The sequence below is a fragment of the Ostrea edulis genome, chromosome 5 (assembly GCF_947568905.1).
Source record: "Ostrea edulis chromosome 5, xbOstEdul1.1, whole genome shotgun sequence".
Taxonomy (NCBI): domain Eukaryota; kingdom Metazoa; phylum Mollusca; class Bivalvia; order Ostreida; family Ostreidae; genus Ostrea; species Ostrea edulis.
This window is the reverse complement of record NC_079168.1, coordinates 29,465,809-29,733,642: the sequence shown is the minus strand read 5'-3', so window position 1 is coordinate 29,733,642 and position 267,834 is coordinate 29,465,809. Positions and strand designations below refer to the sequence as shown.

Below are 267,834 nucleotides of genomic sequence, written 5' to 3'. Positions count from 1 at the left end.
CAAATAAATTATGTGTTTTGAATATCAATAACAGGTCTATTAATTAAATTGATGTAAATAAATTTTGTCTTTAAGTGGACAAAAGTGACCTTTGTCATGACAAAATTCATTTTTGTAGACAAAGTTCAGTTTTGTATTATAAGTTAATTTTGTATGCAAAGTTGTAAACTAGTTATGGTCCCCCCCCCCTTCCCAGAAGGGGTACATCTTCTTCTTGCTCTTCTTCTGTTGTCTTTCGACATAGGCCTATTGGTATGTGGGTATACCATGATAAGACAGTGTGTCTCGTATCATTTTTGATGACCTTAATTTTTTATGTAAATGTCAATTAATAGGGATTTTGGGGCATTTTTGTTGTCCGGACCATAACGTTTTTGTCTTTTAACATAGGCCTTTGATAATTGGTAAGTGGGTATACCATGATAAGACAGTGTGTCACGTGATTTTTGGAGCTTTTCATTTGTCCAGACCATAACGTTTTTTGACATAGGCCTTTGATATTTGGTATGTTGGTAAGTTTAATTCACTATCATATGATCACAACATTGTTCTTTGTTTGAAGCTCCTATACACATAGGCGAATGTTATGTACCGTAAGTCTTCATTTTCCACTTTAAAGACGATCCCTAAAAATGTTTTTTAAAAACTATGGAAAGTGAAAGGGGAGACATCAGTTTTAGTTTGCTAAAACAATTCTTCCTAGATTAATTTTTATTCTTTAAACTAATTTGCAAACAAAACTGAGAGATACATATGTATTCTGAGAAATTGTCATGAAAAAATCACCTTTGTCTCACAAAACTGTGTTTTTATAAATGATATATAACTTCTATCACGTAATGACTAAAAATAAACTTTGTTTTATAAAATGATATTTCTGTGGACAAAAATAATTTTTGTCATGTCAACATTCATTTTGTCAAGACAAAAATGATTTTTGTCCACTGAAATATAATTTTGTATAGCAAAATTCATTTTGTCGTCACAAAAATGAAGTTCATAAAACAAATATGCATCACACATTTTTGTAAGATAAAAAATATTTTGCTACGACGGAATTCAATTCTCTGCACACAAAATTGATTTTAATTACTAAAGATCAAGTCCCAATTGGCGCCCCGTAGAAGCTGAAGTCATCGCATTTGTCGTATTTAGTGGAGTGGTCAGTTTGCCGTTAATGTCTATGCTCGGTAAAATTATCATATATATAGTGTCTTTCCCCATAGTAAAATTTAAAAGAACTCTAAATATGTCATGCGCATTTACTTGACCGATAAACTAAGCATACAGAACATTAAACATATGTTGGCATGATAGATGTGCGTGTACTCACGGTATAGTTTTGGTTTGTGAAGAATGTGTGACGGTAGATTGTCATGTTGCAGGGTCCACGTCATGCAATATATATATTATGGAATGCGAAGTGAATATTAGATACGACCCCCCCCCCTCCCCCAACTGAACGAGACAGAAGGGGCGGATACTGGAGGTGACGTAATAGATTTTTCTCTGCATTAAGTTGCAATCAAATCCGTGATCGAGCGTACAAAATTGATATTTCATCATCCATATGAATGTAAGGAATACATTTCTAGGTACACTTGTAGCTTATATTAAGAAGATACATGAATAATCAAACCACGCAGTCGTACAAGTAACGCAGTGTTTCTATTAATCCTATGTTTATACCCCAAATAAAACAAGTTTACAACATTTACTCCATGATTAGAACTTATTGAGCTCGACGAAATATAGTTTTATACATTCACAACAAACATTTATAATTCAAGGCTGTTATGACTTCTGAATATTGTATATTGCCGGCTTAATTCGTGTATATATGTATGTGCTTTATACGCCAGATTTATCGTTCATAGAATCTGAGATATGAAACACGCGTTATGACTATGAAAAGTTGTTGAACACTTTACATCGTAAAAATTAAATGCAAGTGAATTGTTGATAATCAGCATATTCCCTGCTAAAAATAGCAGGCACACTGAAGATAAATGGTTCATTTTAATTATAACGTATTGTAAAATGTCTCTCTTTTTTTAAACAAACACATACATCAGGTTTTGTGATTAATTTCTTGTACGTCCTTTTTATTTCCATCAACTTCAAAGACGATTTTATGTTCATGAGTAACGGTTTGTGTTTGAATGAGCACGTTTAATAAATTTAATGATTCAGAGTGCTGTCGGTAGACATTTGTACGTTAGATTTTTGTCTATGTCCCCGAAACCCCGGCAGTGAGTGCGGAGAATGAAAGATGGAGATTGGAACAGAAAAAAAGAGCAATATTATTTTTAAAGAAATACGACCAAACATTACAGGTAAATCAGGACCCCTTTCTGCACTAAACAGACCTATTTTTGATGCAACCAAATTAATCATATATCTTTTCAAGTTACGTATAGCGAGGTCAAGGTCATTATTCCCAGGATGTGTATAAGAGCGGATCTAACATCTGATTTCAATAAGATTACCATAGTATTTGCCAGCACCCTATTTCGTTAATGTACTATTAATTAATCAGACAATTGCATGGCTAGATGGTTATTAAGAAAACCCTGATTTAAAAGTGGCAAATAACTTTGTAGTTATCTACATTAAAACATTTACATGTATATAGTTGTATACCATTAAATTTTGCTTTCCCGTAGTATTTTTCTATATAGTTGGTACCCACCCCTTTCAATATTCCACCACTGTTAATTTAACATATGCAGTGTAGGGTCCTAGCAGAGCAACAGTCGCATACTAGGAAGTTCTAGCTACCATACGCCCCGAACAGGATAACTGAAAGGCAAACGAGCTACCGACTGCTGACGTCAGCTACCGACTGCTGACGTCAGCTACCGACGCTGACATACCTACCCAATCGTAACTACTCGGCTATTTCCGTAACCGCAAATGAACCTCGTATGTGGATCGACGCCATCAGAGTTGGTTGGTACGTATACATAAGGTAACTATGACGTCATAGTCGTACGTTACACTTTGAAACGTGAGCTTTCAAATGCATCTAAGATATTCAAATTTCCGCCAGAGTTCGTTTGCTTACAAACCAAACTCTTCCATTTAGGCATTATGGAATAGCGATTTCTTAAGCCGCGTTTACTGTGTGACGTCACTGTAGAATGACGAAAGAACATAACGTCAAACGTAAACAACTTTCAAAACAAGAACGTAAACATTAAGTTCATTAATTTACACAATAATTTGAACAGTCTCCCTACTTTTTAGTGATCTTTTGATCATTTTATGTTTAAAATAAAATCCATACTTTTATATTAATGCATCTTCAAACTTTTAAATACGAACTACTTCATTAGTGTTATTTGCCTGCGTGATAATCGCGAACTCACAATATACAAATCTGTATATTGTTCTGCGTCACATAGGAGAGGTCTATTCGTAGGTGACGTAACGAGGCCTCGACGGGGAGTTTGCTAAGATATTATGCACATCTAAGGTATTGTACCAATATCAATTTCCACTTACATGTTTATGTATTAGAGTGAATAAGATGTTAATGATACCAAAACTGAATCTGTGTTGAAAATATAAATAACACATTATTAAGGGACTCGGTTTTTGGCCTTTTAACCTCATCCACGGTCGCGATTCCGGCGAATAAATGCATAGTCTCGTTCAACCAGACACTCGGCTATCTCCGTAAATCTCCGACAAGCAGAGAGTCTGGTGAAGACATTCGATAATTACTGTTACCGCTAGGGAGTGCTAATTTAGTTTCGGTTTGATTCTCTCTGACATAAACAGTCATTTCCTAGATCTGATGCTAATTAGTTGATCCTTCATTAGTTATACTAATGGGAAAATCATTACTACATGTACAATAGAAACAGATTACGGTCCTTGTCAGCTGGAAATTGTACTTTCACTTTTGTCTCCTAAAGTAATTTTGATAAAACGGTTTTACCATTTCCCGTGGGTAGAACAGCAAATAAATCCTTTCCTTTTACAAAAGTTTTTATAAGCATTCTAGTTGTAAATCCTTAAGCTTAAACGGCAAATTCAGTCTATTACAAATTGCTTTGGTAGTTGTTATTTTGAAGGTGTGTTGAATCAACCAATCAAATTAAATACCGAAATTTTGGTAAGCCTCGTTTTGACGTTACAAACGTTATCGCGTGTCTTTACCAGACTCTGCTCGTTGGAGATTTACGGAGAAAGCAGAGCGTCTGGTTGCACGAGACTAATAATATGCATCGATTTGATGCAATTCTTGCGCCGATCCACGTCCGAGTCTTCTTACCGGTTACGGAAAAGGACGAGCGCGTGATCCGATTGATACATACCGACTGCCATTCTATAATTAGAGGTCGCGTCATCAAGCTAACACTAATGTTATGTGGGTAGCACGTGGCCTGTGTGTAAATAATGACCGAGTGCTGACGTCAGCTATCGACGCTGACATACCCAAACTCCCCGTCGAGGCCTCATTACGTCACCTACGAATAGAAGTTGTTTACGTTTGACGTTATGTTTATTCGTCATTCTACAGTGACGTCACAGTATACGCGGCCTAAGAAATCGCTATCCCATAATGCCTAAGTGGAAGAGTTTGGTTTGTGAGCAAAGGAACTCTGGTGGAAGTTTGCTGACATACCTACCGACTGCTGACGTCAGCTACCGACGCTGATATACCTACCGACTGCTGACGTCAGCTATCGACGCTGATATACCCACCGACTGCTGACGTCAGCTACCGACGCTGACAGAGCTCTTTAGGCTGAGTGGCATGAAACAGCAATCAGTGGTGCATAATTTTTATTTTCAAAAGTATCAAACGAATTAAATTTTTAGTTTATATCCTGAAACATTCGTGTTCTATATATTTAGAAAAATAGATTGACGTGATTATTCTGCAATATTTGCTAAGAGCATACAAAGGAGCGGCGGATTTTCTATGACAGTCAGAAGACTAATTAAAAACGTGTTTGGCTCGTGCACCATGTGTCTAAACCCTGACTACTTGTTCGGCATAGTACAAGCTGATTGTTTATACATTTCATACACAAAAACTGAGACCAATATTTATAACGGTACAACATGTACAAAATCAAACATCTGTCCGATGAGTAGCTGATTAAAATTATATCTAAACACAAACCGTTGGCGAATATTGCCGATCTTGCGTATTCGTAAACACTTTTATTCGTGGTGTATTTGCTTCAGAATGTGTTTCTTGTTAAATTTTGAAATCTTCATCATTTTTTGTTTGTTTGTTTTGTTGTGTTTCGATGAGTTTTGTTTTTTGCTTCTTTGTTTTTGTTTACTTAGGCCTATTTATTTATTTTTCTTTGGTTTCAAAAGAATCCCCTCAACATCCACCATGTGTTCCAATGGTGTTTGCATTATTCAGCGCAGATTATGTTATAATACCGACGTGGTTCTTCACATGACATGATACAATCCGGAAGTTTCTTTTGTGAACAGGTGTCATGGCTATCAAGAAAACCTAAGAGAGAAAACAGCTTAGTGACCTTTCTCCTTCTGTAAACAAGAATCTCAATTTCCGTTACCAGGAATAACACACAGAACATCGGAGAGACATGGCTCGTTTCTATACGCATTTGTATCGCTGACCATTCATGTGAATAATTGAAGATTTCCGCATTACGTGGTCAGTTATCTAAGATACACGATCGACTGACCCGTAAAGTAACAAACCGGGGAAATTAAATCTCCAGAAATTAACATGATGTTGTGTACAACTGAAAAGTCTACAGGAAATTAAAAACACCCATTTTTCACATTTTCATTTTTCTGGGGGGTTTTCTTTTCTTTTTCCTTTTTATCGTCAAACTTGATACTTGATTTGACATTGCTGTGTAGTTGTATAGCTGCATTTGTGTACATAAACTTCGACATATCTAGACGATTCTTGTACAATGATAGCGATATGGTCAGTGTATTAGTCTTTTAACCAAATCTATAAAAACACCCTTGACTTCATCCATATGAGCATGTAACGTCATGTGTTCGACACCTTTAAAGTGAACGGTTTTAGATCAAATATAAAGCAATTCACTGTTGTAGGAGTTAGGAATCTTTGCAAAAACCACCCATGGACAAAACAAAAAATGCGTTCTTACCACACCGATTAATTCTTTTATATATATTTTCTTGGAATTTTACTTTTAAATACAAAGCATTGTTTCTTTGCATTTTTTTATGTTATAAATATTCTGAAATTTTTCATACAGAGAGCATAAAGAATAAAACTACTGACAATAAATCATAAGCGATAATATAAACCTATCATAAATAAACATCAGACAACCTATTGCTCGTCTCCGTCATTTCTATTTTTGTATTTTTTTCCACGAAAAAGCAAAACATGTATAGTAGGACCTTATTTATACTGTAGAGGGGCAATATGTATTTAAAATTTCCTGAAAGAAATTCAAAATATCGCATTAAGAATTCCGTATTTTGACCGTGACCTAACCTAAAAATAAACATCTTCCATCATAACATAGTGTAAGTCATTTCTTATAAATTCACGTTCATTATTTCAACAGATATATGTATATATAGGTATAGTCTGAACATACGGTTTATTTCATCTTCATTATAATATGTTCGAATTCCGTGATTACCGATTGACTGAGACCTAACAACCCAGGAAAAATAGAACGTGATTGTTTTATTCATGTATATACATCATAAGTACATACATCAATAGGATTGGGCAGCAGGTGCGATACCTATATATATAAGCCCTCTCCATCGGTCACGGAAAGAATGTTATGTTCACCTGCACATGACATGGAGATGAACATTAAAATTTCTCCAACATCGGGCCAAAAATAAATGGGAAATTTCAAAATCGATACGATTAATTTTTATTTTTTGGTCACGCAATGAAAACTTACTAACTTTCTATTTTTTTGCAGTATGATTGTAAAGGATGACTTTTATCACAGACTGGAGGTTAACGGTAATAAAACAATAACATCAACCCCAATCTAAAGACGACAGATCATACACCGTTTGATAAGATTGACATTCTAGTTTAGCAGGTTTCGACGATTTAAATTATCTAGACAGTTAAAGTCATGTAATAAACAAAAACTTGGGTATCTACATATGTAATAAACAAAACCTTTGGTATCTACATATGTAATAAACAAAACCTTGGGTATCTACATATGTAATAAACAAAGACTTGGGTCTCGAACTAGGTCTTGCAGTCTCATTGTTTACAAAATGATCGACCAGGTAGGCTCTTACTTTTCAGGCCGGATTCTGTGTTTTAAATCATTCATTTGTATGATAAATACTTAGGATTTTTTTTTAGGTCAATACGATGTTTTAGCTACCCTTGAAATTCAATAATTCAGGATTGACATTCTCTTTATGGAGTCGTAATCTCGTTATGGAGTCGTAATCTCGTTATTGAGTGAAACTCTCGTTATGCAGTCGTAATCTCGATATGGAGTGAAACTCTCGTTATGGAGTCGTAATCTCGTTATGGAGTTGTAATCTCGTTATGGAGTGACATTCTCTTGATGGAAAGGTAATCTCGAATAATGGCATTCTGTGTGGAATAGTAATCTCATCATGAAATGGAACTCTCGTCATGGAATGACAATTTCTGCACATTATGGAGTAATACTCCACATGGGATAGTACTCTGTATGGAGGGGTACTATCTGTATGGAGTAGTAATCTCGTAATGGAATGATATTCTCTGTAATTAATGGTACTCTCTTTATAAAGTGGTATTCTGTTTGTGGGTAGTATTCTGTTTATGGAGTGGATAAATACTCTCTCTACAGTCTCCACATCACTGCTCGAACTAGCTTACACATGCACTCCTTTGTAAATTACTACAACATCCATTGTTGTAGCGGGAAAAATTCAAATCAAATTGATTTTTTTAAAAAGAAAATTAAAACTAGAATTTCAACGGATTTTATGGACGCTCTTGGAAAATTTTCTTATCGTGTATTTTAACCTGGTCCAATATTTACGCTGTTCGAATTTTGTTTATAGTGCGTTTTAGCTAATGAAAACTTACGTTCCTATCGAAAGAAAAAAGCGTATATGCAAAGAATTCGAAAAAGTAAGTCCACTCAAGGTTAAGCGTATCGTGTTTTACCTTGTTTTCCATTTATGACAGAACGAAGGTAGTTATGCCAGTGTTGAAATAGCAAATACATTCAAATTATTTCTGGGAAATGCAGTACATTGCACCGACCCCGTAGATAAAATACTTATGTCAGATTCCACGATCGTACTATTTTTCTCACTTCATTGTGCAAATATTCTCTATGACGGATCATGAATTTTGAAATTCCTACACATCACAAAATTAATTTTGGCGTCTTCTCTTACGATTAATTACAGTTCATCAGGTTATGTTTTTCGACGATTCATTACCAAGTTTCTTATTTTTCTAGAACTATTCTATTCACAAGAATCCTCCGAAAAACACATTTGATTGTGGGAGAGGGAAAACTCTGTGCGAGTCATACTCCGCCAAGTCGCCATGGATTGGGGGGTGATTCTGAGCCTATTAAATACGATGATCTTGAATTACTTTTCTATAAATGAACTACGCCCATGCGATTTGAAATGCCTACTCGGCATTTTAGGGAGCATTATGTGAATTTAAAGAGGTTCGCACCTGAGATTTGTACTAATGTCAATTTTTAAGGAAGTGTATTCTTTATTTCTACATTGAAGGAGAATTAGGAAATTAAATAGAAAAAATGGGGTCGCAATGCTTGTTATTAAGCTACAGTATTTTAAACATTATCTTCTATCAATACAAATTTAAAAAAAAAAAAAAGAAGAAAAAAGTCTAATACTAATAATGGAAACAAATAATGACCTTTTTGCACTTGATATACAAAAAAACTTCACGATATCGAGTTTGAGAGTTAAAAAGGACATATTAGGAGTAACGTCAATTTCAATAAGTTCACATAATTTTCAAAGTCTTGTCTTAAATTTGAAATGGGACTAAAAATAAAGTGGGGTTAGAGATCAAATCTTTTAATTATTGGCCAAAATACTGAATGTAGAAGATTAAAAGATGGGCACTGGAAAAGAGGTCTAGTTCCTGGGTCATGTAACAAAGTCAGGTTTAAGTTAATGTTCAATCACCTGTAAAATGTCCATTACTTCGAACTGAAACTCTTAATTAGCAGACACTACAAATTTGATGAAGCAATATAGAATACAATTCTATTTTGGAGTGATTGACTTCCCAATCACTTCATCACAATATTCAGATTTTGACTTATGCTTAAGATGTTTCATGATCCAGGGGCTGGACCCTTACCTTATACATGTAATTATGCAATACCTAATTCAAGGCCATTTGGTCAAGGTCGATGACGCTGGTAGAATCCTGGCCTGGCCCCTAGCTTTATACATGTATTATGCAATATTAGTCGCTCAGATTGAAATTTGACATAGAATGGTGGCTTACGACGAGAGACGTTATAAATCTAACGGAATTTTATTTGAATAAGGTCATTGCCATCCAAAGGCAAAGCTCCGCAATGACCTTTAAACCTAGTAGTCGTTGTACAGGTCACAAAGTGACCGATGGGTTATGTACAAGCCCTGGTTTTGTAAGGAAATTTCAAGATGGTGACGTTTCGTATCACGCTCACATCTTCGTCATCATAGATTATGTGTATGCTGTTGATTCGTAGCATGGTACTTGGGCGGTGACCGTTTTAAGTCCCAGGAGCTCCTTGTTGCAAACGTAAGACACTTTGATTCCGTGTTGTGTTCGCCCCTACATACGTTCATTAACTTGAGTAACGAGTCAATCGATTTTCATCTACAAGACTACCATCCCAACCTTGCATACAAGTTAAAATTTCTTTGACGAAAACCAGAACCCAGTACGATACAAAACAGGCACTCCTCTTGATTTATTGTAAAGCTTGGGCCCTTTCATCATTTGTCACGAATTCCGAATGCTCTCATTAATTAACAGCATGTCTGCGTGCATGTTCCCGGTAGATGTGATACGTCATGGCTGCTAGGGTCGGGAGGTTTAACGAATCTGCTGAAGACGTCATGTCATCAAGTTCTTCTTAACCATAAACACAATCTGAAAAGTCAAGGATGGGAAACGTACTCTTTTTGTGACGAAATTACAACTTTAGCATTAGTCACTAGGGTTTGGGATTTTTCTAAAAAGTATTTTCATGACTGTGACTTCAATTTGCTGAAGACAGATTGGACAGGCTTAAGGTTTTGGTTTAATTCCCTTAATTGTGAACTGATTTTTTCGAATGTTTCTTATAAACTGTTATATTTGCCAGCCTCTGGCAATAAACTATACAAACATGTAACACATGTTGGATTTCCCGAGATTTATGATTTTTGTTCTATCCTCAAATTTATATTTCACATCACGTAATCTATCAAGAATATAATAACGCCGCTAAAAATAAATAACGGAAAATAAAATTTATATTTCACATCACGTAATCTATCAAGAATATAATAACGCAGCTAAAAATAAATAATGGAAAATAAAATTTATATTTCACATCACGTAATCTATCAAGAATATAATAACGCTGCTAAAAATAAATAACGGAAAATAAACTTGTCGATAATTTCTCTCCGAAATTCACCAAAGACAATGGACTCAAATATGATTCATTTACTTGATATTGATGAAGATAGAAACCATGCGGCGTAGGAATACATGCACAGTTGCATTGGAATAAGCATATACATGTATATCATTTAGACAGAGTACGAGATCACAGTCTAAAGGAAGGCAACTTTACGATTATTAGATGCTTTTTTGAATAATTCAAAAACAGAAGTTGTCAGTTTCCAAACTTCCTGTGTTGGATAAAAATCATTGTTGTAATTAAATTGCAAATTAGAGCTGTCCTATGAGGATTAAAATTCCCACATGGCTCATCATTATTGAGACTCATTTGAAATGCTGTATAGTTCAAGGTCAGAAAATCATACGAGCTTTAACATGTCTCACTTGAATAATTCTGAATATAAGTTACAGGTTACAGTCGATCTTTTGACCTCGATTTTTGCATGCATAAATATACCAAAATGGTAACATGCGAGACAGCAACGGATAGGAAAAAAGTCTTATGACCTTGACATTTGCTGATTGTCGTGTCACATATAATTGTCACAATGAAACCTAGTGTTAAGTATAAAGAATTGATAGTAGTATTGCAACTCTGCGAAGATACATAAAATAAGTTTTTCATGACGACCTTTACATTGCGCAGGTTACATCGAGTTGGGGACAGGGGATGCCATCATGTCATAGACAAACATTAAATATTACTATCTTACGAAGTCTCACCAGTGTAAGTTAACTGCTACACTTAATTTTTTACCTCGATTTTTACATGCATGTAAATATATCAAAATGGGAAATTATTGTAAAATCTTAAAAATCCTGTACTGACTGAGAGTGAAGAATAAATCTTTGATTCAAAAGAAATGTTAAATAGGCACAATTTCATAACAATCGAACGAATCAACCTTTTTTAAAATATTAAATGCACAGTTTTAAATAGAAAAGTGAGATCTCCACAAAATCTGAGGGGTCTGGTGGTAATTGAAGAGCGTTAGAGAAAACCCGGACAAAACTATCTAGGTGCGGACAGTGACCCAATATGTAGTATGTAATTGTATAAATATTATTTTTGTGTGATTATTAATTATCATTGCTTCAGAGACTTCGGTTACTATTTGAATTATGAATTTTACTAATCAGAATTTATTAGAGCGACATAGATATATGCATGTAATGTACATGTACACGACCCCGTATGCTTCTTCATTTCATATCAAACACTTCAAACGTGCTGCGGTTTTTCATCTTTTGAATGAAGTCTTTACACATTGCTGTGTAAATACCTAAATTGATTATGTTTGTTATTGTTTTCCTGTCGGGTTTTTTTCCGTTGAAATTGCCCAAGACGTATCGAAAAATTATCTAATCCATGATGCATGTATCCATCTTCTGGATATTGAGTACTTGAACTTTGACCCCTTGTGACGCTATTGAAACGTGCGTAAAAAACTTATGGTTTCGGTAAACGCCTCCTTAACCGCAAAACATTGAGACATGAAAACAAACGTCTTAATCTTAAGGATTCAAATCACCCTTGATGAGAATTAATGCTCCTGGAAGTTCACGATTTTTTTTCTACGTAAATCATGAAACTTGAACACGATTTCAACTGGGATATGATCCTTGACCCTTTACCTATTAAACATAAGTCAAGGTCATGTACAGAAGAAAATCAAACAACTGAAATGTGACATTCAAAGCTGCTACAGACATTGATATTAAAATGCGGAATATTTTGTATCAACTTTCTATTTCCAGAGTAAAATTGACTGGTTCCCATTCCCTATCATTGTTCACTCGTTTTGGGTCCCACAAGACGAGTGATCATGGAGTGGCGGGGTGGCGACAAGACTATCTAGAGTAAAAACATAAGTAATATGATATGAAAAACTTTATACCAATTGTTTCATAATTCAATAATAAATGAATATTGACTGTAACGTGCGAGACCCGAGCGATCTCCTTGGGATCGTACTTGGTTTGCCCAAGTCTTATAAGGATAATAACGAATGCAAAATATACAGATAATGGACACTTGTCTAGTGTAAAACAAATTCTAATATACAGATATGCTTGTGTCACTTGCCTAGTGCTATAATTAACAAAGAGAACTCACTTATGCCTATTTTAATCAAGGTGCTGCCTCTTGGCTACCCACACCACTTGGCAGCTTGCCACTTGGCTTACTCACACCACTTGGCAGCTTGCCACTTGGTAGCTTGCCACTTGGTCACCCGCACTTGCCACTTGGTAGCTTGCCACTTGGTCACCCGCACTTGCCACTTGGCTTATGCAAACACTAGTATAGCCACACGATCCGTAGTCAACTTGGCTCTCTGTGATCACTTGGTCACTCGCACTTGTCAAACTGTAGTATACCTACGATAACTACTTACACTAGTTCTGACTCTCACGACTATTGTCTCTAGTTTGTAATTAAGCCCGACAACAATTCGTCGTCATGCAAGTTGAACACATCAATTCACACTAGCACCCCGGCCTTTTTCCAATATAAATAATCTTTACGTCAATAAGCATAATTTTCTATAGGCAAGAATCCGATTTTTGAGCTTACTTTGCTCATCTGAACCAAACATTCATTTTCATCTTATTTATATACATACAACATTCATTCTTGTAATTTCTTTTAATCAATTAACACGTTAATTAAATTATATACAATGATTTCTTGATTTACAAAATACTGCAAAGGGGAATAACTCTCAACCGCTTCCTTTCTCCCCCCTTAAGCTCATGCGTCCCGCATGACAATATTCACAAGATAACATTGCACTATTTGGCACAAAACAAAGATTAGATTACACAGAAATAAATGAAAAATTTAGAGACTGCTGAACTGTCTGCTCAAATGTTAGCCTATCTGTTCTATTACACATGTCACAAGTCTGCTTTCTACAACATTTTCTCCTTCTTCACGGTGATGACTTTTCTCCCATTCTCTCTGACAATGGTGGTTGTAGTTATTGACTTTGTATACCGGACCGGCTCTGTTTGAGTACAGGAATCTACCATGTCTCTCTCTGTCTGGAAGTCTGCAGACCTAGCTGACTGGACAGGAGGATCTCTCTGCTCAGACTCAATCATAATAGAACAAGGTCGAGCTACCTTGGGTGGTGCTGGGCTGTATACTGGCATTGGAGAAGTTCTCTTCCTAACAGCAGGATCACATGTTGATCGCCTTTCTGTCTCCGGACCTCTCCTTCCAAGCTGCACAGTCTCTATAGCCTCCCCAATACTAACATCTGGGTCTTCAGCCAACCACGCGTCCTCATCCTCTGATGCAGATCCATCATTGTCTCCTTCTGTCCCTTTAGACGAAATGTTCTCACTACTTTGCGTATCTTCTACAGTATGGTCGTCACATGTATCCTCCGTCACCTTGCTACACGAGGGATGGTCATTTTTCTCACTCTGTCTTGTTGAATGCTTTCGTTTGACATGCTTCAGATAATTAATCTTCTTGTCTGTGGAATAGTCACACTGTTTGCAGAAGAATTTGTTCTCATAACACTGAGCCATATGGTCTCTCCATATGGTGTGATTCGATGACTGGAAAGGGCAAAACGCACACTTCCGTACTGTATCCCCACGACTGGTTATCTTAGTGTTAGGCATGTTCCTGAAATGACAAAAATTAAGTGATTGTTTGTTTAAACAAAACTCCTAAACATAGTTGACAATGAACAATACCACGTAAAGAAATCAAACTGGCTGCTATTTACAACTGGTTACCCTGCCTAGGTAACCCAACAAGCTAATAAACATAGTCTTGGAGCCAACCCGGAGCTTTTTTTGTTCTACCAGAACGAAGAGTATCAAGGTTGTTGTCAACCTCACTTGGTAGATGTTCTATCTCCGGCTCCTCACTTACAACGGTACTAGGATTAGCAATTTCCAGAGGACTCTCTTTCTCGTTCCGCAAAATTTGTTCGCGCTTCAACCTGAGTCTGTCTACGTGTACAACTTGGGCTTTTCCACGTGTCCCACAGTTCACTTTGAACGTAATATCACTGATTTTGTCCATAATATCATATGGACCTCTCCAGTAGCTTGTGAACTTTGGAGACAGACCAACTTTCCTCAAAGGGAAATAGACATAAACCTGATCTCCTTTGCTAAATTTTTGCCACGAGAGCTTCTGATCATGGTATTTCTTTTGGCGTACCATTGCTGTCTTGATATTCTCTCTGACATATTTATGTGCTTCTTCCATTCTTTCTTTGAGTTGCCAAGCCCATTTATTTTTGGGTATATACTTCACTGCGTTTGGCATCTCATACATTATGTCAAGAGGCGTAGATACCTCTCTTCCGAGCATCATGTAATTTGGTGTGAAACCAGTGGTTTCATGTACTGAAGCTCGGTATGCCATCATTACATAAGGCAGGTAATTATCCCAGTCAGAGTGGTGCTCATTAACATATGCACTTAACATTGTGGCAAGTGTCTTATTAAAGCGCTCGACCATTCCGTCACTTTGCGGGTGATACGGAGTGGTTCGGGTCTTCTTTATTTGTAGCACACGACACATCTCGGAGAAAAGTTCACTTTCATATTGGCGTCCTTGATCTGAGTGAATACTGGACGGCACGCCAAATCTTGACACTACTTCTTCTACTACTATTCTTGCAACTGTCGCTGCCTCCATATTTGGCATGGGAAAACTCTCAGTCCACTTGGTGAAATAATCAGAAACAACAAGTATATACTTGTTGCCATTTTCAGTGACTGGGAGTTCTCCAAGGATATCCGTTGCAATTCTATCCATTGGTAATCCACTTTCTACTAGTGTCATTGGTGCTTTCTTTTTCATCTGAGGACTTTTCCTTCTGGAGCATTTCTCACAACCGGCAATATAGGCCCTAGTATCTGCCTGTAGACCTGACCAGTAATATTTCTGACGGATTCGCGCAAGCGTCTTGGTAACACCCAAATGACCAGCAGTCTCCAAGTCATGACAAAATTGGAGAACCATTCTACGCTCGGTTGCTGGTACTACTGCCTGCAGGCTAGAAAAATTTCTATCTCCTTCAGTGTACTTTCTGTACAAAATAGCATTGTCCAGGACAAGGATATTCCATTGGGACCAAAGAGACCTTACAACATATCCTAAGCCACTTATCTCTTTGTAATCAGGTCTTTTTCTCTTATTTAACCAACTCTTGACAAGCTTCAAGTCACTGTCCTGATCTTGTACATCTTTTATCCTGCTATATGGATCCTCAATAGCACCTGCTTTTGCTGCATTGCAAACGGGAGCATCTTTTTCTGGTTCGTATCCACACTGACGACATGGCACTCTGCTTAGGGCATCTGCATTTCTATGTTGCAACCCTGGGCGATGCTGAATCTGGAACTTGAAAGCGCTGAGTGTTTCTAGCCATCTGGCTAGCTGGCCCTCGGGATTCTTGAACTGAAACAACCATCTTAGTGACCCATGATCACTGCGGACAAGGAACTCCTTACCGTAAAGGTAATGTTTGAAATACTTCACAAAGTGTACAACAGACAGAAGTTCTTTCCTTGTCACACAGTATTTACGCTCACACTTGGTCAGTGTCCTGCTTGCGTATGCTATGACCCGCTCACTGCCATCTATGCTTTGTGACAACACAGCCCCTATTGCCTGATCACTCGCATCTGTATCTAATACAAAGGGGAGGTTGAAATTTGGATGTGTTAAGACAGGAGAGTTGGTTAGGTGGTGTTTTAAGCTTTCAAAGGCTTCTTGACAATGTGTTGTCCAGATAAATGGTCTCCCCTTTTCAGTTAAAGTATGGAGACATTTGGCAATCGCAGAGAAGTTCTTGATGAAGCGGCGATAATATCCGCATAGTCCCAGGAATGACCGAAGCTCGGTGACGTTTGCTGGAACCGGCCATTCCTTCACTGCAGCAATTTTGGCTGGGTGTGTTGCCACACCCTTCTCAGAGACAACATGCCCGAGGTAAGTAACCTCTTTTGCAAAAAGACAACACTTTTTGGCTTTTAACTTTAAGTTTGCATCCTGTAATCTGTCAAACACTTTTGTTAGGTTTTCAAGCATCTGGTCAAAGGTCTTACCTGTGACAATGATGTCATCCAAGTAGACTAAACATATGTCCCATTGTAGCCCTAGAAGAACGCTCTCCATCAGGCGCTCAAATGTTGCTGGCGCACAACTTAAACCAAAGGGCATGACATTAAATTCAAAGAGCCCTCGCCTTGTGGAGAATGCAGTCTTTGGCTTGTCAGCTGGTGCCATCTCCACTTGCCAGTATCCGGAGCAGAGGTCAAGTGTAGAAAACCAAGTGGAACCCGACAACTGGTCAAGGGACTCGTCAATCCTCGGGAGAGGATATGCGTCTTGCAATGTACAACTATTCAGTCGCCGGTAGTCTACACAAAACCTATGAGTCCCGTCTTTCTTCTTGACTAATACTATTGGTGATGACCACGGACTACTTGAAGGTTGAATAACACCTTTCTCCAACATGTCATCTAGGTTCTTATCAACCTCGTTCATCAAATGGGCTGGTACTCTCCTTGGTTGATGTTTAATGGGTCTGCTGTCACCTGTCTCAATATGGTGTTTGACTATCCCAGTTCGGCCAAAGTCAAAGTTATTCTCTGCAAACAGGCTTGCATATTTAAAGAGAAACTCTTTCGCCTTCTGTCTCTGTTCTGAAGTCAACCCGCTTTCCGATTTTCTGAGTAAATCGGCAAGGTCCTTACGTAGCTCTTTGGGTGGTAATATGTCGTCATACAGAGCCTTCTTCTGTACTTCTCCAATTTCTGTCAGCTGTCCTACAACTGTCCCTGTATGCAACACCTTGGATTCCTCACTGACGTTCATCAACCTTACTGGAACTGTTTCCCGTGGACACACAATCGTCCTTGCTGTCAATGCACCTGCTTTCATAGTCTCCTTGCATACTGGCTCTACTATACTATCGCATCTTGGCAGATTTAATCCATCTGGCACACATACTTTCCCTTGGATAATGACCTCGCTTCTTGGGGGAATACTCACAGTCCCTACTGTTGTAACGCGGAAACAGCCTAGTGTCCCCTCTATTGACATAATGATATCCTTTCCGTTAATGCTCAGCACCTCATTGCTCATGTCTATTGTACAGCTGTTTGCCTTTAGGAAGTCAAGACCTAAAATGCCATCTACCTTGATGTCGGTCACAACAGCTTCGTTGTGGTAGGTCTTTTTGTCAATAGTAAAGTTAAACTCCGCCTTCCCTCTGACAGACAGTGGAGTACCATTGGCAGACATAATGGTCTGCTTTACCGTATGTAGGTTTGGTCTAACAGTTTCTGACAATCTCTCGTACAATCGTGCCGACACGAGAGTAACAGTAGCCCCGGTGTCAACCAAAACTTTTGTCCTCTCACCCTGGATATTGACACTGACGTACAACCCACATTCTTCAATTGAAGATCCGAGTCCAACAGACACTTGGGGACCTTTACTTGGTCCTTTGTCATCTGGGTGAGTCTTCGACTTGCAGTCATCAGTTTTATCATATTTCTGTTTGGGCTTATTTCTCAACGTAGGACAGTTGCGCTTGATGTGCCCTGGTTTGTCACATTCATAGCATATGATTTCTTGTCTTGATCTATCTGCTTTCTTACCACTGTTCTTGTGCCACCTGTTATTCTCTCGTTGCCTCGATGTCTTTAGTTCCTTCAGCTCTTCTGCTAGGCTTTTCATACTATCTTCCATACACTTCATCCAGCCCTCAAGTCTGCTGCTTGCAACTGTTTCAGGTTGCTCTTCTACCACAGCTGATCTTAAATGTCCCTTTAGCTCTCTTTCCCTTCTTTCGACTCTGTTATATGCCTCTAGCTCTACTGCGAGACTTATAGATTCATTCAGGTTTGCTGGTCGTGACTGTTTGATTCGAATACGAATATCGGAATCTATCAGTGCATCTATGAAATGATCCTTTGCAAGTGTTTCTCTGACTTCACCAGGCGCCGTTGGATACGCTAAGTTTGTAAGGCGTCGAATGGCTTGGCCTAGCTCCGACAATGTCTCTGTCGCCTTTTGTCGTCTTTCTTTCAGCTGCACCCTGTATAAATCAGTCTGGTTAGGAGGAGAGAATCTTTCTTGCAGGGATCTAACAAGGGCTCCGTAATGCTGTCCTCTGTCACTTGGCATGTCACCAAGTACAGCTTGAGCTTGTCCACGCAGTGACAAAGCAAGGAACAATCCCTTTTTCTCCTCGTCCCAACCATTGACATTGGCACAGGCTTCAAAATGGCACTTGTAATCAAGCCAAGAGCTTGAGCCATCGTATGTTGCTGGCTTGATGGCAATTTTACTGTCTCTATCTGCTCTAGGCATCTCTGTCCGGAATGATGCACTTCTATGGTCTTTAGGAACAACTGGTTCAGAAGACTTCTGACGATCACTAACCCCAAAGGACAGATTGCTTTTCAGCCAGTCACTACCCTCTTTTCCTTTACCCCGTTGCTCGTCAGTAAAGTGTACCTTCGGTCGCGCCCCTCCACTGGCATGAGCATATTGAGACCTGCCTCTTTGGTCATACCTTTCGTAATTTGCATCTTCCTGTGCATTGTGGTCTGTAAACGAAAATGATGTATCTTTTGGCAACATTTCTCGTCGGTACAACTCATAAGATCCATGCGTCAAATTGTCTTGACTTTTTGTATCATGATATTTATCACTCTTTGGAGTGGAGCTGTCAAGACGATATTGCTTCAATTTCTCCTCCATCCTATCCAACGTTGCACGCAAACTTGCGTCCATAGCAATGTGGTCTTTCCCCGTTGCACTCATTACGTCCTATAAGATCCCGCCGCTGCCACCAAATTTTGTAACGTGCGAGACCCGAGCGATCTCCTTGGGATCGTACTTGGTTTGCCCAAGTCTTATAAGGATAATAACGAATGCAAAATATACAGATAATGGACACTTGTCTAGTGTAAAACAAATTCTAATATACAGATATGCTTGTGTCACTTGCCTAGTGCTATAATTAACATAGAGAACTCACTTATGCCTATTTTAATCAAGGTGCTGCCTCTTGGCTACCCACACCACTTGGCAGCTTGCCACTTGGCTTACTCACACCACTTGGCAGCTTGCCACTTGGTAGCTTGCCACTTGGTCACCCGCACTTGCCACTTGGTAGCTTGCCACTTGGTCACCCGCACTTGCCACTTGGCTTATGCAAACACTAGTATAGCCACACGATCCGTAGTCAACTTGGCTCTCTGTGATCACTTGGTCACTCGCACTTGTCAAACTGTAGTATACCTACGATAACTACTTACACTAGTTCTGACTCTCACGACTATTGTCTCTAGTTTGTAATTAAGCCCGACAACAATTCGTCGTCATGCAAGTTGAACACATCAATTCACACTAGTACCCCGGCCTTTTTCCAATATAAATAATCTTTACGTCAATAAGCATAATTTTCTATAGGCAAGAATCCGATTTTTGAGCTTACTTTGCTCATCTGAACCAAACATTCATTTTCATCTTATTTATATACATACAACATTCATTCTTGTAATTTCTTTTAATCAATTAACACGTTAATTAAATTATATACAATGATTTCTTGATTTACAAAATACTGCAAAGGGGAATAACTCTCAACCGCTTCATTGACAATATGTATGACAGCGATACCAGCACTTTTCTTTCAACCATGATAATTAGGCAAGGAAAATGCAGTCACAGATTTTCAGGTCTTTCCGGCAAGCGACGTACAGATCCGAGAATGTGCGGCTGAAAAAATGTAAACATCCATGTCGTAAATTTAAAAAAATCATGTTCATTCTCAACTAATACATTTAAGAAATGAAACTTATAATTCTTTGTTTGATGCATGTATCAAACGAAACATTGGACGGAAAACTTCATCAATGCGCGTAGCGCATTGATGAAAAAGTTTTCCGTCCAATGTTTCGTTTGATACATGCATCAAACAAAGAATTATAAGTTTTATTTTTTATCATTTAATTATGTTTTTAAGATAGAAAAACAAATAGTTTCTCATCAAAAAGCTTGAATTAACGTAGGAATACTTATAGACAAGAATGAAAACAAAAACAAAACGGCATGGCTGTGCGTTCAGGTCAGGAACAGTTACTGTGCAGATTTAAATGGATTATACGCCAAATTAAAGGTGCAATGGTTAAAAGCTGAATTAAATATAAAGGAGGATAACAAGTGGTGACTGGATTTATGCTGCATCGTGTTGGAGGAGACGTTGAACACTGGTTGTGTCGTTGGAACTGTGGAATGCAATTCGACTCCATTTCAATATCTAGTTTTATTTTTTATCATTTAATTATGTTTTTAAGATAGAAAAACAAATAGTTTCTCATCAAAAAGCTTGAATTAACGTAGGAATACTTATAGACAAGAATGAAAACAAAAACAAAACGGCATGGCTGTGCGTTCAGGTCAGGAACAGTTACTGTGCAGATTTAAATGGATTATACGCCAAATTAAAGGTGCAATGGTTAAAAGCTGAATTAAATATAAAGGAGGATAACAAGTGGTGACTGGATTTATGCTGCATCGTGTTGGAGGAGACGTTGAACACTGGTTGTGTCGTTGGAACTGTGGAATGCAATTCGACTCCATTTCAATATCTAGGAAAACGTTCACAACGCATTCGTTGACTGAGCCCCATATAACGCAGTTCAATTTCATTGATATTTACCAGATCAGAAGTCGCCACTTGCTCCGTCATGTTATCGATCTCGTAAAGCAGACGATTCATACCGGGAACTCGTGTAATCTGTCTACTTCTACCAGTAAGTGGTCTACGTCATCAAATTGACTATTCTGCCACGTCATCGCCTATGTATGTTGTTTCTTTAAATTAATTTGTATTTTATTCATATCTTTAGTTGTGCTAATTTTTGATAGCAATGGAAAAAAAAAATCAAACAAATGCATTTCGTTATATATAATGCTTGTGTGGAAAATACCGTTCTATGAATAACGCTAAAATTAGAACGGGGAAGACGCATTCCAGAGAAAAGTAGTCCCGCGTGCTTAGTGCAGATGAACTCCGAACGAAATTTGACAGAGAACTCAAACGAATTTTTCAACCAATCAGCATCGTTTATAAGTCATCACTTTAAAAGTTATTAAATGATTTGAAAAGAAAAGCTATTGGGTTGTTCGTACTTGAAATGACACAATAACAGTAACAGCAATATTCCCGAATTTCGACCAGTTAAAATTCGATCACAATCAGTGATATTGAGCACACCTAGTTTGTAATTCTATTGTCGTTATAACGATCGATCTAGTTTGCCTTATCATTGGGTCAATTGCTATCTGACGTGTTTTATACCAATTGTTCCATTTCCCTGATCAGGATACAGGGTTCACGTAGGGTGTGACTGGTCGACAAGGGATGCTTTCACCTCCTAGGCACCTGATCCCACCTCTGGTATATCCAAGGGTCCATATTTGCCCAACTATCTATTTTGTATTCCTTATAGAGGTTATGAGATTGATCATTGTTCGTTATCTTCATCTTTCATCATAAATAGTAAATATCTTCAATGTTTTCAAATGCATGTGGTTTTCTATAATTATAATTGCAATATGGATCACGTGTTTCACTATTAGCTTTCGCTTTTTTAATTTCAATTTATAGGCTATAACTTTGTATATGTTGGGAAGTTAGAAGTTTAAAGACATTAACCAATTCTATAATGAGACAAAATCACAGCTGTCAAATTTCTTAAATTAGATTTTGTCGCTTCCTTTCTCGACTTGATTGTTAAGGAGATTTGGTCGTGCTGATTGTAACGATAGCTACATGTCACGGTTTTTTTAATTGCAAAAAGGTCAAATTTAGATACAAACGAAATCATGAATAAAGACACGGACACGGATTTTTTAATTAGTCAGAGATGTAATAAATATGATATATTTAGGATATGACATGATTAAATATCAATTCTGTTTCGTTGTCTTACACAGATTTGTTTTGAATGACAGCAGATATACAAGCTCCAGTCTTTTCCTTTTATGTGATTTTTCTTATAAAAATTTCCTATTTGACTTGATTTTGTTTTGTTTGAATAGATAGTGATTCTAATTAAGAATGAAGTCTTCACATACCGTTTTAACGTTGTCAGACATGTTACAGGTTGTAATGGTGTATAATGGTTCCTTAAATAAACGGGGAACTTGCTTAAAATTTCCTTAGAACTTGCTTGTGTGTACAGTTCTACACAAAGATTTGATTAGATATTATGGTAACCATTCTCCTAAAATTTTTGAAATTTATAATGTTTAAAACGTTGTACTCCTTCAGATTGTAATGATAGCCATTATCTCACAAATGCGTTACAGTTTTAGTTATATCTCTCAACTGATTCAATACGCAAGAGCTTGTTCTGCGTATCATCAGCTTTTGAATCGAGGCAGGCGACTAACAAACAATTTGATGTTACAAGGGTTTCAACAGTCTCGTTCAAAGTCAGCATTTCGCAAATTCTATGGTCGCTATAATGATCCAGTTTGCCAATACGGCCTATCATTGGGTCAAATGCTCTCTGACGTGTTTCATACCGAATGTTAGGCAGCTTTTGTCACACTGATTTTGACTACGGATTGCTCCGTTTGCGTGATCAAGACATAGGGCTCACGGCGGGTGAGATCGGTCGACAGGGGTGCTTACTCATCCTAGGCACATGATCCCACATCTGGTGTGTCCAGGGGTCCGTGTTTGCCCAGCTATCTATTTTGTATTCCTTATAGGAGTCATGAAATTGATCATTGTTCTTTATCTTCACCTTTGTGAAATTATGACAGAAATAAAAGTAAAATGTAATTATAAGAATGAATTTCATTTTGGAAAATACATGAAGGTATGAATTTCGACGCTTCACGCCAAAATACTTCATTTAGCGAGTTGGTTTATAACTTATACAATAATGAGATAGACGTGCGTATGGTGTATTGTGGTAGTTTACCATATACAGTAAAATCTTGGTATTTCCCTGGCTTTACTGAACATTTGATATATCACCAATAGGCATATAGTTACGTGAATGATGTCGACATCATCTTTCAAAAAGAGCTATCAAATAGGCATCAGTTTGATGATGAAACACATAATCATTAGAGAACTACATGTAGGTGTGTGTTTGTTTATCAATACTATTATAGGTGTTTTTTTTTCTTTTATTGCCAGTCTGTATACTGGTAACATAAACTTTTCACATTTTCTACTTCTATGTAGTTATAAGTTCAGCCAAGCTTACCTTAATGGCTGATTCTTTGTAGGTCCAGAATTAATGGCTGATTCGTTGTAGGACCAGAATTAATGGCTGATTCGTTGTAGGACCAGAATTAATGGCTGATTCTTTGTAGGTCCAGAAAAAGTCATATTTAGGGGGTTGGAGGTTCTTAATATCGGCAAATTTATCAATACAGTTTCCAAGTTTTGATGATTCTGCAGTTAAACGTTCTTCAATTTCCCTAGGCCATTACGCACTACACACATGAATATATTGCAAAAGACTTCGGTGCAGGCCTGTACTTTGAAAAGACATGTTTCAGAAAACGTTCGATTATGAGCACTATATCAATAGATTTGTTCATTTTACAAATTGATAGGAAAAGATATTTTTACATAAGTTTTTTTTTATAAATGTAAACAAGCATTGCACACTAAGCACTTTGTAGTCGAGTACATTGACATACTCCATAAAACACCGGAGTATCTGCATTTAGTAAATAAATTAACATAAAAATTCACTGAATCGGAGTCTCTGCATATAGAAAATAAACGAATATATAAATTGTAGCAAATAAATGAATACATATGAATTCATTAAGCAGAGTTTCTGTAAATGGAAAATAAATCAATTTATAGATCTGCGCATAATTAGCCGGCGCCCCCCCCCCCCCTAAAATTTTCTAATTTATGGTCAGTCGTGGTATCTTGTTTAGAAAAATGTACTAAACGATAAAAGAAGCAATGATTTCTTCCACTCCCGGAGAAATAAATGACAACATTTTTTAATTTCTTGAATTACTTCATTGGGAGAACTTAATTTTTTCCAAAAAACCTTAAAATTTACGTCATTTTATTAATTTCACCTTATTAAAATGATAGAAAATAGTACAAATGACTAAAAAGGAAACATATTTCAAGCCCTATGAAATCTGTAAAATCCAGGAGCTTCCTGGGGCTTCGCCCCCTGGGACCCACCAGGGCTTTGCACTGGACCCACTGGGGGCCTCAATGCGGCCCCCAGACCCCCTGCCTCATAAAGTGGCACCCTCCGTAACTGCTATTCCTGGATCCGCCCCTGTATGCAGTAATATAACTCCTATGAGCATATTTTTCAGACCAATTAAGATGTAGTGGAAAGAAAGACAACCCATCAATAATCACCGCACCAACTCGCAATGCATGTATATCACCTCTGGACTCCCAAATCATATCTGTAGTCGTGGTTTGTTTGATAGTTTTATCTGTAGCAGTGGTTTGTTTGGTGGTTCTGTCTGTAATGGTGGTTTGTTTGGTGGTTCTATCTGTAGCAGTGGTTTGTTTGGTGGTTCTATTTGTAGCAGTGATTCTATCTTTAGTAGTGGTTTGTTTGGTTGTTCTGTCTGTAGCAGTGGTTTGTTTGATAGTTATATCTGTAGCAGTGGTTTGTTTTGTGGTTCTATCTGTAGCAGTGATTTGTTTGATAGTTCTATCTGTAGCAGTGGTTTGTTTGGTGGTTCTATCTGTAGCAGTGATTTGTTTGATAGTTCTATCTGTAGCAGTGGTTTGTTTGGTGGTTCTATCTGTAGCAGTGATTTGTTTGATAGTTCTATCTGTAGCAGTGGTTTGTTAGGTGGTTCTATCTGTAGCAGTGGTTTGTTTGGTTGTTCTATCTGTAGCAGTGGTTTGTTTGATAGTTCTATCTGTAGCAGTGATTTGTTTGGTGGTTCTATCTGTAACGGTGGTTCTATCTGTAGCGGTAGTTTGTTTGGTGGTTCTATCTGTAGCGGTGATTTGTTTGGTAGTTCTATTTGTAGCAGTGATTCTATCTTTAGCAGTGATTTGTTTGGTGGTTCTGTCTGTAGCAGTGATTTGTTTGGTGGTTCTATCTGTAGCGGTGGTTTGTTTGGTGGTTCTGTCTGTAGCAGTGGTTTGTTTGGTTGTACTATCTGTAGCAGTGGTTTGTTTGGTTGTTCTATCTGTAGTGGTGGTGTGTTTTAAACATCTTTGCTGGATAAATCTTAAGAGATAAGTAATCAAAATTTTGACCTAAGTCTATTTTCAGTTTATTGTCTTGGGGCAAGGTTTCAAAACAATAATTATTTAATCACCAAAATCATATATTGTCATGTGCCTGTATTAATATTCAAAATCGTTTGAAATAATAAAATACTCGCGTTATTACTGAAATATATGATATAGAGCAATTTTCATTGAATTCAATTTTTGGTAACAAAATTACAAATACTGCCCCGTTAACGTAGCTGCAGGCCCCCAGACCATAAACTGAGAATAGACTTATGTCAACATTTATCCAGCAGATGTTTAAAATCAACTGCAGATTTATAAAAAGTTCAACTGCAAAACATATACTGAGAATTTTATTTGTTTACGAAAATCATTTCAAAGGTTAACTGGATTTGAAATTTAGGCTTAAGTCTATTCTCAGTTTATGATCTTGGGGCCTTAGGTATTTATTTACACTAAAAGCGGTTATCCAATGTAGTTTTATTAGTTTTCTCTTAAATTGTTTTTGTACAAAATAATTGTTTTCATTAGTCATTAATTAATACACATTCCTATACTGTTGAGAGATTTTGAGAAAAAAAAAATGGTTAAAAGCTTTCAAAGCTAATGTCCCTTTAAGTATTTTCACATCTTACTACATGGAATTGGTAATATTATAGGCTGAGAATTTGTTCCCATAAAAAATAAGAAAAAATCTGGAGAATCCGGGTATCGATCCCGGTACCTCTCACATGCTAAGCGAGCGCTCTACCACTTGAGCTAATTCCCCATGTTATAGATTGAGGTTTCAAAATCGCTAATATCAAATGGTACACAAAGTACATTATGTAAAGTATCGTCATCACAAATGATATCATAACCATGGTATTATTTTTAAAATACAATTATAGTTTATTTTTCAAAAGGACATCTACCTAAACGGTTTTCTATTTAAGACCACGCACCCACTGGTTTTTTTTTTCTTTCCAAGGATGACTTCCGCTTGAATGTAAACACAGAAATCACATGACACGACAGCTAGATATTTTTAGATAGGCTAGAAGTTGACGTTATCATGGTGCATGTGATTCTGCATATCAGATAATACGGACATACAAGTGATAATAGTGGTATTCAAACTTTCTTCATTGTTCATTGTTCGGGCAACATACGTCGAAACATGGACAGTAGTAAGCTGAGGCTGGCGGTGGTGCTAGTGGCACTTTCTGTACATTTTTCAGGTACTTTTGATATTATATAATATTATAAATCATATAAAAATTAATAGGGCTTAATCGTCGTTTTTAAAGACGGCAGCGATTGCTTGAATATATCCGACATATTTTTATGCTGAAGGCCTATAACAATTTCTGGATGGTACATGTGACCTATTTTTTTTCTTGTGGACTAGCAATTTAATGGACCTTTAACAATTGTTTAAAACGGTTTTGAATGGTTTATTGCGATCTGCTTACCTGTTGAAAGTTAGCGCGACCTGTGTTGCCGTTTAGAAAGTAGAAAATATATTAGTCAGTGGCGGATTTAAGCCCCCCCCCCCTCTAAAATTTTCAAATTTAACGGGGTAAATCGATCGTGGTCTTTTGTTTAGAGAAATTTAAACGATAAAGGAAGCAATGTTTTCATCCACTTCGGAGAATTAAATGACAAAATCTATTGATTTACTGAATTACTTTTATTGGGAGAACTTACATTTAAAACACACAAAAAAAAAAAACTAAGTTGCGTCATTTCATTAATTTCGCCCTATTAGAAATGACAGAAAATAGTAAAAATGATTACATAGGAGACATATTTCAAGCATGTAAAAACCAGAAGCTTCCGGGGGCTTCGCCCTCTGGGTCTCCACCAAGGGTTCGTCGTAGACCCACTGGGGGCCTCAAGGCGGTCCCCAGACCCCTGTCTCATAAAACTGCGCTCCCTCTAACCGCAATTCCTGGATCTGCCCCTGTTAGTTATTTAAACGTTACCAATCCACAAGTGATTACAACACTTGGACCAGGAAAATATTTTCTATTCTAGATTACCTGGGATTTTCAAACATTACAAAATATAAAGATTCAATTCAACACCTTTTACCAAACATAAAACAAAGAATCATTGACCTGTGAACCCAGGAGCAATCATTTAAAAAAAAACAACTTGAATTTTATAAAAAAAAAAATAAAAAGAAGTCCATATGTTGATTTACTCAGAAAAAGATCTGAGAGATGTAAATCTTATTCTAAGCTGACAAACACCTACCTTAGAAATATTTATAATATAACACAGAAAAATATTACTCTGGACAATGAAAGATACATGTTACAAATATATTTTAACAGTGATATACATACAGTCTTAAAAATCACTGTGAAATTTATTAGAGACTGTTTAGAATACAGAAGTCAATTTCTTTCAACAGCATAAAAATTATGTAAACATTATGTATTGATGTTCAATGGGCCTTTGTAATTGTGTTTGTGCCAATAAATATTTGTAGATCTATTTGTATTTAACACGGTTGGGAAATTATTTAACAGGGGTGGAATTTACAGCACCCCCTCGAAATGTTGACAGACGGACGGGGACGAAATTTTATATAACCCGGTGATTTTCTGTGTCTGCATGCACCCCCCTCAACCCCCCTCACCCTCCCATCCCGTACACCCGCGAGTCCAAGGCCGCGGAATTTTGTTTACATGTACCTATTAGAATATATAATGTAGATCTAGACTAAATAGATCAAATTATATACAATGAATTGAAGTAAATAAATGTACCTTGATAACTATAGCACATCTATATTGTAAAAAAAACAACAACAAAAACAACAAACAAATGTATGTTATTATTAAATGAAATATTTCAGTTATGGTGCTCAAGTTTTGGTGATACCAACAGGGTTTATGTAAATAAATAAATATACTTAAAAGTGCGAAAAAGTTCAAGACTAAAAGACACTAGCCCAATATGAAGCACCGTGACTCTACTTCTTGTTTCGTTTTTATGTACAATTTAAAAGTACAATACAAAACTCAGGTTCGAACGTTTTTAGACCCCCCCCCCCCCCTCACACATGAAGTGTTTGAACGTGTGTAGTATTTGTATTATGGAGCAATACAAACGTTGAAAACCTGGGGTATTTCGTATAACGTTAATTTATGCTTCCAATGGTCCAATTATATTTTCCACACTAAGCATAAAAATGATAGATGATAGATGAATAAAAATTTTAAAAAATACAAAGAAAGAAAAAAATGATATAATTTGAATATAATTGAAAATTTAAAAAAAAATCCTCAGGTTACACCCTATAATGTATGTCTCAGACATGTCAAGAGGGGGTGTTCTAGATCTGCTGTCACAGCCACGCATATGGAATAATTGTCAATGCAAACTTAGTCGACATGCATGAAAGTTTAGTTTGTAAGTTATAAATGACCTTATTGCCATAACCATAACACGATTCTGATTTATTAATGTGAAATAGGAGACGGATTTTTATAAGTGCTAGCACTTGTTTCCGAATCCTCATCATATACAAACTCAACAGAGGGAGTCACGGTTTAGAAGTATTGTCAGTTTTGAAAATTGCACTTAAAACTTGCGATATCTTGTTGATAAAAAATGAAGACGTACGTAACATAATAGAGAGGATATATTCTATAGATTTTCTAAAAAAAAAAAATAATAATAATAATAAAAAAATAATAAACAAATAAATGGAAAAAAAAATCAAAAATTTTATGTTAATTTGTATAAATCTTTCTTTTCTTTTTTTTTTTTAGATTTGGTGTACTGTTTGGAAAAATATATCAACTAAAATTAATGAATTTACAACATTTGAATTATTTCCAAGTCTCTACTACATGTATCTGAAATTATAATATCGAAATTCATGCTAAAGGATGTAGATATTGACAATAGACATGTTATATATCAATAGTGTTTACATTAAATTGATTGCATAAAAGTATCATCTGAATAGGATAGGGTTAATTAACAGCCATGTAATATATTTGGGCCATTAAAATAAGTATTGAACTAATGCCTACAGTTATAGAATCCCGCGCACTAAGGAGCCAATTTCCCTAAATTATTTATGAATGAAAGTTGAAGATAACGAACATTGATCAATCTCATAACTTCTAAAAGCAATACAAAATAGAGAGTTGGGCAAACACGGAGCCCTGGATATACCAGAGGTGGGATCAGGTGCTTAGGAGGGTAAGCATCCCCTGTCGACCAGTCACACCCGCTGTGAGCCCTATATCTTGATCAGGTAAACGGAGTTATCCGTAGTCAAAATCAGTGTGCCAAGAACGGCCTAACACTCGTATGAAACACGCCAGACAGCATTTGACCCAATGATAGGTTGTATTGGCAAACTGGATCATTATAACGACCATAGAATTTGCGAAATGCTGATTTTAAAGGAGACAGTTGGAACCCCTGCACCATCAAGTTGTTTATCAGTATATAGCCTGCTTCGATTTAAAAACCGACCATACGCAGAACAAGCTCTTGCGTATCGAATCAGTTGAGAGATGTAAACACGATATGAATAAGTTTTCATCACTTCTATATATCAAAACAATGCACTGATCCCTTGATCTTGAGATGAAATAATTGACAGAGCATATATTATAATAATTTTTCAAATTATTCTTCATTATCAAACATGATGACGTCTTATAAGAAATTTCTTTGAATTATATAACTGTCAGACCACGAATGAGAATGATACAGTAGGAATTTTATCTCATGAAGTTGCACTTAGTTATGATGAAAATTATTATGATAAGATAATTTTGGATCATCAACAGGAAACCTGAGACTATATACATGTGTGATCGTGTGTGTTTAACATTAAAACCCTCTCTTCGCTGTTTACTGTTCATATTAATCAGTTATAAATCTACCCTGCGTCACACACGTCCTATAACTAGACGTGTTTGCTTATATACAAGGACACGCCATTTTGATATCATGTGTATATATACATGTACAATATATGTATGTATATGTAACAGTTCAAATCCGGGGCAAATTGTTTTCTGCTCAGATCCCTCTTTTGATCCTCTTTCTCTATTTTGTAACAATATAATTTTGATGCAAAGCATCATATCGCCCGCTAAAATTTTGAATATTATACAATGCTTGCTGTTTTTGAGGTCAATACGGTGATTTAGCCACCTGAGGAGTACAATATTCACCGAGTCCGAAGGGCGAGGTGAATATTGTACTTCGAAGGTGGCTAAATCATCGTATTGACCTCAAAAACAGCAATAATTGTTTTATTATATGATTAAAAAACCCTTCAAGATTGTTCTTTGCTTTAATTGTAAGTTTCAACGACCTATTTTTGGTCCTATGTGGAAAAAATAATTCCTTATGTTCACCTGGAAGGTCTATTTTTGGTCCTGTGTGGAAAAAATAATTCCTTATGTTCACCTGGAAGGTCACGTGCATGCAGGTAAACATAACGTAGTATGATTTCTACATTGTTGGATCTCAGCCAGTTAGAGAGCTAGACATTATTCAATCATATCATATGATAATCTAAATTAGTCGAGGAAAAACCTCTCACACACTCGGAAATTTTAGTATGAAACATTTTATCTAAAATTGGAAACAAAATCAATAAACAGTTTAATTTGAAAACTCACTTTTTAAAAAAGCATCACATGTACTATCCATTGTGTAAGAGCACTTGAGAGTTTCAATTATAAATGCATGAAATATATATATATATATATATATATATATATATATATATATATATATATACACACACACACACACACACACACACATGTGTATATATGTATTGGATGTGTCCGGTTAAAATTGCAGCAGAACTTAAAATAAATCATTTTAAACCTTCGAAAGATCTTAACCTTACAAGTGCTACAACATGCATATCGAGGAAGTTCCGAGAAAACAAAAAATGATGTAGGGTGTCACTCAAGTCGATGTTAGACACAGCGTTATTAAACATCATTGGATGAAAACTGAAACATTATTTATTCCTACATATTGTAAATTAGATTGTACCATGTGTACTTGAAAATTGTAATAGTATTACACCCGATTTCATTATTAAAATGCAGTTAAACTCTGGACGTTCCGGGGGCTTTACCCCTGGACCCCATCAGGGTGAACTGAGGATCTAAAGGCGACCAACAGACTCCTTGTCTCTCAGATTTTTTCCACGCCCCTCTAAATTGAAATCATAAATCCGCCCATGCTTGTAAGGTCATTTATATTTTATACACAACTGACATTCAGGGGAGTACTTATTGTAAAACTTTCGTATACAGAATTGTAAATTCATAGTATTTAGTGAACAATGAATAAAATGAAACGTATTGATTACAGTAATCAAGTCTTATAATTATATATTTTCAAAAAGAATTTATTTAGAACTTTTATGCATGTTATCGATAAGGAAATATTCTAACGTACGAAACAATGAAAATTTATTTCCCATTTTCTCTTGCGCACTTCGAACTTTCTAACACAGCCACAAAGATCGGCCGCTCCTGCGACAGGTTGGTTGATTGATTGATGTTTTCCGCCACACTCAAAATTTTTTCAGTTATCTTTTGTCGCCCAGTTTTTATTGGTGGAAGAGAGAACCCAGATACAATGTACCTGGGAAGGACCACCGATGCTCTAACCACTCGGTCACGGAGACCCTTCCTGCGACAGCTAATAATAAAACCGGTTTCTACATAGCAATATTGATATAAGGTTTAATGCTTAAAAACAATTTCTTTTTCTTTTTTTTAAGTGTGCATTATTATAGAACTGTTTAAGAAAAGTTTACTTGATTTCTGAAATATGATATCGAAATCCATGTCAATATTAATCATTTTATCAATGACCGAAAATGACCCTGTAAAATAAAACACATTTGTTCCTGGTGGTTAGTACAGATTATTTTTTTTTCTTTTTATTGATTAGGAAGTATTACCCTTATTTTTGTCTGAAAAATCCTAAAATTAGCCCTTAATTATGAAAAATGTTGACCTAAACAGGCCCTTATTTTTCACAAAAAGTCACTTGAAAGCCTGAGATTTTGGACCATAATAGATCAAATTTTTATAGAAGAATATTCATTCGACCCATTGACTGGGATATTAAATGTGTTTGAATTTGAAGAATGTCATCTTTTGAATAGGAATTGAATGACCAAATATAGAAAATAAGGAAATTAATTAAACAAGAAATTAATAAAAACAAACTATTTTCAAGATTAGAAGGACCACACTAATCATATCAAAATGCAAACGTTTCTAAGGTGTGTGGATTCAAAGGTTTTTTATGCCCCTATGACTAAAGTAGGTGGGGGGATCACGGGGTTGTATTGTTTTTTCCTGTCTGTCTGTCTGTCTAAAATTAACCTTGTTCACAACTTGTGAATGACGAGTCAGAGTGATAGAGAATTTGTCTTTCCTTGTTATAAAACCTTTCTTTTGGTAGTTTCTGACCTCTTAACGTAGAAATTGACATACTTTTAAGAATAATATCTTATTATCTGTTTAAGGTAGGAATTTGATATTTTGTAAATAAATTCTTTATGACCAGAAATTCCGTTTGATGTCATAATGTTTGACCTTGTGACTTTGACCTTGGAATTCTCTTAAAAATCAAACACCTGAACAACAGCAGGGCGAAAAAGGGACTCATGTCAACCCAAGGGCAATTTAAGAGACTAGTGCATAAATTTTTCTGAAAAATTGTACACTCTTTGAATTACACTATGGTTATTGGTAAATCTCGAGGTCAAAGGAATTTAATATATCATTTAGATGAAATATGAATAATATTGAAACTCTTCAGCTATGCAATATTTCAAATATGACCCAATCACAAGCGCTTTATAAAATTGTCTTCTTGTAAACAAAATGTTAGTGAATATTTTGTTTATAGGAAGACATTCTTTTATTTTAGATATTTAACGTCGAGCGCCTGTGGTCCTAATGTGGACGGAACTTCACAAAACATAAGTGTTCAAAGGTCACACCGTTATCATCAAAATTAGATTCAAACTGTATTTGTTTAGTTCGTTTCTTGTCCACATTTTTAAGTTTCGCACAGAGAGAGAGAGAGAGAGAGAGAGAGAGAGAGAGAGAGAGAACCTCCTTGGCGTATGAAATGAATTCAAACATTTTAGACGGAGTTACCGGAATTCTAGGATGTTGAAGAATTCATTGCAGAACATTTTAAACTATAAGATTTTCCTTTTCCCCCCTTCTATTCAGCTGCTGACTTCACCCAATATCGTGACTTTATTCTGAGCCAAGCAAACAACGCAACGCTGAACAAACTCTTTGCTGAACATGTCAAAAAATTCAGAGTCTCCGAAAATGACGTGAGTAACCATAATTATCCAGGCTGTTTGTATTTGAAATACAGGGTATTTGTGCAATCCGCCATAAATCAAACACCCTTTTACATGTACGTTAGTACATGCATTTTGTGATGTCTGTATTTGTGTGGAGTGGGAAGGTTAGTGCGAAAATTCAGCAGAAGTCTATTATAGGGACAAGACATATTAATGTTTCATGTTTCTGATATGATGTGATCCGTAAGTTACATGTATAACTACATTATGTACATATGTATGCTTGTTTTTGTTTGAGAAATAAATTTCATTTTTGAAAAGAAGTGAGGGCATGAACTGCACACATGGCGCTTTACGTCAACAAACTTAGGTATGCTGGCGTGAAGCGTTGCTGTTCATACTCTCAAGTATTTTAAAAACTGTGATTTTTTTTTGATTTTATTTACATTTTACTTTCATTTCTGTCGAAATATTCCCAGCCATTAAAATAGTCGTGAGTACTATATTTCTCTAGATTCATGCGCACATTGTTCACATTCATGAGGTAATGGCTACCATTTCAATATTGAAGGTAAAAACATTGGAGATGTATTGACTTTATTCTATATATGAAACTCGTTCCGTCTTTCCAGCTGAAGTTGCCCACGTTTCCGTGCTCCACATACTCGGTCAAACGAGGACCTGTAACAGGTAGGGAAGAAGGATTACTAACTTCATTGTAAGATGACAATGTCTTAGTCAAATAATTCATCAATTACTAACCTCATTGTAATATGACAGGTGCTTTAGTTAATTCATCAATTACTAACCTCATTGTAAGATGACAATGTCTTAGTTAATTCATCAATTACTAACCTCATTGTAATATGACAGGTGCCTTAGTTAATTCATCAATTACTAACCTCATTATAAAATGACAATGTCCTAGTTAATTCATCAATTACTAACCCCATTGTAACATGGCAGGTGCCTTAGTTAATTCATCAATGACTAACTTCATTGTAAGATGACATATGCCTTAGTCAAATAATTCATCAATGACTAACTTCATTGTAACATGGCAGGTGCCTTAGTTAATTCATCAATGACTAACTTCATTGTAAGATGACATATGCCTTAGTCAAATAATTCATCAATTACTAACCTCATTGTGAGATGACAGGTGCCTTAGTTAATTCATCAATGACTAACTTCATTGTAAGATGACATATGCCTTAGTCAAATAATTCATCAATGACTAACTTCATTGTAACATGGCAGGTGCCTTAGTTAATTCATCAATGACTAACTTCATTGTAAGATGACATATGCCTTAGTCAAATAATTCATCAATTACTAACCTCATTGTGAGATGACAGATGCCTTCGTCAAATAATTCACCAATGACTAACTTCATTGTAACATGGCAGGTGCCTTAGTTAATTCATCAATGACTAACTTCATTGTAAGATGACATATGCCTTAGTCAAATAATTCATCAATTACTAACCTCATTGTAACATGGCAGGTGCCTTAGTTAATTCATCAATGACTAACTTCATTGTAAGATTACATATGCCTTAGTCAAATAATTCATCAATGACTAACCTCATTGTAAGATGACAGTTGTCTTAGTCAAATAATTCATCAATTACTTTAATCAAATTATTTATCAATTACTAACTTCATTGTAAGATGACTGTTGTCTTAGTCAAATAATTCATCAATTACTTTAATCAAATAATTCATCAATTACTAACTTCATTGTAAGATGACAGGTGTCGTAGTCAAATAATTCATCAATTACTAACCTCATTGTAAGATGACAGTTGTCTTAGTCAAATAATTCATCAATTACTTTAATCAAATAATTCATCAATTACTAACTTCATTGTAAGATGACAGTGTCTTAGTCTAATAATTCATCAATGACTAACCTCATTGTAAGATGACAGATGCCTTAGTCAAATAATTCATCCATGACTAACTTCATTGTAACATGACAGGTGCCTTAGTTAAAGAATTCATCAATGACTAGTCTCATTGTAAGATGACAGATGCCTTAGTCAAATAATTCATCAATGACTAACCTCATTGTAAGATGACAGATGCCTTCGTCAAATAATTCATCAATGACTAACTTCATTGTAACATGACAGGTGCCTTAGTTAATTCATCAATTACTAACCTCATTGTAACATGACAGATGCCTTAGTCAAATAATTCATCAATTACCAACTCCATTGTAACATGGCAGGTGCCTTAGTCAAATAATTCATCAATTACTAACCTCATTGTAACATGGCAGGTGCCTTAGTTAAAGAATTCATCAATTACTAACTTCATTGTAACATGGCAGATGCCTTAGTTAAAGAATTCATCAATTACTAACTTCATTGTAACATGGCAGGTGCCTTAGTCAAAGAATTCATCAATTACTAATTTCATTGTAACATGACAAGTGCCTTAGTCAAAGAATTCATCAAGTGAGAAATGAAATGTTTACATCATTTAGACTTTGAATTCCAATTATGAATTTCACAGGTTTCTTGATACACAAGGTATGAATGGTATCAAGATTACAATGGACAATGCACTTGTAAAATGTTTGTAGCTTAGTTCTGGGGGTCATAAAACTTGTAGAATTTAAAAGAAAAACAAATACTGTATGTTTACAGGAGAAGTAGAGTGACCAAACAGCACGTATATTAGTACTTTATTAGACCGGAAGTGCAGCGAGATAGATATCAATTCAGCATAATGATGATAACAGTACACTACACTAGTACATTAATCAAACACAAGTCTCCATCGAGAACAATGCTGGGGAACTTTTTCCTCCTCTTTCCATTAATCGTGATCTGTAAATTTTCACCTTTTGAATTTTACACTGCATCATAAATTATTTATTGGTAGAGGATTGATTGATTGATTGATTTGAATTTACGTCCCGTGGGGAAATTTTTCACTCATATTGAGACGTCACCAGCTGTAAGTTAAGTACCACAAATTTAGACCTATGCTTAGCGCTCAGGGCCGTAACAGTGAGGGTTCTTTATCGTGCCAACGCCTGTAGTGACACGGGATCTCCGTTTTTAAAAACGGAAAGAACCATGATTCTCACTTCTAATTGCCGAGCGTTTGGCGAAGGAGCAATCAGTCACTATTACGTTTGACGCGGCCATGCACGAGCGGGGCTCAAACTCACGACCTCTCAGTTACGAAGCGAACGCTCTACCACTGAGCTACAACGACCGGTCGATATTGGCAGAGCTCATTATTGTTCACTTTATGTATGTAAGATGATGTTGGTTGGTTGTATATTGTTTAACGTCCCTGTTGAGAATTTTTCACTCATATGCCGGTGGAGGGCTGCAAAATTTAGGCCTATGCTCGGCGCTTACAACCTTTGAACAGGGAGGCATCTTTATGGTGTCACAACTGCTGTGACACGGTGCCTCGGGTTTTGCGGTCTCATCCGAAGCACAGGGGCTAAACCCGTTTTGGGCCCGAACTCTGTGGTACCATAAATATTTATGGTATCACAGAGTTCGGGCCCAAAAACGGGCTTAGCCCCTGTGATCCGAAGGATCGCCCCATTTAGTCGCCTCTTACGACAATCAAACGGTACTGAGGATCTATTGTAACCCGGATCCCCACGGGATTATAATATGATACATGGGGTACAATACATATTGTAAAATACAAAGGTCAGAGGTAAACGACACAAAGGTCAGACGTAAAAGATTAAAGGTCAGATATGTAAAGGTAAGGAGTTAAATTGTGCATACGACCCCAGAAGTAAAAGTAATAGGGCACATTAAAATAAGTACCGTAAGTCTTGGACCGAATCATAAATTTTAAGAATATACATGCATAGCATTTTAGTGATTTCACATTAAAACAGTGTAATTCGTTGGCAGCTTGTCTTGAAATAGAGGGTGTACATATGATCTATCCCTTAACGGAGTACACGACCATCTCCGCACTTCTACTGGAGCCGAGAGTTTGATGTTTGAAATTTTATTTTAGAAAAAACAATCCTAAATTTCTGGAGTAAAATACTTAAAATTCTTCGCATTCAAATTTTGGTTTTAAAAGATTGTAAATGACCTCTAGAAAAACTGCTGATATCACTTTGGCACTTTATTTTTGTACAAACTGGTTTTGAAACACTCGATGTCGGGTAGCAGGCGGGATGCCTACGATTTAGGGTTTCTTTCCTCATTAAAATCTTTGCATCTGTGTTTTTTTTCCAGTACATAATTTGACGCCACAGGATATAAAAGTGGTGGCTGGAGTAGGCGATTCAATAACGGTTTGTACATTCATTGATAATTATACATATGATGCTTTTATGCTATATACAAGTGTAGAATATTTCTTCAATGCCAATAAAATGATATAGTACAGCAAAAAGGTTGTTGAGCTGTTAAATGTGATTAAATTTATGAACAGGCCGGCACCGGAATTCAGGCCCAGACTGTTATTGGTCTTCTTACAGAGTACCGGGGACTATCCTGGAGGTAAGATTATCACAACCATTAATGGGGTTCCTATACGTATCTTTCTGAAGCGCGGATCTATCGTGGGTGGGTGGGTCAATAGGTGTGGATCTAAAGGTTTTATGATTACCCCCTATTTCCATGCAGTTGATTGTAAAATATTATTCCTAGATCCCTGGAATGGATTGGACCCCCAATAAGTTGTCTAAGTTGGAACCTCCATCCCTCCCCACCCCTGAAAAATTCTTGATCCGTCCTTGCTCTGAATTATTTTTCTAGATATTCTAGCACTGTAGAATCTGCAGTCTATAGTACAATAGTGTATGTAGAATATTGCTGATAATGGTGTATAATATGATTGTAACAATGAATTTCTGTCTTCAGTATTGGTGGAGACAAACAGGTAGAGGATTATGTCACTTTGGCAAGTAAGTAGTTTATTTTCAGTCAGTGGCCTAATTGTGATAATTTCATGTTTAGTGAAAAAGCTGTTTGTTAGTGTATATGATACTCTTTTTCCTACAGACATCTTAAAGAAGTATAACCCGGATATAAAAGGATTCTCTGTGGGAAGGGGGGATGTCGACAGCGCAAACGCACACCTCAACGTGGCTAACCCAGGAGACCAGGCGAGGTGGGTGGATGGATGGATGGATTGATTGTATATTATTTAACGTCCCTCTCAAGAATTGTTCACTCATATGGAGACGTCACCATAGTCGGAGAAGGGCTGCAAAATTTCGGCCTATGCTCGGTTCTTGCGATCTTTGAGCAGGAAGGGTTCTTTATCGTGCCACGCTGCTGTGGCACGGACCTCAGTTTTAGCGGTCTCACCCACAGGGGCTAAGCCCGTTTTGGGCCCGAACTCTGCGATACCATTTTGGGCCCGAACTCTGCGATACCATAAATATATATTTATGGTATCAGCCCCTGTGGTCTCACCCGAAGGACCGTCCCATTTAGTCGCTTTTTACGACAATCAAGGGTACTGAGGACCTATTCTAACCCAGCGGTGGGTGGACGTGAAACGAAGTCTGTGCATGATCGCTAGCCAAAAGAAGATTCATTTAAACCTGATCACATGTCCTTTACACATGCATGTGTATCTTAAAATGTCTTTGTAAATTCTGTGTAGAGACATGCCTGGACAGGCCAAATTGTTGGTGGAGCGATTGAAGGAGGAACCCGGTGTAGATTTTGAAAATGACTGGAAAGTTATCACCCTGTTTATTGGCGGAAATGACCTCTGTGACTACTGCGATGACAAGGTAAGAAATTAAGCATTCATTCCCGATTGTTTAAAATTCTGTTCTAGAGGAAATGATATGGAAGATAATATGTTTTAGTTGATACAAAATTTCACTATCAACTGACCATTTTTAAATATTAGGAAACCTTTAGTACAGCGAACTTCATTGGGCACGTGACGGAGGCTTTAGACATCCTGCACCAAAACATCCCCAGGGCCTTTGTCAACGTTGTGGAGACTCTGAATATTGCGGACATCAACGTCCTCAATGAAGGTCTCATCTGTGATACAATTCATTTGTAAGTTTTGAGTTCATTTTCCTGTACTGCATTATTTAAAATCCCGGAAGGGGGGGGGGGGTGGGGCGATAATCTTTCATTTGTAAAGAAATTAAAAGCGCTACATGACATTGTATTTGTCCCGGTTTTTTTTTTCCCCTTTCTTTTTTACTCTCAATTAATAGTACTACAGTAAAACATGGTTACAGCGAAGACGCATATAATAAATTCTCGCTTACAGCGAAGTGATTTTCTTTTCTTGTTGTTTTAAAGCATATTATGAACTCATTGGATATAACGAATTAATCTTATAACGAATCAAAATTCAGCTCTTCACTATAAGTGTGTTTTACTGTTTTATGCTTAGCTTTTTGTGCCGATGTGGAACCTTCCCAACTGAGAAGGAGAGAGATGAAATGCGGGCTGCCGTGAAGTCGTATCAGAAAGCTATTGCAGACCTCGCCAGTTCCGGTCGATACGATACCAGGGATGATTTTACTGTTGTTGCGCAACCTTTCTACGAAGAAACAGATATTCCGAGATTGGTAGCGTTATGTATTTCCTATCCGAGTAAATCAGATTAACAACTGTCAGGGGGTTTTCTCTTTGAGTAACATTGTTTTTTTTTATTGAAGATGAAAGAAATAGTGTAACAGTTGTCACTTTAAAGCAAAATTGTACATGTATATACATATAAATATTAATGTACAAGTATACCTATAAATATCCATGCGCAACCTGACTACAATGTTCATTTTTTGATTTTATCGAATACAATGCCATGACATTTCAGCCCGATTCCAACGAGGCGGATCTAAGTTACTTCGCCCCAGATTGTTTCCATCTCAGCGAGAAGGGACACAAGTGTGCGGCGGAAGCATTGTGGAACAATATGGTACCTGTCGTAGTGCTTCCTATTTCAAATTCGATATACAGCTTGTCATACATTTGACAATGTGTTGTTTATCTAAATTTTTCTGTATTCTTATGGTGTATAATTTTAGATTGAACCCGTGGGACAGAAGAGGTTAAAGTGGACTCCAAAGGAGGAGATAGAATGCCCCAGTGCTGTGTGTTGCCTACGACATATAATTATCTTTTATCAAATTTTGCCAAAATATTCAGAGCAAAAATCGTCCAAAAAAATGAAAATACTACAAAACGTTAATTACCTGAGGGTATAATTTTTGTACCACATATACCAATGTTCGTTTTATATATGTCTGATGTTTTAAGACGAAACTTTTTCTTTCCAGGATAATCCCTTTTTCTACACCGGTAAAAACAGCTTGATGTTGTCTGAACATTCAGATTCAAAGCGAGATCCCACCACTGCTCCTGACAGCGCGGACTCCGGGAAGACGAGATCCGCCTCTTCCTTAGGTGGTATTGGTATAGGGGTGGCGTGTTTAGTATTAGTAGGCATGATTTGCGTCCTCATTTTTGTTGTCAGACAGAAACGAAAGAGTGAACCTGTACAGATCCCACTGCTGGGAGACAAAGCTCTCACCTCCTACACGGAGATTTAAAAAGTGACAGATTTCTGTTCATTTGAAAGAGATTCAACACCAATAAAAGTACTCCACTGATATTATTTCATGAATCAAATCTATTTACATTTTATACACTATAGTATATGACATTGTTTTATTTGTTATTTATGTTACAACTTTAATTGATGTTATTATATACCTTACTTCGTTATTGATATATTTGTGTTCTTGCTGTCATGATCCGCATGACCAATATTCTAAGCATATCTGTGATATCACGAGGCTAATAAAATGCCGCTGATTTTGCGAGTTAAAGACGGTGTTTCTTCTTCATGAAATTGTCTAAAAACTTTGCACTTTGATTAAATGTATATAAAAGATTATATAAATGACGATTTTTTTTTCACCTGTGTTTTTATTTTGCACATGCACATATAAATTTATTGAACAAGCAGACGCTAAATATAGGCATCTCCAGCGAAATACGAAATATAAAAATGAAAAATCATGTCACTGTATTTATTTCACATGGGAATGTTTTGTAAGTTTAGTCTATAGATTATCTCCATTTCTGGTCCCTGTACGTGTGTTTTCTTTCTTTTAATTAGTAAATACGATATCTGCAGTTTCATGACTTACTTTTGACTTAGTGCCTTCTCTCCTCCTGGAGAATAGAACCTCTAACACACATTTTCCAGTTTGTCCTGTCTTATGCAGCTCTTGCTGTTTCAGTCCAGTTTGTAAACCCTAGCTGCTCTCTCTCTCTCTCTCTCTCTCTCTCTCTCTCTCTCCTCCGGTCTTCTCCACGTTTCCTTTGGCCGACCTCTTTTCCTTCTACCATTTCATACCAGGGAATCAAAGATGTGCTCTTCTCAAGTGTGACAATTCTACGATAAACCTTTTTTCATGAGATTTCCCAAATTTAATTACCAAAGTATATGTTCTGAATATTGGTCCTTAGCGAATTGTGGAAAAGTCTATGGATGACTCCTCACTGATGAAAACTACCTCATCACCCATAGATAAGAAAAAATACTGTTGTTGCAATTTAATTGATTAGATGTTTTAATTAATCATTATGTTATGTGTATCTATGAATATATATTTTACGCCCCCCTGGTCACAGAATGTACTTGAATTCTATCATATGAATAAATCAGCATTAATTTCGGAGTTATACCCCGTTCACTCAAAAAACGGCAAATCCACGGACTTATAACTCGATGGGAAAAGTGCGATTGTAGTATTATTGTGACTATGATCTCTACCTGTCCCGTTATATTTCTATACTAGATTTTTCCGATTGTCCTTCAACCATCATATGGGTAAATACATGTGTATGTACGCATTGATGTATGTGTAACATGCATGATAAGATGGTATATTTCTAATTTTCATTGATGCTTTGGTCAGTATTTTCTGTATGTATTGTGATTTATCTGCACTTTTATATCCGAGACATTTGATAAATAAAATATCCATGGAATACATTGTATTGTGCTATTTGTTTTTCTTGAATTTCCATTATTAAAATATATGTGTAAATTATTCCTCAAAGCCCAGCACGGGAAAGCTGGTTGAAGGGGGGGGGGGGTATAGTTAGTATACCATTTTGTACATTCAGACAGAAAGTTTTTAATTGGAGGGGGCGGGTGTCTTTTAAATGTGATTTGGTTTTCTGTAGACCCTTACTGTTGTATATCTTGTAATTGTACACTTGGTATTCCTGAATTTCGGGAGCTTAATGAAAAGTGAGGATAACGAACAGTGATCAATCTCATAACTCCTATAAGTAATACAAAATAGATAGTTGAGCAAACACGGACCCCTGGATATACTAGAGGTGGGATCAAGTGCCTAGGATGAGTAAGCATCCCCTGTCGACCGGTCACACCCGCCGTGAGCTGTATCGGTATATCATGATCAGGTAATCTGAGTTTTTGGAAAAATAACCAAAATCAGCCCTAGCTCATCTGATGGAATTCGTAGAATCCCAATGGCCCTACAGTAAAAACAGTTCTCTCCTTGTGATTTTCCTATATTGCTATCTGGTGGTAACCTGTCCTCGCATCCAGCACTGTGATTAAGAATTAGAAGGTAAAATACACAGCTGAAGTAAATATTGGGGAGCTAACCCATGAATTATGATGGGTCGAACATAAGAAAAATAATTTTTCATCAATGAATCCTATTTGATTGTATGCTTTAACATTCTTTAAATTTTCAATCGGTTACATGAAGTATATGTGTTCCCGGATTGATATTTATTCATTTTGTCATTTTCATGACAAAATTGTAAATATGTTTAAATATATTTTTTCTGAGATTTTACATACAACTGATGTTATTGATATCGGCCGATAGTTGTTTGTGTCATGTGCGCTACCTTATTTTTATAGACAGGAGTGATTTGAGAATGTTTCCAGATATCTGGAAGTTAACTAATTATTAAATAGGAAGAATTTTAGTTTTGTTAGGGGTTTTACTATTGAGTGAGATATACCCCCCCCCCCCCCCCCCCCCATAATTTTCAAATTCTATGTAAATCATGCATGGTCTCTTGTTTACGAAAATGTAAACGATAAAAAAAGCAATCATTTCTTCCACTCTCAGAGCAATAAATGACAAAATCTTTTGATCTATTGAATTACTTTTTTTTTTTTTTTTTTTTTTTTTTAGAGAATTTACATTTTCCCCCAAAAACCCTTAAAATATGCGTCATTTTAATGATTTCTCTCCATCAAAAATGACAGAAAATGGTACAAATTACTACATAGGAGACATATTTGAAGCCCTATAAAATCTGTAAAATCCAGGAGCTTCCGGGGCCCCCACCAGGGCTTTGCCCTGGACCGACTGGGGGCCTCAAGGCGGCCCCCAGACCCCTGCCTCATAATGTTGCGCCTCCCCATACCGCAATTTCTAAATCCGCCCCTGATCAGGACCTGGTTTGAAGCTGATCCAGAACTTCCTGTTCTGTAATAACAAAATCACAGAGAGTGTAATCAAGTGGCGGCTCTGGATCTGTGGAACTTAAGGGTAGTACTAGTAGTGACTTGCTATTATTGTTTTGTTTAGTCAAAGATTTAGCCATTCTCTCCCATTTTCTAGGAGGTATGGATTTACCTATTTGATCTGATAATTTGTAGTTGTGTTTATCCCTGGAAATTCGTATTTCATCAATAACTTTTTCGTAAGAAACGATACTTTTCCCAGTGTTTGAGTTTGAGTCCTACAGTAACTGCTTTCTATGAATACATTTTTTCCCCTCATTAACCTTTTGATGGAGATGTTCTTAAAAACGTAATATCTAGGTCGAACTGTTATTATTTTTGTTGAGATATGCTTTTTCATGCTTGTTTTAATTGTGTTTAAGAAATTTCCATCTGCTTCGTTAATGTTTTATAATCAGCTCATTTGTAGTCCCTTATCTCCCTTTTATATGCAATCGTTTCATGATATTTAGTTTGACTTCAACACCAGTGATAAAATGAGTACTACATCAAATATTGTTTTATTAAACCTGAGAAAGTTTCCCAGTTTCCTTTCAGAAGGTCGGTGGTCTCTTCCCAGGTACATTGTATCTGGGTTCTCTCTTCCACCAATAAAAACTGGGCGCCACCAGATAACTGAAAAATTGTTGAGTGTGGCGGAAAACATAATTATTTTTTTTATTAAACCTGTATTATTGGTAATGATTAGGTATATGCATGTACCCATGCATGTTTGTAGTGAAATTGTTATAGGCTCATGTATCGAATTTGGGAGACCGATCCTTTGTAAAAGTAACTTAAAATGAGAACTGGACGGGATTTCTTGGCAGGGGCGGATCCAGGAATTGCAGTTACGGGGCGCAACTTTATGAGGCAGTGGATCCAGGGGCCCCGAAGCCCGGGGGGGGGAGGGGGGGTCAGGGGACGAAGCCTTCCGAAGCTCCTGGATTTTACAGATTTTAAAGGGCTTGAAATATGTCTCCTATGTATTTTCTGTCATATTCATTGAAGTAAAATTGATGAAATGACGCATATTTTAAGGGTGTTTGGAACAAATGTAAACTCTCCCAATAAAAGTACTTCAATGAATCAAAAGATTTTGTCGTGTATTTCTCCGAGAGTAGAAGAAATTATTGTTTCTTTTATCGTTTACATTTTTCTAAACAAGAGACTTACCTTAAATTAAAAAAAAAATTAGGGGGGGGGGCAGCTATTATAGCATAATGCATATTTGTAGTTACAGACTAAAAACAGTTTTTAAGTATCACTATGTACAAAATATGTACTATGTTATTTAATCCAGTTCCACTTGTATGTAAGAGATATTTTTTAAAGTCAAAATGCACGATGTATTATTGTAAATATTATTGTGTTATTTAAGGAGAGGAACTTATTTATTTGTAAGAAATCATTTTCAATCCTTTTGATACTAGTATCAATAAATCATGTTCAAAACAAAACAATTTAAAAATATTCCTTGAGACATCAGTTTTAAGTGAGCCGCAGTGTGACACTGTCTCATCTCAATGAGTTTTCTTCTCGTTTAGTATATTTCAAGTTATCTGTATTAGAGCAATGGAACAGGAAATTAATAACTCTCTAATGTAATCATGGTGAAATAATTACATTTCGCAAAATATTTTACAGCGAAAGTTGTTCCAGGCTCAATTCTAATCAATCGGGATCGGATTCCGTAAAATTTATCCATATCCGGTATTTTGAAGAATGGTGAGTTGCAGTTTTGATTTCTCCTAAAATATAGCGACGTGAATTATTAGTAATTTTTGATATTTATATATAGAACTTTACAATTGCTATTGATCAAGTGAAGTTTAATGTATTTATAGTATAGAACATGTAAATGTAGATGATTGCTGATGACGAGTTTGTCACACAAAAAAAGGGGGGGGGGGTATTTACAGTACATCTGTGTAGCTTTACGATAGATCTAGTGCCCCTTTCCAGTATCTTCAGGTAAAATATTAGCATTAGAAAAAAATCCCGTAATTAAGAGACTAATGAAAACGATTTTTGGTGATAATTAACTGCTTCAAATTTAAATGAATCAACAGTGTTTATAAATGACAATGGACCCACGCTATATGATAATGAAAGAAATTTGATAAAATATGCCTTGTTGTGGATGTTGCAGCATAACCTACGAGGCTGAGAAACATTGTTTTGAAATGTAAAGCTGAAACAATGTGAGGCCGTGAAAGATACCCTGCATCCCCCCGAAACAAGAACTTTATTTTTATTTTACGACACAGAAATAAACAAATGATCATTTCCTATAGGAATATACAAATAAGCTTTATTAGTAAAGTGTATCTTCAATCTGAGAATCATGAGGACCATATGAAAATAAAGGAGTGGATCGAGGAGTTGATTTTAAACAGATTGACTGTATCATACCTTTCTATTTCAAGACTCTCTGCACTTTCTGCATGACCCCCTTTACCATATTTAATTCATTTTATAGGGAAACCAACAAGCAGGAGGTGGAGGAGGTGGTCAGGGGGATAAGAAAGATGACAAGGTAAGTGATCCAATGACAAAAGGCATCAACACAATATTTTTATGGTATCTTATCAATGGAAAAATAAAATTCATTGAAATTTTATTATTTACCACAGGAAAGGAAGAAGAAGTATGAACCCCCAGTTCCAACAAGGGTCGGCAAAAAGAAGAAGAAGTCGAAGGGTCCTGACACTGCCAGTAAACTACCACAAGGTTTGGCAAACAAAACTATGAAACTCATATGATACAAGAACCAAATATTTTTTGGTCATCTATCCCAATTTTTTTGGATGTCTCAAGTTACAGGAGTCGAAATTAACTTTTTTACCACAGGCTAATTTTAGCCTGTGGGTAAAAAATCCTACAAGCTAAAATAAAAATAATGAAGCAGTGCTCTTTTATTCATTTGTGTTTTTTTTTAAGTCAATGATTTCCCCCATCATTACTGAGCATAGTGGGTCAACAGGCATCGTTTGGACAAGACACTAAGTTACGTAAGTCATATGATGCAATATTTAGGTCTCTTGATTATCGCACCTCTAATCCACAACCTGTTTACTGCAGGTCTAGATCTAGTCTTCCAATTTCATGCCACATCAGGGTTGTCACTAGTGATTTTTCAAAGCGAATCCCGGACTCATGGTTTTATAAGCAGCACGATCACGAGCCCCATGAACTTTTTTGATAATTGTCTACGTGGTGAGCAATGCACTCGTGTCATCACTACAACCCGACTTCAATATGACAATAAATTAATTTAGATAGGACAATCTCATGATTCTGATAAAAATAACTACTGGAAGACTTAGTAAAATATAGACTCCGATTTTTTTTTTTTTTAGATAAATGAATAACAAAAACCTTACACTTGAAATTCAAAACGATTATAGTTTGTACATCACCACTCGCTAAGATTTTCGAGTGTCCACTTTTTACTCGCTATTTTTCAAATGTACTCGCATTTTGCGAGTATTTATCGCTAATTTCGAGCCCTGAGTTAGCTTTTTTATTCCACATGGAGGAAATTTAGTTCCCATGGACCAATATACTTTTTACGTGAATCTAGTTTCTATCTGATCATATGTTATTGAAACATTTTGAGGATTTTTGTTACTGAGTGACATTTTGTAGATCTTGCAATGGACACATTCTGTGATTCACATCATCAAGTTTCAGGGCTCGAAATTAGCGAGAAATACTCGCAAAATGCGAATACATTTGAAAAAATAGCGAGTAAAAATAGTGGACACTCGAAAATCTTAGCGAGTGGTGATTTACAAACTCTGATCGTATTGTATCCGTTTTATTCGGTGATGCGCTATTCGCTTTTCTTAAACTTGCACTCTGAATCATACAAACGCTTCCATGAACGAACAGTGTCAACAACCGTTCCTATCCAGATTTTTCTTTTATAATTTTTAAGAAACTCAGGAGTCAAACAAATGTTTTAGTGGTCAGACATAGAGCTGGGACAATTCAGTGTTAGCTCGATTCGGTTCGGTTTCGATTCAGAACAGCACGGTTTGGTTATTTTCGATTCGGTTCATGTTAGGTCCAATTTATCTAATGACACCACAAAAATTAACAATTTTAATGAGTAGCATATTTAATTTGATTTTATTCAAGTTATATAACTATATGTCGTCATTTGTAAACATCATATCTATTCATAATGACATTTTATAACTTTGATAGAAAAAAGAAAACACTGACAGTCTATCAAAATTTGTTATATTAATGTGCTGCATAAGTTTTGGATTATTAAACAAATCTATAGTGAATCTAAAATGTATATGATATTGTTTTCATTGATATGCAAAAATTCAACAATTCTATCAATTGAGAGTTTTTGAAAATCTCTCCTTTATTGATTTACTTCTCTCATATTAACTGTCAAATCTGTGTCATTACCTATGATGTTGATTTCACTCCACCACTGACAGAAATGCTATATGTCATGTAAAGATAAACTGCAATGATCTTACAGATCCAATTCTGTTGGTATCTGAGTGGTGAAAATGCTGAGTCTCAACACAGTAGTGATTTAAATCTCTGTTGCATAAAAAAAACACGTTTTCAACATCACTCGGACGTCATATTTGTTGTTTTGGTGTAAGTAAAATCTAAACCAAACCGAAATCCGGAATTTGTAATCGGTGCATCGAATGGTATGAATCGCGGTGCACAGCCCTAGTCGGACATCACATTATGATGAAAAATATAGACATACGCCACGAGTCCTGTTCACCTATAGGGGTGATTAAATTGAATTCCAAGTCTGAGGTTTTTTTAATTTATTTATTCAAAAAAAAAAAACAATCGGAGTCTATGTTTTACCAAGTCTGAGGGTAGTTATTTTTATCAGAATCATGAGAATGTCCTACCTAAATTAATTTATTGTCATAGTGAGATTGGGTTGTAGTGATGACACGAGTGCACTGCTCACCGTGTAGCATCTTCGCTAGCCAAGGGTTTAGGATCTGCTCCTCTTTTCTACAAAGTTTGTAGAGAAGCGGAGTGGATCGTAAACCCTTGGCTAGAGAAGATGACTGTAGACGATTATCAAAAAAGTTCATGGGGCTCGTGATCGTGCTGCATATAAAAACCCTGATTCCGGGATTCTCTTTAAAAAATCACTACTGACAACCCTGATGTGGCATGAAATTGGAAGACTGGATCTAGACCTGCAGTAAACAGGTTGTGGATTAGAGGTGCGAGAATTAAGAGACGTAAACATTGCATGCCATATGACTTACGTAACTAATAGTGTCTTGTCCAAACGATGCCTGTTGGCCCACTAGGCTCAGTAATGATGGGGAAAATCATTGATTTAAAACAAACATATGAAAAAAGAGCACTGCTTCATTATTTTTATTTTAGCTTGTAGGTTTTCATTATAGCCTGTGGATTTTTTACCTGTAGGCTAAAATTAGCCTGTGGTAGAAAAAGTTAATTTCGACCCCTGAGTTTGCATGAACACCAACAGCCTTAGGTTCCTGTAATTTGGATTCAAACTTACTTGTATACTGTTAGTTTTTGAGTTCAAAATTTTTAAGTAGGAAAATGTTCTTTTTAAAAGACATCAAGTAAATGTAGTTGTAGGCCAATGTGTATTTTTAAAAAATGATTTATTCATATTTTTATACCCCCCGCAACAAGTTGTGGGGGGGTATACTGGAATCGGTCTGTCCGTCTGTCTGTATACGCAATGGTTTCCGGGCTCCAAAGCATTATCCTTTCCACCTACCGTCACCATATCATACATATGGACTACCCATGGGATGAAGATGTTCCCTATCGATTTTGGGGTCAAAAGGTCAAGCGCACTGGACATCGAAGTAGCAATATGGTTTCCGGGCTCTAAAGCATTACCCTTTCCACCTACCGTCACCATATCATACATATGGACTACCCATGGGATGAAGATGTTCCCTATCGATTTCGGGGTCAAAAGGTCAAAGGTCAAGCGCACTGGACATCAAAGTAGCAATATGGTTTCCGGGCTCTAAAGTGTTATCCTTTCCACCTACAGTCACCATATCATACATATGGACTACCCATGGGATGAAGATGTTCCCTATTGATTTTGGGGTCAAAGGTCACGCACACTGGACATCGAAGTAGCAATATGGTTTCCGGGCTCGAAAGCGTTATCCTTTCCACCTACAGTCACCATATCATACATATGGACTACCCATGGGATGAAGATGTTCCCTATCGATTTTTGGGGTCAAAAGGTCAAAGGTCACGCGCACTGGACATCGAAGTAGCAATATGGTTTCCAGGCTCTAAAGCGTTATCCTTTCCACCTACCGTCACCATATCATACATATGGACTACCCATGGGATGAAGATGTTCCCTATTGATTTTGGGGTCAAAAGGTCAAAAGTCACACGCACTGGACATCAAAGTAGCAATATGGTTTGGTTTGTCATGCCATTTGTTTTTTACACTCAGAAAAGAGGTAGTTTATACCTATTACCAACACCCTTTGGGAGATTGGGGTAATCGGGGGGTATTCTTAGTGAGCATTGCTCACAGTACCTCTTGTTCAATTTGTCCTTTCAATGTTCAAGATGTGCCTTGATAACAAGAAAATCATTGTGTTTATAACATTAAAACCTGCAGTGTGTCACATCTAGTGTCTTTTGTGTACACTACTTCTGGAGCTAGGGCTAACATTAAATTTTCACTGGTCTGACAAATCAAGAATCCAGTGTATTCAAGGTAAACAATGAGAAAAGCTGACATTAGCTGTTCAAAGAAATAGATAATCATTTACATGCATTGAACCGAATGCAATAATTGTCAGTACAGTGGGTAGTAACATTGATGACAGATTTTGTGATTGTTCATTCTGTTGTATCTGTAACATTGATGACAGATTTTGTGATTGTTCATTCTGTTGTATCTGTAACATTGATGACAGATTTTGTGATTGGTTTTTGTTATATCTGTAGTGACACCTCACACACGATGCAGACTCAAACTTCTAAAATTAGAAAGGATCAAAGATTACCTGCTAATGGAGGAAGAATTCATCAGAAATCAGGAGAGGCTCAAACCACAGGAAGAAAAACATGAGGTACATGTACACAAAATGTAAAAAGCAACATTGTATTTTTATCAGTCAGGGACAAAATGCAAATATGTTATTAGAAAAATAACGCATGCAAGTTATCTTTTTGTCACAATGAGTTACCTCTCTTTGCTCCTGTTCTTCATCAAATACCGCACGATACTCTTAATTAACTGAAACAGGTTATTATTAGTTAACTTGTTTGCATTATATTATGTTAACCTCTCTCACTTTACGTCACATGCACCACAGATTTTTACTGGTGCACCAAGACAATAAACACATGTTTCTTTTATTCAAAATCATGCTTAATTCAGGAAAAGTATTCAAAGTTTTTGATAAAGTGGGGAAAATTGTTAATTTGTGGATAAAGATTTCCCCCCAAAATGTAAATAACATCTCATGATAACAAGTAATATTCGACTAAGCTCCATCTGCTACATACTGCCATTAACAATTGTCATATTAGAGTCTGTGCACTACATCTTTTACATCCCGGAATGCAATATATATCGGTGGGAAATACAAAAAAAAAAAAAAATAGATTTCAGACAAAATCAGTGTCAGACCACTTTAAAGATAAAAAAAATATTAACAATAAAGTGTGAATTTTAAAAACTGTAAATGTTTGAGTAAAATAACTTTATTACATGTTTGCATTATCTCCCTGGCTGTTTATGATGTACAGATTTGTTACCAGAATGTCCTCATTTGCTTCATTGATGTGAAGTCAGTAAGGTTTAAATTTTTTTTCCTGATCCTTTTTAATTAGGAAGAGAGAACAAAAGTGGATGAGTTGAGAGGATCTCCAATGTCTGTTGGCACGCTGGAAGAGATCATTGACGATAACCACGCCATCGTCTCCACTTCTGTTGGAAGCGAACACTACGTCAGCATCCTGTCATTTGTAGACAAAGACCAACTGGAGCCGGGGTGTTCTGTGCTGCTAAATCACAAGGTCTGTTGTACATTAGGGCTGGGACGATTCAAGGTGTGCTCGGTTCGGTTTCGATTTAGGACAGTACAATTAAGTTTTTTTTCGATTCGGTTCATGGTGGGTCCAATTTTACCTGATGAAAGCACAAAAGTTAACAATTTTGATGAGTAGCATACTTTATTTAATTCTATTCAAGTTTTGTATAACTATATGTCTTAATTTGTAAACATCATATCTATTTATAACTGCATATTATAACTTTGACAGTAAAAGAAAACAATAACAGTCTATTAAAATTTGTTATATTAATGTGTAGCTTAAATTTTGGATTATTAAACAAATCTATAGACAATCTAAGATGTATATGATATTGTTTTCATTTACATGTCAAAATTCAATAATTCTATCAATTCAAAGTCTTTGACAATTTCTCCTTCATTGATTTACTTCTTTCTTATATTATCTGTCAAAACATTTAATCTGTGTCATCATCTACGATGTTGATTTCACTCCAGCACTGATAGAAATACTATATGACATGTAAAGATAAACTTCAATGATCTCACAGACCATATTCCGTTGGTATCTGTGTGGTGAAAATGTTAAATCTTAACATAGTAGTGATTTAAATCTCTTGTTGCATAAAAATCCACATGTTCTGCACATCACTCGGACGCTATATTTGTTGTTTTGGTGTATGTAAAATCTAAACCGAACCGAAATCTGGAATTTGTAATTGGTGCATCGAATCGAATGGTATGAATCGCGGTGCACCGCACAACCCTATTGTACATGTACTCATTCTGAAGTTCTATTTAAAATTATGAACAAATGAAATGAGCTTTAAACTATCAATAGAAAAATTAGGCATTGTACCTTCATAAAAGTGTGAACTGAATAATTAAAAGTGGATAATGCATTCTTAAAAGAAATCACATCTCCAAAGTAGAAATATACAAGCCAGTTGTTCAACAGTGGTTAGGGTGACAGATTAATGTTTAGAGTTTTATTGGGTGGTGATTCTGTGTATACGTGTACAGCAATTTGATTTGTGTGTACAAATGTAGGTACATGCTGTGGTGGGCGTGCTAGGTGATGACACAGATCCCATGGTGACAGTCATGAAGCTGGAGAAAGCTCCCCAGGAGACGTATGCAGACATTGGGGGACTGGACCAACAGATTCAAGAAATCAAGGTACAATTAACCTAACTCTGAAGGTTTGAATAATTTGTGAGAAATGTAGAGGAAGGTATGGGAATACAGTCTTGTTGAGGACTATTAGAATTGTTATCATTGTGTTTTTATTTGCTTTCTGTTTTTGCTGCTGTAGGAATCCGTAGAATTACCACTAACACATCCAGAATATTACGAAGAAATGGGAATTAAACCGCCAAAGGGTGTTATTTTATATGGACCTCCAGGGACAGGTTAGTAAATGACTTGTATACAAGCATTTCAATCAACTCATTTAGGATTTTATGGACTATTCATTTCACATGATTTTTATAAAAGTCAAGGATAAAAAATATGTTTGGCAGATATGAATAATTTATTTTTCTTCAGAATTCAATCTTGAAAGTAAGATTGGTGTCCTTTACTTTGCTGTAAAGATGAATGTAAATATTTTGTAGGAAAAACACTTTTGGCCAAAGCTGTGGCGAATCAGACATCTGCAACATTTTTACGTGTTGTCGGATCAGAACTTATTCAGAAATACTTGGTAAGTTATTGTAGATATTTACAGCTCTTTGTGCAGTTAACATGGGCATGATTGTGTTAAAAGTTGGAAGTTTTTGTGAGATAGGTAATACATATGATACTGTCTGTCGAGTTGAGCAAGGATGAATTTAACATTTATTTAGATTATCCTCAAAATTGTTTGAATTTAATTTAACGCACTCTACTTGACTACAATTCATTATTTAGAGTTGGACCATAGAAAAAAATTCTGATACTCATTGCTGAAATTATAAGTCGAGTTGCAGCAAATCAAATATTGTCAAAGGTTTAGACTTAGCTCCCAAGTGATGATGGCTTGAATGCATATTAAAGTTTATCAGTCATCTATATGTCTGTTAACTTTATTACGACTTTCCCTGAGGCACTGGACCTCAGCTGAAAATAGACTCAACACAATCCATCTTGGGGTAAAAGAGACATTGCTAAGGGTAGCTACAGATTTGTTCAAACCTCGGTTCTTGTGATTGAAACGAGACCACCATTGTTATAGTGCCTTTGTGTGTTCATAATATATGTTTCTCCATTTTAGGGCGATGGTCCAAAATTAGTCCGAGAATTGTTCCGAGTGGCAGAAGAACATGCTCCGTCTATTGTCTTTATTGATGAAATAGATGCTGTGGGAACAAAACGGTACTTAAATATTGCAGCATTTCCTTTGTAATCTGAACAATATTTTGTTTGTAATGACCAACATGAAAACTCAAAGCTATATTCATGATTCCATTACAGGTATGACTCCAACTCTGGAGGTGAGAGAGAAATTCAGAGAACTATGTTAGAACTTCTCAACCAGCTGGATGGTTTTGATTCCAGAGGAGATGTGAAGGTTTGTCAGTAGAATTGGATTACTGTAGAGTATTTATAATTCAGTACAGTTGAAGCTGATGCACAGTTTGGAATGCAATCATATATCGAGAATTTTATGATTTAGCGCAATTATAAATTTGCACTCTTGCATCAGTAATGTAGATGCTAGAATACAAACCAAGCTCAAATAAGTACATATACAGTATTGACATCAGTCTTTTATGTAGTCAATTGCTTCAGTGTTAATATCAAGTATTGGTATTTTGTAGGTGGTCATGGCAACAAACAGAATTGAAACCCTCGACCCTGCTCTAATTCGACCAGGAAGAATTGATCGAAAGATAGAATTCCCTCTCCCTGATGAGAAAACAAAGAGGAGAATCTTCACTATTCACACCAACAGAATGACTCTAGCAGAGGATGTCAATATTGATGATTATGTTATGGCCAAGGATGATCTCTCGGGAGCAGATATCAAGGTATAAATTGGTGACCAAGCTCTGCCCAACTGACCTTGTTCGAATATATTTGGAGGTCATGATATATAAGTGAAAACTATAGATATAATAGCCTCTTTGTTGAGACTTTAGATTCAAGTTTTGAATATGATATTGTCTAGTAGTCAATGAATTTCTGTTCCTCCTCCTATGCCTAAAATGACTTCCATGTTTTATCTTAAGAAACTTGAAGTACATCCTTAAGTTAGGGAACTTTTTTGTGACATTTTATTATAAACTGAAGTGGAGTGGGAAAGGGGCATAAATTTACTGAATTTTGCTTATTTGCAGAATGAATTACAATTTTTGAATCGTTAATTCATGCTTATTTAGTTCCTGTTATCTCAATAATTGCAGGCTATATGCACAGAAGCCGGATTACTAGCTCTTAGAGAGAGAAGAATGAAGGTTACAAATGACGACTTTAAATCAGCGAAAGAAAATGTGTTATACAGAAAGAATGAGGGAACCCCTGAAGGACTATACCTATAAAAGAAAAAGAAACTTTCAACATTTTATACAATTTATTTCACAGGCATTGTGAATACTGAACTGTGTTGTTATTAAATTATGTGTAACTTCATTTCATGTTTGTGTTTACTAAAGTATAATTATATTTGAAATTGGTGTAAAAGTTTAACCCTATTGCTGTCTGAATCCATTAGATCCCCTACCACTTTCACTTGCTCAAGCACTTCAACACAGTTAGAAAATGTTGTGTAAATTGATCTCGGCCGTTTGTTTTCTTCATTTATTTGTAACAGAAAAACCCACCCAAAATCCTATTACATTAGTGAAAAGACAACATAATTACAAATGTATACCATAAATATCAGGATGAAAACATTTCAATTAAGACGATTATCAATGAGGATACAATCATTCTTTGAAAGTATGAAGTAGGATCCAAACATTCCTAATACATTGACAATATGCAACGATGCCTGATTTTTATATCTTTGGGGATGCCATCTTATTTTCATCATATCTTGTAGTAGACAACGACTTTAATATTCAAATTTAAAAAAGATGTAACGAAAACGGAAGATGGCATCCCAAAAGATATTAAAAGCGTGTGTAGCAGTCAGCCGCGCTCGATCTCCGGTGGCCAGATAGCTCTGTTGGTAGAGTACCTGACGAGAGGGTTTGAATCCCTGTCTGGTCCGTTACATTTTCTCCCTTCCTGTTACACACGTATCGTTGCAAATTGTCAATGTATTATGAATGGTTGTATTCTACGTTATACTTTCAAAGAATGATTGTATCTAGCGTTATATTTTAATTATCGTTAATGATCGTCTTAATTGCAATGTTTTCATCCTGACGTTTATGGTATACATTTGTAATTATGTTGGCTTTTCACTGATGTAATTGGATTTTAGGTGGGTTTTTTTTTTGTTTACACGACATTTTCTAACTGTGAAGTGTTTGAGCAAGTGGGAAGGAATCGAACCGAATGCTTTATATCATTTGAACAAGAATTTCTTGCGTTGCCCAATACGCTATATATTTTTAAAGCATTGTATGTATAAAGCTGTGTGCTGTTATTTGAGGGAAGGAACATATATGATTTTACAAAACGTTTGTTTAAAAGTCATCACATTTAAGTAAAAATAAAACAATGTCTAAAATCCGATATAACCAGTAAGGTGATATTACAGGAGTTTGAAGAGTATCGTTTAAAGTCACCATTTCGTACATTCTATGGTCGTTATAGTGATCTTATTTGCAAATAAAAGTATCATTAGATCATGCTGTCAGACGTGATTCATACCAGTTGTTCATTGTTTACATATTAGTTTTCTCTACGGATTACTGTGTACCTGATCAAGACATAGGGCTCACGGTGAGTGTGACTGGTCAACAGGGTATGTTTACTCCTTTTAGGCACCTGATCACACCTCTGGTGTGTCAAGGGGTCCGTGTTTACCGTACGCGTAATGTTGTATTCTTTATAAGAGTTGTGAGATTGATAACTGTTTGCTATCCTATATTCCATGATATTAATACAGTGCCTATGTCCTTTGAATACCCCAAACTTTGAAATAATGAGTTGTACATTTTCAGATTTTATTTTCAAATCACAGTGGCATTGCCTGCAGTACCACAATACATATTAATAAATACATCAAAATAAATAAGCTCTATTGATAATAAATAACATTATACAAGTGATACAAATGATTTAACAGTTGGACATCGTGAACAAATATGGAATTCATACAAAGACAAGGGACTGCATGGTATATTGTAATAAAACAGAACACGATGATACAAGATCAATACTGAAATGGAAATGAGTCAAAAAATTCACATGATTCATCTAATAATTGCTCTTAGTGACAACGGGATGAACTATTACCGAGTCATCAGCATTGTTTCCCTCATACATGTAGCGGTGTTGGTCGTATTGGTTTCTTGTGTAACTGTTGTCACTGCCTTGGGACACTCTTCTGAATCCATGTGTACTATTTCTTGGTCGATTTATCAAGATATCGGACAGTCTTGATAAACCATTTCTTGTTCGTGATTCACTGTAGTTTTTACGGAAATTATTCTTACTCTTTCCAAAATTTATTTTAAGTCTTCTAGATCTATAACCAGATTTTCCAGATCTTGGTCGTGTATTAGAAGACTGAAGTTTGTACAAATATTTCCATTGACTTGGCAAATATGTAGAGAAAGTAGATTCATAGGGCATATATGCACCACCATTGTAGTTTAACGGAGTACCTGTGCCGTAAGATGAGGAACGATAAGAAGGAGGATTGTAGTGATTTCTTGATTTGTGTGATTTAGAGCGTTTATAGTTTGAGTACGATCCTCCACTGTAAATAGTTCTCCTCCTTGGTGGATTGCCATACAAGTCGTGCTTTAATGTTGGTAATTTCATTTGTAGATTTGAAGAATTGGGAGAATCCTTAGCTTTCAAAGAACCATACCCTGATTTCTTCCTTTGCCAGAATTGCTGTAAGTTGACCAGTTTCTTAAGAAGCCCCTTCACTCTTCCATTGTTTTCGTATTTCATGTGAGTGTTGTAGTTCTTCTTAGTGTCATAATCAGTATGTTTACCACTGCTTGATTCATCGAAACCGAAAAGGAACATGTCGCTGATCATCTCTACAGCATTCTCTAATTCATCGTCATCTCTTATTTCATCATTCATCTCATCATAATTGTCATTTTTATTACTGTTGTTTTCATCACTTGTTTCATCTTTACAATTGGATTTATCATCGTATTCTTTGTTCTCTGGATATTCTTCCTCGTTCTTTTCATATATATTGTGTTCTACCATAGACGTGTCTTCTTCATTGTCATTTTCCTTATTTTTACCATAGTCTTCTTGCTTTTTCTCTGTAGGATTTTCCTCATTCCATTTTGTTCTGCCCTTTTTATTATCTGTTAGTTCCTCTGATCTTTTTTCATTGCTACCCTCTCCCTTTTCCTCTGTCGTATCGTCGTCTTTTGGTCCTTCGCCACTGCTTCCTTCCCTGCTTTCTTCAATTCCGCCAGTTTCAATCAGATCCTTTGGTTCTTCATCGCTATTATTTCTATTAATTTCATCTTTAATTTCATCTTTGTTGTGTTCTTCGCTGGGTTCTTCAATACTATTTTTGTTGCTGTTATCTTTGACTATGTCCTGCTCTTTTGGCGCCTCGTCTTTACTTCTTTCATATTTATTTGTTGTCTCTTCTGTTTGTTGTTCTTTTGGTTCTTCGTGATCATTGCTGTAACCCCTTTCCTCTTCTAAGTATTTTTCTTTCAGTTGTTCCTGGCTTTCCTCACTGTTATGTTCTTTTCCAGATTCTTCATTTTCAACTTTACTTTCGTCTGCTCTCTGTTCGCTACTTTCGGCTGTTTTTTGTGAGTATGCCATGTCTTCATTGCTCTGATCCTTCTTTTCATCAGATGTTGAAGTTCCGTGTTCGTTCGACATGCCGTGACTATCATATTCAATTATCTGCTTATCGTCATTGGATTTCTCATTGCTGTCATGTCCATTTTTGGTCTCTTCGTTTTGGTTGTATTCTTTGGACTCGCTAGAGAATACCTTTCTTAATTGATTTTCTTTGGTCTTCACCTCTGTGTCTAGATTTTCACTGCTGTCGTTGTCATTAGTGTCAAATAGAATTCTTTCTTCGTAAAAGTGCTCATCACTATCGGATTTACTTTCAATGCTGTTTTCAGAAGTTTGCTCCTCTGATGAAATAGAATTCATGGTCTCTTTAGATGCACTCTCTATTTCTGATGCTGCATTATTGCCTGTGTTTGCTCTGTCATTTTTCTCTGATGTTTCGTTACTGTCTTGTCCTGATATTTCTTCGGTATCATCTTCATCGGATCTGTTCGTATCTTCGGTGCTTTTGCTTGACACATAATCGAAATCCTTTACCTCTTTCTCTTCACTGTCATCAGAATCCACCCCAAAACTTGTTGATTCACTGCTGTATTCGTATGAACTGCAATATTTCCCTTCACATGAAATGTCTTTTGATGAACTGTCAATATCTTCACTTTCTCTGCTCGAGGATCCTTTGTCATCGTCCCTAAAAAAGCTTTTATTCTCGGAGTAAGATTCGCTACTTACTGATGTGTGACTAATTTTTAATTGATTTTCAATTGAATTACTTTTTTCTTTTGAAATACTGTCCTTTTGTAGTTGAATTTCTCCACTTTCAGCCGAGTCACTGTTGATATACAATTGTTTGATATTGCTTTCTTCGCTGGAATCGCTGTTGTCGCTTTGATCTTCTCTTGTGTATGAATTGTTGATTTGAAATCCATCATTCTTGTCATCGTTAATTTCTGTTGAATCGCTGTCGGCAGACTTCTCAGTAGTGCTTGTTTCTATCTTAGACTCGCTGTTTTCTATCTTGCTTTCACTACTGCTCTCGTCTGAATTCGTATCAACAGTTTTCGAATTTCCATCAAATTCTTCACTGTCGTTTGCATCCTCTGTGGAATAACTGCCTTCAGTACGAATCGGATTTTTTCTGTCTATTTTAGAGTCATTTTCACTACTAGAAGCTTTTTGATGAGTAGATTTGCCCCCATTATCAAACGAAACAGAGTTTACTCTTGGAAGCAAAGATTCTCCACCCTCCTCTTTGGATTCACTATTTGCATATTCCTCACTTTCGGTTGTGTCCTCTGTGGAGTAACTGTCTTCATTATAAATTGGATTTTTTCTTTCCATTTTAGAGTCATTTGCACTACTAGAAGCTTTTTGATGAGTAGATTTATCCCCATTATCAAACGAAATAGAGTTTACTCTTGGAAGCAAAGATTTTCCACCCTCCTCTTTGGATTCACTATTTGCATATTCCTCACTTTCGGTTGTGTCCTCTGTGGCGTAACTTTCTTTATTATGATTTGGATTTTTTCTTTCCATTCTAATGTCATTTTCACTACTAGAAGCTTTTTGATGAGTAGATTTGCCCCCATTATCAAACGATAAGGATTTTACCCCTGGAAGAAGGGATTTTCCATCCCCCTCTTTGGATTCACTATTTACATATTTCTCTGTATCTTCCCCTGAATTACCACTTCCAAACGAAATTTTAATAATACCATTAATGTCATAGTTTTCAACACTGGCGTCTTCTGACTGACTGAAATGATTCTTATTCATGTTCTCTTCCATTGATGCACTGCTACTTTCTTCATATTGTAAATTATTTTTTCCGTCATAATCTTTACTTTTTACTGTGGAATCTTCATCCAGTTTCATTAAATACCATGGATTATGCTTTTCACTTGATTCTTTACTTACACTTTGCTCATTTGAATCTTCCTTGGATATTTCCTCAAACAAATTTTGTGTTGACTCCTCTTGATTGACATGTACGGAGGAACCTTTTGATTGTAAAGCATCATGTAGAACATTTTGATTATCATAAATGTCTTTTTCATTGGAATTTGTTTTTTCGCTATCACTTCCATGTCTACCATATTCTTCTTCACTATCAAAACCATATATTCTTTCCTCTTCTTCTTTTGATACTTCTGAGTACCTTTCATTCGAAAAATGAGAGTGAAGAGGTTTAGGCAAAACTTGAGAGGTCATCAAATGCTCTTCACTAGAACTCACATCCTCTGCATTCCTATCTGTCTTTTTGGTGTATGTATTTGATTGAGTGATACTACCAATTGTCATTTCAGAAAGAATCTTCCTGGAGTCCAATGTTGTATCTGTGATTTCTTGACTGTTTGAACTTTCACCGTTACCTTTATCATTCCGCTGTTTATCTTTCTTTGCTTCCAAACCTTGTGAAGAAGGTTGCTGTGTGTCTTTAGGCTGCTGACTTTGTTGGCGAGTGTATTGGTGATCTGTAGTTAACCATTCATTGCCTTCACTGCTACTGCTGTCCTCATTTGTATCTCTAACTTCTGTAGACGACAAATGGTGCACGTTTTCTTCTCTTGCAGCAAAGTCAAATGTGTGGGAGACTGTGTTTGTATTTGATGTATGATTCTGTGTATTTTGTATTGGAGTTGAGGTAGATGTTGGATAAAGTTCGATATCGAAATTAAGTTTTTCGTTATCATAATCTTCAAAATGATCATCGTAGTCATTGAAGAGATCAAATATTATCTTCACAGCATCTTCTGCATTTGTTTGATCTGATTTTAACAGATGATTGTCATAGTAATCTTGCACATCTTCTGATGGATGTAAATCTAAATTAGGGATGATTGTAGTGGAATCAAATTTGAGGTCAGACAAAATTTCTTCCTCGCTACTCTTTGATGTATCGCTTTCTACAGAATTAGTACTTGTATGCTGTGGTACGTTGTGTTTCGTAGCCTCATCATTTTGACTTAGTATCTTTAAAATGTCCAAATGGTTAGTATTTTCCTTACTGTCAGCAGTCTTCCCGGTACCTTTGTTAAAGTATGTAACTGATAATGGTAATTTTTCACTGCTGTCACTGTATATCACTGGTTTCAAATTCAGTGATTCTTGGAATGGTTCAGAGTGAAGACTGGTTTGTTGATACACAGTATACGGAGTGGTTGATGGCGGAGGAGAATAAACGTGACTTGGATCTGTTGAATGTTGATTAGCATTGACCTTTTCTTCCTGGTGAGGATACTCCCCCAAATAAGGAGGCCGAGAAAGTAAACCACGATCGGAAAGATGCATAGGCGGTGGATGTGTCTTCTCAAAGTTGAAATCTCTTTGCACTGCTGTTGGTACATGATGCGTGTCGTAATCTGTGGATGTGAAACCTGATATTCTCGAATCGTGATTTGTATGAGATTTTGTGGAAACATGGTTGAAGGAGTGAGATGCAGACTGAATTTTAAGTGGTGAATTTGTATGCTGGCGATTTTGCATGCTAACTGTAGACGGTTTATATTGAATCGCTGAATCGGATTTCATATCTTTAAGAACTGACCTCTGTGATGGGTTGGATTCGACACCAGGAAACACTGTGTTTAATAAGTGTTCAACATCGTTACTCACTTGATCTTTTATGACTTGAAGTTCAAGCTGCGTCTGCGCATTGTGTTGTGGAGCTTCTTCCTCCCCAGAATCCGGCGATTTTTCTTGACTGTTTTCAATATTTTCTCTTGAAATTTCCTGACTTCCTGATTCATGTTCCGTGCTATCATCGAAGCTGCGGTGTTGCATAGAGAACGCTTTTGCCTTTTTCTCTTCATTACTCTCTTTGTTAGCGTCCCTGCTAACTTGCTTTATGGCATTGATGAAAATGAACTGTCTTCGTTCTACTGGAAGACGCTGAAGAAGATTCCCCAGTAATCGAATTTTAATTAGTGTGTAAAGATTGTTCTTCGCCACTTCCTGAGGTGTAGGGCCTGCTGATCGTTCGTCTTGCTTATCGATCGACACATTTCCTGTTCGGTTCGAGTACCTCACTGAATTATTCTCACTTAGATTTACCGGTGTCACAGTTTCAGTTTGATTTATACTCGGAACATTTGTAGTCTGAATTTCAGTGGTGTTGAAATTATCAGAATCCTCAATGGTAGACTTCGTTATCGTTGTGCTATTTTCTGTAATTGCATTACAAACCGTGGTCAGTAATATCACCATGGACGCAGTCCCCTGAAAAAGTACACAAGTGCATATAAAAGGAAGTATAAACAAAAATAAAAACAGTGAAAAGTTTTGAAACTGTTAACATAAAGAAATTTGTTTTAAATATTTTCATATTGTCATCTGAAATATGTAATTATCTTTAAATTAGATACTTACCTTCATTGTTCTTAGTTGAATCGCTCACGATATATGTATATTTGTTTAATGTTCATCTACCTTTTCTCTTAACAATAATCTTTTTCACATTTCTAAGCCCTTTTATATATATATGTCAGATTACAATTACCGAAGTGTAATAAATCAATTAGCTCAAAAATATCAAAATAGACTGTTTTGCATACTTATGTTTTACGACAATTGACGATTGACATTGAGTGAAAGTTTAACAGTCGGCGATTTGGACAGATCGTCAGCGCAGCCGACAAGGAACCAGACGTGTCGCTCAGGTACCAGAGTCTCGCGCTCAATGTTACCATTGTGACATCATCATAGCGACGACAGAGGCAATATCCGCACGTCTTTGACGAATTTGATAGATTATGTTTTTGTTCTTTGATGAAATAAAATTTGAGGTATGATAAATATTTTTTATATGGAAATATATATATATAAACACCATTTTGGGGAACGAAACAAAACAGTTTCGGGAAATTAAGTAGGTTAATATATAAAACACGGGACATTGAATGTTATAGATGATGCTGTTCTATCACCATATCAAACGTAAATAAAAGTTGATTTGCTTTCCTTGTTTGTAGAAAGATGATGTTCATAAATACGACATGAGTAGAAACAGCACATTATACAACTAAATTAATGGGAAAATATGTTGATTCGTGTGTAAATTTAAACAAAAAACAATTTATTTGGTATCATTTCATAAATTTTAGTATTGAAAGAAAGTACAATGTAATAAAGATACACACAATTATTTATTATATTTTCCAACACATTTATATTATACATTCCCTTTCTCTATTTTGAAGTTTCTTAAATTGCGTTCATTCGTCTATGATAATAGAGAAGATAAAAACACTCCAAATACATGTAGCTGTTAATATCGGCATTGTGTTTTTTTTTTTTTTGTTATTTCAGGACACAACTCCTGTTTAAATATGTCAAACAATTATTTTGGGAATCATCAGTATTCAAAAGTACACCAAATCCATTATTTAAATTTGATAAACGTAATTGATATATGCACTTTTCCTAGATATTTCCAGAATGCTTAGATTCTTGTAATTGATATTCAGTTTATATATAGAGCTTCATGAACATTAATATTTTGTAAAATACTCTAACGTGTTCGGTTGATAAATCACTTCATTAAGTAGACCTCTGACGCCTAGAAAAGTAAATAAATAAGATGATAAATTCTACGATCTATTTTGCATTTATTCATTTTTCACAGAAAAAAAAATGATATACAATATTTTTAAAGCAAGAATACGCTCATAAATCAAGATAAGAAGAAACGGGTGTATGAAATAATGATGCATTCATTCGAACCCGCGCCGATAGAGGTGAGAGGCCGTGTGATTTTGAGCGCGATGCTCTAACCAGGCCACTGTCTGTAGTATAGGACTGAAGTGCTGCGCACCAATTTAAAGTTCAACGGAATGCTGTAGCATCCATCTGATTTAGAGGTGTAGATATTTGGCCACCAAGACGTACAAGGTACATAAATCACTCAGATTCCGAGAGCCCACAGAGTTCTGCACACAACTCGACATTGAAGCTATTCTACGAAAGTTAATATACCAGAAAAAAAATTGTAATACGAAAATTGTGCATGTATTTCAAAGATAGGGACGTAAAGTAACAAGTGTGATTGATTTATTGATTGGTTGTTGATTGGTTGATTGATTGATTGATTGATTTGATTGATTGATTACATAGTGTTATCTTGTTGTCGCAGTACTACGCAGTAACAACGTTTTACTGCTGTAGGCGGAAGATGAGATCCTTACTTTAATGATAGGGGAGTAGGAGTTAATCGTTACTTACCTCTATGAAACACCTGTTGTGTGTTGGGGTATCATATTTCAAACTGACGGGGCCAAACTTTTAGGAGTGGATATAAGAAGGGGGTTCCTGGACTTGAAATTTCACAGCTCGTCCATTTCGCTTTTCCCATTCTCCAATACTAGTATATTTCCTTTATGAATATTAGTTTCTCGAAAATGAAATAAATTATTGATGGTCAACATAAATTTCTAATTGTAATTATCTACAAATTAGTTTTCTTTCTAGTCAGTTGCTTTTAATTATGATAATTAATTGATTATTATGATTAATCATTTGTGTTCTTCCTTTTATGTACAAAATTGCTGGAAGTTTTCACGTAAAAGGAAGTTTTTATTTACCATGAAGAGAGTACATGTAACCATGGTGAGTGGTGCCATTAGTTGCTGAACACCATGTTAAAGTTTCAACACCCACCGGGAATTGTCTGCATGTTCACGGGCCTGCTATGAGTTAAAAAGTGCTTAAAATAATTAAATAGTGGTGTTATGACTGAAATATATATAAGATAGGACAATTTTCATTTAATTCAATATTTGGTGACAAAGTGACAGCTAATGCCCCTTTAATGATACCGTAAGTTTCCCTCGTCCTTGTTAAAACTCCGTAAAGCAACCAATATAGAGATAATTTCATCACGAGTCGGCAGCATTTCATTGACTGAATATGAAAATCACACCTTTTGGGTCTTGATCGATGGACACTCGGAATTCTAGTGCTGAAAATGAGTGGATTTTCTTCCGATCAGAGATATAATGCTACACTGGTGAACATCAAGTGAACGTGTAGTGTAAGGAATAACAGGGAGGAAATAAATTATTTTGCATCGTTTAAAATTCGGAAGCGCCATAACTATTAATCATTAAAACATCGCAATGCAACTTACTACAACAATGATTGATGAGTTGAAACTCAGGTAACTAAGATTTAATCTTATTTCCCGGTTCTGGGGTTGTTATGTTTTTGATCTTCTTTTTATTGTGGCATCACGTATTTTGTTGCCAATGTTGGGTCCGAAAACTCATTAAACTAACTGAAGATTTTAACACCCTTGTAGGAATAAAATGGTTTTTTTTTATAAAACGAAAACGGGGGGAGGGGGGGGGATATGCTATCATACGCTTTCGTTCGTTCCTGGATATGCAGAAGAGTAAAAGGTGTAATGTAAGATCAGTGCAAAGTGACATAATTATCACCGAATTTTAAAAATCAAGTACCTTCCTATGTTGGATGAAAGTCCATACATGATCACAAAAAGTAAATCATAAGATAGTCATCAATAACAAAATAAAAAATATCGTTATTCCTTTCACATATACTGTATAGGTTTGTTTTTATACTTGTGATGATATAATGTATCTTATTTGCGGCTTTAAAAATCAGCTGAAGATGACACCTTGTGCTGTATTTATAAATGCATTTGTACGTTTCTTGATTATGCATATAACAACATTGAGAATATCTAACGTACTATCCAGTATAACGCAATGCAAATGGCCGCTTGATTTCTATGGAGCGCCAAATTAACATAAACTTAAATAATTGAAGATATCTTCAATTATTTGAAGATATCATCAATTCAATTATTGCTCTCTTTAATTGAATTAATGCGCGCATTAAATCAATTATTGCTCTCATCAAATGAATTAATGCGCGCTTCAATTCAATTATTGCTCTCATTAATTGAGTTAATGCGCGCATCAGTTGAATTAATGAGAGCAATAATTGATTTAATGCGCGCATTAATTCAATTATTGCTCTCTTCAATTCAATTGATGCGCCCATTAATTCAATTAATGAGAGCAATAATAGATTTGATGCGCGCATTAATTCAATTATTGCTCTCTTCAATTCATTTGATGAGAGCATCAATTTAGTAGAAATATTGCTCGCAATAATTAATTTAGAGCTCGATATAAATAATTTGATGATCTCTTTAATTCAATTGAAGGTATCTTTAAATCATTTTCAATGCTTTTGTATAAGGAATTAATGCGCGCATCAACTCTTTTAAAGAGAGCAACAATTCAATTAAAGATATCATTAATTCAATTGTGGATATGTTGAATTGAAGATATCTTTAATTATATAGTTGCTCTCTCTAAAAGAATTATTGCTCTCTTCAAATGAATTAAAGATATCATTAATTCAATTGAAGAGAGCAATAATTGAATTAATGCGCGCATTAAATCAGTTATTGCTCTCATCAAATGAATTAATGCGCGCATCAATTCAATTATTGCTCTCATCAATTGATTTAATGCGCGCATTATATCAATTATTGCTCTCTTCAATTGAATTGTAGCACGCATCAATTCAATTGTTGATATCATTAATTCATTTGAAGAGATCATTAATTCAATTAAAGCGCGCATCAAATCAGCTGAAAAATTAATGCTCTCATCAATTCAATTAATGCGCGCAATAATTCAGAATTGAAGATATCATTAATTATTTGAAGAGATCTTTAATTCAATTGTTGCGCGCATCAAATGAATTGATGATATCTTCAAATAATTGAAGATATCTTCAATTATTTGAGTTTATGTTAATTTGGCGCTCCATAGATTTCTTACTTTAATTCACTTATAACTCAATAACAAATTATGTGCTTTTATCACCTGACCTATATTTTGTTTTTAGTAATTTTGGTTTTTGTTTTTAAATTTTGGTTGTTTATTGTTATTATTTTTTATTTATTTATTCATTTTTTTTTTTTTTTTTTGTTTCTTTAAAATTTCAGTTTTAGTTTTTTAGATTTTCTATTGTATTCTTATGAGGCAGAAATATTTAATAGCATCTACATGTTCATGAGAGAAAAAAATTCTGGTGGTGACCTTCAGTTTGACATTAAGATAAAACGATGATAAAATGTACATGTAATATTCGCTTTCATTCAAATGATCAACAACAAGAATAAACATATTGTCAAATTCTCGGGACGACCTGTCCCTTCTTCAGGACAAACGAAAAGAATTACATAATGTAGCCAATATTAACAGAGAATAACAAACACTACCTATAAATACATCTAGCACTACAACTACACTATTCTACAAACGTATTTGCAACTTAGACTACATGTTTTTTGGTTTTAGGCTTGTCAGTCAATGTTAAAAGCGGAACGAATTTGGACATGCCTTATTCGTCCAAAGAGCATATACATATAATAATAATAATAACTAGACACGATCTCGTTGCGAGCAACGAGTAGGTCTTCCGTCCGATTTGTTGATGCACTCGGAGTTAAAAAAAAAAAAAAAAAGACAAATGAGTCCCAATTTAGTTTCCGACTTTAAGACACTTTAGATATAATCAATTTTTCATATCATAAGCTTCTGAAGCAAAGTTGCGGTGAAATTCGTTTGAAATTCGACTCTCCAGGCGAGCCATAAGGCCCGCGGGCCTATTTCTTGATGTCATTTGTTAGCCCTCTATAGACTCAACAACTTTAGTTGTATATGTCTTTACAAAATATTTACCTGTAAAAAGTTATTGAGATCGACCGATATCAACAAAAAATCGACTCTACAGGCGAGCCATTAGGACCATAGGCCTATTTCTTGATATCAATCGATAGATCTCGATAAACTGAACAACTTTTGTTCAATATGTCCTTACAAAATATTTACCAGTTACAAGTTTTTGAAATCGACTGATATCGACAAAAATCGACTCTACAGGCGAGCCATGAGGCCCACAGACCCATTTTTTGATATTGATCGATAGGTTATGACACATTGAACAACTTTTGTTCAATAATGCTTTTCAAAAAATATGTCGTTTTAAAGATATGAGGCGTCAAATATTTACGATTTTGGCCCTTAAAATCTCTAATTACGTAACATATGACCTACTTTTTGATTTGATAAGATCAAGCTCGTTGAGATGAACATTTCCGCTTCTACAACTTATTATAACATATTAATAGTTTCTGAGATATTCTCAAAAACATTTGGACCCTTCTGAACCCCTAATTTAAAGGGCCAGCCCGTTTTGCTTGATATCGTAAGAAAGGCCTTGTCATTTTAAACATTTTTTGCTCAACAAGTATTTAGAAATTCTTTACCGTTCTCGAGTTATCTCTACAAGAAATATTTAGGGGCCAAACTGTAGCTCCCTAACGGGGCCACATAGGGAAAAAACGAAATGTACATATTGTTTAGATTATCATTCTGAACAACTTTTGTTCAATAATGCTTTATTTTTAATATTTAGAAATTCTTTACCGTTCTCGAGTTATTTCTAGAAGTAATTTTTAGGGGCCAAACTGTAGCTCCCTAACGGGGCCACATAGGGTAAAAACGAAATATGCATATTGTTCAGATCATCATTCTGAACAACTTTTGTTCTTTATTGCTTTTCAAAATATTTGTCGTTTTCGAGATACAAGGGGTAAAAAATTTATGGTTTTGGCCCTTAAAATCCCTTATTACGTAACATATGACCTAAATTTTTATATGAATAGATTTGGATTGTTGAGATGAACATTTTTTGTTCTTTGACTTATACCAAAATATTAACGATTTTTGAGATATTTGATCTAGACTTTGAGCCCTTCTAGATCCCTAATTTAAGGGGCTAGCCCCTAAATCTTGATATTTTCGAAAAGATCTCGTAAATGTGCACAACTTTTGTTCTACATGTCTTAACAAAATATTTGCAAGAAAAAAGATATTGGAGATCAAAGGTCAAAAATCGCCGAAATCGGCGAAAAATTTTGGCATCCATTTTTTCAGGTCCAGGCGAGCGTTTAGGCAAATCGCCTCCGGTAAAATCGAATCCCCCACAAATCTTCTAAAATGTTTACTCTATCTTGTGTAGAAATTTCAAGACTCTAGCTTCAAAACTAACGGAGGAGATGTGTGGAGAACAAGGCCCTTCAAAAAGTCACTAAAAGAGAGATAACTCCTGACCGGAAGTGACGTCAAGCACGAAATTTTGCAAGCAAAGTCTCGTCACCAAAAGACATCTTTCCTGAAAATTTCGTGAAAATCGATCGAGAAATGGCTGAGAAAAACGCGTGTACTACCAAGGAAAATAATAATAATAATAATAATAAAAATAATAATAATAATGAAGAAGAAGAACGCGAACAATAATAGTAAGGTCTTCCGCAGGAGACGGAAGACCTTAATAATACCATATTTATATAGCACCATTTTCATACACTATGTACGCTCAAAGGTGCTTATATATATATATATATATATATATATATATATATATATATATATATATATATATATATATAATGATAGCTGGAACTTTGTACACACATATCATTTAAGAGATTTTGAGAACCAAAGGCAAATATTTATGAAATTCAATGCTGTCTAAAAAACGAATTAATTTTTTTTTTTAATACGCGGATATCGATCGCATTGTATAGCGGGCGTGGTGATATTACATCATTTGACCTTAATAAATGCAAACCCGCACTTGATTTCATTTCCTGATTGTTGGGAGCATATGATTTTGCAGGGCCTTGACTTATGACCTCATAGCCTAAACATCATGAGAGTCACCAGAAATTCATTTCCTCCTTGAATGAAAGGACCATTATGATTTTTGTTTATTACAATGCTATGCAGAAAATGCATCTTTACACAATACATTATTGTGGTCTTTAAATATTTGGTCCAAAAATTGCTGACCGTATGACGAAAAATTCTGTATAAGGTAGAATATCTAGCTTTCATTTGATTTTTCAAGCTTGATGTGAAAGAGTCAGAAAAAACACACCAGGAATCCGAGGGATGTTCAGACTTTTACAAAGGCTACAATTTTCATAAGTTTGTGTGTTAGTGATTTTAGATATCCCTGCAATTTTGAGATAAAAGAAATGTTTTATTTTATTTTCAATCTTAATGCATTACATTTTATCGAAGTTCGGCTTTTATCCAGAAAATATTAGACAGTGTAGATTTACGTAAAAGTTCGGAACCAGTTACACTTAGCAATAATTAATACTGTGTTCTCCACACATTCTGATTACTTGTGTTTTCTGTCTTCCACAGCCATTCCTTGTATCTCGACCGCCGGCCGCGGAGGTCTAGAGGTAGAGCGTTCTCCCTGCATGAGGAAGGTCGGGGTTCGAATCCCGGCAGCGACAGACCTCAGACATTAAAACAGATAGGGACAGTTCCATCGCCAAACGCTCGGCATCAGTTGTGAATGTCGCGGGTCCTTGGAGATGACATTAAAAACGGATGTCCTATGTCACAGTAGGTGTGGCACGCTAAAGAACCCTCACTGCTCCATGGCCGTAAGCGCTGAGCATAGGCTTAAATTTGAAGCCCTTCATCGTTATTGGTGACGTCTCCATATGAGTGAAAATTTCTCGAGAGGGACGTTAAACAAGATACAATACAATCCTTCTATCTCTTCCAACTGGTATCATTTGCATAATTATGGACCAGGATGTAAACTTTAAAAACAGACAACTGTGACAATTTACAATATGAACATGGACTTAAAGCTGAAACTCATCAAGCACGATATAGAAGAACCACGAATCGTTCAATATCTTGTTTAAATGTTCTCGCTATAAAATTTTCTAATTATTTGTTTTAATGATCCGTATTCAATTGTAAACTTTCTGTTTCCATGCTTTTCCTTTCAGCCATTATCGACCATTAGCTTTCCATATTTCTACGTCCTCCTGAAACAGTAATTAAATCAATACCGACATGAGTGTCAAGTTTTACTTGATTGCCAAAATACTATACCTATTTTCACCTGTATTGACACAGCTATTCACACACAAAACAAAAACCGCCTACTAGTAACCTTTCATTAACTTATGGAGAAATTATCATGCTTTGATTTATTTCTATTTTACTTACACTCTAGACTACTAAAATAACCACGCCATGAATCTTAATTCATAAAGGACTGGAAATGATTACAATGGCGATAATATGCATCAGGTGTGGTTGTATTCGTAATTGATTAATAACTCCTAATATGTAAAGGACATATCAAGAATGCACAGGATTTAGCACCTTTCACAGATTTAATATCATGTATTAGACATCACATGTACAAAGCATTACATTTACTCTATATTCAACACTTATTGATAGGAGATTATCTAATAGTTACTAAACATAGCAATGATGCAAATAAACTGTTTTTAATTGTGTCAAAATATCACTTGGTTGAAGCGTTTAGCAATTCCTAATCTATTTTATGCCTGCCAACATTGAGATGTAAATCTTGTAGATGTATTTGATAAATGTTTTGTCTCCATAAAAAACCTTGACCGTTCAACTTGCATAAAAAACTACATTCATAAAAAGCAACATATATTTATTAGAACTGGAAATGGAGACATAAACATGGTTCTGGATACTTAGAATGAAGGAAGACAACATTGGAAGAAGAGATATGAAGTGGGCACCACCTGGAAAGAGAACTGGGAGATCGAAGAGACTTGGAGAGGAACTACAGCGACAGATGAAAGAGACTGGATACAGCTGGAATACCATAGGGCGAGGAGCGCAAGACAGGAGCCAATGGAGATATCTTGTAGCCGCCTTCTGTGTAGACATACACGAAGAGGATTAAGTAAGTACTTACTATATCATAAAAAGAAACATTTGAAACTGAATTAATCAAATAAAGGTCTTCTTTGTAGGGGATTGAAATAACGCGTTTATATTATGCATTGTTATCCATCCCTCAACGGTTAGAGAACCTCTGTCGTATTTGTAGGTAGATGACCTCTATTGATATTTAGAATAGGTTATAGAAATCAGTCTTTACTCTACAAGTACAAATTCTTGTCCCATTATAAAGTCCACAGGGTTGTATTCTATACTTACGCATTTCGTCCTCCCGATAACTGTAGAACCTTGTGAAGTGTAAATCAAAGTTTGGTCAATACTTGTAGACCATGACCTCTATTGATTTTCATAGCGAAAGGTCACGAGAATTCCTACCATGTGTATGTATATACAAACCGGTGTCCAGCTGATATCAAATAAAGAACCCTTTGTCCGATATCCATCAAATTCCAAAGACATTTTGATGTGATTGGTTGTTGACAATGTTCATCTTGGTTATGATTGGTAGATGACAATATTGATATTGGCTATGATTGATAGATGGCAATATTGATTCTGGCAATGATTGGTAGATGACAATGTTGATTTTGGCAATGATTGGTAGATAACAATATTGATTGCGGTTATGATTGGTTGTTGACAATATTGATTTCGGTTATGATTGGTTGTTGACAATATTAATTTTGAGGTGAAAGTTCGTGGTTTTAGTCCCGTGGGGATCCGGGTTAGAATGGGTCATCTGTACCCCCTTGCTTGTCGTAAGAGGCGACTAAATGGGGCGGTCCTTCGGATGAGACCGCAGAAACCGAGGTCCCGTGTCACAGCAGGTGTGGCGCGATAAAGATCCCTCCCTGTTCAATGGCCATAAGCGCCGAGCTTAGGCCTAAATTTTGCAGCCCTTCACCGGTAGTGGTGACGTCTCCATATGGGTGAAATATTCTCGAGAGGGACGTTAAACAATATTCAATCAATCAATCGTGGTTTTATCTACTATATATACACATATTGTTGTCCAACCGATGTCTAAAGAACTCTTTACCGGATAGTCATCTTTATCAACATATTGGCCATGTCTATGAAATGGCTCGTACATTTTCAGGTCAAACGATGAAAAATTCTCGATATGGGGAAGGGCGTATATGTTTTACAACGGTTGTGATTTTCGATTTTGAAACTACATAAAGACTAAATTTTTCTAAATAACTATTTGTTAGATAGGTCAGATACACAAAATTAATTATAATGTATCGATGTGATTGGCCACATTATTAGAGTTACACAATTCTTCACAAAGATTTTCTTTCAAGTTAAAATTGCTAAACTAGCAACAAAGGTTTATGTAATACTTTTGTTTTATATGTAATATATAGAACAGTCATAGATGAAATATTATTCATCTTCTACTACAGACTTGCACACACACACACACATACACACACACACACACACACACAGAGAGAGAGAGAGAGAGAGAGAGAGAGAGAGAGAGAGAGAGAGAGAGAGAGAGAGAGAGTCCTTCGGTATACACTGTTTCGAATACCTACCAGTTTCAATTTCTAAAGGGAGTGAAGAAATTGTAAATTTTGTTAAGTTTGATCTCACAACTTCATTGATTGGGAATTTCAGTGTTCTTGCAGTTTATAGTGGGGTTTTTTCTGATTTGAGTAAATGAACACAGGTTAATAGTCTTTGTATATTCCATATTTTGGAGTAGCAGATTATTTTCAATATTTTGTGTAAACACTTACTAAATGCAGATTTAGAAATGTCTAATAATAATAAAAAAAAAATGACAATAGTTTTAGTTTATCTTTTAAGATTTGTTTTTGTCTCTGTCGGGCATACTTACAACTAACATTGAAAAGCTATTCATCCTCTAGTTTACCTGCTTTGAGAATTTCTTTTGTAACATTATTTCTAGTATGAAGGTCATTTAGTCTTTTGTAATATTCAAACATTAGAGCTCTGAAACAAAAAGGGAAAACTTTTGCCTCGTACATAATTGTCAACTGGACACTAAATTTCAATGTTAAATTAAGAATAGTGTTGTTCAAAATGACAAGTCCCGTGGTGATCTGGGTAAGAATAGGTCCTCAGTATCCTCAGTACCCCTTTCTTGTTGTAACAGGTGGCTAACCGAGGCCCCGTGTCACAGCAGGTGTGGCATAGGATAGGCCTAAATTTTGCAGCCCTTCACCAGCAATGGTGACGTCTCCATGTCAGTGAAAAATTCTCGAAAGGGATGTTAACAATCTAAAATTAATCAATCGATCAAAATGACCATTGTTGTATTGGTTGAAAACCCTGATTCCACAAGTACTCTGAAGTTGAAATTAAAAAAATTATGCTCGAGTTCCTCATTGACAATATATTTTCGTAGTCTTTAGTGATCACGTCTTCCAACAATCTGTTGGAATTCCCATGGGCATGAATTGTGCTCCTTTGTTAGCTTACCTGTTTTTATATTTGTATGAAGCAGAGTTTATTCCAAAGCTTCTACATGAGAAGAAAAGATCTCTTGCTGTGGCCTTCAACTCGATATTTACATTTAAATATATACACGGCGTTTTATCTATTAACAATACTATTTAGCATGTACATTTCTTGTGAGAAAACCTTTCTATTGGTACCAAATTTGTTGACCTTGTGACCTTGAAATTGACCTTTGGCCTGCTTAGAAAATATTCACTAAAATGTTACAATCCGGGGTCATCAGTATTTCACAAACACGTCTTGTTTGACAATACGAACCGATGGTCGAACGTGAAGCAATAAAGGATTAACAAGAAAATGAATTATAATAAAATTATCATATTTAACGTAAGATACAAAAATTCAAATCGACATAATACAGATACGAATGACCCATTTAATGCTGACGTAGAGCGTCATAGTTCATACTCTCATGTATTTTCTGAAGTGAAATTCATTTATAAAATTAGTGTTTTATGAAGTGTTTTATGGATTATGAAATATTAAAAAAAATACATGTTTTAATGTTTTGTTGTGGAAACATAATTTTGTTTTATTGTTGCATTTTTCATTTCTCAACAAAAACATTGAGCAGTGCATAATTGAATATTCACATTTCCAATGTTTTTGTCAAATTGTATTGTATTGTATAACGAACAGTGATCAATCTCATAACTCCTATAAGCAATACAAAATAGAGAGTTGGGCAAACACGGACCCTTAGATATACCAAAGGTGGGATCAGGTGCCTAGGAGGAGTAAGCATCAAGCATCCCCTGTCGACCGGTCACACGGTCCGCCGTGATCCGTATATTTTGATCAGGGAAACGGAGTTTTCCGTAGTCAAAATCAGCGTGCCGTGAACGGTCCAACAATCGGTATGAAACACGTCAGACAGCATTTGACCCAATGATATGTTGCATTGACAAACGACCATAGAATTTGCGAAATGCTGAATCTAACAAGGCTGTTGAAACCCCTGTACCATCAACTTGTATGTCAGTAACCTGCCTCGTAGCAATTTCCTCATGAACGCGCTGGAGTTGTAAACAATGCGCGTATGAATCTTGATAAATATAGTACGTGACGTCTATTTTAACTGCTTCAAATTACTACAGAAATGAGAAGAGAATGTAGATATGAAATATAAATACCAGTTTTGAAAATACATGACAGTATAAACTGCAAGACTTAAAGCCGGCATATATAAATCTCCATTACGAATGTCGACGTGAAGTGTAGCAGTTCACACCCTCGTGTATTTTCAAAGAATAAAATTCATTTCTTTTTTAATAATTGTTTAGGTTCCTTTAACAATTATGAAAATTACAAATTGCTTCCATTGATTTCACATTTAAAAAAAAAAACACCCCAAAACAAGAAAACAATCTAGATATTTACTCCTTATTTAAGACACTGGATTGAAATGTTTATCATACGAGAACTATATATGATACATGTAATGTCATTTTGTAAAATGTAGTTCCCGTAAAACGAGTTTTTGAATGTTTAGATAAAGCTGTAAAAGCTCATGTCGGATACAGTGTTACATAATCTATCTTTAGAGTCCATGAATTCAAAAGTGATATCATTTCTCTGTTTGGAATCATATATCTTTCCCTATGATATTAACGAGTCAAGGTTTTATATGACGTATTAGAATAAAAATATAGCCGTTTGAAGTTTGAAATTTCACAATATTATTCTTACATTTGAGTAAACTGACTCTTTATTTCCCTCATTTTCTATCCTGGACATTCAGAGTAAAATAAATGGTGATCTACAGCACAAGTTTTAGAGAGATCGAAGGCATCGAGAAAGTCGGCAGCCAGGGATCGAATTTCGACACAGTAGTTGTTTGAGTCATTTTGACAAAGAACTGGGAAAATCAATTTGGACACAGCATCAATTTTATTCGGAATAATGCATAATTTGTGTCACAATTCATTTTATTGAAAGACTGGGACAATTAGCACCTGATACTTGATAGATATGTTACATAGTATGTTACATAGCTCTGATAATATACAACTATTGTTACACTGTATATATGTATTTAGACAATTGTGCGAATGAAAACCGACTTCATCAATATAAATGTTTCTTCTAAAAATGAACACACTGGAAAGTTGTAAAATGGTCAACAGTCCATGAAAACTGGGGATCATATCCATTCACACATTAGAGCGTTACTAGGGAAAACCCCAAGTGTGTGGAATAAAAACCACACAATTTTTAAAATGCCTTTTACGCACATGTAGTTCTAATCAACGTTGCTTTGTAATCCAGATTCAAATCTTATTTTGGCTCCGAGTTGTATCATAATCGAGGTCAGGGTGCGAAACTTTCATTACTAGTATCAAGGTTAGAGTGCGAAACTTTCAACAATGTTATGAATTATTTTGGCATACCAGAGAAGCGGTAGGGAATTCATTTGTGAATAGACTGTCAAAGATATCAAATTGCGAATTTTAATGCACATGAAAAAAATTAATTGTGTCATATTACGATACCAGGAACTAACTGTTGCACGATTTAAAAATGTTCAAAGTTGAACACTGAAAATGAGTGATCATCACTACAATAGCTTTAAGTTAGAAAGGAATTTTTGGAAAAATGAACTTGTTATAAATCAAAACCACGACTACAATTATGTCTTGTTTAATGTTCTCAAATGTGTTCAATATTTTCGATGATTGCGGTTGCGAGAAAACTGCAACCGCCATTGGTAGAAATTTTACCTAGAGACCCACAAAATGCGGTTTTCTTTTGACACACCGGATACTGTGAGGTGACGGTGTATATTTGTGGATTGACTACTAATCGATGACAATAATCATTAAATATTCCACTTAGATATTCCAATTATGGGATTTGTTTCTCCATTATCAATGAACGTATTCTTCTGTACAAGATTTCAACATTGAAAATATCATTCATCAATTTTCAGAAAAGTATAGCTGTGAAAATAAATAAAATCTAAAAGTACCGAAGGAAAATTAGTGCATATTCTGGATATTTGAGGTTTTAGTCTCATGAGTGGGATTAAATGCATTGAACTATGTTTGAGTACTTTTAAATGGCATATTTTCTTTATCCTTTAAACAAAAACACATGCATAATACACCTACACTTTATTATATCAATATTGTATAGGGAAAAAAACCCATTTGTTTCGCACCGACAGTTCAATTTAGATTGTATATACTTTTCAACATCTTAAAATAAACAGTTTTCAATTTCCGTGTTATCACGCTCTCACCCCGGTGTTTATTGGTATTCCCCCGTATTCTGATCATCGTCAATATAAAGCAACAGACACACACTTTAAAATAAGACCTGACAGAGATAATTGAGTCTAAATAATATCTTCTTATACACATATATATGTAATTGAATTAAAACACAGAGAGAGAGAGAGAGAGAGAGGGGGGGGGGTGAGATGTATATTTAAAACACACACACACACACACCCGCACACACACACACACACACACACACACACACACACACACACACACACACACACACACACACACACACACACAGATATATATATATATATATATATATATATATATATATATCTGTGTGTATGTGTACATGTATGTATGTATATGTTAATTAATCACACAAATTGTATAAAAATTTTCAATTCATATCAAGACAAGATAGGTAAATAATCTTTGTACTGCCTATCGTGCACACACTTAAACCCTTTCAACCATGTTAGAAGATACATGTAGACTAAACTGTCAGTTTCAATAAGTGAAATGGAATGTATGTGTTTATGAAAAGCTGGTTTGATCACCATTCCCTTTAATCAGAATAATCGTGCAGCTCCCTGAATTTGATCACTTGTTAACTAGTTATCATGAAATCGATATCGATTTTTGGAGAAACTGCACTGAAGAAAAAAACATGTTGTATTTAATTTTCAAATCTTGTGTTTGACATCAACAGTCCTAAATATGCTAAAATTGAAATTCTCAGATGCATGCACCTACACTGTAAATGAAAATTAATTCTTAATTAGATCTTTTATTCTGAGGACATAATTGAGATAGACAGTGTCTGCCAGTTTTATTGTATATATGATAAATGTAAATTGTGTCTACTAAGGGTCCGTAAAGAACACATTTTTAAATGTAACTATACATGTATGTTGAATTAAAAGTTCGATACGAGAAGCAAGGTAACATTTGCAGTATTGTAGAAACACAGGGGGATTCACTGCAGAATAATGTTACATTCAATAAACGGCTCATCGAAATAAAAAGTGCAAAACCATGCGCCACATGGGAGTAGAGGTAGGCTTATATAAGAAGCAATCTCAAATATCGTTGAATATCATACCATGGTAACAGTGGGATGGTTTCAATACAAGAATCCGAGAGTCCCCCCCAGGTATTTATAACCAGGTGGAAATAGGTACTCCCGTGTTAGTTTACATGTTATCAAGTACTATTTTATTTCATGAATTGCAGTAACATCGTTTACACTACGGTATGTGTAGCAGAATTACGTAATTAGCATGCTCTGTCCTGTTCGCATACACCAATCAACGGTACACCACACAATCGGCTAGTTAATAATTCAGACAGGTATCTTATCGTTTTCCTTAGCAACACAGCTAACATGCATTGTTATTCTGTTGTTCCAGGTACAGATAAATCAGGTATTGGGGGCTTCATCCTTTTGTTTTATGAAGACTTGGACATCACTAAACCTTTCCCGTAGCTCTGTTGTTACAGAAGTGACATCGGTAAATACACAGTTTGTACGCGATCGAAGCTGCATTGATCGGTTTGTATATAAAGCAGCAATCTGTCTCTTATGAAAAAAAGAAATAAGTGTGTGCCGCTGCGCCCAGCAGTTCACATAAGATCTGTCTTGGATATAAATAAGTTAATGAAGAAGGAAGAGAAATAGAGCGAAGTGCAACTACCCCATAACAAGAGTCAGAAGTCGACCACAAAGGAAATGGACCCTGCTTCAAGCGAAAAAGCACATCAAAAAGACAACTATATCCTCAAAGTGATCGTTTTGCTATGATTGGGACTTAAACTCGCACTGACGGTATTTGTTAGACATAAAAAAGTGAGGAGTCGTGTCTTTATAAATCAATATACTTTCCTGAAGAGAGTTGAAAAATTGACAGGTATGTAATCTGCTAATCAATGTTCGGTCATGGCTAGAACAATTTTCATCCTCTGCAATTGACAGTGGACTTTAACCATGTTGGACTGGCAGTTGGATTAAACCTCTCACGTGCTCTTCTACAGTCGCAGCCCGACTCCAAGATGCACGCGGTCTACGCTGGCGGGTCGACTCCAACCCCTTCCCCACGTGTCCACAGAAAACAATTTGGGTACGGTCGACCCGTAATGCCGGGATATTCTTTTCCACATAAACAGTCCCCACTCCATCATAAAAGTGCTTCGAAGGACTCCGACGATTCTTCATCCAAGGAGACCAATTTTCGCGAGTCTATTCCCGCCATGTGTACGGCTGTGGCCTTCACGTGTCTCATCTGTAACATCCTCGTGCCGGGGCTAGGTAAGAGAACATATGTTTAGATGAAAATGTGTGTATTTCTCTCAGCGTACTGGAATCATTTAGAAGGATTCGGGATGCATCATTTGTCATGATTTACGTGCCGTAACTGGTAATTGTTGAGATGAAGTATGGTATAGATTAACAGTGGTAGTAATGGACTGGATTATCCAAAAAATAAAGCAAAATATGAATCAAATTCTGTCAATGAAATGTTATGATCGAAATCAAAATAAGGGGTTAAACAGGATTTGACACTTCCAGTAGGTGCATTGCAGAGAATTGTCGGGCTGTGTATGTTTTATGATTAAGACTATTCATGTATCATGTTGCACAATTTACTCGGTAGTTAATCTGATGCCCTTTGTAACAGATGGAACCAATTTTTTTCATAGCGCTCTCTCTTGTTGAAAAATGAAAAAAATAATAATAAAGAAACTACTAAAAAAAAATTATGGTATAAAACATTTTTGAAAATCGGAAACCTTTTTAAATAAAAAATAATGTAAACCAAAAATAAAACTTCATATCATGTTTTTCTCTCTTTTCTCTGATCTGATGGAACTGTTTGTCTGCTAAATACTCGTCTGTAGTTATTTCATATCTGACATTTCCATTCCAAAAGCGATTTATGAATTTCTCTACTTCCGCTTTTATTTAGCAAATTGATAAACGACAGATTCTTGCAAATAGAAATAAAAAAGAGCACTCGCTTTGACTTTCCTGTGCGTGATTAACTACCAGAAATGACGAGGTAGGAACAGATAATCGACTTCGCTCGGTTTTCTTTATGGGGTCTGTACATTGTGTAGACGTCTTGGCGATCTCAGCGTGACCTACTTAAATAGACACCGTTACGGCGTGCATCCTGTTCCGGTCCCTGAATCCAGAGTAGGGCTGACGACTCTGTGACAATTGCTGGGTAACTTAATCAGTGATTAATTTGTCCCTGATCGCCACCTCTGGCAATCGATTCGACATTACAGAAATCCATGTGGAAGTTGTATGTGCTCGCTCTACCCGCCTTAGATGTACAACTTATTCAAACTATTTAGTTTGTATACTTATCAAATGAAAATATTCTTATATATTTTGTATTATAAGTTTAAATGAGCTGATGAATTAAATGAATATTTTTTATGGCAATAAAAGGAACAGAACTATATTTGGACATTATAACGGTATATCCTTGCCTGAGGATGTTTTTTCTTCTGTATTTTAAGTAATCATTTTCGATTACTGAGATATTTTATGTATATCGCATAATTAATGTCAGATAGCAAATACAGTTATATCAGTGATTATTGAATGAAATGGACCGTGTCAAAACAGCCCACTACCGGACAATTCTACGTTCTCAGATCCCATGCTGTTCGATATGTGATGTGTATTGTACCAGAGCGCAATAACGCTTTGCACGATTTCGTAGATGATGATCTCTTGAATAGCTCTTTTCAATACCTTTCCAACGGTATAAACACGAGCCTTCAGCTCTACATTGTTTTAAACTTATAGTCATTTCAATGGAGCCAGTCGTTGACCACTGTTGTAAAAATGGTTGGGAAACGGGTTGAGAATATTGAAGAAATTAGCTTATATAAAAGTTCGCACAAAACTTGGTCATTCGGTAATGCGGATTTTTACTGAATTGAGTGAAGTTTATGGGTCTGATAAGGTATCTTATGAGACAGTTCGTAGGTGCAGAAAGAAATTTCTCACTGGCACAGAGTGCGTTAAAGATGCAACAAAATATGGCCGACCTGTGACTGTAATAGGCAAGGCAAATGTCTCAAAAGTCAGGGAAATAATTGAAAAAGATGGCAGATACACGATTCGTGATATTGCCATTGCTGTTGGCATATCGCTAGCGCGGGTACATTTCATTTTGAAGTCTATTTTTAAAGTACGATAGATTTCTGCTAGATGAATACCGCATGTATTGACAGATGACCAAAAAAAAAAAAAAACGGGTACGAGTATAAACCGCTTAGCAATTGCTCAAAACGTTTCCCAAATTCAATCAAAGACAATTTGCAAACATAGTTACTGGTGACGAAACATGGGTTCACTATTTTGAACCAGTAAGAAAAATTGGAAACAAAATATGGCTAACTAAACACGGTAGAAGTCCTGATTGATTGATTGAATATTGTTTTACGTCCCTCTCGAGAATATTTTACTCAAATGGAGACGTCACCATTCCCTGTGAAGGGCTACAAAATTTTAGTTGCCAAAAGAACCATAAGCACAAAGAAGGTTTTTTATTGCATATTCTTCTCATGAAATGGTATAGCCGTACAAATTCCGGTGCCGAAGGGTAAAAGTGTAACAGGTCGGTATTACCGTACTAACAAGCTCAAGAAATATTATCGTAAACGCGCTCTGTGTCAAGATTTAGGCTTGTTCGTCTACTTCATGATAATGCTTCATCACATACAACTGAGCTTGTGAAGCAATTGTTGAAGTCGGAGAAGGTTGCCGTCTTGCCACACCCACCATACTCTCCAGATTTAGCTCCATGCGGTTTGTCTTTTTTCTGACTTCTGTATGTTTTAGTATTATTTTTACACTCTCTATGACCAGTACTTGTGTTGGTTTAGTATTCTTTTTACACTCTCTGTGACCAGTACTGTGTAGGTTTAGTATCTTTTTACACTCTCTGTGACCAGTACTTGTGTAGGATTTAGTATTCTTTTTACACTCTCTGTGACCAGTACTTGTGTTGGTTTAGTATTCTTGTTACACTCTGTGTGACCAGTACTTGTGTAGGATTTAGTATTCTTTTTACACTCTCTGTGACCATTACTGTGTAGGTTTAGTATCTTTTTACACTCTCTGTGACCAGTACTTGTGTAGGATTTAGTATTCTTTTTACGCTCTCTGTGACCAGTACTTGTGTAGGATTTAGTATTCTTGTTACACTTTCTGTGTAGGATTTAGTATTCTTTTTACGCTCTCTGTGACCAGTACTTGTGTTGGTTTAGTATTCTTGTTACACTCTCTGTGATCAGTACTTGTGTAGGTTTTAGTATTCTTGTTACACTCTCTATGACCAGTACTTGTGTTGATTTAGTATTCTTTTTACACTTCTGTGACCAGTACTTGTGTTGTTTTAGTATTCTTTTTACACTTTCTGTGACCAGTACTTGAGTAGGTTTTAGTATTCTTTTTACACTCTCTGTGACCAGTACTTGAGTAGGCTTTGGTATTCTTTTTACACTCTCTGTGACCAGTACTTGTGTAGGTTTTAGTATTCTTTTTACACTCTCTGTGACCAGTACTTGTGTTGTTTTAGTATTCTTTTTACACTCTCTGTGACCAGTACTTGTGTAGGTTTTAGTATTCTTTTTACACTCTCTATGACCAGTACTTGTGTTGTTTTAGTATTCTTTTTACACTCTCTGTGACCAGTACTTGTGTAGGTTTTAGTATTCTTTTTACACTCTCTATGACCAGTACATTTGTAGGATATAGTATTCTTGTTACACTCTCTGTGACCAGTACTTGTGTAGGATTTAGTATTCTTTTTAAACTCTCTGTGGCCAGTACTTGTGTTGGTTTAGTATTCTTTTTACACTCTCTGTGACCAGTACTTGTGTAGGTTTTAGTATTCTTTTTACACTCTCTGTGACCAGTACTTGTGTAGGATTTAGTATTCTTGTTACACTTTCTGTGTAGGATTTAGTATTCTTTTTACACTCTCTGTGACCAGTACTTGTGTAGGTTTAGTATTCTTTTTACACTCTCTGTGACCAGTACTTGTGTAGGCTTTGGTATTCTTTTTACACTCTCTGTGACCAGTACATTTGTAGGATTTAGTATTCGTGTTACACTCTGTGACCAGTACTTGTGTAGGATTTAGTATTCTTTTTACACTCTCTCTGACCAGTACTTGTGTAGGATTTAGTATTCTTGTTACACTCTGTGTGACCAGTACTTGTGTAGGATTTAGTATTCTTTGGAGACAGTTCCCTGTTGTGCTTACAGATAATTGGTAAAATGGTCGCAAGCATCAGGATGACGTAGAGGAAACGAACTCTAAGGCAATATCTGTAATCATTTAACACATTTCGGACAATTTTCGAGTCCTTTGCGATAAATGCAAAGAGCCCGTTTAAGGAGATTTAGGATAATTTCAAGTCAACAGAAATTCACGCACAGTACAGAATTTATACGGTGTTGTTTCAATACATGTGTGTTTAACATTAAGTAGGTACAGAAAGTCTAAGTGGAGTACTGCTATCCTGAGCTACAGGTATCAGAAAATTCCCTGAAACTGACGATCAGATTTCACGATTAAGTTCCATAATGTATATATGCACGTGTTTGTTTTCTTGAGATACAAAAGTACAGACTATTCATACAAAATAATTATGAAATCGGAAATCTTTTTATGGAAGCTCAGTTGCCTAAAGCACCAAATATTCATAAAAATGAAATTAATTAATGACCCCCATTTTGAGAATTCATCATGTATAGCTCATCATTTAGTAACCCTTATCATGTGTATCTCAAAATGAGTATCAGTTTTAACATATGACATATTCCAAATTCATGAAAAGGTTATACAGATAATGAAAATTCCAATTTTTTCTCTCTCAAAATTTTGGTTTCTAAAAAGAAAAATTTGAATGCTTAGAAAATATAGAATAGACATACACTGCTCTGTATCAAATGCAACTATGGTATACAAATTGTTCATAGGAAAACATGTGTTTCATATTTAATGCCATTTTCTCCTAAAACCCTAGATTTGCCCAAATCGTTGGCTTTAGACCCTCACATTATATATACATATTTACTAAGGCATCTTGATATAACATTTTACTAGGTCTCATGATTTTAAGTGAATTTTGAAATTTATAAGAAAATGGGGGTCAGTAAGGGCCCTTCTGGTACTCTGCACGGTCTGTGTCTCTAACTACAGCTGTAGGTGTTGTCTCAATGTATACGAGAAAAATTATCGAATGGAACGTAAAACGATTAACAAAGAGAAAAACAATGAACTTCGAAATAAATTCGGTCTGAATCGGAATAAATGAAAACGTTCAGAAATTAATTTCCTTTAAAATGTCGTCAGGATATGTACATGTACACGAATAGGAAACATAATTAGCCAATCAAAACACTGGATACTTATCTTTAAAATGATTTGACAACAAGGTCGCTGATTAGTGTATACACTCTGGTATATTTAATAAATAATGCAGGAAATAATGGAAAAGGCTGTGGGGAAAATTCAGTTAATTTGTTCATTAATCTTGGCAACATATTTGTCGATTGCCAACATCTGTGTCAAGATATCGAATGACTTTCACGTTAACGCATGGTACATAAAAACGGTTCATACCCTGGACGTTCTGCAATATATATCGGCAAACCATGAACACCCAGACACCTAGCTAGACAGAAGGTGTCAGACGAGGGCATTCTGAAATTGATTGAACGATACGGGTAAAATCTGCTGTTGATGATTGTACAGTTTTTAACCTCTGGTGAATATAACCATATATTTCATTTAAAAAACTAGACAAATGTATTTTGTGTATTGTCAGTTCCACGAAATCATTCGGTATCGAATTCCGTATCAGACAAAAGAAAAAATAGATAGAATCCCCTACCCCCCTCCCTCTACAACCGGAACTGTTTAACTCATCCAAAAACAGACCAGCGGATCTACCTAATATACCAGAATCTATTTTATCCATTTTACCCCTCAACTCTTGAGCAGTGATTTATTAACGTGTTGACTATATAACAATAGGTTTAAATCCTATTGCTCCTGTAAGTGTTGGCGGAGGCTGCAGGTATTACATCAGTAATGTACGTCTACATCTAGAAGCGATATGCACAGGCACTTGTTTCTGTAAATGACTTATGACCTCTGTATACTAATAACAACACAAGGTAACTAGCTTCAAATGACACAGAATGGCACCCCCTGAGAATGTCGGCCTTTTGAGCCTCCAGGGAATATGCGATGCTAATGTATTTACTACCGTTGTATTGTACAATCATTCAACTTAAAAACCATGTATGACATGACTGCATTCATTGCCTCTTATCGCCGAAAACTGCAACAAAAAATGGATTTTCCGTTTTATACCACGAAGTGCTATGTACTGATACCGCACAGAATACGTGGGCGATTTTGACTGGCTAGCACGCTCTTCTAAAATTACGTTTGGAATTCTTTAGAGTTATTTATAGAAAGATAGAGCATCAGAGATGAATTAAAAATAACAGGCAAAAGGATGATTTTAATGGTGACCATTAACTACAATTGATCTTATTTTATATAATTTAGTTACTAACATTAGGGGGGAAATGCTACAAAAAATAAAGGGGACTCCACCCCCCCCCCATATTTTTTTCCACAGACACCTGATAACTATAATCCCCCCTTCTGATTTTTTTTTTTTTTGCGGTGACAATGCCTCCAAAATGTATGGATTCCTTGTCTCTCTCAACCCAATTTCGATTGATGTAGTTGTTTCACGCTTTTCACAAGCTTTAGAGATTGGCCTTCTACTGGACTGGTATAATATATAATATACTTATTATAAACAGTATAAGGTATTTAAGGCTTACAAAAAAGCAAGTTTACGATTACATAAATCGAAATTAGGATGGAATAGACGGGGAATCCACACATTTCGGAGAAATAATCGCCGCCCCAAAAAATCAGAAAGGGGGGGGGGGGGGTCCATACTTCAGATGCCTGTGAATTTTTCCATATCGGGACAGATCCGTAATATTAGGGATGCGGGGAGGGGGTTCGGTCGGAGAAGTTGTAAGTTGCACATGGCTTGTTTAAATTTCCTGACAGACTATGAAAGTCATGATAAAGACTTTCAGAATCTTAATTAGTGTGTGCATGGGGGGGGGGGGGGGGGCGGGGGGGGGGGGTATAGTGTTCGTCAATGCTGTCTCAATTTTTTCCCCTCAGGCTGGGAGGGGTCATTCTTTGCTCCAGGGCTTCAATTCATAACTTTCAAGCTTACATGCATTAATATCTTCTCATTCACTACTACATAGTACTATCAAAAATAGTGGAGAGGCCATTCTCGCAATATATCTCCATTTGCACGCATGAAAATAACAGTTAATGTTAAGGGTTGGCCAGTCGCCTCCGAAAAACATTGATATGTGCCTGCAGCGTTCTTGGTACTTATGGTGGGTTTCATAAAACTTCAATGTAACAACAGGTACTTGTCACATCAATACATATCACAAAGTCAATAACACATCACTAAAAAAAACTTTCATTGCTCTATTTTGCATACTTCCAAATAATCTTTTATCTGTATTTTCTCTGACTTTCCATAGATCTGTATGAAACATGCAATTGGCAGAAATATTTCTCATACTAGTTAACGAAGTTGTTTTTACAGTAAGTCATAATTTCATTATTATCTTCATCAGAAATGATTCCGACACGAAAATATTTTTAAATCTCCACTCGGGAGGTCTTCGCTTCTATCTTCTGATGACATGTAAAATTCCGAAACGTACGAACAGCTTTGGTTTTTTTTGAGTAACTAAAAATAGCGTACAGCGTCTTCAATTCAAAATTTTTATTTTGTTAACAAAGCAATATGTTCAAGATTTTTTGGTAATAAACATCGTATCAATTTATTGTGATAATAAACCAATGAGACTTTATTTTTCAACACAACGAATATACAATTTTCATTCTGTGCGGTATCAGTACATAACACTTCGTGGTATAAAACGGAAAATCCATGTTTTGTTGCAGTTTTCGGCGATAAGGGGCAATGAATGCAGTCATGTCATACATGGTTTTTAAGTTGAATGATTGTACAATACAACGGTAGTAAATACATTTACATAGCATATTCCCTGGAAGCTCAAAAGGCCGACATTCTCAGGGGTGTCATTTGAAGCTAGTTACCTTGTGTTGTTATTAGTATACAGAGGTCATAAGTCATTTACAGAAACAAGTGCCTGTGTGTTGTTATTAGTATACAGAGGTCATAAGTCATTTACAGAAACAAGTGCCTGTGGCGATATGTCATTACGATGAATAAGTGAATACTACAAGACTCGGGGAAGGGGGGGGGGGGGACAAATTGTTATTTTGGTCTCATAATTAGGTTATTCTGATTTGCCTTTTAAATTACGAGTAGGATGTTTCTTCATTAGTTTCTGTGTGTATCAAAAGCGCCACATTAAATCCCTGCATAGCAAGTCCAAGTAGATGTTTCTAAACCTTGATTAACGTTTGATAGAAATAAACATAAATTGGTTTAATTTGATTATGAAATTTGTTTGCAGAACGTGTTTGACTTTGTATGATGCTTCGTGGAATGTCTTTTAAGAAGTCAAGATTTTGTTTACTTCAGGAACTGTTCAAATTTCATTAAAGACTTAAACACCCCTTTCATCTTTATTCTAATGAGTACCTGGGTATGATGAAATATGAAAACTGAAGAAAAAATACACTCTCAAATCAATGTGTGCGCAGTTGAAGATTCGATGCGACACAAATTTGACGAGGGATATCTTGAAGAAAGTATAGCTTTTTTAAAAAAGTTTGTCGTCTTTAGGAACAACCTTATACAGTAAACTGGTATAAATGTATCATATACTTTTAATGATTACTTTAAATACATGTATTTATATTTTTAAAATTTTATCATATGACCACATACATGTAATCAAAATTTTCTAAAATGGTGAATCTCATAGGCCTATAAGATTTTAAAAACACCTGCTAGAAACTACTGTATTATAATTTTTCTGGTATGACCTTGAAGTAGACTTGACATTTGTACTAAATTAGAAAGCATTGTTTCTTCTCAATCTCAAGAAAGCAGTGAAAAGCAGATGTTCAGTATGTTTGATAAAATGATATTTATTTTTCACACAGCAAGAAACAAAAAATACTAAATAGCTGAGAACAATTTCAAGATTTGCGCGCAAAAAAGACCGTTTCTGTTATTTGTTGAATTATAGAATCGTTTTTGACATTTGCTATTGATAATAGTGTCAGTTTCATTATATTGCAATTTTCTTCTCTTCGTTTTCTCTATTTTTATAAGATTGAAAATCTTGTAGAATTGTTAAGTTGTACGTAAATTAGATCATCAGCAAATTATATCTCCCTTATGTTGAACAGAATTTCAACCAATCACAAAGGAGAGGAAGTGCATTATCCAAAGACCTTATAATACTTCAACTATATATACAGTCTTCCATGGAAGACGATAATAATGCTGTAAATAAATTCTATGTACAATCACAGCTGAGGTTTGTTTGTTAAATTACGTTTCTTCGACAATTTTTTCACTCATATTGAAACGTCACCAACTGTATGTGAAGTACTAGAAGCTTAGCGTCTGGGGCCATGACGCTGAGGTTCTTAATATGCCAACGCCTCCGCGACGTCCGTTTTTAAGGTCACATCAGAATTACCCGTGATATTCACACTTCTAAATGCCAAAGTGTGACCTCGCCCGGTCATACCACATCAGAACTTCCGCGCCCGGTCACACCGCAGAACTACCGCGCCCGGTATACCGCCGCGGTGGTCTAGAGGTTAGAACGTTAGCCCCGCATGCGGAAGACCGGTGTTCAAATCCCGGCCGCGACAGACCTATGTCGTTAAAACAGGTAGTGGCAGTTCCATCACCAAACGCTCGGCATCAGATGTGAATGTCACGGGTCCTCGGAAATGACCTTAAAAACAGACGTCCCGTGTCACAGTAGGTGTGTCACGCTAAAGAGCCTTCACTGCTCAATGGCCGTAAGCGCCGAGCAAAGGCCTAAATTTGAAGCCCTTCACCGATTTTGGTGACGTCTCCATATGAGTGAAAAATTATCGAGAGAGACGTTAAACAAGATACAATCAATCAATCACACCGCAGAACTACCGCGCCCGGTCACAGCTTAGAAAAACTACATTTAATACAGGACACTGTTTATAATTAATGGCGAAGTGTATGCATGTTTTCCACAAACGTTTTAATGGTACACTATTTAGCAAAATGATTTTTCGCTCTCAGCCTTCCCTCTATTTTAAACTCTCTAATTTATTACCACTCCTTCGTATGCATATCCCTTGATCATACGGCGTTTATGTCTGCCGTCAAAATTGGATACGAATGAAATATGATAACCAAATTTGCCATATACCCTCTTTCTTTTCAACTTAATAACATTGTTCGTTTGGCCTATCCTTTATGTTCCATATTGCTATCTATTGTTCCCACAACAAATTAAGGGTATCGGTGATGTGTTTGTGACAGATCAGCCTAGTTATGAATCCCACTAATGGAATATTGCGTTTATAATGATTGGAATGGAATATAAGATGTTATGGTGATTTCCTGATTGAGGAAGTGCTGTAACAATCATCGCTCATATTTTACAAACTATAAGGACCTATCAATTGGTATAGAACAAATGTATTCACGTAGGCCCTTCGTATCCGCTTTATTACCATACAGTGTGTCTAGAGTGGAGTCCGCGATATTACAATAAAATAGGGAATTGTTGTCAAAACTCTATACTGAAAGTATATAAATTACACAATAAAACCGATAACAATATGAAAACTACTGAAATTATTCGTTTCAACATCATCAATATTTGATTAATGTACGAAATTGCTACAAGATACACTGTAATAAAATATGTTCTAGTCATTCTTAGTACTCCAAAGATGCAAACAAATTTTCATTTTAAAAATGTACTAAAACGTCAAATCAACACCTGCAAAGGTATTGCTCTTCATGGGTTTATAGTTCATCAACAAATAAGCTACATTTGTTGTATACGAAGTCTCTCACTCCGGGGTCAGAATTTATTGAATGCGGAATTTTTTCACTCGGGGGTCAGCCATTTATTGCATACGGAAGTTTCTTACTCCGGGGGCTAGATATTTATTGTATACGGAAGTTTCTTACTCCGGGGGTCAGACATTTATTGAGTACGGAAGTTTCTCACTCAGGGGTCAGTCATTTATTGCATACAGAAGTTTCTTACTCCGGGGGTCAGACATTTATTGAGTACGGAAGTTTCTCACTCAGGGGTCAGTCATTTATTGTATACAGAAGTTTCTTACTCCGGGGGTCAGACATTCGTTGAATACAGAAGTTTCTCACTCTGGAGGTCATATATTTTGTTGAATACGGAGGTATCTCACTCCGGGGGTTAGACCTTTGTTGAATACATAAGTTTCTCACTCCGGGTCAGTCATTTGTTGAATACGGAAGTTTCACACTAGCTCCAGGGGTCAGACATTTGTTGAATAGGGAAGTTTCTCACTCCGGGGGTCAGACCTTTGTTGAATACATAAGTTTCTCACTCCGGGGTCAGTCATTTATTGAATACGGAAGTTTCACACTCCGGGGGTCAGACATTTGTTGAATACGGAAGTTTCTTACCCCGGGGGTCAGTCATTTCTTGAATACGGAAGTTTCTTACTTCAGGGGTCAGACATTTATTGTATACGGAAGTTTCTCACTCCAGGGGTCAGGTCTATACAAAATGACCCATCATTTTTAATGAAGTCATGCGCTTTAAACATTGCCGTTGATATAATTACTTTGTACAGGATCTTTGGTTATAAACTGCAATAGCGTAAATAGACTTTAAATAGTGTCATTTGTGGTCAATTGTAAGATCATAATGTTAATGGATGTGGTTAACTTAAGTAGTATGAAGAAACACTCCCCAGCACCACCTTAACGTTACACGTGGGGTTAAACTGGCCATAGGCACCAATATCCGATGGCCTTACACAATTATCATATAAACAAATTTTGGACATTAATGACTGTAACAAATATAAGTAAATCATAGTTTACGATATCAAAAGTTTTAAAGAATTATTTACTTTGAATAAAACTTTGATATTATAATTTACTATGAATAAAACTTTTATGAATAATTTGACTTACTGGAGTAAAACCCACGATTAATATTTTGAATAAGATTGATGACATACCGTATAGCTATTGTTTTAGTGGGACACGGCGGATTTGGGTTTACGAGGTATTCTATTAACTTTGGTGGATAAAAGATTGGTGGCCACGTATTCGTTTATTTATATAATGTATACAGATGTACTTTTAAAAGATAGCGAGTTTTATTTTGGTGAATCTTTGGAAATCGATAAAGTAGGCCACAATTGGTCCTTCAGCAGGAGTATTATCACGATACATACATGTACATTCATATATGATACTTCTTTTGTAGAGTAATGGATAAATGATCAAATTGGAAATACATGCATGTATTTCTCTACAAGGTTGTTTTAACTAAGATGTATCTCTTTCCATGAAAGATTTATTGCTTTTCCAATATATCGAGAGAGAAAATCTTCTCTCGTTACTATTTAAGAAAATAAGCAATATCTCTGTTGGTTTCGGAAAGAGGACTCGCTTTTTGCGACTTAGATCTCTTTTTTCATCAATTTCTGTACAGAAAATATCTTTTCTCCAAACTAATCAATGCTTATTACGTAGAACCACCGAGCTGTTTCATCTGTAATTTTAGCTCATCCAAGCCAAGAGCTCAAGTGACCTTCTCTAATCAATGTATACCTGTCGTCCGTTGACTATTTACATTTTCAACTTCTCCAGAACTACTGTGCCATTTTCAACCACAACGTGTTCGTGATCAAGTTTCTTCAATGGAAGGATCGTGTCCTTCTGATGAGACCGTAAAAACCGAGGTCCCGTGTCACAGCAGGTGTGGCACGATAATAATCCCTCCCTGCTCAATGGCCATAAGCGCCGAACATGGGTATAAATTTTTACAGCCCTTCACCACTAATGGTGACGTCTCCATATGAGTGAAAGATTTTCGAGAGAGACGTTAAACAATATATATGTTCAACCAATCAATCAATCTGACATTTTCGCTAGAATTATAATTTTTTTCGATATGAAGAGTTCTTGTATGATTTTGGAAACAGGTTTAACATTCATATTGTAGTAATATTACATTACTTTGTACAACGCCCGGGGTAACTCAGCACTTAGATCAACTATAACGAGTAATGCAAAGGTACCGGGTTCGCCTCTACCTGTACCTCGTCTCTGAAGCAGAACTAGGTTTGGATTTCTCGAGAAAAAAATCTCAAACTTAAGTTTCAGTTTTCCTCTATTTGAGCAATCAAAAATTTAGTAAAGTTTTAGAATTAAGTCAAAGTTTATTTTGAGAAATGCAGGCCAGTGCGCATTTTCAACTTAGGATATCTGAAAAGATAATGTTCCAAGTAATACGATTCTTAGCATTGTCCGTGCGTTCGTTGCTTCTTTTTTTTTTTGGTTGTTGTTGATGGGTTTTTTGGTTGTTGTTGATGGGTTTTTTTGGTTGTTGTTGGTGGGTTTTTTGGTTGTTGTTGGTGGGTTTTTTGGTTGTTGTTGGTGGGATTTTTGGTTGTTGTTGATGGGTTTTTTGGTTGTTGTTGATGGGTTTTTGGTTGTTGTTGATGGGTTTTGTAATCTCACTAGAACTGATCTCAGTGTTAAAACGTCAAGAAACACGATACACAGTTCCTGGATCTAATATAGTACGTTCTTTTAAAAAAATAACATGAATACCTTCTATAGTGCGATCTCAATAGCATGTATACCTTCTACAGTACGTTCTAAATAACATGGATACCTTCTACAGTATGTTCTAAATAACATGTACACCTTCTACAGTAATTCTAAATAACATGGATACCTTCTACAGTACGTTCTAAATAACATGAATACCTTCTACAGTACGTTCTAAATAACTTGTACACCTTCTACAGTGTGTTCTATATAACATGGATACCTTCTACAGTGCGTTCTAATAACATGGATACCTTCTACAGTACGTTCTCAATAACATGGATACATTATACAGTACGTTGTAGAAGAGAAAGGATTGACATGTTTTTGTGTTATGTTCCCAAATTCTCAGTTTCCGTAGTGTAAAATCTACGGCAATTTTCTTTTAACTTTATTCCCTTTTGGAAGAAATCTTTAAAATCACCTTTAAGCGATAAAGTAAACTAAGTATTGAATTCGAAGACTCTTTACTAATGCCCGCAGTGTTTACATAAGACATCAATTTGTTGCTTACGGTGAATGAACAGAAGTTTTATTCATAATATACACAAAGGCAAAAAACTAGACACGACGGATCCCTGAGCACCAATCCTTGGATGTTTAATTATTGAAGGAGCGGGAACTTAGTAGTATGCCTAATCAATAGCTATTTTCCTAAAAATAAAAATATTCCGAACAACAATTTCCTATCCTGATTTATTGCACATTAATTCCTGTTTATTTCGTGACAAGTGTGCATATTATTAGTTTGACATAAAATCCTATATGTCAACCCCTCCATTTGTTTGAATGAACAGTGAATTCTAAGAATCTTTTCATTATCCCCGACATTTCAATTTCTCGTCAACATTTTTAGCCTTTTCCAAAGCGTAGGAAGTTCACGAAGATCGTATATTTGGTGATAAATCCTTTTAAAACTGAAAACACCAAAATTAAACGTGAAATTTGTACAATACATGGTCCTGTTTTACAAAAGAACTTACAACTAAGACTAAAAATGTTACATGTACCTAGTTCTAAGAACTCGTCAACTTAATTCATTTTGTGAGATTATACTTATATAAATAACAGAACTAAACTCTTCTTATTCACATTAAAATCACAATTTAATCGGAACACAGAAAAAAAGAATTCCAAGAGAAGATTTTGGTTTTAGGAATTATTTTTTTGTTGTTGTAAAACGTGGCCCAGGCCTTTATTTCAACTTTAAAATGGGGGGGAAAAACTTGCGTGATTCCACTAGAATTAGTGCGGTTTCTGAATGTTTGAAAATTTCCATTACAATGACAGTACATATTAGTTTTCTTTTATAAATAGAAGTTTAATCTAGTCTGGAACGTGTCATTTTCAACACTAATGCTGCTAGGAATTGAGAGTGATGCCGTTACTAGATGGAGCGCGGCTACATATACATGTAAATGAAAGGCTCCAGAAAATTTTCCCAGGGGAACTTTTTCCACCCCGTGTATTAAGGATACATGAAGAATTGATTATGGTGATCATGATTTGATGCCAAGCAACAGTTACATATTCTCATAGGTATTACTACGCTGTTTCTCTGTCATAGTAAGTGGCATAGTTGATTTTCATCTTGTTCATCACCGGTCGCGGCAGCGCAGTGGTAGAGCGTTCGCTTCGTAACCGGGAGGTCGTGAGGTCGAAACCCGCTCGTGCCATGGCCACGTCAAGCCTAAGATGTAAACATAGGTTGTGATTGCTCCCATGTAGCGGCAGGCGTTGACACTATAAAGAACCCTCACTGCTACGACCCTGTGCGCTAAGCATACAGGTCTAAAGTTGTGGTACTTCACCTACAGCTGGTAACGTCTCCTTTCGAGTGAAAAAGTCTCGACGGGAATCGATCATCTTGTGCTGCATGCTAAACTAAACGTAAAGCGCGTAACAGTGATGGTCAACATGTTTTGCATCACCTGGTCCTAGGACTGAGTAAGGACTCAATGTGAGTTATTGCTATTTTCAGATGCAGATGGGGAAAATTGCTGTTGCACAAAACTCCTAAATTAGATCCACCACTTCATGATAACGTCAAATACCGTGACGTCACATTTAACGTCTTGCCCCGGTTATGATCAATGTTATATTTCGTTATATACAGTGTCAGATGAAGATGTATGTTTCACAATTAACGATCAGTTATTCCTAGAAACTTTACTTATGGAAATAAGAGGAAAAAGCATTTCTTACTCTGCATATATAAAAAATAAACAAGTGAAAGAAGAAAAAAAATTAATAGAAGAAATTAAGGTTTTAGAACAAAATAGTTCTGAACACAATATAGAGGAACTAAATGAAAAACAACAAAACCTGGAAAAACTCAGAAACCATAGACTTCAAGGAATATATGTAAGAAGCAGAGCAAAATGGACAGAAGAAGGAGAAAAACCAACACATTATTTTTGTAGTTTAGAATCAAGAAATTTTACTAGTAAGATAATTCCCAAACTTATAAAAGATAGTGGGGAGATAATTCAAGACCAGTTTGAAATATTGGATGAAACAAAGCAATTTTATGACAATTTATATTCAATACCTAACCAGGAAATAAACATAGTTGACTTAAATTCGGAATTAAAGTATGAGGATATTCCCTAGTTATCCAGAGAGGAATCTATGCTTTTAGAAGGTAAAATTACATTGAAGGAGGCTTCTACAACACTAAGTAAAATGAAAGCAAATAAATCACCAGGCTCTGATGGGTTCTCAGCTGAGTTTTTTTAAGGTTTTTTGGAAATACCTTGGTACATTTGTTGTAAGGTCTATCAACTATGCATATGAAAATGGCACTCTGTCAATAACACAGAGACATGGAATTATTACACTTTTACCTAAAGGAGACAAACCAAGACACTATCTTAAAAACTGGCGTCCAATTACACTTCTGAACACTATATATAAAATAGCTTCTGGTACCATTGCAAATAGATTAAAGATTTACTTGGATAAACTTATCAATCCTGATCAAACTGGCTTCATTTCTAATAGGTATATAGGAGAAAATACTCGACTAATTTATGATATTATGCAGTATACTGAAGAAGAAGAAATCCCAGGTCTTTTACTACTTATTGACTTTGAGAAAGCCTTTGATACCCTCTCATGGAATTTTATACAAAAGACCTTAACTTATTTTAAGTTTGGACCTGATATTCATGAATGGGTGAAATTATTCTATCATAACATCATATCTACTATTAACCAAGGTGGCAATCTCTCGGCATCTTTCAACATTCAAAGAGGATGTAGACAAGGTGATCCTTTATCACCTTATATTTTTCTTCTTTGCGCAGAAATTTTAGCTATACAAATAAGAGAAAATAAAAGTATTAAAGGTATAACTATAAATAACAATGAAAAGAAAATTTCACAACTAGCCGATGATACATCAATTATACTTGATGGTAGCAAGGAATCTCTTCTAGAAACAATAAAAGTATTGCGACACTTTTCTGAAATGTCAGGACTAAAAGTTAATTTTTCAAAAACCAATACAGTATGGATTGGATCAAAAAAATATAGTCAGGATACCCTTTCTAAAGACTTTCATCTGAATTGGGGGACTTGTAAGTTTACTCTACTTGGAATTAATTTTGATGTAGAATTACAGAACATGTCAAAACTAAATTATCAGCCAAAGCTAAGCAGAATAAAATCAATCTTAAATCAATGGGAGAAAAGACATTTGACACCAATAGGAAAAATTACTGTTATCAAAACTCTAGTCTTGCCTCTATTAAATCATATTTTTATGGCAATTCCAAATCCTGATGACAGCTATTGTAAAGAATTAGATAAACTATTCTTTTCTTTCTTGTGGAGCCATTCTCAACATAGAATTAAAAAAGAGGTAATCGTAAAGCAATATGAGGATGGTGGGTTAAAAATGATCAATGTAAAGGCTTTTATAGCCTCTTTAAAATTGTTTTGGATGAGACAACTCCTTTTTTCAGATAGGGGTTTACATAATTTTATACCAAATTTAAATCTTAATAAAGTTACTACATGTGGAATAGAATACATAAAAAACATTAAGACATCGCTGAAAAACAAATTTTGGGTTGATGTATTTGATTCTTGGATTGAGCTACAGCTTAAACAAAATTCATTTACAGTAACAGTAGATACTCCAATATTTTACAATTCTAACTTTCTTGTGGGTGGGAAAGCATTTCTTAATAAATCCATGTTTCTCAATAATATTAAATACCTTAATGACCTTATTGATGAAGAGGGTTTGTTCCTGACTTATGAATCTTTCTGTAACATTTATCCAAAAGTAAAAATCAATTTTTTAGAATATATGAGTGTCATAAATGCTATTAAAGCATGGATGAAAAAAGTCAAGTTTGATAAAAAATTAATTAAATTAACAAACCCTCTGATTATGTCGAGTATATACACTCTTCTACGATGCAAAAAATCAAGACAATTTTATACTCTTCTCAATCAAAACTGCACAGAACCTACTGGTAAAAGAAAGTGGAATGAAATATTTGAATTAAATGACACAGAATGGAAAATGATCTTCAGACTGCCCTTTAAAGTTACAAGTAATTGTAAACTGCAGTGGTTTCAATACAGAATTCTGAACAAAATTTTAGCTTCAAACTCATACTTATTCAAAATCAAAATTAGAGATGATAAGAATTGTACATTCTGTCAGATAGAAGAAGAAACAATTGAACATTTGTTTTGGGAATGTGATAGTGTTCAGCATTTCTTAAGAGAATTTGAAGTTTGTTTTGAACATAAGACCAATCTTCAAATATCAATAACAAAAAATAATTTTATTTTTGGATTTTTGGATGAAAAGAAAACTATACAAAATAATCTTGTTCTTTGGCTGAAATATTATATCTATACTATGAGGTGTAAAGGGAAGACACTGAATGTAAATGTTGCGATATCGCTAATGAACACATTTTATGAAACTCAAAGACATATTGCATATAAAAATGGTGAAAAAGATTTGTTTGACACCTGCTGGAACCGCTGGAATCAATTATTTCATTGAGTGTTTGTTTGCTGTTGTTGTTTATTTTTTTTGTTTTTTGTTTGAAAATTATCTTGTTTATAAATTTCAATATTTATGTACCCTTTTAAAATATATTAAATAATGACTGAACTCATCTCTCTCTCTCTCTCTCTCTCTCTCTCTCTCTCTCTCTCTCTCTCTCTCTCTCAGAAAATAATATATACATATACCTTTGATAGTTCTTCTAAACATTTTGTACAAGTTTCTTTGCAGAATGTATGTATATATATACTGTGTGTATGTTTAAAAAAAAAAAATATAAAAAAAAAAAATATTTCGTTATACATCCATTGGCCTGTAGTCATTTCCAATGTGCAGGGAATTATTTAAGTAAGACTTAGATAAAATCGAGGTAAGGCGTGTAACTCTATAATCTCAGGTCTTTGTGAGTTATAGAAAAGGACGATCATTAGGATTATGTGATTTCTTCTTTTTCGACTACAAAAATTCTTTAAACGTATATGTAATTCGAATTTTCTCTGTCCTGATCTCAAGAGCTCGTTGCGCTTGCTTTTGCTGTAATAATTATAATCTCATGACCCCATACCCTCATCATTCAGTACACGTGTTCTTAGATCTATATTATTACTGTAAGCAATATAATCCCTCAGCCCTTACTGTCAATGATTGGAGATCTGGACATCACCATCATCTCATCATTGAGTTAAATTTGATGCTGGAATAATTGCATATTTAAAATGATTCCATGCTGAATGAAGGGCTTATCTTGCCAATAACCAAAAACTCATAGGATCTACGGACTCTTTAGCTTCGGTAAAATAAAATATATCGTGATAATACTCCTGTTGAAGGACCAATTACTGAAAGCGTTGTAGGTGCACCCGCCGAGGGAATGTTGTTATGAAATGAAGAATAATATTATCCATGGTGTATAAATAAATCACATTGAAGTTGTAGGTGAAATACAGGCCAATTAACATACCACAGAATAAACAATTCCCCTGTTGTTTTATCCGTAGTAGCCATCATCTTGATAGATCTGCACCTTATTACCCGAGCAGTATCAACAGTGGGCATCCCACACAATGCCTGGACCCTGTTCTCTGATCGTAATAGAGATTGAGATTAATTACAGACGGAGAAAAAACAACAAACATGTCTTGTTGCTGACGTCTTAGCGGGCTAAAAGCACAGCCCAGTATTTCCACTTCTCGTATCATTGGGAATCGCGACAGCTTTAAGGAAATAGTGATGTATCGCTTTAATAGCAGATTAATGGAGAGGTGGAGAGCATACATTTTTTGAGATTCTTCGGACGTACTAAAAATAGTTAATGTCACGGTAACCGAGGAAATTGGGAGTTTGAAGTCTTCATTTGATTTTTTTCCTCCGTATTGTATGGTTGATACAAACCACATAAGCCTCTTTTCAACTTTCAATATGTTCAGTTTAATTTGATATACAGATGTTTTTGAATTGACTGAGTTTTATTTTAATATTGAATGATTGAAAGGTAACAGCTCTTAAGTTTCGAGCTTATCAAACATCCACTCCAATCTCCCAAATCCATCGCAAGACTTAACCAAAATATATTGATATTCAGCAGTCAGTAAAATACATGCTGAGCTAGCCGTATGATTCAAAACATTTATGACTGAACGAAAATAATACAAAACAGAATTTATTGTGTGGTTATATAGAAATGGATAACGTAACATAATTTAGTAGTGTGGTTATAGAAATGGATAACGTTTTTCTTTAAACATAGCGTAGTGAACTGTAATAGCTGATCCGCTGGCACACTGCACAATATGAGATAGCAACATACATGTATTTACAGTGTTAGCAACATATACCTACAGTGTACACATCAGTAACATGTACCTACAGTGTACACATCAGTAACATATACAGTATACACATCAGTAACATATACAGTGTACACATCAGTAACATATACAGTGTACACATCAGTAACATATACAGTGTACACATCAGTAACATATACAGTGTACACATCAGTAACATATACAGTGTACACATCAGTAACATATACATAAAACACATCAGTAACATATACAGTATACACATCAGTAACATATACAGTGTACACATCAGTAACATATACAGTGTACACATCAGTAACATATACATAAAACACATCAGTAACATACACAGTGTACACATCAGTAACATATACAGTGTACACATCAGTAACATATACAGTGTACACATCAGTAACATATACAGTGTACACATCAGTAACATATACATAAAACACATCAGTAACATACACAGTGTACACATCAGTAACATATACAGTGTACACATCAGTAACATATACAGTGTACACATCAGTAACATATACAGTGTACACATCAGTAACATATACAGTGTACACATCAGTAACATATACAGTGTACACATCAGTAACATATACATAAAACACATCAGTAACATATACAGTATACACATCAGTAACATATACAGTGTACACATCAGTAACATATACAGTGTACACATCAGTAACATATACAGTGTACACATCAGTAACATATACAGTATACACATCAGTAACATATACAGTGTACACATCAGTAACATATACAGTGTACACATCAGTAACATATACAGTATACACATCAGTAACATATACAGTATACACATCAGTAACATATACAGTATACACATCAGTAACATATACAGTGTACACATCAGTAACATATACCTACAGTGTACACATCAGTAACATATACAGTATACACATCAGTAACATATACAGTGTACATATCAGTAACATATACAGTGTACACATCAGTAACATATACAGTGTACATATCAGTAACATATACAGTATACACATCAGTAACATATACAGTGTACACATCAGTAACATATACAGTGTACACATCAGTAACATATACAGTTTACACATCAGTAACAAACACATAAAACACATCAGTAACATATACAGTATACATTTCAGTAACATATACAGTGTACACATCAGTAACACATACAGTGTACACATCAGTAACATATACAGTGTACACATCAGTAACATATACCTACAGTGTACACATCAGTAACATATACAGTATACACATCAGTAACATATACAGTGTACACATCAGTAACATATACAGTGTACACATCAATAACATATACCTACAGTGTACACATCAGTAACATATACAGTGTACACATCAGTAACATACACAGTGTACACATCAGTAACATATACAGTGTACACATCAGTAACATATACAGTGTACACATCAGTAACATATACAGTGTACACATCAGTAACATATACAGAATACACATCAGTAACATATACAGTGTACACATCAGTAACATATACAGTGTACACATCAGTAACATATACAGTATACACATCAGTAACATACACATAAAACACATCAGTAACATATACAGTATACACATCAGTAACATAGACATAAAACACATCAGTAACATATACAGTGTACACATCAGTAACATACACAGTGTACACATCAGTAACATACACAGTGTACACATCAATAACATATACAGTATACACATCAGTAACATATACAGTGTTCACATCAGTAACATATACAGTGTACACATCAGTAACATACACAGTGTACACATCAGTAACATATACAGTGTACACATCAGTAACATATACAGTGTACACATCAGTAACATATACAGTGTACACATCAGTAACATATACAGTATACACATCAGTAACATATACCTACAGTGTACACATACTTCATCTTTTGTTGATCGTAGAGGACTTTTTATCACTGAAAAAGCACAAGGGTCTTTTAAACTTGCCAATCGATACATAGATGTTTGTGTGTGGGCAAAAGGTAAAGAATAATTTTAATTCAATACTGGTGATTTGATGGGGATTCAGTAGGCCTTGAAATTATCATCAAATTCATTCAACTCGTCTTTCCTACTTCCTTTCCGAAATTCTTTATCAGTATGTTGTCTTTACCTCCTCCCTATATAGTCCTGTCATTGTTCTGTTGCACGTGACATTGCATGGACAAACTGAAGAAGTCCTTTTCATGATGCACAATTAAGAGATCTGATAGTTGCTTAGGTAATGTTTTTGAACAGTAATTTTATGGATACTGCAAATTCTCTTTCTAGGAACTTTCAAACAAGCAAATCAATATCATAAACATATTCATTTGCTGCGAATTACATGACTGTCTGTAAGAATTTTAAGTCTCTGCGATCCTTGTTAACTCTGTCATTATTGGATCTCAAGATTAATCGATTCAAGAGTTACTGTATTGTGTATCAAAGATGATAATAAACAAGAAAAATATTGGTACTGTGGCGTCATCGAAAGGGAAAGACTCGTGTTCGATTAGATTTCGTTATTGTCTGTCCTTGAAATTTTAATGAAATATTTATCGAGATGACAATGGACCTGCTAAACAAACAATAGTATTATCTGGGGGACGTTAGCTTTTTATTTCAATCAATGAATATACTGTACACAGTCACAGCTTTGTTTTGAATGAGGTACAGTAATAATACGAATGTCCTATATCACAAGTATTGGGATCGTTGGGGTAGCATAATTCCCAAGACGCACACGTTATGAAATAGAATTTTTTCTGTAAATCAAATTAAAATACATACAGGCCCTCAACAAAACCATACATACTGAACACAAATAACAAAAAAATTGTGAGCTCTGCATCTCTCGTGTAAATTTTCAGCTCAAATCGTGCCGTGTTCCCTCTCGTGTTGACGTTCGTTTCAAGTACAAGGTCAGTCTTCATCGCCCTCGTGATGTTTGTTGTATCTTACGACTCGTAAATCAAAAATGTTTGTCTTCTTATAACGAACACGATTAGAGATATTTTACCGTCATATCCTCAACACAAGGTCCAAAATATTCACAAATCTACAAAGTTCAGCATTAAACTAAAGAAAAAAAATCAAATACCTTTTCTTTCAACATCAACGAGGTTTGAATATTGGTTTTTAAATTTATGTTTCCTAGAGCTAGAGGGAAGAAAATTTGATAAAATGAATAGCAAGTTTGAATGTCTTTCCAATGAAACTGATTTTGACTACGGATAACTCCGTTTGCCTGATCAGGATATAGGGCTCACGACGGGTGTGACCGGTCGACAGGGGATGCTTACTCCTCCTAGGCACCTAATCCCACCTCTGGTGTGTCCAAGGGTCCGTGTTTGCCCAACTATCTATTTTGTATTGCTTATAGGAGTTATGAGATTGATCACTGTTCGTTATCTTCACCTTTCATCCTAAAATTGAGGCGTTAAATGATTTTGTTTCACGCATATGTATTTCATACATGTAGCTGGGGGCTGAACGTTTTGAAATATTTCCAACAGTATTATATAATATTATGTATAGGTAGATGTAAATATATTTACGTGTGATTTGGTTTAACGTTGTTCATATGCTATATAACTCCATTTGCCTTGGTTTCCTATTCTGAAAAAGAGTACTTCCATGTATTTAGGCAAACAAAATGAAATTCATCTTTCCTCTCCGGCTGTCAATTTGTCAACAATACCTGACAATTATGTCGCTTTACGGATTTGTTGTTAAACTTTCATAATAATTAATACAGAACTGTATTCGGCATATATACCCAATACATAGAATTTGTTTCCCGCTAATGCAATGAGAGTTAAAATGATATTGTACAATTTATAAGCAATATCGCTTGAGCAGTACTCTCAGAATAGCTGTCTGTATAATAGTAGATGGTAATTTTGCAAAGTTATAGGTTATAAGACATTACTAAGTGTGCGGCATGCTCCTTTCATTTTTGGGAGTTCAACTTTCTAAGTCATCGGGCACAGCGCGCATGAATATATTGCAAGGGACTTTTGTGTGAGCCGCATCACACCTTAACTTTTCTTTAATGCATAAAAGATATAGCAACGGTATAAAACTATAAAACTCAAACATAGAACTCAATTCTAAAACAGAAAGATTTATTTCGTTTAAATGTAAATAGCACCATAGGAAACAGAGACATAGACTGTTTTCTTCAAAATAAGAAAAACTTCAACTTTAACTTTCACGAGTATTATATGAAACGGTCAGATCTAGGTACTGTGTGGAAGAGCTGGTGGATGGAACGTTAATTATACTACAGAACACGCCCGAGCCTCTACATATAGTAGTCTATATATATTTACATGCAACGAACCAGTGTTAACTGAGCAAATTTAGTGACAACAAATCAATAATATTGATTTTTTTTTTTTAAAAAACCATCATTATTACTTTGATATATAATTTTTTTTTTCTTTAAATGCTAGAAAATTCCCTGGTGTTTATTCTGTAATTTGATTATCCGTATCAAGGACTCTTGTTTTAAGGTCAATGATTTATCTAGAAAGTGGTAACCGTTGCAGTTTTAATTAAGCAGAAACTTAAGAATGGAAACAGTCATGAACACAGGAGAAAAGCTAAATAAAGTGGCATTTTTATTCTGAGTATCTACTAAGCTTTTGATAAAACACCTGGACATTTTTAAATCTTTACTGTTCTCTAAATAAAGCAAAATAGAAAGCAGAATCGCTTTCATGAGGTAGAGACATTTAGAGATCATGGATAATAGCCTTAAGAACTCTTATAGATTGATTGATTTTATGTTGTTTAACGTCCCTCTTGAGAATTTTCCACTCATATTGAGACGCCACTATTGCCGGTGAAGGGCTGTGAAATTTAGGCCTATGCTCGGAGCTTACGGCCTTTGAGCAGAGAGGGTTCTTTATCGTGTCACAGTTAGTGTGGCCCGAGGCCTCGGTTTTTGCAGTCTCGTACGAAGGACCGTCTCCATTTTAGTCGCCTCTTATGACAAACAAGGGCTACTGAGGACTTATTCTAACCCTGATCCGCACGGGAAGACTGAAATAGATCATAGCCTTCATGGATTTGTATTGCAAGGGACTCTTGAATTAACCGCATCATATCTTTTGATACATACACATAGCAGGGATATTATCCACTAAAACAATATGTATGAAGCAAAGTCGTAATCGAGATCAAAATATCCCTTCGTTCCCTGTAGTGACGTTGTGATAACTTCCGGTTTCACATTCGTCATTTTCCCTTATGTTCTCGGAGGTCACGTGATACCTGGGTACTATATAAGCCGAAACAATCGCGATGATGAGTATTCAGTGTCTGACGGCAGGGGTGAAAGGTAGCCAGAAAAGAATAAGGTTTTGTAGGTATAAACTAAATAAAGTCTTACTTGCTTGAAATAGGCTTTCGAGACTTTGAGTATATAAATATATACTGTTTAGGTGGCTTGTATACTGAAGTAAAGCTAGAACGCTTTAAAATAGTCCCCGACAGGCGCGTGCGCTTTAGTCCCTGAAAAGGGCATACGCTTAAGGCGCTAAGTGCGTGCGCTACAGAGAAACGAAGTGATTATTATGTAAATACTTGTAATTTAAATCTGAGATTGAGAAATATGTTTTGCTGATCTATTCAGGTAGAATAGCCGAATCCCAAAACGAACCCAGAAACGTTACATGTATATAGTACTATATTCAAATCTCAATTCCAATCAGAAAAATCTGTTTAGTTTAATGTAAACAGCATCATATGAAACAGGGGTATGGGGTTTTATTTTCAGTTTAAACTTCAGATATGAGCTTTATGAAACGGTCATTATTATTCTACCATTATTTGGACGAGGTCATCGCTGTATAAAGGGGTTGAAGGTTAAGACGTACTACACAAGACGCCCGAGTCTTATAAACGAACGCAACAAAATATTGAACCAATATTAAATGCGCAAATTAAGTGAAAATAAATCAATATTAAATCAAGAAAAGAGCGAAATTCCTTTGATATAATGCTTAAAAACTTCCCCTTCCAAAAGTACACGTGCTTTGATTATAAATTGCAGATCATGTTGTAGGGACATTTATAGATCAGTTAAAACACTAGGGACTTTTAATAAAACAGCAATGGTATGATAACGTTTTATAAATCAGTAATGATATAAATTTTTTTTTATAGATCAGTAACGGTATAATAATGTTTTATAGATCAGTAATGATATAAAAATTTTTATAGATCAGTAACGGTATAATAATGTTTTATAAATCAGTAACAGTATAATATTTTTTATAGATCAGTAATGATATAATACTTTTTATAGATCGATAAAGAGTCCCATGTGGATCCGGGTTAGAATAGGTCCTCAGTACCCCTGTTTGTCGTAAGAGGCGACTAAATGGGGCGGTCCTTTGGATGAGACCGCAAAAACCGAGGTCCCGTGTCACAGCAGGTGTGGCACGATAAAGATCTCTCCCTGCCAAAAGGCCATAAGCGCCGAGCATAGGCCTAAATTTTGCAGCCCCTTGACACCGACAATGTTGACGTCTCCATAAGAGTAAAATATTCTCGAGAGGGACGTTAAACTACGGAAGCGTATTGCTGCCAATTGATATAATTTTTTGCTATGTCGTACGTACGAGATACTAAGTTGTACGTACGATATAATAAGTCTTTATTACGAGATAATATGTCGTACGTACGAGATACTAAGTCGTACGAACTACATAATAAGTCGTAATTACGAGATAATAAATCGTATAAACGACATATACTAAGTTGTACGTACGACATAATAAGTCGTTACAACGAGATAATAAGTTGTATTTACGAGATGATAAGTCGTACGAACGAGATAATAACTTGTACGTACGAGAAACACTAAGTCGTACGAACGACATAAGTCGTTATTACGAGATACTAAGTCGTAATAACGAGATAATAAGCCGTACGAACGACATAATAAGTCGTTATTACGAGATACTAAGTCGTAAAAACGAGATAATAAACCGTAATAACGAGATAATAAGTCGTTATAACGAGATACTAAGTCGTAATAACGAGATAATAAACCGTAATAACGAGATAATAAACCGTAATAACGAGATAATAAGCATAAAAAATACACTCGTGAACACTTTAGTCTTTTACATACATGTATAGTAAAAGCTACATATTCAAAGAGTAGGGTTTTTGACTATACCAGTACAGAGCAAGAATTTAGCATTGTCCTGACCTTCATTCCCTATGTCTCCAAAGGAAAACTGAATACTTTTGAGACTATAATTTAAAGCATTTGTAATTTTTCCAAACTTTGATGGAGAGCATGTTCATTGGAATTTTTATACCGTGCATAGACATATAACCAAGAGGCAGTAGTAACTCTTGCTTTTCATAAAATCTTGTATGATAATAAGTTATAGATTTACTATGAAGTTTTTACCAATTCTAATTTTTATCAAGGTCAAGGTCCTAGAATTTGATTACAGTCATATTCTGGATTGAAATTTTTTACAATGACAGAAAACATCAAGCTTATACTTGGTTTGCTTATGATCTTGCACCTAGGTCTTTATCAAGATTATAAAACTTTCTCAAGAGATATTCCTGAGACTGTGACAATATGCTTGACACAAAGTACTTTTATGTTCTGACAGGTATTATGAATTTCAAGGTGTCTAGGTCAAGGTCATGTAATTCAAATTTCAGATTGTACTCATGGGAGTTAATCAAAGAAAACTAGATCAATGCTTCTTGCTGAACAGGAACAATGTCTTCATTAGTTTTGAGCTCATTTGAAGCTAAAAACTTTTTGGATCACCTGTTGTCTGGTGTCCATTTATTTATGTCTATCTGTCCATCTGTAAACTTTATAATTTTAAACTTATTTAGAACCAAAGGGCCAATTTTCAACCAAACCTGGCACAAAACATTCATACGTGTAGGTTGAGTGGAATCTAATTTGTTCAACTGAAGTGTCACACTTCTGTCAAAAGAAAGATGTGCAGAGAACAGTAAAAATAGGTTGGTTCTCAAGAACAATTGTTCCATAATTTACAAGACATGCAGTGTCTTCATTATACCGTATCATGAAATATTAAGTTTGTATAAACCACGACCTCTGAGTCCTCTGTCAAAGTCCAAAGTCAATGAATAAGAGTTTCAGAGAGGACTTAATTTGCACTCCGTTTTAAGAATTCCGAATGATCAAATGGAACTCGATTTAAAGATACTAAATATACACACATATACACCCTCCCCCCCCACATATATATATATATATATATATATATATATATATATATATATATATTCAATCAATTCTTTTTTCTTGGTATCGGGGTAGAAAAAAGTCAAAAATCAAGTACAGTACTCAAACTTTTTTCTATAAATAGATTAGATAAAAGTTTGAGTACTGGATTTGATTTTTGACTCTCTCTCTCTCTCTCTCTCTCTCTCTATATATATATATATATATATTGATTTAAACTATATTTGAATTATAAAATTGTATTTCCCTTCGCTCTTTTTACATAGAAATCATTATTCTTTTAGTTATTATAACTACAGTGTATAATTATGACACACACTATCATTTTACACCTCGTTTTAAAACGTTGCGTATCTTTATGTCATAATTACTTTTAAGACGCCTTAGTGTAGGATATTCCTAAGATAGCTTTGATTTACATCCAAAGTTTGTCTAAAAATGACCTTAAAGTCTCCCTAGATTTCAGATATGTCCTAGGAACTTTTTGAAGAAGAATCTTAGGAATTTTCGTAAACAAGGCTGTTGAGGCATCGTAGTGTGCCAGAAATGAATTCACTATATACAGATCCCAAAACATTTCATGTATACTTTATACGATTAGGAGCTATATAATGTATGCAGGCAACCGAACCAGAAGAAACACATTCTTTATTACATATACTAGTAAACACTTTTGTTACATTGTTTCATTGTTTACAATGTAAAAAAAAATCCTGGACGAGAGATAAATGAGTACATGCACGTTACAGATAACTTGAAGGTTTATGTTAATTCATGTAAACTTCCGGTGATTTTCAAGCTAAAATTATCAATATCAACCGTTTATGCAAAATCCGTATGGCTTCAATTTATCATAAGAGTCTTCGTGCTATACAAAATCTGGTCCACTGCATATGTATTTTCGCCTCTGAAGTCTGTTTCGCTGTCTTGTTTCAACGCACTCTGGACCAATAACTTGAAGCAACAATCGAACACTCTCCTGATTCACAACAAAACCATTCTTGATACACTTCAAGTGTAACAGTTTATATCCTTGTAACTGACCTGATTTGTCAACTTGTTCCGTTGTAAACATAGCCACAGCAAGAATATTCGAATAACCCTTGCGGTGAAACAAACCCACTTTTTGCCAAAAGATGTCTCAAGCTTCTAACACTAATCACAATCCCATTATAAAAAGCGAGCGACTGCAACATTTCTTTGTGGTTAAATCCTATCTTGAAATAAAACTTCACAAGCACGTCAACTGTTTCTACACCGTCCATGTTTGTTGTTTGGTGAAATTATGTCATTCATAAGGCTTAATTATGTCGTAATGACGACTTATTATCTCGTAATCTCGTTATTACGACTTAGTATCTCGTTCATACGACTTATTATCTCGTAATTAGGACTTAGTATATCATTGTTACGACTTAGTATCTTGTTCGTACGACTTATTATCTCGTTATTACGACTTAGTATCTCGTTATTACGACTTAGTATCTCGTTCATACGACTTATTATCTCGTAATTAGGACTTAGTATATCATTGTTACGACTTAGTATCTCGTTCGTACGACTTATTATCTCGTTATTACTTCTTAGTATCTCGTTATCACGACTTAGTATCTCGTTCGTATGACTTATTATCTCGTTATTACGACTTATTATGTCGTACGTACAACTTAGTATCTCGTTATTACGACATATTATCTCGTTATTACGACTTAGTATCTCGTTATTACGACATATCATCTCGTTATTACGACTTAGTATCTCGTAATAACGACTTATTATGTCGTTCGTACGACTTAGTGTTTCTCATACATGTACGTACGAGTTATTATCTCCTTATTACAACTTAGTATCTCGTTATTACGACTTATCATGTTCGTATGTATATATGTATGTATGTATGTATATATGTATATATATGGATACCCACTTCTTCCACTACTCGGGGTTGATCTCACGTCCTGTGGAGCCAAATCTACTAGCAACGGGTGCCCAGCGTGTTAAACAACTTGTTCACGAAAGAATTCTTGTGATATACATTTATACATGACTATTTGTATCGATTTTTACATACTGTTCATAGAGAGAACCCCTTAAAACTAGTGAAAACATCTATCTGATCCTGTCGTATTAACTACAAGAACATTCCATTTTTAATACCATTCTTATTTGTATGATATATAGAAATGTGTTTGAAATGTACAAGATTTTAATATCATACATGTAAGAGTGATGACTGTTCGATTTTTTTTTCTCAGAAAGAGATAAATTAACGAGAAAATTGTAACAGCAGCTACGTTGAATTAGTGTGTTTTTGAACATGATACAGTAAATCCATCGTAATGAATAATCAATCATCATTTAAAAACAACAGCACAAGTACATGCATGGTAACGAAAATATTGATAGATGTTCTAATATTGGTATATAACATTATGCATGTGCATTATTTACATAAGTACAAATTATTTAGATGGTTACTACATGAAAAGGAAATAATTTCTGTATGATGGGAATACACGTCATTCTTGCGGTGGCTGGTTAAGGATATATTCGTTCCTATGATATAATATTCATTCCCGCGAAATAAAATTCGTTCCCACGAAATAGAATTCGTTCTCTCGAAATAAATTCGTTCTCTCGAAATGATATTCGTTTCCACGAAGCTTGTGAAATTCACTAAATCACTAGTCCATATAAAAATCAAATCTGAAACTATTTTGCCATTAACCTTTGAAGCATCATAGGGCATAACATCTATATATCAGTAAAATAGCCCTTAGCGTGGAGCTCGTGACCATGTTCTTGTCTGCTCTTATCAGAAGAAAGTAACCAATGTTCTATGTGTGTCTCTTTTCTAAACTGTAATGCTTTTTTTCCGCTGACAAAACAGGGCCTTTAGTTTAAGTTCACCGGCTGCAACCTCAATATTATATAGACAAATAATTTGTGTGCATGCATTTTAAAGAGAATCTTGAATAAATGAATATATATAAATGAATATATATATATATATATATATATATATATATATATATATATATATATATATATAAGCACTAAAGTTCCAACAACACCCGATACCTCAAAGTGTCGGATCCACAACATGGATACAAGGTCAAATACAAAAAATTATACAAAGCACTAAAATGACCAACGACACGAACAACCAGATTGTCAAATTTTCGGGACGACTCGTCCTTTCTTCAGGACTACATATCAAAAACTACATTATTGTACATATAAATACATCCAGCACCACAACCACACCAATCCACAAACGCACCCACAACGCAGACTGCAAGTTTTTTGGTCTTTAGGCTTACCAATCAATGTCAAAAGTGGAGCGAATTAGGACATGTCTTATTTGTCCAAAGAGCTGGATCAGCCAATCAATGTTAAAAGTGGAGCGAATTAGGACATGCCTTATTCGTCCAAAGAGCTGGATCAGCCAATCAATGTTAAAAGTGGAGCGAATTAGGACATGTCTTATTTGTCCAAAGAGCTGGATCAGCCAATCAATGTTAAAAGTGGAGCGAATTAGGACATGTCTTATTTGTCCAAAGAGCTGGATCAGCCAATCAATGTTAAAAGTGGAGCGAATTAGGACATGCCTTATTCGTCCAAAGAGCTGATCCAGCTCTTTGGGCGAATAAGGCATGTCCTAATTCGCTCCACTTTTGACATTGATTGGTAAGCCTAAAGACCAAAAAACCTGCAATCTGCGTTGTGGGTGCGTTTGTGGATTGGTGTGGTTGTGGTGCTGGATGTATTTATATGTAGTTTTTGATATGTAGTCCTGAAGAAGGGAAGGGTCGTCCCGAAAATTTGACAATCTGGTTGTTCGTGTCGTCGGTCATTTTAGTGCTTTGTATATATATATATAAACTAAATTTACTAAACTTGCTACAGATTTATTGTGGATAATTACAAGACATGACATATGTATAGTTTGTAACAGCTTTGTTTATGTTTTGTTATTGATTTACTCACTGGAAATGGAAGTTAATATATTATGTAAACATATAGGCTGCTCTTAATTTCAAACAAAGTTCGTTGGCCCGAATTCTATTTCTTTGGATCGAATCTTATTTCGAGGGAACGAATTTCATTTCGTGAGAACGAATCTATATTTAGAAAATAACTTCCTCCTGTCCTAAACCGGCCACCATGATTTACCCACAGACATGGGTTATTGGCAGTTAATGAATAGAGCCTGCTCTTAATTCACAAACAACGTAGGAACGAATTTTATTTTGAGGGAACGAATTATGACGCGTGGGAGTGAATTTTATTTCGTGGGAAAGAAATTCATTTCTTGGGGAACGAATTTGTTAAAAAAAAAAAATTAAAATAAATTTTTTTTTAAAAAAACCCCCAAAAAACCCTACCTCTTCCACCTGTTCTAAATTGACCATCTTGCATACAGGTTTTTTGTATGCTTGATTTTTGTTTGCATGGTTCATTTTTCTTTCTGTTTTAATGAATATAATATTGTTTTTTTTATTATTTTCAAGATAAAGTGTAGCATCGTAACAGATGTAATGAATTCCTTATTTCCCTTAACAGGCACGTTCCTGGCCGGTCTCAGTGTCCTATGTGGCTCCAAAATGAGGCTAAAGGACAACACCAAGTCCAAGGTGGTGCTGGTCAATTGCTGGGTAGCGTTTCTTCAGCTGTTCACCACCATCTTCTTCCTCCTCGGCTGGATTTGGAGTATCGTTTGGGGGACATTGTTCCTCTCCTACTCAGGTATACAATGTAATATTCACTGGTTCCCTGTCTCTGTTATAGACAGGAACTACTCATTTATTCTAGAGATGTCTTATAGACGGGCACTGCGCAAGTTAATTTTCTGTCTTATAGACGAACACTCTGTTAGTTAATTCTCTATCTTATAGACGGCACTGTGCTAGTTAATTATCTCTCTCATAGACAGACACTGTGCTAGTTAATTCTCTCTCTTATAGTTAATTCTCTATCTTATAGACGGGCACTGTGCTAGTTAATTCTCTCTCTTATAGTTAATTCTCTATCTTATAGACGGGCACTGTGCTAGTTAATTCTCTCTCTTATAGTTAATTCTCTATCTTATAGACGGACCCTGCGCAAGTTAATTTTCTGTCTGTCTTATAGACGGACACTGTGCTAGCTAATTCTCTTATAGACGGACACTGTGTAAGTTAATTCTCTCTCTTATAGACGGGCACTGTGCAAGTTAATTATCTCCCTTATAGACGGGCACTGTGCAAGTTAATTTTCTGTCTGTCTTATAGACGGACACTGTGCTAGCTAATTCTCTATCTTATAGACGGGCACTGTGCTAGTTAATTCTCTCTCTTATAGACGGGCACTGTGCAAGTTAATTATCTCCCTTATAGACGGGCACTGTGCAAGTTAATTCTCCGTCTCTCTTATAGACGGACATTGTGCTTATACACGGGCACTGAGCTCACTGCTTCTTTATCTCTTTTCCATCCATGTATTTTTCTAATTACATGTAAATTGATGTAAATCTTGGACAAATTAACCAAACATTGTGTGTTAAAAAACCATTACGTCCAAGCGAAGCAATATAATACTGAATGAGATATGAAACATATCATTAAGGTGTGTAAAGAAAATACTCATAAAATAAACCAATACAACCAAGAGGCATAGTCATTCATCAACATATCTCAAGATTCACCAAAGTTGCATTATAGATGTGGCGTGTAGTTGTATTTCCTATCCTAGGGATCAGCGTCTCTCAAGAACAGCCTAGTACAACATTTAAATGTTTATCTAAGATTATCGCTTTACAAAATCGATGGGAACGAGTGTCCACAACTTTTTTATATGATAATGAAGTAGAGAAAATATTTACACAATCATCAAAAGTAAAGAACTATAATAGATGATAGGGGCTCTATTTATTGTAAGAAATATTTTATTCATGCAAAACACATTACACTAATGAACAGGATTGAATAGCAGGCGCAATGCTATTATTGTTCCCTCCTTAAGTTTATATACAATATCGAATGATAGAACAGATCTATTTTGCTTGTGCAATGCTGTTTTTGTTTTCTGAACATTCCAAGCATTTCCACTAAATTTTAGTAAAATTAAGAAATTGACTCTCTTTTGATTTCATGTACATAAATATTTGATTAAAGACAAATTATTTGAAATGATCCGGGTTAGAATAGGTGCTCAGTACCCCTTACTTGTCGTAAGAGGCGACTAAATGGGGCGGTCCTTCGGATGATACCACAAAAGCCGAGGTACCGCGTCACAACAGGTGTGGCACGATAAAGATCCCTCACTGCTCGAAGGCCATAAACGCCGAGAATAGGCCTAAATTTTGCAGCTCTGCACCGGCAATGTTGACGTCTCCATGAGTGACAAATTCTAGCAAGGGACGTCAAACAATATACAATTAATCAATCAATCAACCGAGAAAGGTTTAAAGCTTATTGGTACGTTAAAGCAAAATTTTAAGTTTGACGGGACCAAAAACACGAATTTGAAAGTAAAACAGTTCCGTCTGAATGCTAATATTCTAGTCTCATTTGTAATGTGATGCCTTAATTAGTTTAGATGACGTTGTCTTTGTACAATGAAATGGTTTGACAAGGAAGGTCTTACACGTCATTATATTTAAAGTACAAGGATGATTTAATTGGTAGACCATGTTATACGGTAAATTTGAAATGGTTCGTGGAAGTTCACACTTACTCATCACTATAGTAAATGCGTGATTTTATACTGTTGTAACATGGTTTACTATCATATTACATGTAGGTGCACAAATTATTTTATATCAAGTACAATGTATTGTCATAGCAGAAAACACAACAAAAGTGAGAAGTTTATAAAATTGTTGGATATGAATTTTAAGGCAAAGGAATTCTTAACTCATATTTAGCAAATGCATAGAACTGTATTGGATTGTGTTGAGTAGTAGATGATGCAGACTCTATGTACCTCGTCTAGACTGCCAGGAGCGTACAGTCACTCCCTATGGTAAAGATCAGATACAATACACTGGTTCATTTATCTTTATGTAGATGAATTCTACAAGATCAAAGAAACGGATAACGAGAAACGTGAACCAGACAAAACAGAGGAACAGCGTGTCAAGCCCCCAGCATCACCCGCAAAACAGCGCGACAACACACACACCAACGCCTCTCACAAACCACCAACGAACGCGCATGTGCAAAGAATCCCGGTGCAACAGATTCAACACGAAATCCCCTCTACGTCATCTTCAGACCATCAAATTATCACCTTACAAGAACTTCCTACGATAAATAATGAAGACGGCGTGACGCGTTCCGATCAACCTATCATGAACGCAAGGACTCGCCATCAAAAAATTCTCCGGCGACAAATGTCGGATCACGATTTGTCTCCCTTTAGTTTGACTCAAGAGCAATTAGAGGACATTATTATCCATGCAGCTCCCGTTACTAGGGCCAACAGGATGACTATAGACGAGGCAAACGAAGCGAACCCAGAGAAAGGGTGAACTAATTAACGGATGGTACCCCAACAATTTAATGGTGCAATAACGTGAACTTTCATGGAATGAATTGTCCAGATTATATTTTTGTTTATTGTAAATAATTTGAAATAAAACTTCATCTATACAAAAAAACTTCATCGATTCTATCAAAAATCAAAAACTCATTCAATGCTTTTATAACGTAATTTTTGTTTTAAAAGTTGCATGTACTGTTGAAGAAGTTATGACAGATGACATGCTTTTGTAATGAAAAGCCGAGTGTCAATCATATTTATCCCTTATTTATTATAAACAACAGTCTCAAGATTTTCTTGCAACAAACTGTTCTTTATGGAATCCTGGTTGTATATTTGATTGTTCTTGTAAACTGTGATCATTGTGCGATTACTATATCTTGGATTCCTCGTGATCGGAGAAAATACAGCGAATGCAACTAAAATTAGGCCCCCACGAATATTAGTGATTATTGCTGTAAAACAAGAAATACGGTATCAATATTCTCGAGGATCTAACCCGAGAAGATAATACTTTGCTAGCCAAGAAATTTGTTAAAATGAATGATCAAAAATACATTTTACTTTGAAAAACCCACTTTTAATCATTCCTCCATTTTTGCTTCACTCCCGTGTAATCTTACAAATTCAATGTAATAAGAATTTGGACATTTTAAAAAGCTTTGGTATTGATTAAACATTTTAGGAATTATTTTACTTCTTAGAGAATAATTAAATAAATCTTTTACAAATCAACACGTGTAGGTTTGCTTTATCTCAAAAAGTGGAATCATTAAACATGCATGCATCCATTTCTTTTGTTGATAAAAAAATATTTTAAGGTAACTCCACCTTCATGTGTTGCCATAAATTTATTCAAAATCTTTAATTAATTAAACTTTGTGCATAATAGAAACATGTCTTTAATAGGAAATCAATCACTGGGAACAATAATAATAATAATAAAAAGGTAAACTACAAGATACTGAAAATATTTTAGATTTTCTATAAACAATCAAGGATCTATAATATTCTGATGCCAAGGGCAATAACTCCTATGCTGGTATTTTCTCCAGCGTTTGTCTATTCCTGATAACCAATTTATACATATTCATATTTAAAAGCATTTTCAGACTGTACTTTTATCATCCTAACCAGTTTTATGTATTTTCATCTTGGTATTCAACGTAAATGTGCGATTTTCTAAAGTTGACATGCAATTCTGTTTATGCATGTCTGACACCTTTAAATAGGGGGCAGCTTATATATTTGTTATTTCATTATTAATTTAGATTAAACTATATCTAAAGGAAATCAATAATTTTAAAGTGTCCTTTACTTTGAACTCATAATGGTATATGTACGACGTCACTTAAAGGTGAAATTACCTCAAAAACTTAAAATGGGCATATTTGATATAAACTGCTAACTTTCTTCAAAAATAATTACTATATAAATGAAATACTGCAAATTTCGAACAATTTGCAAAAGCAGAATTTTGTTCAAGTTCTCACATTAAAAATATAGCTCAGTCAGTTATCTATTGGATTGTCAGATGTAATCAGGGCATTAAAAATACCCTTAAAGGAGTTAAGCAAATGGATCCCATTTCTGGTATGTACATCCAGGGGTCTGTGTTTGCCCAACTCTCTATTTTGTATTGCTTATGATAGGAGCTATGAGATTTGATCACTGTTCGTTATCTTCACCTCTCCTATACATTGCACATGTAAGGATGAACAAGACAGTATTGTTCAAACGTTTGAGAAAGTAGTAACGTGCAAGTCACGAGGGGAACAAAAGACGAATCGCAGACGACAAGGAAATAAACAATATGTCAAAGAGCGGGTGACATTCCAGGGTAATCAGCTAGACTATTTATCACCAAGATCGACAGAATCAAATCATGGCTCAAAACTAACTGTTTACCAGATGTTTCAATATGACTAAGTGTTTACCAGATGTTTCAATATGACTAAGTATTTATCGGATGTAAATATGACTAATTGTTTATCGAATGATTCAATACAACTAAGTGTTTACCGGGTGTTTCAATATGACTAAAGTGTTTACCAGGTGTTTCAATATGACTAAGTGTTTATCGGATGTTTCAATATGACTAAAGTGTTTATCGGATGTTTCAATATGACTAAAGTGTTTATCGGATGTAAATATGACAAAATAAAATAATTTATATGAAATATTATCATTAACATATTATGAATATAAAATCATATATATTACCGATACCTCTGAATTTCTCCACCTTTATATAGATACTACATGCACATTATTTAAGATTATGCGACATATCTATTGCACGTCTTCCACCTGTCGCTAGAAAATATTAACCCCGAATTAACTCGATGGATAATTACAGATCTAAAGATTATTATGAGCACAGTTTGTAAAAATATGTGACTTTTTTTATTTTCAAACACAGATAGGAAATATAGATTATCAGTTTATGAGTATGGATAAGGCACACAATCGTACTTTTTCAGATGTCATCCATATTTTCTGAGTCGTTTAAAGTGCAATAAGAAGGTAGTGAATGAAATGAATGAATGTTTCTTGTGACACTCTGTACATGATGGGACGACTAGAACATTGAGCATTGATTGACTCACATCAATATAATGATGACTGCCTGTCTTTACATGTCCATGTGTTGTCATTTATAGGACTGCAAAGATAAGAAAAAAATCTTGTTAAACAAACTTTATAAATGGTGTTACGTTAACCTGAATGTATCTAAAACTGCCCCCATATGTTCAGCCCTCTTAACAGTAAAACACCATTCGTATCAATTCAGCATATAATCAGTTCATCGTGAGGGAAAAAAGTAGAACGATAATATGTCATTCCTAAGTTTATGTTGTTATTTCCCATTGGTCATGCCCAGCCTAAGTTTGTGTTGTTATTTCCCATTGGTCATACCCAGCCTAAGTTTATGTTGTTATTTCCCATTGGTCATGCCCAGCCTAAGTTTGTGTTGTTATTTCCCATTGGTCATACCCGCCTAAGTTTGTGTTGTTATTTCCCATTGGTCATACCCAGCCTAAGTTTGTGTTGTTATTTCCCATTAGTCATGCCCAGCCTAAGTCTGTTATTTCCCATTGGTCATGTCCAGCCTAAGTTTGTGTTGTTATTTCCCATTAGTCATGCCCAGCCTAAGTCTGTTATTTCCCATTGGTCATGTCTAGCCTAAGTTTGTGTTGTTATTTCCCATTAGTCATGTCCAGCCTAAGTCTGTTATTTCCCTTTGGTCATGTCCATCCTAAGTTTGTGTTGTTATTTCCCATTAGTCATGCCCAGCCTAAGTCTGTTATTTCCCTTTGGTCATGTCCATCCTAAGTTTGTGTTGTTATTTCCCATTGGTCATGTCTAGCCTAAGTTTGTGTTGTTATTTCCCATTAGTCATACCCAGCCTAAGTCTGTTATTTCCCATTGGTCATGCCCAACCTAAGTTTGTGTTGTTATTTCCCATTGGTCATACCCAGCCTAAGTTTGTGTTGTTATTTCCCATTAGTCATGCCCAACCTAAGTCTGTTATTTCCCATTGGTCATGTCCAGCCTAAGTTTGTGTTGTTATTTCCCATTAGTCATGCCCAGCCTAAGTCTGTTATTTCCCATTGGTCATGTCTAGCCTAAGTTTGTGTTGTTATTTCCCATTAGTCATGTCCAGCCTAAGTCTGTTATTTCCCTTTGGTCATGTCCATCCTAAGTTTGTGTTGTTATTTCCCATTAGTCATGCCCAGCCTAAGTCTGTTATTTCCCTTTGGTCATGTCCATCCTAAGTTTGTGTTGTTATTTCCCATTGGTCATACCCAGCCTAAGTTTGTGTTGTTATTTCCCATTAGTCATGCCCAGCCTAAGTCTGTTATTTCCCATTGGTCATGTCTAGCCTAAGTTTGTGTTGTTATTTCCCATTAGTCATACCCAGCCTAAGTCTGTTATTTCCCATTGGTCATGCCCAACCTAAGTTTGTGTTGTTATTTCCCATTGGTCATACCCAGCCTAAGTTTATGTTGTTATTTCCCATTGGTCATGCCCAGCCTAAGTTTGTGTTGTTATTTCCCATTGGTCATACCCAGCCTAAGTTTGTGTTGTTATTTCCCATTGGTCATACCCAGCCTAAGTTTATGTTGTTATTTCCCATTGGTCATGCCCAGCCTAAGTTTGTGTTGTTATTTCCCATTAGTCATGTCCAGCCTAAGTCTGTTATTTCCCTTTGGTCATGTCCATCCTAAGTTTGTGTTGTTATTTCCCATTGGTCATACCCAGCCTAAGTTTGTGTTGTTATTTCCCATTAGTCATGCCCAGCCTAAGTCTGTTATTTCCCATTGGTCATGTCTAGCCTAAGTTTGTGTTGTTATTTCCCATTAGTCATACCCAGCCTAAGTCGGTTATTTCCCATTGGTCATGCCCAACCTAAGTTTGTGTTGTTATTTCCCATTGGTCATACCCCGCCTAAGTTTGTGTTGTTATTTCCCATTAGTCATGCCCAGCCTTTAAGTCTGTTATTTCCCATTGGTCATGTCCAGCCTAAGTTTGTGTTGTTATTTCCCATTAGTCATGTCCGGCCTAAGTCTGTTATTTCCCATTGGTCATCTCCAGACTAAGTTTGTGTTGTTTTTTCCATTGGTCATGTCCATCCAATATGACCCGCATATGCCAAATTCCATAAGACCCTTACTGTTCATCCTTCAATTTCTGATTCATGACATTGGCAAATAACACATTCTTCTCATAAAACGATTAACCAACGGAACATTAATCCCCAATATCTGAGGCCGGTCAATAAATGTCGCATGTCAGTCAGTGAATGTCACAGAACGATCAACAACAAAAGTCAAACGACGGCCAAGCACGCGATATACCGGTCACGTGACGGTCAGACATCAGTAATAAACCAACGACGCAGCAAGACAACGTATACTAAGCCCTATAGGTGACAAATAGATACCCGTTCAATTTCACTCTTGTAATTAACAATCAATGGAGACTGTATTTATTGTCTTTGCTTTAAAATGTGTGAAGTGCGTATCAATTTGATATTGTAGCAAGTTAGGAGTGTATATGACGTAATTAACCATTGCTACATGTATGACGTCTGTCACACTTCCGGAACTGCTGTCCTTCCTAATTTACCTGTCCGTCAAACTTTCTACATAAATGTCAGACATATGAATGAAATCAAATTGCTCGACCTTTTAATGAACGATCTTCAATAACGGCTAGAATACTGTTAGTTTTACCGTAATGTCTTATCCACAGTGTTGATCTTTCCCGAGTGTGCATTAACCACAAGGATTATTCAATCACTGGAGGAATCGATGTAGAATGAGATGGCAAAAATCATTATAGTGCGTAACCAACAGTAGAATGATGACGGACGTTATCTGTAAACAAGTCTGTACCAGAACGTTAGTACAGTATCCACACACACAATGTATGTGTATAGACCTACATGTATGTCTGTTTGTGTATAGACTTACATGTATGTCCGTTTGTGTATAGACCTACATATATGTCCGTTTGTGTATAGACCTACATGTATGTCCGTTTGTGTATAGACCTACATGTATGTCTGTTTGCTGTTTGAAGAAATGGCAGCTAAACGAAATCCGAAACAGACTGTAGTAAAAAAATAAATAAATCAATATATACACCCAGGGGTGCATGAGCCGAGTTGCATGGGACACATTGTAAAGCCAGGAATGATGTGGCATATTTATAATTGTGAAGAACTAATTTCAGTTTTAAACTTTTCGAGTTACTGTCCAGAAACCATATTTGTCTGAAGTTTTCAATCTATATTCGGTCACTGTGACTCTGACCTTTGTTCTCCAAAATCAATAGGGGCCTTGCTTTGCTGGTATCCAACAATATATCCAAGTTTCATTTGATTCAAATTAAAAAATTTCGAGTTATCATCCGGAAACCAAAATTTTTTTGAAATTTTAAATCTGTTTTCGGTCAGTGACCTTGACCTTTGACCTATTTTCTCCAAAATCAATAGGGGTCTTCCTTACCTGGTACATAACAATATCTTTAAGTATCACTTGATTCGGAATTAAACTTTCAGAGTTATCATCCGGAAACCAAATTTTTCTGAAATTTTCATTCTATATCCGGTCACTGTGACCTTGACCTTTGTTCTCCAAAATCAATAGGGGTCTTCCTTACCTGGTACCCAACAATATATCAAAGTTTCACTTGATTCGGATTTAAACTTTCGGAGTTATCATCCGGAAACCAAATTTTTCTGAAATTTTCATTCTATTTTCGGTCACTGTGAACTTGACCTTTGACCATTTTTCTCCAAAATCAATAGGGGTCTTCCTTACCTGGTACCCAACAATATATCAAAGTTTCATTTGATTAGATTGTAAACTTTTCGAGTTATCATCCGGAAACCAATTGTTGATGCCCAACCACCCGCCCGCCTCACCAAACCAACAGCCGAGTTCAACTTCGTTATTAAAAAGGGGGAGAGGGGTGATTGTTTGTTTTACGTCCCGTCAAGAATTTTTCACTCATATTGAGACGCCACCAGCTATAGGTGAAGTACCACAAATTCTAACCTATGCTTAGCGCTCAGGGCTGTAGCAGGGAAGGTTCATTAACGTGACGTGTGCTGCGATACGAGACTTCCATTTTCTATCCAAAAGACCCGTGATGCTGAACGTTTGGTGAATTTATGTCTTAGGTTTGAGGCGGCCATGGCACAAGCTGGATTCGAACTTATGACCTCTCGGTTACGAAGCAAACGCTCTACCAATGGGCTACCGTCGAAATAAAAAATGGACAACATTGTAGGCCCAAAGGAAGTGAATAATGTCTGACCTTCGGTCACACAGTTTTGTGTTTCTCCTTTTCTAAAGCTGAACTACATTTACAAAGTAAAGCTTGCCAAAAACATCGACACTACAGTGTATTCTGGATATTGTATACAGGTACAGCGCAAGACGTAGTCAAAAGTGATTACAGTTGTAGCAGGTTTGTTTGGGTTTTTTTATTTTGTTTTTTGTTTTGATTGAATAATTCAAATCGTTGAAACCAGCTACATGTACTAGAACTACTTGATCGACCATCTTTAGATATAAACTGACATTTCAGCAGGTGTGGCACGATAAAGGTCCCTCCCTGCTCAAAGGCCTTTAGGACCGAGCATAGGTCTTAACTTTACAGTCCTTCACCAGCAATGGTGACGTCTCCATTACGAGTGAAACATTCTTGAGAGAGATGTAAAACAATATACAAACAATAAATCATATTAACACATCCGGTGGTAAACACTTAAAATGCTTTAATGCAGGTCCTATTATTTCACCAAAAGTTGAATTTCATAATGGTCTAGATAACGCAGTCTAAAATTGTCTAGAATTTAGAAAAGTTTAGATTTATATAATGCCTTACTCACCCATACATCTCCAAACTATAAAAATTTCCTTCTAACATCTTTATTAAAACAATAATATTAAGTATGCATGTACATGTATATAAATTCTATTTTGTAAATAAATAAAAACCTAGTCAACAAATAATTTTTCCTCAGTGAGTGATAGTTTGTCTCTCCACTAGTTTACGGAATATTCCATTCGAAATTTTCATAAGTTCTTGGTAAGAACCAAGCTCAGCCACAGCCCCGAGATCTAAAACTGCAATCTGATTGGCGGATCTAATTGTTGAGAGGCGGTGAGCAATGGTGATAACCGTCCTATCTACCATTAACTTCTCTAAAGCGTCCTGCACCAAAAATTCACTCTCTGCATCTAAAGCACTGATAAAAGTAGAAAAGAAAGGAGAAATTTACACCACAGTATGATTACGTTATAACTGATCACAAAACAATAAATATTATATATTATAGAATTTAATAAAAATAAAATCTTAACAATGTGTTGTAAAATATTGTATTCTTAGAATACAAAACATTCCGTTGATATAATGATTATTATATCACTGCTATAAAAAGGTATTAAATATGCAGCTGAAAATATATACACGTTGTATAAATGTATCTCTGAGGTAACGGGTATGTAATTTTCACTGAGAAATTATGAGATGTTTTTTTAAATCACATTAAAAACTACTTTCTATTTGTTGGAAGTTGCTGCATATTTGCATTGTTGAAATTTAATTAATTTTTTTTTTTTGAAAAATTCAACAACCAGCCCAACTCACCTCGTAGCTTCATCCAACAGCAGAATCTTCGGGTCCTGAGGAGAGAAGAGATTAACACAAGATAAAATTTACAATTACAATCAGGGTTGTAAAAACATTCAGGGGTGTAAAAACGATCAGGGGTGTTAAAACATTCAGGGGTGTAAAAACAATCACAGATTTAAAAACAATTAGGGATGTAAAACCAATCAGGGTTGTAAAAACAATCAGTGATGTTAATACAATCAGGGGTGTAAAAACAATCAGGGGTGTAAAAACAATCAGGGATGTAAAAACGATCAGGGATGTAAAAACGATCAGTGATGTTAATACAATCAGGGGTGTAAAAACAATCAGAGATTTAAAAACAATCAGGGATGTAAAAACGATCAGGGTTGTAAAAACAATCAGTGATGTTAATACAATCAGGGGTGTAAAAACAATCAGAGATTTAAAAACAATCAGGGATGTAAAAACGATCAGGGGTGTAAAAACAATCAGGGATGTAAAAACGATCAGTGATGTAAAAACAATCAGTAATGTAAAAACAATCAGGGATGTAAAAATGATCAGGGATGTAAAAAGGATCAGGGTTGTAAAACAAATATCTGATTTTTACCTTAAGGATTGCTCTTGCTATTGCTATTCTCTGTCTTTGGCCACCTATAAATATATATCATAGTATCCATAGTAATAGTTATAGTAAACACCTATAAATATATATCATAGTATCCATAGTAATAGTTATAGAGACAACTATAAATATATATCATAGTATCCATAGTAATCGCTATAGTAAACACCTATAAATATAAATCACAGTATCCATAGTAATAGTTATAGTAAACACCTATAAATATAAATCATAGTATCCATAGTAATCGCTATAGTAAAGACCTATATATATAAATCATAGTATCCATAGTAATCGCTATAGTAAAGACCTATAAATATAAATCATAGTATCCATAGTAATAGTTATAGTAAACACCTATAAATATAAATCATAGTATCCATAGTAATCACTATAGTAAAGACCTATAAATATAAATCATAGTATCCATAGTAATCACTATAGTAAAGACCTATAAATATAAATCATAGTATCCATAGTAATAGTTATAGAGACAACTATAAATATAAATCATAGTATCCATAGTAATCGCTATAGTAAAGACCTATAAATATAAATCATAGTATCCATAGTAATAGTTATAGTAAAGACCTATAAATATAAATCATAGTATCCATAGTAATCACTATAGTAAAGACCTATAAATATAAATCATAGTATCCATAGTAATCGCTATAGTAAACACCTATAAATATAAATCATAGTATCCATAGTAATAGTTATAGTAAAGACCTATAAATATAAATCATAGTATCCATAGTAATCGCTATAGTAAAGACCTATAAATATAAATCATAGTATCTATAGTAATCACTATAGTAAAGACCTATAAATATAAATCATAGTATCCATAGTAATCACTATAGTAAAGACCTATAAATATAAATCATAGTATCCATAGTAATCGCTATAGTAAAGACCTATAAATATAAATCATAGTATCCATAGTAATAGTTATAGTAAACACCTATAAATATAAATCATAGTATCCATAGTAATCGCTATAGTAAAGACCTATAAATATAAATCATAGTATCTATAGTAATCGCTATAGTAAAGACCTATAAATATAAATCATAGTATCCATAGTAATCACTATAGTAAACACCTATAAATATAAATCATAGTATCCATAGTAATAGTTATAGAGACAACTATAAATATAAATCATAGTATCCATAGTAATCGCTATAGTAAAGACCTATAAATATAAATCATAGTATCCATAGTAATAGTTATAGTAAAGACCTATAAATATAAATCATAGTATCCATAGTAATCGCTATAGTAAAGACCTATAAATATAAATCATAGTATCCATAGTAATCGCTATAGTAAAGACCTATAAATATAAATCATAGTATCCATAGTAATAGTTATAGTAAACACCTATAAATATAAATCATAGTATCCATAGTAATAGTTATAGTAAAGACCTATAAATATAAATCATAGTATCCATAGTAATAGTTATAGTAAACACCTATAAATATAAATCATAGTATCCATAGTAATAGTTATAGTAAACACCTATAAATATAAATCATAGTATCCATAGTAATCACTATAGTAAACACCTATAAATATAAATCATAGTATCCATAGTAATAGTTATAGAGACAACTATAAATATAAATCACAGTATCCATAGTAATCGCTATAGTAAACACCTATATATATAAATCATAGTATCCATAGTAATAGTTATAGAGACACCTATAGATATATGATACATCATAGTATTCACTTACAAGGCTAGTAATCCTATAGGAAACTACAAATTTAATACTTCAAATGATGTAAATGCATGTATATAGTAACACACATTCTGTAAGTATTGCATAGCAATAAATGTTCTCTATTAGTCCTAACTTATGTTGTTTGTGTAAATAGCATAATAATCTGCAAGAATAATCCTATGTTAGTAGTTTACGGATAATCATCAAAAAGCAATGGAAGCTGAATTTTTTTGGGGGGTGGGGGTGGGGTTCTACTATGGAACTCACACAATAAGAAAACATACAGAAAATTAAACAGAGTACAAGAATTAAAGAAGTGTAGTCATGCATGAAACTATTAATTTACAATTTTTGTTATAAGAGACAACTTTAACAAACGTGAAACTTCATCTGTATCTCCTCATTTTAAAAATCGCTAAAACGCATCAAAGATGCATATGGCCGAGTTACAGTTTGTAAAATTATGCACGCTTGCATTCACGAAATAAAAACATGCACGTATTTAATATAGTTTATAAGTATGAAGCTTTGAATGGCCGCAATAGGTATTTAGTGTGATAATGACCTTGACCTTTGGATTTCAAAAGCAACATGAATCTTGAATGTCATCAGGATTTGAAGTTTGATAAACATGCACCAGCAAGTACATGTATAAAAGTTAGAGGCAAGCTCAGTTTCACAAAGATGTCCCTAAGAGTATGAAAGTTAGAGACCGGACAAGCTCAAATCTATGGCATTTAGTGATAGTGACCTTTGACCTCAAAATAAATTGGAACCTTCCTTTTTTGGATGTGATCATATTATGTAAGTCTCATAAAGATGCACCAAAAAGTATGAAAGTTAGAGACCGGACAAGCTAATTGTGGACGCCGACCGACCACCCACCCGCCCGACTGGACGCCCATCCTTCACCAATTTAAAAGCCGAGATTTGCTACACAACTCGGCTAAAAATGACCACATATTGAATTAAATTTTCAGTTTCCTATTAAAGTTAAAGCACAGTGGGGTAAAGTCCAGAAAATTACATTCAGAACAAGTCCCGTAAATCTCATAATAATCCATTAAATATGACTGGTCTTTATTTGTAACAATAGCAAATCATATTTCAAAATTCAGCTTCCAGAAACAAAGCATGATGAAAAAGTCCAAAAAATTAAGGACTGACCAACAGAATAGAAGCTTGTGATTCCTTTTGGCTTTGCCAGCAGGGAACTAATAATTTCTCACTTATATAACTACCTGAGAGCATGAGTCCCTTTTCACCAACAACGGTATCAAATCCATTAGGAAAGGACTTAATGAAGTTGTATGCATTTGCTTTTTGGGATGCACTTTCGATCTCTGCCAGACTAACAGAGTTCGCATCTGGTGCCCCATACATGATGTTCTCGGCGATGGTGCTGGAGAACAGAACCGGTTCTTGGCTCACTGTACCGACCTGGTTCCTGAGCCAGTGTGGATCGAGGGTCTTTATATCATGGCCGTCCAAACATACACTGCCTAAAAATGAATAATGATCTTTTAAAATTTGTTTCCATTTTACATGTTGTTGCTGATAGAGAAAAATAACCAGTTTAAGGCTGGTTCTCCTTGTGTATGTTAATGGAGGACACCATGAATTTTCATGGGAATGAAAATAATCTGCTTCTTGGAGCTGTCATTCTGAGGGATAATTACTCTGGTTCTGATGGGCAATGGAATGCATATTGCCATAACATTATGTTCAAATACATGCATGTAGTAATTATCATTTCATCAATGGAGGCTAAATCTACATGTACAGTCGACCACCTAAATATCAGATACCATGAACATGTTGAAGTGATTCCGAAGTCCTAACCACTTATTCGTTTAAGTATTTTATCCTTGATATCTCTAATTCTCGGATATCACAATGTTTTTTCTCGGTCCCATCAAGTTTGAGATTAATGAGACTGTATTGTTAGAATTTTTCTCGGTCCCATTGAGTTCAAGATATTAACAAGATTTGTATGTTAGAAGACAATGAACGTGAAGTCTAGAGTGAAATATACCACTACTGACTTTATAGTACTTTGTATTGCCTTTTTCAGACATGATACAGCGTACAATTTTATATCTGTATATTTCCATGTAAGTGTATCCGGGGGACAGCTCACCTTTCTGTGGGTCGTAAAACCGCAGCAACAGTGATCCGAGTGTGGATTTCCCTGATCCACTGGAGCCGACCACCGCTGTAATTTGTCCCGGAGGGACGGTCAGACTAAGATCATTAAATATCAAAGACTCGGAACGGGAAGGGTAGCTGAACATGATGTTTTTAAACTCAATGCTGCCAAAGGTGTGGGCATAAGGAACCAAACCGCCTGGAAAATTAATCAACATTTAGGTTATCCTATAGTATATACATGTAACACAATATTAAAAACATCTTGTTATCATTTGATAGTGTAACAATTCTTGCTTTATGAAAGAAGGTGCATTAACATTCAGTAAAATACATGCAAAATGAATGAATCTGCACGTGTGATGTAATGCTTATATCCTCTAGAGAATATACAACAGAGAAAAAGACCACTGACCAGTGATTGGGATGTTTGGAACTCTGTCGGTTAATTCCCAGATCCTGGAGGAAGCACCTATTCCTCGCATTAGCTCACTGTAAAATGAGGTCATGCCTACAAAAAATAGTGTTCCAAGTATACAATCTGATTAAAATGAGGTCATGCCTACAAAGAATAGTGTTCTAAGTATACAATCTGATTAAAATCAGTTCCTTGATCCACTCCTTTATCCTCAGACAGCAACAAAGGGGCAGATCAAGGAGCTGATTTTAATGGGACTGGTAAGTATACTACATGACAGTGCTTTCATTCGATTTTGTTTGAATCAAAGTTTTTATTGACACATAGATTCATTGACAGCTAGTCTTATTCTTTCCTGTAAAAAAAACCCACTCCATCGCTAACTGAAATTCATTGTCTTGTTCAACCATGAAAACAACAAAACTTGGTGTTTTAGGTAGTGAATGATGATGAAACATATGTTATTTCAGTTCTCTTTATCAAATCGTACAGTCGACATTCTCATCTTAGAAGATTGAGGGTTAAAAAGAACATTCATACATGACTGTTAGCATCAAATTTTATTTTTCAGGCAGCATGAAATCTGGGTCAGTTTAAACTAGTGATATATTTACATGTGAAAATTACAAGAGTGGATATTTACCTGTAAAAATTACAGGTGTGGCTATTCACAGTGACATTTTATATAGATCTAAAAGTAAACAGTTAGAATAAGTCTGTTCTGCTTACCACTCAATGAGACTGCTACACTTACCACTCAATGAGACCGCTCTACTTACCACTCAATGAGACCACTCCACTTACCACAATGAGACCACTCCACTTACATATGTACCACTTAATGAGACCACTCCACTTACCGCTCAATGAGACAGTAGCATAAGCAGCATACAGAAGGAAGGATGATAACTCTCCTACTGTAATCATGGAGGACTGCATCATAATACCCCCACTGTACAGAACAGACAGGATGATCAGGTTACCAGTAAAGCCAGTCTGAAAAGAGAACCAGTTTAATCGTAAACGCTTTCAAGTAGAAATGTAAGCATATCCATTCACACATGATGAACAAGAAAATGTGTTTCTGTGTATTACACCTCAACTTCCGTGGAATTTCTTTCATGCTTTCACAAGCGAGTATTCCTATCAACATTAGTAACCTGAATTATCTTCTAGCAGCACTAAAATTGCATTTTTTAAATACATGTACCTGCATGACAGACATAGAAAAATTGTTTTTATGTCAATCTATCCATCTTAATAACAGTCAGAACTTTCTAATGTCATATCACATTTTTAGCAAATCTTCCTAGAAATAGTCATTATACCTGATGAAATTCAAGGTCATATCATAGTCAAACCAACCATCTCAAAGTCACAACAAACCAATCATCTCAAGCCTCAAGGTCATATAGTTAAAGCAATCACCTCAAGGTCACAACAGTCAAACCAATCATCTCAAGGTCACATCAAACCAATTATCTCAATGTCACAACAGTCAAACCAATCATCTCCAGTTTCATTCTTTAAATATTTTCTAGTTTTTAATGATAATCAAATTTCTTACTAATCATACACTGTAAGTAGAAATGTACAATGTATAAGAGTTACATACTAAATCTATGTATGTGGACTATTCACTAATACTATGTACAATACAATACGCCAGTTTCTAGATGAGAGCTCTTCTGTGTAGGAGGTGCATTTAGTCGTACTTTGAATACCTAAGTGGGACAGAGTGGATCCATAGTCAGTGAAGAAGATAATATAATGTATTAAAGTGGCCTCTCTTTCAATATTTATGTGTAGGAAGCACAAAATAGTAGCGAAAGAAATATTTTACTAAAGTGAAAACATAAAAACAATGTCATATTTGCAAGTAATTTCCTGGATATTATACGTACGAGCAACGAAATAACGTGAAATAATAAAAATTTCATATATTTCATTACTCCCTGAATTCTTATAATTTACTCAGTTTGTGTATCAGTAGAATTTGGGTGATGAAACTGCACGTGAAAACATACTCATGATACTAAGTAGATTCATTTATGCAATGATGAAAATTTGTCCCACCCCCACATGTAAGCAACTTGTTTTGCGCCTTATTATGTACGAGAGTTCTCCAAAGGGAAATAACTCCGACTTATCTCGAAACCAGCGTATTGTGTATTACTTATTAATAGTTACACACATGAATGACTATTCCCATGTAAATAAGGGTTACTTACTAATCCCCAAAACAAGCCCAGTGCTTTTGCCTCTTTCTGCATCAGTTGTAAGACGTGTTCTATTTTCGTATTATACGCTGCGATCTCTTTGTTTTCTTGTGCAAATGCTCTCACTGTCCTTATACTACTGATTCTTTCCTCAGCTACCTGTAACAAATCATTTCATCAACAAAGGAGAGATTTTCTGACTTCTAGAAAAAAATACTTTTAATTGGATATTGTACCAATTTTCCAATCAGTTCATAAATCTGACTTTATTTACTCTGCTTTTTTTTTTAATTTGAACATATTTTATTGTATAAATATACAAAGGGATTGGTTACAAGTTCTAGCAACTTAGAAAACCTCTCCCGTGCTCTGCTACAGAATCTCGCTGTGACATTTTGGTAACATTGAACTAACCTGTGTAGCATTAGCAAGGGAGTCCTGGACGTTTTTGGTAATTTTCTTTTGGTAGGAACCGTAGTACCTTGACATCAGCATAAGAGGGGGAACAACACAGACCACAATACCAGTCAGTTTGGGGGATACATAGAGCTGATAAACAAAGATGGATCAACAAGTTAAAATTCTGAACCTCGTTATCAGTGATTCAGGCAGGAAAGTTGAGGATCATATTCCTAAACTAAGCTGTCTGTGTCTGGTTTAGCAACTTTACAGTTCTTTTCCGGAGAAATTTGAAATACTTCAACAAATAGGAAATCATAGTGATCATATTGACAACTTAAGGTTGATCGATCCTCATGTGATGTCATAGGTTTTTGCAAAAATCTTAGTAAATTAAATTTTGCATATGATAGAAATATATCTTTCCAAGGAATGTTATTCACTGGATATAATAGAATATGTGGTAAACTAATAATACTGAAAAAGTTAATATTTTCCATAGATAATCAATTATTTATGATTAAAAAAATGTTGTCAAGGGCAGTAACTCCTATGCTGGAATTTCCTCTACTGGATGTCTATTATACATTGGTTTCCCTAATATCCACAATTAATGTATACATATTTATGAATTAGCAGTGTTTTAAAACTGTTGATATTTAAATTTTGTCATTTCAACAAGTTTTTGTCTATTTTTATTATTCTATTTAACGAAAATGTGTGATTTTCTGATGTTAATGTATACTTCTGTTTTTGTATGTCTGACATCTTTTAAAAGCATTCATGTCGAGTTCAGTGATTTGAAACTCAACTTTTCTGGAAAAGTCAAATTTGTCTCAGCCATTAAAAATCCTGGCAACCAAATTGAAAATTGAGTGCTTGAATTTTGATATTCTCTTTTATCTTTTGATCCTAAGTTTCCTTACAATCATATATCTTAATTCTCTGTAATAAACACTGGATATTTTGATATAAATCTGCTAGATATTTCAGTGGCTAACATACCATCATTCCAACTCCGCCCATTCCCTGGGCCACTGCCCGCAGCCCATCAGAGATGTTCATTGTAATGGACCGGCCCACCAGTGACGTGTCTGTGGACAGGCGGTTGATTAACTCCCCTGTCTTGTTCTTATCAAAGAATCCTATCTCCTGTCTCACGATGGACAGGAAAAGTTTCTCTCGCAAATTTTTAACTATAATATTACCTGCAAAGTAATTTTCATAAACATGATAATTGGTCATTTACAAATGTAAATGTTAAACAATAATTAAATTCTATTATTATAATATGGAACATACATTTGCAGCAGGAATTCATGTTTGTGATATTAACCTGAATTATTCATTATGTATATCCTTCCTATGTTTGCAATAGCACCAATAACAAACACACATATCAACACCTGGCAGATATATGTTAGTGTGGCAGTCATGTTCTCACTGTCTGAGTAAATAGTATCAATGACTTTTCCAATGCAGAATGGAATGGACATGGAAATTCCGCTGGAAATCAACAGCAAACCCACAGCACCTACAAATCAATTGTAACTGCAAGGTTATTGTGATCTTAAAATGCTAGTAAACAGATAGCCTAGGATATCATCTCTCCCTTAAAATAAATAAGTTGAAACATTTCAGATTTTTATGTGGTTATCAGATTGATTTTACAACTTGTTTGAACCCATCCACTTTACAGTTAATAGCGAGCGCAGCAAGCCAGCGCAAAGCGCTGGCTCGTACTGCGAGCTCTAATGACTAGAGCGTGGGAAATAATCCGAGCTAACTCTAAACCTCTAACAAGGAAAATTTTTTGACGCCAATCCCAGAAGGCCCTTGTCAATGGCTGAGATCTCGCAAAGTCACACCTTGGAATATGATTGTGAACTTACGTGGATTATCATCCTAATCTTGTGGCCTCCTAGCTCCAAAATTCAGTGCACCATTAGGCGAAATGTTTAAAGTAGTGCAATGTTTATGAAAGGCAGACTAAGATGATGTGTGACGTCATGTCTACGTTTTGACGTACGTCATAATAAGACTGACAGTGGTGGATCTAGATACATATTTGTTATTTCCCTTTGCAAAAGTCATACTACCGGGACAATATTGAATTTATGTAAACATTAGGCATACATAATATGGCATCGAATACAAATTGTCTATAATCGACTGCAAACCATAAATCTGATTAAAATACTAAATTCTCAATAGGAATTTATTATTCTAACAAGAAAAAAGGGAGACTAACTTTTTAAAAATTGTTAGAATATGTGAGGGACTGAATTAGTGCTATTCAAAAAATTACAAAAAAATCGATGGAAATCGGTCGGATTGAAAACATTTTTTAAAAATCTTTGTTTTATTTCCCGCAACTAAAAATAATAAGTGCTTGAATCCATTTCCTTCTAACATGTCTGGTAATGCAAACCATGATGACACCCCCCCCCCCCCCCCCCCAATGATAACCAACCATGCCACTTGCTATCAACCAGGGTTGGGCGGTCAAAACCGCCCCTGGTTTTAACAGTCCCAGTCAATACTCCCCAAGTGGTAAATACTGGTCAATTGTGATTTAAACTGCATGTCCATTTTCCTATTTTTGTACATTTCTTGCAAAGATAAAGATAAAGTAAGTTTTTTCATTATATGGATCAATTGTTGATTAATATTTTTCATTAAATAATCAAATGTAATTTCATAAGTTTAATATATTTGGTTTGCTGAAACTGACCAAAATATCTTCAGTACCAACCAGAGGGTCACAGTTCTATAGCATAGCTTGACGATTGGAGACAGACCTTTTAATACATGTACCTGGACAGATTAAGAATAAAAGGTACCTGAACATTACCTGAGCACAGGAAGCAGAGTGGACAAGTATTAATAAGCATAGGCTGGGACCAGAGATGACCAGTGTGCCTGTTATTGTTATGAAAACATCACCAACACACACCCTCAAATGTTTATTCAACAGTTAAAATGAAGATTGATGAAACAATACTTATATAGGTAGTTCTTTTGTTATACTTATATAGGTAGTTCTTTTGTTAAACTAAGGAATTTGAACAGAAACTTTTACATCTTCCCCAATTCGACAAAGTCATTTGTACATTATTTATTTAATATTATGACTTACAAGTATATTATAAACTGATAGTGCATGTTATGAATTACAGTATTTACCATAATGGTCACTTAAACATCTAAAATAAATAACACAGACTATAATGACCAAATAATCTTCAATCGACCAGTATTAACCAGTATTAACCAGTATTGACCAGTTTTAACCAGTATTGACCACCGGCCCGGTCAATACTCATATTGACCACTTTTTTGCCAACCCTGCTATCAACGACTGAAAAATCATAAATTGATTCTAGTTTTGTAAATTAATCTTGATTAATGTATTCTCGCAACAACACATGGAGAGGGGCTGAAAACAATGATGTTGCAATTTTATTCAATGATTATATGTGAATGCTGAAATATTTCATCATTGTGTTACAACTAGGATTATGTACAACGTACATTATAAAAGTTGTTCTAATTTTCTCTTTTGGAATATACCATGCATTGCTACAATGGGTATTATCATATGAATTTCATTTTTTCTTTAAATTAGACAGGTTCGTAAAGGGGGGGGGGGGGGGGGGATATACATGCCCAATAGTTGAATTTATCGGTTTATTTTTAAATTTTCATTATATTGAAATGCGTTTTGTGTTTAAAGGCAGTGCTGTTTAAACACAGTTTTACAAACTTGAAAGGTTTGGGCATTTTTATCATACAATTAGTAACTTGAAAAGATTGCAGGAGAGTAGAAAAAAAGGAAAGAAGAGGTTGAGAGCATACAGTTCAGAACAGGTGATGCATCAAAGGTTAAGCAAGTCACAGTGAAAGCAACAGAAATAAAATGTATATATATTACATAAAAATATTTTAATCACATCCATGTACACATGTTTTAATGGTTTTTAACATAAAACCCTGTGAGAAAATTCATGTAGTGAATATTTGGCAAATAGATATTGTTTAAATTGAACCTGATCAAAGCATGAACATTACGAAAATATATACGTACATGAAGCTGCGCTCACTCAAACGGTAGCACCGGCAACATATTAGTTACTACATGTTCTGAAGAATTCTGTAAACAGGGAGATCTGATCTACGCTACTCCTCGTTCTATCTAGACAACACTCAGCCAACTTACCAACAAGTTTCCATCTTTCTGATCTTGCCAGCGAAAGCAGTCTTCTAATTTCTGAAGAATTTGGAGCTTTCTTTTTAATGGGCGTCTTATTCGTGTCTGCAGCGATAGAACTTGACTTTCTTCGGAGCAAAAAATCTTTGATTCTAAAAAGAATGTTTTTTCTGGGAGAATTCCCGGTTGATAAATATTGAATTCTTGGGATGCTCTGTCTGGATTTCAGTGTTTTACGGTAAATCCTAGATAACGAATGATGTAATCGCTTTTGGACTATAGAGTTCGGTCCCACATATGGACTGGAAATCACACGAAGTCTAAACGTGTGTGAATTGAATTGCGATGTCCATCTAAAGCAGAGTCTATGTGCCATGCTTTCCTTTACACTGTCTTTGGAAATTAAATGAGAAAATCTTCAAGACTAGAACTCAAATACTAAAACGGCACAATGTCATCTTACGAAATCATTTATTGTGGACGCAGCCATCTTGAATTGTCGGTTCTTGTTAAGTCGTACATTCTCCTTTCGGTTATAAAAAAAAATATTAAAAAAAAATACAGCTTTAAAAAGAAACTCGTGGCAAATAAAGTGATAAAATAAAAGGATTTATATAAATATTCTTGATAAGTAGTCTGGTGGGGACTCAGTTTACAATAGGTCCGGGTTAGAATAAGTCCTCAGTACCCCTTGCTTGTCGTACGAGGCGACTAAATGGGGCGGTCCTTCGAACATCCCGCAAAAACCGAGGTCCCGTGTCACAGGTATGGTACGATAAAGATCCCTTCCTGCTCAAAGGCCATAAGCACCGAGCATAGGCCTAAATTTTGCAGCCCTTCACCGGCAATGGTGACGTCTCCATATGAGTGAAATAATCTCGAGAGGGACGTTAAACAATATACAATCAATCAATCTTGATAAGTATAGACCTACACGTTCATTGAGAATGGAAATGGGATACATCCATTTGAGTCAAATTTTGACGTAAATTTATGAGGATCATTCAAGACACACTACATTCGAGATATTTCATATATAATGAAGTATGTAAGTTATATAGTGCAGTATAGTACTAATTACATGTATCATTCATTAATTAAAATAAACACCTTGTATTTCAATTACAAGCAGAAGAAAGTTTGTATATGTCTAGTGTTTAAATTAGTTATTTATATACATGTACCTGCAAAAATGTAAGCAGGTGACGAAATCTGCCAAGATCACGGGCAATTATATCGCCTGGATTCAAATTTACAATTACAGCACCTTTTTTTCATTTCATTTATTCCCTCAAACCATTCACAATGGTACATGAGGTACATAACTTTGATTTTGTAATTATATAAACAGTACACATGAAACTCGTCTAATGCATTTTGAAGTTCATCTACGGCCTCAGCCATAATAACAGTACCATCAGCGTAAAACAATATAATTTTTTTTTTAAAAAAACACAACTAATCTTCGATGCAAGTACTAATACTCTGTAAACCAACAATATTTTTTTTCTATCAAATACTCTTCTACAGTAGGTCATTAATATAAATAGAGAATAGAAAGGGGGTAAACTTTCACCTTGGTGAACTCCGACATTTCAACAGAAAAAAATCTGATGACATACCTTTGATACTTATCTTATATTTTATTGCTCTATACATATTCGAATAAGAAATATAACATTTTTCCTTAATTCCATTTTCGTTTAGCTTATGCCAAATACCATTTCCCAAGACTGTATCAAACGCTTGCTTGAAATCTACAAAAACACAAATTAAGTAATTTTTTCTTCCTACTGAGTAGAGTATGCGATAAAATTTGCAGAGTTAATACATGGTCTAAAGTAGAATATTTTTTTTCTTAAACCTGCTTGACGTTCATTAATAAAATTAATTTCGGGTGCATGGGCCTCTAAGTGCTTACTCAAAATACACGTAAATAGTTTACCAAGGCAGCTAAGCAATGTAATATGCCTATAGTTTTCTGGCTGATTCGGGTCACCCTTATTCTTAAAAATGGGTTTAATAATTCCGATTAGCCATTTGTCTTGTACAAAACCGCTGTCGTAAACTCATTAATAGTAAATTCGAACCCAGACGACATAATTACCAGCGGTCACGATATTAGGAACTATTATATGAGATCCAAAATACCAGACAACCTAGCTTAACATGCCTTCTAGATGAATATAACACTTGAGATTTCCAGTAATGGATAAATTTATCATTTCTTGTTGTACAATGAAAGTTTGCATTTCTGATCACTTTTGACTATGTTTTGCAATATAGATGAAAACAAATTAAAGATATGGACGATCATGATCTGGCAAACTCTAGCAGCCAGTTTCGATGTTTTGAATTATTCAGTCAGAAATTCACGTCTCTCTTCCCTTTCGAAAAGGTCTTGCACGCTAACTGTTGTCTTTTTCTCGTCCATTAAGTAAGATGCTTTGATATTCGGAGCTTTCTGATTGGTTGAGATACCAAACACTAGAAAAAATTTAACTTTATATCCACTCCCTGTCCTGTTGAGATTAATATGACCTTTGATTTTTTCCAACAAAACAAAAAATGAGAAATCAATTAATTTGAAACTTGACTGGTGATGAATTGATTTTTAACGACTTCCCTTAAAAACATTGTAATTATAACATTTGGTGAAATGTTTACGCCTCCTAGGCACCTGATCCCACCTCTGGTATATCCAGGGACCGTGTTTGCCCAACTCTCTATTTTGTATTCCCTTAATACAGACATCAAAACTCGACATTTAGAAGGCACAATTACGGGTCTTTTGGATATGACCTTAACATCGAAAGTCCCATATAGCGGTATGCAGGCGTTGGCACGTTAAAACCCCTTACTGCTAGGGACCTAAGCACTAAGCATCTAGGTATTTTCCGGTACGTCACCTACAGCTGGTGACGTCTCAATATGAGTGAGAAAGACCTCGACCGGACATAAAACAACCAATCAATTAAATGCTATGGGAAATGAACTTTATAATGCGCATGTATAATGCTGATAAACTGCATCCGGGATTTGATATCCGGCCTGGTTGTATTACTCTATTGTAATAGTCTAGACACTTTTTAGTACAGCTTGTGAGTTGCGTTTATTCCTTCACCAACTGTAGTCCTGGTGGGCAATATCGGACACTACTTCGAGGAAAATTGGAAATTATGTCTGATAAGCACGTGGTCATAGTAGGCGGAGGTCTGGTAAGTTGTAACAAAGTCAATGCCAATGATATTTATTGAGACGTTGTTGTGCTGCGATGTGCGCTGGTTGTAATAACCATAATAATGAATACTTTATATTATAATATATTATGAATATATTCATAATGCTCAAGGAATATGTCAACAAGACAAAAAAGATATAATAGTATTAAAAAGAAATTGAAATAAAATCGACAAAATTTATAAATATTTGGCGATTTTTCAAAATTAAACCAAGCGTGATCGGAATTATAAAAAAAGTGGTAATCGATAACATTTTCAATCAGAAAACTACATTCCATTGTAACATGATTTACAAATTAAATGGATTAATAAAGCAACCTGATTTCTTGATGACAAATGCTTCATATGAGCAACAATTGATTTATTCTAGTATTTCTTATCCATTCTAATCGGGATCGGTACATTTTACTCAGGTTTGGTTCAAATCTGATGTGTGTATGCGTGCGTCATGCATGGTAACGTCTCCGTATCGATGTTTCTGAAATTTAGTTAATCATTTAATTCTACATGTTACACGCTTTTTCATTGGTTGAAAAATTATTGGAATATCGTATCTAACGAAAAATATATATATAAAAATCATACAAAATGATAATAAGAGCTCTTTCGATGGTGACATCATACACTTGTATTTCATGAGATGTTTTAACGAGTCATTAAATAAACTTTTGCTGTAAAGAGTTGTAAAGTGACAAGTCAGCATTTCAAGTTTATTTTTAGGTCGGTGCCTTTTATGCCGTTTTGTTGGCAAAACGAAATTTCAGAGTTAGTGTGTATGAGAAAAGAGATGGTAAGTAGGATTTCAAATCCTTGATATTATTCAATATTTCAGAACCATCTGTAATGGATATTAGTCCATAATCAACAAATGGCATGCAGTTCTGCAAACCGTACTATCTGACTGCTTCTTCGGTTGTTGTTTTTTTTTTTTTGGGGGGGGGGGGGGGCTTTTTAAATTTTATTTATTTATTTTCTGTAGACGTATTAAAAATTTAGGGCAATTGTAGACATTTTGACACAGTTATGAATCGACGTTTTCAATGCTGTGTCTTTTTTACCAGTGTTGAAAATAATCTGAGTTTTGAGACTTATTTGAGATAGATAGCGTTTATCTAAAAATATTGAAGTGCAAGCAGGTAACCGAATAAAATAAGATAAGACAAACAGGTTGATGATTCAGGGATTTCAACAGTCTCGTTGTTTAAAGTGCAGCTTTTTGCAAATTCTCTGGTCTTAATAACAATCTAGTTTGCCATTACAACCTAGCATTGGGTTAAATGCTGTCTGACATGTTTCATACCAATTGTTAGACAATTCTTGGCACACTGATTTTGACTACGGATGACTCCGTTTACCTGATCAAGATATAGGGCTCACGGCGGGTATAACCGGTCGACAGGGGATGCTTGCTCCTCCTAGACACCTGATCCCACCTCTGGTATATTCACGAGTCTGTGGCTGCCAAACTCTCTATTTTGTATTGCTTATAGAAGTGAGATTGATCACTGTTCGTTATCTTCACCTTTCATTTGTTTGATAATTTACTATTTTCTGAAACCAACAAAGAATCATTTAAGGTACTGAAAATTCATGCATTACATGCGTTTCTTTTACAACCAACGCCAATGGAAAATAAACAGCAATATTTATCTTATTAACAATTATATTCAATATTTCACAGTACAAGTACTTGTTGGTTTTATGACAGTAATGTACTAGAATATGTAGCATATAAATCAGTTTATCATATTATGCATGTTTTAAAATTATCATTCATCATTTGGCTGTGATAGACAGCCAATGCTTAATGAATTCACTCCGATAAGTTTTGTGTTGAGTGTAATCAAAATTTCTGAAATCATCTAGATTTCCCCGAGATTGTTTACTTCCTCCTATAAACATATATCTGCAGCATCCGATAGCCTGCCTATCAATAAACAGTAAATTAAACATATATCTGCAGCATCCAATAGCCTGCCTATCAATAAACAGTAAATTAAACATATATCTGCAGCATCCGATAGCCTGCCTATCAATAAACAGTAAATTAAACATATATCTGCAGCATCCAATAGCCTGCCTATCAATAAACAGTAAATTAAACATATATCTGCAGCATCCGATAGCCTGCCTATCAATAAACAGTAAATTAAACATATATCTGCAGCATCCAATAGCCTGCCTATCAATAAACAGTAAATTAAACATATAACTGCAGCATCCAATAGCCTGCTTATCAATAAACAGTAATAAGATTAAACCGGCAATATTAGTCATCATTGAATGCGTGAATAAATAATGCCAACGTTGTACCATTTTCACAAAAGGATATTGGCTTTATCAATATATTTTGCAACTTTGAGGTCAACATAACTGTGCTCCTTAATTATGATTATAGTCAATGCGGTAAGGCAGGCTTTTATTCAATCTATACCTTTAGACATTGTGGCAGTGTTGTACATGTAGCATTTCAAATCCAAGGCAGATTCTAATTATTTCAACATCACGAAATGTAGAGCTGTGATTACAACTCAAATTATATATTGTTTTACTCCGAACAGATTGTTAAAGCACTGAAAAAACTAAACATTATTTAATTGGACATTTCTTTTTCATACATTAGACCTGAGAAAGGCTCTTCCAGTCCGGGGCAGACGAACTACGAACCTGACCCTCAGCTGCCGGGGAATGCAGGCACTCAAGTACGTAGGTTTGGCGGAAGAAATCGCCCCTTACCAGGTACCAATGTACGCCAGGATGGTGCACGCGGTGAACGGGTCCCTCCACCCTCTATACTACGGCAGGAAATACCAGGTCAGTCTCAGAATAACTGACATTAGTCATCCCTTTTATTCGAGCAGACACACATGAATTTGTGAACAAGTCATAGTGTATGCAGCAGCATGTAATACATGATTTCAGTCAATTTCATATTTATATGTACGATGATATCCCAATTGTAACTACTCAGTCAATTCTGTTGCAATTTGAAATTGGCGACGGTGTTCCATATTAATCAAAGCTTTCTTTGTATTTCAGTTTATACTGTCGACGCAAAGAAATAAATTGAATGAAAATCTTTTAAATGGTAAGAAACATCAGTGGTCTCGTTAAACATCACATTTCTAAACTGTCTTAGGTGGAAGCAATGGAACGCATGGAATACAAAGTTTGGCGTATTCCGACATTTCTGGTCCCGATATTCATACATTCTTTTATTTGTGTAATTTACAAGAATCAAAACTAGATTCGGATATATTTACAACGAACAATACTAGATTCGTATATTTACAACAATCAATACTAGATTCGTATATTTATACAACGATCAACTCTAGATTTGTATATTTACAATGATCAATACTAGATTCGTATATTTACAACAATCAATACTAGATTCGTATATTTATACAACGATCAACACTAGATTCAGATTATTTTTATTGTTAATCAACGGGATAAGTATTGAAGTTACTAGATCAGAAAAAACTTCGAGGTGGGTGACAATAAAAGCAGAATTTTAAAATTATTTTGAATCGAAGTTTTTTAGTAAAAACTCGTTTCTTTCCCTGTGTTTTTATCAGGGGGTGGTATGGTTTTGACCTTTGACCCCTACTATTGCTGACAAAATTGCCGGTTCCTGTGATTGTTAGTCTTGTTTTTAAAACATTTTGGTACTTTTAAGAAAAGCTTTATCAATAATGTTAGAATCATGTAAAATAAAGCTAGATATCTCCAGAGTGCAGCACTATGGCATCCAAACATGCTCATTAGCTGCAAAACACTAACGTGCATGTATATACTATCGCCCTAGGGCGCTAGCAAAAAACACTACTAAAATTATTTTTGAAAATCTTAAAAAATTACTAACAATTTCATCCGACCATTTCTAGCTCACCTGAGCCAAAGGCTCAAGTGAGCTTTTCTTATCAAAATTTGTCCGTTGTCTGTCGGCTTCGTTGTAAACTTTTCACATTTTCATCTTCTTCTCCAGAACCATTGGGTCAATTTCAAACAAACTTGGTCAAAGGCATCCTTGGGTGAAGGGCTTTCAAGTTTATTCAAATAAAGGGCCATGCCCCCTTCAAATGGGAGATAATCACAAAATGTAAAATTGGGTAGGGTCATTTTTAATCTTCTTCTTAAGAACCACTGCGTCAGAGGAGCTGACATTTACATAAAAGCCTCCTGACATAGTGTAGATTCAAGTTTATTCAAATCATGGCCCCGGGGGTAGGATGGGGCCACAATAGGGGATCAAAGTTTTACATAGAAATATATAGGGAAAATCTTTAAGAATCTTCTTCTCCACAACCAGTGAGCCAGAATTTACATGAAAGCTTCCTGACTAAGTGCAAATTTAAGTTTGTTCAAATCATGGCCCCTGGGGTAGGTTGGGGTCACAATAGGGAAATAGATAGGGAAGTTTTACATGGGAATAAATAGGGATATCTTTAAACAGGGACTATGGTTTTACATGCAAATATATTTGGAAAGTCTTCAGATATGGGCCAAGGTGACTCAGGTGAGCGATGTGGCCCATGGGCCTCTTGTTTTTAGTTAGATTGTAAGTTTAAATCATTTCGAGTAACATACGGATTTGATTAAATGTTGGTGATAATTAATGGTTTATTTATCTCAACCTGTGCATCGTACACAAGAATCTACTGTACTATATTACCCGTTTATTTTTTTTTTCAGCTGCGGAGAAGCTTCCAAATGTCATGTGTCACTTTAAACACAACCTGAAACACTGCAATTTAGAAACAGGAGCGCTAGAGTTCTCGCAGTATGTTACGGATTGAAAATTCCATACAATCATATCGATAATAACCCGTACAATCAATGTCAATCATATCACTAAAATCCTATACATTCATATCACCAAAATCCCACACAATCATTCACTAAAATCCCATACAATCATATCACTAAAATCCCATATAATCATATCACTAAAATCCCATACAATCATATCACTAAAATCCCATACAATCATATCACTAAAATACCATACAATCATATCACTAAAATCCCATACAATCATATCACTAAAATCCCATACAATCATATCACTAAAATCCCATACAATCATATCACTAAAATACCATACAATCATATCTCTAAAATCCCATACAATCATATCACTAAAATACCATATAATCATATCACTAAAATCCCATACAATCATATCACTAAAATCCTTACAATCATATCTCTAAAATCCCATACAATCATATCACTAAAATACCATACAATCCTATCATTAAATTTCCATACAATCATATCACTAAAATCCCATACAATCATATCACTAATATCCCATACAATTATATCTCTAAAATCCTATACAATCATATCACTAAAATCCCATACAATCAAATCACTAATATTCCATACAATCATATCACTAAAATCCCATACAATCATATCACTAAAATCCTATACAATCATATCACTAAAATCCTATACAATCATATCACTAAAATCCCATACAATCAAATCACTAATATTCCGTACAATCAAATCACTAATATTCCGTACAATCATATCACTAAAATCCCATATAATCATATCACTAAAATCCTATACAATCATATCACTAAAATCCTATACAATCATATCACTAATATCCCATACAATTATATCACTAAAATCCCATACAATCATATCAATAAAATCCCATATAATCATATCACTAAAATCCTATACAATCATGTCACTAAAATCCTATACAATCATATCACTAATATCCCATACAATTATATCACTAAAATCCCATATGATCATATCACTAAAATCCTATACAATCATATCACTAAAATCCTATACAATCATATCACTAATATCCAATAGTCATATCACTAATATCCCATACAATCATATCACTAAAATCCTATACAATCATATCACTAAAATCCCACACAATCATATCACCAAAATCCCACATAATCATATCACTAAAATTCCATATAATCATATCACTAAACTTCCATATAATCATATCACTAAAATCCCATACAATCGTATCACTAAAATCCTATACATTCATATCACCAAAATCCCACACAATCATTCACTAAAATCCCACATAATCATTTCACTAAAATCCCATATAATCATATCACCAAAATCCCATACAATCATATCACTAAAATCCCATATAACCATATCACTAAATTTCCATACAATCGTATCACTAAAATCCCATACAATCATATAAATAAAATCCATTTTCATACTCGTCTGTAGACTCAAATGATTGAAGATATTTGATGCGAGCAACAATTCAATGAAGGAAGTTAGCTCCTGAGTTTTTTAGCACAACTGCACAGGATGTTATGTAAGGGTTAATGTACGAGTATCGCTCCATTCCTTAAAAGTAATGGACCGAGGCCCCGAAGGGGCCGAGGTCCATTGCTTTTAAGGAATGGAGTGATACGAGTACATTGACCCACTTAAAATCCACCTTTGCTGGGCCCCTTGCTACTGAACTTTGTGCATTTTAATCGTGTCTTACGTTTTTCATTCTTTTGTTACATGCATTTATATCTACTTGTATAACGGTTGACCTACTTTCCGAACACTCCATTCCTGAAAAATAATGGAGTGTTCGAACAAAAGAATGACGTCATAGGTGGATTTTAAAACTAAGTATTTACTGGTTCAATACTGACCCCATTCATCCAAACATATTACACATCAATTGTGAACCCTATCCGGTTGAAAATTTTGAAAGGGTTTGGCAAGGATTATATTTTGTGTCGGAGGGATTAATTAATCAAAAAGTTCTAAATCTGCATGCTATTACAGTTTCTGTTTCCTCAAATGTATCGTCTATTTTTATACTCCTATACACGTATTTCAGTTTTATAATTTATGATGCAGGTAGGTGAGACTTGCAAGGTAGTACTCTACATCGTCATAATGGCTGACTTCCTTTAAAAACATGGATGAAAAAATCTATATCAGCAATATTTGACTTTTCATTTTCCACTTGAATACCTAGCTGAGTAGCTCAGTAGGTTAGAATACTGACTGCTGACCTGTAGGTCGCAGGTTCGAGTCCAGCTTGGGTTTTAATTTTTTTTTTCAGATTACCTCCCACTAAAACCGGAATTTTTGACAAAATGAAGTAAATTTGAAAATTTTCAACTTCAAAATATTGTTGCACTTTTCATCTACGTCAAATTTCTCTGGTGTAGCATACCTCCTTAACTTGGCTGATATATTTTCCCAAACAGAACACCGATTCTTAGAAACGTTTTAATTAATTTACTCGAAATTTTGTATAAAAATTCGGTATTTTCGCCAACAAGTAAAAAATGATCTCCAACCCCCACTTGTTTTAGTTCTATTTTAAATTGTAAGACCAGGGCACTGTTTCACAAAAGCAACGTAAATCATACGTAGTACGTAAGAGGGACGTAGTTAGTACGTAGGCGAATTTCGGCGTTTCACGAAAACGTCGCAATTTACGTTGCGTCGTACATTGCTACGCAAGTCTACGTTACCTTTGAGGTGACGTAAATTTTACGTCAGTACGTAATTCGATAAAGATGACCGCTTTCATGCATGTTGACGAAATAGTAAGAAGGAATTTGAGAAGGCAGCGCGTTTTCCGCGATCGTAAAAACCCATTCGATTTTTATGATGATGCGGACATCATCGCAAGATATAGGTTAGATCGGAGATCGATTATGAAATTATTGATAAAGTAGAGGAGAGTTTAGGTAGGCCAACCAGAAGATCGAGAAGCCTTCCCGCAACTGTTCAAGTTTTTGCGGCCCTGAGGTTTCTCGCCTCAGGGACCCAGCAGAGAGTGATCGGCGACACATTGGGATTATCAAAGTCGTCAGTGGGCAGGTAGGCTGATAAATACAATCGGAAATAATTTATTTCACAGGTTGGTTTCTTCGAAAAAGATGCCATATAGTAAACTTTTCACACATTTTACCTTCCACTAGGATTTTAAAATAAATATATGTAGACCATGCTTGTACATAAAATCAGTGTTAAGCATTTCAAAGTAAACCTTCAGCCAAATACTTTACAACACTGTCAGTTTATATCGAGGGAATGTTTAGCAAAAATCCCTTCTACAGTTGTTTCTATTACTTTGTTAGAAAACATTACTCTTCTTGATAAGCTATATACCATATTATAGGCCTATCATTACTTTTATCTTAATGTAAAGGAATAACTTATTTCACGAATCTTGAAAACATCTTATGCATTTTGTAAATTTCATATTCATAACTCTAGATATAGAATTCTAGTTAAGCAAATTGAAATGTTACAGTCTATCCCACCTAAAACATGTTTACGAAGTATTGCTCGTAACTTATTTTGATTCAATGTTGCTGAAAAGTACATTATTTCAAAAGCCACAAATACACCTGGGACGCTTTTCAAAGTTTAATGTTAGAGTGAATTTAAGATCCTTTGTTGCAGATCACTTGAGGATGTTGTTAATGCAATTTCTCGGTCCCTTGGCAATGTGATTAAGTTTCCGGCTGGTGATACCGAGACAACAAGGACAAAGTTAGGATTTTATTCCTTAGCAGGGTTTCCAAATGTCCTTGGTGCCATTGACGGGACTCAAATACCCATCACAGCACCCACAGATGACGAACATTTGTATGTCTGCAGAAAAGGATACCATTCCCTCAATGTACAGGCTATCGTCAATGCTGACATGAAGTAAACGAAAAATAACTTTAAAACCATTTCATCTCCCATCAATGTAAATGTATACTACTTGTATTCTTGTATAAAAATTTATTTTTGAAAATTGCTTTAACTTATATATATAATATTTGATATATCAAATGGAAGCATGATAATTAATGATTTCTAACATTTCTATACCAAGTGGTTATACTCCCTTTAACAAAAACTATAATTCAACTGATATGTTAAAATGTAAATCATTTGATCGGTCATACCTCAGTGGCTGAGGAATTCAATTCTAAAGAGAATTCGAATTCTAAAAGACGGTGATTAAATAAAAACAACAGTTAACTAGCAACATAATCAAATTTTAAAAGGTATATACTATATGAAATGGAAATGAACTGTCATTTATACGCAGGTTTTTGAGCATTGTCAATAAGTGGCCCGGATCAACCCATGACGCTTTTATATGGGCCAATAGTTCCATTGCTCGGAAGTTCGAAAGAGGTGAAGTGGATGGATGGTTACTTGGGGACTCTGGATATCCTCTCAGACTGTGGCTGTTGACCCCGATCAATCATCCAAAGTCGAGACCAGAGGAGCGATTTAATAGTGCACACAGGCGGTCCAGGGTTGTGGTGGAGCAGGCCTTTGGAGTGTTAAAATCACGTTTTAGGTAACCTTCACTTTATATATTACAATATGTGATTATTCATCTTGATCTTTTAGCATCAATAATATCAACATGGTTGACAAATGTGGAAATTTTGACGAACTTTTCTTACAGATGTCTTCACAAAACAGGCGGAGCTCTTGACTATAAACCAGTAAAGTGCTGCAAAATTATTTATGTTTGTTGCCTGCTTCATAATATTTGTGTAGAAAAGCATCTACCGTTGCTTAAGGAGATAGATAATGAGTATCAAATCGTAGATGAAGAGGTAACCTACCAGGGCCCTCTCAATGACGGAAAGAACACCAGAGACCAAATAATCCAATAGCGGTTTACATAGGTACTCAAACATGTATGTTACAGTGGCTACGCTGGCAAGCTATTGATATTTTTTGTATTTGTATTTTGGGGTGCATTATAGTTTTTCAAAATATTATGTTGTCTGAATGTTAATACATGTTACTGTATAAAAATAATCCAGCCATACCTGCTGTAAGCAGGGGTTGTTTTCAACTTGTTGATACTCATTAAAAACAAAGAAAGTGAGCAATTCAGAAAATGTATTTACATGTGTAGTCCAACTAACAACAGACAGAGGAAAAAAATATCACAAATGTGACAACACTCATGATTAAAGCCCCCCCCCCCCTCTCTCTCTCTCTCTCTCTCTCTCTCTCTCTCTCCAACACTCTCTTACATTCAACGAGTCAATGCAGAAAACAGCTCTGTTACAGAATCGTTCACATTGCGTTCCATTAAGCTTTGGAGAACTTCTATCTGAAGTCGTGCCCTCTCTATCTCCAATTTATTTTTCTCCAATTCCTGCTCCAGAACCTGGCACTGCAGTTCGTAAACATCCTCTGCCGTTCTTTTCCGCTTTAAAGATGTCGTTTTCCTGCAATATTTTATTTCCAAGTTTTAAACATGTTAAGTATATTTCTCGTGGCAAAATAGTTTAAAATGACTATCTAATAGTATGTTATTTTTTTCTTTTAAAGAAATGCCCATACGTTTTAGGCTTCGGGAGATGGATCTCGAGTGACGAACTTGAAGATACTGGACGCGGGATATCAGCTATTTCACAGGAGGAACCCAGGGATGATGACGTAATGATGAGTGGACGCGAGGTGTTGGATGTAGGGGCTACAGCAGTTTCCGAATCAATCCAAACGTCCTCCAATTTAAAGAGATCCACCTCTACAAATAAATTTATATAACTATTTGAATCACTACACGTGTTGCTTTTTTTAGACTAAGTTTTAGTCATTCAAGATTAGATTCTGTAATATATGTTGACTGACATGATAGCCATGTAAATTCACCTTCTACATCGTCTGTATCTAGACCACCTTCAATTCCTTCCACTGAAGTCTTGCCTATTATCGCAACAACCTGGAATTATCATTATATCAAATCCAAACTATTTGAATAATGGATTGATATCAAAACATAACGGTTAGTTTGTCTTAGCCAAAATAAACCTATTGGCCACACATAATATATTTTACAGCATTGTTAATTATTTTTAACTACGAGACGTCTAAACTTTTAAAATAGATAATTTGAATACATGTTAATTCAAATAGTGGTGTCATTTTGCGTGTCAGTGTAACATATCCACAGTGAAATTGCACAACGAATTTATTAAATACAAAAGTAACAGATATTGCAGTTATTCATAATTTTAATATGATAATATTTTTACCTTCTGACTAAGGTCAGATGTGTTCACGGGGGGAGGGGCAGGTCCACCACCAGTTTTGTATATCTCCCGCCTGTATTTGGCCTCCTTCTTTGTTTGAGAGGAAATATCCTTCCATTTTTTGATGACTTCATTCACAGTCCTCTCTTGCATGCCGATACTGTTCATTCTGTCATCACAATTCAATTATGCATAATTAATGCTTACAGACATGTTACATATTTATTAAGAATATAATGCGAGGTATCTGTTACAGGCACGTAGCATTGTTTCTGCAGATAAAGATATGTTTGATGCCCCATCCTTTCATTTAACTGTTGGGCAAAGTTAGAGTATTGGGGGGTGGGGGTGGGGTGATAACCTTGAGTCTATATTATTTATCTACACCACTAAATCCCACAAACAATTTAAGAAACTAAAAGGTTAGGATTCGAGTATATATATATATATTTTCTTTTAATTTCCTAATTCTCCTTCAATGTAGAAATCAAAAATACAATTCCCCAAAAAATTGACATTACTCCAAATCTCAGGTGCGAACCTCTTTAACGATATCTTCAAATAATTAATGAGATATACATGTATGTAATTCTGAATTATTGTGCGCATTAATTGAATCGTTGGTAGCATTAATTAGTCAATTGAATTGATGAACGCTATAATTGAAATGTTGATCTCTTTAAATGAATTGATGAACACTGTAATTGAATATTCTTGCTCTCTTCAAATGAATTGATCACACTGCAGTTCAATTGACCTGATTTTAGGAAATGACGGCACACCCTCTACGATACGGACTGAAAGGATGGAATCCATTATAATGGACGCCGAACAACTTTATATTCCTTACGGTTATGTAGCAAAGAGTGAAGACAATGGTGCAAGTCTCAAATCTTAATTTGCTTTTATCAAAATATCTACCGCCGCTAGAATTTAAGAAACCTCCTATCTCCCTCTTCCTCCCTATCCCTCACCATCTCTCTCTCTCTCTCTCTCTCTCTCTCTCTCTCTCTCTCTCTCTCTCTCACCTAGTCAATTCATTTACTTTGCAGAATTTCTGACTCCCCATAGATAAATTTTCTGTGCAAGTCCATGTATTGTAAATGTTTAGATTTTCAGTTTGTCATCGACCCTCAGTACCTGCACATCTGGCCTCGTGAACACTATGATGTTATGCGCTTTAACACCGTCCTTTTCATGAGATTCAACGAGGACGGATGTCGTCAGATTCTTCAAGAAATACTTCCCGGACGCGCTTCCATTAGTTGGAGAGTGAATTGTTATCTAAAGAAAAAAACCTGTTAATAACTGCATATGAATAGACCTTTATTATAAAAATACCAGTGGTTTGTTTCCTTATTATTTACATTTTAATTGCTGTTTAGAGAAAACCTGAGATCCTCTTTTTCAACATGGAGTTCATATCCAATGGTTACTATAAAGGTATACTATGAATTGTCTCAGCATAGAACGTATCGAACGAAAGCAATGACACATATTTCATGATGGCCATTGCCAGGGTGGATCGCACTTTGATAATAATACCAACTAGAGACGCATACAAGCCCTCAGGAAGCAATGACAAACAGGGGGAGAGGAGTGGGGGGGGGATACTTTTCACTGTCTTTCTATTTTTATTCTCCCTTCCCTCTCCCCCTCCCCTTATTACTACGTACGGGCTTGACATGTGTTCTTGGGAGGAGTTGATACCAGTTGAATTATATCTATATGTTCATCATATCACGTAATAGTATGAAATCATTACAGTGCTCGTCATACCACGCTGGGAGTAAGGTTCTTATAATGGGAGACGCCGACCACGCCATGATTCCTTTCCTGGCACAGGGAGTGAACTCGGTATGTGAAAGGATTCTATCTAGATGAAGATATAAAGCATTGTGGAGGTTTAATTTTTCATACACTGTGAATGCACAACAAGTATATCAACACTAGGCATTAAATCAGAGAGAGAAATAACAAACAGGGATCTTTTCACGTATCATTAGTTTATTTAACTTCATAACCACATGGATACAATTTAATCAATAGTAGCAAGAGCTCCACAGAGATGATCGTGTATCGAGATGCTGTAATTTTGACAAAGTGTAAAATCCAACAAGTTCAACACTTCTTGTTAGATTGAGCAGTCCAACATTAAATTGTATTGCACAGATACAAATACAATTTATTAATCTCTGAAGGACATTTATTCCAAAGGGCATAGTAGGTACTTATAGATAAGTGAGGGTTCTTTAACGTGTCAACGCCTGCCGTGACAGAAGACCTCCGGGAGACCAGTGATTCTCACTTTTAACGCCTTGACAAGATACCTCCGAGAGACCCGTGATCGCCGTGACACGAGACCTCCGAGGGACCTGTGATTCTCACATCTAAATGCGGTGACACGAGACCTCCGACAGACCCGTGATTCTCACTTTTAACACCGTGACATGAGACCTCTGAGAGACTCGTGATTCTCACTTCTAAATGCCATGACACAAGACCTCCGAGAGACCCGTGATTTTCACTTTTAAAACCGTGATACGAGACCTCCGAGAGACCTGTGATTCTCACTTTTAATGCCGTGACACGAGACCTCTGACAGACCCGTGATTCTCACTTTTAACACCGTGACACGAGACCTCCGAGAGACCCGTGATTCTCACTTCTAAATGCCGTGACACGAGAGACCCGTGATTTTCACTTTTAACACCGTGACACGAGACCTCCGAGAGACCTCTAAATGCCGTGACACGAGACCTCCGAGAGACCCGTGATTCTCACTTTTAATGCCGTGACACGAGACCTCCGAGAGACCCGTGATTTTCACTTTTAACACCGTGACACGAGACCTCCGAGAGACCTCTAAATGCCGTGACACGAGACCTCCGAGAGACCCGTGATTTTCACTTTTAACACCGTGACACGAGACCTCCGAGAGACCTCTAAATGCCGTGACACGAGACCTCCGAGAGACCCGTGATTCTCATTTTTAACACCGTGACATGAGACCTTTGAGAGACCCGTGATTCTCACTTCTAAATGCTGTGACACGAGACCTCCGAGAGACCCGTGATTTTCACTTTTAACGCCGTGACACGAGACCTCCGGGAGACCTGTAATTCTCACTTCTAAATGCTTTGACACGAGACCTCCGAGAAACCCGTGATTCTCATTTTTAGTACCGGACGCTTGGCGTTTTCTTACGTTTAAAGTAATTCCACCCTCCTGTGATGTCATCAGATTTTGCAAAATCAATGATTTATTTAGATTTATGCATGATAGGAACATAAATTTTGTTGGAGTCTTTTCCTATAGTTATTGTAAAATATCTTGTTAAAAATGAAATATTTCAAAAGTTTAAGTTATAGATGAATAATCAATAATACGTTTCAAAATATTGAATCCAAGGGCAATAACTCTGTTTCTATTGATTTCTTTATCAAGTCTATTATGCGGTGATTTCCTTTATTTTTTACATACATTTTGTATATTTTTGTGAAGATACAGTTTCATGAAATTGTTATGAATGCTACTATATCGTCATAACCAGTTTTTATGAGATTTTGATAACGCTGTTTAATGAAAATTGCAATTTTCTGACGGTGATATATGATTCTGATTATGTACGTCTCACATCTTAAAAAGTGTGATGACCTATGTATTTTATTTGATAATTTGTTAGTTTTAACTCTAATGAATGGAAATAAATACACATTTTAAACTTGTATCAGATAAAACTGCGAGTATGGAGTTACCTTAACATTTTAGGTTTGACACGGCGCATAAATTGAACCCGAGTCCTCTACTTGCAAAATCCCTGACCACAAGCTACCGTGACCGGTCTGATGAAAAATTATTAAGGAAAACACAAAAAAATGTATTGTTACTTCTAATGTCTCTCTCATGGATAGATTGAATTGTGGAGCAATAATTCATTTCTGGAAGAAAAAACTGGAGTATAGTACGAGAAAAGTCTTAAGTAAAAAAAGACGGAAGACATAGCGCTTCATTTCTAACGTCAAACACGAATGACCGGCACGAAAAAGGTCATGAAATTATCTTTTACACTAAAAATTCAAAGATTCCACATGATTAATATTTCAAATGCGGTGGTGGTGGTGATGGTGTTTGTGTTAGTGTGGGGTGATGTGTGTGCGCGTGTGTGTTTGTGTGTGCGTTACTTCCTTGTGCCACATACATTTCTGTCCAGCGTTAAACCTCCCTATATTTTTTGCAGGGTTTCGAGGATTGTATGATATTGAATGATATATTATTGGGCCAGCACGGTGATAACTTCGGTAACGTTTAATGTCATTTATCTGCCATGTCAAGTAATTTTAGAATTTAAAAAAACACACCTGAAAACGAAGGTTGATTAAATGACAGTAAAATTGTTCATAATCCTAATTCAAACTATTTAGTCTAATAATTTTATGAATTTGGGATATTGTCCTTCACTTGTATATATTAGTATACGTTAGTGAACTTTTGATCTACAGTATTTTTGAAGATCAATACGTTAGTGTTCTATAGAACTTTTGAAGGTCGATCTATAGAACTTTTGAAGGTCAATACGTTAGTGATCTACAGAACTTTTGAAGGTCAATACGTTAGTGTTCTATAGTACTTTCGAACGTCAGGTGATGACGTCGTACAGTTGTGGCTTTATCACAACCTAAAACGCACACTTGTAAGTGATCAGAATTATTCTTCTTTTTTACACCCACGCCCCCTTTAGTTGGAGATTCAGTGGTATATAGTCTTTGTTCCGTCTGTTTGTCTTGGACAAACTGATAGGGCTTTATTTTTTGTGACATGTACCAACAGTTTCTACTCTGTTACGGTTAAAGTTACCTATGGGTGAGTCCTTTTCAAAAACCTTAACCTTGGCCATAACTTTACGACTTTTAAATGGTTTATAATAAGACTTTCATATTTCACATGTGTATTCCTCATGACGTTGACCTTGGAATGGTGGTCTGTACGACACAAACACATGGTTTCTTTTTTTCAATGACAAAAAAACTGGAGGCTTCATATTTGATTATTGAAAGTTGCTAGTTTATGATTATCAAAGGTCTGATCTGATATGGTATTATGTCAAGGTCAACTTTGTACTGTACTTGACCACAGTTACTTAGGGGTATACAGTTTCACAAACGCATCTTGTCGTCATTGCTATAAAACGTGCATCTTTTATCGTATTGACAGCTACCGCCTTACCCGAGTACTCGAGGTCCAGAGCAGCGGACGCGCATGCCGTCTGTGACCTGACGCAGCACAACTTCCTGGAGGTCATTTCCGTCTTATATAAGTTTACCTCCTCTATTTTAAAAGTGTCTTCCAAGCAAAAATTTTGAGTTCAAACCAATAAAAAATAAAACAGATTTGGTGGATTATGAATCAACAAAAACAAAACAACAACAACAAAATTCAGTACACTTTTTCTTTCTCTTTGTATTTTAGATGAGACATTTGGTGAACACAAAGATTTTCCGCGTGTAGTAAAAGCTAGACAATCTCATATACGCTATGTTTCCCACCCTCTGGATCCGCTGTACTCCATGGTTTGTAGGAATCGTGTATACGATGGATGAGAGTTTCTATTTCTGAATTTCTTTAGTTCATGCAGTTCAAAGTCCCGAGTATTGATTTTAAAATGTGCAGAAATGTCATTTAATTCTCCCTGTACTGTGTGTCAGATTTTTTAATATGGTGGTTTGTTTTTTCTTCTTCTCATTTTCAAATTGCCTATTCATCATACATCTATGTTACAACTTGCTTGATTTCCTAAGAGGAATCAACACGTGACAGAGCGCTAAATATTGAATTAGCAGAAAAACTAAGGAGAATTTAGAAATCTTTAGTGATTCAGATAAAAAAAAAAATTTGGAATCTTGCAGGTCGCCTTCACCCGATATCACATATGTAAAGAGAGGGGGAAGCGACAAGATAAAGTAATTATACTTCTATAATTAAAGCTGACGTAATCAAAGCTTGGGTCGCATGTCAGGAAAAAACGGTATTAGACAGATCCGTGAAAGAAAATCTGGTATTTTCCGAGACGGTCGTGCCCATGTATGAAATTCAAGAGCTTTAAACATGTTCAAACGTTTTCAGTATCATTTGTATACATCTTTAGACCTGTCGTGCAATGACCAACGTCTGTGTTACGGTAAACCTATTAATTTTTAGGTCATAGCAATATAATCGAACTGAGACTCCTGCGACATTGTTTGTGTACATGTACATCAGGTGCGGATCCAGAAATTTTTTCCAGGGGGGGGGGGGGTCGAACCTTTTCACAAAATCGAACCCGTGATATAACTCATTTTTCTTATAAATCGTTATATTGTAATTTTTTTTATCTTTGCAAATTCCGGGGGGGGGGGGGGGGGTTCCGGACTAGATCCGTGCATGTACATGCCTGTGTGTTTTGCCACTCTTGCACGGCCTCATAACACCATGTCATAAAATATGAAATAATTTCATCTTTATAGCTCAAGTATACCCCCCCCCCCCCCCGTCAAAGGTTGTACAATGCTTAATGTATAAAATGTACACAACAGCAAACAACGTATGGGGGGTATATAGGAATCGCCGTGCTTTCCATTGCACAAGGGTTGTTTATAATCAAACGGCAATAGGAACTCCTCGAATGTCTCGCGCACTCGACATAGATATGTGAGTGCGCGAGACATTCGAGGAGTTCCGATTGAATCAAACGGTACAGTGTACATCATAACCATGATCTAAGGTTTGACCAAAATTAAAGTGGAAGTTTTTGTGTTGATCATGGCTTTATAGCACAGAAATATTATAAAATAAGCGCTGCTTAGCACAAAAAGCTGTGCATGGTCAGACGATGTGTCCTGCGACCTTGAACCAAAGTCACTGGAAAAACAAAATTTATAATTTTTCATTCGGGTTATAACTTTGAAAAAGTGAATATCATAATGAAAGGTAATCATTATTTTCATAACTCCTATAAAGAATACAAAATTAAGAGTAAGGCAAACACGGTCGCCTGGATATACCACAGGTGGGATCGGGTGCCTAGGAGGAGTAAGCATCCCTTGACGACCGGTCACACCCGCCGTGAAGCCTATATCTTGATCGGGTAAACGGTGTAATCCGTAATCAAAATCAAGTGTGTAAAGAACGGCCTAACAATTGGTATGAAACACGTTAGACAATATTTGACCCAGTAACAGGTTGTGTTGGTAAATTACATCGATATAACGACTATAAAATACGCAAAATGCTGACTTTATACGAAAGTGTTGACACGCCTGTAGAAGAGACACTGAACGCTCATATCCAGATGGATGTGCGTTGACCCTGGACACAAGCATAGTCACTAATGAATAAAGTTTTTTAAAATTTGTGTAGGCCATAACTTTTTTTTTTTTTTTGTATTATATACGTCCCTTTGAGAATTTTTCACTCATATTGTGACGTCACCAGCTGAAGGTGAAGTACCACAAATTTAGACCTATGCTTAGCGGTTAGGGCCGTAGCAATAAGGGTACTTTACCGCGCCAACGCTTGTCGCCACACGGGACCTCCGTTTTTAAGGTCATATCCGAAAGACCTAGCTGTGATTCTCATTTCTAAATGCGGAGTGTTTGGCGAAGGAGCAACCACTACCTACAATGTTCATGTAAGTTTACATCTTGTTTTGAAGCGGTCATGACACGAGTGGGACTCCAACTCACAACCTCCCGGTCACGAAGCGAAAGAGAATACATAATTAAATAGGAAATTACCTTGATTACTTTTTAATCCGATTGATTAAATTAAACTATTTGCAGGAATTAGTGTATAACATATATCTTGATATAACAAAATACATGCTTTCTATTCCTAGGCGATATCCAAAGAATACGGCATATAAGATATATCTTTTTAAAAGAATCTGTCCACCTCAAATCATTTTTTAAAAGCAACATCGCACATGTAAACAAATTGTCTGCCTCCTTTTGAAGAATTCCATTTGACATTTTTCTTCTTCAGTTTTTGATTCCGGCATGTTTGTTAGTTTCCTTACTGTAGAGTATTTATTGCTATTTTATTTACCAACGTGATGCATTTAGAGCAATTTTAATCAATGTGTGAAAAGAGTTCAACCGAATTCAGGACGTCTCTATCCTTGAAAGCTCTGAAAACAAATACCCAGTAAACAATAATTTGATCAATTTGACTTAATTCAGTTTGCAACATTGCTACTCACTTTGTACAGAAATATGTGAAAACAGGGACCTTCGATTTGTCTGTAGCAAGTGTCCCTGAGTAGCGGCATGGCCCTCTCCCTGGGTCATTTGAATAAAGTCAACAGAACTAAGTTGGTTAGTGGTATATCGTTTAATGTCCCGCTCGAGAATTTTTCAATCACATGGAGACGTCACCATTGCCGGTTAAGGCCCCGTGTCACAGCAGGTGTGGCACGATATTTTAAAGATCCCTTCCTGCTCAAAGGCCGTAAGCACCGAGCAAAGGTCTAAATTTTTGCAGCCCTTTACCGGCAGTGGTGACGTCTCCATATGAGCGAAGAATTTAAACAAGTTAAACATGCATTCATCCATTACATGGGATATTTTATTGAACATCGAAGTCAACGGAAAACTAATAACACATGTTTACTCCATCACAACTTCCTATATTTGTGTAGAAATATTCCATTATCACTTGTAGGCACTCAACGTACATGATATTTATGTCTTTCAACTGATTCGATACACGAGAGCATGTTCTGAGTATGATCAATTTTTAACACAAGGTAGGCTACTGCCAATGAATTGATGTTACTGAGTTTTTACAATCTCGTTTAAAGTCATTCTATGGTCGTGGTAATGATCTAATTTGCAAATGTATCTATCACTGGGTCGAATGTTATCTTGTGTGCTAGGCCGTTCTTTGCGAACTGACTTTGACTACTGATTACACCGATTACCTGATTAAGAACAAAATACCTGACCAGGATCACGGCGGTTGTCATCCGTCAACAGTGGATGCTTACTTTTCCTAGTCGCCGGATATCACCGCTGGGGCGTCTCTTAATTTTGTATTCTTTGTAGGAATATCTAATTAGGAGATTGATCACTGTTTGATATCCCCACTTGTTAATCTATATATTCCTGATACATACAGTATTTTTACTACGTATTACTCCGTTTACATGATCAAGATATGGGTCTCACGGCAGGTATGACTGGTCGACAGGGGATGCTTACTCTTCTAAGACACCTGATCCCACCTATGGTGTATCCAGGGTGCCTTGTTTGTCGAACTCTCTATTTTGTATTGCTTATAGGAGTTATGAGATTGATCGCTGTTCGTTATCTTCACCTTTCATACACTCAGTATTCCTAGACGTACAGAATAATGCTACAAACTTCCCATGGTTTCAGATTCTGAATCTTATTTTGTTTTTCTGCACGGCCTTGACTTCTGAACTTTTTGCTATGATGGTATCATATGTACATGGAAATCATCAATATCTGGGATAGCCAGTCATGAAAGTCGGAAGATAAAAAAGATTGAAAGCCACCCTTCTCGATAACGTACACAGAATGAAGTAGGCTTAGTGTCCAGGGTGTTCTATTGGTGAGGACTATTATCGGTGGTATTTCTGTTCTTATATATTCAGTACATTATTATGTATTCCATGTATGAAAATTAAAATATTAAATATATATATATATATATATACAGCACAGAAAATTTCACTTCATTTGGATACACACTTCCGCCCCTATCCGGGGTTGAACTCACAACCTGCGGAACCAAATCTCCTAGCAGCATGTAACCAGCGCGCTAGACCGCTCGACCATCTAGGCAAGTCATAGTTTTACCTATTCCTAGCTACTTCATTTTGATATTATTTTATGTCTTTTTTTCTTTATGCATTTATTTTTGTTTGGTTTTAGTTTGATTTACATGTAACGCGCTTTAGGGTAATTGAGTTAATTAGATGAAGTGCTATTTAGATTTACAATAATAATAACGATGATGAATAATATTATTCATAAATTACCAAGAAATATTAGATATGCTTTAGATAGAATTACAAAAGTGTTCACTTGGCATTTTAGTTTTTGGTGTTTTTTGTTTTGTTTTTTTTTGTTTTTTTTTTTTATAGTGGATGGGGTGTTATGACTGAAATGACGCTCTAGTGTGGATGTAGTGCAATATGAAAAAAGGTGTGTAATAAATATATTATATGAAATATATATAGGCTGCAGTATCGTGCGCGGATTTAAAGGGGCGTGTGTCTTATTGCATAACTGTATGAACTCCAAAATCGTCGGGTTCGAAGGTTGACATTAAGTAATTTGTATTGCATATGTAATCATATGATTATGTTTCAATGAAATTTCATGATTTCGGGGAGGCATTGGTGATGTGATGTAATGAGGTAGCTGCGTCTATGATTTCGGAATCTGGCGAACACCAAGGTTATATAGGGTGAATGATATTCCTATCATATATCATTATGATAGTGTACTTTATACTCATGCTAAATAGGCACACAATTGGTGCAATGCATTTTCTATGCGTTCAACATTGTATGATAATGTAATGTTAAACATGTCACCAAGAGGATCCGGGTTATAATAGGTCCTCAGTACCCCTTATTTCTCGCAAGAGGCGACTAAATGGGGCGGTCCTTCGGATGAGACCACAAAAACCGAGGCTCCGTGTCACAGCAGGTGTGGCGCGATAAATACTTCTCCCTGCTCAAAGGCCATCTAGGCGCCGAGCATAGGCCTAAATTTTTCAGCCCTTCACCGGCAATGGTGACATATCCATATGAGTGAAAGATTTTCGAGAAGGGCATTAAACAATATACAATCAATCAATCATCAGATAGGAAACACTTTTATTACACATCTGATATAGGACAGCAACTTTTTTTTGTATTCTTAGAAGATAGGACATAGGGTTGTTTTTTTTTAAAATGGTAATATGGAATGCACCGTTCCCAACCCCTCAATAAATACTGACCGGTACCTAATTTTGGTATTCAGGAACAGATTCGGGAATATTTATCGTGGAGACTCGTATTCAAAGCTCAGCATTTTAACTTAAAGTTTCACGGCCCTGTACCTGGTTATCTGCCCTTCTAGTGACTCAAGATAAAATGCAATGGTTTACTCAACTTTTACTACGAAAAGATATCAAAACTGAAGCTTGAATCATTGATTTATTCAGAGATTTTAGATAGTGATAAATCAGAGTAATCGTGATCGTCAATTGCTTTCTCTGAATGGTCTACAACTTAAATAATAACATTTGTACACTTTTTATATCTAAAACATATAATCAAATACAAGGCGAGCACCTCCTATCTCATTCATAAAAAAATTTTCTAGTGAAATCGGAAGTCATTTTTAACATGTATTTAATTCAATTTTACTATTTTAACCTGGTCTAATATGGAAAAGGGTCTTGTTACATGTATTTCATAAACCAATTTGGCAAACATGAACGTTATGGGCACGTGCACACAGTTTAACTGGTGTTACCCATGTCGTACAATATACAGTACGTGCATTAAGCGAATTCATGTAATAATCTTCCCAACAATAGTCAAGAAAATCAAGAATAATGATGTAAATAATAAAAGTTCCGAAAAATATTTATTTTATCAAGATTATCTTTGTCAAAATCCTGCTAATTAAAATCATTCAAAATTTATCTGTTAAATCAAATCAGTCAAGCAAAACAAGTTTTTGCTTTAGCTCTTTTTCTAAATCACATGAACACCCGGGTAGATCCGCCAATGTTGTATTGACAATTTTATACACCCGAATGAACTCTTGAGCCCGATCGAAATTAGCAATGTTTACAGGTAAAGTTGCACTAATAACCGGTGCGGCCCAAGGTCTGGGAAAATCATTTGCGGCAGCGTTACTGCAACAAGGGTGCAAGGTAAAGTTACTACTTGTTTTTACTTTATTTCGGAATTAACATTACGTCATTAACAAGCAGGTAAATTAAAAGGGCAAAGTTCACTTAAAATGCAAACGTTCTATAGATTGAACTTTGACCTTACACAGGTCAGGCTAAAATGCAATAAATTCCTTTGTAGACCTACTGAAAACACAATGATAAACTCATCGTTATCGCTATGATTTCTTTCGAGGGTTGAATTTCATATTTTTGATGGAAGGCTAACTTGTATCACATCTTGCATTTAATTGTAGGTAAAACATGTTTTGCCCGTTCCAGCATTCTAATGATATCATAGCACTATACTTAATCTAAAAATAAATTTGTTGAAAGGTCCCAAGAGCCCGTTTTTCTGCTATTTGGTTTTCAAGAACGTATTCTATTGTATGAATATACAAAAGAATCTGAAATGAAATTCAGACAGTTTCTTTTTTCTGATTGATGCTTTTGCATGTGTCCTTATATGATATCATAATAATGAATTTTGATACCGAAATTGTATGACCAGTTCGTACCAAGTGGCTTATTTTGTATCCATAAATGAAATTAACAAGTCGTTTATAAATTGCTAGACCGTTGTATACTGGTAGTTTGGAATACCTCAAATGCATGCATTATACGACATGCATATTACATGTACATGTATGTCCTATTTTACCATCGTAAAGTCATGGTCAATATTGCCTGCATGAGTATCTCCGTAATGGTATAAATATTGTAGATGTGATCTTGAAAACATTAATTTTTCAGTGCTTAATGTCAACTTGGTTAAAGGGACATGTGTTGACCACCGTTTGTTCCAAGTAAAAACCTGTTCTAAGTGTCGTATTGTGTTATCTGAATTGTAAATGCATAAATCATATAAAATTTTATTTTGTACAATATGACAAGTTGTCGGATTGTAATTTTCGTATTACCCAGTAAATTCAGAAATAACAATTTTCCTTCAAACTCCCTCACAAATGTATGCGATATATTTAAGTGTAAATAATAGGCAGAATATTAGCAACGAAACTTGTCTCGCATTTTAATGGTCCTTCTTGGATTAGGTTTGTGTTGCTGACATCAATGATGTAAAACTGCAAGGAACCCTGAAAGGATTTCAAAGTGTATATGGAGAAAATTGCGTCATATCTTCCAAATGTGATGTCACGAATGAGCGAGATTTCGAAGGTAATATATTACAATCGTCCATTTCTCTATCATGTTTTATAAATAAAGCAACTGTTCTATAAATGTGTTTGTTATATAGCCAATTAATTAGTTCGGTTATATTCTAGAAACTTTCAAGCAAGCGAAGTCATCTTTCGGTCAGATAAACATCGTGGTTAACAATGCTGGGGTTGTAGACGAAGAGAACTGGCAAAGGTGTTTAGATATCAACCTAGTAAGTCATGTTTAGACATCAACCTAGTAAGTCATGTTTAGATATCAACCTAGTAAGTCATGTTTATATATCAACCTAGTAAGTCATGTTTAGATATTAACCTAGTAAATCATGTTTAGATATTAACCTAGTAAGTCATGTTTAGATATCAACCTAGAAAGTCATGTTTAGATATCAACCTAGTACGTCATGTTTAGATATCAACCTAGTAAGTCATGTTTAGATATCAACCTAGTAAGTCATGTTTAGATATCAACCTAGTACGTCATGTTTAGATATCAACCTAGTAAGTCATGTTTAGATATCAACCTAGTAAGTCATGTTTAGATATCAACCTAGAAAGTCATGTTTAGATATCAACCTAGAAAGTCATGTTTAGATATCAACCTAGTAAGTCATGTTTAAATATCAACCTAGTAAGTCATGTTTAGATATCAACCTAGAAAGTCATGTTTAGATATCAACCTAGTAAATCATGTTTAGATATCAACCTAGTAAATCATGTTTAGACATCAACCTAGTAAGTCATGTTTAGATATCAACCTAGTACGTCATGTTTAGATATCAACCTAGTAAGTCATGTTTAGATATCAACCTAGTAAGTCATGTTTAGATATCAACCTAGTAAGGCATGTTTAGATATCAACCTAGTAAGTCATGTTTAGATATCAACCTAGTAAGGCATGTTTAAATATCAACCTAGTAAGTAATGTTTAGATATCAGCCTAGTAAGTCATGTTTAGATATCAACCTAGTAAATCATGTTTAAAATCTAGTAAGTCATGTTTAGACATCAACCTAGTAAGTCATGTTTAAATATCAACCTAGAAAGTCATGTTTAGATATCAACCTAGAAAGTCATGTTTAGATACCAACCTAGTAGGTCATGTTTAGACATCAACCTAGCAAATCTGAATGACAGAGATGTTTAGAAAATAACCTAGCAAATCTGAGTGACAGAGATGTTTCAACATCAACCTAGCAAATCAGAAATGACAGAAATGTTTCTACATCAACTTAGCAAATCTGAGTATCAAAAATGTTTCGACATCAACCTAGCAAATCTGAAATGACAGATATGTTTAGCCATCAACATAGAAAGTTGATCAAAGTGACAGAAATGTTTAGATATCAGTCTAATACGTTTGAGTAATATAGATTCTTTAGCTATCAACATAGTAAGTCAGAGTCGCAGACATGCTTTAATTAGCCAACTACAGCGTAGTAAATACGTATAACATGGATATGACAGCCGAGCATGTAATTCTGTGTGACATATATATTTATATATCAACTTAGTAATACTATGTCACCGATGTTTAGATATTTGTCTGCAGCTGCATATACCTAATTACATGTATGAAAAGGTGAAGATAACGAATAGTGATCAATCTCATAACGCCTATAAGCAATACAAAATGGAAAGTTGGACAAATACAGACTCCTGGGCATACCAGAGGTGAGATCAGGTGTATAGGATAGGAGGAGTAAGCATCCCCTGTCGACCGGTCACATCGCTGTAATCCTTATATCTTGATCAGGTAAACGGAGTAATCCGTAGTCAGAAGTAGTGTGCCAAGAACGGTCTAACAATTGGTATGGAATACGTCAGACAGCATTTGACCCTATGACAGGTTGTATTGACAGACTATATCGTTATAATAACCATAGAATTTGTGAAATGCTGACTTTAAACGAAACTGTTTACATGTATATAATACAGCTTTTTCATTTGTGATCGTCAATGCGATCTTCCTTAAGGAGATGTGACACCTACAACAATGGTACAACATTATGGTATATGTCCTCATCTTGATTTTTTTTGGGTAGAATTTGAGTTTGATTACTGATTTTCTGTGAAAAGCATACGATATGTATTATAATTTAGTGGCGTTGAAAACTTTTGGATTTATCTTATAGCATAAAAATTACATGTACAATTTTCTTGATCTCCTGATCTACAGTTTGGTAGCCAACCGCTTTAATTCTCGGTGCTAATTAAATTAGGTAACAATATTGAAAGGGAAAGGGATAAGGAAAATATTAGCATTGTTGATTTACTCATTTGCGATGTAATTGAAACATTGTGTTATTGGCAGTGTAAAACAGGATGATATTACTTTTAACGTACTCCAGTAACTTACATGTACATATGATTACTAGAATTATCAAAATTATTTGTCCAGGTCAGCGTCATTAGAGGTACTCTGCTGGGCCTTAGATATTTGAGGAAAGACTGTGGAGGTACTGGAGGTACCATTATTAACGTCTCATCAATGGCAGGTAACACGCTTTGTTTCGCCTCTTGTCGCTATATCAAACATTGGATACTAGATTACCAAACTATGTGTAGTATTCCTGTATACCATATACAGTATAATTTGTCCAAACCGGCCCTGAGTACTCCGTCACTCTGTCAATTCCGGCCACAAAATATAGTCCCTAACATTTCTTTAACAAATCCTTTATTAATAATTCCCTGTACTCCGGATACTGCGTATTCTGTATATCGGCCGGCTTACACAGTTCCAACTGCTATCAATTAACTTTAATTATCCTGTGGAAACCGGCCCCTCGATGATACACCACCCTAATTGTTGCGGTCAATTGTATTCGGTGTACACAACGTCCCAACTGCTCGTAATTAGCTCTAATTATCGCATTTAAACCAGCCACCCCACAATGACCAACCTGTCGGTATTCGGTCGATCACACGCGGTGTACACAAAGGGTATCTCAAGGGAAGCCACAGGTAAGTAAAAGAGCGCAACTGGCGAGGAGTCACGATCGGTTTAAAATAAAACCTGATTTTTAGGGGGTGCACTTTTCAATTATGACAGCACCACGCACGAGGTAATGGCGCTCCCCTTAACGACAGAGACGAGAACTGACATTAAAAGACAAAGTTCAATTAATCGATGAATTCGATACATTCTTGGAATGAAACAAAATCGGCAACAATCCCGTTATGTTTTCCAAAAGCAGGGTTTCTCCTCGTGGACTTCTCGGAGCTCTACGGCGAGTCAGACAGTGATGATATGCAGTTAGTTAGCACAACTCGCCATGTCCAGTCGATCAATCGGCATTGCATTAGTTTCCGTTTCACAAATTGAGACAGTTGAAAGCGATACATTTACAATGAAAGCTGGGAAAGACAAATTTTAAACGAACACAACACAAACTTGACGAACGTACATAATGTAGCGCTTGATAACGGCGATGATGTAGACGAAATCGACAATTTACCAACAGAAAATTGCGCGAATAATTCCCAGATTTTAAACTGTTTAATAAAAATTGAAACTTTTTCAAATGCACGACAATAAAACACTGACAGTTATATTTTTACATTTTGAATTCTTATGTGATATATTAAAACGTTAGCAATCATTACACACGTATGCATAGATAGTGAATACAAGGGAAGCAACTCTCATTATTGTCAACATTCTGCACTCCGGACTCTGTGCAAACCGGCGAATTTCTTTGGAACCACACATAGCCGGTTTAGACAGATTATGTACATGTATATATATAGATTTAAAGATCAGTTGAAATCATTAACGCACAGCCTTACAGCAGTATATATGATTTTATTATACTTTCATGTCAAATACTCGAACCTGATTGGTCGAGAAGCATTTGAAAAAACATATTGTTACCCTTTGAGAACAAAAAACACGCGCCCCAGGGTGATGGTATCTAGCAACGGGTAACAGTACTTGACAACGGGTGATATTATAAAAAATTATCACATGCGTCAAATTTATGCGCGTACGGTTCGCCGTAGATTGCTAGACGACGTCGTTTGAGCGTTTGTAATAAACGCGAGTACCCGCATCGAAATACGAAATATCGCATGACAGTGATTGATCAAATGTCAACAGACGTAAGTTTTTCTGCTTTCCAGTTTACATAACATTCAGTATAATAAAACAAATATTGCATGTAGTTGAGGGTAACATTGAAATTTTCACCCCTCGAGAAACCATTGTCAACCTCGGCTACGCCTCGGTTGACAATGGTTTTCTCGGGATGAAAATTTTCAATGTTACCCTCAACTACATGCAATATTTATATAGTGGTTCCTGTGTTTTTAACGTTTCTGTACAGAGGTATATCTGGGGGTTTACGTATCAGTAGAGTAGTAGTATGATTGTGGTTTCTACATTTGCAGGGATTTTTCCGGTGGAGTATTCGCCCGCCTACTGCGCCAGCAAACACGGAGTAGTTGGATACACCAGGAGCTGGGCGGTATTTTTTTAATCGAGAAAATGTTAAATCATGGATTAAAACTAACATAATTTTCTAAAAGTAAATTATACATGTAGAATAAATGTACGAATATATGATTTTTGCTTTGGAGAAGATAAGTCGATTAAAACCAAAATAAAGCTGCTAAGAAAGAATCTGCATTTTTGTGAAACGAAAGTTAACTCTTTAATGGTATGTAACCTGCATGTTCTGTATATGATGAATTTAGCTTCATCCCGATGTTCAAAGAAATGGTGTTCGCCTGCTCTGTCTTTGTCCTGCATACACGAAAACGAATATATTGGACTACAAACCCAAGGATCCTGGTGATCTGGAATTGGTCCAAAAATCCATAAAGACTCTGGGTATCATGAGGTAAATATCGGAATGTTTTACGATCAATTCACTGGGAAACTGCAATGTATAACAAAATCTGGCAACATATATACATGTATGCACATTTTATCTTTTTAGGGTGGAAAAAGTCACTGATGCTTTTCTCAAGCTTTTGAAAGATGAGGACAATAACGGAAATGTCTTGTCTGTAACAAATTTAGGCACACAGTATTGGAAAATGGCAAAAATGTAAACTGTAATGTCATGCGCAATTGGTGAACTTGCAAATTCATCAAGTTTTCTGTCCATTTGTATTTATATCAGATATGAACTTTGATTTTAAAAGAGAATTTACAATATATGATGTTTATTTACCCAACCATGAAGTGTAATTTTTGATACAGGAACTATACATTGTCCTCTTAGGGTCGGCATCGCTTCCTTTACTTGTTTGGGACACAGGAACCTAAATTGAGGCAACCTGCCTACGCAGTTTTGTTAAGTAGGGCCATATAAATATGTCAGAGGAAAAAAGCATTATAAACAGATAAATTGTTGACAAATTCTGTACACACAACCCTTATATACCAAAAAAAAATATGTATATATAATTAAGTGCATATTGACCTCCCATGCATTTTTCACCAGACCGACAGTCTCTACATCAGCTGTATATCACGTGATCAAATATCAAGATAAAATCGTACCGTGTATGTATAAATCGTTCCATTGGCACGATATCCAGATATCAATGCAAGTTGAAGTTAATATAACTTAAAAACATATTAATTTCTTTATTTGAAAAGTGATGAGAGCAAGTTTATCGTGACTTGTAACATGTCGAATTTTTGCATTGAATATGCAAGATGCGGCGATTTTTGCATATACGAAGTTGAATCTAGCCTGAAAAACATGGTTTCTGTTGAAGCCACAACTTGCTCCCCTAACGTTCCATTTGCACTGAAGTTCACATGTCACATAAATCAAACATCTCTCATTAAAAAACCTCGGGGTGTCGTGCCATTGATGAAATTTGTATATACGGAAACCCTGTTTATGCAAATCAGTTCATTGTGAAAGTGCAGATTAGGGGCGATATCAAGATCACAATATAATATGGATATTACTTTAGCATGTATGTTATATAAAGAAGAAATTGAAAATGTTTCAATATCAAAGAAAATTAATATAACCCATTTGACAGAAACTTTTACACGATTGCGGTTTATTGTTTGACAGCGGTGGTAAATAATGAAAAAAATATTTTGATATTTCCAACCGCAAAAGGAATGTAGATATGTACGTCATGACCTTCATCATGACGTATTTTTCATTGTGACGTCATGTAATGTGCCAGTGCGGTAAAGTACTTTTTTTTTTTACAGCACTGGTATTTATCAAACTTCCACCAGAGTTCGTTTGCAATCGTAACTACTCGGCTATTTCCGTAACCGCAAATGAACCTCGTATGTGGATCGATGCCATCAGAGTTGGTTGTTATGTATACATAAACGTAACTTTGACGTCACAGTCGTACGTTACACTATGACACGTGAACTTTCAAATGCATCTAAGATATTATACACATCTAAGGTATTGTACCACTATCAATTTCCACTTACATGTTCATGTATTACAGTGAATAAGACGTTAATGATACCAAAACTGAATCTGTGGTGAAAATATAAATAACATATTATTCAGGGATTCGGTTCTGGCCTTTTAACTCTCATCCACGGGCGCGCTTCCGGCGAAGAAATGCATCGATTTGATGCAATTCTTGCGCCGATCCACGTCCGAGTCTTCTTACCGGTTACGGAAAAAGACGAGCGCGTGATCCGATTGAGTTCGTTTGCTCACAAACCAAACGCCAAACTCTTCCACTTAGGCAATATGGGATAGCGATTTCTTAGGCCTCGTATACTGTGACGTCACTGTAGAATGACGAAAAAACATAACGTCAAACGTAAACAACTTTCAAAACAAGAACGTAAACATCAAGTTCATTACTTTACACAATAATTTGAACAGAGTCTCCCTACTTTTTAATTATCTTTTGATCATTTTATGTTTAAAATAAAATCCATACTTTAATATTAATGCTCTTAATATCAATATCTTCAAATTTTTAACTGCGAACTACTTCTTTGGTGTTATTTGCCTGCGTGATAATCACGGACTCACAGTATACAAATCTGTATATTGTGCTGCGTCACATAGGAGAGGTCTATTCGTAGATGACGTAATGAGGCCTCGACGGGGAGTTTGTGGTATTTATGAGGAAAGCCTTAACTCAGCCGCGTATGAAATTTACGAATAATATAAACTCGATTTGCATTATTTTTAACTTGACTTAACAGTCCTTTGATTTGGACAGAGAATAACCATCACCAGTGGTACATGTACATGTAGAGCATGCTATAATTAATCAAAATACTGAAAGTACTGAAAATTGTGCTAAGCATGTGAATTCCGACATTTACATAGAACATGGTTTGATACGTTGGGAACATTAACGTTTTACTTGGTATAATATTCGTGATTTTTTAACAACAATTCTTATGTGCCATTGATATGCATCACAAACTGCATGAAAAGGGATGCACGGACTTTGTACAGGGTGGAGGATTCTAGCTACTGTATTAGTGATTATACCCGGTGCACGAACTTTGTACAGGGTGGAGGATTCCAACCACTGTATTAGTGATTAATAATTATGAACATGCTTGTACTCTTACTATAGGAAAATTTAATCGTTTCTGTCAAAGATTCAGTGTATAAATCAACAACAAAAAAGATATTAGAATAACAATCTTTTCTTAAATGGTAAGCATAGCTGCAGTGCTTTTACCTAAATGTCACAAGTTGTATATTGGTGCCATTTTCTAATTTTCGGTTTATTTCAAATAGAACTTAAAATTGAAGTCAATGGTAAGAGCAAGTCTTATTAGAAAATTTCTAAAAGAAATTATATTTTCATACAAATCTCTTAGTAGAAAGTTGCATACACTTTCTCTATATGAAAATATGAATTGAAATTAATCATTTACCACACACCGTTTTAGAAAATTAGATTTTTCTTATTTTTACAAAGGGCAGATAACTCTTCAAAAAAAGTTTCAAAACCAAAAAAGGTCAGCTTCTAATCATTTACCGCCAATACCAGTCATGTTTAGTTTAGTTTGTTTTATTGAAATCTTAAGAACGTATCATTGGTAAGGTACAGTTATATAATTATCAGTAACAATATACTAGTGAGTATAACCATGTGAAAAGAATCATGTGACGAAATATGGAGGATCCACAAACATATCATATCTTATAAGTTTCTTAGGCTCAGTGCCTTTATCAAAAACCTTGCTAAATTACATAATGCTTTTCTGTTTCCTATTGAAAAAAGTTACACAAGTTTGAACATGGATGGTCGACTAAAATAGTATCGTTTGATGTGTGTTTTTCGTAAATCGAAATAATAGGCACATGACAGAACAAAATGGTATTCGTCTTCAATTTCATTAAAATCACATTTCTGGCATTTTTGAGACCTTGCTATGTTTGCGTATCGACCCTTTTCTATCAACAGCTCATGTGCAGACATTCTAAGTTTACTCAATATTGTAGTAAAAAAAATTAGTAAACATTTTCTTAAATAGTACTGAAGATAAACCCTATCAGGTACGCTGTGGATGCTTGTATATATTACATTTTGTATACCTTTCAAAAAATCAATGCATCTCTTGTATAAATAAATCATTCAACAATTGATTACAACTAGAAAGAAATGCTGATTTCTTTTCAACATGCTGGTTATTCCAAACACATCCAAATCGTAAATTCTGCAGTAAGTTACTGACATCAGGACACATCTCGTGTTTTCAAAGTATACATAATTATATGCATTTTGTCTTCTTTATGCTTATAGAAATTAATTGTAATAGTTCGTTCGCTGAAGTATTGCAATAATTGGCCACAATACGGACTTAAATCTAAGCCCCGATTTCAAAAAGCCTAGTTAATTAGATAGGTAGTCACGTGGTACAGTGACGTCATATGCGACCTTCGTCGGTCAACTTGTTGTAAAAGTAGTGTTAGATATTTTTTAAAACCCGGGTTTTAGGGGCCTAATTTATTTAACATGGATAACATTTAATTCGATGTTGACAAATTTCCCGAGTCTTATATCTTTTACCCACCAGTGCATACAAATAGCGACCCAAATATAGTGAGGAAAACGAGTATGAAATCTGCATTTGCGAGTAAATAATGTTTACATGGGATCGCTGTTTAAACACTATTTGGTAATGACATTTCTTTAAACAACTGTAATTAGCGTTGTTGCTTTTCTAAAATAAACAGTGCAATTATTATTAAATTTATTTTTGGATAAGTTAGATAGGCCTAAATTATGATACGATTATGTATCAATGACAACTAGGCCTGCTGTCATGGGTGCATTTCGAAAAGAAAAAAATTAATAAAAATGATCAAATTTATATTGAAAATCACAATACTTTTAAATTATTTTATTCGAGCAATTTTATTAATCATTATTTTTTTTAATCTACATGTTGTTACTTAGGAAGTGGGAGCGCGGCGTGCTGTTGTTACGTTCGCATTCCTTAAAAAAAAGGAAAGCATATAATTCCATTCAAAGTTGGGAAATATCATATTTTATTATTTATAATTGAAAGTTCGATTATCTTTTATCTTTAAATTTCTTTTTTTAAAACTACCAGTTGGTGGAAACCAACGCAACGTGAGCACATGTTCTGCCTACATGTTGTTACAAGGTGAATGTCAGTTGGTGCGAGTGTGTATTGAATTTGAGAGCAGAACGGAAAGCATATGCCGTAGCCCTATATGTAACAGTGCGTAGCTTCGATATAACTATTTTCTCTCAGTTTATCTACGTCTTTGTCCAAGTGCTTGTTTGAAAATGTACAGGGACATATTCTACTGATTTTTTAATGGCAAAGTCGTTGTGCCGACAAAAAATATTCACGTCTTGTCCCTCATACCTTCCTTCGAAAATTGAAAAAAAAAAATACAGTCCAAATCCTCTCTCCTGACAGCAAGTACACCCTTAAACGGCACAAAACACCCCAACGCAGTTTTATTTACAAGCCGTTAATGTGATAATTGGGTTTTTTGTCAATTAAATCTAATCTGTTTATGAAATGGCTAACAACTGTTTTCAAATCTTCTCGCTCGAGGTCGCATATGACGTCACAGATAATGGCACGTAAAATATCGAAGAAAATATGCATATCACAAGATTTGAATTTCATCGCTTTCAAACTCGAAAACTACGCAAACTGTTTGATTTAAAACACATGTAAAGTAGTTTTAGGCATGAAATGAATTAATTTTGCTGAAAAAAATAAAAAGTTTAGAAACATGCGATGTGTCCTTTAACCAGTTGTGATGTAAGTCAATATCTTCAAACATATGATTATACAATGGTTTCAAAATACAATTGTCTGTGTCTAAAAGTTTAACCAAATATTTCAAGATTGGTTGTTTTCTGATAATACTTAAAGGTAATCTTCCCAATTCTGATAATACAATAAACTTTGGTGTACTTTTTTTAACATGCATAATTCTCTTACCAAATTCTAAATGTACTTTTTCTATAACTTTGGCAGTCCAAAACCCCCAGACTTCAGAGCAGTTACTCAAAACGCTACTTACATATCAATTACATGTAATTTAGTTAACATGGTTTTCCTTCCCTGTGATGTTAAGATGTTTTGAGTTCTAGTAAATTTTCCATTATAAAAAATATTAACTCCCAAATGACTAAAACTATCCACTACATGAATTTGAATGCCATTATAAGACCATCAATCCTGTGTGCTTAATTTAGAATTGTTTCTAAACACTACAATTTTTGTTTTCTGTACATTAACATGTATGCTCCATTCGTTCCTATATTCAGATAATTTATCCAACATGTTCTGTAATACGTTTCTACTTTCAGCAAATAATACAGCATAGAGGAACAAAAATAATGACAATTTTTCAATTCAACGTTTTCTAATGTGTTTTCAATCATTTATGTACATAGAAAATAAAGATGGAGATAATCTCTCACCCTGCATGAGACCATTTTGCACATCAAAGAAATTTGAAATACTACCATTAACCTTTACACATGCTTTTTTACTAGTATATTCAAGTTGAGATATCTTTTTATATTGATATATACCGTGGTATTTAAAAACTGACCATACGCAGAGCAAGCTCTTGCGTATCGAATCAGTTGAGAGATGTAAACACCATATGCAGGTGATTTTGGAATATTGCTACATAAATATGGGAAGTTGACGATGGAGAAGCTAAAGTCATCCCGTTTGTCATAAGTTGAGTTATCAGTTTGCCGTTAATGTCTACTTTCAATAAAATATCTAAGTAAGAAGCAGAAGTGGACGCCTCTGTGGTGTCTATTATTTCGAGCTCACAGGGACATATCGAATTGACATATGAATGTTCTCTTTCATACCTTTTTATGAAGCCAGAAGTAATGTTTACAGTAAAAAAAAAATTAATCTTAATGATAATAAAAGAAAATCGTCTCTAAAATTAGTATCATATGAATTCCATACACTACAACTACAAATGTCTGACGCGTTTAATTTGAAGGAAAGCAATGTGCGTCTATAGCAAAGAAAAGAAAATCTATTGTTAGGGATTCCTCATTCACTTTAAAACGAAAGAAAATGTGTTTGTCAGATTTCTTTTAGAATATAACACCAATAAAAAGCGAACAACATTTTTAAACCCTAAAGTGTCATGTGAAATATATGTCTTATTAGGAATGACTCTACCAATAAACAGCCCTTTGTAGGTCAATGACAAGTGTATTTCATGTATATTCAAGTTGAAGCAGCACGAATAATTACAGGGCTTAGAGTTAATTTATATAGTGAATTGGACTGGGAACCTTTACAAGCTCGTAGGGATAAACATAAGCTTATATTATTCTATAAAACAATAAATGGTATAGATCCACAGTATATGTCTGACTTAATTAAACCTTTTCTTCCAACTGATCATGTGTATAATCTCAGGTCAAGTGGCAATCTTTATTGTCTGCCACTTTGCCGAACATCTTACTACAACAGTTATATTCCGTCGACATTCAAACTCTGGAATGAGATTAAAGCTGATATAAAGAATTCTCCAACTTTATCCATATTCAAGTCTAAACTCAAGATGATGGAAATCCAAACATCAGAAAGCACTTTAGTTTTGGCAATAGACGAGAAAATATTATTCTCTGTCAGTTACGGAATAAAGCTAGTAATTTGAATGCTCATTTATTGAAAGATTATTTGACTGATGATCCATATTGTTTGCATTGTGGCTATGAATTTAAAGGGAATGTACATTATTTCCTTGCATGTGCAAAATATAATCATCCAAGAGATTTTCTTTTGCAGCAATTTTATGACATTGGTGTTCCTTTTCAATTGAACTATATTCTATATGATAGTTCTGAGTATTCATATAACTTGAATTGCAAAATTATTTTTATGTTCTAACTACATTAAATCTTCTAGACGCTTTTGACAAGTTAATTTTTGCACTTATGTATGTATAGAACATGTTGATCTATAAAAAATTAATTCATAGCAAAATTCAACAAAACTCTTATTAACTATTTTCATGTAAACATCATTACAATATTGTTAAATCTTTTTAAAAAATCCTTTTTAAACCTTTATATCATACCTTTGTACTTGACCTTTGCATTTGGGAGAGAGCCTACATAGGCTCTTCCTATTGTCCAATCCTGTTGAGTTTCTCAATAAAATATGTTTAAATTAAATTATATGCAAAGGAACTTATGCTCTTAAAAAGTCGATCGGCAGGAAATTCAAAATAAGGAAGTTTCACTTTGAAATAAAAGTCAGGAAACACAATACTGACTTATCACCATAACACGCCTGTCTACTTCAGCGGCGGGTAAGATATCTGTATGACAAATGATTTTGCATAACACTTGCATGCTTAATTTTGTTCCTTAGAAATTAATATCATTTCAGGGTTTACCACATTATGCCTTAGCAATTCACAAAGTTTCGTGCAACATGTAAAGTCATTACACTCACTTCTGGAAGATATCTCAACTTGATCATTGCTACAGGAGTATGCTTACAAATTTAGCTATACACCATTTTGCTGTTAGAAAGAAAGGAATGTTTCAATGAATGTTGCAAATATATCTATTGCATCCATATTTGGTCATAGATCAGCCGTGATTTGTGCAATAATACAAATCTGTAATATTTTCCACTTTTTCATTTTAATTCCTATATCAACTCCCTTGAATGATAGCATCATATTTTGAAGGGGGGGGGGGGAATCCATATTTTCTCGATGTTAATCTGTTTCGATATATCAATTTGATGGTATCCGGTTCAATACATCTAAATTTGATCAAATTGTAAATTGATTAATGAAAGGTGAAGATAACGAATTATGTATTGTGATGTCAGTCATTATCTTCTAACATATGATTATACAATGATTTCAAAATACAATTGTCTGTGTCTAAAAGTTTAACACAATATTTCATCTACTTCACTACAATAAACATTTCTGTTGATTTAAATCCTTCAAAATGGTTCGCTATCCTTTCGTTTTATGTACAATGAATACCATAAAACAAATATGGAGCTGTATTGTTATTTTGGAGTTTTTTGACGTTACAATACCGTCCCTGGTAATGTGGGCTAGGTCTGTGTGTCCAAAATTGCTAGAATTATGTTCTCTAAATTAATCTGATTTTATTTGTGGTACGAAAACAAGTTACCGCTTTCCCTTTAGATAAACAAACATTACTCATGTACAATAATTACCCGATTTCGCATCAAAGTAAATACATTTTTATAAGGTAAATATTTATATTTAGTATTCAGATTATCTAATTTTACTCAAATGATGTATCACGTGTAAAACGCATCATATTCGGCAGATATCCTTGCCGGAGGCGGACCGACGTGTGTTAGTCAGGTAAACTCCTGTCCTGAGGGTCTGGGTCTTTTCAAACTAGATCAGGAAGTGAAGTAATATGGAGCGAGAAGGAGACTTTGCTATCAACACCATAACAGGCCAATTAACCATGAGCTGTGTATCGAAGAGGAATGTTGTCCTGGCAGTGCTTTGCATCATCGTGTGTAAAGTCATTTTACTGTATTCTACCCTGGTTTATGTCGAGAGATTGGTGTACAGTAACGAGGCTGTCCAAGGATACCCCAGTCGTTCTGTTGGAATCGGAGAATTTCGGAACGATAAGTTTGTCATTACAGAGATAAGTTCAAGTGCTTCCTTGGATCAGCTGGAAAAAAGCAGGAAAATTGTCACTGACCGCATGATCGAGTCCGGAACCGACATTTACACTGACCGAAATTTTACTCGGGAGAAACGGATGCTAGAAAAAAGTACGTTGAATTTTTTGCCAAAAATAATCAGAACTTCAAAAATCGAGAGACTTTTACCGAATATTGAGGATCCCGTGAATGACAGAATATTTGAACAGTTGAATCATATCCCTGTTCAGTATAGTAACAGCAGTGCATTTAAGACGATCTACATGTTCGGGGGACAAAGGGGATGGAGTCACCCCGAAGGACAGGCGACATTTCTGTTGGAGCAGTGCTTGGTAAATCGATGTCGTTTTACGTATGACCGAAACATGGCGAATATCGCTGATGCTGTGGTGTTTGGAAATCCAAATCAAATTCGTACCCGCCCTCCATTTCAAAAAGAATCCCGAAATCAGGTTTGGATTCTCTCCGCCATTGAAGCCCCTCCAAACACAGGGCGCCTTCGTAATTACTCTGGATTTTTCAACTGGACCATGACATATCGTGCAGACTCCATTATCGTGACGCCTTACTTCAAATATAGAGCTTTTCCTGAAATAGTTCCAGTCCAAAGAAAAAATTACGCGGAGGGAAGACACAAGAAGGTGGCGTGGTTTGTGAGTAACTGTATCCGAGAAAACAGTGGGCGATTGAGGTATGCCAGGCAGATGCAAAAGTACATCTCGGTAGACATTTATGGTCAGTGCGGGAACATGAAGTGTGCTAAAAACAACCCAAAGTGTAAAATCATGGTCAAGACGGACTACAAATTCTACCTGGCATTTGAAAATGCGAAGTGCAAGGACTACATGACGGAGAAAATTATGACTGCATATACGTAAGCTTACTAATATTTATTTTATTTTCATAAAGAACATGTAACCGATGAAAAACTAATCTAAAACCTGAGAAAAATTCTCAGTCAAAACCCACGGACAAAAATTGGAAATACATACATGTATGTACGCGGCTCGAGATGATGCATAAGAAACAGTCTTTATAAGATATATTTAAAACTTTAACCTTGTACAAAATCTACATTGCCAAACCACCGAGTCGATGTACGTCACGTCTCCAGACGTCCTGTTGAAATACATGTAACGTTATTATGAATACATCGCTATTTCCTATGCTGTAATGGTATTACGTTTCTGTAAAGAAAAATAGCGGTAATACCGAAATCCATTGTATCATAAGTATGTACATAGTACAATTTATGTCGGCTCTAATGAAATTTCAGTGTCCTTTGCTGTAAAAAAGGTGACCTTGAAATAACCTTAGCACTAAAGCAAAAACCTCTAAATACCTACTTTTCTGTGTCAAAAGAATGTAAACGTTCTCGAATTTTACAAGTAGCATAATATATTTAAACCACAGGATTTTTATATCTTTGGTGTTATTAAAATAATTCAAGACATAATTATTTTCTGAAGCAATTTCACTTAAATTAGTCTGATATGCTCCGTATCTTAATTGGTAATGATAACTAATTAGCAATTACAATCTATATATTCCCCATGGTATCAAAATGATAAGATATACATTTCATTTCTGAAAACACTTGAGGGTATTAATGCATCGCTTCACGCAGGCGTACTTTTCATGAGCCGCTAACTTGTCATTCTTTACCCAGAGTTCCGTGCGCTACTCACACTTTACCTCTGTCAACGCTCAATGTACAGAAATCTTGTAAAAGTTTCTAATATCCAGCATTTAAGTTTTGAATTAAACATTTAGTAATATTATGAAATGCTTTTGGTACAATTAAATTGATGCTTACTGTAAATTGTTTAAAATCGCCGTTTTCTGATCCTAAATTTGGATCTACACGCGTACTTCATATTATGCGTATGAATGTAGGGCATTCACGTAAAAAATACGATAAAACTTGTAAAACAAGAGACAAACAGCTATATGTTAAAAAATACTTTTAAAAATGCCAGTGGGCCTTGAAAAGAGCCTGACGTATCACCTGTTGCCAGAACTTTTAAAGGGAAAGGAAACGAAAATGCCTGTTTATATCATGTGATTATATTGCCACGTGATTCCAAGCGTTGACAGGTGTAAGTGAAGCTTGTGTAACGCGCCCTCTGGTGAGAGAATGGCTAACTTGTATCTACATTCTACTTTCATTTCTGTCAAATTTTCCCGCCATTAAAGTGACCTGTTGTTTTTTATCAAGTTCTGTATTCATACGCCCATTGTTTACAACTGCAATGCATTCATGAGAAAATGTCTATTATTACAATTTGTAAACTCAAAGGTAAAAACCATAACGTGCTATTCCATGTCTTACTTTGGTTTGTGTGCTTTCTTAGCTACTGCCGAGGCTTCCACGCAAACAGCAGGCGCTACACAGACTTGGCTGCAATAATGTAGCCCTCTCCGATTTTTGTAAGGAGAGGGGTGGGGGGTGGGGGCTACAACTCTTTAGGTCTCCGTAATGGTACAGATGCGGGAGTGATTCACTCCTGCAACATTTTCGATCATTCTAAACATTTGCTGGCTTTCTTTACGTAAATGAAATGGTATTCTATGTTTCTTCGTCAATATAATAATAAAACAACATGCAACTTACGATTTGTGAGGCTCTATTCTACCTGGGTTTTTTTTTTTCCAATTTCGATGTATTCCAATTTCTCGGCTCATATTTGTGCACCATATTTGATGTACTGAAGTTTCAACTGCCGGTTGTCAAGTTATTTGCATATGCCCATATAAGGTAGTGTTTACACTAATTGGCGAGTACGGAGAAGAAAGCGATTTCGTCGGTATTGAAAAGGTTTAAATTTGATATCAATTTAAGACCGAACAACAGAGGGTATTTTTCATGCTACCATATGATTTTCCTTTCTTTGTCGGAATCACAGGGGCTAGACCCGTTTTGGGACCGAACTCTGTGATACCATAAATATATCTTTGTGAATATTTATGGTATCATAGAGTTCGGGCCCAAAACAGGCTTAGCTCGGAATGGCTCGAGTAACTACATGTACATTTTCGCGCTAATTGTCAATGTTTAGGTTTTTCCAGTAAAAACAGCATGACGGAGCAGACGAAGAATTTCGCATGTTGTACATGATATTTATTGAAAAACACCTTTATTAAAACATGCCCAAGCACAAAGTTGGTACTCTTTTTTATGTAAACAACAATGGAGACAAATACACGGAGTTTATTACAGATTATTCATAAACATATTTCCTCCATTACGACGATCCTATGGATTTGTAGCCCTCTCCCGAAACGTCATTTAAAAAAGGAGGACTATAATATTATTGCAGCTATACAGACTTCTCGTACTCAAAATTGTATTCCACATAAAATTTCATTATTTAGAGATAAATATGTTTTTCATCATACACTGTACATGTATATATAGAGAAAGAGAGAGAGAGTCGGAGATAGAGAGAGAGTTTATCACTAGCCTACTATATCGATACTTTGTAGCTCATTGATCAGAACTAAATTCCATAGTGACCTTCAACTGAAATTCACAATGAATCAAGGACAAAATAAATCTTCGTATGATTTTAATACGATGTGTTAGCTACAATAGAAGTGCAATATTCATCTCGCCCTCGAATTGCCAATAAATGTTTTATCAACTTCAAAATATGACTTAAAATTCATGGGCATGTTAAATTTTATTACAAACTTTCTGTGATATATGTAACGTCGGTCCATAACATCCTGGCATTCATTATTCACAATACATAAAGTTTAAAATACATAGGTTAAGATATATTCTGTCGAGTTATCTAAATAGTGTTTGATATATTAATTTTAGGAATGAGGTTATTCCCGTGGTTCTTGGTGCAGCTTCCTGGGAATACAAAAACATGTTGCCTGCGCACTCGTACATTGACGTGGAGGATTTCAAGAGTCCTAAAGATTTATCCGAGTACCTGCTGAAACTCGACGAAAATGACGATTTGTACAATGAATATTTCCGATGGAAATCCTATGGTGATTTCATGTTATCCAAACCTTGGTGTCGCGTGTGTTCTTTGTTACATGAAGAAGCGCTTCCGGCTATCTGGTACGACGATTTGGACGCATGGTGGCGCTCGGATGACACATGCGTAGACAGAAAAACATGGTGGAGCAATGTACTTGACAGATAGACAATTAATTTTGAAGTTGTTATTTATTGTGTGCTAAAGTGCCAAAGAATGTTTATTTTTATACATATGAATATTACCACTGAATACTGCCACAAAACACAAGAATAAAGTATTGCATATATTTTGTGTTAATTTCTGTCTAATAATGGCATCACATGTAAGGACCAGAACTTGCTGGGAGAAAGGGGTGCTTTGTTCGAACGATAATCGAAAAAAAAAAACCAACCTTAAATGTTGCAAAACACGATATTTCTGTGATATATACTCACATATCATTGCTACACAAATTGCAGCAACCAGAGTTTGTTAACCTTGATCGCGCACAACACAGGCAGTAATAATTCCGCCCCCGAACCCTTCTCTGATAATAGTAAGATCTTTTGCTTGTGTTCGCGCCACCATCGTTCTCATATTTACAAATCTCGCAGTATTCTCGTTTGTGTGTGAACAGACACTGCATGCAGGCACTTCGTGTGTAGGACCTGGTCATGGAATAGTCTGGTACATCGTCAAAGTACATAGCACCCGCCACGGACACCAAGACCAGGACTGCCAACACCTGACACCTCATCGTCAACAGAAATCTGTAAAGTAAGAAAGATCTGTCATAATTTCACATCAGATCTCAACAAAGCCCTATTGATTGCAATTGTAAGCGGCACTCTCGGGAAATTTTCTCTACACAGTTGTCAATTTTTGTTTTTGCACGAAGAGTGCTTGTCTTCGATTGTTGAGTAAATCTGTTGACTGATTAGCAACTTTATATGGAATTCTGAAGACCACGAAAATCACAAATACACTGTCGACTAACAGGCCGATGGCACTGTGGGCTTATAGCAATGACGCTGTGGGGCGTTGGCGATGGTGAAGTGTTAATAATACAATATTCTATGACGCGATAGAGTATCGTTATCGCAATATCTTGAGCCATTTAATCTATATAGCCATCTCTTACAATGTCATTTATATTCAATGAAAAGATAAAGATAACGAACAGTGACCACTCTCGTAGCTCCTATATAAACTTTCCATATTTAGGTAGCAATATTATCACCTGCATATGGTGTTTTATATCTTTCAATTGATTCGATACGCAATACCTTCTTCTGCGTATCATCAGTTTTTAAATCGAGGCAGGCTACTGACAAACAAGTTGATGTTACAGAGGTTTCTACAATCTCGTTTAAAGTCAACATTTCGCAAATTATATGGTTGTTATAATGATCTAGTTTGCCAATACAACCTATCATTGGGTCAAATGCTGTCTGACGTGTTTTATACCGATTGTTAGGCCGTTCTTGGCACACTGATTTGGACTATGGATTGTTAGAAACACGTCATTTGCGTGCTGTGTGGTCACGCTATCACTGGCGTTTTCTCCCACTCAGCAATCTCCTATCCGTTACTTTCAAACCAGCATACTGTATGGTGAAATTCTTTATTAAACTTATTCGGCGTACACATTGAAGCTGAACTTTGCCCCCTGCCAGAATATGATATATCCCTTACTTTCCTCCTACTCCCCACGCTCACATTCCTATCACATTCGAAAATCATCGATTTCAGGAAACTAAACGCTAAGCACATGGTCACCTCTTGTGCACTCTACAATAGGCTATGTAAACATCAAACCACGTAAACGGACTGCCTTAGTCTGGCTCCTTTTCTACTGCAAGTGTTCATCACAATCTGACCTCATTATGTCCACTGTATACTAGTATATTCTCATTATGTCCACTGTATACTAGTATATTCTCATTATGTCCACCGTATACTAGTATATTCTCATTATGTCCACCGTATACTAGTATATTCTCATTATGTCCACCGTATACTAGTATATTCTCATTATGTCCACTGTATACTAGTATATTCTCATTATGTCCACTGTAAACTAGTATACTCTCGAAGGGACGTAAAACAAACAATCAATCATCTATCTTCATCTCATTATCTTGTACCATGTCATCTATTTATCGTCTTTCTATCCTTTCTTTATTCATCACATTATGTTCACATGTCAATTCAATCCTCATAGCATTATCTTACCAATGTCATCTCTATCCTCATTGCATTATTTTACCAATGTCATCTCTATCCTCATTGCATTATCTTACCAATGTCATCTCTATCCTCATCGCATTATCTTACCAATGCCATCTCTATCCTCATCGTATTATCTTACCATGCCATCTATATCCTCATCGTATTATCTTACCAAAGCCATGTTTTTATACCTCAATATGATAATTCTATACAACACTATATCTGATTGGTCTAGACAGTCACGTGCAATGGAAATTGAAACATCTTATTCTACCTCTGATAAAAATCTTGTTTCATTGGCTGAAACCAATATACTATATACTATATACAACGATATTACGCCTTGTACTAACTTAATATTATCAATAACACAAATGGGTGCTATGACGTTATAGTTAATCTAATTATACCCTGTCACTAGAAAGTAGTCAGTGCGTATTATGACGTCATAGGTAAGAATATTTTAAAGAATATAAAAATTGGTTATTACATGTATATTCGGGAGGCACAAAAGTAATTTGTTGACACGCAGGTTTCTGATACACAGTTGAATCACCTGCTTTTGGTTGATACGAAGTGCATGTAAGTAATCAGCATTCAGAGAGAAAGGAAACAATACGTAATGGTTATCACATCACTTTATTTTGTTGTTTGGACATTCTAATGACATGCTACCGTTAGATCGATCTCAGCTACGTATAATTGAGCGAATCCCAATTTCAATTGCATTTCTATAGTCTTGCTTTGTTTCGGTATAATAAACAATTGATTGCATGGATGTTGGGTGAGATATAAAGATCTATTCACGCAAGAAAAATCATAATCGTTGCCGTCGGGGAATATAATTTTTCTTGGGTGAATAAATCTTCACATCTCCCTCACTATCAAGCAAAAAACATGTAATTGTGTACGTCATGTAAAGCCGAACACCGTGTTCCGTAATTTGCCTGTGTATTAATTTCATGCTGATCTGAACTTTTGGTCTGGTGTAGTAATAACTAGTAATGAAACATGAATGGAAGAGTCTAGTCCAAACGAGACAGGGGGTAAGCAATCTAGCACTTCTATTAATGGCTGACAATTGATATTTAATATTAGTAGATTGAATAGAGAAAACGATCTATTAAGAGCGCTAATCGTTTCAGCTTAGTGAGTGCATGACGATTTTATGCTAGCTCAGAATCTGATATCACACAATGGCAATTACGTAAACCTCGATCACTCGAGAACTCTATTATAGTCCAAATTGACACTTGTCTGGCGGATGAAACATGCTTTTAATATCGTTGTCAAGTTCTCGATGAAAGCAGCAAACCAAATGCCAAAATGCATTCATTCGTTTCGAACGGTCAAATGTAAAATACGTCATACCGAGTACTCAGTTGCGATGCTTCTATAATTCTTATAAACCGTTTGGAGTAATTTCTAAAGAAGAAAAAAATTTAATATTTTAAAAGAGCAAAACGAATTGTAGTTAAAGATATTGTATCATAATTATAATTTCCTCTTTAAAAGAGAGAAAATTGGTTTCCAGGATTGGCTCACCGGAGACTGATATTCATAATATTAACAAAAACACTTAGATTTCCAAACCGAGGCTTTCTGTAGACTTAGACATTGTTAATACATTTCATATCGTTAATAGCATATTCTTGACAGTAGTAGTTGATATTGACATAGTGATGTCTATTTCTGTTTGGTAGATCGGAAAAGTTTTATTTCGGTAAATAAGCGATGTTTTACTTTATGCGGAAAAAACAAACAAACCGACAAATGGATAAACGTAAAATTTCAATGACCATTAGCAATATATCATATTTTTAAAAAAAAATAGTTTCGTCTCGTATATTCACTGATATTTCATCATAGATGTCAAAATTTCCAAATCATAAACTCATCATTAGATATCTTTTACGTCCTTGAAACTTATCAGTCTATACAACTTTACCCACAGCGGTATATTACTATCTAGTTTCGCTATATGCATGCTCCGTTTGATTTATTCCACAGTTAAAACCTGGCGAACTGTCTATATAAGTTAAAGTTACTCGAATGGGACATAAACCAACAATCAAAACTAAATTAAACAAGAAACTCCGATTTATTTCGGATGTAAAATTATCGACTTACCGAACTGATTTTAAATTACGAATCCTCTCGGTCCCAGCTCTCCTATATCGTTTAGTCGCAATGAATTATTGAGATTATTGAGATGTTATTATATTGTCATCGACCAATCAAAACGCCCGTTAGCTGCGTCGGTTACTGACGATGGACCCATCAGACGGCACGCATCTTCACGGACTTTCAAAGAAAAAGAAAATGGCAATATCGACTCTTGTTTGGGATGGGGACGGTCGTTAGGGACCGTCTCTCTCGTGACGAGGTCGGCAAACACCATTGGATCAAACAACCAAGTAACTAGACACTTTAGTGCAAGGATTGTCCAGTAATCGGATATTACTAAGATATAGCAACATTAAGTGGACATAGCTGGGTGCAGGCGATGACCACGAGTAAATCACAAGCAGCAAACACCCCCATGTTGATTTCAATGCAATTGATTTGTATTCTAAAAGTACAATATTCCATATTGTATCTATAGAAACATTCTTTAACTTATGAATTTTATTTTACTTTCACAAAATTGGAATTAAAATTTTGCTTTGGAAATTTTGTCATGGCTAAATGAATTCCCCAATATATCAATTCCCTAGACATGAATTAATTATTGAAATTAATGGAAATCATCAAATCTTAATGAAGGTCAATTAAGATATATTTGGTGATGGAGCTAAAGGTTGTTATCAAATCTTTATTACCTTAAGCTCATTGGTTTATATATAACATATTTACAAATTTATACAATTAAGACAAAATGAATGCATATCTATGTAACAATGATAGATTTAACAGGAATGATTCCTTTGAATTTTTTCATGTGATCATTGAAATATATCACAAGACTGGCGTTGTAATCTAACACTGCCACGGCGAGTCAGATTGAACTGTGCAGAAAGTTTGTATTTATTTGTGATTTTTATATTCAAAAATGCAAAGTACATCTTATTCTCAGATTTAAAATCACTGGTTTCGCTGTATGGAGAATATTTCCATTTAGGATATCCAAAATATTTTTGAGGTTTTTAGTAAAACAATTTAAAATGTGCAATTTATTGTATGTGCCCTTTAAGTCTTCTGTCGAGCTATTCTGAGATTAGTCATGCCTGTTTCACGTGGGTCACGACCGGAAACCAAATACCGGGAATGCTGATCCCCCAACATTAAATACATCAAACTTAATACATAAATGAAGTTTAATTACTCTTAGTTTCACTCACGGACCCAATACAAAATCCTGGCAGCTCATATCTGAAGATTTTACATGCACGCATCCCAATGTTCAAACAAATGTCATCGAGTTATCAGGTTATTTGGTCAGGCGAGAAGCAATTAGTAAGTACATTGTATATCAATTTCTGGAATCGATCATCTGAATGGAAAGTTGTCGGCCAGGAGACAGTCGGTGCAGTTGGACATAGTAACTTTAAATATCATATTGTGTTACGGAGAGAGAAAGTTTGGCTGCTTACGAAGACCACTACGTCATTTCATCTCCAGACCATACATTATTTCAGATTACCATTCTCCCTAAGGGGAGAAATAATCGTAAAGTTTTAAAGAAAATTCTGCATGTTGGATTCCTAATAACTGTAAAAATATCACAAGAAACCAATTCGTGTTTAATCTTCTCTTTTATTAAGTTATTGGAACATTTGCTCCAAAGCAATATAAAGACAGTTACAATTCATGAATATTGATCATAACGGAGACATATCTTTGGTTACAATACAAAATTACAAATCTTAAATCATCGAGTTTCCTCAAAACACGAAATTGAATGTCGCAGATCTGCTTGCTTGAATCGTTTCTGTAAGAAACAATCCATAGGTTACCTGGTCTGTCTATATACTTTAAACATAAAACAGATAAAAAAATATAATCCTCGTTTAATTAAAATATTGATATCTAATAATATGATGATAAAAAAATGTTTAATAACTACAAAATAAAACTTTTAGTTCTCGAACAATATCTAACAAAATATTGTCACGTAACAACTAATGGGTCTTGCATTATAAAGGAAACTGTGCAGTGTTTTAAATAGAACATATCTTTGGTTGGTACTATGCTACATCATACAAATCCTCATCCGATTTTAATTAAATGTTAGGCAATTTACAAATAGTGATTTGTACACATTTATTTATATATATATATATATATATAGTCGAGCGGTCTAGCGCGCTGATTACATGCTGCTAGGAGATTTGGTTCCGCAGGTCGTGAGTTCAACTCCGGGTAGGGGCGGAAGTGGGAATCCAAATAAAGCGAAATTTTCTGTGCTTTCTATTAAATATTTCTTCACTTAGGGCAGTTATGTTCATTTAAGAGTTCATTGCTATTTCTGTGCTTTATATATATAGAGGTAAAATATTTAAATAAAATATGACACGTTGTAAAACGTATATATATTTATAACAAGTGAAGTATAGTAATTTATTCATTTTTTCTTGGTGTGAAACACTTTATTTTCACGGTGTCAAAATAACAACTGATTATGACATCATGTTAACTGATTGTGACATCCTCTAAGAATTGAATATGTTCTAAAACCAAAGAAATTGTAATAAACAGAAAATTCCATGCTTTGTAGATAGATATGGAATTTATTTCACTTGTAAGACAGGATTTGTTTTATATTTTAATGAGTGAGAAGCACTCAAGAAAATGTATGATAAAAACAAAAAACAAAATATCTATATGTCTCACTCGATAATAAAGTCCATATCCAATTATAAAGCATTGCATATAATATGTATAAATAATGTAAAATGAACAAAACAGAAGAGTCATTATAACGACATACTAGAGGTGACCATTGTTTGGATACTGGCGTTGTTGCAGTTATTTACGGTAAGCAAAATGAGTTTTGTAGAACTGGCATAGAAAATACTGTCCGTCACAACATTATCACAGACTTCAGGTGCTGGGAATCGTAATATCGGAAACCATGTATCATTAGTGAGAATCTACAACGTCTATATATACAAATCTATCATCTACAATGTAAATTGGCAAAATGATGGAATTCCATATCTAAACTGAAGTATTTCAAAATGTAGGTTAATATCTATATCTAAAATGATAATACCTGTTTAAAAACATATCTAAAAATATCATACAATATAAAACATGATATAAAGATTTTGATCGGAAAAAAAAATTCTTGAGCATTTATTGAGATACGTTAAAACACAAAACGTTTAGTAACTCTATACTAACAACTGATGTAAATCATAACATATCCAATTATACATGTATCAATCAGAGTAGATCTAAATGATTCATAGAAAAGTTCTTGTATCACAGGTAGGTAAACATTTCAGTTACAACTGTCATAGAACTGTTCCTCTTCCTCCGTCATGGGCTTTATTTCCGGGACTTTAGGAGAGCCCATCGGGCCTACCGCCGGGACACCGATCTGCTGTTCTAGTTTCCTGATAAATGAAGACCTTTTCGGGAGTGCTTAAAAATAAAGATCAAATGGGCATTGTAGAAATAGTTGATTTTTCTTGCTCACACTCTTTGAAACATTGAAATAAAGAATTTCTTTCCAAAGCATTAATATGATTCTTGTTCATAATTTTGTTATATTCATTGAAAAGTACATGATGATTGAGTTCGTTTTAAAGGATTTTCAAAGGCATGAAATGTAAATGTTCATATTATGAAAATAATAACCGTGGCAAAATAATGCACACCAATTGCTAAAATTCACCACAAATTGTCCTGTAGGAAATGTTGGTACATATACATTTTGTTACTGTAAGTACATTTATTTCCGGGATCAAGATAATAAGATGTTATTTTGCATTATACGTTTCACTTAAAGAGAATTATTTCGTATTTCAGGCTAACAAGACATTCTGTATATTGAGTGATAAGGTGAAGATAACGAACAGTGATCAATCTCATAACTCCTATAAAGGCGAAGATAACGAACAGTGATCAATCTCATAACTCCTATAAAGGTGAAGATAACAGTGATCAATCTCATAACTCCTATAAAGGTGAAGATAACGAACAGTGATCAATCTCATAACTCCTATAAAGATGAAGATAACGAACAGTGATCAATCTCATAACTCCTATAAAGGTGAAGATAACGAACAGTGATCAATCTCATAACTCCTATAAAGGTGAAGATAACGAACAGTAATCAATCTCATAACTCCTATAAAGGTGAAGATAACAGTGATCAATCTCATGACTCCAATAAAGGTGAAGATAACGAACAGTGATCAATCTCATAACTCCTATAAAGGTGAAGATAACAAACAGTGATCAATCTCATAACTCCTATAAAGGCGAAGATAACGAACAGTGATCAATCGCATAACTCCTATAAAGGTGAAGATAACAGTGGTCAATCTCATAACTCCTATAAAGGTGAAGACAACGAACAGTGATCAATCTCATAACTCCTATAAAGGTGAAGATAACGAACAGTAATCAATCTCATAACTCCTATAAAGGTGAAGATAACGAACAGTGATCAATCTCATAACTCCTATAAAGGTGAAAATAACGAACAGTGATCAATCTCATAACTCCTATAAAGGTGAAGATAACAAACAGTGATCAATCTCATAACTCCTATAAAGGTGAAGATAACGAACAGTGATCAATCTCATAACTCCTATAAAGGTGAAGATAACGAACAGTAATCAATCTCATAACTCCTATAAAGGTGAAGATAACAGTGATCAATCTCATAACTCCTATAAAGGTGAAGATAACGAACAGTAATCAATCTCATAACTACTATAAAGGTGAATATAACGAACAGTGATCAATCTCATAACTCCTATAAAGGTGAAGATAACAGTGATCAATCTCATAACTCCTATAAAGGTGAAAATAACGAACAGTAATCAATCTCATAACTACTATAAAGGTGAATATAACGAACAGTGATCAATCTCATAACTCCTATAAAGGTGAAGATAACGAACAGCGATCAATATCATAACTTCTATAAAGGTGAAGATAACGAACAGTGATCAATCTCATAACTCCTATAAAGGTGAAAATAACGAACAGTGATCAATCTCATAACTCCTATAAGCAACACAAAATAGAAAGTTGGGCAAACACGGACCCTTGGATATACCAGAGGTGGTATCAGGTGTCTAGGAGAAGTAAGCATCCCCTGTCGACCGGTCACACCCGCCGTGAGCCCTACATCTTGATCAGGTAAACGAAGTTATCCGTAATCATAATCAATGTGCCAAGAACGGCCTAGTATTTGGTGTTAAACACGTCAGACAGCATTTGGTCCAAAGACAGGTCGTACTGGCAAACTGGTTACGAGCACGAGTAACGACTTTCAATCCTCAACGAAATTCTCAATTTTCGTGACAATTTTTCAGAAAATACATGTAGTGATATTGTTCGTTTTTAAATGTAGAACTACTACAGTAATAAGTTTCATAATTAGTAAGTTCAGAATTCAAAAGACTTGTATTAGTACCTTACATATTGTAATTTTGCAATGGTTATTTATTCTACACACAGCAACAAAAACAAACAAATCTACACGTTAGATATACCAGGTTGTGGTTAAAAGGTGAAGATAACGAACAATGATCAATCTCGTAACGGAATGAATAATCTCTATTTTGCGCTTATGTGTTTTGATACATAATCTAGTGAATATTTAGGCAGGGACATTAAATTTCACAGTTTGGAATCCAGTGAATATTTAGGCAGTGACATTAAATTTCACAGTTTTGAATCTATCATAAAGAGTTTATAATGTACAGCATTCTCTGAAAGCACGTCGAGGTGAGACAGCAGCCCTTTCAGGCTCTGAAATGTAAGCATTCTTCTATTCAATTTCAGTAATTTACCCGTCAGAAACAATATCGAATATTCACGCCCGCCTCCATCGGATTCTCAATTTGGAATATAAGGTCACAAAGTTCAAAGTTGGAAAGGCTTCGTTGTATATTGAAATATCTCAAAATGGCAACCTTTAGGTAATTTTTCCTAATAGAAATCACGAGCTGGATGGGCATCAATCAAAACTATTTTCATGTATTTTGTAACATCTTTTAATTTTTGTTTATTGTGTGCGACACATACAACCCATTTTTTTTTTTAACCAACCGCTTAGAATTATTGCCAGTCGGAAGAAAATCAAATGATGTAGCAAGCCGTGTCTGTGACGTAGTAAACAGTCAATTCATGATGCATTGTTAAAATTACATTCAGTTTTGGCATGTTTCACCTATTCAAAACACAATGTATTCAAATAATTTAATACTTTTGTTAGTTGTGCAGTTTAAGTCAGATGACTATTACTAAACAATGTACGTTCAAACTACAGGTAAAACTACGGGTAATGACCATCACTAACTAGCAAATTACCGAATTATCTATATCAATCATAATTCTAAACATACCACAGTTTACCAAATAGCTAGAATTTTCATAGGCTGAAAAGTGAAATTTGAAAGCTCACTAGAAGCTTAACAGATATCAACGTAAATATTCAAAGAAGCAAAGAAGTTTTTTCTTCCGCTATTGATTAATAGAAAAATAATTAATTTGAATTTAATCACATCTGTATTAATTGAACCCACACAAAGCTGAAAAATAATCAGTTTGAAGCTAATTTGCCACATTGAATCATGATTATACACCTTTAAGTTCATATTTTGTGAAATTGCAATATTGACCGTGCATTAAAAGTGTTATGGGAAAACAGTGAAACTATGAAATATACATGTAAAATTAAATATTAGTCATTCACAGTAACCATTAAACCTTTAAGGTTCAGGAAACCCACTGGGAATTAGGGATTTGTTCTATACGTGTAACATACCACTTAAATGACAAGGGTCTATTGCAGGTTCACTGAAAGAACGTGTTTCTGAAAACAGAATTTAAAAAGAAATCTAAATTCAGCATTAGAATACACCATTATAAGATGTACAGGTATCTTACCGACAGATATTGCGTCATTGTAGGTTTCCTCCTCTTCTTCATCTGAAGTTTTAAGCGTTTCAATGTCACTCAAATTACTATATTCCTGAGAATTCACGTGCATTACAGGTGCACTGTGACGTAAGGATGGTTTTTGAGATTTGTTAGTAAAGCGATGTGGACTAATGTTTTTGATCTCGTTGCTCACATGATGAGGAAAATTTGTTAGTGAGAGAGAAGAAACAGAATGGCGTTTGTTGTCTATGAAGAGAAAGAGTATGTATAGTTGTCATTGCATTATATGAATTATACATGTAAATAGAATGTCAATATTGTTGTTACCAGTAACCAATAAATGTTTCACTTTGAAAATAAAGAACATCATTACAATTAAGTGTTCATGGGTCTTTACGTGCTTCTAACAAAGGCAAATTATACTTTACATGTGTACATGCTCATTATTATTTTATTTTGTCAATTTAACAAGTTTGTATCCAATTTATATTTGTAATATAAAAGAAGAGGCCGAATATTTCTATATTTATCCTTGATAACCTACCCTTGGGTCGCGCTTTCGTCGTGGGTTTGGGGGCGGTAGATGGTGGAATTTTCTTCTCGAACCTCCGACGTATGTCCTGGATAGACTTAGCTTCCTCATATTCTTTGGTTGATCTGCAGAGAAAACCTTAGTCTCCCAGAAAATAGACTATTATATCACACACAAAAGCGGTTTAAAAAATATTCTTTTACTATTAGAAGGTGTCGCAAGACTCCATGATATTAAATAAACTTGAATTTATTTATAGCTTTTCCCTATCGCAAAATTTTCTCTTTTTCCACGTTACTAAAAAAAAAAATTAAACTTGCAACTCTAGGTCTATATAAAGGAATTTTTAAAAAAACCGTTTAGTAGAGGAATTGCTTCCAAAGGTTAGAATCAAAACGAACAAGAAAATGGTTTTAAATTGTACTCACAATTCGTCCTTTTTATTAACGTTTTTTACGGGACGGAGACCCAGTTGTTGGGGGGTTGGCACGTAATCCGACTGGGGGAAGCCACTAAAGATTATATACATAAACTCTCTAGTTAAGGAGTCAGGTGTTAAGAATAGTGAATAGGTAGACACAGGAATTGCGTGCATAGTAAAATAGAAATAAAAGCATACTATGCTGTACAATATTTAACAATGTAAAGCAAAGGTCGCACTAATGACTGATCTAAAAAGACAATACATGTATATTTCTTTTGGGTCAAGTTTGGGGAATATTCAAGGTAAATATTAGTCTTGTCCCATGATTCCCTGCTCTACGATTGGGGACCTATTTCAGAAACCATCGATCGTCTCCATGCATGGGTGACTGTTTCTATCATTGACCCATATTTTGAAAAACTTGTATATGGAGTAACAACACGAGTCTTATTCGTGTAAAACTTCGTCCTTAATGTGCCATTTTCCATTTTAAAAATTCCAGTTCCATTTAAACATAACATTTATCACGTCATACTTGAAGATTATCAAATCTTTTATAAAAATACATCCTTCATAATTGTTTTTTTCTTCTTCATTTTAGTGGATCAAAAGGCCCAAATCCCATATACTGTAGTCCTTTGTGGAGAAAATGGATAAAAAAGATTTAAAATTTTAAAAAGTATTACAGGTAGAAAATGCGACTCAAGTTTGATTTTGGCAGTCTGGGATAAAATTTCGAAAAGGGTGTAATAATAATGTGCAATACTCTTACCAACACCACGTAAGAATGCAACTATCCGTGCTTAATCTCTTCATTCAACACAGGTGCGTGTGCATTGTAATAACTACAGTGTCAAAGACAGGAAATGAATTATTTTTAGGGAATATACTAGTACCTGGAAGCACTTGGTGTCGCCCTCTGGTTTGTTTTGGTTGGTTTGAGCCCCAGCTGTGCTGCGGTCAGAGCTGTCGTCTCTATGCTGCTGCGAGGTTCTTCATTAGGTGTTGGAGGTATTGAGGGTAGAGATCTTTTGTCAGTCTTCAGAATTGAGGCAGGCGTCTTTTGGGTTGGGCTGGTGACGACTAGCGGCGGGGGCGCTATGGTTGTGGGTGGTGGTGGGGCATTAGGAACCACTGATTTAGGAGGAGCTACGTCTCTGACAGCTACAAGATTCATGTATACAATGTATCCTGTAGAGGTCTGAATTCATAGCACTCAACATCCAGCATACTAATAATACCCTGTTAAGCTGCATATTAAAGGTACATGTAGCTCACTGGTAGAGCGTTTGCTTCGTAACCGGGAGGTCGTGAGTTCGAGACCCACATGTGCCATGGCCGCGTCAAACGGGTCTATTGGATTTGACCTTAAATAGAGGTCACGTGTCGCGGCTGGCGTTGGCACGATAAAGAACTCTCACTGCTACGGCCCTGAGCGCTAAGCACAGGTCTAAATTTGTGGTACTTCACCAACAGTTGGTGACGTCTCAATGAGTGAAAAATTCTCAACGGGATGCTAAACAAACAATCAATCAATTTAGGTGCAAATTTGTAGTAATGAAGACGGTCTAAAATGGTCATATTTAACTAATTCTTTTGAAGTGGGAAAAGAGATTAAAAATGTAAATAATAATGTTTAGATTGCATTTTTTGCGACAGTAAGAAATCTACATAAATATCAAGAACGGGGTGTTTTTCATACCATTGATTACAAACAAACAAACCTGGTTGCTCAAAATCTATCTCTATTGGTACAGCTGGCATTGGGTACTTTACATTGGGAACCGACATTGACCTTTTGCGGTATGGCTCTTTTCCTTTCAGATCTGAAAATATTCAATTACCTATAATTATAGCGAGCGCAGCGAGCCAGCGCGGAGCGCTGGCTCGTACTGCGAGCTCTAATGACTAGAGCGCAGGAAATAATCCGAGCTAAATCTCAACCTCTAACAAGAATTTTTTTTGACGCCAATCCCAGAAGTCCCTCGTACAAAATGGCGGATGGTTCGATTCGTAAAATAATAATAAAAAAAATCTTTGAAGTATTACAAACCTTTCTTATTTGAAAGGAAAGGATGACAATCATATTCTTCCCCCTTTCTTTTTAAAATATTGTCTAAAGAAATGTAAACAGTCACGTCACAACTACCAGGCTACGTCACAACACGCTCGTTGCATTTCCCGCTAAAGTGGTTCCTACATTGGCGAGAAGAGTAAGACAGTAATCCTACGTATTGACAGTGAACCAGATCAGTTTTCCTTGTTTTCAATATAAATTTTTTGAAAATGTATTCAGATATGCTGCGCTCGCCCCAACGGTCACACCGTAATCATATTATTATATAATTCAGAGAACTTATTTCAGCCAATGCTGAAGTCTCATATGGAAAGAACCATGTATGGTTTGCTGATTATCCTAAAATATATTTAGCATATAAAATATACGAATTTTTCACGATTTTATTTACTTTTTATGAAAAATGCACATTTTGTGCCATTTCCCTTTACGTACATGGAAGTCAATGGAAGATACTATATTGTTACTACAATGAAAGAAGTAGATTCGATAATTTGGTCATCAAAAAAAAAGTACTAAAAATGAATTTTCATTGAAAATGCGACAACAGACGATGAAAAGATCCAGTCATAAATGTAGAATTCTATTTAAACCGTGACGTGAAATTGGACAATTATCATGATCTAAATTGAAGTTTGAAAAATAATAGCGAGCGAAGCTCGCGTCCCGAAGCGACGCGACGAGATCGCTCCAATGATTACGCAATTGAGTCACGTGGTTTGCTCTTCATCAGCCGAAAAGTGATGGGGACTACCCATGCCTCCGGAAAAATGTCGCCGTCACTGCGGTATACTTCATTGACAATCCCGTAATTAAAATAATTAGATTGTTTAGAAAGTACCATAAACGTTTTTAAATTCCAGACAAGCTTTCTCATAGCTTCAAACGTTTTGTTTTTACTTGGTTTGAGAGAAGAAAAAACATCGCAGCTAATATGACGTTACAATTTGTAACTGTTTACATCAAACGCGTTATATTTCCCGCGTTAAATGAAGAGGCGGATAAAAGTCGTGTTGCAAGATGTTAATGAACTTCGCTCGTCTCAACGGTCACACCGTACAACATATTATTCCAAATGTCGAAGTAAAGATTTGACATGAATTTTTCACAATTTGTTTGAGCTAAATTCGACCTTTAAGTGGAAAATCGTTGTTAAAGATGAGTCAATATTTAAAAAAAAAAATACATACAAATGTGAATGCAACCCTTTTGAAATATTAATCCAAAGGACTATATATGATTAGAATCATTTCTGCTCACCCCCACCCCCCTTCAGAAAATGTCTATATCAGCCCTCATCATTATGTGCTCCATAATAATGAGAGATTTTCTCTCTTGATCCACAGATGGGTTAGATTTTTAAAATGAATTTACCCGAGGTCCGAATCCACCAACAACTTAATTCTTTAATGATTCGTAAGGCAGTCAATACAGCGACTAAATATAACTGCATATGTTATTTCTCTTTAACAGTGACAAGAGCTACCAGGCAGAGTGCGCTAAATTATATGTGATATATCAGGTATTTGCGAAGATTGTGCAAGTACATGTATATGATGTTCATACTTATCTTTTATAAACAGAAAGTGTAAAAAAAAAATAATTAATAAATATTGGGAAAGGTGATCGCTAGATAGTGCGATTTCTATACAGTTAGGTACCGGGTTTTATTTTTGTTGAAAAGGAACTGCTTGGACAAGGAGCAGGAGGTGACATGGGGGTGGATCTCGCCGTAATCTCGGGAACGGGCACTGAGTGTCAGAACGCAATCATTCAATTTTTTTTTTTTCTAAATTAACTGTCTTAAAATAAAATATAAAAAATATATAATTGCTTTCAAAATTCAAAGTATTCCTTTCAAAAAATAAACAAATTGTTGAAATACATATACATACCTTTGAATTCCTCTTCATTGTAGTATGCCCGAGAACCGGGGGTGTGAGGATGTGGGGGTGGGGGGCTTGGTGTGGAAGGAATTTGGACATGTGGGTTCTGGAGGGATGACGTAACTGTGTCGCTGTCTGTAAAGGCAAACTTTCAGGATAAAATCACAGAGGACTGGTTTAAAAAGCGATTGACTTTTGATCACTTATTAACTAGCTTTTACCTGGTGCGTTGTAGTAGACGGATTCTCGATGAGGTGCTGGTGGATCAAACTCGGGTGGGGAAGGGGTTCCTAAAGATGTATAAGACGGCCATATGTAATTTATAAGATTACCCCCAGAGACAAACCAATACATTCGAAATAGTTTGATTTCATAACATTATATTAAAAAATCATGTATATATAGGTTTTCATTACTTTTAAGTTTAGTATAAAATGATCAAAACTCAAGATTCTTTATGAAGATTAAATAATAGAGTTGTTAATATACATATGTATACCCCACATTAAAGAAAAGTATTCCATTAGTACATGCAACAACAAAAAAAACTTTGTAAATATGATTGAATGTAGCGTGTACCAAACCCAACGAACACTGGTGCGCACAAAGCAGATTGTATTTCAAGTTAGTTCATGGAATATGAAAGAATAGTTTTATATTTCAAATACAGTTTAGTGATATATCGTGGGCTACATTATACTTCACATAATACGTAAAGTTAAAGTTCATATTAAATGTATTTACTATAAATAAATCATTCTATACAGGAGCTAAGATTACGAAACTTATGAGAGAGAGAGAGAGAGAGAGGAGAGAGAGAGAGAGAGTATACAGTAAAACAGCTTATAACGAATTCACGCTTATTGCAATATTCCCATTTGAGAGGAAAATAGGGAAACTTGCATTCCAGATTAATCAAAGTTTGTTTATAACGAATGACCCTGAGGGTTCGCTATAACTGTGTTTTACTGTATATACATATACCATATTGCACATAATTTTACATAGATATATATTTCATAAATCCGGTATCGTATGATGATATGCGAAAGATACACGAGCCGTATAAGCTGTAGATTTCACATATAACTCACGAGCTGTGGGTTTACTATATTTGTCTACAAATGAACTTCTTGTTGTGCTGAAACCATCGTAACGTTGGCGAGCTGACGAATTACCAAAATAAAAACGAATACATACATGTACTAGAATAGATATATAAAATAAATAAGTTAAATTGCAAAATATAAATACTAAAAATGAAATTCTACTTTGTGTGTAGCATGAGGATAAAAAACCAATGGAAGCTAGAGGTACTTCTTACATAATTAGCTTAGGTGATTATGCAAAAAAGGGGGGTTCTTGAAGAAGGCATTTCTTGCTAACGTCGCTACGTGCTGCATAACGCTGGTCTTTCATAAACTCCAAATTTTACCCGGGTAACATCCGGAAAAGTTTTAAAATAAGTACAAAATGAATTGTTAGTTGTAATGGATGGCGCAAACATTGGTTAGATGATTTTAAGATATACATGAAAAGTCTGGAGCGACGAATGGAGTTTTTATTTAGTACAGAAGTATCAATGAATGGTTTCCCTACTATTACATGTAAGTAGTATTTTTTTCTTTTCATTAAATTGCAATATTTAACTAGTGATTATTTGAGGGCTTTTCTTTCTTTTTAAATGAATTAATCTATATGTGTTAATTCTTTTATTATAACGAGAGATGAAAAGAAACAAAGCTACCAAAAAAATTATCTAAAGCATTGATATAATATAAATGAATAAGATGGACTCAGAAATTATTGCCCGATATAAAATACTTTTTATTAAAACAACTGCATGTAATATTTATAATTATGACACATCTGTGCGGTTTTCAAACATTCTGTTGAATAAACCATAACTAAAGCCAATATCTGAAAGATGAGGAAATGTATTTTTGGTGTTTTCAGAATATTCTTTAGAGACTCACTCTTTCTCTCATACATGGCTTTCTCCTTTTTCAGGATCCCTGGGTTGAACGTTTTGGGACGTTGCATAGGTTCCTCATAATCTAATGATAAAAATAGTATTAATGGTGTTAATAATGAAGCCATGACCAAAAGCAAGAAGCTATGAAATAAATGTTAAAATGTCAGTTGCAAAAAGGGCCTGTGAGAAAGGTAAAGAAGTAAATAAAATGTAAACCCTAAAACTCGACATAAATAAAATTCGTATATATGGATTAATATAATCTTCATGCAATGTTCGTCTTTTGTATTTACCTGGTAAAGGTTCCGGAAGCTCTCTGGATATAGCCGGAAGTTCTGAAAAATAGTCATTCTCTGACCACCTCTAAATACCAACATATCCTTGAGCACACCAAACATGCAAATCCATAAGTTTAACAATGTGTTCAGTTCAAATTCACTGCATGATATCAATAAAAATATTAAATACAAATTATTTCATTCAATAAGAAATAAGCATTTTATAATATCTTTAAACTAATATATTTTTAAATAATGCACACCAAAATAATCACTGACACGTCATTTTGAATTTACCCCAGCATTTTTTACAACAAAATCGTATTGTTTACATAGGAAGTAAATGTGCATTATGAGTAATCAAATATACACCACGTCTGTCGCTGTACATTCATTTCTCCTTCGTGATTTTGGAGGGAAAAAATCATTTCAATAAATGAGATTTTGTATTAAAAATACTTTTTGATAGTGTTAATTATTTATTTGTATTTAACATTTTGAAGATCAATTTTATGCGCAGCACAGAGTAAATGGCAGCGTGCTATTTATAGCCCAGTGATCCACTGCCATATTCAGAAAAGCATACGGAAAACCACCTCTTTCAATCCTCTTCAGATGATAAGGGTTGGCGTCCTCTTCGGTCAGTCCAAGTTCTGACAGATCGTTCGTCTTCATGGGAATCGTGTTTTCATACCCCGCTATAAACCGGAAGGTGTTCATTACGGCCACTAAATTCTTTTGCGGCTCATGCTGCGTGGAAAATAAAGAAAACCATTCACAAGTTGTGTGTAGATACCCTCAAACCTGCTTAACCCGGACTGCAGTGGGAGACGTATTTTATCGGACTAGACAGGTTGTCGGATTGCGCATAGTGTAAAAATCATGATAAAAACAGAACTCGCAATGTACATTATCAATGGAGTCTCATTTCATATTGAAATGGATTATACAAGTCTGGGATTAGGCGAATTCAATTGCATGATATCATCTTGATTTTTCAGTCAAATGTTTTAAAATACTCACATCATTTTCCACCTTAATTCTGTAGCCCCTGTCGATGCGCTCTACTTCAAAATGCTCTATTCTTACTTCGCTTGAAAAATAGAAAATGAACGATGGTACACCACAAAATCACAAACTATAAAACAATGTGAATCATATTTTGACAGACGCATACCATGACAACAAGGACTAACAGTTTTGTTAATCCGAAACAACACTCTGCACACAGTATGGTTGCCAGCTCTATGCGTTTCAAGTTTGATATTCTTTTGTAATTAAATAAAAAATGCACAAAAAATAGTTTGGGTACATTTCTTGCATACATTGAAGGGGAGGACACAATAAAATAGATAACATTTGGAATGAAATTAAAACTCAACATATGCGAAGTTCGTATGAAGTGTCCCAATTAGTTTGTGCTGTTTGATGTTGTACGTCGCATTCGGGAAATTTACGTCGAGACGTCACCAGTTGTGACTAGCTGTAAATATTTTGACCTATGCATGGCGTTCTGGGCAGTAGCAGTGATGGGACTTTACCGTGACAGAGCCTGTCATGAAACGAGACCGAGACCTCTGTTTTTAAGCCGGATCCCCACGGGATTACGTGGATAGAAAGTGGAGGATATGTACAATAATATTTTGAATGTGAAGAGTTCTGTGAAAAAATGCAGTTTTAGTAGTAATCTTAAATTTAAAAGAAATATATATGAATTGCTGATGTTTTGTAGTTTCATTCAAATTTCAAAAGGAAGGCAGCCATTATGAGGATGTAATATTTCTCTGTAAGATTGCCGCGGTCCCCAGTATTGGGAATCAATCACGGTTCCTCACGATTACAAGGTAGCCACTAGAATATCGTAAGCGGCATACCTACTGGCCACACATCGGGAAAATATATATGCTACTTTAGAGCTTACCCGTCAATTTTTCCTATTTTACTGATGACGTAACTTCCGCTGGACTTTTGAGATGAACTTTCTCGCATTAGTGTGTTCCCATATTGACCACTATTAACCAATACTTTCTCTGCTAAATCCCGATTGCAGATCGAGAAAAACCAACTGTAAAAATCAAAAAGGTACATCAAATTACAATTCAACTCTCCTTGCAAAAACGTTGGTAGATCAATTCTTCTTCAAATGATCTCCTTACTTCAAACTCAGGAAATACAAACGTTAACCTTTGAATCCACGTACATAATGTACTGTTTAAAAACTACATTTAATCCAATCTCATTCTAAGAAAGTTTATCAAAATTAAAAATCAATTATGATGCAATTAAGGTGATTGCAATCTGTATATAATTAGAAAAAATTTACCTCGGCACTTCATCATCCATTCTTGGGTTATTTGTAAATTTATGTCTCTGAAACAGAGAACCGTTTTCCTGTGATTTTGTGACGATAATATGAGTTTTTCATTCAGACATGTATAGTCTGTATTTGGTGGCAGTTCTTACCATTGTAGGCCCCCCTCCGCCCCCACTGATTGTGTCCCTGGAACCGGAAGACGAGGAACGTTGACTTCCGAGAGATCTAGGGTGTGAACTAGCGGCCTCAAACCCGCTGTCCTCTGACCGTGACATGGAGGTTCTTTTCTGCAGTGCTTGATGCCTAGATCCGCCCCCGAGAGAGACGGATTCAGCACCACTGATTCTAAGAGCTTCTTCGCGGATGAAGGCTTTAATTCGTCAACTTGACTGTCCAACAAATCTAGGTCATTGGGGACTCTGCCCTGAAGTAACGAACAGAAACAGTGTTTTATCTAATGGTCCCAGTCTTGGGGAATCAGACGACGATATACAATCTTACAAAAGTGCTGAAAATCGGTAATCGGAGCATACAGTGAAACAATGAATACGTTTATCAATGGGTACTATAGTATTGTGAATAGCATTACCGAAAGGAAATCCACGTCATTTCCGACAAGGAGAACAGGAACGTTATAAAAAAGTACAAACTACATGTATATTGTATCTAAGGTCAAATGATAATGAATTTTCTACACAGTAATTTTGCCCCAAATATGTCTGGATTTAAAAAACTTGTGTAAGAGAAATTTACCCATAAAATCTATCCCTGCTTTAAATTTTATCAGTTAACGCCAAGTTGGAGTTATATAAATGTAAAAATCAATGTCAAGTTAAAGTTAACTACTAGTAATCTGTGTGCAACCTGATATCGTTTTACAGCATAATTGCAGACCTACTTTAGACAATCCCACGATGTAAGCCCGCCACATTTCTCGCTCCACCTTCTTCCTGGTCTGGAAAAGCGATGGAAAAATAGGATGAAATTTCATATAAGTGGGAAAACACTTTCTTTCCAAAAGAATTCTAAGATAGCGTTTTCAAAAATAAAACAGAAAAACATGTTGTGAAGCAAACCATTAAGAAAATATCATGATCTTGGTTTTGAATGTACATGTGCAGCGAACCAACCCCACCCCTTCCCCCAACCCAATCAACAGGTCGTCATATTATGTGACCACATATTGAGGTTCGGTTCGGTAACAAGTTTCATTTTTTTTAAAAACCAACATTTTCGTTGGAGTATTTTTGAGCCGCGAACGTTCTACAGTTTTCTGGATTTTTTATTACGTAACAATGGACACTTTATGATCCCAGGTTTTGAAAATACATTTTATTATATCTCACAATCTTGCTACAGTCAAAGATTTTCTCACGGAATGTCATCTAAATTTCTGTCTTGACAGAATAATTGCGTCGTTCACACCGCCTCTGGGCAATTTTAAATTTGGAGAACATTAATCCTTATGTTCAATATCGAATTGACTTCCTGGGCATATATAGCAGTCAAAAGTCTTCGCGGGGAAATTAGCTTTACAGTTTAAGTACGGGGAATAGTTTCTTGAGTAGTAGTTTCTACACAAAAGTGATGCCAAGGATGATTTATTGGTGAAAAGGCCACATTATTTTATTTTTTGATACATTGTTCTCAAATGCTTATGTATCACAAATTTAACTGTGATTATGTTCATGCGAGGCCATTGACACAAAGGTCAGACAGCTTTATAAATTCTCTGCCCTTTATCTGTTATGAAGGAGTGGTATATCAAAATATGATTGCATATTCCATGATATGCATTGTACACCTATAACTATTTATGTTTTAAGTAATTTCTTAAATACACGACTCATAAACTTCGTGAGTATGAGATAAGAACTGGTTCGAACAGGAAGAAAAACAAATTGTGAGATACAATCCATTTCAAAACTTCAAACCAATCAGGTTGTTTAGAATGTAAGTTACCAACTCCAAGGTGGCCGAAAGCTTGTGGGGGGAAAATCCCCAATTTGTTTGTAATGTAAATTTACATTCACTCTTCACTGAAAAGAAGACTTATTAAAGCCTTTATATATTGACTTTAATGTATCATCTCTCTATCTGTCTTTCTCTCCTCTGTACGCGCGCGAGTGTGTGCTTGTGATGAATCCCAAAACAAAATGCAAACATCACAAACCGATTAAATCAGCATTGTTCTAGAGATTCCTGATGTCTGACATCTATGTCTATGCTCATATGTAAACGTACCTTAAATCTGTTTGCACGTGTGGTTTTGTAAGGTCCAATTGTGTGCAGCTCAAACTTGTATCCATCTCTGTCGCTCTCTGTATATTTGCATTCCGTGTTATCGTCGATGGTCAAGCTTCCGACCACCTGCATAAAGTAGACAAAATGTATATACTACCGAGCATTAAGTAGACAAAATGTATATATTACCGACCACCTGCATAAAGTAGACAAAATGTATATAATACTGAACACCTGCATAAAGTAGACAAAATGTACATACTACCGAGCATTAAGTAGACAAAATGTTTATAATACTGAACACCTGCATAAAGTAGACAAAATGTATATACTACCGAGCATTAAGTAGACAAAATGCTTATAATACTGAACACCTGCATAAAGTAGACAAAATGTATATACTACCGAGCACCTGTATCAAGTAGACAAAATACATTGTCAGTTATAATTAGTCAGTAGTCTACAATAAAGAGATATCGTATGTTCTGCTATTTCCTATAGGTTTGCCTACACGGTGATCTCTTTAATAGAAATGGATTCGCCGGGAATGTATTATTGAAAGATATTTTAATATAGAAATTAAAGTATAAGTTATTCTAATGTGAATAAATAAATTGTTGGTGTATTTGACACGGGACCCAATTGCCGACCCCGGTGTGAATAAATTTTGTTTGAAAATATGCATACACATATCATTGATTGGAAACAATAGACCTGATAAGGGGATTCATAAGGACTAGAGGAACTCTATAGCTATATTGTGAATTAAATCAGATGAAAACAATTCTGTCAATATTCATATATTGATCTATTCTGTCAATACACATATTGATTTATTCGATCCAAACGCTATACTGCCTTTGTACAAAGATGGAGTTGTTTACGAGAAACAGTAAGCTTTACCTTGAAGCCATGACCTAGAGTCAATAATATTATGCAATCACTTGTCAAAGTTTGTTTTCTGTCGATTGTTATATGAATAAGTAAAAATCCAAATTTTTATCGCAAACCGTTTGACTATTTATTCAGAAAACAAGATATATCTCTACGTTTTAGAGATATATCGATGTATCTCTGTAGAAAAAGAGATTTCTCTTTGAATTAACAAATGTAAGAAATATTTCTCACCTCTCTTTCCCTTAGAGAGATATTTCTTTTTATATTGAGACACATGTATATCTCTTTCATATTGAGAGATATATCTTACATTCTTATCATCTAATTATCATTTACATGTAAATATTTTAAAAATTGAGTTGAAATAATAAAACATGATTTTGTTTTCAAATTCATACGACATATCAATACCAAGAAGTCAAATAAGGTTTTCCATGATTCAGAAATTAAACACATTTTTCAGCCAGTCAAAATCGCCGTAATTTCATCAAGACAATAAATATCAAATGATAAAGGGATATATGTTTACGGTAAAGAGAAATATGAAAGGCGAAGATAACGAGCAGTGATCAATCTCCTAACTTCTGTAAGCAATACAAAATAGAGAGTTGGGCAAACACGGACCCCAGGATATACCAGAGGTGGGATCAGGTGCGTAAGAGGAGTAAGCATCCCCTGTCGACCGGTCACACCCGGCGTGAGCCCTATATCTTGATCAGGTAAACGGAATTATCCGTAGTCAAAATCAGTGTGCCAATAACGGCCTAACAATCGGTATAAAACACATCAGACAGCATTTGACTCAAATCTAAAGGTTAAGAGTTATCTAATTCAAAGAGATATCTCTCTAGCTTTAGGGATATTTCTTTTTGTTTAATTTTTTTTTGAATGAATAGTAAAACGCCTTCCCATATACAATAATCGTCACAATATTTAGATTTGTGCTAGTTTAAGTTATACTCCCTAAGAACTGTCCACATTGAATTCGTAACCGTACGCCAGTCAAGTGGTAAGCATTGCTACAAAGTTGATATAATTATACCAGTGTGGTTTGTATTAGTTTTATACGTATTAGAGATTGTCCTCAGAATGTGCAATCACAAACTGCGAATGTTAGATATAGATAAAAATAATTTACACCATTGATATTCAGGGAAACAGCGGGGGGTGATGTTTCATGTACATTTATTTTACAGTCCAATATTCCAATCTAGTTTTATCAATATCGTGTAGATTGTATGAATAACGTCATGTGAAGTTTTATAACACGTAACACACGATATATGAACTGATTCCAAAAATAGTCATTAGCATAAAATATTTTAATCAAGTACGTCATCAAACTTTTCTGTGTAAGTAACAGAGCAAATCTGCACGAGAAGGCTACATTTTATTGTTATGGGTTCATATAATAACACATTAACACAGCTTAATGTAGCCATCAGCGTGACTCCGTGTGAATGAAATGTGTTCCCTTTACATTTCAAAGTTAATATCTACACCATAAAGCTGCTTTACTCCAATTAATGTGGTTGAATATTTATAGGTTATAGACTTTGTATGGGAAAATATGACGACCGAGTTTTTTGGCGCGTAGACGGACCGAGCTTGCGAGGTCCGTTCGCGACAAAAAACGAGGTCGTCATATTTCCCATACAAAGTATATAACCTTTTTATTATATACTTTCAATTTCATTTAGAAACTAACAATAATTTTATTTTTAACAATAACTTTATCGGTTTAACTGAGTAAAAGATGAAAAACACGAAAAATTTCAAAATTAACGGCGTAGAAATTTGATTGTGACGTAACGTTTGCGGGCCGGAATGTTTCCGGGCATATATCGTGTGATATATGCCCGCAAACTTTTAAAGAAAAAAGAAGAGATGAAATTGAAAGTATATAATAATTACTTTTATCGCTACCACCTAAGAGCATGTTTATCACTAACAATGAAGAAGAAATATATCCTGAGCTCTACCGAACCATTGTAATCGTCCCAAAGCTTATTACGTGTGTAATGATCACATGTCTCATTTAATTCTTGACTTTTTAAAAATAAATACTTATATATCTTATTCATGTTGATAAAATCCTCTTGTTTTCCCACCATACTTAACTGCAGGTGTAACTCTATGAGATAGAAATATAAGGTCTCAACCATGCGCGTTTTTTCTGCGTCGTAAATCAAATGGTTTTATAAGGGATTGATCTGAAGTTCTCTGATCTGTCCCGATTTTTCCCCAGAGAGCTACAGTTCTGCCGCTACACTTTCACGACACAGGTTGATCTGATGAGTCTTACCGTGTCTTCGTTCCTGTTATCTTTCTCCTTAAAAATGTGGATGGTTCGATCCTTCAAAACGCACCATAGCCTGTCGTAACCTCGACTCTGAAATACAAAAAGAAAAACTTATCAACTCAAAACGCACCATAGCCTGTCGTAACCTCGACTCTGAAATACAAAAAGAAAAACTTATCAACTCAAAACGCACCATAGCCTGTCGTAACCTCGACTCTGAAATACAAAAAGAAAAACTTATCAACTCAAAACGCACCATAGCCTGTCGTAACCTCGACTCTGAAATACAAAAAGAAAAACTTATCAACTCTAGCGTCTGTGGTACTCGCAACTCTGAATTATAGATAGAAAAGATTTATTAACTCCATAACCTGCTGAATAATCTGATCAACATCGAATATACACAATACTCTGATCAACACCAAACATACACAATACTCTGATCAACACCAAACATACACAATACTCTGATCAACACCAAACATACACAATACTCTGATCAACACCAAACATACATAATACTCTGATCAACACCAAATGTACGCAATGTTCTTATCAATACCAAGACTAGTCTTGGTAGCTCAGTGGGATACCGTTCGCTTCGTAACCGGGACGCCGTGAGTTCGATCCACGCTCGGGTCATGACTTCGTCAAACCTAAGATTGATTGATTGTATATTGCCTAACGTCTCGCTCGAGGATTTTTCACTCATGTGGAGACGTCACAGTTGAAGGGCTTCAAATTTAGGCCTATGCTCGGCGCTTATGGCCATTGAGCAGTGAGGGTTCTTTAGCGTGTCACACCTACTGTGACACGGGACATCCGTTTTTAAGGTAATCTCCGAGCAATCTTTTCTAAGAAAATTGTGTTCCTTTATAAGAAATATTAATAAACTATGCTCCCCGACCCAATGACTACTCGAATCTAAAATTGCATATGTTGCCTATCTCCATACTCACGCATGCCTTAAAACATTTAGTGATATATTAACATCACTTTTATATAAAATATATGTACTAAATCTCTGTATACAATTGTGTAATTGTGATGAGAAAAATAAATTCAGAAACGGAGAACCCGTGACATTCACACCTGATGCCGAGCATTTGGCGATGGAACTGTCACTACTTATTTTAACGACTTAGGTCTGTCGCGGCCGGGATTCGAAACCCGGCCTTCCACATGCGGGGCGAACGCTCTAACCTCTAGGCCACCGCGGCGACGTAACATATGTAGTGATTGCTCCTTCGCCAAATGTTCGGCAATCACGGGTCTTTCAGATATGACCTTAAAAACAGAGGTCCCGTGTCGCGGCGGAAACCCACGATTGATTACGCTTCGTTCCTCTCTCCATAACCCGTGGGTCCATTCATTCCTACTCGCTCGTTCTCATGAATAATTAATGAGGCAATTTGATTGGGCGCTCATCGTATACCCTGAGCGAATTTGTCCAATGAACAGGACGCTTTCAGCCCAATTTCGGTATACAATTCTTGTGATCAAACTTCAGCCAGAGTTTGTTTGCTCACAAACCAATCTCTTCCAGTTAGTCATTATGGGATAGCGAATTCTTATACCGCGTATACTGTGTGACGTCACTGTAGAATGACGAAAAAACCATAACGTCAAACGTAAACAGTTCAAAACAAGAACGTAAACATTTTAAAAACACTATAATTTGAACAGAGTATCCATACCTTTTAATGATCTTTTGATAGAGGGCGAAGTCCTCTCACGGCCCGAAGGGCCGTGAGAGCGGAGCTCTCCCTATAGGTAATAGAGGGCGAAGCCCTCTCACGGCCCGAAGGGCCGTGAGAGCGGAGCTCTCCCTATAGGTAACACGTATATACATGTTTAAAAGGAGAATATAGGAAAATAATGAAAAATTAAACCATACCTATGGAACTTGAAAAGTTTGGTACCTAATGGAGTCAATTCGAATATTAGCGCGTGGACATGTATTCGTCCATTTTGAATCTCGTCTACCCTAGTTCACGTCGTTCTGAGATGTTACATAAAATCCGTAAAAGCATGTAAATCTTATTTTCCTAATCATATATAATCACTCCACGATTAACGCCATGTTTTTTGTTGTGGTTCAAACGCTATGTTTGTAAATTTGCTAAATAACGACGCTGAATATGATGTCACAATGTACTGTTTACATCGATTGCGTTATATTTCCCGCGTTCAATATATAGGCGGATCAAATGTCCAAAATTAGGATGCTTTGATACAGCTCCGTCCGCGTGCTAACTTCGGGTTGTTTTTGTCCTGTTTTGGATATAGATACTAATGTCAAAACTTTTTTGCTTCGCCCTCAAACACGGTAACGCCGTAAAACATATTAATTTTATGTTTAAAATAAAATCCATACTTTTATAATAATGCTCTTAATGTCAATATTTTCAAGCTTTTAACTACAAACTACTTCTTTATTGTTATTAGCCTGTGTGATAATCGCGGACTCACAATATACAAATCTGTATATTGTGCTGCGTCACATAGGAGAGGTCTGTACGTAGGTGACGTAATGAGGCCTCGACGGGGAGTTTGTTCTTGTGATAGCAAAGTTAAATTGATACTACCTTTAAAAACAGAAGAGTTCCGTTACTATAACGATTACTTTGATTGGACGATATTTTAAAATATTTATTCACGAAAACGAGCGTGTATGAATGGAAGGACCCACGGGTGATGGAGAGAGGAACGAAGCGTAATCAATCGTGGATTTCCGACGATGTGTCGCGACAGGCGTTGGCACGTTTAAGAACCCTCACTGCTACGTTCGTATTGTATTGTTTATTTGATTTAAAGGGGCATGGACACGATGTGCTTAACTAAAGTATTTCTAATGATCACCAAAAATTTAAATATCAGTTGTTGAGTTATAAGTGAGATACAGCACTCGCAATTCTCTGTTATGTAAACAAGGCTCATGCCACGTTTTTGTTTACATTAGACTGTTCAATAGAAAATAGCGAGTTTAGAACAAAATGAGATGTGCCAAACATTAGAAAACATTTAATTGTGTTGAGAATTCACTTATGAATTGAAAAAATCTGCTTTAAGTCTAGTTAATTAGTTAGGTAGTCACGTGGTACAGTGACGTCATATGCGCCCTTCTTCGAAAACTACGCTAAATGTTTCATTAAAAACACATTTAAAATAGTTTTAGGCATGAAAAGAATTAATTTGCTGAAAAAATGAAAAAGTTTAGAAACATGCGTTGTGCCCTTTAAACCTTGCGGCTTTTCAGCATATTTAAATAAGCGCTAAGTACAGGTCTAAATTTGTGGTACTTCACCTACAGCTGGTGACGTCTCAATATCAAGGAAACATTCTCGACGGGGCGTAAAACAATATACAACCAACCAGCAACCAAATATAGACAATATGCTAATCATATTAACTAAACACGTTCATTCTCACTTAGGACTACATGTAAATGACAAACATATACGCATGATACACATAATGTTATCTGCAATCAAGACCGTGTCGAAGAGCTTTGCAGGATCTTTACGTCGGTTGGGAGCCACTTTCAGCATCATTGACCTGATTTAGTTTGTGAAATAATCGTGATTTTCCACTGATATAATCATGTTGTGTAGACTGAGTCGACTGATTGCGATAAGAAGGGACACATGGATAAAGCAATCGACAAATGAACGACTTCATTCTAAACAGTCGTCAGCCAATCAACGCGATTCATTACGAATATACCAGTTTTCCGGGTTCAAGACTATGAGAGCTTAAACTACACCTAAACTGATAAATACCTATTTAATCACTGAGAAATATAGGTGTATCTTTATACCATTCTGAAACAGTTCCAGCAAAACACAGTTATCAAGGACCCTATTCAAATATTCTGTACAATGCCATCGTACCGGTATAAAGTGCGTGCAAGCATTGTGCTGCAACACAATTGCCATTGAAGAGGCGGATTCAAACAAATTTCAAAAAGGGGGTGCGACCCAAACTTCGTACTGTTTCCACCTCCCAATGGGAGGGGGTTTTTGGGGACCCCAAAATGGTGAAACATGACAATTTTTGTTATAAGTATTTAATCAAAGGGGGATGCTGTAACCCCCGTAAACCCCTTCTAGATCCGCCATTGCGTTGTATTTTAAAGCTTTGTCGTCATACATGTACATTGTAATAGACAATTATGAAGCGAATAATGTAATTTTTCGTATGTTCACACAGGAAAACTTTCAAATTTACATTTTTAACCGAACTGTGATATTCTTTGTCAATGCCCACACATGAAAATCTAAAGTGAATAACGGTGTTGAAATCACATTTGGTCGTGGATGTGACGATGCGCACTCGGGGTGAACAATGAATGGATGACCCGTCTGGGCTTCACAAAAGAGTGGAATGTGTAGTTGACATTTTCTGCGGAGGAACAGAATATGGGGTCTGGTCCGTAGTGGATTAAATTAAGATACTACAGATATATACAGTTGATATATTGTTTCCATCGATCACCTCATTATTCAGTATATTTCGTCAGAGTTTTGAAAAATTTCCAACACAAGACCGCAACATCGATCGCGATTGTTAAGAATTATTGTCGTGCGTTATTTAACATGTATATGTACAGTGTTGATCTCTTTAACCATATTTCAAAGCCATTTAAAATAGGTCTGGGTTTACCATCATGTGTGTGTATTTTTATCTTTTTTTTTATAAACTGAATAGGAAGAAATATTGTAATCAAATGAAGATTGAGTACTAGCTGGGTATCATTATTCATATACTGTGTTAGTGCAGGTGTATATAATATGTCAAATACGTCTGTCACAACAGGGGAAAACAATGAATCATCGCCAACACGACCTTAGAATATAATGGAAATTTCTTTACATTCTAAATCGGCGAAAGCATTAATTCTTAATACCCAGAGCAATTCTACAGCAGACACATAGCAATAGGTACCATGGTATTCTGGAATATAAAACAATATGAGTGATATATGATATATGTTTTTTTAATTATTCTTCATATATTTTAAATTTATATATATATATATATAAATTTATAAATATAAATTTCACCTATCTATCTATCTATTTATCTATCTGTGTAGGCATTTAGTAACAGGGAGTCAATCTCACTTCTGATTGTGGAGAAAGGTTTTGTCCGACCACAGCAGATTAATCCTCAGAATATCCCATGTGGTAAATAAGATTCCTTGCATTTCAATAACAAAGCACTACCTATAGATGGTGAATAGGCTGTCAGTGCGTCAGGCATTTAGTTGGGGTTGGATACACATAAAGATTAGCAGTGGGCATCTAGTTTAAAGTCCATTATTTTCTGATATGTAATGACCCAGTCGGTCTTGATCGGAGTTCCATTGGAGTGTGATTTTCACTAAATTTGTCATTCTAGACAGAAGATTTTTCCGCCCTGATGGTGGGTTGTGGAGACAGACAGAATACACATAGGATCGTCTGCTCCACCTTGCAAAATGAGGAGCACTGACTGATGATAGAGGAAATTAGTACACATTTATACAGAGGAGTCGGGTTGGTGCCAAACCAGGTAGTCCCCTGTCAAATCAGACTTCATATTCCACCTACCAGAGATATTCCTTTTTAAATTAAAAAACCTTACCAGTCTCATATGTCTTACATATACTATTAAAAGTCCCACAGATTACATATTGATTAAATTTCGTTCGTCAAGTGCAATAAATGGTATACCTTAAGGTGAAGCACCTGCATATACAATGGCGTGTGTCTATTTCTTTACTTCAAACTTTTAACATTTATTGCACGGTTAGAAAATTTCATAATTTCAGTTTCACGTCCCAAGGACGTAATAAGTCTTTCTCAACAGCATTAAAAACTGATCGCAGCTCCAACTACGAAATTATCAATTCATCTATTATCATTTTTGCACACTTCATATACGTAATTTATGTTTTGCACATATAAAATGGGTCAGTGAATTTAGCTTGTATGAGAGATCTAAACACATTTACTCTGTTCTATCTATGATGTCACTTTGACTGTATACGCTGTCTAATATACCCATTGTCACACTTAGATAACGATATCAAACTACGATCGTGGTCAGTTATCCAAAGTATAGGTACATCGTACTAACTATTATAATCAACACGGGAAAGAAAAAAGTCACCTGTTTTCCTTTATGGTCCAACCATCCTTCACAAAAACGCCAGTTACCGTCAGCTTTGAACATTGTGTCTTATAGTTCCATGAATTCTAAAGTTGTTCATTAAAACACAAACTCCTCACTGCCTACAGCACGCTACCTGTCACCGAGGTCAGTGTTAAAACTCTGGGAAAAAATCCCCCCAATACACTTTTTCTATATTTAGAAAGAGGAAGTTTAAGATCCATGTGACGTAGAGACTGGTTCTACAGGTAAACAAGGTCAATCTTCGAGAGCTTGTCCTATATGTATGCAAAAGATAAAATTAAAAAAATATCGGCAATATTTAATATATATTTGCTTTTAAAATTATTTCTTGTCTTACTGAGGGTTTAAAAACATGACATTTTTAAATGCATGAAATTCGAATTGAATCGTTTTCCACAAACAAATGATGTTTTCAGAATTTTGTCATCTTGGAGAATGAACTGTCTAAGTTTGTTCCTGAACAATGCCGGGAGAACATTTTAGAACTTTGAATTTCTGTAACATATTCTAAAAAACATTCAGCATATGAAAAAAAAAATTAATGAAGCACTTTGTTAAACATTTCTTTATGAGGTCTCATTTTCAACTGTCCTTGCCCTTCTGCATGTATCTTTAATTCATTGAAGACTATTCATCCATTTTCAAAATAATATTAAAATACAACGTAAAAGTGGTTCATGATAGTTTATACGGAGCTAGGGCAATCCCCTGAAGGCTTTACAGGTATGAACGATAAAAACAGAACAAATCAAAGTACTTAAAGTACTCGTGGGAGTTGAACATTGTGGAAATTCAGTTAGAAAAGATAGTACTGGAAGGGTAGGGGGATAAATGACTGAATATTATCATGATTTTAGATACAAATCAACTGTTGTTGTTTTTCAAAGCGTTACAACAGCAAACATGGATAATGGAAGGCCCATGGGCCACAACGCTCCTCGAGTAACTGAAGTCGTGTTGTTTTCTAGAATTTCACCCCTTTATATTCTCATGAAAAATGTGACCACATATTATGGCCCAAACATTCAAATCAATATGGTTATCAATGCCTTGCAGTTATGAAGAAGTTTTTCCCCTGTATATATACATTCAAGTTTAATCCTAGTTATAGCTAATTCTAAGGATTCATTACTTGAAAAGGTAGTCCAATAGGCTAAACTGTCACCCGAGTATACTACAGTCCTGTAGAGGATCAATGGAATGGTAAATAATTGTATAATAACTCAAAATAAATGAAATGCAAAAAATTTTTAAAATGTCGGGCATCGGAAATGCACAAGCCGAGTTGCGCAAGGAATGGGCATAGAGGGAACCGGCAGAAAAGTTTTCAAGAATTATCAAGCAGGGAGCAAAATTTTGCGTACATAAATTTCAGCCGACTTAAATCCTTTGTGACCTTGACCTTTAACCCTTGACCAAAATCAATAGGCTTCTTTGTCTCATCAAGGGTGATAATCCATCTAAGTTTAATTGAGATCCTATAATTTGTTAAAAAATTATAGTGCAGAAAACAAAATTTTCTCCAAATTTCAGTCTATTTATAGCCACTGTGACTTTGACCTTGTGACCCCGGAATCGATAGGCTTTTTGTCTTACTTAATCGATCTAAGTTTGATTGAGATCCTATAATTCGTTCAAGAGCTATGGTGCGGAAAACAAAATTTTCTCCAAATTTCAGTCTATTTATAGCCAGTGACCTTGACCTTTGACCTAGTGACCCCAGAATCGATAGGCTTCCTCATCTTACTGAGAGTGACAATCCATCTAAGTTTGAATGAGATCCTATAATTTGCTCAAGAGCTATGGTGCGGAAATGAAATGTTGATGCGTGCCCGCCTGCCCGCCCAAAGGCACTTCATCAGATCATAAGCCGAGTTCGACTTCATGGCAACTCCGCTAAAAATGAAACACTAGTCAAATAATGTTATTTATTGCCAAGGTATTTGGGATATTATACTGTGGCTCAAATAGGGGGTGAATGAACCTGACAGTATGGAAAGCATATAGTGGAATCAGACTTGTGATGCTGGAAATCTATAGTGATTAATAAACTATACATGTACAAGATCCATAACTTTTTTTTTTCAGTTTGTGAAGGAGAATCCTCATGTCTCTTTCATCTGTAGACAAATAAACAATGCGTTTTGACCAGAGCAATTTCCAATCCTTTTTGCAGCATAAATTCAACATTGTGGCAACTGGGTTAAACTTTGATAGTGAAGTAATACATGGCAGCACCTTATCCTATGCTCTTAAAATTTCTGTTTGACACACACTCATGACATCCACTCAAACATTACAGAGTGCAGCAAAATCCCATTGTAATAGGGGATTCAAAATGGATAACTGGTACAAAATATGGTACATACTATTCAAAAAGGATAATGAATTTGACATATTGATGTCTTGGAAAAGGAATTTCTGACATCGGGGCTCTAAGCGTTTTCAAACATTGTCATTTGATAAAAGTGTTCTACATTTTTAAAAATAGAGATTAATATGTCTTTACATACATAGGTGAGAAAGTTTCCATTATTCCTAGCCGAGACATACCATGTATGCGCAAAAAATTCATAAACAAATATCACACTACTCACGTAGAAAATGTGGACCTTACCGTCAGATCATCAAGCGCAGCGAAACACGCCATTTCGAGATTATAGTCGACGAAAGCTCGGTAACAGTAATGAATAAGGTACACTCATTTTGTATCTATTTTGTGACTTTCTTTATTAAAAGGAACAGTTCTCTAATGTGTAACGTGCAATTACTACGTAATTCAATAACTTGAAGCATGAAGCAGTTTCACTTTGCCACCGGATATAAAAAAATTTATTTCGTATTCCGATCCCAATCGAAAGTTGTTGACTGGGAATGACGTGTTTTAATTCAATCTACATGTAACATCAAGCATTTTTTATATCTCATTAAAAAAAAACAACCCAAATATATACACATACACAATGTTGTAGAGTTATTTCTTGTAAATTTTCTGAGGTTTCGCACCATATTCGATATTTCGCGCCACGGTGTCAATAGGGCTTTGTGTGCAGTTGTCGTTCGTTTCCCTATCAATGTTTATAGGTGACGCTGTGCTACAAACGACAATTTTCAACCTTCTCTTTTATTTTTCTATGTCTATCAGTATCAATTTGATCGAAATCTTGTATTCAAATTGATTTGAATACAATATCATTGCATTTATTTACATGTCAATTATCAAAATTAGATTAATTCAGAAAAGTTACATGGATTATTTAATGGCGGATGTTTATAAAAGTTTATGTTGATTTACCTAGGAGTAAATCAGCTGACACAGAACCCCCGCTGACGACCACTATACAAATCAATACAAATTACTGCGCAGAAAAGTGCGTGATGACCCAGGGAGATTGAACATAGTTCAACTCCCAAAAACCGGTAGATTTACCAATAACTCTATCCAAAGATTGTGCTATGCCATTGATGATGTGTAACCGGAAGGGAGAAAATGTAACGGACCCGACCGGGATTCGAACCCTTAACCTCACTTAACCCCTCTCTCTCTCTCTCTCTCTCTCTCTCTCTCTCTCTCTCTCTCTCTCTCTCTCTCTCTCTCTCTCTCTCTCTCTCTCTCTCTCTCTCAAAATGAAAGGGGTACAATTCCTGTAATCTCCCTCTCTAATACTTAGTAATATTTATGTGATATACGGTTAAGACGATTGTTGTTTGTCGATTCTGCCGTTAATTTACAAAGTTATATGAATGTTCAGGCTATCAATGTCGACAGATGTGTATCAAAACCATATTCAGTACAGATTTTGTACCATTTTTATGTACAGATTTGTCACTCAAAATCACGCTTTTTAAAGCCATTGTAGATCTACAGATTTGCGGTTGAAAAATCATCACATGTATGATGATGCCATGTATAAATATTGTCTAGTACACAATTTAGTAAATCACATTCAAAGACTGTCATTATATGACTGTCCCACAGGCAATTGCATCGCTTGGGGTCGAATTTACTATATAAAGAGTAAATTCGACCCCAAGCGATGCAATTGCCTGTGGACTGTACCATATACCTTTAAACCTTGGCCTACTTTTTGTATAAGGATTATGTAGCCAGAGTATTGTTACACTTTTTTCTTTTTACTGCCTATGTCCTCTATTCTAACTTGTGAGTGCATGCTTGTTGTATGATTAGTGTTTTATTTATAAAATACCCCATATCCACTGGTTAGCTTGGAATGTAGGGGTTTGTAAAATTCTGACCCAATAAATGCCAGTTAACAACTTTTAACCCCCCCCCCCCAAATAAAAACAAAAACCAAAAAAATGTCGACAGAGAAAATCTTCATGTGTACTTGATCTATGAACTTATTCTACCTCTGATAAAAATCTTGGAATTTCATTAGTTGAAACCATTACTACATGCGTATAACGATGTTATGTCTCTTACTAATCTAATATTATCAATATGTGAAAAAGAAGAAATACTTCTAGTTAAACATAATGATTTATTTAACATCGTTTTTTAAGAAGTTTTTTTTTTATTGTGTGAACCAATTTGGACATAAAGATTTTTCCCGAGAAGTATGAAGTAATTCTGTTTGCCGGTTTTAATATTATCTATAAAACATATCAGTCCTGGACCATCGGGAGTTGGCAGTACTAGATATCGGCCAAAGCTACATGGATCTGATGTGCTTGAAGTTGAATTGCACAGTGCACATGGAGTTTGCATACTATGCTGATGTAGCATTGAGCTAAGAAAAGATTTATGCTTTTACTGTGCATCAGCTGATGCTGGTTTCAAAGGACCAAAATTCATACAGAAACTGTGGGGCTCTCCCAGTCCGTGCTGATTGTCTTGTCAAAGGGCTAGAAGATTTTCAAAGAGTAATCCTCTGGAATATACTGATGAAATTATTGATAGGAATTGTAATCTTTTTCACCTTTCACCTTTTATTCGGCTTGATTGTTTCAGAATTAAAACCAAAACAAAAATATCTGTCCGAAAACATAAATCTGTTTACTGTTTTATATTGTTTATACTTTTATTATAATTTTTTTTAAATTCAACTTCAATGAAAAAAAAAAATTAAATTCCCTCCCTCCTTCCTGGGTCTGAAACCCCCCAGGCGGCAATTCCAAACAAACTTTTTTGTTTTAAGGATGACCTAGGAAATGTCCAGAACACAATCCACTCTTTTGTGAAGCTCAGACAGTACACCCATTCATTGTTCACCCCGAGTGCGTACAGTCACATCCACGACCAAATGTTATCGATTTTATGTGATTTTAACACCATTATTCACAACAATGCTTGCAGACTCTGAATAAATACAGGTATACTTGAATATGATCCTTTATGTTTGCAATGCTGGAACAGTTTCATAGAATGGAATCAACAGGTTTTTTTTTTTTTTTGCATTGTAAATATTTTAAACTAGGTTATTATTTTGGACCCGGAAGAAGCTATACATATTGAATTGTGTTAATGTTTTAAATCGATCAGTGGTGTTTGTCGCCTCGTATTAAAAAGAACGCAATCAGTCGGTTCTGCTTACAAATCTTAAATATATATCGCTAACTTTTCAATTGATATCAGAAGAAAATCACGATTGTATTGTTTCACAAATTATCAGGAAAATAATGCTGAGTCACGCAGGTTGTATCAAAATAAAATAAAAAAACCCAACGTTGATGTAGATAATACTATGCGCTCCTAATATTACTAGCAGAAGTGCGTCAAGATAAAAGTGCTGATTACAAATAATGTTACATATTACATTGAGAGGCAATGTATTTTCAGCACATGAATACATGCAGCATGTAGTAAGGGTTTTTTTTTTATTCAATGCATTATGACGTCATAACAGCTGATTAAATGTTATCGATCACGAAAATGATTTTTGATAATCGCGGCTGATCTCCCTTGCTGATGACGTCAAAAAGACTCACTGTGATGTAAAAAAAAACAAAAAAAAACAAGAGGTACTGTGAGCAATGCTCACTAAGAATACCCCCCGCTTACCCCAATCTCCCAAAGGGTGTTGGTAATAGGTATAAACTACCTCTTTTCTGAGTGTAAAAAACAAATGGCATGACAAACCGAACCATATTGCCACTTCGATGTCCAGTGCGCATGACCTTTGACCTTTTGACCCCAAAATCGATAGGGAACATCTTCATCCTATAGGTAGTCCATATATATGATATGGTGACTGTAGGTGGAAAGGATAACGCTTTAGAGCCCGGAAACCATATTGCTACTTCAATGCCCAGTGCGCATGACCTTTGACCCCCAAATCAATAGGGAACATCTTCATCCCATGGGTAGTCCATATGTATGATATGGTGACTATAGGTGGTAAGGATAACGCTTTAGAGTCCGGAAACCATATTGCTACTTCGATGTCCAGTGTGCTTGACCTTTGACCTTTTGACCCCAAAATCGATAGGGAACATCTTCATCCCATGGGTAGTCCATATATATGATATGGTGACGGTAGATGGAAAGGATAATGCTTTAGAGCCCGGAAACCATTGCGTCTACAGACGGACGGACGGACGGACGGGCAGACAGACGGACAACCCGATTCCAGTATACCCCCCCCCCCCCACAACTTGTTGCGGGGGGTATAAAAAAAACTAGGCCTTATAACATGGTAAAACTAAGTATTTTAAAACTGTATAGCTCTGAAAAATGCCACACTGGGCACAGTGTGCTGCATTTAATTGTAGTAAATGTGTTAAGTTATTGAAGAGGGTGCATATACACCTCTTCCCAAGGGATACCAGGTTTAGAAGAACAAAATATATATGGGTATATACAAAATCTCCAACGTATGGAGCGCCAAATTAACATAAACTCAAATAATTGAAGATATCTTCAATTATTTGAAGATATCATCAATTCATTTGATGCGCGCAACAATTTAATTAAAGATCTCTTCAAATAATTAATGATATCTTCAATTCTGAATTATTGCGCGCATTAAATGAATTGATGATAGCATTAATTCTTCAGCTAAATTGATGCGCGCTTTAATTGAATTAATGATCTCCTCAAATGAATTAATGATATCAACAATTGAATTCATGCGCGCTACAATTCAATTAAAGAGAGCAATAATTGATATAATGCGCGCATTAAATCAATTGATTAGAACAATAATTGAATTGATGCGCGCATTAATTCATTTGATGAGAGCAATAATGGATTTAATGCGCGCATTAATTCAATTATTGCTCTCTTCAATTGAATTAATGATATCTTTAATTCATTTGAAGAGAGCAATAATTCTTTTAGAGAGAGCAACTAAATAATTAAAGATATCTTCAATTCAACATATCCACAATTGAATTAATGATCTCTTTAATTGAATTGTTGCTCTCTTTAAAAGAATCCGCGCATTAATTCCTTATACAAAAGCATTGTAAATAATTAAAGATATCTTCAATTGAATTAAAGAGATCATCAAATTATTAAAACCGAGCTCTAAATCAATTATTGCGAGCAATATTTCTACGAAATTAATGCTCTCATCAATTGAATTGAAGAGAGCAATAATTCAATTAATGCGCGCATCAAATCTATTATTGCTCTCATTAATTCAATTGATGCTCTCATCAATTGAATTGAAGAGAGCAATAATTCAATTAATGCGCGCATTATATCAATTATCGCTCTCATTAATTCAATTGATGCACGCATTAATTCAATTGATGAGAGCATAATTGAATTAATGCGCGCATCAAATTTATTATTGCTCTCATTAATTCAATTGATGCTCTCATCAATTGAATTGAAGAGGGCAATAATTCAATTAATGCGCGCATTATATCAATTATTGCTCTCATTAATTCAATTGATGCACGCATTAATTCAATTCATGAGAGCAATAATTGAATTGAAGCGCACATTAATTCATTTGATGAGAGCAATAATTGATTTAATGCGTGCATTAATTCAATTAAAGATAGCAATAATTGAATTGATGATATCTTCAAATAATTGAAGATATCTTCAATTATTTGGATTTATGTTAATTTGGCGCTCCATACCGACGCGATGGATTTGTTGCCATGAACACTGCACTTCAGTACATCCGTCGGTAGCCAAACAATGTGGACACAAATAGATCAATTTCAAATCAGATGCTGTGTCATTATTTTTTTTATTTTCCAAAGACTGAGACAAATCAAAATATGAATTAAAGTCAACCGCTTATATACGTAGTTAAAGCGAAGACACTGGAAGTATGTATTACTATTTTTAAATTAAACAAAGGTTGGTTATCATTGTAATCACAAAGTATGTATTACTATTTTTAAATTAAACAAAGGTTGGTTATCATTGTAATCACAAAAAAACATTTCATCAATGAACGTGAACTTTGAATAAATCTACTCAAAATTATATTCTATTTTCATATCTTATCTACATTACAAACTCTATCAGTCAACGATATTCGTATACTTTCATGTTTATTAGGCCTAGGCCTATACATGTAATATACTTATATCAGTACTGATATTACTAAACATGCTTATCAAAAAAAAATAATATTATTTTTTCTTTATTAAAATAATATTTGAACAGCGGGGATGTAAAGTGAGAAAGTAAATACCTGCTATAGAATTATAAACGTAAGCAATTTTTATATATAACTATAGAACCCCATCCCCATTAAACAACGAGTTGTGAATTTTATACTTAAATTTGGGGCACACGAGGAAACACTAGCTGATTATGAAGAACCGTGCGCCAGTACAACAGATGACATCCATGATACATTTACCACATTTAGGGTACTCTACACTTACAAGAACATTTTAAATAGCGCTATTTCAATATTGTTGTACATATATTCGTATCCCGTGGGGATTCGGGTTAGAATAGGTCTTGAGCAGTACCCCTTTGCTTGTCGAAAGAGGCCGTCCTTCGGATGAGACCGCAAAAACCGAGGTCCCGTGTCACAGCAGGTGTGGAACGATATTAAAGATCCCTCCCTGCTCAATGGCCATAAGCGCTAAGCATAGGCTTAAATTCTGCAGCCCTTCACCGGCAGTGGTGACATCTCCATATGAGTGAAATATTCTCAAGAGGGGCGTAAAACAATATTTAATCAATCAAGCAATCTTATAAAAAGGAAAATGGGATTGCCATACAGATTTTAGACTATTTTTATTACGATAATTCATAAATAAAATGTACACAAGTTCATACGACTAGTACTTATCTTTTTAAAATTATAGTTAAACTTCAGTATCTGATGGCATGGGGTCTTGAAATCCACAGGTATCTGCATGATGTATGGACAGTACTCCCCCCCCCCCCCCCCCCCCATTCTGATTTTTTTTTGCGGCGATAATTTCTCCAAAATATGTGGATTCTTTGTCTAACCCATACCAAATTCGATTTATGTAATCGTTTGACTTTCCCACTTTTTGTAAGATTTAGAGATTGGCCTTCTACCGGCTTTATTGTTACCGGACTAGAAGGCCAATCTCTAAAGCTTACAAAAAGTGGGAAAGGATTACATAAATCGAAATTTGCATGGGATAGACAAGGAATCAATACATTTTGGAGGAGAAATTATCCCGGAAAAAAAACTCAGAAAAGGAGGGGGTAGTAGGCCTAGTGGCCATACTTCAGGTGCCCGTGTAGTGTTGACTTCTTCAATATCATCCTCTGTTGAAGAACGTTATTCGCTTGCCGTGCATCATTCCTGACTGGTTTAAACTGATATTGTTGAACCACAAAATCGGGCAGTTCGTCAGAAAACAGAAATTAGTCCATATCCGTTAAATGCAGTGAGATATTTCGTTGAACAAAACGGTAGGCCAACACTATTTTCATTGCGTTGTTTACAACGATGAGTCGTTGTGACGTCAAAAACACACAGAATCAAGAACGATAAGCGGGTAACAAATTAATTCTATGCTTTATTTCTTATCAATCCAAAGCCAATAATTTTTTTTATTAAACGCTATTTGACCTTCATTCATACCCATCTTTATGTTTTTAAAGTAAAATACCATTGTTAGAAATCGTTTTATATTACCTTTATGGACAAGATAAAGTAGTGCTGATTACACTATCTAGAGACCTGGTAAATATGAATCAAATGATGAGAGGAAGGAATATATCGTTTTTCAAGGTCATACAATGTGCGTCAAAGGTCAAACTTGCAATATAATTAAACTTAGAGATCCGCTCTCATATTCGCATACATCTAATCTTAATTAAATGGTAAAACTTGTATATACAAAACAAGATAATAGGAGCACTAATTGGTTAGGATAATCAAACTTAATAAACACATTTAGCCACCACAGACAGGTTCTATCGTGGTATATTGTGCACTGTTTCTGTGCGTGTGTGTCTGTCTGTTCATACACATAATCATTATCATCAGTATGTGGAGAGGTTAGACAGATACAATAAGGCAATAATAACCAAACCTGACCACCAGTATATGACTCTCGTTCTTCATAGTAAAAGGAAAACGATATAATTTTGTAAAAGCCAAAGTTCATGGTCATACTTAATACGATTGATTGATGGAATATTATCTAACGTCCTTCTTCAGATCGTTCACTCATATGGAGACGTCACCATTACCGGTGAAGGGCTGCAAAATTTAGGCCTATGCTTGGCGCTTACGGCCTTTGAGCAGGGAGGAATCTTTATCGTGCCACACCTGCTGTTACACAGGACCTCGGTTTTTGCGGTCTCATCCGAAGGATCGCCCCATTTAGTCGCCTCTTTAATACGACAAGCAATGGGTACTGAGGACCTATTCTAATTCGGATCCCCATGGGATTATTTATAGGAATAATGGTACTAATAAGGCAAGGGTCATCAAACTTTAATTGGTGCACATGCCCCTAGTGGTCTTGATGCCAAGAACATTCCAAAAAGTAATAACTCCGCTACTCAGTTTATACTTTATCAAAGAAATCTTCCTTCTGTTAGATATTTACCGATGTCATCCCAGAACTAACATTTTATTATTTTTCTCCGAATTAGAGAAAGTGTTGAGAGATACCGGACAACATCGACTTCTTCTTCATTCATATCTCACTGAGTTTTTCAACGAACACAGAAGGAATATACATAGCTAAAAACATAAACAAACATCTCCAAGACCTCACATATGGCGTTCTTTTATCGTGAGGGAGACATAACTCTATTTTCCATCAAATCGTAGTCGTCAGTTTTTGGTGAATATCTTGGCTATTTTGTCTTTATATGTTTACGTGATGGTGGTTTGATTTCTTTATTCAGTTTATTAGTCTATTCTACGATGGTATTTCTACGAAAATAAGGATCGCGACATAGAGAGGTGTTGTTTTCTTCTCAGAATATGAACTTCTTCCTTGTTCACTGGGGCCTCTGCCGTAAAAGGCAAAGATAACGAACAGCGACCAACCCCACAACTCCCATAAGCAATACAAAATAGATAGTTAGGCAAACACGGACCTCTGGACACACCAGAGGTGGAATCGGGTGCCCGGGAAGAGCAAGCATCCCCTGTCAAACAGTCACACCCGCTGTGAGCCCTACATCTTGATCGGGTAAACGGAGCTATCCGAGTATGACCTCGGAAACTCGAGAAATATAATCTATTTGTACACTACCTGGGAGATCCTTCATCTATATATTTAAAAAATTCATATCTCTTGATAATCTCGCGATAACCTGTTTTCATTGAACATATAAATCTTTACACCTGTAGAATTTTTTTAATGTTCAGTTAGATATGGAATTTTTCTTCTTAATATACAATCCTTTGAAACTTGACTATAATCCGTAATCTCGGTCTAAGATGGACATTATAAGCCTTATAGAGTCATATGGTTTTAAGTTTTACGGGAATATTAATGTACAGGAAACTAGAAAAAAGCAGCTTGTGTATGGGATTTTTCCAAACAATGGCTGTGGCATGGGGCCACAATAGGGGTGTGAAAGTTTTACAAGGATTGTATAGAAAAAAGGAGGATAATGCTCTAGAATGTCAAATGAGTGTGCAGACAACTTGTGTTGTGTATAAATATAATTTGTGTCATCAACCATCAATATCCATATGTTTATCCCCACTACAGTCTTCCGCATCTGCTTCATACTCAAAATATTTTATTGATCACATATGTTAACGGTAAACTAACAACTCAACTTTACAACAACTGGAGGACCTTCGCTTCTCCATGATTAACTTTCATATTTATGTAGTAATATTCCATTATCGCCTGCATATGATGTTTATGTTTCACAACTGATTAGATACACAAGAGCTTGTTCTCTGTATGATCAGTTTGTAAATCGAAGCAGCCTACTGACAAAACAAGTTGATGTTACAGGGGTTTCAACCGTCTCGTTAGAAGTCAGCATTTCGCAAATGTTATGGTCGTTATAATAATCTAGTTCGCCACTACAGCCTTTCATAGGATAAAATGCTGTCTGACGTGCTTCACACCAATTGTTAGGCTGTTCTTTACATACTGATTTTGACTACGGATGTGTTTTGTTTACCAGGGATCCGTGTTTGCCTACTCTCAATTTTGTATTCTTTATAGGAATTATGAGATTTATCATTGTTCATTATCTTCATCGTTTTATTAATCTTATAGTGAGAAATCAATCATCATACTTAGACTAAGAGCAATAAGAAGCTTGTGTTTTGATATTTTTCATGTGTATATTTAGGTCACTTATAGTTTTCCAAACTTACGAGCCTTATTTGTTAATGAGGTGATCCATGCAAGCAAGCGTTGCGGCCCATGTGCCTCTTTTATCTACTAAATGCACTTACAACTGTGAAAACTACCAGCAAGAGTGTGTACTATAATAGTACTTCTGTATCTAATGACCGTGACCTTGAAGACTGTTTCTCCTCCGATTCAAGGTACAAAAGCACTGTCTACTTACAGTGCAATAAACAGGTCGGGAAGAAGACACCCTACTGACAATCCTATTTCATTTCTCTATAATCACCCAGATAAAGAGATTTCTTATACCGACATCCATTCATACATGTACATTATGTAAATATTGATAAAACGCGTTATGTAATATTGAACAAATTTAAAACTGTTATGTATCATATTGCATATGTATTTTAAAGTGCCATTTTCTTCTTCTTCACAGATTGTAGACTACATGTTAAAGGTCTTCACCGATCCATAGAAATTTACACTGCACTTTAAAGGGACTGATTCACGAGTTTCTCCATATTTTGTTTTCACTTTTAATGTTCAAAATATACTGTCAAATGTATTCAAATAATGAAGCTCATTGTACAGAGTTTATTATTTGTAGATTGGGGTGTGTAATTAATTACGAAGTTTTCAAAAATATATGGATTCGGTCTAAGTGTGTTATGTATACCACATTTTAGGTAGCATATATATGTCATTTAAAAGTTAAATTTGATTAAATTACAAGATTAACTTTCACTGGTAGTTTGTAAATATAGAAAAAACTCGAGTCTTTGTTTACATAACATTAAATAGTGCTCTTATCCTTGCATTCAGGAGTGCCAAATTTTGGTTGTCAATACTCAATGCAGATGGTAAATTATACATTTATGGTAAACAAAATTGATGTTATGAAAATTGCTTCTATTGTTGAATGTTTTGATGTTAGAGGATCTAGATGTGAAACTAATGATTTCATCACAGAGAATGAAACTGCACGTTTGATAACACTCCTATAGCAGTCAGAATATACACACTCATATGAACTAAATATATTTTAACAAAGAGCAAAAAATACGTAGAAATAATGTATTTCACATTATCATTGGATATCATAAAACTTTTCACAATTTCTATGGTTACTCAATAATGAAGGCACAATATGTGTTGAACTCTGTAGGCAGATTTATCAAAGGAAAACTATATTAATGCTTTATTTTGGCTCTCTCTCTCTCTCTCTCTCTCTCTCTCTCTCTCTCTCTCTCTCTCTCTCTCTCTCTCTCTATATATATATAGGAAGTCGTTGTGACCGAGTGGACTTACGCACTGGTTTGACAATCTTGCTAGGCGGTGGGTGCCGTACATCGCTGGTTCGACCCCGGGCTGGGGCGAAAATTTTCAGTACCTAGTTGTGATTATTTAGTGCTTTATATATATATATAGAGAGAGAGAGAGAGAGAGGGGAGAGAGAGAGAGAGAGAGGAGAGAGAGAGAGAGAGATCCGTGACTTAGAAGTATAGAAGTCATGACTGTATTGAAGTCGAATAAAATAAAGAAAATGTAGTTGGGACTTCCAGCCCACTTACATCAACCTTTGTAGTTATTTTTAGTGCTAGTATGCATTTTTATTTCATTTAGTTTTCTTTCTCTGTAAATATTCTGCAATACTTCTTCGTGTCGTTGGTTAGATGACATTTTGAAATGAAGACACTTTATTTACTCAAAATTACAACGCCATGTTTGGTTATTCGTGGGTTTGTTCTTTAGACTCAGGGTCGTAGCAGTGAGGGTTCTTTAACGTGCCAAAGCCTGTCGCGACACGGGACCTTCGTTTTTAAGGTCATATCCGAAAGACCAGTGATTCTCACTTTGTTTGTAGTGGGTGCAATAACTACCAATGTTTACGTCTCAGATTTGATGTGACCGTGACACGCGACACGCGTGGGGGCTCGTTCTAAAGACATCCTTGTCACTAAGTGAACGCTGTATACCACTGCGGTCTATACTAATAGTCATGTGCTCATTGCATCATAACTAGTATGTGCATGTATATTTGAATACGTTTTATCTAGTTATGTTTTATACATTCTTTCACTTGTAAACTTTTTGTATTCTCTATAACATGATCATGTTGCCTTCAAATGTCCCTGCATGGCCTGATTCTAAATCATCATCAACAGCTGTGGTGAAGTCCTGTACTTGACAGTGACTAAGGCTGTAACAGTTCTCTATCGTACCAACGCCTGCCGCAGTGATTAAGGCCGTAACAGTGAGGGTTCTCTATCGTACTAACGCCTGCCGCAGTGACTAAGGCCGTGACAGTGAGGGTTCTTTACCGTACTAACGCCTGCCGCAGGGACTAGGGCCGTAACATTGAGGGTTCTCTATATTACTAACGCCTGCCGCAGTGACTAAGGCCGTGACAGTGAGGGTTCTTTATCGTACTAACGCCTGCCGCTGTGACTAGGGCCGTAACAGTGAGGGTTCTCTATAGTACTAACGCCTGCCGCAGTGACTAAGGCCGTAACAGTGAGGGTTCTCTATCGTACTAACGCCTGCCGCAGTGACTAAGGCCGTAACAGTGAGGGTTCTCTATCGTACTAACGCCTGCCGCAGTGACTAAGACCGTAACAGTGAGGGTTCTCTATCGTACTAACGCCTGCCGCTGTGACCAGGGCCATGACAGTGAGGGTTCTCTATCGTACTAACGCCTGCCGCAGTGACTAAGGCCGTAACAGTGAGGGTTCTCTATCGTACTAACGCCTGCCGCAGTGACTAAGGCCGTAACAGTGAGGGTTCTCTATCGTACTAACGCCTGCCGCAGTGACTAAGGCCGTAACAGTGAGGGTTCTCTATCGTACTAACGCCTGCCGCTGTGACTAGGGCCGTGACAGTGAGGGTTCTCTATCGTACTAACGCCTGCCGCTGTGACTAGGGCCGTGACAGTGAGGGTTCTCTATCGTACTAACGCCTGCCGCGTCACGGAATCTTGATGACCTGCCGTGACTCTCAATATTACACAACAAAATACTTATAAGTATAAGAAAGAATATCAGTACTGCATGAATGATTGGTGACGATATACAAAAGTGCATAGTTAAAAACGAACTTGACAAACTGGGTGTCTCCTTCTCATGATATCGCCTGGGCAAATACTTTTTTTTTTATCATTGATCTTCATTTTGGTTAAATGACCCTGGTTCAATGTCACTATTCGATGTTTCTTATACATCAGTCTGATTAAAACCAGCCCCCCTTCTCCTATCGTCGTCAGTCTGATTAAAACCAGCCAGGGGGACTGCTTATACATACGCCAAATATGAACTTACAGCCTCTCTCTATTCTTTAAGAAACATTGATCTTTTTACTGGTAATCTGCCTATACATAACATCATCATATTAAAGCAAGTCCATGCCTAGTCAGATTACATAGTTACACTGCCTAAAGAAATGATTTTGACTCTACACGTGACCTTGACATAATAAACACTGCATTGTTATATAAACAAACTTTTTACAAAGTAAAGTTTCAATATTCTCCATTTCAAAGTTGAAAGTTAGGACAACAATTTCTAACTTTTCCCATTAGTAACCTTGACTAAATGACCTTCACTTTGACCATGGATAAATTGTCCTGCCGTACGTAATTATTAATGCCTGGTAATGACCCAATGTCTCTCCATGACAAAGTTATGACCTGAACAAATTGTTATACATTTCAATTTTTGAACATCATAGGAAATTTCCAATTTCCTTATTTTAGAACTTTATGAAAATCTTCCCAATGATACTTAAGGGGGGGGGGGGGGGGGGGGGGGGGGGGGGGATGCATAGTTTGATATATAATTTTTGGCTTAGTTTGGTTGTAATAGTTCCTTTTAAACAATACATGACTTGAAAATTCCCTATGATGTTCAACAGTTGAAATATATTTCCCCATCCTATATATCTCTATCAATAAAAGTTTGTAACAAGTGTCTTTATCGTGTGCCATGGAAAGTGCTAGTAGACGGACGGACATGATTACTATACGTCACCAGCCAAAGGGCATGATGCATAACAATACTCTTTTAACTACTGTAACGTTTCTGGGTTCGAAGATTCGGTTGCTCTGTCTGAGCAATTTGAGGAATAATGAAATAAATGATAAAGCTCTCAATCAAGTATTTTAATTAAAAATATGTACAAATATCCTATTCAGTCCTGGAGCGCGTGCGCTTCCTAACTAGGTGAAATAGCATTCACACCTTTCGTAATAAAAACAACAGTCTCGAAAGCCTTATACAGGCACGTAAGACTTGTTTACCAAGTTTGATTTCTCACCTAAGCTGTACACAGAACTATCTCTGGTCGACTTCAGTCTGGAACTGACTCAGAGCTCTGATGTCGCTGCTTTTATACCCTAATTAATCACGTGAACCCGGGGGATCTAAAGGGTGCAACAAACAGGAAGTACTTGCTCCACAGACAGAATGGGATAAACTGATTTCGATTCCTACTTTTGTTTCACTACATCTACTTATACAATGTTCCTCTTATCTTTCCTCAAAGGCACACAAAAAAGCAGAACACACAAATTTAATAATACGTAACAGTTTATTTTACATAAAATTTGTGTTGCAATAGACCACAGTAGACCACTGCAATTACCAGTGGAATGTATGTAGCATATTATATCATCACCATTTGTCAAAGTCTTCACATTTACAAAATATTGCGTCCATCTAAGCCAGTTTAGTGTGTTCTTATTGCACATGACTGTCTTATCAAACTTGTTCCCACACTCCAAAAATACATGTACATGCCCGCACTTCCCATTCACATAATCTCAGTATCGAAATCAAACATAATGAATTAAATAAAATAATCCCATGTCGACCTGGACTAGGATCTAGCTAAGCAATGGCTTTGGCTTCCGGTAAGAACGCTTCCCAACATTTCATTATCTGTAAAATATAAAAATGTGTCAGAATAAAACACTGGATGATCTGGGAAAACATTTCTGAACCACAGCAATGTAAAATTTAATTATTTTATATAAATATATACATGTATATGTATTTTGTACACTGTATATTACATTTTTTAAGACTTCAAATATGAAGACTTACTATCAAGAGCTTTATTGAAACAGGCAGATATTGTAAACCAATAATCCCCATGGAAAAACGTATATGCTATTTTTGTAAATTATTTGTTCAAAACGAAAAACATTTTGTACTTTACTGTCCTGTGTATGACAAACTTTGATTTCAATATTATGATATTTTTAGTGATAAATTATACTGTGGTACTGATCCCATTAAAGAAATTGTTAACCCATGTGATTATAATATTACAAAGTGTTTATGTAACTATTTAGATAGATGCTTTATGCAGAGAAAACAAATTCATGGACTTTAAAGAACCGTATGAATATGTCTTATATATGCTATAGTTATTGTGCCATAATTTGTTTTTCCTTTTCTTTTTGTTATCTGTCATTTGTTTTGTTATTTTGACTGTATGCCAACATGGTGGTGTCAATAAATGAATTTAATTTAATTATACAATATCCTTAAAACCTTTAAGTTACGTGTGCTGAAATTTTATGCATGTAGAACTATTTGTGAGTGAATATGTTTGAATGGGTGGTGAATGTGAATGTGAAATATAAAATTCCATTGGTATTACATTTGTAGATCTACACCAAGTTATTTAATAATACATGTATATGCATATATGTTCAGAATGGAAAAATGCAATTTAAAATAAAAAGCTGGAAGAGAATATTTGCTGTAAGATCTCTAATTTTCCTGCGGTCCAATGTTCGATGTTTTTGTGATACAGAGAGACCTATGATATTTAGATACTTCCCAAACAGCACGAACAGAAATATCCCTAAGAAAGACAACTCTTATATCACAATGTCTTTCGGAATTCAACCCCATCAAATCTAATAGGCAATTATGCTGCCACGTATTTGTCAGTCTATGTCAATAGGTACTACTATTTTACTGTGCTAGTAGGTATTTCAATTTTACTGCATTAGCAGCTACACTCTTATTCACTGTGTTTTACTAACACTATGCTACTAACCCAGTACAATAGAGGTTGGCTTAGACTTTAGCATATGTTGATTTCAGTTGAAGACAATTTCAATAATGCAAAATCATCTTGCACAATCTTGTTACAATACTGAGAAAACGAAACCTATAAAATTTTCTTGGTAAAAAAAAAAATGATGTAAAAAACCTGTAAGAATGACAACTCATACATCACAAAATGTCTTTCAGAACTTGATCCCCTCAAATTAATTGCTTTTGCACCCACAATATTTGTAAATCTGCATTAATGCATAGGTACTACTATTTTACTAAAATTTTCTCGTAAAAAGAAAGGGAAAAAGACTGTTTTCTGCACTCCACAGCCGGTGAGGAGCCATGAAACTTTCTGCTGGCAGTGTGGCAAAACTTACTCTCTGCTGATTCTCCATCATCTGCTCCAAGTACAAGACAACGCTGTCCTTAAAATCCTCTACTCGGTATTTATCAAACCTAGCAACCTCTTTTCTTATGGCTTTGGAAATTCTGTCAAATTCGTCTTTTCCTTTGTCTACTTTCTGTTCCCACTGAATAAAAATAAAATGTTTATTGAACACAAATCAGTTCTATTGAACACAAATCAGTTCTATGCTAAATGTGGTACATGTATCTTCAGTTTACATTACACTATATCTACAGCACAACATTGTGGTTGTCATGCATAGAGAAAACACTAATTAAAGGCTTTCAAATAAAAGAATATTTTGGGTTACAGACATGCTGACATCTCCAACTGCCTCTTGGAACTTTGTCCATTTACTGTAAGTCTGTTACCTCTATTTCCTGTGTTTACCTCTGAAATTTCATCCTGAGCCTGCGGAACTTTGTCCATCTTGCGAGCGATCTCCAGTTTCGCTTTGTTCTCCCGTTTTTTAGTCAGTGTTGCTTCTGCCTCTTTCCAAGATTTGTAACATTTCACTCGCTCATGAAAGACTTCCTGGAGAAGAGAATGATGTGAAACCTAACAGGAATCCATAACTGACCTTAGCATCAAACCACAAACATAGACTTTCTTTCTTAGGGGCAAGATCAAAAGTTCAATCTCTGACAAAAAACTAAATTCACATAGTTTTCACCAAGACCCCCCCCCCCCCCTTAAACTAAATATGATGAATGTTGAAACTAATAGGTGAAGACGTAAAAACATGAGTATAAATAACACTCTGTATACCTTTTCTACTGTTTATTCACAAATAAAAGTGTCATTAAAACTATTAAATATTCATTAAAACGTAATATTATTATGTGGTTTTTAATAGTCACTTGTCTTTTTCCACTAAAGTGTAATTATCGATGTCGGATGACAGAAACTTACGGGAGATTTTATTCCCCCTCCCCCTAACTATTTGAATTTAGAGTTTTATCTGACATCGATCTTTTTGATCTCAACCCTTAAGTAAACACAGTTATATCAACGTTGACGGACAACGCACAGCTACTTCAACATTGACACACAACATCAGTGTTGATAAATAACCTACAGGTCAGATCAACTATGATGAAAAATTTACAGGTCACTTCAACACTGACAACCCACAGGTAATAATGATGTTGACAAACAACCCCCAGTTACCGACAAATATTTACATTTGTTGCAAACTAGTTCGATCGGGTTTTTAGTTTTACTTGTCCAAGTAATCATTATGAAATATGGAGCGCCAACAAGGTCAAAGGGTGCATTGACTGTTCCGTTTAAAAGTAACGAAAAAGTCATTGATATGTTATATTTTAGTACTTAAACCTAGTTAATAATTTTAAAACTACATAAAATACAAATATAAGCAATAAAATGTCTTCCTTAGTTGTTTTGCAGAATTGTTTTTTATAACCCACATGTGCAGGATGTGAATTTTTTCTGCAATGCTAGCTACCTTCATCACCCAATAAAACAACAAGAAAGCATTTTATTGTTTTAATTAATCCCAAAATTTCAATAATCTATTGGCAAACAATCCACAGGTTCTATCAACGTTGATGACGGTGCTGTCAGTAAGTCAAACCCTTGAAACATTTGTCAGAAATACATAGAAATGTAAATTTAGCTCATAAACAATAGTTATGCATGGAATCACAGAAAACATTACAATATTGAGATGTAGAACATCACTGGTTAAACAAATCTTGTGTTCCCGATACATTATTAAATCATCAGCAATTTGATCAAACCAGTTCGTAGGGTGTTGATGTCAACCTTAACACTTCCTAAAAGAGCTAAGGCCAAAACAAATTAATAAGTAGTTTCTCAGGCCTAAAATTTCAAATTTTAATGAGGGAGGCAGGTTTTTTTTTCTTACTTGGTGTAGCATGAGTATCAAACCTTTTCTTCCTCATGATAGAGTAAGCAAATGAATATCTATTTTATATAAAAATAGCTTCACATTACTTACTGCACATAAATGAGTAATACTATGCATACAATTATTATTTGATAAAAAATAAACAATGTACTTATAATTTTATTAAAACCTTCTGAAAGTTTCAAATAAATATCTATAACACAAGAGTTACCTCATTTACATAAATAAACAAATAAATATTGAAAAAAAATTCCATGTGGTACCTTTTCAATGGATGTTGCAGCGCTTGAGAAACTACTGATTAATTTTTTTGGCCAAATTTGATAAAACCTACCTTAACACCCCCTATGACAGCTAATTTGATAAAACCTACCTTAACTCCTCCTAAAAGGGCTACATAGTCTTTGCACAATTCTGCCATAATGAAGAAGTCGTGATCGGATTGATCAGCATGCACCGTTTCAATTCGTTCCTCAGTTTCTGCAAGCTGCGAAAGAGCTCGAGAGAGGGCAGTGTGTTCTTCTGCCGTGCCCAACATGGCTGCACTCTTGGCAAACTGGGCAGTCATATTGCTCAGTTCTACAAAACACATAAAAGCTTGTCAATTGCTCAATTCATCAGTTGTCCTTTCTTTGACTTATGGAATGGTAAAAGCTTAACAAGAAATTTTCAGGTCTTGTTTTTTTCCCCGTTTGTTTTGTTTTAAATTTTTTAATAAAGAACCGTTTCAACAAATCTGAAAGGACTGATCTCAAAATCTGTACTGGAGTATTACAACTGCAAACAGTAAAACTTTAAAAAGAAAAATTACCTTTTATTCAAGGCGTGAACAGAGTGTGCACAAGAACACTGACAAGTCAGCTAAGGGGTAGGCAACATGAATAAAGCAAGAATTTCAGACCTCGACCTTTGACCTTGATCCTGTATAATGACCTTAAGTAAGGTCAATAGGAACCAATGTGTTATGTGATTCTAAATTTAAAAAAAAAAAACAGCACTAAGTAAACTGGTATTTACACATGTACTTTCATTCATTTGGTGAAAAATTCCTACTCGGTATTGTTTTAAGATTAAAGTCTATATCACCAAGACGATAAAATCATATACATGTAATAGTGGTAAGCCACTGGAGAATATATTGTAGGAAATCTGTGTGAAATAAAACGGACAGGCAGACAGACATGGTGAAACCAGTATAACCACCTACAACTCTGTAGTGAGGCTATAATTACAATCTTCCAATCTAATATATTTTCATGAAAGTGTCATTCATGCAGTTAAGTATAAACTTCATTTTAAGGATGTACGCTACACCTAAGAAATTTGATATGGATGAAAAGTGGAGGATATGAACAACAATATTTCAAAACTGAAAAGTTTCAAATTTACTTTATTTAGTCAAGAAATGCAGTTTTGGTAGAAAGCAATCTGAAAAAATATTAAAACCCCGGCTGGTCTTGAACCTGCGATCTACAGTTCTGCAGTTGATGTGCTAACCTACTCAGCTGGGTGATGAAATTGGAAATGAATAGAGAAAAATTGCTGATATTTTTATTTTCATCTATGTTTTAAAAGGAAATTAACCATTATGACAATGTAGAGTACCTCCTTAATCCCTACCTTGCCTGTGCTGCATCAGGGCCTCCATGCTGTAAATTTAAACCCTACCTCGCATATGCTATGTAAGGGCCATAATGCTGTAAATTTAATCCTTACCTCACCTGTGCTGCATCAGGGCCTCCATGCTGTAAATTTAATCCCTACCTCACCTGTGCTGCATCAGGGCCTCCATGCTGTAAATTTAAACCCTACCTTGCATATGCTCTGTCAGGGCCTTCATGCTGTAAATTCAATCCCTACTTCACCTGTGCTGTGTCAGAGCCTCAATACTGTAAATATAAACCCTACCTTGCCTGTGCAGCATCAGGGCCTCCATACTGTAAATCTAATCCTTACCTCGCCTGTGCTGTGTCAGGGCCTCCATGCTGGTGTGGAGCTTCCTGAGGTGATTCTCTAAACTCTCCACCTGGTTCTGCTTCTCCTCAAACCACTGCAACAAAATTCATCCACATTAAAACTAAACACAACTCACACCTACTTAAATCTACAGAATCATTTAAAAAACAACGTACCAGTGATAAAAATTTCAATTCACATTTGTTGTATTCATGATTAAAAATTAATTGATTTTATCAATTTTTGATGGTACAGTGTATCTTATCACTGGTCTTGAAGTCCACTTCTTAAATTCCACATAAAACTATTTTGTAAAAATGCTGAAAAGGAGATGGACTTTCAAACCATAACCAATGTCAAAGCCGACCTGGGAGAAATGATTTAGTTAGATGATACATAAATCAAAATTCACCGTCACAAATTAATGAAACTGATATTTATAAGAATGATTTTAAAATACTAAATAAGTAATATCAGAAGATAATAAAATACAATCCAAAATTTAGGATTTCCATGAAAAGAAACAACATCAAAATACTGCACTAAAAATAACCAACATTATGATCACATATCAGAATAAAATTCTAAGACGTAAAATAACATAAAATGTAATGCACAAACATACAATATCCACTAATTCTGAAGTAAAAAACACACGTGTGACAGAGATGTTGTTAACCCCCCTATTGCAGTTAGTATACTGGATAACAGCTACATTCTACAGATAACAAACACCCCCTTACAGGGGAGTAAAGACAGTTCATGCACCAGTCTAGCTATTACCTCAGACTCCCACTGATTTTGATTGCCAGGAAGTATTGAACAGAAATAAAGCATCAGCTACATAAAATTTCATCAGAAAAGATTTTTTAAACTGAGAGAAATTTACAACAGTGAAATCAAATTTAAGGAAGCCAACTTTATCTCAACTTTTTGCATTATTTTGCTTACAAGAATAATATTCATTGGCCATTGTGAAATTCAAACATTTGTATTAGTGACATGACGATTTATGTATTTCTGCTTCCTGGTGTGATTTTATGTGTCAGACAATGATATTTTTACAGATTTCAACATAATTCTTACCAAGAAAAACAGAATCATTTAACATAGAATATTAGATTCTCTCCTGTATCAAGGTATTGTATACATGTACACTGTCTCATATCAACTGTCAAATCATTAATTTGTCCCTTAATGAGTTCATGTGTAAGTGCATACATGGCCTGTATACTTTGCATAATGGATTACTAACTCAAAAAAAAATTTCAGAAACAGTATGAGGTGATGGTTAAAAGAAAGGAAAATCAGCTAAGATGTAATTGATCAAACAGAAAACCAGAGGTATCTTGCAAATGATTCCCCTTCCTACCTCATCTGACTCGTCCATCCTGAAGGATATTTTATCCACTACGTCGCCCACTTTATGGAAGAGTCGAAGCACACCGGCCCCACTCAGAGCTGAAGTGCTGGTTGCCTTCGGAAGGTCCCCCTCTTTTTCTAGGAATTCTCGGAAATCTGGATCAATCTGCAGGACTGGGTGGGTGGCAGTTCTGTTTAGGTATCTATTGTAAACCAAAACATGATCATCTTATTCATAATTAATAAATGTCAACTACTCGCTACATGTCGTTCCTCAGTAAATTCCATGGAGCTGCATGTACTATATAAGCAGAATTTTTAGCGAGGATTTAATTTTCAAAATATTATGAGAGTGATTTTCACATTATTTTTTTTTTTATTATATAATTTATTCTTTTTCCATATTCACATAATCATCAGTAATAGTAATGAAGATACATATTAATCATTTTATACATTCTCACACCATCTCACACTCTTTCACACTACTAGTTCAGCATTATTGGTTGAATACTTCTTATTCTAGGTTACAGATCAAAAATAATTTTCCAGTTTTCCCAAAGTCTGTCAAATTTCAAAACTTCACATGATTTAATTGCTACAAATTTTTCAACTTTGTATTTGAAAGAAAGATAATGTAAAGATTTTCACATTATTAGTGAGAGTGATAAGGTTGCTAAAATTGAATATCGCAAACAATTTATTCCATATCAAGAGACAATAGTTCTCTTTCCTGGAATTATAAAGTCGCTAAAATTAGCTTGTTAAATGTATATACCTATTTTTAAGGAAATTTTGCTAAATTTGTGTCTCTCTAAAAATCCCACCTGTAGGGTATCTGGTATTACAATACTAAAGGTAATCAAACAGCTTTCCTGATCTAACCTTTCCAATGCTGCTCTTCTTCGTTGTATAAAATCCGCTGTATTAGATTCTTCCTTTGACATTTTAACCTTTGTCATTCCTAGAATGAAATCAATATATTATCCTTTCATTCCTTTAATAATGAATTAATATATCTGTCATTCCTAGAATGAAATTAATATATTATCCTGTCATTCCTAGAATAATGAATTAATATACCTGTCATTCCTAGAATGAAATTAATATATTATCCTGTCATTATTAGAATGATGAATATCACCACTATCAGGATTTATTCAATAAACAAATGGTTGACGTTCATTTCATATAACACATCAACGAAGTTAACAAATTAATTGCCAATAAGATATAACTTGCGATTCAGTTAATATACAGATGTCCCGAAAATTTTACTTGGAACCAAAGTGTCCAGGTTAATGAGGTTCCACTGGATAAAGTTTCTTATATGGTAATTAGTGTACATAACATACATGTATAATTTCATCCTGTTACATCATACATGTGATTAGAAGTTTCTTTCTGCAAATTACAAACAGCAATATTCAAAAGTGACTCAAATTACCACATCATAATCCTTAAGTTACTATTACAATAATCATTAATATGAGCTGACAATGACAGAAGCCCCTCCCTAACCATGTAAAGTAATCATTACAATGAGCTGTCAATCACAGGAGCCCCTCCCTATCCCTTTACAATAATCATTAATATTATCTGTCAATCACAGGAGCCCCTCTCTCTGACAGTCACAGAAGCCCCTCTCTCTGACAGCCACAGAAGCCCCTCCCTAACCCTGTATAATAACCATTAATATGAGCTGACAATCACAGAAGCCCCTCCCTAACCATGTAAAGTAATCATTACAATGAGCTGTCAATCACAGAAGCCCCTCCCTAACCCTGTACATAACCATTAATATGTGCGGTCAATCACAGAAGTCCCTCCCTAACCCTTTACGATAATCATTAACATTATCTGTCAATCACAGGAGCCCCTCTCTCTGACATTCACAGAAGCCCCTCCCTAACCCTGTATAATAATCATTAATATGAGCTGACAATCACAAAAACCCCTCCCTAACCCTGACATATTAATCTCAATACCAATGACACTCTTCTCTGGAGCTGGCGGAACGATGAGGCCCGTTTTTGTGTGTTTCTCGTGTAGTTTACTGTAGAGTCCCAGGAAGTCACTAAATCGGCGAGTCACACACATCTCAGGGCTCTTAAAGACCGGCATTGTAGTCTGTATCAAGAAACAACAGATTTATGTACTCTGCTTTACATATGTCCAAAAAAATTAAATTAGCAAAATAACTTACCCATACACAGATTGTATAATTTACACATAACTGTTATATATGGATTATTATGAGAAAGATTTCATTATCAACAGGATAAGATTACCAATCAAATCACTGATGACAACTTGATCAACACTTAGTGAGATCACATACAGTGTACAAATACATCATTGAACTTGAGCTGTATCTGGTGGACAATGACTTTACATGGCCATTATAAAGTAAGAAATTCAAGGAAATGTTCCTTCTGAAAACAAGTACATATCTACAGTTGAAATTCAGTATCTCAAACATCGATATCTCAAACACCGTAGATATGTTAAAGTGAGTTAGAAGTCCCAACTGCATTTTCTTAATATATTTTAACATCAACATCTGTATTTTAATACAACATTAAACAGAATGATGATATGAGACACAGCTTGACATTAAACAGAATGATGATACGAGACACAGCTCGATATTAAACAGAATGATGATACAAGACACAGCTCAACATTAAACAGAATGATGATACGAGACACAGCTCGATATTAAACAGAATGATGATACGAGACACAGCTCGATATTAAACAGAATGATGATACGAGACACAGCTCGATATTAAACAGAGTGATGATACAAGACACAGCTTGATATTAAACAGAATGATGATATGAGACACAGCTTGACATTAAACAGAATGATGATACGAGACACAGCTCGATATTAAACAGAATGATGATACGAGACACAGCTCGATATTAAACAGAATGATGACACAAGACACAGCTCGACATTAAACAGAATGATGATACAAGACACAGCTCAACATTAAACAGAATGATGATACGAGACACAGCTCGATATTAAACAGAGTGATGATACAAGACACAGCTTGATATTAAACAGAATGATGATACGAGACACAGCTCGACATTAAACAGAATGATGATACGAGACACAGCTCGACATTAAACAGAGTGATGATACAAGACACAGCTTGATATTAAACAGAGTGATGATACAAGACACAGCTCGACATTAAACAGAATGATGATACGAGACACAGCTCGATATTAAACAGAGTGATGATACAAGACACAGCTCGACATTAAACAGAGTGATGATACAAGACACAGCTCGACATTAAACAGAATGATGATACGAGACACAGCTCGATATTAAACAGAGTGATGATACAAGACACAGCTCGACACTAAACAGAATGATGATACGAGACACAGCTTGACATTAAACAGAATGATGATACAAGACACAGCTCAAACTTACCTTGGTGATGACTTTATACAGAATAATGATACGAGACACAGCTCAAGCTTACCTTGGTGATGACTTTATACACACAGCTCGAGCTTACATTGGTGATGACTTTATACACACAGCTCGAGTTTACCTTGGTGATGACTTTATACACACAGCTCTAGCTTACCTTGGTGATGACTTTATACACCATGTACGCCCCCATTCCGTCCCCGACTTTGTGAGGCTCTGCTACTTTGATGGAGATGCTGTACTGATTTTCAGGCTCGGGTGGCTGTGAAAATGAATCACTATCATCAGTACTTTCTATCACTTCACCTCTAAAAGTAGTTAACACAAAGTTCACAAGTTCATTGTCTCCCTTTTACAGTAACCACAGAGCATCATTTATAACAGCACATTATCAGTGTTACATAACAAGTGGCAAATGCCCCATAAAGCTCAACTGATCCACTTCATATAGAAATGTGACTCAAACTTGAAACACTGATAGTGGTCCAAGAATGAGACAAAACCTGTCATTCAGTGTCTAAATGTATCTACAAACATATATAGCTCAGCTGGATGTTTGAATGCTTGTACATTATCTTGGCAAACCATATCATTCTGTTTGTATTGGAAAGACTCTAAAATATGGTTCGAAGACGGTGAAAAGGGGATGACGTGCTGTGTGTGCAAAACATGACACGAAAGGTCCAATCGTTGTGACAGCTTGCCCAAGTTATAAACTTGACAGCATCGTAAAGCAGAGAAATTTTGAAATCACATAAAAAAGTCTGAAGAAACGTGTGTTAAAGTCAGACGCTGCGAAGATAATAAAGTCCATGAACTCTGATATTTTTGCTAGGTTGACGAATTGAGAGTGGAAATGAGAGAGGTATTCAAAAGAATTACGGAGAAGGAAACAGAATTTAAATATTAATATTTTAATTTTTTAAATAAATTGCAATGTGACCTGATATTTCTTTTTTCTTGTAAAGAAACAATGTTATTCAATTTCATGATATGTGTGGGTTACTAAAATTTCATGTGGGCTAACAGTATTTCTTATTCAGGGGCCCACTTGGCCCCTAAGGTATTCAGTCGAAGATGGAACCCTGCTACCCAGAGCTATCGTTCCTTACACTCATTTACACCTCTGTCAATGTCTCGAGGGTTTTACAAGATTTTTGAAAAATGGCACATATGCTCAAATAAAGTATGGTTTTGACTTCAGTTACAAAAATATACATAAATAAATAAATATTAAGCAGATGTCAAGTCTTTTTGTGACACAAGAAGCATTGATTTGAGTTGAAACGTGGATATTGGATAGTTCTATTGCACCAGGCCTATACATACATGTAGGTACATGAAGAATATATAGTAATGAAAAAAATATCTACAGATAGTTAGTTGCTTGTCCTACATTTTCCCGATATTTTATAAAATTATTATAGTTCTTAGTTTTATTAGCTGTAAAAAAAAAAGTGGATTTACACGTGGAATAACATTGCTTATTTTGAGACGTTAACAGAGGTGTAAGTGAGAGCAAAGAACGACAACTCTGGGTAGAGATTGCATAAAATGTTGTGTAATTCCTTAAAGGGAGATTACTCCAAATGTTAATAAACCTTATGAATTGTGTAGTGTTTTGACGAATTATAGCCATGTTGTCAAGAGAAGAGTTGTAAATACTCCTCCCAAATGCTGAAACATACCCCTACCAGAGACCCATCTTAGTCAATTTGAACTTAAAACTACATAATTTTACTTCCACCTCTTTCTGGATTAAAAGATTTTAATTTTTTTTTGGTGGCCCTATCCTGTCCATGGGAGCCATAATTTAAATAAAATTGTGACTATCCTTTATCAAGAAGCAATTTCAAAAATTATTTCTAATCCAGTGATTCTGGAGAAGACTGTCAATATAACCAATGGCGTTAAAAGGACAAACCATGCACCCACTTTATAACATTTCCTCAAAACTGACTTAGTTAAACATGTAATTTCCACAAAAATTGAAGGAAATCAAAATCCTTGCCACATCCTCAATACCCGTACAAACACACCATACAACAAGAATATCCTCACTTGAAAATTGTGGGAGGAGATAGCCGTACAAGTTAAGTAACCTCCATATAACATTAATTTTCAAATAAAAGCGCAGCAACAAAAACTCCTGCAAGAGAGGTCGAAATGGATCAAAATAGCAAGAAGATCTACAGTAACCTATAGAGAAGCTACATGACAAGTTTCTGCTTAATATGCGACAGAGAAATGAAAATAGAAACAAGAAAACCCCAAACAGATCAACGAACAAACATCACTGTACCACATGACCCGCCTAAAGATCGGCGTATAAAAATATGAAATTGAGAATGAAAATGAGGTTCCAGTGAAACGGATTGCACAGATGTTGGATTTGGCAGTCTTCACTGTTACAGTATACAAAGGTGTCGGATTAGACAGTTTTAACTGTACACACGTGTCGGATAGACAGTTTACAACTTTACACTGTATACACAGGTGTTGGATTAGGCAGTTTTTACTGTATACACAGGTGTCAGATTAGGCAGTTTTTACTCTATACACAGGTGTCAGATTAGGCAATTTTTACTGCATACACAGGAGATGGATTAGGCAGTTTACACTATATACACAGGTGTTGGATTAGGCAGTTTTTAATGTATACACATGTGTTGGACTAGACAGTTTATACTGTATACACAGGTGTCAGATTAGGCAGTTTTTACTGTATACACAGGAGATGGATTAGGCAGTTTACACTATATACACAGGTGTTGGATTAGGCAGTTTTTAATGTATATACACATGTGTTGGACTAGACAGTTTATACTGTATACACAGGTGTCAGATTAGGCAGTTTTTACTGTATACACAGGTGTCAGATTAGGCAATTTACACTGTATACACAGGTGTTGGATTAGACAGTTTACACTATATACACAGGTGTTGGATTAGGCAGTTTTTACTGTGAACACAAGTGTTGGATTAGGCAGTTTTCACTGTATACACAGGTGTTGGATTAGGCAGTTTACAATATATACACAGGTGTTGGATTAGGCAGTTTTTACTGTAAACACAGGTGTTGGATTAGGCAGTTTACACTGTATACACAGGTGTCAGATTAGGCATTTTCACTGTATTACAGTCACTGAATAACGACATCCTTCACTGACTATCTCCCACACGTTTACATTTGACAATGATCAGGTACTTACATCAGTGTTTTTCCTGGAAGTTGTCACCTTTGGTTCTGCTGTTGCTGAGCTCTGGATAACAGGGAGTTTGGGTGTTTCCTCTTTAATGGGAGGTGTTATGACTGGTTCTGGCATTACAACAGGCTTGGAATCTTCAAATATATCATTCTTCTCTTCATGTGATGGCTCCTCATCTGATTCTAGTTTCACTTCATCTCCCTCATCATCTAACAAGTATTTCCAATTATAGCTCATGTCTAGACAGAGTATACATAGTATGTATGTACTGTAGTTTTAACTTTGGTCATTCTAGATTTTGCACAGCATATATGGGTTCTGCAGGTATACAAGTTTTTATGATCAAGATCAAAGGCCAAGGACACTGGAGTCACTTAACACTGACACTAATTTGTAGGCTTCATCATCCAATAATCATTGTTCAAGATTTCATGTCTCTATCATTATTATTACTTAATAATTCATTTATCATTATTTCATTCATAAAGCACAACATTACATATATAGTTTCTATGAGTGTAGATTCTCAAGCTATACCAGTTTTCATAATTAAGGTCAGAGGTCAAAGTCACTGGGGTTAATTGACCTTGATACAAGTTTGTAGTTGCCATCATCACCTTATCATTGTCTTGATAAAAGAATATTCAAGTGGTCTCACTTTCATGGAGGATTTCACTTCCTAAGTAAACCCATGCCATGAAAATCAACTTACAAGAATTAATCACCAAGAAAACAATGAATTTACAGTATAGTATTGATTTAAATTCAGTGTTTTTATCGGCTCTATATGAATAACAAACCAGTATCTGGTTTTACCATATACAGATATATAAGCAGATTTTTTAGCAAGGATTTAATTTTGGCATTAGTAGCAAGGGTGCCGAATTGCTAAAATTGTATATCACTAACAACTTATTAAATATCATAGGTAATAGTTACCATTCTTGGAATTATAATTTCACTAAAATTAGCTCTCACTAAATATGTATACCAATCTCTATGGGAAAATCGCTAAATTTGTGTCTCCACTTATAAGGTATTCGCAGTGTCTGATTTTATTGACACTCTCTGAATTACCTCTAAATAAACCTATGTCTGGTTTTATTGACACTCTCTGAATTACCTCTAAATAAACCTATGTCTGGTTTTATTGACACTTTCTGAATTACCTCCAAATAAACCTATGTCTGGTTTTATTGGCACTTTCTGAGGTTCTGGTTCTGGTGAGCTTTCTTTAACTTGGTCCTGAAAGAAAATCTTAAATTACTAGACGTAATCTTAAAATAAATAAGAAACCATGAAGATACAAAGCAAGCACATAGTAGCATAGTCAAGTTAATAAGGTAAATAACACACCAGGTGCTAGATACAAAAACAACTAAGTATACAAATTATTTTATAATTAGTACCTGATCAAAAACATTGACAACATCATGTATGTTAATTTGGTACTAATCTTTGTTTACTTTAGAGAAAACAACCCAAAGAAGAAAAAATGGTGGAGGACCCCACTACAAAACTGTGAAAATGTATGCTTCTCCCCTTCTAAAAAGTGTGTGGCTCTGCTAAAGTAAATGGGAGCACTACCAGAGTAACCCTTACTGCAAACAATAAAATAATCAATACACCAGTTTCAAAATGAGAGATCTTCTGTGTAGGAGGTGCACTTAGTGGAACTTTGAATGCTTAAGTGGGACAGAGTGGACCTACAGTCAGTGAGGAAGATGATAAAATGTATTAATAGCTGCATCCTCTTTAAGTATATAAATGTAAGAGATACAAAATATGATCGAAAGAAATGCTTTACTGAAGTAGAATCATAAAAACAATGTAATATTTGCAAGTAATATCCTAGATATGATACATTGCAAACAACAAATAATGTGATATTTTAAGAATTCCAGGTATTTGATTCCTCCCTGAATACCTAATTATACCATTCACTTAGTTTGTCTATCAGTCACATTCGGGTGAGGAAACTGCGTATGAGAAACTTACTTTAAGCACGTTAACTTATGCAGTGATGCATATTTGTCACACTCCTACATGTAAACAAGTCATTTCGTGCCTAGAGTTCTCCAAAGGGAAATAACTCAGACGTATCTCAAAACCAGTATTTGAGAAATTCAATAATAAAATTTAGTGAGATACAATTAGATGTCAACCAGTTTCCACCATATCATTAGAAATTATTCTTTGACATACTCAAAAGAAATTCCTATACACATATAATTATCTTCTTCTAACTGAAATGCAAAATCATTTTTATTTAAATTCTACAGGGTCCATTCCCTAAAGTAAATATGGATAATATTGGGTTTCTTGGAGTAAATGAAGACCATTTAGATGTCCTTTTGTATTGCTCTCGGGCTCTTTAAATTGACATATAGATTAGAAATAAAATGTTAAATTCCCGGATTGTTCTGCACTGTACTGCCACAAAAACGTCCTTGCCACCTCCACATATCCTTAAACATTTAAAAAGAATTAGGCAGTCTGATTAAAAATAAATGAAAGCTCGAGTCGAAGCGCGAATATTAGACCTACTTACTACCACTGCACACACTACACAGTATTAAATGAGTAATGCGTTACGACCCGGCAAAATGTCTACGTGTTAGTGATCTAAGTCGGACAAGTTATACGACAAAAGAACAGAAATTTATAAGCCTCAAATAAATACTTCTTATCCATACCTCAGTGGCTTCTGTAAACAAGTCTTCGTCATCCTTTTGGTTTTCATCTTCACCAAATGGGGGTGGTTCTCGTTCGTCGGCCATTTTTACTATCACGTGATTTCGCATTACCAGACAATTCGTTCCTAGTTTTTTCACTTCATACACCTCGTATACATCTAGTGTAGTAAAATTTATAGAAAACCGTTTTAGTACTAAATGCATAAAATTGTACTGTAGAGGAATATCAAAATGATTCACACAAGTGTAATGACCTAGGGTATAGAATAGAATTGTTTATTTCTAAATTAGGGCTTCAAATACAAATCATCTTCCTAAACCTTTTTTTGTTTGTATACTTTGCAACTCATTTACTGTAAACTGCTAAATATTATTTATTTTATTATATTTTTCCTTCTTTTACATTATGACAGTTATAGTGCTTCTTAACAATTCTTAATATTGTGGTTTGAATTTAATGCTTAAATTTTATAGTGACTTTTGTTTGATTTGTATTTAATTCTTAACTTCTGAAACTTTCAATCTATATATAGTATGCATGTAAATATGTGTTTTTGCATGCTTACCTTGTGATATTTGTATTTTATTTAGTCGGTTTAAGAGCTCTGTAGAGCTCATGTCATTTGTTGTTACTTGTACACAGCGCTAACTTTAAATAAAATTTACTTACATTGTGCGACAACAGAATAAACCCTTGCTCAGTTTGTACAACACAGCGTATGAATTTTTGTTTAAACTTGTCATCAATTCTAGAAGTTTATAACGTTAAATCTTTAAGCAATGAATATGTTGTGGTAGACAAAGCTACTAAGAATCTTGTATCGAATTTCCCCGCCATGACCCGAGGTATAAATGCCACTCAGATTTCCACTTCAGTGGTATTTTCAGATGTCTTATGTTTCTGGATTGGCTTTAGAAATTTTCCCTTCTCGAGCTCTTTTTGAGATTGGTTCACTATATCCTGGCATTCTTTAGACAGATGTACATTTTGTATATACAACAACATCACATGAAACATAACTATGATTTATTCTTGATCTTTAAACAAAACTATAACAATATGAGGATTGAGGTGAACATACTCTAAAAAAAAAAAAAGAAGAGAGAATGGCTATTTACAAATTACAGTGTAATGCATAAATGCAATATAAACACGACCAACATGCTTTCCAGATAACGACGCTACTGAAGATTGCAAATACAGAAAGAGAACAACTTTCATGCTGCATTAGTATTGTGATACTATAGGGTGTGGGTTAATATTTCTTAATGAAGTTTCCAAAATACTATTTCTAATTCACATGCAACAATTGTTTCATTCCATTTGGATATTCATGCATAACAGTATGCAGATGAAGTGTGTTCAAAATGAAATAAAATACTTTTTGACAATATAGAAAATATAAAAAAATATACCGACTGTATCTAAGTTTTCCAGCACTAGTATCACATCTACCATGTAAATCTGCTTACACTGCATAATTTTTAGCCCTTATTTTCACGTCATAGACATTCAACTCTGTGATAAACCTTTATTTCCACGTCATAGACATTCAATTCTGTAGTAAACCTTTCTCCAAAAGTATTGCCCTGAACACTTGGATAATCAGTTTGATACACCCTATTTCTTCCATCACATCAGAAATCTCTCTTTCCTTTGCATTCATCTTATGTTTATACAGTCACTTGTGGAATGGGAATATGTGAAGGAAAAAAGAAGAAAACAAGCAACTGTTATACACATTCTTCCAACATTTATATATATATATATATATATATGTTCTTCCATATTTGACTTGATTTAACTGCATTCACAATGTACAAACATTATTTACTGGAAATCCTTGTGGAACAATGTCAATACTTTAACATCATTCATGATCTCTATTGTTAAAAAAAACCCATTCCACATAGATTTTATAAATCAAGTATAATTACATATGATGCATTAACAAAACGAAACATTTAGTATTAACAATTACACACATACATGTATCATACATTCACTAAAACACACATCACAGACAAAATGACAAACTTACTGAAAAAATACAGTTACTTTCTTTTTCCTCTATAACAGTCATGAGGGTCAAAAAAATTTTAAGCAAAAATACGATATTTCTAACATTAAGTGAAAACTTTGAATTTCACTCCTGGTAAAGAAGAAATATCAAAAGTTTATACTGTCTGGGAACCATAAACAATGTATAAAATGCCCAGATATCTCTCAGTAAAATCAATTTCCCGCATGAAAAAAAAAATTGTGACTGCCAACTTCTGAGTGATGTCATGAGAGGTGAAAAAGCGCTATTATTTGAATAACAAAAATATCATATTAAGTGGTGCCATTCATGAAAGCTCTGCTAACTTGCTTTGTTGAAGTGATGGTTTCCTAATTGTAGCGATGGCTTCTGGTGTGGGAATGGCGTCCCCCGGTGGTTCCTGCAAAATCATGTTTTCCTGTGCCGCAGGCGGTAGCTTTGACCCTCTCATTTTGGCCTTTGTCATGTTGTATTCTCCTGAATCAAAGTACTTGTTCTGTAAGAAATTGATGAAACAATGAATTTTCAATCCTCAGCAGGTGCTTCAATGTAAAGATTAAATATAATAAAGACAATTCATATGCTATCCCCCATCTTCATTGGTGAGTAGGAGGGTGGTTTGTTTATATATATAAGACATATATTCTCTACCAAGATTGCATCAATTAACAGTTCGAGAATTGGAAGAAATTTACAATCGATTATCAAATCAGAGGTATCTTTATTATTCATAATCGAGATTATACAGAGAATTTAGCTATTTCATTTATACAAATCAATAAATCAAACACTGGTGTTACTTACTACATTTTTTTAGTAGTATTAAATAACTAACAACAAGGCTACAGTTTTATTTTCACCTTTAATTCCTAAATTAATAAAAAAAATTCTCATCTCAACCATCAACAGTTTGACTTTTGTTTTTGTCCACTTTATCAATTTTGTGGTCATGATATTTGTCAAGATGGAATTGTAAGTTCCAATGCCAAAGGAACTATAAATAAATGCATATAAGAAAACCATAATAAACATCATACACATGATTTTGGAATAGAAATAACACATGTATGTTCAATAAAATTAATTTGAACTAAAAACAAACAAGCTTGATCACAGGCGTACGCAGATTTATCTGTAAAAGTCTACAATGTAAACAACCACAGGGTCACTATGCTCACGAAGCTCAATGGTTGTTGTTTAAATTATAGAACTTTACAGATAAACTGCCGACTCCTGTGATTTCCTGCTAGGCAGTCCTTCGTTTTTCTTCTTAATACAAAATACTTCCAGACAACAGAACATATTGCACCAGAATACAAATAGATCTCTGTGACAGTGTTGTTGGGTATTGTACACTACCTAATTTTAGAGTTATCGTCCGTTCCGGAAATACAGAGATTAAAACCAGCACAATAAGTATTTACCAACTATCAATGTTAGATTTCAGCTATTGATTGTCACCATCGGTAGCAATTTACCAATGATTTTCGATGGTTGGCGACTATCGCTGAAACACTAGTTAACAGTAACAGTATTTGACACCAACTTTTTCACCATAGTAATTCAAAGGACTTGTAGATTCTGTAATTGACTGGTCCTGCTAGGTCAGTAGCTAATTAGCTAGTCCACCTACCGACCAAGTCACATAGTGACAAAGGGGTGAGGACAGTGCGGGATGGAGCTTTCCCCCATATGGTGGAGGTGGTCCAGAGGGCCTACCGCAGAAAAGTCTAGAAGCAAAGCCTTGCATTTCTGTTGCAAAATGCCCTTCTATTAAACTCATTTTAGCCTCTAATTCTACTGATTTATTCATAAAACCTCGACATTTTGGGTGTAGATTGTACACTTGAATTGTATTGTTATTTGTTACGAACTATATTTTTCTAAGGGCAGAATATTGGCACAGTTGCATACAAGATTAGACATTACTTCATTGCATTAGGTTTTTAATTTTTCAGTAGTCCATAACTGGTATTCTGATAGTCCAGGGCAAAATTTTACTAGCCTTAGGCTACTGGATTAGCATTAGTGTTGAACCCTGGTTAATATGTACTGTCAGATTCTTCTTACAAAAGCTTTCCAAGTATTCTTTGGGGAAAATTCTCAGGTGAATTTTTCATGTTTACCTTTTGTAGTCGTTTTGATAATAAAGCTGACCCTCCAACACCCGGCTTCATATTTGGATATTTCTTCCGTAATTTATCTTCTTCTTGCTTCATTTTTTCCTAAAATATAAAACGTCCACCAGCATGATGATAATTCAACTAGAAAGTACAAATATATTGTTAGAAGTGGATTAGAGCTCTCCCTGCCGTAAGAACTACATCTAAAAATGTAAGCGTATGGAAAAATAATTTAGGAGCAATACTAAGGAGTAATAGAGTTGATCATAATATTTCTATCACAAGTAAAGCTTGATAAAATTAAACGTCTTTAGTATTACAATCATTTTAGTAATATACCACTTGAGTTTATTTGTAAATCATTACCATAATGTATTTTTCCTAGGAATGCAAACCGCTTTTTACAATCATGGACCAGATTCTGTACTTCTAGTAGTTTATAATTGTGCACAGGGAACAAATTAACATTAATTATTTCTGACTCTCTATGTGTGGAATTTTAAAGACACAGGGAAAAAAGATTGAAAATTAGGAAAATATTGGTGATTTTTGGATTGGGAATGGGTCTAATAACTGGACCCAATAATAAGCCAAGAAAATCCCTGATCACGTACAATTTAGTAAACATTCCAAATTGATAATAAAAGTTTTTAACTAATTACATTGATCTACAAACACCTAAAAGTATTTAGATGTGCTGAAAGAAAGGTGAATATAACGAACAGTGATCAATCTCATAACTCCCATAAGCAATACAAATAGATAGTTGGGCAAACACGGACCCCTGGACACATCAGAGGTGGGATCAGGTGCCTAGAAGGAGTAAGCATCCCCTGTCTACCAGTCAAACCTGCCGTGAGCCCTATATCTTGATCAGGTAAACAGTTATCTGTAGTCAAAATCAGTGAAAATAAGGTTCAAAATCACAATCAGCTTGACTGGAAAATTGTATCAACATGTTGATTATGCCATTCATGTATAAACTGTGAGGTATACACACAGCACTGGTAAAGAGTTGGAAACTTTGGAGGGGGGGGGGAGATTCATATAAGTCAAAAACAGGATAAAAACTGATGGAATTTAGGCCAGTAACAGGACACTTGGGCTTTTTGCATCAGGGACATTTTTGTGGTAGGTCATTCAAGTCCTGGATGGTATGATGTAATGTAACATGAAAAGGACAATGTCTTTGATATAGGAATTTGGAATGTGCATGTTTCTGGCCTCGTTTAAAAGGTGGTGTTAGAGGTCCTTCTTTGCCTATAGATACCTCATAGCATATATCTAATCTTTCTTCTTTCCTTTTTTGTTCAAACTTGGTTTCCTTTGTTTAAAACATTGATGTCACAATTGAAGTACTATTAGTATGATGATAGTTTCAATTTAGCATATAACAAAGGGATGACACAAAAGTTGCAACAATCATCGTCTTAATAATTCCAACAGGTCTAGTCCAAAGAATATCTCTACCTCCGTAGCTACTTAAGTCTTATAGCTACCTAGGTATTTAAACCTACTCCATGCAGGTAGCTATTTTTACCTACTTTTTCCTTTACTTGCATTTTGTGGCTAAACGCAGGAACGGTGCAATATGGTGTGTACCAAATTCCTTGATTCACTTACACTGACAATGAATACCACAAAAATATTGGACAAAAAATTATTACTTTCTAACCTAAATTTGCATCAATAACTACACCCAGTTCTATTTTCCAGGAGTTTTAATAGGATCAAAGCTATGTGATAAGAAGTCTAGAATGTCAAACAAATCTGTATTAATTTTAAAGTTTAACATCATGCATTTTTACATTAAAGGTTCTTGGAGCAATTTTTCATGCATTTCCTCCGCATTTTCCACCCCCGTAAAGTATTCAAATTAATTTACGCTCCGAATTTTGTCGTACACATACACAACATGATACATAAAACAACTGACCTGTTTAAAAGATGCGCCATTATTATTATTGATTTATATTTTTAAAAACAGGTAACAGTAGGTAGAAGTAACTACTTTAAGTAGGTTTAAATACCCAGGTAGCTATTAATAGCTACATAGGTAGAAATAGTCTTTGGACTGGACCTGTCCAAAACTTATATCAACATGTAGTTCACTGAAAATTGCAAGAAAATTTAGAAAAAGTTAAGTTTTCTGAAAACGACCAATGAGAAAGTAATGGTAACCATCCCAAACTAACAAGTGTGAACGTAAGACATTTTGAAAATCCAACTGCATTATCATGATACATGTATTGATCAAGAAAATTGGAATGACGTGATGTCATTATCTACATTTGAGCACATGGAAATATGGATGGGAAGTTGTAATCACGTTTTTCTGAAATGTCATATAAATGTAAACATTACTAACTGTGGCTGAGAGTTCAGGAATGGCTGGCTTGGCAAAGACATCGCCACCAGACTTATCTGTGCCTTCTTCTTTGGTCCCATCCGGTCCCCCTTGTGTCTCATTAGAAGTCATAATTTAAAGTTGTTGCTTGTTTATTCTGCGCCTAAATTCATCAAAATATGGCGATGAATTACGTCTGATATTAACCAATCAAATGTGTTGTTACAAAAGCAAGGTGTATAATTAACTCGTACAAAGATATTTCCACTGCCTGTATGTCAAGTAAAGAATATTGACTCCGTGGTTAAATACATGTACTAATGAGACACGAGAAAAAAGCAGTTTGACTGGATTGTATGTGGTGAAAATGTCAGACGAAACAGTGCCTTTTCCCATCATCTTCCCATCATCTTCGAAAGCCAAGGGTTTTCTGAATTTCAGTTCACCCCGCTCCCCACTTGCGAAGATCTATCAAATCCGCTCCTTATTACTCTCGGGCTCGATATTCGCAATATTTCCCATAATTCATCACAGTCATGGCTGACGAAGAAAATCACAGAATCACTGTTACAGTTAAAACGCCGAAAGAAAAACACGATGTGGAAATCAGTGAAGATGCTGGTGTGGGAGAAGTAAGATTATGGTTTAGATGAAGTGTTAATTATAGAAATTGACGAATGTACCTTAATATCCAACTTACGACAGGTGTAAAAATCCGACACATGACAATCATGACTATGACATCCCGATGGCCGTCTTGTGTAATGGCTAATGGGCAGCCTCATCAGTTTTCATCGTATTTCATTTGTGCTGTTTTGTTGAAGACGACCACGTTTCATGTTTTCATAGTTGAAGGGTCCTGTTTTGTTTGTTTGTTGAATGAAGTAATTTTATCTACAATAAATTACGGATAGAAAAATTTAAAGTTTTTGAACAAACTAGTTCTAGTTAGCAAATTTTAGCTAGAGGATTTTTTTAACTAGCAAAATTAAACTAATTACTTTCCTAGCATTTTTCAAGTTAAGTATTTTCAGTGTTATTTTTTAGGGAGTAATTAACTAGTCTGTCTTAACGGCGTGACCGTGTTTGAGGGCGAAGCAAAAAGGATTGGCATTAGTATCTAGTACCATAGCAGGACAAAAGATATCCTGAAGTTAACACCTAACGTGTGAGGACAGAGCTCTATCAAAACATCCTAACTTTAGATATTCATTTATCGCGGGAAACATAATGCAATTGATGTAAACAGTGCATTTTGACATAATATTCAATTTCAGCGGCGGTGTTTACTGTTTAGCAAATTCAGAAACAGAGAGACTCAGTACAATCGTGTTAATCAAGGAATTATCATTTATGATTAAGAAAATAAGATAAATTTTACATGCTTTTACGGATTTTATGTAATATCTCAGAACGACGCATACTTGGGTTCACAAGATTCAGTATGGAGAAATACATGTCTACGTGCTCATATTCAAATCAATGCCATTTGGACCAAAATTTTCAAGTTCCATAGGTATGGTTTAATTTTTCATTAGTTTTCTATATTTTCCTTTTAAACATGTATACACATGTTGCCTATAGGGAGAGCTCCGCTCTCTTAAATGTTATAAATGTAGTAAGAAATTAAAGTAAAATAAAATGAAATAAGCCAAGAACAGGAACTGCATGGATGTATTTTCATTGAGTATTGATATGACCAGAAAAACGTTACTGGTGAGGCCAGGGCCATTGGGGATAGTCACTGAGGCAGAGTTATGGAAAACTTTTTCTGTCAGACATTTGGACTTAAAACACTGGGAATCTTGTCAGCCCAAACAATGTTTTATTGGCCGGAACAATTTTGTGGAATTTCAAATAACTCATTACCTAAAATTAAACAATGAATAGAAATTTAGTCAAATTCAATTCCATTGAATTTTTCTTTGAAATTGACTTTGTTTTACCTTTTCAAGTAAATCCTTAAATTTTTTTCATATCCCGACATCAAACATCAGAACTTACGCATGTTAATGATTTGTTCAATTTATGGTTTAACTCCATTTACCTGGCATGTTTACTGATATTATGAATTATAATTTTTTTGTTGCATATATGAAATATAAATGAAGTCCCATTAATTCATATATTAAAGGACACAACGCATGTTTCTAAACTTTTTCATTTTTTCAGCAAAATCAACTCTTTTTATGCCTAAAACTACTTTAAATGTGTTTTAAATGAAATATTTTGCCTAGTTTTCGAGTTTGAAAGCGATGAAATTCAAATCTTGCGATATGCATATTTTCTTTCGCTAGTTTACGCACCATTTTGTGTGACGTCATATGCGCCCTCGGGTTTGAAAACATCTATTAGCCATTTCATAAACAGATTAGATTTAATCGACAAAAAACCAATTGTCACGTTAACGGGTTGTAAATAATAATGCATTATGATGTTTTGTGCCGTGCTCGGGTGTGCTAGTTGTCGGTAGAAAGGATTTAGACTGAGTATTTTTCAATTTTTCAAAGGAAGGTACGAGAAAAAAGACGTGGATAATTTTTTTGTTGGAGCAAGAACTTTACCTTAAAAAACACACCCAGTCACCTTTTCAAACATCGCTTGGACAGAGACCCTGGTAAACTGCGAGAAAATGGATATATCGAAGCTATAAGCACTGGTAGGCCTATAGCATACATTCTGTTTTGCTCTTCAAATTCAATACACACGCGGATCAACTGACCTTCACCTTGTAACAACATATATCGACGATACAATGTTAACTTCTACCAACTGGTAGATTTACAACAACAAAAAATAAAGATACAAAATAATTGAACTTTTAATTATACAAATAATAAAATATTGTATTTCCTAACTTTAAACTGAATTATAAAATTATTTCTGTATTGAACTCGTAGCATCTTGAGTGCGCCAGTAGGCTATAACGCCGTGCTCCCACTTCGTACTTCCTAAAGACGTGCAGATCACAATTCAAAAATAGTAATGATTGCTTTATCAAAATAAAATAATATGATTACCACTTTAAATTTGAATATTTTTATTGATTTGTGTGTGTGTTGTCTTTTTCTTTCTTTCCGAAATGCACGCGTGACAATAGCTTGGCATAGGGCCTAGTTGTCAACAATTTAACGTATCATAATTTGTCTAATCCAAAAATAAATAATGATTGCACTGTTCATTTTAGAAAAACAGCGCCAATTACAGATGTATAAAGGAATAACATCCCCAAACAGTTTGTAGATAGCGACCCATATAAACATTATATTTACTCACAATTTTTGCCGATTTCATACACGCTTTACTCGCTATATTTGGGTATTTACATCGTTATATGTGTGCACTGGTGGCGAACACATATAAAACTCGGACAATTTATCAACATGGATTTAAATGTTGCCCATGGTAAATTAATTAGGCCCCTAAAAGTTGAGTTTTTAATAATATCTCGCTGTACTTTCACAATCCGAAGGGCGCATGTGACGTCACTGTACCACGTGACTACCTACCTAATTAACTTGACTTTTTGAAATCGGGGCTTAGATTTAAGTCTGTATTGTGGTTAATTATCGCAAAAATTTCGGCGAATAAAGAAGACAAAATGCATGTAATATTGTATACTTTGAAAACATGAGATATGTCCTTTAACTATTTCAAATCTAGTGTGATTTTTCTTCATCTTTAACATTGGAAATGGGTCACACTAGTCTAGTAACTTCATTGATTATTCTGTACATTAAATTAATAAATGGTGAGTGTATTTGGAATGATTGGAGCACTTCTAGTATACTGGTCCCCAAAATATGGCACTAAAATAAGTGCCATCAAAGGCAGTTATACAATCACATGAGCAATCGGTAAAATCACAAAATTAAGCCCAAAATTGAATTCCTTGTGTAAAATGAAGTGTAAATTTATTTTAAAAAACCTGGTTTATAAATTGATTAAATGCTTAATGAATAAATACTAACAATGACTAAGAATATATGAAACGGGAATGCATTTATTATTCCATCACATCTAACATCATACCTATATACATTATCAATATCCACCATATTACCTCTGTACCTATTAACATAGACATATTTTCTTTACCAGTATCTAAAATTAAAAAAAACAACTGACACCATAAATTTACTGATATACTTCTGGAAACCAGTGAGCGGCATTGAGTGCAGCACGAGCTCATGTCATTACTATTTATACCCAGTTGTCACATGACCTATCCATTCAAAAAATTTGAACACCTTGCAAAATACTGCAAATATTGAAATGTTCCTCAATAAAGTGAATGAAACTAATCTTTTTTACACTGTAGATTGCTAATCCTTCTCTGGCATATTACTTAGAAATTCCTTCATATTTAAAAATTCCAGAGCACGTATTCTGTATTGATCATGTTGATGATGTAAATGAAGTACAACTATAAAGATATACTACACAGGCACTCAACATTCTATAATAACAAAAAAAATTGTCTTCCTGTTAACAAATTATTCACAAGGGATATCATGCCTTCATCTTGATTTTCTGTTAACCAGCTGCATTGCTTGCAGTTTTCGGCGAAATGTTCGATTTAACATGATAATTGGACCCCTAACATTTAGAAGCATATTTGTCAATGTCTTTCCCCTTGCATCGCCATGGTAAACGGGAAATAAAGTCCATTTAATGGTTATAATCAAACATTGTCTACTGCTTCTCAAATGCAAAATATTGGTGAACATGCATGGGAGGAACTGGATAGGATTTTATCAACCCCCACCCTCTTTCCCCCTCAGTAATGTTAACCATTGTTGTGTTTTATCAGCCTCCACCCTTTTCCCCTCAGTAATGTTAACCATTGCTGTGTTTTATCAGCCCCCACCCTTTTCCCCCTCAGTAAGGTTAACCATCCCCTCAGTAATGTTAACCATTGCTATGTTTTATCAGCCCCCACCCCTTTCCCCTCAGTAATGTTAACCATTGCTATGTTTTATCAGCCCCCACCCTTTTCCCCCTCAGTAATGTTAACCATTGCTGTGTTTTATCAGCCCCCACCCCTTTCCCCCTCAGTAATGTTAACCATTGCTATGTTTTATCAGCCCCCACCCCTTTCCCCCTCAGTAATGTTAACCATTGCTATGTTTTATCAGCCCCCACCCCTTTCCCCCTCAGTAATGTTAACCATTGCTATGTTTTATCAGCCCCCACCCTTTTCCCCTCAGTAATGTTAACCATTGCTGTGTTTTATCAGCCCCCACCCTTTTCCCCCTCAGTAATGTTAACCATTGCTATGTTTATCAGCCCCCACCCCTTTCCCCCTCAGTAATGTTAACCATTGCTATGTTTTATCAGCCCCACCCTTTTCCCCTCAGTAATGTTAACCATTGCTATATTTTATCAGCCCCCACCCCTTTCCCCCTCAGTAATGTTAACCATTGCTATGTTTTATCAGCCCCCACCCCTTTCCCTCTCAGTAATGTTAACCATTGCTATGTTTTATCAGCCCCCACCCCTTTCCCCCTCAGTAATGTTAACCATTGCTATTTTTTATCAGCCCCCACCCCTTTCCCCCTCAGTAATGTTAACCATTGCTATGTTTATCAGCCCCCACCCCTTTCCCCCTCAGTAATGTTAACCATTGCTGTGTTTTATCAGCCCCCACCCCTTTCCCCCTCAGTAATGTTAACCATTGCTATGTTTTATCAGCCCCCACCCCTTTCCCCCTCAGTAATGTTAACCATTGCTGTGTTTTATCAGCCCCCACCCCTTTCCCCCTCAGTAATGTTAACCATTGCTATGTTTTATCAGCCCCCACCCCTTTCCTCCTCAGTAATGTTAACCATTGCTATGTTTTATCAGCCCCCACCCCTTTCCCCCTCAGTAATGTTAACCATTGCTATGTTTTATCAGCCCCCACCCTTTTCCCCTCAGTAATGTTAACCATTGCTATGTTTTATCAGCCCTCACCCCCTTTCCCCCTCAGTAATGTTAACCATTGCTATGTTTATCAGCCCCCACCCCTTTCCCCCTCAGTAATGTTAACCATTGCTATGTTTTATCAGCCCCACCCTTTTCCCCTCAGTAATGTTAACCATTGCTATATTTTATCAGCCCCCACCCCTTTCCCCCTCAGTAATGTTAACCATTGCTATGTTTTATCAGCCCCCACCCTTTTCCCCTCAGTAATGTTAACCATTGCTATGTTTTATCAGCCCTCACCCCCTTTCCCCCTCAGTAATGTTAACCATTGCTATGTTTTATCAGCACCCACCCCTTTCCCCCTCAGTAATGTTAACCATTGCTATGTTTTATCAGCCCTCACCCCCTTTCCCCCTCAGTAATGTTAACCATTGCTATGTTCTATCACCTTGGAGAGTGCTTTTATCATTCAGAGGTGATCTAATTTTTAATGAAATGTTTCTCAACCAATGAAAGTATAACATATACTATTAGATTGTTTACTTTGTTGGAATAATTGAAGAACTTTAAAAACTATTTGCCTTATTCCCAAATAAGGTAAAACATTTTAGATAAGGCCTTTAAATTTCAACTTGTAAGAGTGATTCATAATGGACAAGTGGTAACTAATGTCAATGCCTCTGGTTTGTAGTTTAAAGAACAAGTGAGTAAGAAGTTTTCTGCACCATTAGATCAGCTTTGTTTGATCTTTGCGGGAAAGATCCTAAAGGATGGAGATACTTTAGCTCAACATGGAATTAAGGATGGCCTGACTGTGCACCTGGTGATCAAGTCCTCTAACAGGGTAAATAAAGAAGACCCTCAAGAACATAAACTGAGAATATTCTTAAGTCTAAATTTCAAATCCAGCTAACTTTTGAAATAATTTTCATAAACAAATAAAATTTTCAGTATATGTTTGCATTTGAATTTTTTATAAACCTGCAGTGTTTTAAAACATCTGTGCTGGGTAAATCTTAAGATATAAGTAATCAAAACTTTGACTTAAGTCTATTCTCAGTCTATGGTCTTAGCTCCAGAGCTACTTAAAAAAAAAACTGGCTTGTAGTACAGTCAGGGGTATGATTCAAACATGTTATTTGACAAATAACGCACAGTTATTTTCCACACAAAGTCGTAAATATTGCAATTCATTAAAAAAATTGTAGGATCTGAAAGTTAGGCAGAAACTTGACACATTTTATCAATGAAATTTTGTAGGATGTATGCGATATGCATATATAGGTAAAACGTTTTTACAGTTTGATGGGGGTTGTAATATTTTTCTTTTCAGTCTCAAGAACAAGCAGCACAGAGAGCTACAGCACCCACCACTACAGAGACTACACGGGTAAGATTGTGAGTCTGAAATGTAAATTGTTATACACATTCATTTTCTTTCCTATATAAAACTAAACCAACATTTTAACTGTTAAACCAATTCTCACACTTATGGTCTATTTACTGGCCAACAGTTTACGAACCGTTGTCCGGGCAATAGTCTGCCTTATTTCCATTGGCTACGCAAGTCACACGATTCTCAGTCTGCTGCTATTTTTACGAAATGGCGAGGTTCACTGATTTGATTGATGATGAAATACAGAATTTACTAGATGAAACGCTAAGCAGGAATATGAAACATGTAATGATTAATTATTAATTTGGATATTGGGTATGTTTTCCTTTAAACTAGTGGATATGTTGATAAACGTACGCAATTACGCTGTTAAGTGTTAAAAGTTCAAAATCAACAAACCATGTGCATCTCGTAAAAACAACCTTTAAAAAATGAAGATGTATAACAAAACAGTTATAGACTGTGTCCTCGGACAACAGCTGTTTTGTTTGATCCTCAAACGGATCTGTTGCCCTCAGCCTCCAAGCTATAGGCAACAGATCCGTTCTCAGGTCAAACAAAACAGCTGTTGTCCTCGAACCCAGTCAATAACTGTATACTACTAAAAACAGCACACCTCAGAGAAGTACATGTATACTGTAAGGGCTGTTCCAGAAATGATCAAATGGGGGGGTCGGGCGGCAAATGATATTTTTTTGTGTGGGTGGTCGTATTTTTTCATATTTTAATTGGTGCGTGGTTGGATTGTTAATAAAATATTTATTATGGGTAGTGGGTAGTTTCTATTGTTTTATTTTGTGCCACGTGGGTGTTGAGTTTTCAGAATATTTTTATTGTCGCTCTTGTCGTGTTGGTTACAAAACGTCGGAGGGAAAATTGAAAACGTGCTTTAGAAATCGGAAGTAACATAGAACTATTCGAGTTGTCGCTCTTTGCAGCGCATAACTTTCCATTACGGCACTCTTCAAATTAGAGACGCGTTTAGTAGGGTCCCTTTGGACGTGATGGCGGCGAACTCTGTTCTGTAGATTATTACAGTTTACAGTGCATCGATTTGGGGAATATTTTGAAACCAATAGGTATTCCGTTTTCTAATAAAAATAGGCAAACCTTAGTTGATTTATACGAGGGTACCGATGCGTTATATTTATCAGTCGGTGTGATGGTGATATTGAGGCCTCCGGGCGCGGACTCCATTAGAAGACGAACGATTCGTGGAAAAACATATCCATACCCATTTCATGATAATAGCATCGTTTGGACTCCCAATCTTTCCAACATTTCCGCCATAGATGCCTTTGATTGTTGATGTGACATCGTTTCTTCAGAACTACTGTGATACAATGTCGCACAGGCATTGCTGCGTCATTGACTAGAAACCTCGCGAGATTTGTACCGTTTTCATTTTTAAAAATATTTTTGTGGTGGGTCTGGTTAGTTTTTTTTTTATTAGATGGGTCATTGTAAAATGAGTTTATTAATTTGATGGGTCATGGGGTAATTTTTTTTAATTTTTTTTTTATGGTGCTTGGTATATACAAAAGGTGCCTCCCGACCCCCCCATGTATTTATTTCTGGAATAGCCCTAAACAAAGAACTGGCATACGTTGAATCACTTTTGGGTGGTGCCCTTTTGAAGCCCTTTCTAACAGCAGCATAATGAAAGACAAATGATATGGACTATTATGCACATTTAAAAGAAATTAGAAATTGTTTTCCACAAGAAGTAGGTATGGTTTTGCTAGAGTACTATATGTTACTTTACCTCCAATATAGTATGAATGTCAAACATGCAAGATAGTTCTTTTTAATGTAAAATTTGAACGTCAGTCATACACCAAAAATCTATGCATTACAGCGGGATACAGATTGATAGATTACAAAACCTAGTCCTTGGACTTTTGATATTTTTTTTATTAGAAAAGTCAGTCTGAATTTTAGCCCAATTGTATGTTGTTCCGTGTGGAATATTTATAGACACCAAGTTCAGGAGGAGACACCCCGAACCTTTCACAGACTCCCTTTGGACTGGGGGGTTTAGGGGGCCTGGCAGGACTTGGAAATATGGGAATGGGTTCCCATAATTTCATGGAGATGCAACAAAATATGCAGCGAGAGGTAAGTAGTGCCATGTAATAATGGATGAAAAATAATACATCGTAGAAGTGAAATTTTTAGCAAGCTGCAAATTTTGCGATTTTTCAATAAAATTGGGTATATATATTTAGTGAGATCTAATTTTAGTGACTTTATAATTCCATGAAGAAGATCAATTATTAATTAGTAATTATTGATAATTATTATTATCAATTATTAGCGATCTCCTCACTCTCACTAATGATGCCAGAATTTAAATCCTTGCTAAAGATTCTGCTTATACGGTATTAAAATGAAGGGAAATAACATTTTTTAGTTTTTTTCTGTGATCTTGATTCATGGCAGTTGTTGGATACAGTGAATAATTTGTGGCTTGTAGCTGATGGCTAATCCTGACCTAATGCGGCAGATGATGGAGAATCCGTTTGTACAACAGCTTATGTCTAATCCCGATGTCATGAGACAGATGATTACCAGCAATCCTCAGATGAGGGAGCTGATGGAGGTAATTAGGCACTTAATGTTACATCATTAACAGCACAGATAATTAAGCACTTAATGTTACATCATTAACAGCACAGATAATCAAGCACTTAATGTTACATCATTGACAGCACAGATAATTAAGCACTTAATGTTACATTGTTAACAGCACAATCAAGCACTTAATGTTACATCATTAACAGCACAGATAATTAAGCACTTAATGTTACATCATTAACAGCACAATCAAGCACTTAATATTACATCATTAACAGCACAGATAATTAAGCACTTAATGTTACATCATTAACAGCACAGATAATTAAGCACTTAATGTTACATCATGAACAGCACAGATAATTAAGCACTTAATGTTACATCATTAACAGCACAGATAATCAAGCACCTAATGTTACATTGTTAACAGCACAGATAATTAAGCACTTAATGTTACATCATTAACAGCACAGATAATTAAGCACTTAATGTTACATCATTGACAGCACAGATAATCAAGCACTTAATGTTACATCATTAACAGCACAGATAATTATGCACTTAGCACAGAGATTGCAGGTCTTTAAGAAGTTAATGAGGAAGTTGTTTTAATAATAAGGGTACATAAAAATGGAGGCATGAGGTAATAATTGCATAATCAGCAAAGCAGAGTTTGCAGAAGTGACCATGTGTTGATTGTTTTTGTATCCATTTACAGTCATGTGTTTCTTTTGTGTGAAACATATAATATGTCAAGTTGAAAGATCATTGCTTTTATTGAATAGGGAAATACACTGAAAAACAGCCAAATAATCAATCAATCTGTATCATTAGTGTGCTTGTAACCAGTGTTAATGTTGAAAGCTATGTTGTTTCATTTTCAATTTCAGAGAAACCCGGAAATTTCACATATGCTTAACAACCCTGAACTAATGAGACAGGTATATGGTTTTTTATCAACTTCAAAAATGTGCATGTAAGGTGCTTTATTTTACAAAACAATGATTTCATTCAAATAAAACAGTCATTGTAAATATACGCAATAAAGAGTGATATGAGTGGAGGATCATTCAGGTGAAAACAAATATCACCTTTCAGATTCCCTAATAATAAGTTATATTAAGTGATTACAGGCACATTTTCTGTATTTGTTTATTAAGGAGGTACTTTACATCGTCATAATGGCTGACTTCCTTTTAAAACATGGATGAAAATATAAATATCAGCAATATTTGTCTATTCATTAGAAAAATTCTCACCCAGCTGAGTAGCTCAGTAAGTTAGCACGTCGACTGCTGAATTGTAGATCACATGTTTGAGTCTAGCGGGGGTTTTAAATTTTTCTCAGATTACTTTCTACTAAAACTGCATTTTTTGACTAAATAAAGTAAGGGCTATTCCAGAAATAAATACATGGGGGGGTCGGGAGGCACCTTTTGTATATACCAAGCACCCATAAAAAAAAATAAAAAAAATTACCCCATGACCCATCAAATTAATAAACTCATTTTACAATGACCCATCTAATAAAAAAAAAATTAACCAGACCCACCACAAAAAATTTTTTAAAATGAAAACGGTACAAATCTCGCGAGGTTTTCGGGACAAACATTCTAGTCAATGACGCGGTAATGCCTGTGCGACATTGTATCACAGTAGTTCTGAAGAAACGATGTCACATCAACAATCAAAGGCATCTATGGCGGGAATGTTGGAAAGATTTGGGAGTCCAAACGATGCTATTATCATGAAATGGGTATGGATATGTTTTTCCACGAATCGTTCGTCTTCTAATGGAGCCCGCGCCCGGAGACCTCTATATCACCATCACACTGACTGATAAATATAACGCATCGGTACCCTCGTATAAATCAACTAAGGTTTGCCTATTTTTATTAGAAAATGGAATACCTATTGTTTTCAAAATATTCCCAAAATCGATGCACTGTAAACTGTAATAATCTACAGAACGGAGTTCGCCGCCATCACGTCCAAAGGGACCCTATTAAACGCGCCTCTAATTTGAAGAGTGCCATAATGGAAAGTTATGCGCTGCAAAGAGCGA

At 35.3% G+C, this 267,834-nt stretch overlaps 11 protein-coding genes, 1 long non-coding RNA gene, 1 other non-coding gene and 1 pseudogene across 25 annotated transcripts in view; 6 read left to right on the top strand and 8 right to left on the bottom strand.

Moving 5' to 3' along the window:
• Positions 1 to 13,543: 13,543 nt before the first annotated feature.
• On the bottom strand, positions 13,544 to 14,266 carry LOC125683163 (RE1-silencing transcription factor-like). Its single transcript, XM_048924041.2, has one exon. It carries the CDS (start codon positions 14,264 to 14,266, stop codon positions 13,544 to 13,546), a length of 723 nt encoding a protein of 240 aa, XP_048779998.2.
• Positions 14,267 to 26,595: 12,329 nt separating this feature from the next.
• Positions 26,596 to 26,668, bottom strand: Trnaa-agc (transfer RNA alanine (anticodon AGC)). Its single transcript has one exon. It is a non-coding gene; the product is annotated as a tRNA-Ala (tRNA).
• Positions 26,669 to 26,898: 230 nt separating this feature from the next.
• LOC125652446 (uncharacterized) lies at positions 26,899 to 56,394 on the top strand. The gene is made up of 24 exons (XM_048881665.2): positions 26,899 to 27,119; positions 34,149 to 34,258; positions 34,864 to 34,921; positions 38,470 to 38,528; positions 38,669 to 38,736; positions 39,100 to 39,143; positions 39,241 to 39,349; positions 39,851 to 39,983; positions 40,106 to 40,263; positions 40,610 to 40,787; positions 41,036 to 41,137; positions 41,247 to 41,312; positions 41,499 to 41,690; positions 47,211 to 47,267; positions 47,365 to 47,461; positions 51,710 to 51,834; positions 52,601 to 52,786; positions 53,833 to 53,961; positions 54,098 to 54,194; positions 54,399 to 54,487; positions 55,037 to 55,137; positions 55,237 to 55,333; positions 55,584 to 55,793; positions 56,169 to 56,394. The coding sequence occupies exons 1-24, from the start codon at positions 27,059 to 27,061 to the stop codon at positions 56,301 to 56,303; spliced, it is 2,661 nt and encodes an 886-aa protein (XP_048737622.2). The 5' UTR covers positions 26,899 to 27,058; the 3' UTR covers positions 56,304 to 56,394.
• Positions 56,395 to 58,134: 1,740 nt separating this feature from the next.
• On the bottom strand, positions 58,135 to 64,044 carry LOC125651228 (dentin sialophosphoprotein-like). Its single transcript, XM_048879809.2, has 2 exons — positions 64,039 to 64,044; positions 58,135 to 63,888 (listed from the first exon to the last, which is right to left on the bottom strand). The coding sequence occupies exons 1-2, from the start codon at positions 64,042 to 64,044 to the stop codon at positions 58,135 to 58,137; spliced, it is 5,760 nt and encodes a 1,919-aa protein (XP_048735766.2).
• Positions 64,045 to 80,564: 16,520 nt separating this feature from the next.
• LOC125651596 (uncharacterized) lies at positions 80,565 to 117,868 on the top strand. The gene is made up of 3 exons (XM_048880253.2): positions 80,565 to 81,509; positions 114,793 to 114,975; positions 117,276 to 117,868. Exons 1-3 carry the CDS (start codon positions 81,254 to 81,256, stop codon positions 117,737 to 117,739), a joined length of 903 nt encoding a protein of 300 aa, XP_048736210.1. The 5' UTR covers positions 80,565 to 81,253; the 3' UTR covers positions 117,740 to 117,868.
• Positions 117,869 to 125,182: 7,314 nt separating this feature from the next.
• Positions 125,183 to 138,346, bottom strand: LOC125651586 (ATP-binding cassette sub-family B member 10, mitochondrial-like). The gene is made up of 12 exons (XM_048880244.2): positions 137,678 to 138,346; positions 134,795 to 134,992; positions 134,464 to 134,666; positions 133,474 to 133,608; positions 133,072 to 133,218; positions 131,701 to 131,836; positions 130,838 to 130,933; positions 130,415 to 130,621; positions 129,516 to 129,776; positions 126,521 to 126,564; positions 125,923 to 125,957; positions 125,183 to 125,518 (listed from the first exon to the last, which is right to left on the bottom strand). Exons 1-12 carry the CDS (start codon positions 138,042 to 138,044, stop codon positions 125,290 to 125,292), a joined length of 2,058 nt encoding a protein of 685 aa, XP_048736201.2. The 5' UTR covers positions 138,045 to 138,346; the 3' UTR covers positions 125,183 to 125,289.
• Positions 138,347 to 140,739: 2,393 nt separating this feature from the next.
• Positions 140,740 to 157,939, top strand: LOC125651229 (kynurenine 3-monooxygenase-like; annotated as a pseudogene).
• A 5,839-nt stretch (positions 157,940 to 163,778) lies between these two features.
• Positions 163,779 to 170,278, top strand: LOC125651778 (15-hydroxyprostaglandin dehydrogenase [NAD(+)]-like). Its single transcript, XM_048880534.2, has 7 exons — positions 163,779 to 163,898; positions 164,969 to 165,092; positions 165,200 to 165,306; positions 167,493 to 167,589; positions 169,484 to 169,560; positions 169,790 to 169,935; positions 170,035 to 170,278. The coding sequence occupies exons 1-7, from the start codon at positions 163,809 to 163,811 to the stop codon at positions 170,147 to 170,149; spliced, it is 756 nt and encodes a 251-aa protein (XP_048736491.2). The 5' UTR covers positions 163,779 to 163,808; the 3' UTR covers positions 170,150 to 170,278.
• Positions 170,279 to 177,832: 7,554 nt separating this feature from the next.
• On the top strand, positions 177,833 to 183,515 carry LOC125652629 (glycoprotein 3-alpha-L-fucosyltransferase A-like). The gene is made up of 3 exons (XM_048881969.2): positions 177,833 to 177,864; positions 178,877 to 180,105; positions 183,058 to 183,515. Exons 2-3 carry the CDS (start codon positions 178,973 to 178,975, stop codon positions 183,392 to 183,394), a joined length of 1,470 nt encoding a protein of 489 aa, XP_048737926.2. The 5' UTR covers positions 177,833 to 177,864; positions 178,877 to 178,972; the 3' UTR covers positions 183,395 to 183,515.
• Positions 183,094 to 187,644, bottom strand: LOC130054803 (uncharacterized). The gene is made up of 2 exons (XR_008803143.1): positions 187,571 to 187,644; positions 183,094 to 183,978 (listed from the first exon to the last, which is right to left on the bottom strand). It is a non-coding gene; the product is annotated as an uncharacterized LOC130054803 (long non-coding RNA).
• A 1,532-nt stretch (positions 187,645 to 189,176) lies between these two features.
• LOC125650137 (proteoglycan 4-like) lies at positions 189,177 to 215,848 on the bottom strand. 13 transcript variants are annotated; one of them, XM_056165686.1, is made up of 21 exons: positions 215,595 to 215,755; positions 209,569 to 209,717; positions 209,442 to 209,528; positions 206,240 to 206,365; positions 204,894 to 204,950; positions 204,145 to 204,419; positions 203,603 to 203,746; positions 202,705 to 202,774; positions 202,278 to 202,431; positions 201,697 to 201,738; positions 201,405 to 201,485; positions 200,523 to 200,594; positions 199,650 to 199,718; positions 199,438 to 199,563; positions 197,190 to 197,291; positions 196,362 to 196,629; positions 195,470 to 195,553; positions 195,054 to 195,166; positions 194,516 to 194,557; positions 193,972 to 194,004; positions 189,177 to 191,029 (listed from the first exon to the last, which is right to left on the bottom strand). In XM_056165686.1, exons 2-21 carry the CDS (start codon positions 209,695 to 209,697, stop codon positions 190,887 to 190,889), a joined length of 2,217 nt encoding a protein of 738 aa, XP_056021661.1. In that variant the 5' UTR covers positions 209,698 to 209,717; positions 215,595 to 215,755; the 3' UTR covers positions 189,177 to 190,886. The 13 variants fall into 13 exon arrangements, with proteins under 13 accessions (XP_056021661.1, XP_056021656.1, XP_056021663.1 ...); XM_056165681.1 differs by lacking the exon at positions 193,972 to 194,004 and having other exon boundaries at positions 194,516 to 194,755; XM_056165688.1 differs by lacking the exon at positions 193,972 to 194,004.
• A 17,040-nt stretch (positions 215,849 to 232,888) lies between these two features.
• LOC125650790 (sorting nexin-2-like) lies at positions 232,889 to 249,534 on the bottom strand. The gene is made up of 12 exons (XM_048879311.2): positions 249,378 to 249,534; positions 247,851 to 247,926; positions 246,685 to 246,890; positions 243,630 to 243,734; positions 241,998 to 242,139; positions 240,895 to 240,973; positions 240,020 to 240,212; positions 238,648 to 238,741; positions 237,065 to 237,270; positions 235,188 to 235,331; positions 234,769 to 234,921; positions 232,889 to 233,257 (listed from the first exon to the last, which is right to left on the bottom strand). The coding sequence occupies exons 1-12, from the start codon at positions 249,483 to 249,485 to the stop codon at positions 233,207 to 233,209; spliced, it is 1,557 nt and encodes a 518-aa protein (XP_048735268.1). The 5' UTR covers positions 249,486 to 249,534; the 3' UTR covers positions 232,889 to 233,206.
• An 855-nt stretch (positions 249,535 to 250,389) lies between these two features.
• LOC125651827 (cAMP-regulated phosphoprotein 19-A-like) lies at positions 250,390 to 256,134 on the bottom strand. Its single transcript, XM_048880614.2, has 3 exons — positions 255,911 to 256,134; positions 253,546 to 253,644; positions 250,390 to 251,915 (listed from the first exon to the last, which is right to left on the bottom strand). The coding sequence occupies exons 1-3, from the start codon at positions 256,019 to 256,021 to the stop codon at positions 251,727 to 251,729; spliced, it is 399 nt and encodes a 132-aa protein (XP_048736571.1). The 5' UTR covers positions 256,022 to 256,134; the 3' UTR covers positions 250,390 to 251,726.
• Positions 256,135 to 256,399: 265 nt separating this feature from the next.
• Positions 256,400 to 267,834, top strand: part of LOC125650518 (ubiquilin-1-like) — a 21,903-nt gene continuing 10,468 nt past the window's right edge. Inside the window, exons 1-6 of the mRNA XM_056165680.1 lie at positions 256,400 to 256,521; positions 262,488 to 262,640; positions 263,130 to 263,186; positions 265,170 to 265,310; positions 265,669 to 265,794; positions 266,660 to 266,710. Of these exons, the coding sequence (XP_056021655.1) occupies positions 256,426 to 256,521; positions 262,488 to 262,640; positions 263,130 to 263,186; positions 265,170 to 265,310; positions 265,669 to 265,794; positions 266,660 to 266,710 (624 nt within the window). The 5' untranslated portion in view covers positions 256,400 to 256,425. The remainder of the gene's footprint in view (positions 256,522 to 262,487; positions 262,641 to 263,129; positions 263,187 to 265,169; positions 265,311 to 265,668; positions 265,795 to 266,659; positions 266,711 to 267,834) is intronic.

What these genes read in the sequence shown, in the direction of transcription:
- LOC125650137 (XM_056165681.1), bottom strand. Translation starts at nt 209,697, where the DNA reads ATGGTGCGTTTTGAGTTGATAAGTTTTTCTTTTTGTATTTCAGAGTCG. An exon ending in CGTCTACTACAACGCACCAG is followed by an intron (nt 199,564 to 199,649) that starts GTAAAAGCTAGT and finishes TTGCCTTTACAG; the next exon opens with ACAGCGACACAGTTACGTCA. An exon ending in GCGACACCAAGTGCTTCCAG is followed by an intron (nt 195,554 to 196,361) that starts GTACTAGTATAT and finishes TATAATCTTTAG; the next exon opens with TGGCTTCCCCCAGTCGGATT.
- LOC125651778 (XM_048880534.2), top strand. Translation starts at nt 163,809, where the DNA reads ATGTTTACAGGTAAAGTTGCACTAATAACCGGTGCGGCCCAAGGTCTG. An exon ending in TACTGCAACAAGGGTGCAAG is followed by an intron (nt 163,899 to 164,968) that starts GTAAAGTTACTA and finishes TTCTTGGATTAG; the next exon opens with GTTTGTGTTGCTGACATCAA. An exon ending in GGTGTTTAGATATCAACCTA is followed by an intron (nt 165,307 to 167,492) that starts GTAAGTCATGTT and finishes TTATTTGTCCAG; the next exon opens with GTCAGCGTCATTAGAGGTAC.
- LOC125651596 (XM_048880253.2), top strand. Translation starts at nt 81,254, where the DNA reads ATGCACGCGGTCTACGCTGGCGGGTCGACTCCAACCCCTTCCCCACGT. An exon ending in CATCCTCGTGCCGGGGCTAG is followed by an intron (nt 81,510 to 114,792) that starts GTAAGAGAACAT and finishes TTCCCTTAACAG; the next exon opens with GCACGTTCCTGGCCGGTCTC. An exon ending in ATTGTTCCTCTCCTACTCAG is followed by an intron (nt 114,976 to 117,275) that starts GTATACAATGTA and finishes ATCTTTATGTAG; the next exon opens with ATGAATTCTACAAGATCAAA.
- LOC125650790 (XM_048879311.2), bottom strand. Translation starts at nt 249,485, where the DNA reads ATGCGAAATCACGTGATAGTAAAAATGGCCGACGAACGAGAACCACCC. An exon ending in AGACATAGGTTTATTTGGAG is followed by an intron (nt 246,891 to 247,850) that starts GTAATTCAGAAA and finishes AATACTTGTTAG; the next exon opens with ATGATGAGGGAGATGAAGTG. An exon ending in TGATGGAGAATCAGCAGAGA is followed by an intron (nt 233,258 to 234,768) that starts GTAAGTTTTGCC and finishes TATATTTTACAG; the next exon opens with ATAATGAAATGTTGGGAAGC.
- LOC125652446 (XM_048881665.2), top strand. Translation starts at nt 27,059, where the DNA reads ATGGACAGTAGTAAGCTGAGGCTGGCGGTGGTGCTAGTGGCACTTTCT. An exon ending in TCAGAGTCTCCGAAAATGAC is followed by an intron (nt 34,259 to 34,863) that starts GTGAGTAACCAT and finishes CCGTCTTTCCAG; the next exon opens with CTGAAGTTGCCCACGTTTCC. An exon ending in AACCCAGGAGACCAGGCGAG is followed by an intron (nt 39,350 to 39,850) that starts GTGGGTGGATGG and finishes AATTCTGTGTAG; the next exon opens with AGACATGCCTGGACAGGCCA.
- LOC125651827 (XM_048880614.2), bottom strand. Translation starts at nt 256,021, where the DNA reads ATGACTTCTAATGAGACACAAGGGGGACCGGATGGGACCAAAGAAGAA. An exon ending in TTCCTGAACTCTCAGCCACA is followed by an intron (nt 253,645 to 255,910) that starts GTTAGTAATGTT and finishes TTTATATTTTAG; the next exon opens with GAAAAAATGAAGCAAGAAGA. An exon ending in TATCAAAACGACTACAAAAG is followed by an intron (nt 251,916 to 253,545) that starts GTAAACATGAAA and finishes AATTTCTTACAG; the next exon opens with AACAAGTACTTTGATTCAGG.
- LOC125683163 (XM_048924041.2), bottom strand. Translation starts at nt 14,266, where the DNA reads ATGCCTAACACTAAGATAACCAGTCGTGGGGATACAGTACGGAAGTGT.
- LOC125652629 (XM_048881969.2), top strand. Translation starts at nt 178,973, where the DNA reads ATGGAGCGAGAAGGAGACTTTGCTATCAACACCATAACAGGCCAATTA. An exon ending in AAAATTATGACTGCATATAC is followed by an intron (nt 180,106 to 183,057) that starts GTAAGCTTACTA and finishes TATTAATTTTAG; the next exon opens with GAATGAGGTTATTCCCGTGG.
- LOC125651586 (XM_048880244.2), bottom strand. Translation starts at nt 138,044, where the DNA reads ATGGCACATAGACTCTGCTTTAGATGGACATCGCAATTCAATTCACAC. An exon ending in TCCAAACATCCCAATCACTG is followed by an intron (nt 130,622 to 130,837) that starts GTCAGTGGTCTT and finishes TTAATTTTCCAG; the next exon opens with GCGGTTTGGTTCCTTATGCC. An exon ending in AAAGGGACTCATGCTCTCAG is followed by an intron (nt 126,565 to 129,515) that starts GTAGTTATATAA and finishes ATATATTTATAG; the next exon opens with GTGGCCAAAGACAGAGAATA.